Source organism: Pezoporus wallicus, unplaced genomic scaffold, assembly GCF_028554395.1.
Source record: "Pezoporus wallicus isolate ANWC-B61680 ecotype Strahan unplaced genomic scaffold, APGP_CSIRO_Pwel_v1 contig_3058, whole genome shotgun sequence".
NCBI classification, from domain to species: domain Eukaryota; kingdom Metazoa; phylum Chordata; class Aves; order Psittaciformes; family Psittacidae; genus Pezoporus; species Pezoporus wallicus.
Genome location: NW_026641153.1, coordinates 3,568,181 through 3,856,538, shown reverse-complemented (window position 1 = coordinate 3,856,538; position 288,358 = coordinate 3,568,181). Strand labels below are relative to the sequence as shown.

General features: G+C 37.6%; 1 protein-coding gene across 2 annotated transcripts; it reads left to right on the top strand.

Moving 5' to 3' along the window:
* The first annotated feature begins 78,467 nt into the window (after positions 1-78,467).
* SEMA3A (semaphorin 3A) lies at positions 78,468-244,913 on the top strand. 2 transcript variants are annotated; one of them, XM_057422430.1, is made up of 18 exons: positions 78,468-78,557; positions 78,708-78,905; positions 127,082-127,239; positions 130,571-130,633; positions 147,443-147,562; positions 181,318-181,411; positions 187,529-187,648; positions 210,029-210,171; positions 211,298-211,412; positions 211,492-211,561; positions 212,625-212,769; positions 219,049-219,268; positions 224,364-224,455; positions 227,446-227,487; positions 233,027-233,184; positions 237,179-237,246; positions 243,038-243,180; positions 244,096-244,913. In XM_057422430.1, exons 2-18 carry the CDS (start codon positions 78,794-78,796, stop codon positions 244,549-244,551), a joined length of 2,319 nt encoding a protein of 772 aa, XP_057278413.1. In that variant the 5' UTR covers positions 78,468-78,557; positions 78,708-78,793; the 3' UTR covers positions 244,552-244,913. The 2 variants fall into 2 exon arrangements, with proteins under 2 accessions (XP_057278413.1, XP_057278414.1); XM_057422431.1 differs by lacking the exon at positions 78,468-78,557 and having other exon boundaries at positions 78,629-78,905.
* The last annotated feature ends 43,445 nt before the right edge of the window (positions 244,914-288,358 follow it).

Below are 288,358 nucleotides of genomic sequence, written 5' to 3'. Positions count from 1 at the left end.
CTAAAAGCAGTTGTTCAGGGAGCAGGGAGGTAGCCTTGGACTTGACTGCCCATATGCGATTATCAGAGCCAGCTGGAAAGAGGTCAAATGTTGCCTATAAAGGACTGAGAAACCTCAGCTGTAAAAAACAGCAGGAGGTAGTTTGGCTCCTGTGATTGGCCCTGAAGTAGTGGAAGCATGCAAGAAAGTGCAGTGAGGATCCTACCAATTGTTTAGTAAAGATTAGTTTTCCTTTCTGCATGCATGTGTGCATGTACATGTGGGTTGGTTGGTTTATGGGTGGGTTGATCTTCACATCTGAGTGATAAAAAAAATAGCTGTTTGAGAAAAATCTCTGAAAGATGTACAAGAATGCGTTAGTCCTTTCTTGCTTGGAGAGGTGGGCTAGTAAAGATGTTTAAAACCACTGGTACTTATTCTATTTATGATTGAGAGATTTGGTTTTGGCTTCATTTGCATAAGAAAGAAATCCATGCACCTGCAGTAGGAATTTCAGAAAGGATTACTAATATTGGGTGCTTAAAAGTTGGACATTTGATGTCCCTCTAGAGAATCTTAAAAAAGCCTGACATTTTCTGTGTGAGTGTATTTAATATTCTAGAAAGTCCATTTAAAAAGCAGGGGAAAAAAAAAAAAACACCTTAATGATAAATCTTTTCATTTATTTTATGTTTTTGTGGCTTAGAGATAAATACTGAATCCTTTCCACATGTGAAGTTAAAAAGGATAGGGTCTTTAACACAGTTTCAATTGAATGCTTTAGTCTGCAGAATGCTTTTGTGCCCAGATGATAAAACTCTGAAAATACAGATGTTGCCATATCTCTGGAAAGTGTTGATAGAACTTTAATGGAAGGATCACAGTAATAATATTTTAACATCGATCTAATTCTACTATAATTCAGAATATGTTTTCTTCAGCCATTGTGTGTTAAACTCAATAGTTTAGTTATACATACATATCACAGAAATAAAGGAAATTTGTATTTAAAGTGTTTTAAAAAAGAGGTTGTTGATTTTTTTTTATTTTTAGGGAGAAAAAAAAAACCAAACCCAACAAACATTGTTCAGAGAGGACTGGATTAGCAGGATGTTCACAAAGCTAGTGTAGTGATTAATTTAAGTTCTTGGAGAACTGGAATGCTAGACCTGTTTAACACTCCTAGGACAACTTGTGTGGTTTGGTTGATAAGCTGGAGGGAAGGAATGCCATCCAGAGGGACCTCAACACGCTTGTGAGGTGGGCTGATGCCAACCTCATGAAGTTTAACCATGTCAAGTGCAAGGTCCTGCACCTGGGTGGGAGCAATCCCAGGCACAGCTACAGGTTGGGCAGAGAAAAGATTCAGAGCAGCCCTGTGGAGAAGGACTTGGGGGTGTTGGTTGATGAGAAAATGAACATGGGCTGGCAGTGTGCGCTTGCAGCCCAGAAAGCCAACCGTATCCTGGGCTGCATCTAAAGGAGAGTGACCAACAGGTTGAAGGAGGTGGTCCTGCCCCTCTACACTGCTCTTGTGAGACCTCACCTGGAGTATTGTGTGCAGTTCTGGTGTCTTCAACATAAAAAGGACATGGAACTGTTGGAACAAGTCCAGAGAAGGGCCATGAGGATGATCAGGGGACTGGAGCACCTCCCGTATGAAGACAGGCTGAGAAAGTTGGGGTTGTTCAGCCTGGAGAAGACAAGGCTGCGTGGAGACCTCATAGCAGCCTTCCAGTATCTGAAGGGGGCCTATAGGGATGCTGGAGAGGGACTCTTCATTAGAGACTGTAGTGATAGGACAAGGGGTAACGGGTTAAAACTTAAACAGGGGAAGTTTAGATTGGATATAAGGAGGAAATTCTTTCCTGTTAGGGTGGTGAGACACTGGAATAGGTTGCCCAGGGAGGTTGTGAATGCTCTGTACCTGGCAGTGTTCAAGACTAGGTTGGACGAGGCCTTGGGTGATATGATTTAGCATGAGGTGTCCCTGCCCACAGCAGGGGGGTTGGAACTGGATGATCTAAAGGTCCTTTCCAACCCTAACCATTCCATGATTCTATGATTCTATGACACTCTCAGTTGCCTTCCTAATTATATGGGAAGGATTCGATTAAGAAAAAATAAAATGCAAGAATCTATAGAGGTATTTTTATGAATTCTCTCTCCATTTACTTTTTAATTGTCAATGTTAAACAGATCCAAATCTGTTAGATTTGAGGGGTTTGTACGCTTTCATAGCTCATTGAAATGTCTCCCATTTTCCTCACTGGACTTTGCTCAGGCTTTAACAAAAAGCAAAGTAAGGTCTGAAACTTGTGTCTTGCCTGAAAAGAAGAATAACATGAGGGGGAAAAAAGAAAATATAAATAGGAGAGCAAATCAGCAGCTATTGTATGGTTGTAAAAAAAAAAATATATATATATATATATACACACACAAGAAAGACTTATAAACTTTGTTCCTGTTAGCAGATACCGTAATTTATTTCATTTGAAATCACTGACAGTCTAGGTTACAGAAGATCAACTCTTGTATTTTTGAGATACTAAAACTTTTTTTTAATTACTTTAATTGTGCATGTTGGCTTCTGTTTGACAGCTGATGTGGGCAAGTTCACAACACTGGTTTCTTCCACTGGATGAGGTTTTTTTTCTGCCAGCTCTTTAAAACTATACGCTAGACTGTCTTTTAGCAAAATTCTTGAAATACATTTACACAGGAAAAGTATCCTGTAATCTCATTTGCTTCTTCCTTATTAAAAAGAAAAAAACAGGCATAATTTCTTCTGTGTCAATCACTTGAGAAATCCAGAGCACTTCAGCAGAACTGCAAATCATGGTCCAAATATAGAAACTTTTTCTCTCTTAAAAGTGTACTCGCATGCAACAAGCAAGACCTTACATTATTTTACATGAGAATTTCACTGACTTATTTGCTAAGGAAATTTAGGCATTGTGCAAGCATGGATTAAAACACAAGATGCGTCCTACAAATCTGTAAGGTCCCATAGCACAACTGCCATCAGAAATATAACAGAATTAATCAACATAGTCCATGTGTTGAAATCTGTAATTTGAAATGTTTGGTGAAATGAACCAACTATAGACCAAACTGGGGCTAGTTCCATTTGGACTTGCTCTTTCATGGGTATATTCCACACAGAGAGGATTGAAAAGTACTTTTCTCTGATCATCCATAGCCCAGTCGCTCTTTCGCATCCCTTGATCCTGGATGTACTCTAGGTCCCAGAGCAGGAAACTGCAGCCCAGGGTATTCATGTTATTGTGATAGACACCAGGGAGTGGTAAGTTTACCATATTGCCAGCAGAAGATATTTGCCAGTGCCCAGAAGATCTGTTTATGTAAGAAAATTTCTTGTTAACAAATCGCACAAAGTCTTAAATATTTTTCATTTAGCTTCTTTACTTTCACCTTTTCAGAAGAGATTAAGAAAAAAAAAGGAATAGACTGAATAGGTTTTATACAGCCTGAGGTTAGTGCAGGAAGGTGAATTATCTGTTTTTTTCCAGTGAAAGCAGTAAGGCTCTTTTACAGCTGAAGTTTGAAGTTAGACAATTTGAGCTACTCCAAGATGAGCTTTCTGATCAACTTTGAATCATAGAATACTAGGTTGGGAGGGACCTCAAGGATCATCTGGTCCAACCTTTCTAGCTAAAGCATGACCTAGATTAGATAACTCACCACTAGGGAGTCCACCACTTCCCTGGGGAGTTTTCAATGCTGATTATTTTCATGAAAAATTTTCCTCTTGTGTCAGTCAGATTCTCCTGAAAAGTAACTTTTACCTGTTATCCTTCGTCTTTTCCATCTGACTCCTTGTAAAAAGGGAATCTCCATCTTCTTTGTAGCTTCCTTTTGATTACTGGAATGTGGTTTTAAGTCCTTCCCTGAACTTAGCCTTTGTGGATGTGCACGTATGTGTCTGAGTGGACCTGCAAGTCCAGAAAGTGCACGTAGGCATAGGCAACCTGACATCTGTATTACAGCATTCTGCTAACATAAGATCAGGTTCCCTGGCATGTGCTGATGCTTGCTGCTTTTTGTTTGTCATAGGGCTATTTATGCAATGTTCCACACCTGTGTTGTGTGTTATTCATACAGCACTGCAAAACTATCTGTCCCTTCTCCAAACAAATATTCCCCCTCTCCCTTTCCTAAGCAAGATTAACTGAATGGGCCAAAGTATAACCGTGGTATAAAGTTTCAAAAAGTGAAACTAATTTTGCTCAATGTCTAATGTCTAGGCTTGCCTTTATAAGGAGATGTAACTTCATTCCAATAAAAACTGATGCATTTAGAGGCTTGAGGAGGGGGAAGGGGTCTGCTAATGAGTCAACCCTAACAAACTGCAGTTGCAAACTGAGATGACTTCACTTAATTACAGCAAAAGGCTGATATTTTATATAAGAGCAATATGACTGTGTTTCATCACAAGCCCCCTGCCATGCACTTTCCCAAATCGTATTAAATTTAGAATGTTCCCTGTTATATAGTCAAGGCTTTGGATACTTTAAAGTAATGCTATGGTAAGTGATCATGTTCTTATTTACTTTTCAAAACACGTAGGTAAGCTTTCATGGATTTTTTTTTCCTGTAAATTAGTTGTATTTTGAAATACAAAATTATTTTCCTTTAGGACTTATCAAAAGAGACACCAATCAAACCAGATAATTTTGCTTTGACCATTGAATACTTGTGGCTGCGTCAGGTAAGCTCTTTTTCTCTTTCTTTTTCTCTTTTTCTTTTTCTTTTATCTCTTCTCTTGTAATATATTTAAATAACTTAGAGCTAATGGTTCTTTCCTGTTTGTTTCCCAGTAATGAAGAATTCTGTGCAAAATTACTATGTTCCTTAAAGATCCTAGCTAGTACCCTGCAATTTATGTAAAGGATTATTATGTGCTTTATGGTTAATTTTCTGCTAAAACATCAGGTAGAAGTTCATAGGGACAGAGTTCATTTGATGATACCTTTATAAAAGGCATAGGTGCAGCCCATGATGTGCCCTACAGTTCTGGTTCTTGGTATGTGTCCTGACAATTTCATGCCTTCTTATTGAGGTAGGACCCAACTCATTAGCATGCTGTGTGTTTTGTTTTTATTTGGGAAGTTTCAGTGGATGGACATGCCAGGGTCCCTCCCTCCTGGGGAGCTAGGAATCCAGACTGTGGTATTTCTGCTTCAGGGTCACATGTGTCTGAAGTATGAATGTGTGATAGGACGGTATGTACACTACAAGTCAGAGCTGTAAATGCTGTTTTCACACCTGGTAGCCTTTTTGTTCTGGAAGAAGCAACACTTACAAGAGTTCACGCTTGCAAGTTAAGCTCTTGGCTGGATATTTGCATGTTTGAAATAGTTTCAGGTATAAGAGCTCAGATACTGCATCTATGATTGATTTGAGAAGCACCAATTTTGCTGTTGAAAACTTTAGCTGGTAAACAATACCATAACACATTTTAATACCTTCACAAAACCTGTATATATCTGAGATTCATTAATCTATTGCTCTTCTATTTTTTAATGATCCATTTCCTATAGGAATTGTGGCTGGCTATGGGGTAATTTCACTGGTGTGAACCCTGAAATACTTATGCTTACTATACATCCAGTTTCTTCTTACAGATGTAGATTTTGAGTACTAGTTTTATTTTTAATAGGTGCAATTAAAATATGGGAACAGTTGCTCAAGAAAGTAGGAACCTCCTTAAAATTTATCATTCCTCTCAAACTTTACTCACCTATGTTTTTTGCTACACTACATCATGTTCTATTTTTCTTCTCTGTTATTGCTTACGTTCTTAGCCAGCCAGGAATAAAAGCTTACATCAGAGGCACAGGATGGAGAGAAGTAGGTACAGAGAAGGGCAGAAGAATATTTAGATATTCTGATTTATTTTCTGGAACAGCATCTTTTACCTAATTACAGTGCGTTCATTGTACAGATGAAACCTAATGCAAAATAGTATGAATACCTTTTTGGAGCTGCATCCTTCCAGTACATGTTTTATAGAAAAGACTAAAGTACTTCACCTCTTTTCTTGGAGAATTTTGTTCCTCACCCTACGTACCAGCTGCTGCATATGCAGGAAGGTGCACCAGTGTCTTCTGATATTCCTGTGTTTTCCCCCTGGGGTTACATTCACACTGTGGGGGAAAAGGAGGCAAGACTTCTCCCTCCCTTACATGGTCAAGAAGGAGTTATGATAATTTAGCCCTGAGTGTTTAAGCCATGGTCTGCTGCTGCTGAATCTACCTGAGGTTGGCATGATTTGAAGGAGTTTGCTGAAGTGTGAAAGACACTGACATGGCTATGATTAAAAAGTATTGAAAAATTATACACCACACTGCAAGAGGCCCTTATTCAGGTGGGTGAGGTCAAGGCAGGTTAACATGCAAGGAAAATTTTAGTAATTGATGCTTGTGTACGTCAGGAAAAGACGTCAGATTTGTTTAATCAGGTGTATCCCCTCCTTCACTTTATTGGCCAGACTACAATCTGTACAGCAAATTTTTCAGACCTAAAGGTTGATCTTTCTATTCATGTTTTTAGAATGGATTATGCATTGGCAGGAACCCTCTTCTGTACATACTTCTCTGTATATGTCCTTGTAAGTTTTTTATTCATGGCTAGCCAAGAACCTGAGCAATAACAGAGAAGAAAAATAGAGCATGGGGTACATGATGTAACGTAGCAAAGGTACGAGGTATGATAAATTCTAAGGAGGTTCCTCCTTTCTTGGGCAACTGTTCCTATATCTTAATTGTACCTATTAAAAATGTAATCTACAAGTTTTACTTTGGGTTCATTTAAAAGTAAAAGCAGTATGTTAGCACGTGGCAAGTTTCCAAGTTATCTACACATTTTAGGATAGGATGACTGTCATTTGCAACCCTCTGAAACTATGACTGACCCCAATATATAAATATTTTTTTATAATAATATTTTGGTCCCATTTTCATGGCTGTATCCCAGACTACAGATGAAAGCTAAGTATCTGTTTTCTTTTTCTGGCAAACAATGATGTCCTGATTTTTCCAATCTAAATTGCCCTCCAGGGCACTAATAAAACAAGTCATGGCTCACAAAGTAAATTTCCTGTGTACTAATTGAAAACGGTTTCAAATTTATTAGGGTTTCAATCATCTTCCGAAGATCTAATGCTTGTGTTCACAGTAGTCAATATGACTGTTAATATATTTACCTGAAAGGCGAAAGAAGTATTAAAAGTAGTTTCCAGGTATTTTAAAATGGGGGGACAAGAGTACAGGGAGAGGATAAAAATAACAAAAAACAGAAAACCCCACATTGCATACAGTTGAATGTGGTTTAAAACAACATCTGAAACTGAGCATTCATTCTCTTGAAATATTTGGTTTTATTTTACTGCCAAAACCTTTGTTATATGTGTTCCTAGACGTTGGCTATAATGCATGATCTACTAGAATTTGCTGGTAGACCTTGTTCTAAGATGCTAGAAAAGGCAGGATAGAGACTTCTTTTTCCTAGGTTTCTCTTTGTCCTGCATAAACTGAAGCAGACAGAGAGAGAAGGGCTGTTGAAATGCTCCACTTTCTCCCCCTTCAAACCTCACCACAAAGAAGTGTAAGGTCTATTCACACCATCCCCCAGCAATCCGCAGAGATTTTGCCTTCTGCTCTGTGCTTCCTCTCTCCAAAATATTGTACTGGGAGGGTGGGCACTTGTCAGATTTTCTGGCACCACATTTCATAGCAGAGTTCCTCTAGCAAGAGAACCACAACCTCTTGTGCAGACTGAATTAATAATATGACAAAAGCATTTGGCCTCCATGTGGATGAGGGCTGGCTGGAAAACTAGAACTCTGGTTTCTGAAAGATTTCAGGGCCTGCAGATTTGTTTTATTTTCTTCATTGTGCTAAATCAAACTGTGTAAAGAAAAAACAAGGCAGAGAAAAAGGAAAAAACCCTAAACCTTGACATCCTTATTCCTTTATAGTAAGGACACAAGAATGCTCTAAAATAGCTCAATACTTATATGAAGATCACCTATGGCTAAAAAGCAAAGCAAAACTCTTTTTCTCTCATGTCTCCAATAAAACCTAGCATAACATCAGTCTATTTTCAATTGTAAACATTGCAGCTGTTTAGGTTTGTGCAAATACTTAAATATCGGGCCAGAGTCTGGTTGGCTTGATGGGGATAAAAGAATGAAAAATCTATGGAGGATCGTTCTATATCTCAGGGAATGTGGGAGACTGCATTTTAAATCTCATCCTTTTTCTGGTTCATGGTGATCCTTCAAGGAGGAGATGGGACAAAACCCTGTTTGTGAAGTGTCTCCAGGGATGTTGCTCTCTGGTGCTCTATGTTTTTTGGAGAGATACAGTCTTTCTGATTGCTGTTCCATATTTATGCAACTTAACTCCACTGAAATATGGCACACATTAATTCTCTGTCCTCATGTTTTGTCTAAGTAAAAGTACAGTCAAGGCAAATATACTCCTTTGGAATATTCTGTGATAGATCTATTTGAGAAAAGTTTCAAATAAAGATATTTTCATTAGGAAAAAAAAAAATAAATTGTTCTGACAAATCATAATTTTTGGATAGAAAAGGGACTTTGCTAGAGAAGTCCCAAACAGTTGTAATGCAAAAGGCCTTTGCTCCATGTGTGTGACACAAAGCTACAGTTAACAGCAGCAGTCTTCATGGGATGGATTACAGGACTGGTTGTTGTTTGTATGTGCTGCTGTGCCTACTGTACCTTTCACCCACCCTGTCTTTCCCATGACAACACAAGAAGCAGCACTTGAAGTCTGCAATCCTTATTTTCATTTAGCTTCAATTCTAAGCACTTCTCTGCTTACAGAGGTAAGTTCTCAACCAGTGTGCCTAAGGGGACTGCATTAATATCTGCTAGCTATTTTATCCCTCCACAGTTGCGCTGTCAAGACTCATGTTCATGGCAAAGACAGCACACCAGATGAGCAACAGTTGCAATGCTATAAAGTAATTCCCAGATGTAGAAGAGACTAGCTGTAATGGCTGTATTGTACATGTGGAAATTAAGTCTAAACATACTGCAGTCCCCATACACTTGTGAGCCAATTAAAATGTCAGTCATGACAGCAGCATAGTAGATACTGTGTTTCTCCTTCTGTTCTCATGTATCTTTTGGGTATGTTCATGATAGTTTATGAAGAGAAAATAAAAGAAAGATAATAGATATTTTGCCATTATATGCTTTCTGCTATGCTTAGTACAATACGACGCTTAATTCCAAGGACTTTAAGAGATACCAGTTGAACTCCAGAATTCTAATTTCCTTTGAACTGCTCTAAGCAGGAGTTGCACTTTTTTGGTTTAACTAGTATTGTCCTATAAAGCTGCAGTAGTTAATTTATCATTTTATGAATGTTAGAGTATATAACCCATGTTTTATGCAGATACATATTTTTTCTTGGCATAATTGTAATCCAGAAAGATGGAGTCAGAATCATGATGTGATTATGAAATCCATCAATAGTCAGATAATGTCTAATGGAAAAATTTTGACATCCATTCTATAGACTCTTCCAGATATGAGTCTACTTTTAAAGTCACATCAAAATTATTCTTTTGTTTTAGTGGACGGTTTATACAGAAATGACTATAGGTTTGATTTTCAGTTTTATTTCAGATCAGTATGGGAGAGTAAAATTGCTTCAAAGTTAGCATAAATTATGTCCACTTTATACCATTTACAGTGATTGAAGAGTGTAGAGTTATCTGTAGGTTGTTTTTTTTTTTATTTTAAATATCTAGGTGAATAAAACTGAGTCCTCTAGTACAGATTATTTTACATCTACCAGAGAAAGTAGCATTTTCAGTTCTCCTTTCTAAATGCTCAGTTTTCTCATTATCTTTCCTACTACAAAGTGAGGGGGAAAAATAACAGTATTTTAATGGGCACTGAGGCTGTGAGAAGAAAGGGTCACAGAATTGTTGTCTTGCATGCTACTGTGCCTTAATGAGCAGGGCTGCTGTATTCAGTGACAGGCCATTATCTTTCAGTGAAGTGCAGTTTTATAAGCAAGTCTGTAGTTTCTTTGTCTTCAGAAGGGAAGTATTCTTACGCCAAAGCCATAGCCTCAATTGCCCAAACTGGATTTTATTAAAAATGCTGGCAACTGAAAGTTTTTGTTACATTGAAGAGTCAACGACTTGTTTCTGAGATTTCTTCCATTTCTGTTGCAAATGTTGATGCTTTATATTCTGGTTCCAAAGTACTATCAGGTATCTGCCAGTCTTTACTCAGTGTGCATCTGAAATATTTTCTTTTCCATGCAGAGGATTTGATAAGCCAACGTACATGGGTCTAAATGAAAAACAGCCAAAAAAACCCTCTATGTAATTTCTCAAGCAAACTCTTGAGAAATTACTTCTTAGATTTAGCAGACTGCTAGTGTTCAGGAAAAAAGTTAAGGGCTATGACTGTATGTAAATGGTAAATGAAGTCACTGATTTCCTTCTGCCCTTCCACATCATAGCTTTGCATCACTTCACCAGTTTTCAGATGGGTATTTGCAAAATCAGCATCCTTTCTGTATAATCTTTTTTATTGAGAATGTGACTGTGCAATGCGAGTTTCCAAATTAGTGTGATGCTGAAGGTAGTAGAACAGCAGTTTCTGCTGCCTTCCCTTACGTTGCTGCTTTTCCCCTTCTAGCTGAGCTTCATAGCTTTCTGCTCTTCTGTTTGTTTAGGTGACATATCTGGACTGCAGTTTTGCAGTTTTGAGCTTAATTATGTGTGGTTTGGTTTGTTTGGGGAGTTTGTTTTTTTGTTTTTATTTTTTTTGGGGGTGGTGTTGTTTTTTTGTGGGGTTTTTGTCAGAACTGAAAAGCCGAGAAATGTTAATAAGAGACGTTTCTAACGTTCCAGATCACTATCCTGTGTACCATCATAGTCATTTGTGCTTGTTGGGAAGCAATTATAAGTACTTACTGTATTCTGATGGTATCCTCCTGCTTCCTGATAAGAGCTCATCTACCACATTTGGTTACTTTGTTGGAGGTCCTATCTGAAAGCTAAATTTACAGTAATGTTGACTAAATCTCATTTCTGAAGACTCTTTGAAATGGCATGGGAAAATTGCAACGACCTTGAGCATTCTTAATAGCAGATGAGTTTGGTTTCATGGGTTTGGTCTTTAATACTTTTTACAATTACTTAATCCAATTAGCTTATTTAATATTATGAGATTCACTGAAGGAGAACCCCTGCTTAGATAAATAAAGAATAGAGTTTATCCCCAGATATCATAGTAAAATAGCCAGGCACCACTTCAATAGATTTTAGAACTTGGAAGCAACACTTAAGAATATTAAAAATTGCTCTGAGGTCACTAGTACATTTCTGTTCCTCCAACACTTCTATTTATTTCAGTGGGGGTCCAAATATTTTGGAATCTGAGTTGCATACTAACGCTGATTAAAGAACTCTAAGAAAATAAGCTATACCTTATCCTATTTCTTTAGAGCTCTTGCAAAACATTTCCCCAAAGAAATAAACACTCATCAATCCATCTAAACTTCAGAATAGCTTGGCATCTTTTAATGATATATTAGGCACATTCAAAAATGGATGAAATATAAAGCAGGAAGTACATCTTCCAATTTATAGCTTAAACTTCTACAAAGGTGCTTGGAAGGACTTCTGCTAGATTTATCTCCCTATTGAATTTCCTTTTGTCTCTGCATTCCTATGCTAGGAATTAGACCTGAGAGGGAAAGCTATACTTTTAGCCTAGCCAGGGGCCAAGTACCAATCAGTCTATCTGAACATTCCTCTTCTGTTAAAGGCAAACCTCACTCTAATAGAGTATCTCAGCTATGTTCCAGGACAATGCTACTTCAAAGGTCAACATGTCATTCATGTCTAAACTTCAGGGACATAGTAAAACTGACATTTGAAACCACAAGCCACAATGTTTCCTTGGGATTTTTTTTAACATGTAAGCAGGAGTGGCTGCAAAGAGTCACACAGTCAGAAACAAAAATTCAACGAAGACAGGGATATACAAAAAGGAAAGCAAAAGCAAGGCAATTTATACAAAGAGAAATATTTCTAAAATGCTAAAAGAACACTAGTTGCTATTCTGTTCTCAATATATGGTAGCTTGATTCAAGGGGGAAATAGAGATTTTTAGGAATGTCAGCATGAAGATAAACATCACACTAGTAGGTCAAGGGGTTGAGGAAGAGGATATGTTCACCACATTTTCTGGCTTTCTGCCCTACCTATGAAGCTGAGCACAGTTGTACAACCAGTTATATGTGATTACAATAATCATATTTAGAGACATATTGGTTATTTTTTTATTAAAAAAATACATCTGTATCTCTCCAGGAGAAAATGCAGATTTGCTTCTGAGCCAGCTGACACAGAAAAATGGAAATCTGGACTGTCCCTTACTCAGCTGCACAGAGAACCTTTCCTCACTGATGTTTTGAGTCAGTGTGTGATGACCTTAATAGTTACTTAATTTGTGCTGATTGCTTTGAGAAACAGCTTGGATAGGTCTGTATGACTTCTTTTACTGAATTAGTGTTAAGTGCCTGTTGTTTTTTTTTTTTTCCTTTTTTATGATTTTTACAAAATTTCTTAGTTTTACATGACTCATAATACAATAAAGAGATGTTGCCATGGTACTCAGAGCTTATTTATATTATATATTGCTATACACTTTATCCTACCATGTAGAATATATGTTACATAGAAATGTGTTACTTAGATCTGAAGAGGTATCTGCTAGGAATTCAATCCCATCACGTTTAGGGAGGATTCAAACTGAGGTAGTTGATTATCCCAGAAAAAGTTCCCTGTAATTTTATATAGGAGCTTTTTTAAAAAAAAAAAATGGGATGTAGCTATATTTGCTGGTTTGATTCTGTCTTTTCTGTTTGCCAGTTTGAAGTATGTCTGTGCTCTTTATTCATTCTTATTTCTACATATAGTCTTCCTTGGAAATTAAATCCTCCACCCCACCTCTCATAATGAAAATCATCTCTAACAAATTTATGAGGGAACCTGAGGTTGCTTTTGCTGTCTACTTTTAAAAGTTACATGGGCATCAAGTCTTCCCCTTCCATCAGATCTTGTGCCCCTTCTCCTATTAAGACTTTGTAGTTACAAACTGAGAAATGAACTGTCTATAATTATGTGCAATGTTCAAGAAACCATCTAGTTTTGTTCTGATAGAAATGCTAAGTAACAATTTAGTAAAACTTCATGAACAAGTGAATACACATTCTCAACTCTGTCAGTGAAGCACCAGCAGTCACTGATTTCCCTTCTTGTCTTCTGAATAGAAGTAGACAATTAAGCAATCTCAGCTTCTTCATAAAACCTATCTACCCAGTTGGAGTAGTGTGAGGAAGCTGTGAGGAATTTGAATATTAAGAAAAATAGGACAAAGAAGGAGATACAAAGATTGATTTCTCTTCCCCTAGTGAGTGTTAGCAATTAGGTAAACTGATTTGCAGTGAGGTCATCAGTCACAATTGGAAGCTAATTTGAAAATGGATTAGCTGAGGAAGTAGCAATTTCTGCTCTGTGGGTTTCAGCAGCAAGTGATTCAATTCTGTAACAGACCTCATAAACTGGCTGAGATCAATGCCTACCTAATGTGCCATTACACACCGGGCATACTCCAGTGACATCACGCACAGCTGTGGCTTTAGCGAGTTTCCCTGCTGGGTTTCCTCTGCTCTGTACTCACTTTCCACAGGTGTGCTAGCTGATTATTTTGCCTAAGGGAATAAACAGTTTAGGAGAATTAGAACGGGTGAAACTGTTTCCCCCTCTCCTGAGAATGAGCTTTTGAGGTCTGAGATCAATGGCAGCAAGTGAGAGGGATTAGTTACCCCATGCTTACCTTAGAAAGGACTAAATCTGCTCTGTGAATGCAGAAGTATACAGTATGGTAGTACAGACTAATACAGGAGCTCCTGAGATTTCTAGTGATAGAAGGACCTGATTCTGGTCAAGTTTTTGTGCTGTGTGTGAAAATAGGAGGACAAATACCCTTTTTTCCTGCTCTGTCTCCAGTTTTTACCTTTTTCCAAGAAGACTCCAATGCCATTCCACCATCTTCTCTTAACCGCTTTGCTTCTTGATAATTAGGACTACAGGCGTATTACCCCACCTATCCTTCTTGGATCCTCATCTTCTTTCCCAGCCCATACAGGCTAAGGTCTAGAAGAGTTTCCCAGCTAACCTGGCATAGATGCAATGGTGATGTGAGCAGAGACTGGAGCCTGCAACATCACACAGTCAGCCAGGCAGCTAATATGTGGCAATCACCTGAATAAAGTTGCTCAGTTGCTCAGTTACCTCTGATGAATATGGAGATATTTGTGTAGTGGCTCAAGTGAGAGACTGAGTGTTCTAATTGCCACCAATCCTGTGATAATGACCAGTGATGGTCTGGAGGAAGTCAGGTTCACGGTTCAAGTAAGCTTTGTTGGGGCGAGGCTTGAAAGACAGAGTTAAGATCTTGCTGGGGTAAAACATCTTAGAGGTTTGCACGCTATGAGCGGTAAAAATTAGGCAGTTCAAGATCAGGCTCAACTAATAAGCCTTGAGGAATAGGGTTCTCTTGCAGTGAGAATTTTTAAGATTCCTGAGAAATTTCAGCTCTAAACTTGATCAAAAGCTTTGGTGGGCTAATGTAATTAGAATTTCATATTGAAAGTCCAGTGGACAAATTAAACATACTTGTTATGGTGCTTCTACAGTGTTTCCTTGAAATAAATTTTGACTTCTTGAAGTGTTTAGGGATGTGGGGTGGCAACTAGCTGTAGAAAACTAAATTTTTAAATGAAAATTGATCTCAAGAAAAAGGAGGGAATGTTTCCTTTAAAAGTGTGAAAATGTCAACAATTCTAAAACTTAAAATGTAAACCTACAAAAAACACATTTTCTGATAAAGTCTTTTACCAAGCTGATATTTTTAACTGTAAAGCTAAATCATGACCATCACCTAATTACTGAGCTGCAACACCAGTATAAGTTTGGAAGCAAGAGATGGATGAGTAATTGAAGCAGAAAAAAAGCTTAAACTTCACGCCCTACTCTCAGGGCGTGTGCAATTTATAGTTACATTTTGAAGTGGAATAGTCAGACACAATGTCAATATGAAGTATTGAGTTTTTTAAAATTGAGACTTTGTTCACCTAGGTATTTGTGGTTGTGTGAGTGACACAACCTCACATAGAGCAATGAGTCACATCCAAACTTCAGATCCTTAGATGCAGTTGCAAACACTTCTTTTTTCAAAGCGTTATTCAGAAAGATGCAATAGAAAGCTTAGGACAAAATTTGAAGAACTCCTCAAATGGAGTCCTTGGGACATGAAACACTTCTACCATCAGGAAGCTCTCTGATTACGGTCTTTTTTAAAGGTAATCAAACGACTATATAATAAAGGTAGAGTCTGGTCCCACATGCCTTAGCTATTTTTAAAAATGAAATTTAATCTGAAAAGTGACTTGTATGCCTATTAGAATTTTACTGGGTATTAAGAAAAAAAGGAAAAAATAATTCTGGAAAAACAGAATTAATGTGGTCTCTGCCTAAATCATCAAGGCTATATAATGGTGATATTCATGTATACTTCCTTCCCTGCCATGCTTTCCTTGGAAAGAAAGAACATCCACCTGCAGCAGGGAACTTACACTGTGCTCTGCGATGTCTTTTTTTTCCCACCCAGCTGAGGAATTAGGATGCCAATGCACAGTATGTTTGGTGCAGTCTAGATATACACATAAAATTTCATGTGCTATCCTAAGTCTTAGTTGCCTATCACAGTACTAATTTTACTTTTCTTTGCTTGGAATTTGCCATCAAAACAAGAGGAATAAAATATCAAACAGAATGTTGAAGGAAAAGTGGAAATCAAAAAAACTAGGAGACACAACTGCAAACTGATTTTAAGGTAAATTTTGACTAGTTTCTAAGACAATTTCATGAACTCAGTGACAGTAACATCAGTGAGGTAGATGCTGAAACCCAGGATCTCCTCTAGCACTTTGTACCCAGCTGTGCCTTTCTGCATTTTCACAGCAGCAGAGACACTTTTGTTTCTTGTGTCACTATTTCTTCATAAACTTCTGAAATATAGTAATTTTAAGAATTATAAGACTTGGTACCAATCCTTGTTTTGATTTCTGAAGTATTATGTGCAATCTCCAGAGCTGGCTTCACAAAAGTTCCTATGAAACCACCAAGAACTGTAGCCCCTCTTAAGATGTCTCTCTTAATAATTAATAATATTTTGTAGACATTCACCTACCATCGCACTTTCTGCTTTTGGTAAAACTTTCTGCTTACCTTTGGCAACAGGGTGCCAAATTTGGCAAATGGATGGGACTACACCTGTTTTCAACACAGGAAAGGACATCATTTAACCTGAATCTAAATGCTAGTAAATGATATGATTGGACTGTGTGATCACTTCTGCAATGCAATCATATGTCAGTATATGTCATCATAAAGTGGCACTTTCTGATTATTGCATAGCAAATTAAAAGTGAGGTGATATTTCCTACCTTTTCCATAAAAGAAAATCTCTGATGTCAGTGACACCAGCTCCCATTTTCTGACCCTACAGAGTGAAAGAGGCTGGTTAGGGGATTAGCTGTAGGAAAACTAGTTTTAGATGAAGTGTTGGCTAAACATGACAAGTAAAATTCACCCTTACTATAGATTCACTGACCACATGGGAGTAACATCAAAGACAAAATTTTTCTAACCTTGAAAACAAAATTTCCTTTTATTTCTAAACTATTTCCTTCAAAAATCCTGACTCAAATTCAGCTTTTCAATGTTGCCTGATTCATCTATACACAGAGTAGAAGAACTTTGCAGTAACGATTTAGAGGTAAATTGGCTGTCTTTCTAGCACAAAATGTATTAACAGATGAGAAATCCTGTTGTCCTTTGCTCATGAAGTCACAAGTGCTCAAGTACTTTGCAGACATCTTACAGAATGGACCCATCAGCAAAATTTGAGTGCCATTTAGAGGTGCCATGCTTGACCTTGTGATCACCAACAGGGAAGGGCTCGTTGGAAATGTGACTCCCCAGGGCAGCCTTGGATGCAGTGATCATCAGATGCTCGAATTTGAGATCCTCAGGACAGTGAGAAGAGCGTGCAGCAAGCTCACTGCCCTGGACTTCAAAAGAGCAGACTTTGGCCTCTTCAGGAACCTGCTTAGTAAGGTTCCATGGGATATAGCCCTAGAGGGCAGAGGGGGCCAAGACTGTTGGTTGATATTCAAGGATCACGTGCTACAAGCTCAGGAGTGTTGCATCCCAACCAGAAGGAAGTGCAGCAGGAGGGCCAGGAGACCTCTTTGGATGGATAAGGAGCTGCTGAGGAAAATTCAAATGAAAAAAGAGGCTTATAATAAGTGCAAGCAAGGACAGGTGTCCTGGGAAGAGTACAGTGATGTTGTCTGGGAAGCTAGGGACCAAGTTAGGAAAGCTAAGGCCCAGTTAGAATTAAACTTAGCTAGAGGTATTAAAGATAACAGGAAGGGATGCTACAAGTACAAAGCAAATAAAAAACAGACTAGGGAGAATGTAGGCCCCCTCAGGAAGCTCTCAGGAGAACTGGCTACACAGGATTTGGATAAGGCTGAGGTTCTGAATGACTTCTTTGTTTCGGTCTTCACTGACAAACGCTCTGACTGCACCACCCAAGTCTTGGAAGGCAGACGCAGGGACTGTGAGAATGAAGACCTTGGGCACACTGTAGGAGAGGATGTGGTTCGAGGCAGTCCATGGGTCCTGATGAGATCCATCCACAAGTCCTGAAGGAGCGGTGAATGAAGTTGCGAAGCTGCTGGCCATCATATTTGAGAAATCATGGCAGTCAGGTGAAGTTCCCGATGACTGGAAAAAGGGAAATATAACCCCCATTTTCAAGAAGGGGAAAATGCATGACCTGGGGAGTTACAGACCAGTCAGTCTCAACTCTGTGCCTGGCAAAATCTTGGAGCAGATTCTCCTGGATGGCATGCTAAGGCACATGAAAATCAACAAGGTGCTTTGTGACAGCCAGCATGGCTTCACTAAGGGGAAATCCTGCCTGACCAATTTGGTGGCCTTCTATGATGGGCCTACAGAACTGATGGACAGGTGTAGAGCAGTTGATTTCATCTACCTGGACTTGTGTAAAGGGTTCGACACTGTCCCACATGACATCCTTGTCTCTAAATTGGAGCTACATCAATTTGATAGGTGGACCACTTGGTGGATAAAGAACTGGCTGGATGGCCACACACAAAGTGTTATGGTCAATGGCTCAATGACCAGCTGGAGACCAGTAACGAGTGGCGTCCCTCAAGGATTGGTGCTGGGACCAGTCTTAACATTTTCATCGCTGATATGGACAGTGGGATTGAGTGCGCCCTCAGCAAGTTTGCCGATGACACCAAGCTGTGTGGTTCGGTTGTTACGCTGGAGGGAAGGAATGGCATCCAGAGGGACCTCGACACGCTTGTGAGGTGGACTGATGCCAACCTCATGAAGTTTAACCGTGCCAAGTGCAAGGTCCTACACCTGGGTGGGAGCAATCCCAGGCACAGCTACAGGTTGTGCAGAGCAGAGATTCAGAGCAGCCCTGTGGAGAAGGACTTGGGGGTGTTGGTTGATGAGAAAATGAACATGGGCTGTCAGTGTGCACTTGCAGCCCAGAACGCCAACCGTATCGTGGGCTGCATCAAAAGGAGTGTGACCAGCAGGTCAAAGGAGGTGATGCTGCCCCTCTACTCTGCTCTTGTGAGACCTCACCTGGAGTATTGTGTGCAGTTCTGGTGTCCTCAACATAAAAAGGACATGGAACTGTTGGAACAAGTCCAGAGGAGGGCCATGAGGATGATCAGGGGACTGGAGCACCTCCCATATGAAGACAGGCTGAGAAAGTTGGGGCTGTTCAGCCTGGAGAAGAGAAGGCTGTGTGGAGACCTCACAGCAGCCTTCCAGTATCTGAAGGGGGCCTATAGGGATGCTGGGGAGGGACTCTTCATTAGAGACTGTAGTGATAGGACAAGGGGTAATGGGTTAAAACTTAAACAGGGGAAGTTTAGATTGGATATAAGGAGGAAATTCTTTCCTGTTAGGGTGGTGAGGCACTGGAATAGGTTGCCCAGGGAGGTTGTGAATGCTCCATCCGTGGCAGTGTTCAAGACCAGGTTGGACGAGGCCTTGGGTGATATGATTTAGCATGAGGTGTCCCTGCCCACGGGGTTTGGAACTCGATGATCCTTTCCAACCCTAACTAAGGGTCCTTTCCAACCCTGACTAAGATGGTCCTTTCCAACCCTAACTATTCAATGCTTCTATTCTATGATTTTACGAATATCCATCTCCCATGTAACCAGCTGAGTCTTTCTCACTGTTCCTTGAAAGCAAGGAGACTTAGGGATACTTGATCTGTAACTAACTGTAACTCACTAAACCTTTAACTTATCAAGAGTGCTGTCAGATGTACTGGCTATGGATCCACAAGTCAGGACATAAAATTAAATATATGTGCTTCCCAATCCATTTTGAAGAGCAGAAATGATGGTGCCCAGTTTGTGTAAGCTGACATAGCTCCACTGAGGTGTGCATGGACGTATGCTGATTTATAGCACTAGAATGTCATCTGTGGTAGTTTTATTGCATTTCTAGTCTTGTGGATTTATCAGAGACAGGAAAAAATGAGAATTAGTCTAGGCCAACTCTAAGTTATGTATTAGATGTGGTATATGATGAAGCTACAAGAAGAATGAAGGAGTTCAAGCCAATCTGAGTGTCTCCTTTAAAGGTTCTCAAAGAATGTGTTCAAGTCACTCTGTAAGTCAGGGTTGCACTTTTGTCACTTTAACTGTAAATAAGTATTACCTTATTTCATGAAGACTGGTCATTGAATTAAGCTTCTACTACCTGAGATATTATGAGACAAATGAGAATGTATGACAAGTCATTACTGTGTCTTCTCTGCAATGCTTTCCTACTAGCTAACTGCCCTGAAGATAGAAGTCTGTTTCCCAAAATATCCTACAGTCAAAGTCTCAATGTTATTTTTCTGGTGGGTTTTCTTATTCACTGTGCCTAGTAACTTCAAAGAGGGAATATATCATGGTTGTTCGCATAAAAAGATTTCAATTTCATAAACACATGGAAATATTTAAAATTAAATACTGGTTTAGATAGCTGGAGAAACACCAAGTTCTTGTTATGCATGCTTCTTGGTTTCTGTGTATGAACATAAATATAAAGTAAGCCAATACCTAAACATTTGTATATGAGTTTTCCTCTGAGCATCTTTAGAGACCATTTGAAACCCACTGCGTGTAGTAAATTATGAACCATAACTTACTTCCCCATACCTAATTCAACATCCACAACTAAATTTTCAGCTTTTTAAGACAACCTGGATGAAAAAAAAGCATGTCTTATTCATGGAAAAAAAATAAATAAATAATAATAACTGGAGTAAATAATGTCCCTGACATTCAAAGCCAGCAGAATACTTATTTTCTATTGATGAGTACGACTTAGATTTTTGGATCCTATTGGATCTCAGATCTTATAGGATCAAAAAAAAAAGCATATTGGCTAAAGGACATCTTTTAAGAAGCTACCAGCCTCCTCTCTTAGTGGAAGAAGAGTCCATTATATTTGAGAAGACAAATGGCAGAGATATTTCATTCACACCAATTGCCTTAAACTCTTTCTTATCCCCATATATGTCCTTCCATTACATGAAGGAAAGCCAAAATCCAGGGCTATTGTTTTTACTCTTGATTGTTTTTTCTTTTGTAGTGTCACAGTTTGCTTGGGGATTTGGCTTGAAGTTACGGAGAGGTTATATATTAAGTCTCCTTAAATAACCACTCTCTCTTCATAAATAGTGACTCGGCATGATTAATTCTCTGCCTGGCAGATAGCATTGGCAGTAGACTAAGTGGGGTGAGAAAGCAGTATGTTAAATAACCACCCAGTGGATTAATAAGAAACTTCCAGGAATCTAGAATACGGTCTCTTTCCAATAGGCTTGACCATAAATCAGTCAAAAAATGCACATGTCAAAATTTGATATTAACTGGATGTTAGCTACTAACCAAATCAGCATTCCATGTTGTATAGAATGGAGAAATACACCGCTCCCAGTACTCAGTCTAAGCACACATAACACAGTCTGATGAACTTCAAATTGTTTATACAGTGTTTTTTCACAGGAATACACTCTGGAATCTATCCCCAGTTTAGCTCTTCTGACTTAAAAGAATTGGAACAAAAATCCAATATCTTTTGCCCAGACCATATTTTTTCATGCAGTCTAATGAACAAAAGCTCTGGCATGCATCCTCAGGCTTGTTGTAGCTGTGGTGAACACACATCTGTAAGACTGAAGGACAGAAGTGTGTATCATCTTTACTTCGTTCCTATGGAAGATGTTTGACACCAGCAAAGATGGAATCCATATCCCATAGTCCAGAGGCTTTGTTTGTAGCAATGTGTCAAATGGGTTTAACATGTTGCCTATCCTATTAACCCTTGATCTATTCAGGTCCTCAGATGACAAATTGTAAGATAGGCAGAACTTTTAAGAAAAGCGAGGCACATCCATAATGATGCATTGCAAACTGCCTTTGGGCTTCCTCTCCTGGACACCTGTGCATCCATGTGCTTTGGAACACATACAGCAATAGGTTGTTCAGACCTTTACAGCACATGCTTGCCTTGTGTGCCCTGCACGCTATGTCATGATGCATGTAATTACACAGGTCTTTTAAAAGGTAAATTTGATAAGTTTAATAAGTTCTTTGAATTCAGCCCTTCAGGTGATTTTCTAGTTATTGGCTGTTTGTTCATTATTTTGGGTCCCTGTTTTAAAAATTATGACTCTTATGCGCTTGCGTTTCAACATTTCATTTAATAGTTTCGTTTAAACTGACTCTTGAATATTACTTTGTTTTCCCACATGCAGGTGTTATGAAGGTTATTTGTATTTTAAAGGTATATTTATAGTATGGCCACTGCGATTTCATATTCTCCTCCCCTTCCCAATGAAAAAAAAAAAAAACAAAACATTTTTATTAATCACGAATGGTTTAAATTTATCTATTTAATACATCTCTCAGGAACTTGAAACACCTGCTGTGTTGACCTATGTCTTAGAAGAATGGAGAGTTTATATATTAGATTTAAGCTTGTGGGGTAAAATAAAGCTTTTCTTAATCGTAGTTCCACCTGGGAATGGCTGCTCTAAAGTTGTGTAAAAACAATGAGAAAATTTGTTCCCAGCCCCAACTCATTTACAAAATAAAAGAAATTAACATGAAAATGTAACTGAAACACAGTTGACAAAAAATGAAGTGCCATGGGAGAATCACAAATTTTGCCCTGCCAAAACCATTTTGAGGCCTGCTGTTTTCCCTGTAGGTGTCCACATGGCTTTGATTTTCTCCTGATTATAAAAAAAACATAAACATTGGCAAATGCAGTGAAGAAAGAGTGCTGACCCCACTGTGTGAACTAGCACTTGATGCTGTCTGCCTTGGTAGAGTCTCAGTTTGACTATAAAGATGTATTCATTTGGTTTTAATTTGAAGAAATTTTATATTTCAATAAAATCAAAATGAAAATCCCTTTGTTCAGATTAGCAAATTGTGACAGTTGAGTTTTACATAGATTTGTTGACAGTTAACTGTGGTTCTGTCACTGGTTTAGGTTGGAGTTTTTTTCTTAATATTTAAAGGAATATATATAACTTTGCTAAGAACATGCAAACAAAAAGGAAAATGGAGAAAATCCATAGTACAATAAATCAACACTTTGTAATTTTCTCTGTAGCTTGTGTACAATGGGAGAATCAAATTTAAGTTCATATTCAGGGCTGTAGGCAGCTAGTTGCATGAGATGAGGTGACAGATTTAGTCTTAGAAATCTTTGGCCTCCTGGTATTGTGGCTGCAGTTGCTATTTGGCTAAGTTGTGGTGTTGGCAGTGAGAACAGATTTATGTACATAAAGCTGCCATTCTATTAGGGCTTTTATAACACAAAGTACACTTCTCAAGTTGTACCTTGGTCTGAAAAGAGCTGAAAGAAAGAAGCAATTGAGTACCAGGAGAATGGTACCATATGCTGGCCTTTTGACATCAACCAGTGGGCCATGGCTGAGCACTTCCTCAGCGAGTCCAGCTTTCAGCCACTTCAGCTACCTTAAGAAACCCTCATAATAAAAGACATCATCAAACCCAAAGAGTTTCCTGACCTCCATGTGTAAAAAAAAAAAAAAAAAGGAAAGAAAAAAAAATAGAAGGAATTAACTAAACAAGAAGGTGCTAAAACGTAAAGCATGCTGCTGTATTTGGTTCCTAAGGTAGATGTAGGTTTTCAAAGGATTCTTACCTTTCTAACACCAGTAAAATCAGTAGAGTTAATTACTGCAACTGCTGCTCTTTTTCTGTACATCCTGAAACAAATCTATGAAATTGTTCATGTTTCAGTTCTCCCTCTGTAAAACAGGGATGACATTTTTGAACTTCTCTTGCCTTTTCATCTGTACTTTCTGTTGGAATTGTAGGTTCTTTGGGGCTAAGTGTGTTTTTTGCATCTTTAAATTCTGTGAGGGCGAGGTGAAAAAGCTGCTCATAAACAGAGATACACATTAGGAATCGATTCCTGTAGTTTCAATTAACTCCTTTGCACTTTTAGAGTACCTTTTAGCCAAAAATCTCCAAGCAGTTTGCAAACAATGCATGATGCTATGTTCAAACTCACAATACTCTTATGAGTTCATTAAAAATTACTGCAGTTTTGTAGATGAGAAAAACAGGGGGATGTAGAAACTCTCTGACAGCTCATGGATTTTTCAAAGTGCCTGTTCTCTGTCCTAACAAATAGACCATCCTTTCTCACTTACCCTCTGCCAAACTATTTGCAAAGAAATTGTATGGGGAGAGAGTAGAGACATGTCAAACTCTAAGTGATGTTCTCTCTCTAATGAAAACCACAGGCACATATTGCTAAATTATTACACCATCAACATGTGAATAATGTGAGTGATGAAATACATAGAAATCAGTTTCAGTGGTGGAAGTTGAGCACATCCTTCTGTGGTTTGGATACACAGAGAGAGTCTTTAATGTAGTAAAGGGTTCCTTATTGAACTATGAAAACTTTAGCCTTAGATTTAGCAAGGTAAAATAAAGTGGAAACGGGCAGCAAAAGGGCAGAAATAATGTAAAGGTTGGGGCACCTGTTTGTTTTATCCCTGTTGGACAAGTCCTCACCGCTACCTGCTTATCAGATGACAGACATAATATTCTGTTGATATGTACCACATGATAGATTTAATACTTTCTTTTCCCCAGAAAAGAATTTTTTTTTTCAGACATGAGATTAGATTAGATCATTATATTTCTTTATTATACTGTATATTCTTCATTACATATTCTTCATTATATTACATATATCTAGATCTTTGTTATATATTCTGCTTTATATTACATAATGTTTCTTCAGGGAAAGAAATTATGTCATGCTGAAAGCTGAAATCTTGAGACCTGGGATAAGTTCCCACTTCTGCCATAGGCATCTTATGTCGCTTAATTAAACCCTCTCAGGTTTTGTTTTTTTCTGCTTTGCATGTTACATAATTCTTTAGAAAATGCTGTAACTAATCCGAGCTGCAAAATATTTCCTTTTGCTAAAAACACTACCCCAGGACCACTCCATGTGGATGTGCATCTATCCATCTATTCAAGCAATTAGTACAAATAAACAGGCACATATGAATCTATGTCCGCACAAATTTATATACCTATAAACAGTGACTGCTTCCTTCATTATGGAAATGCAGTCATCTTTCAAAGAAAGAATGGTAGATGTTTTCTGCTATCAGTGTTTCTCAAGGTTCTCTTGAAAGAGAAAGGGAAGAATAGCTTCTCCAGTTGGGACCTCTTGGAGAATTTTAGCGAGCATAACATAATTACCTAAACTGGAAGTAAGCCAGGACACTGGGTTTAACACCCCTGCTCAAGTGAAAGGAGCCAGGGGACTGTTCACAGCTATAAAAGTGGTCAAGAGCTGTGGTTTTAGGTTACATCCAAAATACAGGTAACTCAAGGACATAGCTAAATACACTGCATTGAGTGCAGTCTTCACTTATGTAGAATGGCCAGCATATTTTTAATATTTCGGAATACTCAAAGCAAGTTTTCCAGTTATTGCTATTTGTGATACAGAAAGGTGAAGAAATTAGAAGGAAAAACTATATTCAGCTCAAACCAGTATTCAACTCTGACCTGATTGAAACCATAGGGACATTTGCCTAATTACTGAGAGAAGCGTCAGACTTGATTTCAATGTCATTGTGCCCTGTTATGTCACAATGTGACAATTTTCTATATGAACATGCTGTTATAGAGAGACTCCTACTTCATGAATATATTGTTGGTTTTGTTTTCTACGACTGTGTTCTGCCTGAGTGTTTTCTAAACACACAAAACTTGCTTGGGAAGAACACGTTTTATGGTAAAAGGCAAGTGGTTGTGCAGGAAAATTTCTAAGCACTTAAAAGATTTCAGAAAGTTTATGAAAGTGATTAGTTGTGCTGTTGAGCATTTTCATCAGCTTTCCTGCCTTCACTCAGCTGAACCAAGACTGTTTGGGGTTTAGAAAACATAAGCCCTACATGAGGTGTACACATGGACTTTAGTTAAACACCCTTACATCACACCCAACTTACGTTGCACTACATTAATTTAGAGAAGCATTGGCATACCTTTTGATGCAATTACCTAATGGTTACAGTATTGCTTCAGGAAAGACAGGACTCCTTGTTTCCATGCCACATTTCAGTGCCTTCAGTCACTGTCATTTGTGACATATTCTGGGTCAAGGGATTTTTATCTATCCTGTTAAATTTGAGACAACTTATGACCAGCAATGCAGGAACAGAGGGGTATGACCCATAGGTGTCCGTATCTGGAAGTCAGAACACTCATATGGGAAGGGGGTTCATGTTTCTATGAGAAAGTCTGCTCCTTCTCACCTTCATTATTCTTTTTTTTTCAACCTGGTGTTATAAAATGTGAAAATAATTTGTGTAAACTGTTTAATCATGTTAGCTTTTACTTGATGACACAGTACTTCTTAATCTTACCTGAGAGATTTTGCTCTAAAGAGGATGCCATTCCACTGGCAATGACTCATGTTAGAGTGATGGCTACAAACTAATGGGGACAGTAATATCTTGTAGTGGGACAGCTGTTTCCTTCAGGAAAGCTTGATCCTGCGTTGCAGATCTCAACAGAGGTGTGTAGAGCCAACACTGATAGAGAACAAGTGATACTATGAACTTTCAGAGAGGAGATGACTGCCTATGCAGAAGCATGTCTTAGGAAAACATCATAGCATCATAGAATAGTTTGAGTTGGAAAGGACCTTAAATTCATCTAGTTCCGATCCCCATCATCAGCAAGTGATGCTTGTCTTTCACCAAACTGTGCTGCATTTTGCTACCATTCCCTTCCTTCCCAGCCAGGCATCCTCTGCTTTTCAGCAGTCTGGCATACTCACCATGGAAACTTCTGCAGCAGCCTGTGTACAGCTGTGCTCAGCAGACATGTAGGTGTTTCTGTCTGTACTTTCTGTCTTGCCAGCACTGACATTGTTGCGGTTTTTTTTTAGGGGCAGTATGGATTTTTGGCTATCCCACTTAGATGTTCTGCAGATATAAGGTTAGTGGAGCCCACCCAGCAAGAACAAATGAAATCATCCTTGTTCCTCGCTGACTTCCTGGTCATGCTCAGCCTTTGAGGAAGAATTGAAAGGGAACAGGTGAATCATCCAGGAAATGTTTGTGCATTAGCATGCTTGCTTTGTTGTTTTCTAGCTTAGCCTGAAAGTCCTGGGCACAGCATCAGGCATTCAGTGAGGTCCTGCCTTTTCCAAAGTGATAGTGCCAGATAGCTGAGGCACACAGAGGTCAAGAGACTGTCCACAAGGTCATCCAGTGACTCAGTGCCTCAATTCAAACTCAGTCCCAGCATCTGCTTGACTCTAGTTTTTGTTCTAAGACACACCCAAAATTAATTGGTGGGGAATTCAGTGCTTGTTGGATTAAGTAGGTCCTTTTATGTTGGTGACAATAGTATGTCAGTGTTTTCATGATGAATAGAGGAAATCTGGTACACAGCATCAATCCTTAGAGAAGAATTCAGTCCTTATAGGATGAACGACCTTTAGAAACTCAAACAACCACACATACACAAAAGAGAGTCTTGGGCCTGTTCATTGATTCAATCAAAACCAAGTTTTCTTTGCTAATAGCTCTTGTGCCTCTGTGGGATTTTCTGCTGGGACCAAGGTCAGCATAACACGAGAGAAATCACTCCATGGTAGGAAAGAACACTGTCAGTTCTGTTTTGTAACATTTTCTTTCTCTTTTCTAAATCTTGTTTTTTACTTTTGCTTTCTTTGGAAAATAAAGGTTACACTGAAGATATGTCTTTGGTCCTTGTTAACATCCTGAAAATGTGAAGGTTGAGAACATGATATCTCTTCTCAAAAAAATAGTCTTTAAGAGACAGAAAATATTCACTTTGATTTTATGTCTTATATATTCTCTTAAGACAATACACAGTTATGTTAAATGCCTTTCTGTGATTCCATCAGCAAGCTGACACCGTGAAGAAAAATGAGAGGAACTAAAACTGGAACACTATTTTATGAATGCAGTTCCTCGAAGTCTGCATTTTAAGTAACTAGACCCTTGAGGAAGCCATGACTTTCAATCTTACCAAAATAGTACATAAAATTGTTGGATATTTACTTGGTTATGTTTAGCAAAAGTTTTATTGTTAGCTTCATAGTTGGGTATACATAGGAAAGAGTTTTGAGGGATGGGGACCTCTGAAGAAGATGAAGTAACTTGACATCATGGGGTGTTTTTAGATCAGACAATTTCCATAGGATTGCACAGGTTCATCCAGTTATGTTAGGGTCACAGTAGCTTAAACTGAGAAAATGTATTGCTTTTGTAGGAGGGGTAGGTAATATTAGTCTTTGCCCGTTGCTGTCAGATGCCACCTTTTCCTTCCATCTTTGTGCGAGTCAGGAAGCTGACCTTTGTGTTAGATTAATCTAAAGGTGTAAAATTACCCACCGCCCCAAACCATGAGAAATCTCACTGCTTTCTATTCCTTCTGGCAATACTCCTCCTGCCTGCCATCCTCCATAGTTTTTAAAGAGTGTGAGCACTTAAAACCCTACCAAAGCAAAACATAACACAGCACAGGTAGTTTTGAGGAGAAGCTAAGAGAGAAGCCACCCATGACAGGGGTCAGTCATATTGCCTGACACTATGTTGAGACTAGTTTACTGTACTGATAGGGGTGTCAAGAGCCTTGGCAGACTGTAGCAGAGTTTCTAGGCCTTTGTAACTTGGTTTAACAGTTACATCATTTTGATAATCTCTTCAAAATATGGTGGGTTTTTTTTTCTGGTTCAGTTTTCACTGCAACCAAGCTCTAAAGCCCATCATCCTCCTGCTTTTTAAGGAGATTACATTTGGAGGTATATGCTTAAGTTTTAAAAAGTTGGAAACATCTAAACTTTGTGTATTCTTAAATTTTACAGGTTCCTTTTCCCTCTTTAGAGAAGCATTTTTAAGCAGTTTCTCATTCAACTTTTTACTAGCTGTTTTAAAATGCTTGGGAAATAGATAGTCCATTTGCAACTAAGTGGCAGCACTTGTCCTGGCAATGAAATTCACATTACTAAAGTGTTTATGGAATATGTGGAATGGGAGCATATAAATCATGGCCCCTCTATGTATAGTTCAAACACAGTAATTTCAAACACTGCAGGAATTACAATAAGTTGTGCTGAAAAATAACGCACCATTTAATAAGGGCAGGTGGGATGGCACTGACAGAACTTTTACCATGTGTAGCAAAAAACTCTAGCTTTATGTGCACCTAAATAAAGAATCCAGTTGGTCAAACTTTATTTGCGAGGCTCTTTTCAAAACTTCAAAGATACCACTTACTTATAACAGCACTGAGTTATTGGTGGTCTGGAGATCACACACTCACGACTAACTCTTTTTAAAAAGAGGGAAAATACTACACCATATTTATAGTAATAAAAATAACTAAATTTCTACAAAGACTGACTCAGAGTGGGACAATTTTTTTCTGTTCTTACTTTGGCAAAACTGTCAGTTAGTTCTGATCTTTTTATGAATTTGCTTTCATAGCAGAAAATGCAAGGGGTCGGATGACATTATAATGGGGTCTGTTCTACTGAATATATAATTGAATTATACTAATTTTTACTATTTCCAGAAATGGCGTAGAAAGGCTGGCTTTATGAATGCAGTTCCTAGGAGACATAACCAGATGGAAAGAAGTTAAAACTTCGACTAACCCAAAATCCAATGGGTAGAAAATGGAAATTATTTGTCATGAAATTCATATTTAAAACTCTAAAAGAATGAACTCCTTTGTAGACATAAATATATCTTGCTATGTTCTTGCTTTAAATAGCATAATTAGTTCATACTTTCAAGCTAGAAGGTTCTATATTCTGGTTTTTGGATTCCCCTTTTCTTCCATTATTTTGTAAAAATGGACTGTGATTCCAAGTCAAGAATACCTGAAGTCAGCTTCCACATGCTGTTCCCAAATGCTGTTAGATAACTGTGTTCAACAGGAGAGTATTTGGCTTCTCACTGTACAGTACATAAATCTTAAGCAATTGCTGTTTCAATTTTTCTCTTTCCTTTGAACTCTTGAATGGAGGGAAGGAATTTCTTAGAGAGTTCAGTAGGAATGTCCCATTACGAAACATCAATCATCAAATGCCTATTGTACATGGAAAGTGAAGTGACTGTAATAAAATTGACATAACTAAGCAAGCAGCATCTGACCTTTAGGAGCCCAGAGCTTGTGATCAGAAGACCCAGTCTTCCAAACCTTTAGGAATTCAGAGTTACCATCTCCCCCCAAAAATACCTCAGTAAATGAAGTGCTACATATGAATGTATGTGATAAAAGAGGTGGAATAAATTCTTCCCTGACCCTTAGTAGGGGAGTGTTGACAGAACAGAGGTAGAGGGTGACTTTTGAAAGGAAGGAAGAAAGGAATGTATCTTTGGGTCTAGATGTGAGCAGCTGCTCCCCTTATCTTGCATCAGTGTTAAAGTAGATGCTGCTCCTGCTATGTCAGCCAAGTCACAACACAACATTCAATGCTGCCTGCAGTTGTTGCAAAGAAAAGGCACAATGGGTACCATCAAAATATTGCATCCAAAATGTGAACATAAATCTTCCTTGTGCTTTGTCAACCTCTTTGCTTTTGTCTATGTTCTGTTTTCCATGTAACATGCTGTCATTACCATATTATTCTTTTAGAGCTTGCCAGTCCTTCAAGTATTTCCAGGGGTGGTTAGAGGAGGCAGAGCTACTCTGAGCTCTGAATCAGCAGCAGACTGCTGAATTAATGCCTTTTTAGCGCTCTTTTTTAATTTGTTTGCTCCCTTCTGCTTTCTTATTTTATATGAGTCAATTCATATACAACTGATGTAACTGATTAGTGCAAAACAAACATTCAGTGGTTTAAATGCTAGCAGAAGGCCTTCAATCATCCCTTGAAGGAACTGTTTTTCCTATTCAGGTACTACATCTGCAAAATGTGTGACCATAGAGTGGGTCGAACATTGAGTCCTTACGCGCATACTTTGCCAAGATTGTAAGTGTCACAGTGTTCTACCAGTCCCTTCCTAGAGGTTTTGTGTAAATTCGTATTATTGAACAAGAGAAAATTACAGAATATTTCCAGAAATCACTGAGAAAGTTCTCTCCTCCCATTAAGGAGATTCTATTTAACTAATCCCTGGGTCAAATATGTAATCAGATAGTGTATTACAATAATATACAATAGAGTTGAACTTTATAGGGACTGTTCCTTGAAAAGTAGAAATTCAAAGAATTCTAGCACAGCTTTATGAAATGAAACAAAACAAAACCAACTCCCAAAACTTACCCTGTTCTTGACGTGTGCTTGACATTTATTACTTCCTTTTAGGTTTTTCTGTTAGAAATTCTTTGGTGATTTAGGATTCTACTAGTTTCTGGAGGTTAACAGCAGACATAGCTGGCAAGTGATATCCCCTTATTACTCATGAAAAAGGATGGAGATACCAGAGTGAGAAAAAAGTATCTAGTAATAGTTCAAGCTTTCTATTATTTCATCCTGCTGTTTGTACTTGAGACACCTGTGGTCTGAGAAATATTATTTGCAAAGAAAGAAAAAGTGTAGGTTGCCCTTTTTGTGGTTTTATCTCCATCCCTCTGTCTCCATGCTTACATGACCTCCATTCCTGAGGTACTACAGGATCTGACAATTTACGTAACAGATTCAGAGAGCAATTTGTGGCAAACAGTTACTGTGGTCTCCGTTTTGCAAACAGGAAACTGAAGCACTGAGGAACTAAGCTGCAGAGCAGGTCATCCAAGTAAGGCACTAACAGAGTGATGCATTAAATTCTTCCTTGGTACATCAGTAAAGTCCGACTTGGGAGATCATTTTAGGAGGTGCCTATCTACTGCTGTTTCTCTACTTTCCCTCAGTGTGATTCCCTCTGCCTCCTCCAAGCACAATATAACAAGAAGGATTCTTCATTTGTCCTGCTTTGCTAGGGGCAGGTTTCTAGGTTTCAGAATTAAGTGTATTAATATCTCACAAACAACTTTATAGATAAAACAAAAAGAGGAGCTAACCATATGCCATCTTTCAGTTCATGTTTTTAGTAAACATAGCTCCAAGGGCTCTTTGAACTTCAGAGCAAACAGGCATTTTGTACTCTGCAGATGTTACAGCAAACTATAACCCATCTTTGCTTCTCTGGCATACAGTGTACTGTGTCTTTAATTCAGCAAAGTACAGCATGTCAAATGTCAGGTTGTTATGACAGCAATAAACTTGTGATTCCCTTGAAGCAGATGTTTTAATTTGTTAGGTGTTTTTCTGGGGAAAAAAATCTGCTTGCATTTAGATATATGTTCATATTGAGATAGGAATTTGTTTGAAAAATCTTTTCCACCTGTCTGAAAACTGTATCAGAGAAGCTTACCACACATGCATGAAGCTGTGTGAGAAATCATCACAAAGATGTCCAAATCACAGAAATCTCCTTCACACCTGAAACATGACTTTGTAGAAGTCACTTCAGTGTAGGAGTCATATCTGGATCATGGAAAGACCTTTTTTAATATATATGATATTGCAAAAAAGAACACTAAAACCAAGAGTCTGCTGAGGGATCTTCCTCCGGAGGTGGATTTCCTTCACTCTGGAAATTAACATCACACTCTTCAGATCTTTCACTCCTTAGTGTGCTGTTGCTTTTACCTTTGTTTGTAGTGATCGAGGATTATAATTTTAAAGCAAATGCTTTAAAGATGCAAAACCTTTGATGGTTTTCAAAGACAGAGAAGAATTATGTACCTGTCTGAGCTGCAGGTAAAGAATGTTACAGGTGTATGAGCACTAATTCAAGTAATTAATTGATCTCACTTTACAGTGAAACACATATTGGACCTTACTCCATCATCAAAAGATAGCAGGGTTGTCCCCAGGCATAAGTGACTTTAAAGTCCACAACTTGCTGTATCCATGTGGAAGGCAAAATTTATGATATAGCCTGCTCCTATAAAGAGAGTGCACAGACAGATGCACTCAAAAGATCAGTTTACTGGGTTTTGATACGGAGAAAACTCCAGGAACAAACTTGCCAACAAAGTTTTCAAGCTGACAATCAATCAGGTATTCTTTATTGCAGCGCCAGGAGACACGGGGGACAGCTCCTCCTAACCTGCGTCTCCCCATTGCCACACAAGCCATCCTTTTATAGCCACTGGGCATGCATACATATTCATGAGGCTACATATGGATTACATAATTTTTCCAGAAAGTTCTCTGCATGCGTACAGAATTGTGGTGGTGGTCTCTGAGGGTCGTTTACTTCTTCCAACAATCTTCATCACTTCTGGCAGCCTTTGAAGCATGCGCAGTAGATGCTCATACCAGTTTAATTGGTTCGTTAGCACCAGAGACATAATAATCCTCCTATCCTCCTACTTATCAGTTAGTTTAACTGTAGCAGCATGTTAGTTTAAACCTAAACCTTCCTTTCAAAAGTCACTGTTAGTTTAACCAGCCCATCCTGGACACCTGCCATTCCCAGATACTCCTTATCCCTGTGTCCTGTTCTTCTAGACTGTTTTTCTTAAACTATGTCACAACTATAACGATTTATCTTGTGAGAATTCTCAGTATGTTCTCTAGCTGTACTCTATTTTTTCCTCTATGTATCATGCACCTCAGTAATTTTCTATTGCTACTGTTACAAAGCCATCAAACTTAACATTACTTAAATCTACTTCTAAAGGTTTCTATATTCCATTTTGTGATTTTGTGCCCCCTTGTTTCAGTTTACATACATCAGATGTGGTCATTATTGTGTCATATGTGTTATAAGATAATTTAAACCTAAAACTGGGCATGGAGATTTCAAGAGTTTCCTTTAAATAAAAATAAAATTTAAGCAAACAAACAAACAAACAAAACCAAACAAACAAAAGACAAAAAAACCCCAAGCCCACCCATCCCCCAAAACCAAAACCAAACCCTGCTTTGTTTAATGAGTCTTCTGTCTCTGATAATGTTTTAGGAGTTAACTAGAATCCACCTAGGATTAAAATAATTCATCAAAAGCAGCTGTGCAGAGTTAAACCCCCATAAACTAACATAATTTAGCTCAGTGTAGACTGTTCCCAGAGAGAGGCACTCAGAGGTATTGTAGGGACAGTATGGATCCATCAGCAGTGGGAGTATAAGCATTTTCTCACACTGTTTTGAATGGTTTATGTGTTGGTATGTCTGCCTACTTGATACCCCTAACTAACTAAGGGGATCAATTAAATGGTTGTAGAGCTTTTCTTTTTTTTTTTTTCATTTATAGTTAATATTGTAGCCTATGAAAAATTCTTGCATGTTTTGTCTCAAAACGTATGACCACTCATATCTGAAAGCAGTGGATGTATGCTGCAGCAGCAGACAAAGAGTCAGAATGGCAGAAGACTTTGGAAAGAAACCTACTTCTTTCTGGTTTTGGAATATGTTTGAAATAAGAATTTGGGTCATCTGTAGCCCTAAGATTACCTTCATATTCATCACACTATATGACTAATAATATGTTTCCAAACACAGCAAACTTGATGAAACATGGACTGTAAGTAGGGGGGACACTCACTCTTGGTTTCTCCCCCCCCACCATGCACACACTGTGGTCTGTGGGTAGTTTGAGAATTGTAAAGCTGTGCTAAATGGATAGCCTCCCAGGTCCATGAAACTGCTGTTTTGCTGTTTTGTCTTTATAATTAAAAATCATGACATTTGACCTTTAGTGCAGGGCCACAGCATAATTGCATTCACCTTACCTCGTTTATGAATGCAAATCAGGTCAATTTAACTCAGCATTGTGTTTACTCTGCATGTTTCTAAAAGGCTCCTCTTGCCACAGCATGTCTCTCTTCTAGACTCCTGCACTTTGTGGTAATTGCAGAGCATGCTGTCACACTGGAATTGCAGGTATGGATGGTTTGGTGATAGAGTTTGAGTGATCTGGAGATGCCCTGGATCTGTCAGCAGTCAAAAGTGATGAGATGATTTGAATGGGACAACTTTGTCTTTGAATGGCTAACAGTACTATAGAACAAGATTTAATAAAATTAATATGCCTTGGCAATAAAATTAATACCTCTTCACTGAAGTTATTTGTGCTAGCCAAGGATCTAACTCTCAGCTTGTTATACGACTCAAGAGACTGCAGGTTTCAGAAGGCTCTGCCCCCAAAACTTGTCTAGGGAAAGCCATTCTTCACTGTGCCTTTGAACCCTCACTATGCCTTGAGGTAAACTCCTCCCAAGTGCCAGTGGATTAAATCACCCTTGTATGGAGGTACATAGGGAGAAGCGAGGGGAATTTCAACTGGTCATTATCAATCATGCAGCACAAATAGTTTGGAGCAGTAATCAGTCTCTCTGTCTCTCTGTCCTTCACACAAAGAGGTTTACAACACCAGAGGAGTTTATTATTATTGCTGGTCTAAGATCATCAAAGTCATTTTGCTTCATCTTGAACAGTAGTCAGAGGGGTTAAAGTGAGGTTAAACTGCCTAAACAAAATGGAAGCAATTACACAGTGGGATCATGGAGAACTGTTTGCTTTAACCCTCACTGACAAAAACGGTACTATAAGAAAAAAGTTCCCTGGCTCTTTACAATCGTTAAATGCATCTGTCTGTTTAAGTTCATGCCAAACTTCTTCACCTAAATCTTCTCAGGAGTGTCACTGTTTTAAACACTATCAGTTTCCCCACAGTTCCCAACACAGCCCCCATTCAGTGTCTGATCTTTGCAGCATTGTCATCACTTTGCAAGCTGCTTTGCAGGACAGAACTTACACTGTGCTGGAGATCTGCCTGTAAAAGTTATGCCTTAGCTTTTCCTACTTAGTGACTTGGCAGGAAAAGACAAGGCTATGTGGAAGAGCAACATGATGGGGAATGCAGATCTGGCCCATTCCAAGCTTTAAATTGCAAGACAGGGAATTGCCTCTTCTACTCCATTCAAGGTTATATCACAGCTGAATTGTCAAACTTGGCCTTCCAGCGACCTACACCATGTGATGGGATGAGATCTGCCCTTTACTAGTTTTGTTTTTTTCTGTTACTCAAAAATGGAAGGTAGTAGCATAAACAGCTTTCACTTACAGCACGAGCCTTGCTGCATTATGGGTCTAAACAGAGTCTTTACTGAATTCCCTGCAGGTTCATTGCTGTTTAGCAGAAAAACACATCAAAAAGTAATAGGAAGGTGGTGTATTTAAAGAAAGAACAGGAAAAATGTTATAATTCTGTAAGCAGGCATTGACACAGTGTTTATTGAAACTTGTCTGTCTGAAAGGGGACTAGGTCTTCTATAGATAACCCAAATGAAGAATTGCATGCCTCATTTTATCATTACATAAGATTCTTGCAAAGTGATTCCTCTGTACCCTGAAGGACTGTTACTGAAATAGCTCCTGTGTAGATGTGAAGCTTTGTAAAGTTAATGGTGAAATATGTCTGTGATCCTGTGTCACACCTCCAAACACAGGGTGACTCTTTCAAAGAGTTCTCTGTATCCTGTGAAGTATTTATCTTGTTTGAGCTTGTCGCGAGGCTTAAGGAAGGGACCAGCAGGGAATAGGATAGGAGGAGAACACTGCTCTTACAATTTGTAAAAGAGCTTGCAATTATGTGGCGTATCTTCTGCTGGCAAAAAAAAAAAAAAAATCAAGAGAAAAAACAAGCTTTTTATGCAGAGAAAGCAATAAACCAGCTTGTCAATGGAGCCAAATTGTTCAAATATAAAAAAGATTTAATAGATTCCCAGTAATAGAAGGGGTGTTGCACAGGGTTGAATCAGACTCTTATTTCTCAAAACATTACTGTAAATGGTAAAGACTATATAATACTCTTACACAAATATCTGCTCATCTCTGATAATTAACCACAGAAACAAATGAAGTAGCATATTTTGGTCTGTGTTGCTCAGGATTTAAAGCAATGGAAATCTGTCAGACTATTCTTAGCTTAAAACTCTAACGTTGCAGTGTGCTATTAGAACAGAGCATATGATTTATGAGGAGCTGTTTTGAAAATGTTGAAGCAATAGACAAAAATACAGGTAAAGCCATGTAAAGGAACACTGATTTGACTGAGGTTCTGAACGGGTGGAAGACAAGACTGACACCTGACACAGCTTATATGTTAAAATAGCAGTCTAATTTTTTCTGATGTGTCTGAGAGAAGATAGCATGAAGGCTTGGCAGAAATGTGTTTCTGTTATAATTAAGGAGCATTTGAATCTGAACAGATATTACCAAATGCCAGCTGATTGTGTAACAGCAGTGCAGTATGCCACTTGTTTAATTAAAGAAATTTTCTTATTTCCCACAAATGAATGGACTACTGGACCATGGCATTATTTATGTGTCCTCTAATACTTGCTCCTTAGACACAAGGAGGACAGAAATGTGATAGTGCAGACATTGTTTTATCATCAAATAGACAAACAGACATGAGAAGAGAAATAGGTGATACTTCCATCGTGAAGGCAAGATCCTTGTTCTTGTGTCATGTCAGTGTAGCATAGAAGAGAGTCTTATTCCTTTGATCTCTAAAAGCAGGGATATCCAAAGTATGTGTGAAGCTGTACCTGAATTGGGAAAACTGCAAAAGCTCAGATTCAGCACCTTGTTTAATCACACCTGGCACAGGATCTTTACATCACATTTCTATCAAGGTTTTCTCCCTGTACAGTCTCAAAATATAAATTATATTAGGTAGAATGTAAGCAATGGCTAGCCTGGAAGGCAGTTCATCCCAGCAGAGGTCGGTGGCATTTAGTGACTGTAACTCACTGTCACCCACTGCTGACAGCAGGAAATAGAGCTACTGAAATGCCCTGCAAGCTTCCTATTGCTTATGCATCTCCTCCTGCTCAACCCATTTTCCAGCAGCTGCCTCATCCAGTAAAAATGCCACTGTGAATTGCCCTTCTATATAAAATAATCTTGGTTTAGAATTGGATGCACCAGGAAATGCTGATGTACAAGATGAAGTTAACAGCAGGCCTCATTTCTTGAGGCAAAGAGCATCTCTGCGAATCACATCTGGGGTTTGTATTCAGGCTTCCCAAAGAAGAAATTTCCTACACTTTCACTGAAGATGTCTGTTGGAAGTCCAATGCTGACAAACCAGGTTACTCTCTGTAAATAGTCTGAGTGTTACTGAGTTTCCTGCTCTGTGTGCTTTACATCCCTCTCCTGTAAGCATGAGATCAGACTGTGATGCTGCACTCAAGATAAGAAACAATATTTTTGTCCTTGATTCTAGCTCCAGGAAGGATGACTTATTTAGCAAAGAAAAAGAAGAAAGTTATTCTGTCATTTGAGGTCTTTGTTCCTGATAGAACTGGCTTATGCAGGGAGGAGAGATGAGACTTTTGGACTACTCCCCAATAATTCATTGGGATTTCATTCTTTCCCCTTAAATGGACAGAGAGGATAAGACTGATAGATATTTTCAGGGCACTGCTTTGGATTAACAGTTTCAGTGGCAGGTACTATAAACAGCCAGTCTGGGTTGCACCTTCTGATCTCACCTTCCGTTTAGATGCTCTGAAACATGCAGTTCCTTTTTCTCTTTTTTTTCTTTCCCTTCACAGGCCAATTCCAAAGGATTCTTAAACTATAAAAATGAAATTGTTCCCTGTAAAATATAATTGGAGCTGCTTTGTAGTTCAAGTAACAAACAGATGCTGGAAAAAAAAAAACAACAAACTGTTGTTACAATTATATAAGTTTCTTAGTACTCTCACTGCATGAAGCCTTGCCCAAAAGGAGATTTGCTTCTCTAATGAAGAGTCCCTCTCCAGCATCCCTATAGGCCCCCTTCAGATACTGGAAGGCTGCTATGAGGTCTCCACGCAGCCTTCTCTTCTCCAGGCTGAACAGCCCCAACTTCCTCAGCCTGTCTTCATACAGGAGGTGCTCCAGTCCCCTGATCATACTCGTGGCCCTTCTCTGGACTTGTTCCAACAGTTCCATGTCCTTTTTATGTTGAGGACACCAGAACTGCACACAATACTCCAAGTGAGGTCTCACAAGAGCAGAGTAGAGGGGCAGGATCACCTCCTTCAACCTGTTGGTCACTCTCCTTTAGATGCAGCCCAGGATATGGTTGGCTTTCTGGGCTGCAAGAGCACACTGCCAGCTCATGTTCATTTTCTCATCAACCAACACCCCCAAGTCCTTCTCCACAGGGCTGCTCTGAATCTCTTCTCTGCACAACCTGTAGATGTGCCTAGAATTGCTCCAACCCAGGTGTAGGACCTTGCACTTGGCATGGTTAAACTTCATGAGGTTGGCATCAGCCCACCTCACAAGCGTGTCAAGGTCCCTCTGGATGCCATTCCTTCCCTCCAGCGTATCAACCGACACACAGCTTGGTGTCATCGGCAAACTTGCTGAGGGCGCACTCAATCCCACTGTCCATGTCAGCAACGAAGATGTTGAACAAGACCAGTCCCAACACTGATCCCTGAGGGACACCACTCGTTACTGGTCTCCAGCCAGACATTGAGCCATTGACCACAACTCTTTGTGTGCGGCCATCCAGCCAGTTCTTTATCCACTGAGTGGTCCACCTATCAAATTGATGTCTCTCCAATTTAGAGACAAGGATGTCATGTGGGACAGTGTCAAATGCTTTACACAAGTCCAGGTAAATGACATCATCTGCTCTACCCCTGTCCATCGGTTCTGTAGCCCATCATAGAAGGCCACCAAATTAGTCAGGCAGGATTTCCCCTTAGTGAAGCCATGCTGGCTGTCACCAAGCATCTTGTTGTTGATTTTCATGTGCATGTGCATGCCATCTAGAAGAATCTGCTCCAAGATTTTGCCAGGCACAGAGTTGAGACTGACTGGTCTGTAACTCCCTGGGTCATTCATTTTCCCCTTCTTGAAAATGGGGGTTATATTTCCCTTTTTCCAGTCATCGGGAACTTCACCTGACTGCCATGATTTTTCAAATATGATGGCCAGTGGCTTAGCAACTTCATTCGCCTGATCCTTCAGGACTTGTGGATGGATTTCATCAGGTCCCATGGACTTGTGTACGTTCAGGTTCTTAAGATGGTCTCGAACCAAATCCTCTCCTACAGTGGGCCTAGGGTTATCATTGTCAAAGTCCCTGCATCTGCCTTCCAAGACTTGGGTGGTGTGGTCAGATCCTTTGTCAGTGAAGACCAAGGAAAAGAAGTCATTCGGGACCATGATTCAGCCATGATTCAAGCCACAACAGTAGCTTGGTCTGAAACACATATTTAGTACTTGATGCTTTAGCAGCACTTTCAAAGTGCTTTACAGATGCAGTCAGAGATGGAGGGCTGAGCAATAGTTCAGCTTCAAGGTGATAAAGACATGAATAACCATTGGATGGTTGGAGTCCAAAAGCAAGTGTTATAGCCCATGCCTGTGCAATTGGATGTGTGTTCCCTTTACAACCATTACGTCTTAAATACACCAGTGTACTTTGCTGAGATCAATAGGCAAGTTCTTAGTCCTTTGGAGAGCTAAGAAGTCCTTCTTTCTCATTAACTGATAGTTCATGTATCTCTCTTGTTTTTCTCGAAGTGCTCAGAGGTGACTACAATGTGTTTTCAGTTCCTGCAGGCCTGGAGTAACAATTTTTACTGAGAGGAGAAAATGTTAAGAGTGGGGGAACATAAAAGGAGCCTTTGGATTTTTACCTTGAGCTGCTTTTGAAAAAAATTTAACAGATAGGGCTGGAAAACCACAAGCATCTAACTAACAGTGAATTAAAATCAGAACTTCTAGTTTTCCGGTGAATGAGGTGCCTTGGGATCAACTGTCAGAAGTAACATTATAACAGGAAAAATAGTTATTTAAAAAAGAGAGAAAAAAGAAAACAAAGAAAAGGAAATTGTTCTGAGTGGGCAACAGCGTATGTGATATTTCTTTGCAAGTGGTTATCATCTATATGCTATACATCATCTGCAGCATGAAGTATAAACAACCAAAAGCAAAATCAGGAAAACATTTGCAGAGGTTTTCACAGGACTTCTTGAGTATTTTTTTTTATTTCATCATTCTTAGTCTTGAACAGAGAAACTTGGAATGAACAGTGCAGATCAACCTAACTCTACGGGGTGCTGGCATTGGAAATACATTGTGTCTCCATATATACATACGTACATACTTGCCATTTGATGCCTAGTCTGTCTTTCTATCTATTCATCCAAAACTGTATAGATATTGGAGCTATAACACATTAAGCAATGTAACATACTGCTCATGTCCCTGCATAATTATCCTGTCTCTCCTTGGGTTTATAATTTCTTTAAAATTCCCTCTTTTGGGGGTTGGAATTAGATGATCTTTAAAGGTTCCTTTCAAACCAAATCATTCTGTGGCTCTATGAAAACAAAATCAAAGAACTCAGAGTATTCAAAGCAGAATTTTTAATTTTTCAATGGTGACAGCATCAACACCTGAACCTGCGCTGGGCTGGAAAGGTGAAATTTAAATGTTAAAAAGGATTTTGCACAACCAGATTTAATGATCATTCTGTTTACATACTTAAAATCAGTGATTGGTGGTTATTCTTTTATCTTTTCTGCTTCCAAATGCTTTTAGTATCTTCAGCTTTCAGGTGCAAGTAAGTGTTTGCACTGATATCTGTAGGCCTGAAAAAAATGAGTTATGCGCTAATGGTTCAGAGGTTTATACTGCAAACATTTGGTACAGGCATTGTGACTTACTTAGTGTGTGTGATATCCAAGTGTCTGATGATCTGAAGTCCCAGTGTTCAGTGAAAGCAATTGGAATATAATATTGTCCTTAACTGGGGTTTGGATGAGGCTGTCTTAATCCTTGAAATTCAAAATACAAATAGAATTAATAATATTTTTTCCACTCTTCCCAAGAACTGTCTATAATCTGACTGTTCTTTGCCTTAAAATCAGGCTATAAATGTTATGACACCTACATACCAGAGCTTCACACACAGAGAGATTTCTCTGTTGTCAGTAACAGTTTGTGTCAGAATGGGAAATTTGACTGCTGTCTTCAACAGTCAAACTTAAGTGGCAGAATCACAGTTCACAGTCATAATTTTATGAATACATTTACTTTTCTTCAGATCTTAGGGAAATTGTTTGTTTTGTTTGGATTGAGCTTTGAGCACCAGCTCTTCCGGATGGTTCATATTTACAATTCAAGTCAGTGCATTCATTTGCAAATACTGTGCCAGGGGCAAATGGAGCAGAGTAGCTGGGCTACCCAGAGACTGGTTGGTGGAGGGCTGTCATAGTGCTCTGTAGAGAAACCACATTTCCATTCTTATTTAACAAAAGTGTTTCTGTATGTAGCATCTGGGCCAGCCGCGAGCATGCCACTCTCCCACTTATAAAATAGCTGTATCGTTCCCTGTCTTCCTCTGATATCCACTATGTATCATGAACTGATTGGCAACCCTTCATACAGGTCATCCTGAAAGAAACAGTTTGTGAAAGCCACATCCTTGTCCTTTCCATCCCATAAACTCATAGTGTAGCTCAATCACAGCAAAACAGAAACATAACATGTCATCAAGCTGGTAGTGATTGCCATGAATTATAACAATATTTCAGTATGAATCTATCCAGGATCCATTTTTTTTCCCCCAGACATTCATGAATGGATCAGATAGGAACTCTTTCGAGTGATTGCCAAGTGAATATAAATATGAACAGCTGGGGCCAGGGAGGGAATCTTTCCTTGTTTTCTGTTATGCTTGAACATTTGATTGTTTTGTTTTGCTGGTTTGGGCTTTCTGTTTTGCTTGTTTGTAGATGTGTGAATTTAATGAACAGACCTCTCTAGTATGAATAAAATATCTTGTGGGAACACAGACTAGTGATTAAAATACAGTGTTGGTGTTCATGTTACTTAGATCCCATTTCAAGTTCTCTCATCTTTGGAAAATCTCTTCATTCAGTTCTAAGCATATGCTCACCACCAGTGTTTCTCTCATTTTTGCTTTCACTTACAGCGTTCTTGACAAATCTCTTTTTCCCTATGTTTGTTCCAACTTGTTTCATGTGTCCAGTTCAAGTCCTTAGAAGCAAAAAGGTAGAGGAAGAGGTCAAAGGCTATTCACCATATCCCAAAGCCTAGGGCTTAAGAGACAACAAAAAAATTACCAGTTAATGTATCTTTTTTCAATTAAGTGTCTTTATTGCACAGCAAGAAAAAGTACAATCTGAAGCCCATTGCTACTGGATTTTGAGAAAGGCAAACAAATGAAATGAAAATGGGTTAAAAATAAAACATGGAGGAGAGCTGTGCAGTCAGAAGATCTGATTACATGATGCTGGGAGGATAGTTCCCTTCATTCTTTCCACTTTTCTTATTTCCGTAAATGTCTAACTGATGCCTTCCACAGATAGGAACTGGGCTCTTGATCTGAACATCTATGGCAGTTTTAAAGCTTTCAGGTGCAGAACAGTTACAGTAAAAGAAAGCAATAATCAAGGTGAAGAAGACATTCCATCTTCATTAGTACCTATGTTAAGAATTGGAAGAAATCTTGCAAGAAAAACAAAACAAAGGGAAGAAAAATTAAGAGGCTCCACCAAAAATGTCTTGTCTTGTCACATAGAAGGAATAATACCCGGATAAGGGTTTAGACTTATTCCTGCCAATAAATTTCTTGTAAAAAGACCAAACTGAAACACAGATGTCCCATCTCATCAGAAGTATATCATGACTGGCCTTAAGCCATGTTGGAGTCTTACTCGTAACTGACTGGGCATTTCAGAAATCCCCACCTCTCAATTGGAAGAAGGAGCTTTAGGAACAAGAATGTGCTTGACCAGGAGCTGCCCTTCAGATACTGTTTTTCTGTGTTATTTTTCCTTACAAAGACATGCAAAACCAACCATAGCAGGAGCCTAATGACAGAGTCAGTTAAAACCTGGAGTTAAAGCCTGCACAGCCCTGACAAAGCTGTGCCTAGACTGTGGAGTTTGATTTCACAGCACTTTTTCAGTGTTAGCCAGAAAATATTTTGTTTGGTTTTCCCTGTCTACGCTGAAGGGCATTTGAGAGAGTTAATAATCACTCCTCTTCTTTGGATAGGCTGAGCCTACATTATACAGCTGATGCAGTGGCACCTATGATTTCGAATGTCTTACAAGAGGCCGTACAGGAGCAGAAAATCTTTTATTTTTCTTTTTCTCTTTTGTAACATGATTATCGGGGTGAACTTTTATAGCACAAATAGTGCTTTTGTGGGGATAGAAAATGCCCCAGTAGGTTTCTCTAATCCTTCTTGAGAGAGACATCCTGGGGCAATCAACTCATTTATACATTCTCTACATTTTTTTTCTCCCTTTTTGTTGAAGAAAAGGGCTGGTTTGCTGCCAAGACCTGTTTGAGTAGTAACCTATGTAGTCCATTCTAAAAACACTCATTTATCATCCCCAAATTAATCTTGTAACAAGATAGCTGCTCTTATTTTCATTGTCATTTTGCCCTTCGGATAAGAGATCGCGAACACATAGATATCCAACCCAAAGATACTAAAAGGCATATATAAAAGAGGGAAAATAGGAATGGCATTGCTATAATTATAAGCAGAAACAAGTAGCCATACATCTTCATTTCTCACATATCACATCTATTAATATCAGAATGAAACATAATTTGTGCTGAATGTTGTTCAGAGTCTTGTGCCAGAAGCATAATTGTTTTCAATGAGATTGGTAGTTGGGAGGAAAAGGCTTTTTTTTAAACCTGCAGTAAACACTCACAATTCATGCAAAAAGATTAAAACATGATATATTCAATTTTTTCTGGCACACAGAATGCATTTTGACATGAAAAATTGTATAAACAATGAACAGTTTGGTATGAAACTACCGTGCAGAATTTTAAAACCATACATACATGCTGTCTTGAGTGTAGAAAATAATATCTTGGCACTGGCAAGAACAGCTTGCTACAATGAAAAAGTTATAGATGTAACTTTTTTATGGCAAGCATGAAGCCTTTTTCAAGGTATGTCTTGTAAAAGCATTGCAGACAAATTTAAATGAAGGGTCGAGGTTCCTGTGGCAGGTTTGGACTCTCAATTCTTCCTTTTTTTGGGGGGTGGGTGTAAAATTTTATGGGTTCTGCTCACACACTTAGAGGCTTTTCTCTCAAAGGACTTTCTTGCAGAGGAACACACTGCAAAATGTGTGATTTCTGACACCTCTCCTGTTCCCAGCAGCACAGGCCTAAATTTATTTCTCTGTCCCGCATCCCACTCTGCAGGGACATGAAGAAAATAATGTCTTATTTTTCCTTCATTTCGCCACACACCCCATTCCCCTTCATGCCGTGACATATGACTCTTCAGGCTGACTTTCCTTCTCTTTGGATGTTGTATATCTCTTAAGTGTTTTTTGGAAGATAGTCCATCTCCTTGCATAGTTGGAAGAGCTAGAAATTATGGTTTTCAAATGCACCTGAAGCATTCTCAGAACTCACTGAACAGTGATTCTTTCCATTGACTGCAATGAGCTTGACTGAGATTTCTGCAAAAAATCTTCACTTTTCGTTGTTAATTGAAAAAAATAGTTTCATTCCTAAGCTGTGAGTTACTATTCTTTGAAAGATTTATGCAAACAAATTTAAGTTCATGTTTTTTTTTATTTTTTTTAAACTGAGAATTTGTTTTTTTTATCCATCACTGGCCACTCACTGGTTTGTCTGTGATGGGTCGCTAGGTCAGTGGTACGCTTTCTGCTCCATGAATGGAATGACTCAAGTGTTTGAAAGAGAGCAATGACTCTAATAGCCAACAAGGATGAATTTGCTTACGTATAAACATCTTTCTTTGTGTGCCAGCTAGAACATTTATGCACAGTACATCTATTCTTCAAGCATAGGTGTATGCAAATTGAAATAAAGCTGGGAGGGAAATGGCAAATGGAGCTTGCATCTCAGATGGAGACTTGGGAAAAGCCCAGTTCCTTGGCCAGAGAGACTGCACAGTAGGCGCCTCAGGTCCCCCTGTCTATGCTGGGTTTCCCACAAGAGAAAATTGCTGCAGGTCCCATCCAGCCTGCATGTCCCAGCAAGTCCCTACTTAGCATATTCAGAGCGATAGAACTCCAGGGCACAGCACCACATAGGCCCACAGGTCACATTATAATGAGCTGGAGGTGATCAGAGAGATGTAATGGACAACTCCAGTTCCTGAAAACAGTCTCACAGTGGTTTTGGTGTGCATTAGAAAAAGAGAAAATAAGCATAAAAGCAAAAACTTTTCAGAAGTATCTCCCATCTTGCTCCCACCCCCCCATTTGGAAATACTGTAAAACGTGGTTTCTTATCATAAGGGTCTGCTTTTCAGTATTTTTGCCTTTGTCTTTTTTTCTTCTCTCATCAGAAAGTGACCTCAGAAACCTTCTCATTTAAAAATACCATCGTTATTGAGATGCTTCTGTGGAACATCTCAGTTTAAATAGGCTAGCACATATTGACTAAATTCTTTTTGGGTAAAAGTATTCCAACTATCTGTAAAGGCAACCTTCTTCCAAAGTTGTTTTTCAACTGAAAATATTAAAATGATAATTTTTCAATCTTTTTGTGAGTTTTCTTCTGTCTGCATAGGTTGAAGCATTTATTTTGGTTTGTTTGTTTTTCTCAGACAGCTGATTTCTTTTAATAAATGTATCTGTTAAAATGTTACATAAAAAAGAAAAAGAGGAAATATCTTACATTATATCAGTGACAATATGGCAGGGGGAGTAAAGTTAAAATTCAGTAATCATAGAATCAGAGAATCAGAGAATATTTGGGGTTGGAAGGGACCTTAAAAGTAATCTAATTCCAGCGTCCCTGCCATGGGCACAGACACCTTCTACTAGACCAGGGTGCTCCAAGCTCCATCCAGTTTGGCCTTGAACACTTCCAAGGAGGAGGCACTCACAACTTCTCTTGGTAACCTGTTCCAATGTCTTACCACCCTCACAGTGAATATTTTCTTGAATGTAAAATGATCTTAATCTCCCCTCTGTCAGCTTAAAGCCAATTGCTGCATGTCTGAAACACTAGCAGCAAATAAAAAAATTAACACTTTTTTCTTTGAAAAAACATTTACATTCATTCTGCATTCATTGGATTCTTCCATGGCTTTATCTTCAGCCTTGATTACGGCATATTATTTTGTTCTATCATCTCACTTCCTTGGTAAATCATGAAGTAGAAGCTGGAGCTCCATAGCTCACACCTTAAAACCTTCCAGGTCTCTGAGGGCCAGACAAAGCTTTTAAGAAGCAGAAGCAGCAGAGCAGGATCTGCTTAAGTGAGGCCATCATGGACTCCAGACCCAGCTCATGCCTTCAGCTAAGGGCAGTGCTGCTGAGTGCCTCCTTCTCACAGCAACAAACTGATGTTAAATTCAATTAAAGTCAATGCTTAAAGTCAAAGCTGCCACATCCTAAGATCAGTCCAAAATCAAACGTCTTTTTGGAGCAGAGCAGGAGCATTTTCATAGATAAGCAAGTGTTGTCAGCAGCTGGGACCATCATCTCCCATGGCCTGCCAGAATAACTTGTTCATGCCTTCATAGCACATCCAAAACAGTGGGCGCAACACACCAGAGGCCAGAGCTCCAGTCCAAGGCAAATGTTTAATGTAGATGCTGCCATAGCATGTCTCTTCTCTGTGAAGTAGTGGTGATTCCAAACTTCCACCCACAGCCTCCTTTAATGACAGTATTGTGGAGGACAGTGATGCCCACAGTTTGGTACCAAGTCTGTTGTCAGCTCTCAAAATTTCTCAGAGAGTTTAGCTCAGCTATTTAGGGCTGATGAGATCATGCTGTTTAATAGACCAGAGACCACATACGGATGATTTATCAGCACTTTGGGGAATCACAGTTTCAAAATCATTGAGCAAAGCTGGTCCTGGTACTTGACTCTGGCAGGTAAGATCTGTCACTGGAATTGCTCCTGTCTCAGAGGTAAAAAGAGCCTTGACTAAAGCAGTGTTTTCTGGATTTACTGTTGCAACACTGTTATGGCTTCACTGATGCCTGCAGAAAGGTATGGGCATAAGAGAACAAACCCAGCCATGACTACCATAGATCTCAGCTTTGGCATCAGCACTTTCAGAAACCCACGCTTTCTGTTTGTTTGGTACTTGCTTTCAGTTTGTCTAAAGCTGTAACTTTCCTCCAAGCCTGTGCTATATCTTATCTGTGAATGCAGCTGGGAATTCCCCACCAGAAAGGGTCTGCCCCTTCTGGGTGAATGGGTAATGGCGGTGGTGTATAAATTAAAAGCTGTAGGAGCCATTGTGATGTAGGTGATTTCTCACAGCTCACAGAGGGTGGTCCATCAATGCTGGGTATTGAAAGGAGGGGATCTTGCTGGCCTAATTCTGCTTTGTCAGCTGCCAGAGAGCACCATGCATGTTTCTGCAGGAGGATCAGGGCAGGTACCTGTGCTCCAGCAGGTTTCTTTGCAGAGGCGTCAGGGCTGAGTGCATATAAAGCCACACAGCCACTGTATTTGCCTAATGCTGTGTGGTGCAGATCCCAGCCAGGACTTGGATTTGTGGCTGGGCTTAGAGCCTGCAAAGAGAAGAATTCAGGATTTGGCCTGGATCTGTCTGCGTATTTATATAATGACAGAAAAAGCAAATTCCTTACAAGCAAATATGAGTCAAAACAAAAACACTATGAAGGTCAGCTGAGCGCAGCAGTGAGATGATGTTATCCCAGCCTCACATTCAAATCCTGAGCTGCCAGACCGGCCAGAAGGACTCACGGCCAAAAGTCATGAGAAGATGCCAGCTGGGAAACCACCCACCGAAACCCCAGCTGGCTTCTCAAAACAACTGGAGCCTCAGTGTTTGACACTCAACTCCAGGCACAGCTGCAGGGCATAGCCCAGCCATAGAGCAATACCAAGGGCTTCTCATCAAGTTTTCCAACAGAAATACTGTGTATGGGCAGCACTGTCATGCATCCTAAATTGTAAGGATTTCCTTACATGAGAGGGATGGCATTATATTTAAGGCAAAACTGGTTGCTTTTTTATTTGCAACCTTGCTGGCATAACATTAATCCAGCAAGTCAAACTCAGTTTTAGGGACTTTTTCTTTTTCCTAAATATATTGGTTAGTCTCTTGCTTTCACCCAAGATACTATAAACAATTCACAGAGACAGATTCAATCCAGAGGTAATTCAACTTGATCAAAGCTTATGTGCAGTCCTTAACTCCTAACAAAGCACTAAGTTCTTTGTTAAGGATATACTGTCCTTGAAATATATATTTCCCGTTATTGGTTTTAATTTAATTTAATTTCAGTATAACCTCATGTCTATAAATGCCCTTTAATCAAGTAATAGCAATCTCTATGCAACTCTTCTTGGGAAAGTTTTGAAACTTATCTAAAACCATTCAACATAAATATGCACTTAATTTTTAGAGATGCTATAGTAGTTTTGAGAAGTTACATTGCATTACATTTCTTGTAAGAAGGCTTCAGATTTGACCAGTCCTATTGAGTCCCACTGTTCTTAGGGAGATACAGTTGATATCTGGAAAAGTTTTCAGCACACATGAACAAGCAATGTTCACAGGCAGGAAATCCTGTGCACATTCTAGAGACAGATTTCAGAGACATCAGGGCAAAATCTAGAAGATTACAATCTAAGATCCTGGTAGTATGTCTGTCTGTCTGCACTCCCTGTCCACCCTTCCCTCCCCCATTCTGGGGCAAAGCAGCATTCGCACCAGACGCCTACGCTTGTATTTCCAGGTGAAAGAGAACCAAAATCACCAGGTGGAGGAGAATTTAGCAAAAAGCAGCTAGATATCTGTTGTAAATAATCTTCAATTTGTATGCTACATATTTGCAATTCAGTTTAGAGAAAGCCAAAGAAATTCAAATCTGGACTTTTAGTAAAGTCTTGTTTGTTTGATGTCATTCAGAATAAGGAAGGTGGTTAGTTCCTCCAGTGTGCACCGGCTTTGCCTCTAAACTAGGTTGCCTTTAATAGAATATAGATGTTTTTTGCAGAGAGTATGGCACTTGACAGTACCAGGCCACAGTTTCAAGTTGTTTTACTTCCTCACCTTTGCAGGAAGCATTACCCAAAGGCATTACTGCCTAACAGGTCCTCAACCATGCTCATCTTTGTGATCTTCAAACTGTTCCGGGCCTACCTACTACATAATTGTTCCTGAAGGGCTATTCAAAGAGTACATGTATCGTCTGTTCGGGGGAGCAGTTTTCCGTGATGGCAGAATCTGGCATGGAAAGGCCCTGAGCCTTTGGCAGGTCAAGCTCTCATGTGCGGCACCTCATAAAAGAGATCTTTACTGTGCATGGCCCAGCTATGGATCAGATGCTTTACCTTGATCGTAGCCACCTCCTGGTTCTGTTTATGAGCCTACTCGCTTCAGGAATTTACTCATTACATTGCTGTCATATAAAATTAATAATGTTAGCTTAATATGGCCCTCACATAGAAATGGGAAGTGGAAAATCCTAGATATGGGAGATGGCAAATCCTAGATTGCTTGATGGAAAATCCTGCCTCGCTTCCCATGACTGTGGCAGGAAACCTCTCCAAAGACAGCAAAATTAGTCCGTTATTGTTTTATGGAATATGCAAAATTATACAGACAGATATTTTGTTTTTTCTTTTTCTTTGCTTTCTTTGTGTGTGAATTTTGCCAGTCTGGTAGTCTTCAGGACAAAGCTTTCTCCTTATACTATAGCATTGGCAGTTCCTCACAGAACCTTATGTGTAGCGGTAACTACCTACTCTTTTCCTACTATTAAGATTCTGCAATATGTCCCTGAGGGCTTGGTAAACATCATCAAATTATTGCAGTGAGCCACTGAAGGCCACCTCTGGACTAAAGTAGAGTTTGTTTTTGGAAATGGTGTATAAGATTGAAATGGGAAACCAGAAGCAGAAGATTTTCATTTCTATTGTTCTGAGCCATTCACCAGTCCTCAATTAGTTTTATTATCAGGAGGAAAAACTATTATAGTAAAGTATAAAGTGAAATGTCAACATTTATTCCCTGCCTTTGTTTTTATAATGGGATGAAACTGGTTGACGGGTAGAAGCCTTGTGCTCACAGTTAGTAGAGATGCAGGAATCCTGATGAATTTTTTGTTCTGTCCACCACTGTGGGCTACATAGAATCATAGAACCGTTAGGGTTGGAAAGGACCTTAAGATCATCTAGTTCCAACCCCCATGCCATGGGCAGGGACACCTCACTACTATTTCATGTTATTTCATGCTCCTCTGTGGAAGAGAAACCTTTTTTTTTTTTAACTGGTGAAGCAACAGAAGTATTTTACTCTTCCATAGGGAAAAAGAAAAAAAAGGACACTGTCACTTTATTGACAGCTTTTCTTAACTAGTTAAGCCATTGTAAACATTTATTTTAGGCTACATTTAAGGAAATAAACCAACTCCTTGGGCTTCTATGTTTTCAGTTAGAAAGAGGGACTCTGTTTTTATCTACTGTAGATAAATGAAAAATTGCTAGGGGAAACATAAGCCAATGAAATGTCAAATTTTAAATTTGAAATAAGAGAAAACTGAACTTTTTTCATCAGATTTTTTCCATCTAGATTTTTTTTTTTTTAAGGAAAAAGGTTACTGATGCCTTTAAAATTAATTTCTAGTTCTGTGTTTCCTTCTTACTATGGCTTACTATCTAATAGTTCTCTCTTCACTGTAATCTGTGAGGACAGCTCTATATACATTTGAATTCTGTTGGTATTTTAATTGGATGTGTCTCCAGTGTGGTACTGTAAGTATCTCATTTAGCATCAGTGGTTTAACATCCTCTGGAGCAAAGTGAACCAATGACTTAATTAACTTCCACTTGGGCAGTTATCTGTTCTAGGAACCTGCAGGAAGTATTATTCTATTTGAGGGTGACAAATGAACATACATGAGGTACCACACGCCACCCAGTGGGAGATCTGACAAGAAACATAATTTATTTCATTAGTGGTGCCAAAATGGGCTTTCAAGCTGAAAACCTAAATATGTAGCAGTGTCTTAGGAGAAGAGGAAACAGCATGGGCTTTGTCTGAAATAATTGACTGTGTACAGTTCATAATATATTTCCATGGGAAAGTTTAAGTTTAATGTCATCCTTCATCCATCATATTGTAGTTTGTTAGGTGTTAGCCTAAGTGGTGTATAAAATAAACAGTCATAAATACTTTTGGATTTGGTATTATTTATCAATTACATTACAAAAAATAGATTTAAAAGACAATAACTAGCCTTGAGTCATAATTAACTTTGGTGGTTTAGAAAATATTTATAATTGTTCCAAGTACTTTAGGTATCAAAACATGACTACAATCTCAAAGAACCTTGGCTTTCTTTGGATTTATTGTAATTTATAGAGTAAAAGTTAGTGGCAGCCTCTAATTACCCACAGAACCAAAGTTTCCTGAGTGAAAACTTGAGATCAAAGGGCATGAATAATAGCCTTTAAGGCATCTCCCCTTACACAGGCTACTCTTAGCCCCTCTGCTGTCCTTTGGTATAAATTAAGCACCTTAGGATGAATAAAACATGAAGCACAGAAGGTTTAGATTTCACAGAAGATGAATGGTTGGATTATTGATGGGAAAAGGAGCATGGGAAAGTATAAACCATGTAGATCTAAAAAATTTAAACTCTGTAAGCAATCACCTTTGCTTTAGTAATTTCTTACAATTTCTTTTCGTTGTTTTGTCCAAATTCTGTGTGCTGATAAGGCAGCCGGGTTGTTCTGTGTCACTGCACTGCACTTTTAAGCAAGCTCAGAAGCCTTTCACAGTTTATTCTGTTGATTTCAGTGGGCATACAACCAGGCCATAAAACCACAAGAGCAATCACTGGTTGTAAAAAAACATACAAGCACTTACGTTCAATTATAATGAAAAAGGTGCATACCTCTTGTGTCTCATGAAACTCAAACTTGAAGGCTGTTTGCTTCCTCATATATATAGCATGAATCCAGTTCCTTCCTGATGTAAAGTTCATTGCCTTTCACTAGTGTTACACGTGCTGAATTCAATTAATTTCATATCCCATCAAGGTATAGAGGTAATGCAACTCTAAGAATGATGAAATTATAATCAAACCCCTTTCTACTGTAGATGCTTTTTTCATGGAAAAAGATATTGCACGATGAGTACATGAGGCAAAGCTGAGCATTTGTTTTGAACAAAATTCTGTATTTGCTTCCTATGAAGAATGTTGGGGGGTTTTGAAGAAAATAAAAGAACAAAAAGACAAATTAATTGCTGTTCTGGGAAATGTTAAAATGAAACGTTTCTCCATGAGCTGTGACTCTTCACCTTGGCCATATTTTGTTAGTAATGAAAACCTTAGGATTTTGAAATTTGGACAGTTGAAAAATTACTGGTTTTGTGTTAACCTGTATTGAAAATAATCACACCAGCCTCTTTCTAGTGGCAGTCAAGCTCCCAAGTCAGCTTTCATTGCAAAACAGAGAGATGTACATTATAATCATCTCATTAAATCCTATGGCCCAGCTATCAAGTCAGTCATACAAACATAGGAAAAGGGGTTTACATACTCCTTCTGCTTGATTAACATTAGGGCTTTGAACAAAGGTCATACGCTTTCCAAGAAGTTGAGTCAGCCTTTGTCTCCCCTCTTAAAGCTGTTCCACTTTTTAGAATACAATTAAAAATTCATTGGACTGGGGCCAGGAACCCAGGTGTCCCACATCCCTTGGGACTGGTCTAACCACTGTCTTACAGAGTAATTTTCATGCTCTCTCACTGGCTTAATAAATATTAAAGTATTTTATGCAAAGTGAAAGACCTTCTGTACGAGAAATGGGGAAAAAATGCATTCAAAGAATACTGTAGATTGTGATGATTACAGCAGCCTCAGGGGATGTGTGACTTCTGCCTTTAATCCTTGCTCTGAATCAGAAAAAGAAAACTCGGAATCTCTCCCTCTTCATGTGGGATTGTGCTTAATTTTGGAAACTGGATAAAAATTAAACATTTAAATGAAAAGGTGCACTGAAAAACCCTCACACTATCTCTCTGACTGGGTTTCCTGATTCTAAGTGCAGAAAAGATGTAATTTATAAAGTTGTAATGGTAAAATTGGGTGTGGGGGAGGAGGTTACTGGGGGTGTTGGAATTTAGCATCATTTTTTTCGTTTAGTTTATTTATGCAGAAAGTCTTAGTATAACCTAAACTGCATTTTTATCATATTTATTTCTTCTTTCTTTTTTAAAAAAGAAATGAATAACTAAATAATCAACTAAAGATTGGTTATTTAGGAATTATTTATTTATTATTATTGTTTATTTAGGAAAATAACATTTCCATGTCTTTTAAATGTTTTTAATTTTTTTCCTCAGGCCCATTTATTTAAAGGAAGACCTGTGGATCAAAGGGTTTTTTTACTAGATTGTAGCCAAAACATTGAAAATAGATTTTTTTCCCCTGTAAAGTATGATGGGGGAAAGTATAATTTTTCAAGTATTTTTAATCTTATCTCTGAATAGGTGTAGTTATGCTTAAATTGTCAGATTCCAGGAAGACTTTGAGCTCCCAAAGCTGATCCAAAGCCCTCTGAGTAGGTGACAGTCTTTCTGTTGACTCAAGCTGTCTATAGAGGGGATTCTATCAGGGTTAAAAACCTACTGACTGAGAATCTGTGTCTATGTAATCTAGTATATTAAGACAGAAGTTTACAGGAAGGAGAGATACCTCAAAGTTATCTCACTATTACAGAAATTTAATTAATTGTGCTTTTGAAGTAAGGATATTTGTATTTATTGTGTGGTTTGGGGTTTTTATTCCTGCTACATTATGGACATAACATATTGACATTGAGGACATGGGAGAGGCTAATGAATTCCAATCAATACAGGCACAATGAGCCAGGCTATACACATACTCAGAAATCCTTAGCGGTCAAACAGTTCCAGCAAACAAAGCCATTATATAACATATCAGCATTACACTGTGGACTAGAAAGAGTAGCCAGTTTAAGCGATCAGGGGGAAAAAAAACCTCAAGGAGCAAATATTCTCACAACAGTTTTCTGACAATAAGATCATTTCAAAAGGAAAGGGAGATCACAGGTCATTCTTAAGTGCTTGACTGATTTAACGCAGCTCTCCCTTCTGCTGGAGAGGGGAGAACTGAGGTGTATTTTCCCTCCAGAAAGGCTTTCTAACGCTGTGCCAAGCTGCTGTATGGAGAGGGTGAGTACTGATATCACATTAGCTGCAGCATGCTTCCACCAATGCAGCCAAACTGCTCCAGAGAGAATTCTCTAGCTTGAATCCACTCTCTTTCTGCCTCTTCCTAACTCTAGAATCTGCCAAATGCCCCTTTCAGAACAGTTAGGTTGTGCTTGCCCTTGCAAACTGGATAATCTGCTCACTCTATCCACTGCCCTTTTCTGCAGTAGTTATTGAAGGAACAGCCCAATTCTGCCTCTGGAAGCTGACATTTTTATATCCATCTCAAAGCATTTGTGATGTCTCGCAAAGCCAGACTGTATTGAATATTAAAAACATAATATGGGAAACAATCCTCACCCATATCATAAACTATACCTTTTGGGACTCCAGCTTCTCTTTTAATTACATCATTACCCTAATTATCTTAACATCCTCTGGTGTAGGCAGCCCTTTATAGAAGAATAAAATAAAGGCTTTTTTCTTTGCCCCTGCAGCAGGCTTCTGATCAAATGTTCGGAAACTATTACAGTAATCATAACCATTTCACTGTTATCTTCCGCTCTCCCCATCTGCTTGCCTATATCCACTTGTCTCCTGTCATAATATCCTCAGACCATAAGCGATCTGAGGCAGCGTGTCTTGTGGAGCCTTGCACAGTGTTTGTTCCTAATTGGGGTGTGTGGGTGGTGGAACAGTCATAATGAAAGATTTGTTTTTCAGATTATCAATAACATAATTATATTAAGTTCTAACATTTTTGCCAATGCAATTTCTTACCTTATAACCTTACAGTACTGTGTAGCATTCCCATGACAATTGCTACCAGCAACTAATTTATTAATTAAACAGATTGATAAATAGCAACTGAAGCCATTTGGGTGCAATAAAGGGAAACGTTTCTTCCCTTCGTGATAGACATTCATGAGCTCAACAGAGTTTGCAGAAGTGAAATATGAACACTGAAAAGAGAATGTGATTGTGTGTTGCCACCCCAATTCATACTTCTCATTTCTCACAATTAGTTTAGGCCCTTCATCTATTCATGCCATCCACGCTGCACTTTTACACTTGTTGTTTATTGCCTTCTTCATTTATTCCTGCTTTGCAAATGTGACATTTTTACAATATTGCTTAGGAGGAAATTATAGATCAGACTAGCCAGTCACACTTTTTCCCCCCCTTTTACATAAAGCAAGAAGAAATATGAATCGAAACCCATGTTCATCAGAGAGCATTAGTTTGAGAACACTGGATGCTGGTTTCAGTAGTAAAGGAGTACAAGCTGAAAATATGATACAGCTGTGCTGATCTCTTTGAGATTATTTTGAAAAGCTGGCTATCTGCCCCATCAGACAGTCTGTGAACATGGCAAATAATTTAACATTCATGCCGCTCCTGTTTTGGCATAATATATATGAATCATATGGTCACCACTTTCCAAATTGGTAGTAGATCAGAAAAGAGTTAATGACTAAAGTTTTGGTCATGACTTGTTCCATCGTTCCATAATAAAAACCATTGTAAAATGAAATATTAAGGGATAAAGGACATTTTGTGTCATGACTCACTCTCATGGAGAACTTCTGTTTTAGTACATCTTAAGGGGTTGAATTCTAACTGGAAATTTCCTCAAGAGCTGATCAACTCAGTATCCCCGATTGCCAGGCATGGTCCAAGTATTCATGGATTCTTCTTTTACTCCATAGGCTTCTACACCATTGAATAATCAGCCATCTACTACTGCTTCTAGTGTCTCTCAAGAGAATACACTGAGTCACGTTTCTTCTGTGTTTGAAAAGTCTATGGCAGGTTTGAAGTTAGTTTTTCTTAAGTCACAAAACATCCACTGTTTGCCTGTTGAGGAGGGAAGCCCTCAGTAATTTACATGGAGAAAGGTTGTTTTTTATCCTTAATACTGTTGCAGCAAAGATCGCATGGGATGGGATCATTTCTAGGTGTGGGTCTTCATTACCCTTACACCATTTGTGTTAACACGTTTGAGTGTGAAAATCTCCCTGAGGAGTAGCACTTCTGAGTCCACCTGGGCACTGTGCTTATCTGTATGTCATCTTGAAGCAAAGCTGATAACCTAATTAGGTGACATGCTGGGCAATGCTCAACATAGGAGTGAGCCATATCACTTCACCAATTCTTCCTCCATGATTTATCATTATCTCTGAGCATGTGACCCCAATAAATTGTTCTGAGAGGAACTTCTCTGTATCAGCATCACAAATTGTCCTTGTTAGAGAATCATGAGTTTCTGCCTGAATTTAGCTTTTGTCCTTTTTTTATGGCTGAGCCGGCACAAGTTAAAACCAGGGGTTTGTGTGGAGTCAGAGCTAAAGTTAAACTTAATGTCAAGTAAACTGGGAGTTTTCAGGTCAGGAAAAGCAGCACAGGGTAATGAACTCTGATCCAGCTATGGCAAGCATAGCCTATGCATCTGTGTTTTGCAACCAGATACATCATATTGCAGCATGAATTGCACCATCATTTTGCTTGTGTTTGAGAATCCCATTAAGCTGTATATATGCTCATATTTACAAACAATGGCAGAAAGAGGTTGCCTCTATACACATTAGCATAATATCCAATTTCTTCCCTTATCTGTCCTAGTAAGCAGCAACCAGTCTTGTTTCTTGACTGTGTAGAGAACAAGGAGGAAGGAAACAGTGTCACCAGCCTTCCTAGACCCCATGGAAGAAATGCTTTACATTTCACACTTACGTTAACAAGCTCATGAGGCAATGTGCACCGGCCTTCTTGAGGGCACAGTGGGAATTCAAGCATTGTCTCATCACTACTCAAATAATAGCCTCCTTATTTCATCAAACAAGTCCTCTAGCTTGCTGGCTGTTGGTGCAGAACACATGCATACACCTGCCATACATTTGGCATCAAAGGTATTGTAGAGCTTATGTTCCAAAGCAAACATGCAACTGATAGCAAAACACGGCAATCAAAAGCAGACAGTGCTTCAACTTGATGTAATGTAAGAAACATGAATTTGTAACAAATCCACTGATTTCTTTTTTTTTGTCTTCTAGTGCTGTACAAGAAAATTCTTTTGATGATAATTTGAGCAAACAAGAAGTCTGTCAAAACTGCTGTAGTTAGAACAACAGGAGTTGGATAGCATTTTTGGTTTGTGGGGTTGCTTGTTTGTTTATTTCTGTTACTGATGGCAACTGGAAATGCTCACATTACCCAAAGTGATGGGAAAAAGTGTCAGCACTGCATAAGTACCCACTAACCCCCTCCCCAAAGGAAAAAACTCTCCTTATTCATCTATGAAAATTCATACACTTAAGCCTTGATGTGAGATTTGCAAAGTCAGTTTCTCAGTTTTAATAGTGTTGCTAGGAATTGCATAAGAGGCCTAACATCCTTGACTCAGACTTTATCCACATAATACTCTATCTGTTTTACCTACCTAATGTACCTCTCTCTAAATAAATACTTGCTTGTCATGGAATCATGGAATAGTTAGGGCTGGAAAGGACCTTAAGATCATCTAGTTCCAACCCCCTGCCATGGGTAGGGAAGCCTCAGACTAGACTATGTCATAACCAGGATAAAACAAGCTCCTAGGTAGAAGCACAGGTAATTATTTACAGCTTAAGTACTGAACAATTCTTTGAAGTTTTCTTCACATGGAGATTTTTTTAATTCATTAGTTGGCTCTGTTAACATTTCCCTTCTAAAATACATTAGTGTGAAAATAGCAAAGAATTACAGTGAAGCAAAGTTTTTATGACTGTAAAATTCATCTCCATGGAAAAATGGAATTCTTGGTTGAAGTGGGTAAGAAATCAATAAAAGTACTGAAGTGATAAAACACGGGGGGGTCTTGGAGTACATATTCTACACAAATGCCGTTCAATGACTGTAGCTGGATTTTTTTTTTATTTGTTTTCAGATAGTAATAAGATGACTAAGGTACTAGCCTATAGATGAAATGCAATTGGTTTCATCTTCAATATACTATTTGATAAGTCATTCTCATGCATGGATCTGCATGGATCACACATAATACACATGCATTAAACTGTAATCAGATCAACTGGCAAAACACTTTTTGGCAGTTATACAATAGAAGAATTGGGAGAATTTGTTATTAATGATGTAAAGAAGCAAAGATAAGAGATCATCAGTTAAGAGATCATCACAGCAGGATAAAGTCTATGTGAACTGCAGAAACTACTACCTGAATAGTTGCTTTTGCTGTGTTTATAACTCAGCTAATCTGTGATGATGATGATGATGCAAGGAAGTATCACACTAGCGTGTTCTAGACTCTTGGATTAACCCATTTTTTTTTTAGAAGGCAAGACATAGCCTGATAAAAGAGACTGAATGAAAGACCTGTAAATAATCTATGAACCAACTGTAACCATTTTTGGGGAGGTATTTTTCCCCAAAAGTTAGTGGCTTAAAGATTCATTCTCAGGAATATCAGAGGCAAGAATTCATCCAAGCTATACTACCTGTGAATTGCTATACCCATCAGTAGGATCCAATGAAGAAGGAGTTGATTCACCCTGCACCAGGCAGCTTATTCTGGTAATGTTAATGCTACAGGAAGACAACTGGGAAAGCAAAATGAAGGAGTTGGAAAGGCAAGTCAGAGTACCATTTTTCAAAGCAGCAGCACTACTAAATATTCCTAATGTAAACAAAAATGTAGGAAAATTGTTTAGATAAATCTTTAAAAATAAATGCTAAATGCTTTGTCTGGGTGGCACCTGTTCTTATTTTCATGTTGCTCTGGCTTCTCTACTGCTGATGGTTTAGACATGAAATTGACTCTATTCTCCTTTTTTTTTTGTGCTTTCCTTAAAACTCACAGATGGGCAATGGATTAGAAATAAGGATATTTTCCCATCTCTTCCATAACTTTATTACTGATATATTCCTTCAGAATTGCCCAGAATACAGGCATTTCACTGTGCATCATTTAGCTCCTGGGTTTTCTAAATGAGCAGTACTATTCTATGAGATACCAAGTAAATGTGACACTAGTTCAACAGACATGTGAAGAGGTTTACTGAAAAAATATAGTAACCTATGTCTTCTTTTCACAGTCAAGCATCCAATAAAAATAAGAATCATCATTAGTATAATACAGAATTTCAAATATATGTAACCCCTTTTATACATATATTTTATTCATTAGTTGTAAATGCTGTAAAGCAGCCAACATCCTCTCACATGCTGTCCCAGAAATCTTCTTGCCTTCCCTTTGGGACCATCAGTCCATTTATTTTTCCTTATGCCATGCCCAAAGGTTTCACTGTGTCAATTTGCTGCAACTCTTACCCAAGTGGCACTTCCTTAGGGAAAATGACCTTTTCAAATGTCTCTCCAAGGCATTTCTCCTTTTGTTAAAGTACGCGTAGGTTCGGAATGATGGTTTCATCTAAAGTATGCCACTGGTGACCATCTATTCTCACAAAATGTTCTCACTTCATTTTCATAAAAAGGTGACTTCCTTTGGTGACACCAGGTAAAAGTAAGTTTTTATTTTTTCCTCTACTTTTAGTGTTGGGTCTGACATCCTATTAATGTTTTCTATTCTCTGTGGAACAAGCAGCACCCCATGTCAGATTCACTGGTAGCACTCCACAAGTCAGTCATGCTTACCATTTATCATTAAGAGTGTGACCCCCACAGGTTTTTTATTAGGTTTTGTTTGTTGCTTTTTTGTTTAGTTTGTTTTTTTTCCATTTTAGCACTATTTTCTTACCTGTAACATTAGGCATAGTATCAATTAATGATTGCATTCTAAACCTGCACTAAAACTGCTTAAAATAACACTGGCTACTCTGTGGCAGAATTTATGCTACAACAGGTTTCTGTTAGATATACATCTTGTTTAGCAAAAAAAAAGATTTAGCACATACAGCTACAGGTTTAGCTGGTATTTTCTGCTAAAGTCATCTCCAGTGAGTCAGCATTATATATTAACACAAGTATATTTCTCCCTGCCAATTTAAACAATATCATCTATGTCTGCTTTCCTTCAAGGTGCTGATTTTCCTTTATCATTAGCATGTTTTTATCACTCTTTCACTTAGTATTGGCTAAGTGTGGTAATCCTTGCCGATGTTCTTTACTTCACTCTTCACTCTGGGTTGTTATAAAACATTTTTGCCCTTCACCTAAGGTGTTTTTGGACCATGAATTGACTTTTACATATCCTTTTGAATATATATTCCTGTAACACCTTAGCAATTGCCAGGTTGTTTCCTTTAAATAAAGCCCCATTTAGGACTGAATAGTCTCCCTTGAAAAGCTCTGTGAAAATCCTGATTCTACCACTATATGCTGGTAACTCTGATGACTTTACACCATGTTATCTCAGATGTAGATCTGGCAATCTCTGTCCACATCTAACTTGAGACCTGATGAGTTTGTTCATGTGTTGACAACTCCATAATCTAGTAATAGACATTGTTCTACTGCGTGTTTGCCCCGACGATATTACTGTAACTATTAAATCTTTCCTACTTCTTTTCCAGTTTGAAAGTGTAGTTTTGTATCTAAAAAAATAATCATTTCCAGGTTCTCAAACACTGGAATGGTTTGCCAGATCCCCTTCTGATAGCAGTAAATAATATCTGACCAATTTTGTTTTAAAAGGGCATAAAAAGAGTTAGAAAGAACCATGCAAAGCTTCTTATTTCCATTGCTCAAGGTCAATGCCTCCTTTTGAGCAGACTGAAACTCACTTTTGGTTAGTGGTTAGTGTGGTTAGTGTGATACATGAACCAGTGCTGATCATTTTCAGTCACACTACTGTAAGTAGACTCTGCCAGAGCCATTCTTAGAACTTTAATATTAAAAAAATTATTTCTACTTTCTGGCATAGCACTGTGTATTACTGTGTCTTTTAATAAACCCATGACTTTCGGAAACCTTTAAGCTTCTCTATGATATACATTAGATTTTTTTGCAGAGTTTAACTTAGGCAGCAAGATTTATCACAAACGTCCCCATATGATTTAGCACTGAGAGGAAGCTGGGAAACTTGTTGTTGCATCAGGCATTTTAGTGATGACTTCAGCTGTATTATAATCTGCACATACATATACTTAGTTGTGTTAAGGTCTCCACCGGATATGTTACATCTATTATACAAAACCTGCATTATGGTTATCCAGATTTGGACCACAATCTCTGTTTCTTTTCAAAATTCCAACAGCTCAGAGTTGTTGGTTATGGCTGTCTAACGTTTTATTTTGTTTTTCTAAAGCAAACTATTACTTGGGCAGGTCTTAGTATTGTCTGCAGCATAGATGTACAACTTGTGTTATATAAACCAGCTACATACAACCTAAAGAAATAAATCATATAGTCCTTTGCCCCTTTGTATGTTTTCTCTTTTCCTGGATAAGCTGGAAAAAGTCTGCAAGCCAGAAAAGTTTCCCAGGTGATTCACTGGTCCAGGTTTCTGCCTTCCTTAAGAGTCTCCTAGGTCTTTCTTTATGTCATCTCATTTAGTATGGGTGTAATAAATGTAATTGTTATTTTAGAAGTGTTGTATAAATCCATTTTTGTCAGGAAGGCCAGTTTTAATGAGGGTGCACTGTGCTTTGGTTCTGCACTTGCATAATAAATCTGATATTCCTGGGAAGAGTATACAGTATATTTGGAGAATGAGTGCAGTGCACTGAAGCCTCTTATTGCTCATCTTTTAGTTGCTGGTGCTGCATTACCTCACTGGTGGCAGGGACATAAATTCACATGTACCCAAGAAAACATCACCAGAAGCAGGCAGAGAGCACCATGAATGCCACCTTCTTGAAAAATGTACTATGCTTGGCATTATTCTTACAGGAGTGCTAGGGGAATCACTCTCTTTTCACTGCAAACTTGATTTTACTATCCCAAGACAATGTTGGGAGGAAAACCTTAGCCAAGACTTAGGCACTCAAAATACATGATCTCAGATATCACTCATGATTATTCTGCCGAAGTTAAAAATGTTGGGTTTCTTCTATGTTTATATTGAAAAATCCTCCCTCACCTTCAAAAGTTTTGTGCTCTTGCTCAGATATATGTATGCTCAAATGACTTGTGAGTTGCACTGTGTAGGACAGGAACATTTTATGTTAAGCCAAGGTAAGAGCTCCTCTCTAAGAACTCTAAAGGAGTTTACCTACTTATTCAGGTACCTTCTCCAATTGCAGCTGTACTAGCTCATAGTTGTTACAGATTTCTTTGGCTCCAGTACTGCATGTTGCTCCTTTATGCTCACAGAATTTGGGGTATACTTAAATGCAATACACAGATTATTCATGGCAGCCTCAAAAACTACATGGTGGCTGGGAGGAGGCCGCTACCTCTGTCATAAAAATTTAGAAGTAATTGGACTGAGGGGGGGATGAAAGGGGGTAGGGGTGGTGTGTGTGTTGATTACACTGTTTATCACCACTTTGATAATTTTGTGTCAGCTCCTTATTTAAGCTACTGCTCCTGCCTATAGCAGGTGCATTATTTGTTCTGAGTGTAAATAGGATCAGCCTTCTAATCCTGCAATTTTTTATATCCATATCTCAGTCACCTTCATAAGCAAACGGACAGAGTATGCTTTTGTTTTTCAGAGCAAAACTGTAAGACAGCTTTTTCTCAAGCAATCAGATTTCCATGATATATATTATTAAAGACTGTTATTTATTGCATTAAGGTGATATATAGAAATGCCACCTGAAATTAGTAGTCCATCTTGCCACATCACTATAGAATCAGCAAATGGTTCACATGGCTTTTGGTCTGCATCCAAAAAGATGTCACAGAGAGAATGTATCATGTACATTTTAAACACAGGTAACTAGAGGCTGAATTTAATCCAGAACTCTGTAACCCTTCGCTAACAAAAATGGTGATTAAATTACTATTATTACTGAAAGAACTTTCTCTGTTGCGACACAACTCAGGTTTGAAAGGGTATAGGTAGAAGACAGAGATTTCTTCATTGTTGATATTTTTAACCATCTGCCTCCCCTGCCCTGGAGGTTGTTCACCTGTGGTTAGTAGAAACACAGAGCAGAAATACAGACTGTAGAAAATTAAGGGGGGTGGGGGGAATCGTATTTTCTTTTCTCCTGAAGTGACTCTTCCTGTCCTAGAGACATTGGAGAAATACCTTTACTTTTAAAAATTAGGCAAAATGATGTATGTGAAATGTTCTCTATTAAAAAAAAAAAAAAAATAATCAGTGAAGCTCATAGTTTTTGAAAGGGAATTTATTACTCACTGAAGAATGACATTCTTTAAAATACATAGAAAGAAACAGCACAGATACAGCAGTGTATACAGCAAATCTTGTCCCATTCATTAAGCTGTGTTGTGGATGCATCACCTTCTGGTACACAGCATAAGACAGTCTCTATGCCTGTGCAGTTTTGGTTTTTCCTTTGACAATCAGTATCATGACAGATTTTTTTTTTTTAGTGTGAACTGTTGTCCCACAAGAAGTAGTAGAAAAGCCTTTAAATGGTAAATGTCTTCTGCCTTGACCAGATTCCTTAGCTGACCATTGGATCTGTAACATATTATTGGCTGTTCTGAGTTGAACTTCTTGTTACTTATTTATCACCATTATAGCATTAACCTGTACTGTTCCAGACACTGCTGACATTCTGGATTACACATTCATAACAAAGACTTTTTTCTGATGAAGAGGTGTCCTAATATAATTTGCTAAAATGAAATTACAGCATTTCAACTAACTCCCAACTGTCACGAGGGAGGCAGAACCCCGCTGTTCTCCCAGACACAATTTTCTGTGTTCCTGAAAACATCTTTTATCTGATACTAGCTGTGATAGTAAAAATTCAAAGTCGGAAGTGGATCACAGCCAACTCTTCCACTTCTGCACAAGATAAGTATGCTATTAACAATGTCTCTTAAAGTTATTTATCTCATGCAACCAAATGAGTTCAAAGCCCTCCATTTACTGTTGTATGATTGTAAATATCTGCTATCAGGTTTTGCTGGCTAAAGCTGGACACTTGACAGGGACAGAAGTGGAGTTTGCTGTCTAATATGGCCCATGAACATAGGTTGTTTGTAAAATAGTATATGGCACCTCATAAAGGCATATGCCCTCTTTCTTTTCTCTCTCTCTCTCCAAGTGTATATGTAGTAGAATATCATCATCATCCCTCTCCTTTACAGGTATGCATACTGACATTGTGCTTTCCTCCATTAACTTGAGACCTCTCAGAGTTACAAAATGGTCTAATATATGTAGTACATTGGATTGAATTTATAGCACTTCAAGGAAAACTTTCTTCATCTCTGCATCTCTGTTTCTCCCATCATTTGACTCTTTCAGCATTTTTTTCTCTTAGATAATGTACAAGTCATAGTGCAAGTATCAGTTCAAACATTAATGACAAACAATGATAGGACAAGGGGTAATGGGTACAAACTGGAACACAAGAGGTTCCACTTAAACTTGAGAAGAAACTTCTTCTCGGTGAGGGTGACGGAACACTGGAACAGGCTGCCCAGGGAGGTTGTGGAGTCTCCTTCCCTGGAGACATTCAAAACCCACCTGGACACATTCCTGTGTAACATTATCTAGGTGTTCCTGCTCCGGCAGGGGGATTGGACTAGATGATCTTTCGAGGTCCCTTCCAATCTCTAGCATACTGTGATACTGTGATACTGTGACATTACTAAGTTCTCTGGGAAGAGCTTCAGTTTCTTTCCCCACCACATAAATGGCCTCTAAACTCAGAGAACTTCATTAGGTTTGGGGGATTTTCATCAGTTCCTTTCTCCATTCTTTTTCCTCCTGCCTCTGCTGAGATTTCCAACTAGAATCCTCAGTGCTAGACAAACTGTTTCTGTGGTGTGCTGCACCGAGAAAAGTAAGGCTTCAGCAGTGAATGGAGTTACTCTGCAGTGGAGGGACAAGAAGTGTACCCCATCACAGGTCCTTTTTGCATTGGTGACAGACGTGTGAACTCACACATTTTTACCATGCACTAGCTATACAGGCTAAGTGTTCACACAGTCAAGATGATGCATAACAACTCAGGGTTACGCAGTCCTACGTATAAGCCCTACATCCTCAGCCCCAAAACACACAGCCTGCTGAGTAGTCCTAAGATGTTTCATGTTTCATAAAAAAAAAAATAATCGAACTGTTCAGGTGCTAATCTACCTGTTCTGGTCCCCAGGCTGTTTCCATACACCCAGAGCTATTTCTAGGTAGGTAACATTAGTGCCATTAAAACTGATGTTCAAAGGAACTTGCTACACCCCACTTACTTACTTAGTATGAACAAACACTCCTGATGGACTCATAGGTAACTTGATGCCCTAAATCCTTCCATGTCTTCCTTCTACATCAAACCAGCTTTGAATAGACCTTTGGTACTCTAGCTTACATGAATGCAAAGGAAAAGGTTACACAGAAGACACCAGAAGTCCACAGAGAAAAGCTTCGTTCATTGTAATTTCAGGTATTGAATAGAAGACCCTTTCTTATTTTTCTACTTGCACACAGAGACCAAATAGCTCAGAATGTTGTATAGTTTAATTCCCCAACTTTAAACCTACAAATGTTTTCCAAGAGGTTTTCAGAAGTGGTAGCTAACTTTACTTGCCTCCAAATATAATATTCTTTAAAAGACATTTCTCAGGATGCCCAGTATTTTAAATTCAGGCTCTTTTAATTTGGTTCAGATGAAGACACTCAGAATTAATTCATGCTTATGAAGATGATGGTAATATTGCACAAGAGCATATGTGTCAAAGGGAGCTATATAACGCATTTTCCAACTGCCAGCAAGAGTATGTTAATGACATGATTGTGTGCAGCTACAGTGTTTTAACTTAGCTGCTCAGTGATTTTTCCTGTAATGTGCAAGGTACAACCATGATAATGCATAAGTGAGAAAAATGCCTGAAATAACAATAGTAACAGCAATAATAAACAACAATAATAAAATCACTTTAGGTATCTTTATTCTAAATGTTACAGAAAAGTTAGAAACCAGTACAATTACACATGCACAAAAAGATCTAGAATATTTTATCATACAAATCAATGCAAGTTAAAATTAAAAGGTCAACTGCATGAGGATGAAATAGCATGCACAAAAAGCTTGCAAACTATTTTCTCATCTCCAGACTTGAAAATGGCAAAGAAGAACATGTGGCAATTAAAAAAACATTTTTATTGCTTTAAAACAACACAGTTTAATTGGTTTGATATAAACATTGAAGCATATCTCAACTATGAGCAAAGCAGTGTACTCAATCATGTTACTTTTAATGGAAATAGTCTTGAAAATAGGTTGCGCAAAGAACATTTGCCATAACTGCTGGCCTAGCAAGTCATGCAAGCAGAGCTAGATAAATAAGGTAATGTGTCCTGCCACTTGTAACTTAATCCTCCAATATATTTCATTAGAAGGGTCTTAATTTTCATCTGAACGTCTCCATCTTAATGAGAATGAGACTTGCGTTTGGCTGGAGCCCAGATCAATTTCATGCAATAACAACAGTAACCATCTTAAACTTATCCTTTCCAGTAACAGAATTATATAATACATTGGAAAAAAAAGACACTTATACCCAAGAAAACAAGTTAACAGTCCCTATCAAACTGTACTCTGAAAGTTTTGTTTTGGGAGTCTTGAAAACGTGATCAGTGGAGAAATATAGCTTTTGAGGCAGTGGCTGTTGCATATACAGAATGTTGAAAGAGATTAGTGAAATAGGTTTTGCATTTTTCATGCTGTTTCCACAGGAGATGTGCTGAAAGTCATAAAGATATGCTTCTTTCTCCAACTACTTTATTTCACATATACAATAATTTGCGGTCAATAAATCTAGCATGTATTTGCACAGTAAGGCATTGGTGTGGCAACCAGAATGGATAATAACTTTATCCATGATGTGGTTGCGGTACTTTTATAATCAGTTTTGTAATGTGATATCACTGGAGAGTATCATCAACCAGTGTTTAGTATTAAACAAACTTTTCCAAAGCAACACATGCTATATACTAATTCATGTCATCAGAGATCCATCTTATGGTATAAAAGACTCATCTTGTGCGCACATGGCTTTCAAAGACATGATAGCATAGAGAAATTTACAGTTCTATAGTTGGGCACTCCAGATGGAACATTTTACCATAGCAGGACATTTTACTGAGAGGAAAATAAGTCCTTCACCAGCCAGAGTTCTCTTCACTTAGGAAAACAAAACTTGTGCAAGGGTGGGAGCTCTTTAATGAGTGATTATGAATTTAAAATAGCAATTGCTGTAGAGAATATTCACAAAATATTAGTTTATTTCTTCAACCTGCTTGTTAATTTGCAGTTCAATATAATGGTCTACTTTACCGTGAAACTTTGAGACTCTAAAAAAGTCCTGGTCCCCCATCTGTCTGAGTTAGTCACCAGGCTTAAGTTTAGGCATAGTCTGACATTTTCCAAGTGTTTTTAGCTGTTAAGAAGAGAAGGTTCAGGCTACACAGCATCTGACAATTTGTTTCCCTAGAGTCTTATTTTTCCCGGAGGTCCTTCCTTAAAGTTTGAAGTGAGCTGAAGAACAAAAATTGGCACTCCCTGATTCTGGATTGTGCTGGCTGTCCTACACATAGCAAAATTTCAACACATACGGGCGTTGATCCAGCAAAGCATGTGCATAATTTGAAACCTATGAATAACTCCAGCTAAAGCTGCCAAAGATGGCAGGATGAACAGAGAAACCACTGAATTTCAGAGCAAAAATACAGATGAAACTGTATCCTCAAACATAAGACTGCAAACTTTAGAAGGGTACTCACTCAGCACTTGTCAAAAAGGATGCTGCTTTTCAGGTTATTCTCATAAATCACTATGGTATCTGAAATTCATTGAAGAATTCATGAGAAATATATTTACATTTGATTTTCCTTTTCTTAAGCTTCTGCTTGTTGCGACTTTTAACTCCTGTGGGACACTGGACTGAATAGTATGCCTAATGTTTTCTACTTCAGCAAAATCGTTAGACGTGCATTACCAAGCATTGGGTAGAGAGTGAAAATATTTTTAAAGGTCAAGTCATAAAACTGAAAGCTCCAGAGGGAATTATCTCTAGAGAGTTATATCAACGGTACCACTCCCTTGTATGAAAACTTAATTGTTGTCACTTGGTTGAAATTATTATCTCTTGAGCTGAAAGCTGATATGACGTTGTGTAAGATACCAGAGTAAAATGCATTTTTCGGATCAGATTTTAAGCCCAGCTTGTACTATCACAGTTGGTCGTTCCAAAAATGATTATTATGTCACAAACAGAGGATTATGATGTCAGGTGGGGAATAAGTGCAGAAGCAGACAAATTCTTAAGAAACAACAGTGATTCTGTTTTAGAGAACGGTCTTCAGATAGAAAGAATGAGAAAAAAAGAAGTACAGGGAAATACACTGCACAGAGGAACACTTGTTTCCAAATAAGATATTTCATAAAGTTTTCCATAAGGTGACAGCTGCTTTTTCAAGCACCACATTCTCTTCTCCATTACATCAGCATGAATCCAGAGGAACTGCGTTTGAATTGCTGCTTGGGATTGACCCAGGGTAACTGACAGTAAAATTTGGCTTTAATAAATTTTCTCAGAAATAGAACCCATTTATTCCCCTCAAAACAGAGAAGGGGAATTGCCACACATTATATGACATCATGTATCGTTCAACACCATGGAAGAAAAATGGAGAGCAAGATTTGTTTGAAGTCTGAGGTGCTGTTTTTTTTCCTCTTCTTCTCCTTCCAATTTTCACAATTTATTGTTACACACACGCACACACACACACATGCACACACTGCCTTTGCTGAAGCACAATATAGACCTTTTGGGTACAAGGGAGCTCTTCTAACAGCTGCTTTTGCCATCATAATAAACCCTTTAAGGACACTAATTCTAGGCTTTGGCACACTGTTCCCTGTCGTTAGCAACATCATGCAAGGAGTTTCAAGGCTCTTTAACAGCAGCTACAAGGAAGTGCTTAGAGTAAAGTCATCATTGGTAAACCTAGGTCTCAGGGGGAACACTGCTTCAAATGACTGAGCTTGTGTGCATCAGCTTTTGCAGTTTCATGTGAAGTCACCTTGTTTCCCATAACTTTGCCCCATGGCAGAGGGAGGAGAGGATGGAGGAGGAAAGCGAGGTTTCAGCCACTTAAAGCAAATGACAAGTAATTTCAGAACTAAGTACTCACACACCAACCTGCTGTCTTCATTTATATTCAACAGATGCGCTGTTTTTCCCCCCTCACTGACTAGTGTGTGCCAATCAGCATAAACAATGGGATTTTCATCTTTATGAACATATTCTGGTTCTGTTTCACTTGAAGGTAGAGACAAACATGAAAAAAAAAGTGGAAAAAAAAAAAAGAAAGCAAGCTTCATAGACATATATTTATAGTTTATAAGATTGTTATGTAAAGCTTCAAGAAATATTCTGAAATTTGACTGAGAGATTCATGGAACCGGTACATGATGCATATAAGCTTTAAACAGGAAGGAAAAACAACAACAAAAAAGAAAACCTGAGGGATCCATCTGTCAGATAGTGTGAAATGCCAGGGAAAATGAAGATGGCTAATTATGCTAATTTATGTTATACAATCCATATACAGCAGGTATTGCCTCTGTGTGTATATATATAGATAGATAGATAAAGAGTGTGCACGTATGAGCCCAAACTTTTTCCATTTATATTTTGGTATAACATAAAGTATGTTTTATTTAAGATATTTGGCATGTACAGAATACCTGTCTTATTAGTATATGAATTTTTTCCTTCCTAGTCTGATCACAAGTCACTAAGGTGTTGCTAAGTAGCTAATCCTGGTCCAGAACTGAGAATTTCCATTGTCGTGCGAACGTAAATTGTCTTCTTTGTCTTTGTCTTTCCTTCTCCTCAGGTATAGGGAATTGGGAGGGAGAGCAGAAAGATATTATGCAGTGTCAGCAGATCCCCATTATCATACGATCCCCAGCAGGGTGTCAGGATGCCATGGTGCAGCTCTCCTCCTCACAACTGACTATGTTTCCTTTACCACTTTTACCACCTTTACAACTTCCAAAAGTCCTCAGTCACCAGATGAGCTGCTCCAGGGAGCTCTGAGGCTGCTGCTTCATACCCTACTTGGAGGCAAAAGAAAAGAAGGGAAATGGACTAAAACTGTTAGATGCCCATGTGCCTGGTAGAAAAAACACAGTCAGAGATGTGTGTTTTATTACCTGATGCTCTTTGTAGTTATGCTGTCTGTATGTACATACAAATACCAAGTAGTAAAATATTTGAAGTATTGCTAGAATGCCTGAGAAACAGAAAACAAGCTGGGTTTTCAGTTATTTTCCTAGAGAATTGTTCTAGTGGTGTATGAGTGTGCATGTGTTCAACCTTTGCTTGAATCTCCACAGATGAGATTTATGCGACTGACTGGTTCAGCTCCATCCTAACTTTGTTTCAGATTTCAACAGTTCAGCAGACAGAAGAAATCTTTCTTTCCTGTGTCTATATTTACCTGCCTAAAATATCATGAACTCTGACGTCAGAGAAACAAATAGGAAAATAATGTATGGAAAGCTTTTCTGAAATAGTTACAAATTCAATCCAGAGGAGGGATAAAGTTCCCCTCCCCTCTGAAATCCCTATTCACTAGAGATTCAGACAGGAAAAGAGAGAGTTACTTAATGCTTTCTTAGAGCTTGTTTTTCTTTGAATTCCCCCCTTCTCTTCTAGCACACGCTTCTACATATTGCTGACTCTAAAAGCACTCACAGAGGTCAAATTATTGAAAGTTCAACCAAGTTTTTCTAAGCTATCACAGTTTACCTACCATTCCCAGTTTCCACAGACTATCTGAGTAGTGATTAAATAGCTATCAGTTTTGGCATCAGAAGCCATAAACTGACTCTTTAGCCCCTACATTTTGTGTATTACTGTTTGATCTTCCAAAGGCGATTTGCACCCACACGCTCTGTTCAACAGAGTCAGATTTGGAATTCATCTATAAAGAAAATATCCTCATTAAAAGGTTTTCTCAATCTAGAAAGCCAAATAGGGCAGATGCATGAAGATGACAGACGGCTACGGTTTTCTTGGTCTTATATCTTTGTCATACACTAATGAACCACTCAACACAAGAAGAAAAAAAATAAAGGCAAACAAACAAAAAAAAAAACCAACAAAACAGCCCAACAACAGAGAAAGAAGCAGAAAGGTCCAGAAAAGAACAATAATCACAGAAGACATTGCATGCGCTTTCAGCTTTTGGTTGCTGCAGTTCACCTGGACTGTTTAAAAACCTGTGATGAATGGGTGGCACACAAGATACTGTTGTGTCTTTCAAGTCTTTGACAGTTGGCAGTAAAGGTTTACTAAGCAAAACTGCAGAGGGCCAAAAGGTTGCCATGATGGATCCCAGATACAATAGAACTGGGGATTTTCTGTATAGGGAGTGATAAGGAGGAACTTTTAGGGCTGACAGGAATGACCTGCATACTATGACAAATGAAGAGGTAAGGATGTGACTGTTGGCACAGTACGTGAGAAACCAGGATCAATTTCTTGTCATGTTAATGTCTTAGTGTGTGGCCCTGAGCAAATAAATCCCTTAGGATCAGACCTTGAAAAGGATACAGGGATCTAAAGATGCAAACTGGAATATAAGAGGCCTTTCAAAGACAAGCAGGAAATCCCAAAACCCCTATTTTGATATTGATCTATGTCTTACTCTTTTGTGACATAGCAGTTCCTTGGGTTTTGTGCAGTAAAATATTTTATGTATCATCACTTGTTCCAATTTTGAAAAAATGTGGATGATAAAAGCCAAATTGGATTTGAATGCTAAAGTAACTGAATCTGTAATGCATGTATGTGTAATACACCTTGCAATCTGGCTCTTCAGCCAGCAGTGGGGAAAAGGACAGGCCCTGTTTATTATCTATTTTTTCAGACATCCACCAACCATTAAATCTGTTTGGTTAGAGGAGCAAGTAATTCTGCAGCCAATCATTTGGGAGGAGACCTTCCGGCTTGATTAGACTTCCCTCAATAAAGTTTAACACATCAAGGCTGGAATAGGATTTAAGGAGCCAAAAGTTTCATGGCTGCTGTTGCTTTGTTTTCCCCTTTATAATGATTTTTTCTTAAATTGGCTTTTCTCTGAAGAATTAGAACATAAAATACTTCTTTGCATTTCCCTCATCTCCTGTAAAGAAACATATGTCCTTGCCAGTATTTCCTCAATGAAGGCCCAACAGCCAATAAACATAAGCAATCAGAGGGACGGAAGTCTCTGTACTTGAAAGTTAATAGACTTGAAAGTTTTGTTCAATTTGGATGAGTACCCCAGAGCTAATCCATTGAAACAGAAGCTACTGACCCATACCAGGAGTTGAGGAAAATAAGCTTTGCATAACCCTTATTAATGTCACATGCCTGGCACTGAGCTATACAGGTGGGTTTCTTACCATGGCTCTGGTTATCACAATTGGCACACGTCTGCCTGTGACACATTTGGCAGCGGAGGCCAACAGGATAGGAAAGGTTTGTTTAGGTTTGAAGAGCAATCTGAAAATGCTGCTGTTCAGACAGGCATATAACCTGTCTACAGAACAGGATGCAAAGACTATTTTTGAAGAATTTGATGAGGTGTTTAATAGACCTGAAAGCATTGTGAATAAAACACATCATACTGATACAGATCCCATTATACTGCAAAAATACAAGCATCACGTACAGTACAGTCTCATTAGTCTTGAGAAATGAAGGAAACATTGATTGTGACAAGATGGTAAGATGCAGTGTTACTGAGAGAACACAGATACTAACTGATGCAGTTAGCAACCCAGTCACATGTGATAATAAGAAATGTTATGGATTCATGTAGATTCAGGCGATGTGAATAATGCTACCAAACGCAACGCAGCCCATGGGAGCTCTGGGGCAAGACATGTCTAGACTTCCAACAGCAAGAACATTGCCAGATCTAGATGACAGCCCATGATTTTGGCAACTCCAGTTTGATCAAATATTAAACTCTACACCTTCAACTCCCTTTTTTGCTGATGCATTTTTAGGTAACTTTGCTCTCAGATTACTTCAGAACTTAAAAAGTACCATTCCACAGAATTTTGAATCCTTTAAAATCCAGGTGGAAGTAACTATTTATAACTTCTTGAGCTAATGTAATAATCATCAACACTGTAAAAATTATAGCTGATATCCATTTCAGCAGGTCTGGATATTGGAAGCATTTTTCTTCACCGTATAGGCCTTCTTCCAGAGAAGATCAACTGTGTCAGCATTAAACTTTATGCAAAATAGATTCCAGATTTAGGTTCCTGTCTGAATGAGGCAAAGGACTTGAACCTGAAGGTACAGCTTCATGACATATTTCCTTCAGAAGTGAGGCAAATATCTGAAGCTCCTCTTTATTGCTTCTGTTCCCCAATGCCAGTTCACAATTCTTTCTACTCCATTAGCTGGTGCATGCACTGCATCTGTGTGTAAAACAACCCCCCTCCTATGGCCATGAGGATTATTTTTCAACATTCTTTTTCACCATGTTTCTAGTATGTCCCTGCAAAAAGTCTGTAATGTCCCAAATAAGAGAGTGGCAGTCTGTGACATAAAAGCAAAATGTGGTAGATGGTGCCTGAATATTCTTAAATGGGATTTTGCTTCTGAAGTCAGTATGTTGTGAAACTGCTTCCTGGGTCTCTCACGCATCTCATGACAAATGCATTTATAATTGGGCTGTAGATTGAGACTCCTTTTTGGCCAATAATTATTCAATTATTCTAAAGCACATTACAAGTATCATTAAGTATACAGCAGGAGCAGTTTCAAAGGGACCCTTCTCAGAATTGTAAATATTCTGCTTATCAAGCAATTCACCTGCTATGGAAGAAAATAGCAGAGAGTGTATCCAAGTTAAGATTTCACATTTCCTACAGTAGTGTATTACCCAGGGAGGTCTTTAGCAATCAGATACAGATTGTGAGGGTTTTTTTTTCTTTCTCTGATTTTAACCAGAAATTCCACACTCAAGCCAAAAAATCTTTCCTTCAAAAATTACTGGATTAGTACTGCATATCAGAAAAGGATTCTGGTAATTCCTATGCAGTTCTGAGAAGGACCTGATCACATCAATTTAAACAAGCAATGACTCATCTAAAACACTGGAAATTATTCTGAAAACATAAGTACTTTTTTTAAAGCACACTAAAGACTTTCTTAGAGCAGTTAAGCTTTCAAGAGCTTCTAAGTGTAAAAATCACAGCAGCAGCAAGAAGGTTTGAAGTAATCATGAGTCAAGGAATACAATAATGAGAAATGCCAAATGATGCCAGCTTGCAATTGAAAGAGTAATTCTGCATGGATGGTCAACAATGAAAGCCCAGACACATCCAAGTATAACTTTTTGTAGGATCTATCAATGTGAAGTTGCTGCACATATTGAAAGGTGGCGTAAAAATCTCCAAATCATAATGCCATAGAGCATGAGACCAGAAATGTTAAACAGAGCCCACAAGTGCCTATATCTGGGTTTTGAGACATAAAACACTATATAGAATGCCCTTACAGAAAATAAAAATAAAACCTGCAACAAATATTTGAAAAGATGCAGAAGAACTGTTATTCTTTTGAACTTGCTGAGCAATGATGGAATAATTAATTAAGCCAGTAACTGTGGTCTTCTTTTCTTCAGGGAAGAAGGGTATTGTTTGAAGAACTGAGAAGAGTTTGGATTTTACTTTTTCTCTCTCTGTAAACTCAGCAGCTAGATCGCTTTCAAAAGACCAAAGAAAAAAGGTGAATAGATTGTTATTTGAAAGTGAGATGTTGCCCACCCTAAATTGCCAGAGTTGACATTTCTGGCACTGGCCATAGGAGCATTGGCCAAATCATTCCTTCCAAGCAGAGCCCAGTTTTGCCTTGGCAGAAGCAGCATATGGAAATGGGTGTCTTTGAGATACAAAGCTTCTTCAAGCACCACTGAAGTGCTGCCATTGCCCCTCTCCTTTCAAGGGGGTGTAGCATATGCTCTCCTGACTAGCTGATTAGCACTACTGAGAGCTAAATAGCAGAAGGACAACCCACAGGATCAGTTTTTACCATTTTCTGTGTCTTTAGACTGGCATATCCCACAGAGGAAGGCAAAAACTAAGTGGTCTCTCACAGGAAGGATGCAAAAAGTCTCTCTCCTCTCTCCTAAAATGATGCTTTATTTTATCTCTCAGATGCAATCTTGGATAAGTTAGTACTCATTGTATCTAATCCATATGTTTTCTGGTCAAAATATATATTGACTGGGGACAATGATTTGTTTATTTGGTTGCTGTAAAATAGTGTGGAGTGTTACACATTCATTCTACATGAGAAAGATAGGATTCTAGCTTCGTACTCCCTTTTCCTTATAAGAAAAAAAAGTAGTTGTGCCTTCCTTATGCAACTAGAAGTAAATTGAGTGTAACAACATCATTGTAAAATGATGTGCTTTATAAGGTCCTGAATATGGCGCAAGTTTTGTGTTTTGTTTCTAATTGTTTGCTCAATACAAAAGGATAATTCATTAGGCCAATTCTCCAAATAATCTCAAAGTGACATGAATTCCTTTGCAGAGTGAATGTCTGTAGCAAGTAATCCATGGAAAATAGACAGGCAGGCATCTCTTGTCATTTTGGAGCTCTAATCCACTGCCCGGAGCATGAAAATGCTCAGGATAACAAGTGTGGGAATGACCAAAATCAACATTATTTTTTAAATTTTATTTTCTTAATGATGATGCTGATCAATAGAATTGCTGAATCTGGCAGATACAATGCCAAGGGATTAATGAATTAAGCTCAGGAAGCAAAAGAATTTGTTAAGAGGAGAGGGGAAAAGCTCCTTCTTTTCCACTGGTGTGTGAATATTAAGCAATGAAAGCAGCAATGACAGAATTTTAGCCTTCACCTTACCACAGCACCAAGCCTTGTTCTATAAGAGTCTCTACGTTTTAATTAGAACCATACTGACACCCGCATTTTCAACTATGAACTTCAGTTTGAAAGTTAAGACTATTTCCTAAATGCTGGTTGAGCAGCTAAGTCTGAACACAGAAAAGGGACTCTGTATTCCGTGAAATTCAGTGTGGACTGGTCACCATTGGTGGGACTAGATAACTGGTTTTTAACCCTTAGGAAATAGTGGTAAAAAGAAGAGATCTCACTGAAATATCATAGACTCTGTCACCATAAAGCACCCAAAGACTATTCGGTACAAAATAAAGCAAGGTCATCACACTTCCCTGATGATGCCAAACTTTTGCAAAGGTTGATTACCAGCATTTCTGTCAATATTGCATTAGGAATGTAATACGGGGTGCATATCTGTGTAAGACATTACATTCCAAAATGCACATTAAATCAATACTCAGCACAGCATGAAAAATTTAATAAACCATCACTCACTAGAAGGGGGCTGTTCAGACGTGTGGGAGGGGAGAACTTAAGTTTGCTTACATGCTTGTATTTACAGCTCCTTAACATTTAAATACCTCTGGGGATTTTGGGTGTTCTTTTGTTTAAACAAACAAACAAACAAAAGTCATTACCTAGTTCCATGGCATAAAAATGTAAGATTAAAATAATGACACAGCCCTGGAAATCGGAAGGTTTGGAACGTTTTTAACTTACAAGAACACTTCAGAGAATACTCCAGTGTAATTTATAAGCCCCTCCAGACCTGTACATGTCTTGAACTGATTGTTGAAGTGGGCTTTACTAGGAATTTCTCTTGCTGAATTGGAGTAGCGCAGGAGGTGGGGAGGGCAGGAGGGCTAGAGCAACCTTCCCTAACAAGGCTTTAAAAGCTTCAGTGGTAAAGTTGTGCTGATGGAAGACTTTGTTACTTGTTTTTAACCAGGAGCAACTCGAAGAGGATTACGTTATGGGCAGGAGATGTTATTTATGTGGGTAGCAACATTGTTGTATCGTGCCGTTGTTGTTTTTAAAGGGGGATGTACATCTTTTAATTAGAACAGTAAAATGAAATTAACCCCCCCCCCCCAAAAAAAGAAAACAAACAACAAAAGAACCACCAGAACCTGGAGACTGACATCAAATAGCGCGTGAAACGTATAGCTCCGTGCCTTTCCCGGGCTGGGTGGAGGTTTCTGTTCTCCCCTCTCCTCCTGCTGCGATGTCTTTCCTTTTTTCTTCCCCCCTCCTTTCTCTCTGCACGTGCGGTGTGTCAGCGGGGAGAAGGGGGGGTCGAGCTTCCCTGCGCTCCCATTGTCAGCCGCTCTCCCGAGCGCGGCTTGAGCCGGTGTCCCCGGTGTGGCTCCATATGCGCGGGGAGCGCGGGGCCGCCGCCGCCGCGCCCGCCCCTACCGCCCGGGACCCGCCCGCCGCGCGGGGCAAAGGGGCTCCCGCCCGCCCCGGCCCCTGCCCCCGGCCCGCGCCGCCGCCCGCCGCCGCCGCCCGCATCATGCCGCCCCCCCGCCCGCACGCCACTCGCGCCCGGGGGCTGCCTCCTTTTCCGGCCCGCGGCGTGTGCGTGAGAGGGGCTTGAAGTTGCCCCGGCGGCGGCGGCGGAGAGGCGGGGGGCCGGGGAGATTGGCGGCGGCGGCGGCGGCGGCGGGGCGCGGCGGGGCGCGGCGGGGCGCGGAGCCCACCCCATCACCTGTTACCTCCGCTCCCCAGGTTGCCTGAAGTTCCCCGGCGGCGCCCGGCAGGACGGGGAGCGCCGCGGCTCCGGCTCGCAGGGACCCTACAGTGGCTGCTGCAGCATGGGCTGGCTCAGGGGGATTGCCTTGCTTTCCTTGGGAGTATTACTAGCAGGAAGAGTGAACTGCCAGCATGTGAAGAATAACGTGCCAAGGCTCAAATTATCCTATAAAGGTAAGTCTGTTGTTCTCGCTCTTATTCCCGGCTTGCCTCAAAACCTCTCCTGCTCTGCCCCGTCGCTGCCTCCCCTCCCTACCTTCCTCCCTGGTTTTCCCCATCTTCCAAAAGGGGGAAACTGGCATTAGGAGGAATTTCTAAGGAAAAGACTTATAAAAGCCCCTTCGTGCTACGGGCGGTACCACGCAGTTTAAACACAGACAAAGAAGAGTTAGTTGCATTTGCAGACAAGGACTCCGGATCGTGCTGATCCGTGGAGGATTTTTTTTTTTCAGTCTTGGGCTATTTCACCGGACTTTACTCTTTAAAACGATGAGACGTGCTTGGCCACCCAGCTAATCTCTCCCGTGCTGGGCATGTCGCGCAGCCCCGATACCGGCTCTCCTTCAAACACCATGGAATAAATGAGGATTTATATTTTCCCTTTTTTAGGCATGAAGTGGTTAATTCTCGAGTCATGAATATTCAGTTTGTACGAATCTGACAATCAGATGCCTAACATAAGCAGTGGATGGTGGGTTTGCCAAGAAACTATAAACTGAAAGGAGCAGATCAGTCCAGAAAAGGAGGAAAGGACTGTTATGCACTAGAAAATGCTGCCTATGTATGTTTAAGGCAGTGCAATTTATTTGAACTGGGATTGTTTTCGGTGTAGTCTCATGTATTTCATTAGAGATCACGGGGAAGGCGTAACTGAAGAGAGCGAACTGTGAGATTACGTTTATGTTTGAAATTGTGTAATGCCACTCACACTGCAATTGTCAGTAATTAACTTTTGTATAACACTGCCAGTATTAAAGGAGGACTCTGAAGTAGGCAAACTGTTCTATCTGCATAGTTTTTCTCTAAGTACATTTGCAGAAGGATTCACCAAATCTGGAGACTTGTAACTGGGGAAGAAGTTTAAAATATAAGAGCTGTAGAGTGTTATTTCTAAAAGGGAGATGTAGACATCCATGTATCTCTCTATATACATGTTTCACTGAAGAGCTTCCTTCTCACAAATCTCAGATTATTGAAGGTTGAGAGAAGGCGCAGCAGTTACGGTTCTGAAGGAAGGGAGGAAAAGTAACACACTGCTTTTACCATGGAAAGAGAGGGAACATGTGTGTGCATGCCTGGTCATAGCTGTCAATCTCATCTTACAGTACAGTGCTAATACATCTCTTGCCAGTAGAAATGCATTTTCTAGTTTTTTTTACCTTTCTTGTGCTGCAGCAAAGAGGGAGGAAAGTCCTCTCTGTTTCAATGTCAGGCGTCATCTTCACACTCCAGAGGAAAAAAGAAAGATGTTAAACACCTGCAAAACTTGGATGCACTGTGTGAAATAAACGCGTGTGCAGGGTTTTATTGAAGAACACTTCTATGCATGTTTGTGTGTGTTTAAACTTGAAAAGATATGTAAGGAAAGAACACTTTAAGCTGTTCAGAATCTGTTAATTGAGTTTTCATAAGAAAAGCATTAGTATTTAACACAAAATTGATTATTTTGAATGATGGATTCTGAAGAAATCTTCTACCATTACTCCATGTCATGTCAAAAAACTCATTAAAACCTTAATTGTTTCCAAACTTTTACAATCATACTGAAACTCAGATGAGTGTATAGAAGCATGAATGCTATAAAAATATCCTGTAAAGCGGTTTAAGGGCTAATTAATTATTGTTTATTTTTTTTCCACCCTCTTAAAGTTTATTGATGGCTCAAGTCTGCTACCCCAGCTCATACTGACTGAATTCACAGAAACTAATTTGAAACTGAATGATAGTGATTTTCTCTTTTTCTTTGTTTTTTTCCCCCCATTTTCTTTTTTCACCCCCTGGTACTATATCCGTATACAATTTAGCAACACTTTGCTACTCTGCTGGTTGGTTATTTTCCAGCTCTGCTCTTTTTTTTTTTTTTTGAGAAAGGGTCTCATTTTCTTTTTTTTTTTTTTTTAATATATCAGACATAAATTTTAATATACAGTCAGTTCTATATGAGCAAAACAGGAAACTGAAAGGAACATTGATGCTGTTTTTGTAGTTGGCAGATCATTGTGAGAAGAAAACGAGTTCAAGTGTTGAGCAGCCCTGTTTCCTATCTGTCAAAGTAAATGCATGGTTAATTCAAAGCAAGTTAAAAGTCTGAATACTTACAGGAGTTCACACCTTGGTCTTTGATTCACATACTTGACTTAAAACATGTGTAACCCTAAAAATCAGATCAGACTGCTCACATGCTTAATGTTAAATACCAGTGTAAATGCCTGGCCAGGTCAAGAGGAGCGTGTTGCCCGTGCTGACACATTGATCCCTAAGTATGGGGATGCCATTATTCATGAGGGAAGACTAAGCCTTATCAGGTGGTGCTATTCCAGACAGATTTTTGCTTTCAGCAGAGTATTTTATGCACAGATCAATGTGAACACCTTAAGTAGGAACAGACTTAAAAGATGTAGGTATTAAAAATATGTCTTTTAGGCACTGACTGAATACCTGACTAATGCTAATATCTATCTCTCAGGGTATACCTCATTGCTGTGTGACTATGTGATATTATATGATTCATCTCTACTCAAACTGCTTGCAGTTAGGAAAAGAAGCTCCCCAGTTACTTACCCATTTTGCCTCTCCATAAAGAGCTGTGGTTGAGTAAAATAAACTTATGATACAAAGTGACTTCTCTTTCCAGTGACTGTCATTGTACTTTCTTTTAACATCATGCTTGTTTTTTGCCTAAACAAATACCTTGGAGCTAATTGTTGGTGCTTTATTTCAAAAGAAAAGCAAGGATGTATTTTAACTTCTTGTTTTTCTCGACTAATTAGATGTCAAACATGGTTAAAAAGCTCAGGCATTTTGTTGGAAAGTTAGCAAAATGAGTCATGAAGGGTTAAATCCCTGCCAACCTTGATTTCCTATGGTCACTTGTTTTCAAAGGTCCAGTGTTAGCTGTGCCATTTCCCAGGTTGCTGGACAGAAGTTTTGATGAACTCTTATTCTTGTTTCCTCTTAACTTCTTGTCACACAGTCTTGCAATAGATTAGAAGCATCCTATGGGGCATGTTGCAGATAGGAAGCGGAAGTGTATAAATGCACGTATTAAGGCCACATCTGCAGTCTGAAAAGGTTCTGTTTATGGTAAAACAGAGTTCTGGTTATTTGGTTTATATCACCTTGATTTCAGTGGCATATTAAAAGACGGAAATTTGAGGAGAGCACTTGGGAAATCCTTGTCCAGCTGGAATCTGTGGGGAAACTCCTGTTCAGTAGCATCAGGGTTTTGCTCCATTTCAAAGTTTCCAAGCATTTTCATCTTCACTCATGGATTGCAAAGGTTTTGCACAGGTAATGTTTATATCCTTATTTCAGTCAAAGGGAATGAATATGATTGAAGGCCTGATCCAAAGTTCATTGAGGTCAGTAAGTTGTGGATGTGGTAAAACCAGCTGTAAAAACTGAAAGCTCGCTTAAGCCCTTCAACCTCTGAGATCTTTTTGTGTCCTTCAAAGATGTTGTGTCCTTATGGTAAAGTAACAAGGAACATCACTGTTGATATGTCAAAAGTAAAGGAATCTTTCCTTGAAGAATATAAGGGTCTTGTTGTTGGTCTTCATTAGTTTGTTTATTTGGGGGTATTTTGTGTTTTGCTTTTTTAATCTCATTGGCTTCAATTTCAGTGTCAGTTTTAAGTCTTTATAGTGTGTCATTAGGTCACAGATTCTGTTCAGAAAACTTCTCTTGAGCACAAAGTTCTTGGAAAGATGGTGATCAAGTTGAGTGTGTCAAGTTTAAAACAATAAATATAGTCTTAGCTCCAGATGGATTTCTTGTCTCGTTTATTGTTTCCTATTTTCTTTTGCTGTCCTCCTCATGGGGAGGTAATGGCACATAGATAGAACCAGCTACAGTAACCTTTCAATATAAACATATAAGTCTAAAGAAAGAGAGAGTTTCCATTAACAATTCTTTGATTTACAGATTTTTCCTAAGGCATCCCCGATTTTTGTCTCCACAGGAGTAAATCTTGTAAACCCAACTTTCTCAAACCCATCTGTCGCATCCTATTTCTCTATTGAAAATTACTAAATGTTGTAAGTATGTTTTGTTAAGAGTACATGTGTGGTTCTCTTTTGTTATTGTTGTTCAATTGGATACATATTACTTGAGAATAAGTAACTGGAAAAGCATTGCACACAGATTTAACTCCATTACTTTCTGGCTCCAATTCAAGCCATATTAAAAATAAGTGTCTTGTTTAAAGTTGCAGCAACAGTGAGAACTTCTCCATCCTTGATGTGCAGTTGATTTACAGTTTTATATTATGGATTTTGATCCAAATGAAAACCTGGCCCTAGTGAAAGTAATGGTAAAACTTTTGTCCTTTTCAATCTGGCCAACATGCCATGACAAGGGAGGAATGACACCGCACTGAATTACCTGTATGTACACTCATGTAAATATGATACTGGGCTTGTAGTTTGTTAACCCAGTCTGGTTGTAGTTGATGACCTGCTGGTGGGTTTAATTGTGGTTTTTCCTTTCCATCAAACTCTATAACTCACAATTCAATACTTCCACAAATATTGGGAAAACAGGACAAGTGGGAGAAGTAAATTAGGAGAGAAATATTGGCAAGGGTGCCTGTCTCTCTTGAGCTGGGACCAGTATTAGAGTTTGTCTCAGATTTCAAGGTATCTGACAAATTCTTTTGCTTAAAACTGTGTTGTAAGTCTACCGTATGAAGGAAAAACCTCTCCAATAAGCCTAAAAAGGAGAGAAGGGTAGCCCAGACTTAGGATGAAGACTGTTAAGGAAGGCAAACCAGTGATGTTTGCAGTCTAGGCATGGGTTTGTAACACACTGCAGCTTCTACTGCTCCTGATGGCACGGCTCCAGCACTCTCAGACCTCACTGTTCAGTCCGTTCAGGAGGCAATGAAGATGTTTGATACAGCCATAGCCTCTTCATCCTTTTGCACCCAACTGATGAGTCCTCCAGAGAAGATCTGTCTGTTGGTCTTTATAATATTGGTTGAGTGGGGTCTTCATGAGACTTGAGAATTGTCAGGGGAGAGGGAAGGACTACCCTGCCTGCCCCAGAGTCTGACAGGAGAGAGAAGCTGATGATGGAAGTGCTTAAGCTCAGATCTTGCCTATATAGGGAAATTTTCAGCTAGCTAATTAGGGCCTGAGACAGGCAGTGTAATTGGAACAAGGAGGGTGAAAACCTAGCCCAACATTCTCATTTTGTGTTTCCAGCTATCCCATTTAATTCCAATGGAAAGAGCAGTTTTTGGATTACAGAGCCTCCCTTTTCTAAGAAGCTGGAGTTCTCTATACTTATTTGTGCTGTATGGTTTGCAAATGCCTAAATTATTTATTTATGGAAGGTGCTGTATTGACAGCAATGGAAACTCTCTTGCTGTGGACAAGGTGTGCAGCACTTACTATTAGTTACAGCATCTTTAATACTCTAACCTAGTGAGGAATTTAGACATCCATAGTTACACTGAGCTCAGTGGATCTGCTGTGAAGTCTGCCTTAAAATTTACTTCTGTGCATGAAGTTTTTTGACCTGGACTGACGTACTTACCTGTTTATGGTTTATTCAGGTGTGTATTTATTCTGTAACGCATAGCAAAACAATATTTAAATAAGAAACCCAGTCTTTGCAGGCCACTACAATGTAAATGGGTTATTTATGATAATCTCTCTGGTGTGTGCATCTGTATGTATAGAAAGCATTTACATGGAGTTCCACCAGAGAATAAACCACTAAATTATTTGTATTTTTAACTCTTTCTTTTTGCTTGGAAGTGTTTTTCACTTTTGATTTAGGGCATTGCTGTCCTCTGTTCCTTTTAATCTGGTTTTGGTTTGCCTTTCATCGATTCTGCATACAGCCTTTAATGCCCACAGCTGCTGCTAGAGGGACATCTTTATTATTTACTTCCTCTGGCCTACAGCCTTTTTTTCTCATGTGCATACCTGGAACACTGCAATGGAAGCACGAGCAATACAGAGTTGCTCCACTATTTTGAACATTTTCTACATCAGCTGGAGCCTGACTTGACCCTAGTTCAATTTGAAGCAAAGCCACATCTTCACCTGAGGCGGTGCATGAGTGACCGAGAAGAAAACAAATTCTTCTAAGCGGTGTCAATGCTTGTGACATTTTCCAGTTGTTTGAAAGCTAAAAAGGGTAAAATTGTCTTCAGGCTCCCACGTGCTTATTTTTAAGCAAATGTGTGGGGTGGACCCTGGCAGCTCTATGTCAAAGTTTTAAATGGAAGTCCTGTAGCTTGTCCTGGTGCTCTTGTTAATTAAGGTTAAATGTGAAAGTTGCTGATGGTGCTGGTGGGCAATTCAGCGAATTCCTTCCCTTGCAGGATTAAAGCTCCCTTCAGGAATGTCTGCAAGTTCATGGTCCTCCCACATACAGCCTTCATATAGGTTAGCTGCTCTCTTCCAGCAACAGCTGTGGATGGTGAGAATAACTGTGGGGATAGTACATTTACTTGCCTTTTCCTGTTTTTTTGCAAGAGGGATGGTGCCCCAATGTACAAGAGAAAAAAGGATGGCCACAGCTGTTCAGAGCATCAGAAATCTTAAAAGAGTGCTGTAGCCTTTTCTCCTGCACCACAGGAGGTCCTCTGTGGTGTCTTTGACTGACATAGCCACATTAGGCTCTTTTTACTGTCAGTGCAAGGAGAGGTGCCTCCAGAGAGCTAATCTTGGGTTAGACAGACTGAATGAGACTTTAAGGGTGCTCATCGCTTTTCAGTGACTAAAAGGAGTTAAGCTTCTTGTTCATTCATTTAGTTTCTTTTTTTTCCTGGGAGGCTATCAAAAGAAGGTACCAATTAAATGCTATGGAAAAAAATCGGCTGTATTCTGATCCAAAGCATCCTAATTTAAGAAACAGTTTCACTTAAATGAGTATTTAAAGTTGTATAAAAATCCAGCTGATTAAACTTATGTACGCTGTCAGTGTCTGTGATCTTGAGGTCACCTGTGACTATCTACATTTGCATGAAACTTCAAGTTTTTTTTTTCTCCAAGCAAGAAATATGCAGTATGACTATATTCTTCATATTCTTTAAACAATTACCTATCTATCTTATATCTCACATTTCCCATGACTCTTCTCCTTAATAAGCTCATCCCAAATCCAGTGACACATGCTGGAAGTGGCTGTCTGGGGCTGCAGAGCTTGACTAATTTAATAGCTTAATCAGTCAGAGCTTTCAATAAGCTGTCCCCTGGCAAGCTCTGTTACTTTCTGAATGTTTCTATACTTTAAAAGAAGAATGTATTCAAGATTCAATTTCATGTAGCATGGTTTGCAAATAAAAATGCATATGTATATGTACAACTCAGAGGAGAGGTGCCTTGACCCTGATTCGCCCTTTTTTTCAGCTGAACTATTTCAATATTGAGAGCAGAATGAAACCTAATTTAGGTTAATTTCTAAAAAATCTATATAGACTTACAGTTTGGGGGATTCTTTTCTCACTTTGGGGATTACAGTTTGCCCTTGAGCTAGACACATCTACTGCAACCCCTGAAATGCGTGAGCACTAGTCTACTTTATGTCACATCTTGTTTTCACCCTTCGCTGTTTTATAACCAAACACAGTAAAGTCACGAGTACTTGCCATTCTTCTAATGTTTTAAAGTCGTTTGACATTTGTTAGGCTGCCTGCTTATCTCTCCAGCTGGATGTTGCAGAAACTTTAGAAGTGAGCAGTCAAATAAAATTCTCATCTTTTATAAATACTTTCGTGCAAAGTTGGATCTTGCAGGAAACAATCTGAAGAATGAAGTAGTTATTTACTTTCAACTAACTTGTGGAAGGAGGAAAAAGAAAGCTCTCCTTTACTCTCCACTTTAATGAAGTAAAAGCTCATGTTGATTCTGACAGCCCCTCTTGGCTCCTTTTGAAATTCCAGCCTTGTGTGAGAAAAGGACACAAAAAAGCTCTGTGAGATAATTTAAAGGATTTAGAGCTGCCTTTCAAGGGGGAGGGGTTGGTGGCCTTTTCTAGAAGCAACAGATGATAAATACAGCTCACAAGCATCCAAAAGAGCTGCAGAGAGTGCAGGGTACAGCTTTCATCACCAGCTGACACTGGAATGGCAATAGCTTTCCTTTGCTAGACATAGATCTCACTCCTGGCCAAGGCACGGAGTAAGGTCTCTTAGAATGAAGTCGTGGTTTCATGGTGTTAATATTACTTTTTTTTTCCTTTATGGCTTTCCCAGTGCAACTTTACTACTTTTGCATGAATGTATAGTCTGAAATGGTTCTGACACCTGATGAAGATCTTTTTCTCGAAGCACAGTAAGGATCATATCAGCGACAATGAGTGTTGCTCTCTTGTATGAAGGCCAACTTGGTCTCCTCTCCATCGTTCTAGGTCCTATATAAGGTCTTCATTCTGCTAGGCCCATGTGATGAATGCTAGTTCCTGCTGAGTGATCAGAGGGACAGAAATGATATCTGGGTATCTGAGAAAGAAAACCTTATCTTCTAGATGGCTTTTTTTCCCTCATATTCCCTTGATATAGCAGTGGCTATATCAAAACTTCTTACCCTGATGGCCTTGCAGACAACAATATAAATGTGTGCCTGAGCTACCTGCAAATTGCATAGTTAGGAAATTGCTTTATTTCTAAATTGCAGCTCTTCCAATATGTATCTGAATCCACCCACAAAGTGAATATTTAGATATACAGGAGGTTATGATAACATCTTCAGAGAGTTCTAGTTGGCACTTCTCTGAAATATCCTAAACATTAGTGAAGAGTATTTGCAGAATGATGGCTGTGCAGTTATCAGTGTGGGAAGACCCCATCCATACTGCTGCTCTAAATATGTATCTTCAGTCGTTTGTACTCTAGCCATAAAAGCTGACCTCTAGCAAGTAGGCAAGATTTCATTTCAAGTGAAGAGATTCAGGAATCTGTTAAATTTGAAAGAAAATTCCTCATAGCTCTTTTTAAATGAGTGTTATGAAATAATAATAAAGTATATAGTGAAAATTTTGTATTTTCTCTGCAGCCTGGAGTATTGAGATCAAGATTAACATAAATTTCTAATTCTCCTTTTTTTAGATTTTGTTTCCCATCTGTGATGGAACTGTAATCCACTGGGAATTCTTCTTCCTTTTCTGGCATCCTTTTACAATTTTGTGTCTTTCATCATTCTTTTAATCCCCACTGGAACTCACACTCTTTACTGGACAACAGTCATTCAAATTAGGGACGTTTTGTTACCCTCTCCTACAAACAGGGGTTGGAGGTTAACAGAAACCCAGCACCACAGCTGATGATGTACAGGAAGTCTGTACTGTAATGGGAATCAAAGGAAGTACCATAAATGTGAAATCCTGTTAATTCGTTGGTTCTTCTGTGTCAGCTTCTTCACCTGTAAAGTGGTATTAAGTGATCTCATGAGGAATTGCTTGAGGCCAGAGAATTGCCATGCTTATTCAGAGCTGCATCCTACTCTCAGAATAATCCCATTAATGTGTATATTCACAGTTCAGTCAGAGTTTATTTTTGATCAACGTACAAAGGCCTTACAGGTACTTTAAAGTGATTATAATAATTATATTCACAGCTGTGTATGCCTGTGACATGAAACACATGCCTATTACCCAGAAAGCATATCTAATTTAATTCCATTTGTATATTCTAAGGGATTCTGTACCCTTTACAATGTTTTTTGGAGTATCCACCTCTATTTCACACTAAATACACTGTGAAGGTGATTATAAAAGTCTCTGGAGAAGAAGAACCTTTGTTCTTCTTGTTTAGTTTTAAGTTCTTTGTTCCTTGTTTAGTCTTTTCAATACTCTCTACCAAAGGTGCTTGAGTGCTTGCAAGATCCTGGCTTCTCTGAGTTTAAGATAGGGTTCTCTTTATTTCTAAACATAGCTGATAATCACATTTTAAAATTCAGAAGGGGTTAAAAAATGTGTTTGGGGTTTGTTTTTTTTTTTTTTTCCTTGTGCTTAGCAGACAAAACTAAAACCCTCACTTGGGCATTTCCTCCCCTTTGCACTTAGCCTGAACATACCTTATCAGGTCCCTGGTGTTTAATACTCTGCCCCTATAAGTGTACGTTTTCCTTCCCAACAGATTCTGGAAATAAAACTTGTGTTTCTTTTTGCACACAGCCCTTTTTCTGTCTTTCTCTACCCAAAATGCTTCCCAACCTTCTCCAGGGTGAGGGCAGCTTTTCTTAGACACTTAGGGAAATATTCATTAATCAGTTCAGTCAGTTCTAATTGCCTATCATTTGTGACTCACTCACTGGAAAACTGTTGCTTGACAGCCCTGGTTCAAACCTAATAATGAGGATTAACTGCTATAATAAAATCAGAAGTGGAGTTCTGCATCTCCGAAGATTCACATCCTCATTCCTAAAATAAGTAAGAAAGCACCTGTTCCCTTCATCAGCCTGGCCCTTGTGAAAGTAAAATTGGCTGTTTCATGTATTCCACATACCTCAAATGCAGCATTTAAATATTACCTTCAGTGAATTAACTCCAGGACTTTTTTTCTTTGCTTTTATACTTCCCCATGCCATTTACATGATGTAATGGCTGTTTTGAATAACATTCTTTTTCCGTAATAAAGCACTGGATTTCATGCTATTAGTTAAGAAATACAGAGCAAATTTAAGATTTTGTATGATTTTTGGTGTACCTTTGAACTTCAGGCACAAGTTTGTAGTTTCACTTGTTAGGCTACAGTGTCTTATTTGACCACATGCTACATATTTTTCTGGCAGTTTTGCTGGTACTAGAAGAGCTAAGTCCAGTTCTTGAGGCTGGCAAGCAGACCAACAGAGACTAATGTAAAAGGTCCCTTTTACTGGAGTAAAGAAGCTTTTTAATTTGTCTTCAAAGACAGCAGTATCAAGTGTCATGAGTATTATCATTCTATATTAGAAATTTTAAGCTATCTAGTGTAAAGCAAGTGTAACTTCATTAAATGACCGTGACTGCAGTGATTCATGTTTAGACCACTGATGTTGCTAATTGACATTGCACCAAAGGGACTGAGGACAAGACTGAGCAATGCAACTTCTAGTTTTTTAACACAATTTCCATAGCTGAGACCATAAACAGACTTTTAAGGTCATTTCTCATAGCTGCCACTGTCTTAGAAACAAATTCTATCAGCATATAGGAATATGGCAAACACAGAATTTTGTTTCAATGTAGGTTCACCCCCATTATTGTGCACAGAAAATATTTTACCTTATGCCAGACATATGGAAGTGATCAATGTATGTAAATTACATAAGAAGAGGTGAAATAACAGCTTTTTAGGCTAGGAAATGTCTCTTGTTTCTGGTTATAAGACACTGAAACCACACCAGAAAATGAAAGTTTGGGTCTTAAGTCAAGTTTTCCTTTAAAATAACAACTGGGGAGAGGGTAGAGTAGCAATGATTTTTGATAATCACCATGAAAGCACAATATTGTCCTGAGCTGAACCACTCAGTCTCTTGGACACCAGGGTTTAAGATGCAATTGCTTACATGTGTGAGGCCAGACCATGAACCTGTTCTATGCAAAGGTGAATTGTTCTGCAACTCACTGTGCTCAGTAGTACAAGTCAAGTGTCCTCAAACATGGGGTTTAACAGGCAGGGCAGCTTAAGTGTCTTCTATTCATTTTCCTCCCCTGATGTCATGGCATGCCCATGGTGCAGTGATTTTAACCTACTCTAAAATTCAGGGGGGTTGAGGAGCTGAGTTATTTTCTAGGGTTCTGAGTGACCAAGGGAGGAAAAAGAAAGAGCTTAAGTCTGCTCTGCCTTTCAAATTGTTTGTAAAACTATTGTACCCCAGCTAGTCTCTAAGAAATCAATACTTATTTTGCGACCAGAATGCATTCACTGTGATCCCAACATTTTCCATTGCAAGAAATTTAGATTTTATTTTTTATTTTCATGTTCAGTATTGCTGAGTAAGAAACTAATCTAGAGCCTGGCAGGGTTTTAATCTAAGGCATTGTCATATCTTTCATTCTGAGTTGAAAAATGGTCAGATCACTGGGTTTCATAAATGTGTGGAAAGCTGTAAAAGCTGCTATTTGCATGTGAATGGTCAGCTGAGGTAGGAAGGGAGATATGTAAATAATTCTGGCAAAGATCATTGCATTTCAAAGCGCTGTGAAAAGCAGCACCATAAAACTTCAACCTATTCACAGGTATGAAAACTCCCATGCCTTAAATAGACGTGGCGTAATAATGACCACTTGGGGAAAAATGAATCTTAAAAAGCAATATCAGGTCTCCCACTACAATACATTTTCTATTTCTTTTAATATTTCCAAAAAAGATAAGCTAAAAAAGCTTATCCCCCTCCCCCAGAGGAGGGGGAAAGAAAAAAAGGCAAAGAAAAAAAGAGCACAGGATCTAAGCAGTAAGCAGATGTAGACCTTCAGTGAAAGTCTGGCAGACAAGTGTGATAGGTGTGGAAGAAATGTAAAGGATTTGAGTATTATTCTGCATTATGTCAGTATCTGACCCAGGAGGCACCCAAAATAATCATTACTTTAATCTTCCATACAAACTGCTCAACATTTCAGTATTCTGCTGTTGTACTTCAGTATGTGCTCAACTAGGTAGAATGGGGGAATGTTTTAGTTTAAATGTATACTTCAAAAGGTACAGCATCATGCATCCAAAAAGGCAAAAAAATGAAAGTAAACAATAGAAAAATGAGGACCACAGAGTAAAATAAAAATCTTAATAGGCTTTGAGCCAGACAGTTTTCTACTTTTTTTTATTGTACTTCGTGTCTGCTTAGATAGAATTGTCATGTATATATATGGAGAAAGATTTACGAAGCCATTTATGCCTGAAGCAGCTCCAGAAAGTATAATTAGGCAGGGCCAAGGACCAGAAAATGTTTCCAAAGTGAAGGTCACCTCCAAAGGTGATGTAGATTATGTACCTACCCCTTAATCATGAAATAATGTGGAACTGTTGCTGTAGTTTACCAGTGTAATTTCCCCCAGTATTGTTTTGTAGCTTCCTTGCACTTACCACAGAATACCATGATGTATTTCATTCTAACTTCATAATTTGGTAAATAGCTTGTATCACTCCTGTAACCATTTACAGCACACATTTTCTTCCTCAAAAAGCTTCTGCACGCTAATTTGATCTGGTTACATTATGCTGAAAGTAACTCACAAAGTTAAATGCAATTTCATTCAATGAATTTATAAAGGAAAATTACTCAAAGGCTCTGGGATTTGCTCAGTCACACTAATATTCCTGTAATGAAATGTGATTTGTCTTGGTATTTACCAGGAGATTAAAAATGAAAAAAAAAGGACTGATTTTACAAACTCCTACTCACATGAGCAGTCCCATTAATTTCAATGTAGATGGCACTCGTGGCGTGAAGTGCCCTTTTGGGAGGTTATACAGTTCTTCCTCACTTATGAAATAATAAACTAACAGAACCACACAATTGTAAGGATCACTTGAGATTTTTGAGCTCTGCCCAGTTAATGGGAATCAACGAGTCAAAAAAAAAAAAGCTTTTCAAAATATTGTTCCGTTCCCAAATGAAACTTTTCGTTCAGTAACAGTCCCTCTTGATCTTGCTTATCCCAGTGATCCACTGTGCTCTACACATTGTCTGTCTGTGTTTCATTGCATCCTCATGTCCAGTAGGCTACAATGTCAACTGAAGTCACTACAAAAGACCCTCACTCAGTTTGGTGGATCTTTGAGTCCTTTTCAGTGTGTGCATCAATATAAAATTTGATAAGATATTTTTAAATGCCAAGCAAATTTAAACTGATTTTTCAACCAAAGGAGTGTCATATCTTATCCCAGCCCTCTCCCATTTTCCCTGTTAACAGGTCTTTCCATTAAAACCTTCTGTGCAGTCCATCTGTGTGAATGTTACATAGAGCACACATTAGACACAAATCAGCCTTGAAGCAATTCCTCTGATTCAAGCACAGTAACTTTAGATAATTAATAGTGCAATGTTGGAATAGAATTTCAATAACCATTCCCATATCTATCAGAAACGGGCACAGCATTGTGGAAACTTTTATCCCCTACTGGAGTGTAACTTATTAACTGTAGCCACAGCTCCAGGCACTTTGAGTGAAAGCTGCTACTGCCTGCTTCTCACATGAGTTCATTGGAGAGGGCCCAGGAGATCTCCCCACAGCAGGAGGCTCCAGAGCTGCTTTCCTGCCACTCCAGATAGCTGCTAACACTAGCAGGAGAGTAAAGAATCCCTGCTCCTTTTCAAACATCAGTCTGACAAAGTGGGACAGCAAGCATGGGGCCATGTGCTCCCTCGCCCCAGACAACTTGTCAATGGGCTCTCAGTGGGTCTTTGCAAAACAGCAAGAGGAATCTCAAGTTGCAGCCACTCAGATGTAGCCACTTGTGGAGACACTTCTATTACCCTAAAATTTATTATGGCCTGTGTCACATGTGAAGAAAATGCAGAAAGTCCCAAATGCAGTAGAGGGTGGTGGGGCAATAAAATTTTTCACATTTTATGATAGGTGTACATTTAAACAAGGAAGCAAATAGAATGTTTTCTATTAAAAATAGGAGCGGAAACCATTTGTGGCATAAAATCCGATAGGAAACACATTTGCACTACTTCTGATTATGGTGCAGTTGGCTGTGAAAAACTTCAGTATGCTGTAAAGGGCATCAATTTAATTAATTTGAGCTGTTACTTAAACTATGGTAGCAATCAGAGAACAACCCACAGAGTAACTCATGAGTAAACAAGTCTATGATGTCTTGGAACAGAGGTATCCTACCACTTCTCTAGTGCTGGCCAAAGATAGTCTTGAAAGGTAGAAATTGTATTGTATATTGACATATATACAACAGATTTATATATAAAGAAGGCCACTTACTGTAAGAAAGTCTCTGAGCCTGTTCAAGTGATAACTAAAGGACACAGAGACATCAGCCATCTATACAAAATTGCCAGCCAGTGGCAGGGTACCTGGAGTGTAAATGCAACAGAGGAAATTCCTTCACTTGCTTTGTCCTACTAAGATCAGAAGCTGTCTCCCACTGACTAGCCTTCCAAAGGTATTTTTTGAGTCTGCCTAAGCTCAACCTGTCCCTCTGTGAAGTCAACCTGAGGGAAGAAACTTCTCAAACTCCCTGAATTCTGAAAGTATCCTTAGGTGCACGCATGCATTTACCTACATAACGTATACAAATATGAAGCTATTTGCACACCCATACTCAGACCAGATCCGTAAGCAATGCAAAATTGCACCACACCCTGCTGCAAGTTATTTTTAGCTGTTCCTCAATGTAAATGTCTAATTCAAAATTAAGTTTCAAAATAATGAATGATGTGTTTTGTGTTGCAGTGAGTATAAATGTTTGCGTTGTGTAGTGGATGATTTAAGCATGAAAGGTCTTGCATTCCTAAATCTATTACAGAATGTGGGTGGGAGGTGGATCTTTTCTCCTTTGCTCATACCAGGAAACAAAGAATGAATGAATATTTGTCATGATGTTTCGTCAAGACAGTGTTAACATTAATTGAAGGTACACGTGTATGTTGTGGAGAGAATGACAGCTTACTTACAGTAAAAATTTCTGAAAACTGGAACATTGGCTTTTAGTATTTGTGCAGGGTGTTAGTGTTGATGTTGAAACTACCCAAACAGGAGCCTTCTGCAGTAGTCAGTCAAGTAGGCCAGATATGGAGGAGAACAAATGCTATTAAAAAAATCCCCCAAAAAGAGCAACAAAAAAACCCTCAACAAAAATCCAAAACCCAACCCTCCCCAAAAAAAAACAAAAAAAAAACCCACCAAAAACCTAGTACAATTTTCTTCAGCTCTGACATACAGAACTATGTCTCCTCCTGTCCTCATGTTCTCTCTTTAGCTGCCCATGGCTGGTCTTCGGTAGTCACTGTGTTAGACTGGCTTCTGGCCCATCTGGATCTTACTGGTTTTACATTCCATCTCCAAGATCAGCCTGGAGATGTCTCCACCAGTCTCAGGCTTCATGCTCAGTCCTGCCCCTGGGACAAGGTGATTCCCATGTATACCTCCTAAGGAGCAGTTATAAGAAAGAAATAAGAAATAAGGAAGAAGAAATAATAAGGGTTGTTTGTTTTTTTTTTTTTTTTAGCAGTGTCTCTGTGTCTTGAACTGGAAATGGAATGGAATTTTATCCTTACGTGCATGCAAAAAAACCCCGAAACAGTGCAAAACAAAACCCCCAACAACAATAAAAACCCCAAGCAGAGCTATTTCTAATAAAAACATTACTCATACTAGTATCATAGCCCTGACTTTACATTTATTGGCATATATGCAAACTTATAAAGCTGTGTGGATGTTTGCCATATGCAAATCCATCCACCCATAAATCAGTGTACAGACTGGAGACTGCACAGCTGAAGTGACTGTAATGGTAAATGAAACCTTTCACCGCCAGGTCAAATTCAGTTCAGCATATGTGGTAAATGAAAAAGAACTATCATACAGGAATTGATCTGTGGCATGTGTGAAATGAGTGACTGACCAGTTCATGCTGTTTACCAGCAGAATTGGCACCCCAGGTTTAAGCTGGCAAATACGTCAGAGCTGAGCTGCGATGGCAAAGAACTGAAACAACCTGGCTGATGAACATTCTCTTTGAGTCATGCATAAACAAAGAATTTGCCTTATGGGACTGTCTGGTAGTATATTACAAGGATTAAGCAGGGGTTTTCCATCAAAATGAATTGTCAATGAAAAAGGAAGTTTCTATTTAATCAAAGTTTTCCACCAGTTCTGTCCAAATGAAAACATTTTGGACTGTTGTGCTGATATAAGGCACATAATATAGTATTCATATGACACTAACCTCTGTGTGCTCAGGGTTTGTAAGAGCTTTGTGGTTTTTTTTGCTGCTTTCTTTCTCATTCTTTCCTGCACAGGACCGTAACTCTTACTAAAATGCGTGAGAGTATTCAGCTATTAGCATAAGGCTTATGTGATAACAGGGAGCATGAAACATATAGCCCAGTCTGAAATTCTGGACAACAGGTCTGCATCAGGGTTGAGGCACATTTATCCTTTGTATAAGACGGAGTTCACTGTCAGAAGACAGCATTTCCAGTCTTCTTGATTTGGGGATATGACTTGACCATGACTGGGCTGTGGAATATAAGCACTGTTTTTCCCTATTAAAGACTAAGAAAGGTGGACACCCAGACCCGAACAGACATAGATAAAATGATCAAAAGCAAAAGTTGTGCATGCCTATTTTTTTTAATTTTTTTTTTTTTTTTAAGTCGTTACTCTATGAAAAGTTAAGCATTTTGCCTGTTTGTCTTAATTTGAAAACAGATGTTGGAATACTGTAATTTCCCTGGAGAAAAAAAATTCCTTGCTTTTCTCAGCTTTACTTATTCCTGCTATGAAACTGTGTTGTGCCAGAAAAACAGTGCTTCTTAAAGCTCCTGTGTGATTTGTGAAGCTCCAAACCATCTTGACATATACCATTATGTGCTAATGTCAAAACATAGTCCTCAGCATGTACTGCAGCAAAACCAACATACAAATTGATGTCTGATTCTTTAAAAATAATTTAATACACTATTTTTAAATACTAATATTGTTATAGGTTATTGCTCGCTTAACAGAAGTTTTGCTCTACTTTTAAAGAATAAAGCTTTTAAGACATGAAGAAGTTCAGATGTGCCTTCATGTTTCAAGGATGTTAGTAATGTCAGGAAGATCAGTCTTGCGGCTAAAGCTCGGAACTGACAGGTGACCTTCAATTCCAAGATCTTACACAAACTTTCTATGTGACATCAGATGATATCTCTGTGCCTCAGCTTCCAATCTGGAATTACTTTTTGTTTGCAGTTGTTTTATTTTCCGTTGACTTTGCATGTTTTTTAGAGGCAAGCACTATGTTTTTGCGCAATGGGAGTCAATCTGGACTTTTCAGGGCAAGCAGTACAACTGATAAGTAACAGAAATTTTAGTTCAAGGCTCGAACAAGCATGTGGGTACCAAGATAAAAGCCTTCCTTTTGCTTTCTTTTAAGAAAGCAATAAAGAATTATATATTTAAAAAATCTCTGAATAATTCCTTAACAGTATATCCAGCCTAATTTCACAAACCCAAGAAGTTCAGTTGCTTGAAAGATACTTTCCTGACTGCATTACTTCTGCAACTGAGAAGTGACTATTTTTAGAAGCCTGCTTCTTATAGAGGGAGGGAAAAAAGGTATTTTTAGTTGAAGAGATCACTTTGATAATTTCCTCTTGGTCTTAAAGATTCTTTAAATGCTTATTCCACTACAAGTAAAATCTAAAAGCTGACAATTTTTGCTTTCAGAATTTCTCCCTTACATGTTGTCTTCATGTTATGCAGTTCTCTAGATATAAAGGCTGCAAAATTATTCAATGCATTCATTTCAATATGAAAAGACACGTTTGCCACACACTGCTGTGGAGGAGAAGTGGTTTCATTTTCCTTCTGCTTGATGCTGAAACTCTTGGTGCATACTCCTCTTTCTCTTTTCCTGTTTCTCTTTTTTTTTTTTTTAATTTTTAATCTGTGGTTTCAGGTATAGTTTGTTATGTCGGTTGACTGGAACAGCATAGATTATGAGGCGAATTCCAGGTGTCACACAAGAAGAATGACTGTTTTCCAAAACAAGCTGTTCAGTCCCCTAGGCTCTGGCATAGATGAATATATGAGTGTTACTAGGCATAGAAAACATTACTCAAAAGTTAATCCTATGGTGTGTTTGAATATTAAGGAAACCATCTACTTGTTCTGAGGGGTTTAACCTTTCTTCAGGAGGTAAGTCAGAAACAATGGTCCTTATTTACAAAAGGTTTCCTTTATTTTCCATATGGAATACAAAACCAAAATTTCTCCTTTGCTGGAGTTGCTTCTTCCCTGATGTGAGTACGCATTGCCATTGTTGATTCATTCAAATACAGATTGTTACAGTAATGATAAGTGACAAGTTATGTGTTATTTTGAAATAACACACATTATGGTTCACATCATGTCTTCAGAGACCCAAGCAATGTTATTTCACATTGACAAATTCTCCAAAGTGTTTGTGCTTATGAATAAAATATTGTCCATGTAACTTGACTTTCAAGTGCGCATTGTGCAACAGTAGGATGTGGGCATCACCACAGCCATCCTAAACCCCTGTCACCTTCCTCTTGGATTACTGCTCTCCCTTCTTGTTCACTTGTTCAAAGCTTTTGGAAAGACATCAGTGGACTTTGATCAGTCCTTTAAACCGGTTGTGCCTGCTTGTTACTGCTTTAGTCAGTATGAGACTCTGGATGTAGTTCAAGTCCTTGGTATTGCTCTATGGAGGCCCAATTTGAAGCCAGTTAAATTCAGTAAGAGTCTTCCTGTTGATTTCCATGGCCTACAACCCAGACCACAGTCTTTGGTTATAGCTGATGTTACAACACCAGTTCTTTCCAAGCTCAACCCCAAGATCTGGCCTTATGTGAGGGGACAAGCCAGCATTGCAGCATTATTCGCTTGCCTGGGATTTCTGACAAAATCTTTTAAGTGGTACATCAACAGGGCTAGGTCTTGCTATGCAAGCTAGAAAGTGCTTTAACACATGGGAATGATGAGAGAGCCAATTTTTGCACAGGTGCTTCCCAGCTAAATGCAACCCTTGGTTTGGTCTTGAAACCGAGCTATTAAATGCGTGTGATAACTGAGAGTTAAGAATGGTAGCAAAAGCAGTGTAGGACCTGGTGTTACACAGACTTCTTCAGGCCTTGAGCAAGCTATATTTTGTCTGTCTTTGGACTACTTGGGGTGCTGCATTCTTCTGGGGCAGGTAAATGTATAGTCCAGGCGTGCCCAATGGAGCCAATTCCATTAGGCTGATAGTGATTGTTCTCACTTAAGAAATATCCAGGATTGTGTTTTCTTGCAAAATCCAGAAAAAAATGTGAATCAAATCATCAGCACATCTTTTCCAGTTCCAGTGAAATCTGCCTCCTACATAATGTTTCCAATATAGAAAGTATTTCAAGAGGAAAATCTCACATGGATTAATGTTTATTCGTTGCCAAGGCAATAGTTTGGAGACTTCTCTAGCACAAAACAGATAATATTATAAGCAGAAATAGATTTTAGTATAAGGAGAAAATGTAACGACTTCAGAGAAGACAAAGTTCTGAGTGTTTGTTACACCTTTTAGAGATTCAATTTTGCTTTGGTGATTTTTCCACTCATTGCCATACTTTTGCACCGTTATTTGTATGACGGGAGAAATTAAATCTCCACATGAAGACTGTATGCCACTGTGCAGTATAAAACAGTGTTTCTGTACGGAAAACGTGATAGTCCATTTAACAAGGCAGCCCTAAGGTGGGCAGGGATCCGGGACACTATAGGATAAGTGGTCTTGCCAAAGTCATGCTGTGGCTCCCTAAGAGACGTGGGAAAAGGACACAGCCACGCCAGTCCTGAATTATCCAAGTTTTGAATGGGGAAAACCAAAACAAACACAGTATTAACTGATTTTATTATTGAGGAGTAAAAATAAGGAGCTTTAGCAGATGCTACTGAGATTGACAGCTGGGAAAAAAACAGTCCAGATATAAAGAAGGGAAATAAAAACTAAGAATTTCTGTATTTATTTCTTTTCAGCAAGTAGTCTTTTTAAATTATCTTTTGTAATCACTAAAGATTATCACGATGTTAGGCTTTTACAAACCAAACATGATTGTGGGTCTGAGCAAAAGAAAGCATTTAAAACATGATTCACTAAGAATCATTTCAAGCCTAGCAACAGATTACAGGAGCATTTTGGACAGGAGCAGGAGCTGAATCCTGCACAGTTCTGTACCAGAGTATATCTATACCAGGTCCTCCTCACTTTCTATGTTCTCCCTACCACTGTCATGGTATGTCATGTGTTATGGAGAAAGGTATGAAGTAGCCATGTTCCTTTAGAGCTGAACATCCCCAACTCCTTGTCAATTATTGCTAGGTTTTGTTCTCTGCCATCTTAAAACTACAGCTTTTTTTACAGTTCTTCTAAGCAAAACCAAGACAAAGTGATAATGAATTTTTAGATTCTTTGATTGACTGATTTCGAAATATATTCGGTTTTATCTATACCCTTTGATATTTCTAAAGCAGCTCCGAACCTCAATTTTTCAAAGATAGTCAGTCAGCAGAAGTGTTGGATGTTTGACACCTTTGAAAGTAGTCTTTTAAGAGAGACAAACCAAATCAAAATGGTATTGCTCATTCATCCTTTAAAAATCATGTGTTTTTCTCAGCTCTGCTCCATACTGTAGATTTTTTCAATCATGTCCATAATTTATAGATCACTTTTAGTCAGATGTCAAGACAGTTTATGAACTTTCTCGTGTATATATGCACATGTACATGTATATTCCAGTATAGATATTATAAAGTAAGATACAAATATTGCATTATATTATAGTGTCTCCTAGATACTAAAGAGAGATCAAAGGAAACAAAATAAACAGATAAATACATAAATAAATCTTTAAACTTTTGCCAGACATTTAAGCCAAACTTTTCAGACTTGGAAACGTATTTCCCAACTTTTAAAGAAAAAACATTAGGTTTCTTTAACTTACCAGAATGGTTTTCACTATCTTAAAGAGTTAGACCATACCAGTTTTCTGGTATTTTCTTTCCACTGGATCAGAAGACTGCTTGTCTCTCTTGCTATGAAATTCTGTTTGCACCTGAAGTAAGAATTTTCTGCCATGTTATCTTGATTATTTACATGAGAGCCTTTCGTGAGATCATCTTGCTGTCTTTATGAGAGAGATCTGCAAGACTCTCATGTTGTCCAGCACTTTCCAAGGATGGTGCACAGTATCCTGACAGAGTCTAACAGTGATGAAAGCAAACAGATTTTGATACCTAATTGTCAGACAACTCAGATATGGGATGCTTTATAACTCAATGACTGAAGGTTTTGCAAAGTTTATTCAGTGCAGAGGTTTCTTAATTGTTCGTGATGGTGGTTGCCTACTCCTTAAGCTGTAATTAAGTCAGACAAGCAGGTGTTTGTTTTCTCCTGCTGCTGCTATCCTGCTAATTCTGCTAGTGAATTCAGCACATTTTTCCTTAGAATGTGGGTGCCTGTTTCTATTTCCAGTGTAGATTTGGCTCAAGGTCATATGTGGTCAATCAGGAGACATGGGTCCAGTGTCACCAAGTGTGTACTGAAGTTAAAGGTGTTTGCACTGCATAACCCAAATATCACCCATTTAATTGTGCTACTCTTCTTAGCGGAGCTTCCCAGCATGGATGACTTACGGATTTGTTGCTATTTGCTTGTTTATTGGACAAATTAGGCGAGTATAAAGGTCACAGGGATTCCAGGATGGGCTGCCAGAAGAAACTTGCATATTATAGGGAAAGAGGTTTGGTATCAGATCCACTAAAGCCACTGTTAAGCTTATAGTTTGACAGAATCATAGAATGGTTTGAGATGGAAGGGACCTTAAAGCTCACCCAGTTCCGAACCCCTGCTATGGGCAGGGACACCTTCCACTAGACCAGGTTGCTCCAAGCCCCATGCAACCTTGCCTTGAACACTTTCAGGGATGAGGCATTCGCAGCTTCTCTGGGCAGCCTGTGCCAGGGCCTCACCACCTCACTGTAAAGAATTTCTTTCTAATACCTAATATCCTGTGTAACATTATCTAGGTGTTCCTGCTCCAGCAGGGGGATTGGACTAGATGATCTTTCTAGATCCCTTCCAATCTCTAGCATACTGTGATACTGTGATACTGTGAATATCCCTTCTTTCCATTTAAAGCCATTACCCGTTGTCTTATCCCTACACACCCTTGCAAAAAGTCCCTCTCCGGCTTTCTTATAGGCCCCCTTTAGATACTGAAGGCTGCTATAACATCTCCCTGGAGACTTCTTAAGATCTTGTATATATAGTGAACAGTGTTAGTTTGTCATGCGTTCTAGGAAACATATTCAGGTATGTTACAGCATTCAGTAAGCCAAAGTTTACTATTCTCTGTGATCACAAAACTCCCAAGAAATGTATGGCATTCTGCTAGCTCCATTTGGTGTATCCACAAAATGTGCTCAAAGATCAACTGTGAGCTTGCTGAGATGGATAATACAGTTGTCAGTATGCTTTTGCCATAAAAATTGCTCAAGAATAAGGAGCTCTGTTTGCTGTAGGGCTCAGCTGTAGAGAAAATAGCTGCTTAATGTCTGTTAATAGGCATACTAGGCCCAGAGTTTTGGAAATTATTCCAGTCATATAAGCAGTATCTGTTGGTAGGGTCTGATGAGGAAAGTGTTGACTAATGGTCAGGGATGCAAATATTTATCAATTGACATTGATCATCCTATCCCTGCAGGGCATGAGGAAATGCAGCATGAAGCAGATTAGGGAACTGGTGCTCTGTAGTAAGAGACATAGCCTAAAACATGGATGTGATCATAGTTTCTCTAAATGGGTCTTGAAATTAGAAAAGTAAAATTAAAATGGATAGTGTAAACCTTCAGAACATGGCCCCTTGCTTTAAAAATCCATAATAAAGTAAATGCAGACATTGAGATATATTTCTTCTCTTTATCTCTACCAGAAGCAGCTGCAAAAGTAGTGTCTGGGCTTGACAGTGTGACTTTTCCACACACAGTAAGGCAGAAGTCTCTCATAACTGGAGTGCAAGGGTTCAGACCAGTTTTCAATAAGAGGAGCTTAGTCCCAAACTATAGTTTGTACCTTCAAAACCAAATATAACTTTCTCACTCTTCAACTGCTAAATGGAACTAGTGCTACCGAATCAGCTTTGACCGTGTCTGGAGGCTGAAGGGTGAAAAGTATTGATATTATTAATAATGAATGATAACCATGGGCATTATAGAGGATTTGTCTTCACTAACTTGGGACAGAGTTATAATACTCTCGAGGCAATTACACTATTATAAGACTTCTGTTCACCACATAGTGCTGTGGTTTGGCGGAACGTTAAGTTACACAAAGATGGGAGCATTGTGAGGCAAACTGATTTTCAGTATCTGAAAAATAAAGCTCTCTAGCACATTTGGTAAAGTGCCTGTGACGCAAATGTTGATTAGATCATATTAAAAAAAGGAAATGTTATTACTGGAGTTGAACTGTAAATTCCTGAAAAGTTATGCATCTCTACTGAAATGAAAGGAATTGAAGTCACTTTACCAGGACAAAGTTTGTCACTGTAATTTAGCTTCTGAAAATAGGGTTACTTGCACAGCAGTTCTTGGACACTGACTGACATGAACACATCTTACAATTTTTTCTTAAATGCATTGATTTTTAACAGTAGCAGTTTATTGTTCTTTAAGTCTAAGGATATAAACGAAGCAGGATATTGAGTGGAGAGAGGACATTTTTTTATTTAAACGGGAAGAGCTGGATAATGTAGTCAAGGCTTTGGCCATACAAACACTCCTTCAAATCTGCAATAAGGAATAAGGCCTATTAAGAAAGAAAAGTTTTTTGTATGATTTGGTTTACAATACTATACATTTTAGGACATTGCTAGGACCTCTGGCTTATGGTTGAACACAGTGAGAAAGGCACCTTTGCCTCTCTTGTACATTGCCTTGGATTTGTTTTGAATTCTTATTGGAGTTTGTAATTAAAACCTCTTAATAACTATAAAATAAACCAAAATAATCAGATACGAACTTCAAAAATGTGAACCTCTTATACTAAGTGTGAGTGCCTGTTTAAAGGGATTTCTGTTCATCATTCTTTGTTATTTGGTGTGATATTGTATTCCATCACCAGCAGCTTAATTTATTTCTTTCACCCTCTGTTCTTTTCTTTTTTCTTCTTACATACCAAAAAATCAATAGTGCTCAATGAGCAAAATGAAGCTATTCTGTAATTCAACTAAACTGCTTTTATGCTGTTGGTGTTCAGAATATCTTGGTATATTTCTTACACTCATTTTGTTTAGCTGACCAACCCTTTTGTTTTCTAAGCCCGTAACATTTGAAACAGTAAATACTGTGCATGAGTTGCTAGTGCCAGCACTTTTGTAGCCATTACTTTACGAGACTTATATCAGGCCAGTTGGCTTTTAATTATAGGTAATAGCTAAAGCCTAATAGTATGTGTGGGTACCCTCACCACAGCTCTATCCAGCTCATCATTTGTACAGAGCAGGCTGAGCCTCTTGAACAAACACAGGCCAGTAGTCAAAGCACTTTCCATGCCAAGCCATATTAATCTAATGATATCTCGAAATGTCCTTGTGTGGTCCCTGAACTGCCAAAATAATTACGTAAGTTTTGTGAGTTCCTGGAAGTACAACTGTGCTGTCGTTAACACCTTCTGTCCCTGTGGAGATATAAATATATATCAGTCTTCAGAATACAAAGTTTTAGATCAGAAAGCTTAGCTGAATACATGACCAAATGAAAACTAACATCAGTAATACAAAATCTCACTTGGGGGTCTGAAACAGAGAAATGGTATGTGCTTGTCCATCAAGCTGATGTCCATCCATCTGTGATAGGCTTACACAGAGGGCTTCACGGCACATATTGCAAAGAAATGATGGTAAATGAGTCAGTTTAGAAACCTCATATGGGAGCTTCAAAACTGATCACTTTTCTGTCCTGAATTGGAATAAGTTTGGCCATAGGTAATTTAGCCATTAAAATGCCATGTCCCACAGAGTACTCTAGTATTTAGGCTGGGTTTGACATCAGATTTTTAAGACAGTGTATTTTATAATCTTAACCTTGTTGCTTCTTCTGGGTAACATGATATTTCTGAATTTCACATCATGGTGTCATGAAGTCCATATTTTCAGCTAACTAAACCAGTTGATCAGCCAGAAAAATGATGTGGTGAAACTCTCATAGTTCTTATCAGATTAGACTCGTGCTCTTCTGTATAAGAAATAAAGGATAATAAAATATATCTTACTATGGAAAATGTAGCTAGCTGTACAGAATTCTTTTCCACATACACTTATAATTTAATACAATTCTTTCTTTCTACTAAAGTCTATTACTAGAGTGCCAGGAATTATGCTGGATTTTGGGTTCATATCCCAACTGTACAATTCAGGATATGCTTTAGACCTGTTTATTCAAATAATTTTATTCAGACTGTGGCTAAAATAAACAGAGAAGCAATTTGAAGAAACTTGATGCAGGTTTTTCTGCAAGTCCAGTAGACATAATGATTAATATTTCCAGGAAGGCCTCATGATTAGACAAAATAATGGTAGAGAAGAGCTTTCAGACAAAAAAAAAAGAAAAAAAAAAGATGGAAAAGAGCTCTTTCTGAAAATTACTGGTAACCTAAACCACCTGCAAAAATACAGTATTTGCAATAATAGCTCTTAAAGTTGAAACAGAAGTGAAAAGAAAACAATTATTAAATTAAACTGAGAGGTAAAAGAAGTGTGCCTGCTCTTTTTCCTCTCTGATTTCAAACAAAGCACAATATTCATTAAGGATTCATTCAAATGAGTGTGATAAAAGACAGAAAACTAGCAGGTAAAATGTATCATGGCTTCACACAGTCATTATAAGATGTACCTCTGTCAGCTACCAATTCATCAGCACTGAAAGTGCTTGCCTTCTGCACCTAACAACATCCTCATGTTAACAGTGCTGTTGTCTCTTGAAGTCTCATTTATCTTCCTACACAGTTCATTGAAGTTTGAACCTGTCTGCTTGAAGTTGTGTCTGTGGTTGCCACTTTCTCTGTATCCACCCCCACAGTGTTCTTGTGCTTCTGAGATCTCTTTATTTCAACAGCAACCGCAGCAGCAGAAGCACTGGAGTTTTTGCTGAGATTTTGGTTTAGTTTCATCTGAGTTTCAAATTCTAAGAAGTTACAAAAATTTTCCCTGAGATACAAGATCTCACTTTTAGTGGGAATTGGTAAGTTTTAGAATGTCTCTCTGAGATGCTAACACATGGTACACATGCATGGGCATTATCTTGGATATTTTTGCTTGCTTTAGAATCATAGAATCAATTAGGTTGGAAAAGACATTTAAGATCATCAAGTCCAACCATTACTGCAGGACTGCTAAGGCCACCACTAAACCATATCACTGAGGGCCTCATCTACGCAGTTTTTGAGCACTTCCAGGGACAGTGATTCCACCAGTGCCCTGGGCAGCCTGTTCCAATGCCTGAACACCTTCTTTGTGAAGAAAATTTTCCTAATATTCAATCTAAACCTCCCTGGCACAGCTTGAGGCTGTTACCTCTTGTTCTATCGCTTGTTACTTGGGAGATTAGACCGACCCCCATCTCACTACAACCTCCTTTCAGGTAGTTGCAGAGGGCAGTAAGATTCCCCCTGAGCCTTCTCCAGGCTAAACAACCCAAGTTCCCTAAGCCATTTCTCATAAGACTTATTCTCCAGAACCTTCACCAGCTTTGTTGCCCTAGCTCACTAGTTCTGGTTTTGGTGTCTATGTTGCCATGACAGAAAACCCTATTTCATCATTATTCTTGTGCCTTTCTACATGAGGAAAGAAATTTACCATGTAGACTGCTGTAGAAGTAGTGGGATATATCAAAAAAGAAGGCTTGAATGCCTATGTGAAAACTATGGTGGCTGTTAAAAAAAGGACTGCATGGGAAACAGGTTATCAGAGATGCCCATATGATCCTAAGCCTTTGGTTATATCTGTATAGATGGTGACAGTGGAGAACGTTATTATAGAATCACAGAGTTAACTTAGGTTGAAAGGGACTTCTCAAAGTCATCTTGTTTTACATCCAGTCTCTGCCCCAAGTAGGGCTGACTAATTCAGGTTGCTTAAGGCTTTATCCAGGCAACTTCTGAGTATCTTCAAACTGGAAATTCTGCAGCTTTTTTAGGCCTCTGTGACACTGTTTGACCACCTTCATGCTGAAGAAGTTAGGCCTGATTTCTAATCAAAATTTCCTGTGTTGCCCTTTTCTTATCATTGAGTACCTCAGGGAGAGCCTGCATCAGCCTTTTCTGTAGCCTCCTGTTAGGTAGTTGAAGCCATCAATAAGGTGTTTGTTGCCTTAGTAAGCAACCAGTATGAGTATTTAGGGATCAGTACTGCAATACAGTCTAGCAGAAAATAATCATAAAGATTACAGGACATGAGCTAGCACAGAAAGTGCCAGCCCAGTTTCTGACTGGGATAAAATAATTATATATCTTCTGTACTGGTATATTGACTCCTGGATGACACACAGACTAAATTCCTTTACTTAAAAGCAGACAGCATTTAATTTTAATGTAATTTTAGATTATTATTTTTTTAATCAAAATGTAACTGGATTCCTTGTAAAACTTCGAGGAATTCTAACTTTTTTCTAGTCCTCCTATGTTTTTATACCACCCGGCATGTATTTTGAGTCCATGCTTTTTTCTACTTTTGTACTACTAAAATTATTTGGCATATGATTGTTCCAAATGATTGGCTACATATATTCTATCTCTGATTCACATATACTGTATATATGAGATCCAATTATTCTGGCAGCTGCTGGGATGCTTCTGGGTAACATCACCTCTTCCTGCACCCAAATTAGATGGAGTGAAACCAACATTCCCTCAGTTCCTTCAAGTTGCCATAGTTCATTTTGACTTCCCTGTGTACAGTGTGACTTTTGATACCAATAGCAGAGTGGATAATAAGGTTATTTGAGCTAGAATATTTTGTATGAGGAGCTTAATTATTACAGTTTCCTCTTTTACTGCATTACTTAGGTAAAATTAAAATCAGGCAGGTTTGCTTTTCACTCTGGATCTGAACTGTGGAGATGCTGAAGGAAGACAGCTGGTGTAGACAGACACTCCAGTAAGTCAAGAAATTGAGGAAGAACATCTGCAAGGGGTAGAAGAATATTTCATTTCAACAAGGCAGACATAGCAGCGTCATCTTCTCTTCTTAGCCAAATGACTTGAGAATAATTTAAGAACATTACTATATGTTGTGCACTTTAGAAAAGTATGTGGGAGTAATTCAGAGGAATCTGAACAGGCAACTGAGTGTTCTGCTCTCCTCCACGTGTGCTTATTAGTTACAGGTTACTGGAATAGGCAAAAATGTATAGCAAAAATTAGCTTCTGTGGCACATATCTTTAAATGTGGTAAGGAGGAGCTCAGGTGTGCCTTATTAGAGCTCTAAAAATATTACATTCTCAAAGCATTCCAAGATTTCTTGGCTTTATGAGACCACAGTTGGCACAGGTTATGTAGAGTCAGACTTTATTTCCTCCTGCCTTCATCTGATGCTCTTTGTTCATGAACCGAGCTAAGAATGCTCATCTTTCCTGGAACCATAATACAATTTTGTTTTAGTAAAAGAACTTTTACTCTCTAGCAATTTGCTTTTTAAACTATGTATTCATTGGAATTTCCTTTTTAGTAGGTAAAAGGATCACTTGAAGAGCTATGGAGATTCCTGGTTTCTGCTGTGATAATAATGTTGTTGTTAGCCCATGCTCTGTTTGCCAAAAAAAAAGTCACAGATTTAGATTTTGATCAGGTCATCTACTTCATATTGTTTTGCCACACCCATGGAGGTTAGTCCCATGATTACATAGGGAAACCAAACAACACAACATTATTATTATTATTAATTATTATTATTATTTAGTTTGATAGAATAAGGCTTCTTGAGAGCTTCTCCAGATTGTTGATGCAAATGAAGTCAAGTCAGTACAATACTGATGAAGTACAGCATGGTTATGACTATCCTAGGTAAAATAGCTGGGTTATAAAGCTTGGGGGTTTATGAGAAGCAGCTGACTCTCAAAAATTTTCAGGGCGACTATATAGGAACCAGTCCTCTTTTTTTTTTTTTGCCTAGTGCTGTACCTTATCAGATGCTGCAGGCTTTTAAAAAGTTTCTTGCCAACCAGTTTTCCATTGCGAGATCACTGTTTGCTCATCACCAGAACTAGCATCCATGGAGAATGACAGCAGAAGCATTTGTTAACCTTGAATAAATCTGTTTCTTCAGAATAGTGTAACTGTTGCTATGAGCCGTGCTTCTTCCACTGCTACAGCGTCTATCTGGAGTCAGAACTGTCAAAGGAATTTAAGACTGGTTGAGCCTGCTCTACCCTGAGCAGGGAGTCAGGTGTGGGAGTCAGGAGAGGGTGAGATCATTCAGTGCACAGCAGAGCCTCAGCGAAGACCCTTGACTTACAGGGTCTGAACTCACAATTGCGGGTCTAACACACACACACCAGAGTGAAACTGCTAGAATCAGCCCCTTCTCAGCTGTTCTTTTGTTAAGTAATTCTTCTTTTGCTATCTATCTCTAAGGTAACTGCAATCATTGTGCTTTTTATCTTTCAGCACATCAAATGTATCAGATAATGGTTAAGTTAGAACAATAGGAGATGAGATGCTGTGTCAGCATGTGGGCTGCAAATGGAACAAAAGAGTTTTCTTAAATTCAGCATGTTCTGAAAATAAAGTTAGTGGCAATGTTCAGCCATGCAGTAACAGGCCATAAAAGGAGAATGAGTTACTCTTAACACTGCAGTTCTTTTGTCTTTCTCTATCAACATTCCTTTGTTTCTTAAATAGCCATAACACATTACAATGTTAGCACAGTATATTTCTTTCTTTTTCATTTTGAACTCAGTGAGTACCTTCACTATTTCTTCCAGACTGTTCTGCAAAATAGACTATGAAAGCATCAGTTGTGTTGTTAAGTCTCACTGTGCTTTTTTAATGGCTGTGGTGCACTAGCTAGAATGCTAGGTCTAGCAGCTAGAATGAGATTTAGAGAACATTGAAGTCAAAAGGACCAAAATTTGTTCAGTGTGCTGAGATTGTTACTTAATCACCGTTAAGGTGGTGTTTACCTATTTTATTCCCCCTTTATCTGGTATTTACCACATTGTCTCATGAAATTTTTTCACAGGAACCTTTAATGTGGCAAATAAAGGCAAACAGCAGTAATAACAATATGTGATGTGTTCTTTCTATCTGAACACTGAATTTAGATGAAAGAAACTAAGGACTGTTTTGTAGAAAATATTAATCTAGAGCTACTATTGCCTGTTCATGTTCGCATTTGTAAATGTTGTTACTTAAAAAGAGGTTGTGTTGAGGATGTATGAGAGGAAAACAAATGCAAATGTGAAATGTAGATTAACATCTACATAGCAGAGTTGCAATACACTTCTGCTGTTTGAGAATCTCGCCAAAATTGAATTCCTGTATCTGACATGCATATGCTAAAATACATAATTTGAAATTTCAGTCCTCTCTCTTTCAGTGAAAGCTATGGATCCTTATTTGCCCAGTAATTCAGAAGCAATAGTGTTGACATTCCACCTCACCCCTCCACTGTTCTACAAGGGTCAGAATGTGCCGTATTTCCTGTTGCCCATTTGGTTGCTTTCTCCTCTTGCTTACAGTAAGGAAATTCTTACCCTCAGGAATACCTCAGGAAAAAATCAGCTTTAGGAGAGACTGAGTTTTGTTTTTTTGTCAGTTTTTAATAACAGGATGGAAATGCCTGTAATGCTCTGTTGGTTTTTTTTGTTTTTTTTTGTTTTTTTTTTTGGTTTTTTTTTGTTGTTTTGTTTTGTTTTTTTAATCAAAGCTAAATCATTCTACTTAATTAATAGGGAAAAAATATTGCAAGGTACTAATTCAAGCTCCTGTTCAAATCAAGACTATATTCAGAATTAGGGCAGGCTTTTTTGTGTCTGATTCAGTCAAGTTTTGAAGATGTCCAGAGATGAAGACTTAACTTCTCAGTCAAGACTTCTTTATATCCCATTCACTGTTTCCCTGCCTCAACATCTGCATGTTACCTCTTGTTCTTTCACTGCGCATCTATGGCAAGACAACAATTAGATCACCCCTTAGCCATCTAAGACACAGACAGTACTTGCTCAGGCACAATAAGTTCCAGTCTAGTGATACTGTGTCAGCCTAAAATGGAACTCTGCATTGCAGTTCCCCACAGGTCAGCACAGCTTCAGGATTTTTTGTTTCTTGTCATGGAGATATTTGACAATTAGGATAGCACAAAGAAGCTTTAAAACATTTCTTTCCATTTTGAAACACTACTGTACTGCCCAAATAAATGCCTGAGAACAAAACATAGGTCCTATAATTTTATTAGAGTGTGGTGAGATCTTTGCATGAAGGGTAAAGCACAGTGTCATTAGTATTAGTACCTGTGCAAATAATAATGTTTACTAGATCGGTGTCTAATACACCTGGAGAATAAATTATACTTACTTTCTCTCACACAAAATGCTCATCTTCATATTTACACTCCATGGGTAGTCGTAGTACAGGTAAACATTTCAATGAATCAAACTCTGGAGGGGAAGGATTGGACACAATTAAAGTATTAACATTAGATAGTAACTGCTGGCATAGTTAAATGTTGGTTTATTTAAATATAGCCATCAAATTATAATGGGCTCTAATGCATGGGAATGAATTGCACTCTTGTTATGTTCAGTGAATACTTAGCTATACCCTTTATGTAAACATCCTACTCACAGTAATCCAGTAAGGACATAAGGTAGAGACTGTTTATTTTAAGAGGTAAACCACTCAGTATTATGGAGGAATTAGGATGGATGTTCATGTAGATATGGAGGGTTTCCAATGTGAAGAAACTACAGGTTGCCCATTTCACTCTGCTTTTACTCCACAGTAAAATGTGGAGTGTATTCACCTAATAATTAAATTATCTATATTCCTGATTTACAGAAACATTTTAGTGCATGTAAATTAAATCAGAAGTTAAATGCTGTTGACTTCAGTAGGAGATGAATGTGTGCTAATTTTTAAAAATAGAAAAAGTCAGACACTTCTTCATAGTAAATACGTTATTATTTAGACACTAGTTAAATGTGTGTGGTACTTCTTGTGGTAAACCAATGGGTTTAGTTCCTCTTAACCTGTAATATTTTGAACTGAAAATTTACATGCTGAATGTCCCGCTTCTTCCTATCTGGATTTTTTTAGCCAGCACAGTCACTTCTGGATGTGAATCTGTGACATAAAGCCTGGACTACCACTACCAGTGGGTCTGACTTCCAGAGAGGAATTATTTCAGACAACTTGCTTATTCCTATTCCAGAGAGCTTGCTCTCCTCACACAACTGGAGGATCCAGCAGCCCATTTCATGTTGGAACTGCAGCAGTCCCATGCAACATTTGATTACACAGATTTTGTCTTATTTCTAGGGGACTTCTTCCCTTGATACACAGGATGGGACTATGTAAAGCAGCAAGGTGAGATCAGAGATGCCTTTTGTATGTAACACCTCAATTTATTGCAGAATCTAGTATCTGTGTGATGAGTGAGGCAAGAGACAAAAAGGTTAAGGTACTTGATTCTTTTCCTGGATAGCTAAACTATTATCTTGCTGCTCTATCATTCCTGTGTGCTGGGTGCTAGATGGTCACTGATTGTGAGTTCATAATTTTTCTGGCTGTCTAGGTGTCTTCCCATTGGATCCAAGTGTGCATTTCTGCACTTGGCAGAGTGTGGGATTGTGCTCTGAAATAATCTATCTCATCATGCTAAATATTCTGAAATATAGGGGCTTGTTGAGTCAAATCGAATCCCTATTGTTTTAGGTTAATATTGTTTTCTTTATTTCTGTGTCTACATAAATTAGGAATCATAATGTCTACTCTTCCACTGAATCATTTTTCTGACTCTCATTTCTGCCATAGGAAAGATGAAAAGCAATTTAATAATTCTTTTTTCCAGACTAGCATTTGAAGGCTATGTACTAACAAGCTCAAAAAGAAAGATAGATCTGATGTTTCATCCATCCTGCACACTGAAAAAGTAAAGGTAACATGCAGAACATATATATTAATCTAAGTTGTGACAATTAACAAACACCTACAATTAAAACCTTGCCATCAGTTTAATGTTTTTCTCAGAATGAAATGGGATTTGGTTCATTTAATTTAGGTTCTTAAATTTCGACGGACTTGATCTCTTTGTGGAGATCCTTGGGAGTACCTTGTGATGTTCACTGATGTACATAACAATGATTTCAGGCAAACTGCTTCATGACATAACTAAAACTGAGGCCCAGATCAGATATCAAAGTTAGGTGTAGTGCGTACTATTCATTATTTTAGTATTATTATGAAATAGAGATTTCCAATCACATGGAATATAGTAGGACATGCATATAACATTCATGAACCCGCACCAAATCCTACTTCCGAAAACCTACTCTCGAATCACATGAGTTAGACTAAGGCAAAACAGAGACACCTGCTGCTTATATTCTGCCTGCAGACCATTGCAAAGCATGTTGGATTGACCATTTAATCACAAGATAAGAAATGCATTTGTAGCACCGTGCATAAGAGTGTTAAGTAGTGACATCCATAGGGACCCTGTGTTTTAGCTGAAGTGCATACCTTTTGAAAAATGCTGCTGAGATAAGGATAAACGTTGTGGGGGAAGTTGCTGAACACATAGGTCCTGTAGGAATCATACCCTTAACCCATTGGCTTGATTCAGTTTTCAGCACAATCAGTAAAATCCCACTGCCTTTGCTTGGCTTTGGATTAGACTTCAAGGGTCATGAACTGCAGTGGAGCAGATGCAAGCTTCCTCAGCTTGTGGACCTTTATACCAGATTTCTGTTCAAACTTGTTAGCATCTGAATCTCAGGAGTATTTCTGTCATATACATCTCCAGAAACCAACACATACATCAATTGTGTAAATTATTGTCTGAAATCTCAAAGCTTACACTTCTAAAAAGGGCAACAGTAACTTTCCTTTTAAGGAACTGGATATTATGTCGACATATACTTCCAAGCTTGAAGACCTCTTTTGTGGGGTGTTTATGCACTCATTTAGTTGTCATACTATAGCTTAATTAAACAATATGCCACTTAAACTGCAGTCAGCCACTGCAGTCAGGGTATTTTTCCTCTGACCACTGTGGAGAGTTGGCTGTTCTAATTTCATTTGTTCAAATTAATGTGTTAACTCCCCCTGAGGAGGTAAGTAGTGTGTCACAGCTTGAAGCAGGACCTCTGCACATGAATCCTTTTAGTTCGTAGCAGGGTTCAGGCATGCAAATGTTGACATTTTGAAATGTCCCCAGTAGATGAAATTAGTATTAGTGGCTACAAAAGGAAAACATATCTACCCTGATGCCTTTCATAATTAGACTAGCTAGAAATAAACCCAAATGTTTGCCATTATATTAGAAGCCATGTCAGCTCCTGCTGGAATTACATTTCTTTAAGGAAAAAAATACACCAAAAGAAAGTACTTTACCTTGAATATTTATTCAGCAGAAAATATTAAAATAACTTTTGAAAACTTTGGAAAAAGTAGTGCACTGGTTGTACATGCACTGGTAATGTTCCATGGAGGCTCAGAATTCACTGATTTCTTACTGACAGATATCCATTCTGTATGTATGTGCCAATAGGAAAACTTTTCATCATAAGGACAAGGAGTCATTTCCCCAGGTATTTCAGAACTATGAATGTAGTATCCAACAGGAGGTCACAGTGCTTCTTTGTGATGTCTTTCTTGGGTGTTACTTAGTCTTCAAACATTATAAACATGTAGAAAGCTTATTGTGATGTTAGTTTATTCCAGATCTAATCACAATCCTGTCTGATGATAAGGAGTTTTAGAGACACACCTAGTACACTCCATTTTAAGTTATAGCCACATCTGCTGTAAATTAATTTGGGTTTACTAAAAGCAGTAGAGTTATACCAGATTCTATCAGCTGAAATCTGGCTCTTTAGAATTTATTTGGAACCACCCAGTGTTTCTTTAATTTGGAAACACCGACTCAGTGTCCTGTTCAATTCTAGGTGAATTGCAACTTCAAAATACTATTTTTAAAGCTTTTTTTTTGGCAAATTTCTGGAGTATACTATTGAACACAATGTGTTAGTGTGAGACCATCAGGGAAAAACATGAGCTCTCCTTTAATTTTCCGCAGAGGTTTTATGTGAATGTTCCTCATCTGTCAACAGTGACTCATGGTATCTTGGATCAATGTGGGCATTTGGAAGCCTGTCTGGCAGTTGACATACGTATACACTTGAATATTGCACCCAAAGGAGCATTCTTTTGGAGGGAAATTAGCTGAGTAACCAGCAGAGCTGTTGAGAATGAATAATATCATTGGGTCCGGAAGGGTAAGTGGAAAGTGCCCTGCCTTTTCCCCCAAAACATTCCAGTTGTTAATGTGTTCTTTACATAAACCAAACTTACACTGAGTCTACACAACCTATGTTTGCAATTCATTAAGCGCACTGTGCAAGTGTGTCAATTCCATACCAATGGACAATGTTTCCTGAATTTAGGTGAGAAATGGTCTTAAGTCACTCAATGTGCAAAGAAGGGTAGAGTATGAAACAATGAACTAAACTAAATTTCATGGTACATTTTGTGGAAATTGTTACATGTTGGTGATTCTCATTTTGCACAATAAAGGAAACAAGGCAAACCCTGCTTTGCATTTCAGTGTGCCTGGGCCATTTCATTAATACGTTCAGTCTACAGGTCATCCTCTAAAGGCTTCTGTTATGACAGTGACCAAAAGTAAACTATAAGAATGTGGTCTTTGATCTCTTGTCTTGGTAAAAAAAAGTGCAGTTTTTGTGGCTTGACCAAAAAATGATACACTGATTCTCAGTGATATTCCACTTGAAGCCTCAGAAACATAAAACTTCCATTATTTCTCTTCTCTGATGCAGAATTCCACTGGACTTTATTCTTGATGGCAATCACAGAGGGTAATGAGGCTATCGTGTTCATTCACTGAATAAACTATCATTTATTTAAATTGATGAGAGACCTAGGATCAGTGGTGTGCAAAGAGAGAGGAAAAAACAAATACGAGATCTGGGAACCAGTGACTTTTTAGCATGGTAGGCAGTCACATCAGCTTTCCTCCCCAGTTAATTTAATTGAACAAAATATTGCTTAGTTTTGTTACCTTTGGAACAGTATTTTCACTTCTTCAGTTGTCATTTGTGTGCATCTCACCTCCCTCTTACTGACATGCTGCAGAAGGTGGGAGGTGATGCGCCTGGACATGCAGCAGTTTGGCTATTTCAGCTGACAGCATACATGAGGAACACGCTATGGGCTGGTTGATGTGTGACTGGGCAATTGTGCTTGGAGTCAAAACATCCTTAAGTTACTTTCAGATATCTTTGAATCCCCTTCTAAGGCTGCTCTGAATAGAGCCTGATGCACCAGGTGATTCAGTGTTCACACAAATCCAACTATATTTACACTGATACGTCTTTAAGCAAATGAACTTTTGCTCTGAGGTCAAGAACCACAAAGTTGTATCCAAAACTTGACATGCATTAAGCCTAGCCAGACAGCAGGTGCTACCTGAGTGCTGATAATCCACTCACTTTCCCTCTTCCATCTCTACTGGAAATTACTGATGGGTCTTTCTGGTGTTCACTTAAAAGGTCAAATATGGACAAGTTATTTCAAAACAGAAGGTATTTAGAAGGAGTTAGACGTTGAAATGCTGTTACAGAAGATGGATTCAGTCAGCATGAAGTGATGCTGTTTGCAAATACTTCCACTCCCCCAAGGAGGCCCCAAAGGCTTTGAGGAGGGAAGACAGAGTGGGGAGGAGTGTGGGTCAGGGAATCCCTGCTGACAGCCACAGAACACAATCCAGGCGAGGAGAGAGTTGCAGCAGGTATTTTGCTGAATTACATTTCATGTCTTGCATATTCATTTTCCTTCTCAAGACCCAAGTCATGGCTGCACTTCCACCCATACCTGACTAGGTGAGAAATATGTTATCTCCAGCCACAGCTAAGGAAAACACATAATATGGGGTTTCCATATTAGGGATTCTCCATAGTAGAAGATAATAGGGTTAGGCCAATCAGATAGTGATAGCTCCCCAGAGTACTTTCTAAGTTTCCTAAAATTTGAATTTCAGGAACTTGGGGAGTTGGAGGCTGCATCTCTGAATTTGATAGCCTCTTAAGGATTTCTTTTCCTTGATCTTATCACTTGGCCCCTTGAAACTAGAAACGATTTTCCCATTTACAACAGCCCATATCAGGAATTTCCGCAGCTTAACTGTGTGTTGTGTGAAGTGGATTAAGATGTTTTGGGGGAGATTTTAAAACTAGTTAAAACACTTCACACTGTAATTTCTTGGTTTTATCTTGGTTTTATTTACAGTTCAAAATTTACTTGCATGTCTTGAAATTTTAGGCAGAAATGCACTCCTCCCAGCCCTTTTGGAGTATGCCCAGGATCCAGAAGACTAATGTAAAAATTGTATTTAAGGTTTATTTTCCATTTTGAATCTAGTGATTAATTAGAAATTCCTTTTTCCCCTTTTGAATGTGTAATAATTACAGAAACACTGAAAGTAGAAATAGTTTGGTTTGTGTAACCTGAAAGAAATTTGAAACTTTGGTTGATGGAGCAGAATTAAGCCTGAGAAAATTCACCTTGAGCTGAAAAATGCTATTGGGGACTTTGCTGATGTTTGATTATTAATTATGTTTATGGCATTTGGATGGAAAGAAGGAACTGGAAATGCCCTTTTCATGTACAGAAGCTAACCTAACGGATTGTAGGTATCACTGGAAACATTTGATAAATAATAATAACTAATTTGAAGTAATATTTAACGTAATGGACGCTAAATATATTCCTCACATTACAGAACCACAGCAATCAGATTCTTTTATCCATGGTGCAATACCATTGATTTTTCATTAAGGTAAATTAAGAGAAAAACTTATCATCATTTACTCCATTTTGGCACTGAATTCTGTGCAAGGAGGGTCAGTGGTTAGAAGTCCCTCCTTTATTTTGCTGCAATTACAGTGCATTAGCAGAGTTGTGTGTATCTGTCTGTGAGCTACACAGGCTGTTTAACTGCAGTCAGTGCTTTAAACCCCTTGCTGAAATTCATCCAAACCCTCCCTTACGGATTAGAAGAAACAAGACTTATCAGAAGAGAGAAGGATATAAAACTGAGAATGAATTTTACTCTTCCATTCTATTAATGTGAAAAGACAATTCTTCAAAGTGCTGGATATGTGATATCCCTTAACAAACTTAGCACCTCATATTTATTAATTCTTTTAAGTGAGCTCACTTCCTTTAGAAGTGTTATGTTGGTTTGGTTCCTGAAACTAAATTTTCTTTAAGACTTAGAAAGTAATTTAATACTGTTTTCCCTGAAAAAGGAACATACTTGCAGGAGGAAAGGATTTTATTATCTCAACTGCAACTCCACTACACACATTAACAGTGTTGTTACTTTTGACTCTTAATTGTCCATGGTATGTGAATCATAAGGACTGGATTTTGGACTTTCAGGTTCAATTCTTAGGAATTTAGAGGAAAGGACAGTATTCTTAAGAGATGAATGAAAAAATGAATTAACTGACCTCACTAGGCCAGTTTTTTCAGAAAGGAATTTTCTAAAGCATCATGGTATTTTAAGTAGTTTGTGGGTTAATGGAACCCAAATATTTTGACATTACCCAACAATTTTATTTTCATTTCAGAAGGTTTTGGGGTTTGGTTTTTGTTTTTGTTTTGTTTTGTTGTCAGAAATAATGGTTCTTTGGAAGAACTGAATTTAAAAATAAATTCATCTAATACTTCTTAATTCGTACTTGTGCAAAACCCAGCGTGTAGATGTTCTGGCTTTGCATTTAGTATATCTGACTTTCATTCATTGTTGTGCTTATGACATAGTCATATCCCCTGAGCTAACTTCAAAGTAGCTTGCCTGCTTAGCATGATTTAACACCCTAATCATTCATAGAATCCTAGAATCATAGAATAGTTAGGGTTGGAAAGGGTTGGAAAGGACCTTAATATCATCTAGTTCCAACCCCCCTGCCATTCAACATGGAGCTTCATCGAAGCACTATTAGATGAGAAGCAAAATCAGTTAGTCTTTGCTGGCCTCTTGGCCACTGTTGTTAGACACTACAAGTATATAAGTGAGTTTCAGGCTAGCTCAGCTGTGTCTATACTGCAGCATGGTCAATATTTTGAGCAAGCACGTGTGCCTGTCGAGTACCAGTTCCTTTCCTGGTTTGCTTTTGTTCTGGCAGAAAAAGTTTGTGAATTGGAAATCTGTATCCTGCTCTTTTGGGTAACACAGAGTGTGTAAAAACTGTGCTTCACGCTGTGCGTAGACTCAATATGCGGATAGGCCATGGATAGGATAGGACATGACAGTCTTCCCATCTCATCCCCCTTAGTCAAATGAAATGCATTTGTGTTCTGGGAAAGTATCTATCTGTGCTTTTAGTCATTGAAAAGGTATTCATGGCTCTGTGATATTGTATTTAATGAGACAAGGATGGTACTGTGTGTAGATATAAAGTAATCCTTGAAGTGTGACAACTACCCACAATTTCACTTTCTTGATAACCAGTACAGGTTCTGCTTCTTAAAGACTGCTTCCAGCAGTATCATACAAATAGCTGAGAACTGATTAACTGCCAACTAGATCTGATAATTCAGTAATTTAATGAATGGGATTTAGCTACTTGTTTACCTGTGCTAGCTCAGATGGTGCAATTTGAGCTAACCAAGCCTACTGAGGATAAATTATCCAGAGTAGAGGGCTTAGTTAATATGCCTACAGTGTTTCTACTATTTCAATTAGCAGGTTCAGAAACCATTGTCATTAGCTCAGTATTTTGCCATATTATTCTGTCACATTTTAGAAAACCTTGAGAATACAGATGTTGTCCTTAGCAGCCAGGAGTACAACATTCATTGGTACATCACTTCCATTATTTCTCCTGAGCATTCCTTATACCTACAAAAATGGGAGGTAGAAAAGTTACCTACTCAAATCTTAAACCAGGTAGATTTCCCCTTAGATAACTACTTGGTAAAACCAGATCCTGGTCTCTTTTCACCATCATGTATTTCTGCCTGATTAATCTCACGCACACAAAAATGCTATAGGTAATATTTATCATCTGTGATTTTGTAACAATGTTGTGCTTAAATACCTGTGAAATTCATGGTTAAATATGTTCCATAAGCTTTCTTACAAAGCCAAATTCATAATACGAGATTAGAAATATAAGAAATCAGGCTTTACAGGTCTTTGTTTAGCTCAGAGTTTAACATTTCTCATGTTTTATAAGAAAACAACAGAGCAGTAAGTATAATCTGGATTCACTTTCAGAGACAGGACAAATAATGTAAATAATAAAGGAAAAACAGGTTGGCTTTAAAAATCATACTGTTTTATGTCTTTGAAATATCATGTGACCCCTCCAATTATTCAAATCAAGAACACTTTAAGGGCTGTCATGCGGCTAAATAGCGCTGACATTAATGAGCTAAAATCTTCTCTCAGTTTTACAGTATAAAAAACATATGCATCAGTATTTTGAAGTCAAAGGAATCCATGCTCTTGCCGGTGCAAGTGAAACAAAACATTGGTGCAACATTCCTCCTTCCAAGTATCTGGTTTTAATCAAACTATACTCATGGCCTTCAAGTTTTCTTTGCTGCAGTGGAAGGTAGGCAGGAGTGTTTCATTTAAAATGCTTGGTTTACATCAGGAGTGCACTAAGAACTGTATATCTTGTCCTAGCTGCTTCTAATTGATAAATTGCAACGAAAATGTAGTAACCTGAACTGCATGTTCTCTCAGAAGTGCCAGTTTTACAGAAAACAAGAAAAAAGTTTCTGTTTTTTTTAGTCCTACCAGCAAATTTCAGTGAAACCAGGTGATTGGCAACTGTTATGATAAGGCAGATGAAGAGGATGAAAGCTAGGACTGATGGAACAGCTGTGAGAGTCTCTGTTCCAATTGTATTTTGATTACTGTTAATATAACCTGCCCTTTTCTCCCAGTGATTTATCTCATTCAAATTACAATAACAATTACCATCGACAACAAATGCTGTGTAGTTTCAAGTTTATCTGTCTCATAATGTAGCAAAAATGCGAAGGGGCTGATTAGAAGCGTTTTTGTGTTACATTTCTGAAAATGGATAAACCCCTTATTGCACTATGTGAGCTCATGCACTTTATAAACTTGTTTTCTGTTTCATTTCAGAATAAACTGATCACTTTCTGATATTCCCAAGCAACGTAATTCTAAAATTAGGTGAAAACATACGTTGGGGAGGGTTAGGGGGAGGTGGTGGTGTTATAATTTTTCTATGTTGTTTTTTTTTTCTTCTGGTCCTAATATGAAATCAAAGGCTAATTGCTAAAAATAACTTGGAAATAATGGAACAGTTTAGATGGTACTAAAAAACCAATAGCCTGACCAGTTAAAGATATAACAAAACAAAGGTTTCTCTAGGTCTTTTAATTTCCTTTTACTTCGTTTTTTCTTTTTTTTCTCAGATGAAACCTTAAACAATGGATAAATTATGTCCTTTGTTTTAAGTAATTACTTTGTGCAAGTTTGAATTGTACCACTGACTCTTAGCAAGATTCTTATTTTTTGTAAGAGTAGGTGGCTGAGTCATTCTCCTCACTAAGAGCTAGATCCTAAGGTCCCAGTGATATCTGAGGTGCAGAAAAAGAAAGAAAGTAGTTGAGGTATCAAGCAGTTAAATCCGGGGGGGGGGGGGGGGGGGGAGTTCTTCAGGCCATTGGCAGTGTTTACTGAGCATTAGACTTGGGATGGGGTCAAGTACCTGATTTCAGACATCTGACAAGCACCCATCTATCTCAGTTCCTGTCAACTTTTAGAATATGTGGAAAGACCCCACTGAAATATTTCACTGTGTACATAGCAGCTGTTGTCTCTTCTGGGTGGGGAGGGGGCTCACAACAAATCTGCTGCCTTTTCCCTGTTACATGCCTGGTTTTGGCAAGTAAGCTCTACTGGGTGTCACCTTGCAGGAAGCTGTCTTGATTTCCTGCCAGTCCCTGCCTTTCCAATAACTAGCTGGGTCAGAATTCCCCATCTAGACTTAGAGCAATAAAATGGGGAAGCTGCAGGAGAGGCTGGAAGTTAAAATAGCCACTTCTTTCATTGCACGGTAGAATTAGTATCTTGGAATTCAGTAAATAATCACTCAGAGAGTAATGACTAATTCATACCTGGGATTATTTACAGATATACATGCAGATACACAGAAGAAGTACAGTATGCATCTGTGTAAGCAACAAATGCATGTGCAAACATGTGGCCACCTGATACTCTGTAGCCAAAGTAAAAGCCTGGCGAGAGAAGAAGGAAATGTTCTAGCATGACGTTGTGGGAGGCATTGCTCACAATTCAGCAAAATCCCTGTTTGATGGCATAATACTCATTGACTCATCTTTTATCTACTGCTAGGAGATACACAGTGAGATCTTATCATTGCTGGCAAAGGAATGAAGGTCGAGAGTTTGTGCAACCAGCAACCCACTCATTTGATTCACAAGCATGTTATGACGAGCAGAACTGCCTATGTAATCCATTCACTCTGCAGAGTCACCAGGAATAGGACAGGGCCAGAACTGAATACTGGTGAGGAGACCTTTCCTCTGATTTCTCTAGAAATTGGTACATCCCTTTGATCCTTATCAACAAAAATAATCTTGGCTGGCATGTGACTGTGAAGTCTGTAGCAGGAACGCAGGCCAAAGCTCACAAATTTTCTAACTTGTTACACAGGCAAACTCCCTTCTGCTAAAAAGAGTTTGCCTGGTAGTAGATAAGTAGAAAACCAAGATGGTTTTCTTTTGTTATATTCTCCCCTTGACAAACTGAGCTGAAGGAACACAGACATAAAACAAGGTTTATAGTGAAATACCAACTATGGATAAAGCAAACCTCAGAATCTGCCTAACTGTATTCATCTTAGCTATAGCTGTGGTTTTCTGGCTTATTCTTTAATGAAAAAAGTGTCATAAAAAGAAACCAAATCTACATTCCTTGTGCATGAGTATCTCCATGGATTTCACTGCAGGAATTTGGCCTTCTGTGTGTATACATACTATTAAGTTGCAATTCCATTAGCAAATTAAATAACCATGTAATAAAAGGAAGGCAAAAGTTAGGGACTGGTTTTCTTCTTAATATTTGTCAGCTTGGTCTGTTGAAGTGAATGTTCTTCACAAGCAAGACTGGATCAAGAAAGACCATGCAGAGCCTACAGAAAGGCACATTGAAAAAGGTCAAATACTTCAAGCTTGGACACTGGGAGAGAAAGGAGAATAGCTGTAGCAAGCAGGTCAGTACTGTGAATTAAAGGTAGTTGAAATGAAGTGGTTAGTAGGATAATGTGGCCCACAAACTTTGAAAAACTCAACCTCCAGCTGTTTTCAGTGATCATCACAAGTGAAAATTCATTATTATATTATGGGTGTTTTAGATATGGTGCATTTCAAACCATGAGGTTTGGTCACCTGCAACACTTAATAAATGTGGGGAGCAAGCACCTATAATAAAAGCAATGAAGCCTTTATTACCTTCAAATATCACCACCCACTCTAAATCTACCTCATACAGCATTTAATAGGCAAATACTATGGTCATAATGAGCAGTGGTTAGCTTTATAGGGTTCATTCATTCCTGTTCAAAACAACAGGCATGACTACAGCTGAGAATGTGTCAAAAGGAAATTAAGAATTTGCTCTCTGAGCAACTACTGAAGAAGTGGTACTTGGCTGCACCAGCTGCTGGAGAAAAGTCACCATCTTTGCAATAAAAATAGCTGGACAAAGCATAGAGGAAGTAAAATATTACTTGAAGTACAGGCAACCATTGCCTGTCTGCATAGGCCATGGATATGTCAATGTTTAATAAGAACAATAGAAAAATGGAATACAATTAGGGTATGCATAATAGACAGTATTAATTTTATTAATTTATTTAAGGCATTCATCATTTTCCTCATCATTGCAATGCCATCCCTGCTGTAAATCTTGGTTTATGTTAGCACTTACCAGCCATATACCTTGCCAACATGACTGACTGATGCTTAACAGAATTGATGGATGTCATTGCCCTTTGAGGAGTATGCCATGTCACTGCAGTTTCTTTCATTCTCTTAGCAATAGTCACCGTTGGATACTGAAAAAGACACTGGATGGTAAACACGTTGAAACTAATGACTTTGAGGAAGTTAAATACTTAATTTGTATTGATTGTGAAAATGCTATTGCTTTGCTCTTCAGCAGCCCTTTCCAGAATGTCATATTAAGCCATATTCGTCACTGGAAGAATACATATAAATTAGAATAAACAGCACAGGAACTGCTGAGATTATTTAGGTTTTCAGCTCTTAGTTGTGATGTAAGTCAATCATAACTAAATTAGTAGTGAATGAGAATCATTAGCACCCAAATGACATTTTTCTCCTCAACTTACATTCTCAACCTGATTCCTGATAGGGAGAAACCTGACTTCATGTGATTTGAAATACACTGCTTGGAATATGCTTAGGCCTCATCTTTTGGGAAATAGACCCTGGAAATCTGATCATCTCCTGCAAAAGCCAATAATAGCACAGGACAACAAATACTAGATTAAAATTCAGGAGAAATGTCCTAATCTTAGAGAAGGCAATGGGATTTAGCTTTTAGTTTGGCTTCAAATTGCATGTTCACAAAAAAATCCCCACCAGTGTTACCTTTAACATTGCTGCATCCTCTGAAAAGTCACAGAAAACTAAAAGAAAAAAAAAAAATATATATAAATATATATATGTATTTCCCTGCACAGCTACACCTGGTTCTTTTAAGTTATCCTGTGATGACATATGAACAGTGAAGATGATGATGTAATTTACTCTTGGCCGTAATAAACCTTAAACTCCAATGTTATGATCTGGCATTTTTCATGAGTATTAGAAAGCAAGCAAACATCAATCACCATCTGAGAAGTGAATGTTTAGAATTCAGGTTTGTTTTAAACCAAGTAGCTGTGTGCCTAACTGATCTTGTTTCTATTTATATCAGTTTTACATTTGTGTAACATTGACTTCAGCAGACAGTTTTCTTTATGCTTCAGTCACCAAGGGCAGAATCATACCTATGCGAGTTCAAACCATGAAAGCTGAAAAAATTATAAAGGTTTTTGACAGCTATAAGAAAAATGATGAGACACAGATGACAGCACAGCATTTCTAGACAAGGGAGTTTGAAGACAAGTTAAGCAATCAATCATCTGCATCACTCACTATTTAGCGAGTCGACATTCAACATCTGAATCAGTCATTACAATGTAAAGAGAATTAGTAAAGTCTCTAACAAAATGCAAATAAGTGAACTAGAGGACAATACAGTCAAATTCTAGAAGTTGGCAGGAAGCCAGAAGAATTATTTTGACAAGACTGCTTGGGGTGATTTGATTTCTTCTTTGTTACACTAGAGAAATGGAGAGCTTCGGTCTTGAGCAGTACAAGTTTTAAGAAAACTGATCTGTAGTACATCTGTATTGCTATATTTAGCCAGAAAAACTGTAGAATAAGGAACATAATGCAATGCATGCCCTGGCACTCTGCTACACAAATTAACTCCTTCTAGTGCTAGTGATAGTTTTGCAAATAAGTACAAAGAATACTGAGGCAAAGCTAGTCTGAATGGTCTGCAACTTTGAGTGTTATCTTTGCCTTCCTTGAAATGTTGCCTACTAATTCTTGCTATTATAGAGTATCAGCCTGCTTCAAAAGGCACCTGGTACAAGTGAATGTGAAAAGTAAGTTTGACATCTGTGTGACTACTAAGCTGCAGGTGCTGAAATTCTGGAAAATCATAAGTACCACTATTATGCAGCTACAAGAAAGCTCTACCTGATGTCTTGCTTGTTCTGGTTAAAATAAAAGGATATTAAAAAAAGAAAGAAAATGAGTTTTAAAAGAAAATAAAGCAGAGATTTCTGTTTTAACAGCAGTTTCAGCTTGGATTTTAGCAGTATAGAGGATGCTGTCTTACACTCACTTATCATTGGAGTAATGGTGGAAAAAAGGCCTGATCTTACTGAAAAGCAAAAAGTAATAGTAGGTAGCTGTGCTGTTAGGCAAATCCTGGGCATTTGGCAGCTGTTTTGAGAGGAAAAAACATTCGTCCTTGGCTTGCATATATGGCAGAGCTAACACTGACATTAGGTGCTGGAAGGTATGGCCATGCCCTCTAGCCATCAGCCTTTGGATCCTGATGTATTTGTTCCCTTTCTCATCTGTCCACATGAGTGCTGTGTGAAGACTGCACTAGCATCAATGGAATTGTCCCTGCTCCTAAAACTACTTGTTTGCTTTTGTCAGGGCTTAAACCACATAGGATTTGTCATTGCAGGGAGAATTTCTTATCAATGACATTAGTGCAGATACACCTTGAAATGATAGAGATGGTTTGGCTTTGGTCCTGATATGAAAGTAGATAGATAGGAATAAATAAAGAATATTTTCATGAAAGTTTATGTAAGTATGTCCGTATTATCTTATGGAAAAATATTTTTAAGCAGTTTCAAGAAAAATGAATATTTCTTTCTTAATGGTTGTGAATAGCTAAGAGGATTCTGTAGATCCTTTTGCTGAAATCCTGTTCTTGGCAAGTGCAAAGGTTCTGGGAAGAGTATGAGAGCTAGAAAATTACTCTTGAGAGTAACAGAAGAAAGCTTACCTTCTCTAGCTTAATTCTTATAATGGATAAATACAGAATTCCAGTAAGGGAACTGTGTCAGTAAGTTGGCAAGATAGTAATACATGTAAGAATAGATTGCATGTGTTATTTTATCTCATCAACTAGTCATTCCTATGCGCTTTCTCATAACTTACAGATCTGTATGAAATTCTTTTGTATGCTAAAAGTAGGAGATTTTTGTGTTTAGAGGTGTTTTTTATCAGCTGGATATCCTCAGGTTTACCCTTGTAAATCTCATTGAACAAAATTGAACTTTGTCCAACAGTTGATAAGTTCCATGGATAAAATTTTACCACCTAAAACCTCTTTTAATTGATTTCACTGATATTTTGACCTTTGTTTTTGTAGAACTGAATCTTGCAGTCAGTTTGAGTTTGGGTACTTGAAATAAAAACATTTGTGAGCTCAGGTACATAACTCTTTCACTGGTTTCTACGCCATAAATATAAATTCCTAAAATGAAATATTTATAAGTCAAAATATAAGTGTGTGTTTTATTTGACCATGTTATCAATGAAAGTATGGTTTTTATCTTACAGAAATGTTGGAATCCAACAATATAATCAATTTCAATGGACTAGCTAATAGCTCCAGTTACCATACTTTCCTCTTGGATGAAGAACGGAGTCGGCTGTATGTTGGAGCAAAGGATCACATATTTTCTTTCAACCTGGTTAACATCAAAGAATATCAAAAGGTAAGTTTGCTCATGTTTTGTACAATGCAACTATATACTTATAATGTTGCAGCATTGTTATTACTCTATGTCGGACACTGTATGAATTATGGAGTAAGTGTTTGGATGTCAAGGATACTATTACGACACAAACATTTGCTGTCTCTATGAAGAGAAATTTATAGTAAGCCTATAACCTATGAGTGTATAAAATACAAAGCTTTTTTCACACTGTGGAAAAGTAAATGCTAAACAAATAATCCACCTATTTCCCAAACAAGACAATTTCATGTTTTCTGCTAAAAACCCCACACAACTGTTATGACAGTTCAGACAAAGAAAGGACGTATTACTCTGTATTTGTTTGCAGCTAAGGAGCACCTGTTTGGGACTCCAAGTGCTGATTTCTCTCCTTCAACCCAGCACTTGTAGGTACTCTGTTTGTGCTTCTTTCGAAGCAAAATAGGTTCAGTTTTAGTAAAAGAGGAGAAGGTCCATGAAAATTTGCCATTCTTGATGGAGAGTATAGTTTTCCAGTAAAAGCTGGTGATGAATTAAAAGCTGACAACAGTTCAGTGATGTGCTTTTGTTGCAGGCTAAATAAATAATTTCATTTTCAATTGATTTTAGTAAGATAAAATGTTGCGAAGGTAAACACTGCTATGGAGGTTTGATTTGTTATTGTCATGGTTTAAACCCAGTCAGGTAACTTGTTCACTCACTCCCAGTGAGTGGTGCTGAGCTGACAACAATCGAGGTCCGTCCCCCCCCCTGCACCGGGGCTCTCCCCTTCCCCACTCCCGGAGGAAAGGGGAGGAGGATCGAAAGAGTGCAACTCCCACGGGTTGAGACAAGAACAGTCCAGCAACCAATGTACAACACAAATCACCCCCGCTACCATCAACTACAACAACGATAAGGGAAAATAACAAGGGAAGAGAATACGATACCACCGGCCAAGAAGACGAGTTCCACCCGGAAGGCCGTGTCCTTCTGGGTAACTCCCAGTTACCCCCCACTCTGGGCATGATGTGCTGTGGTATGGAATACCTCCCTGGCTAGCCCGGGTCAGGCGCCCCATCTCTGTTTCCTCACAGCTTCCCCTCCTCCCTGGCAGAGCATGAGCCTCACAGAGTCCTTGGTCAGGGTAAACATCACTTAGCAACAACCGACAACATCGGCTTCACCAACACTGTTCTCAAACTAGAAGTCAAAACACAGCACTGCACCAGCTAACACAAATGAAAAACATGACTGCTACTGCTGAACCCAGGACAGTTATATTAAGTATTTTGATGGCACTTTTAAAATCCAGGGAGTACTCTTTTATGAGAGATAAATTGTTTCAATACCCAGGGATTTTTTTTTCTTGGTGCTCCTGACTTTTTGCCCGTTTGACTATTAGCTTCCTAAGATGATAGCAATAAATACCTTGTGTTTTCTGTTCAGAGGGAAGACTGGCTATTCATTTGTATTCTCTAAGGAGAAAAGATAAAAGGAAAACTGGGTATTTTCTTTTCTATTCTCTTTAGAGCAGCTATAAAGGAAACTAGCTATTTGTTTGAATTCTCTGAGGGATTGATAGCTTAATGTGCAAAACATCTGGAATAATTAAAGGAAAGAAGGTGTTTCAGTTGCAGAAAAGAGCTCTGTAGGAGGAATTACATCTTACTTGCATACATATTCAGATACCTTTAGAATACCATTTGAAATCATATACAAATATTACTATATTGAATAAAGAATCACTGTTGGTAACATGCAACTGAGTGTTTGCAACAAGCTGAAAGAGCAGACTTACAATTTAGATTTAAGAACAGACAGAAGGCTTAAAGAATTTGGGGATCTGCTTATTAAAGACAGGAGGGTCACAGAAGACACTTTGATCAATATTACAGTGCAGCCAGTGCTGCACTTGACCACAAACCTCACCAGTTGTTGCTTCCATCATGTAAATAAGCACTGAGTTTCCTGTCTAAATGCAGATGGCAGCATAGGACTCCAGAGGAGCAGAACTCAAAAAGCCAAACTTTCCAGTCTATTAAAACCAGTTCAATTTATCCAACTTTTAAACCAAATTAGAAGAAAATATTGTTCTGCAAGAATAAGGAAAAAGAACATCTAGCCATTCATTTTTATGGATTAAAATACTGGGTTTAGTAATACAGAAATCTGTGCCCAGAATTTGAACTGAGTTTGAACTGGTCCTTTTGGGAGATCTCAGAAGTTTGGTTAATGTTTTTCAACCTAGTAAATTTAAATTTTCACATGTCTCTGCACATTTTAAGCTCAGAATAGAAACAGGAAGTAGAAGGAATCCTTTGAGAGAGAATGTGCTCATAAAATTTTCAGCCTTATCTTATAGACTTAAGATGTTTGATTGCTTGGATTGCTTGTTTGGATTTCATTAAGTTTTAAGAAAATTTTGAATTTTAAATGTGTTTGCAAACTGTATTTTCAAGTGCTATATCTAAAGTCTCCTTAGACCTCTTATGTCATCCGTATTAATTCTTTTTGCTTTTTGAATGCTTTGACTTTTATAGTTTCAGCAAACCATATTGAACACCAAGGCTGTAATCCAGACTTAAGGCCATTCATATTGCATTATCTGAGGCTCCCAAATGAATAGCCTGGTATTTTATGGGAAGATCATGTTTTATTCTATATGTAATTCCTAAAAGCTTTTCAAAAAAACCCACCATGAATAATTGACTGTGAGGGTCTCTGGATTTTCTCTGAATGAGGTGAGACCCATTTTTTGCTAAGCAAACGCTACAGTAAAAGTAGGGTTAGGCTTACTTGTGTTAGGGTAGCGCTATAGGAACAGCATAAACATTTCTTTTTTGATAGTGAGATATTTTTAAAATAGTATGGTTTCTTTTTTATTATTTAATTAACTAAACTTCGTAATAAAGTGAAATAGTAGACACACTGAAGAGGCAAAGACTTTCTTTCTGGTTCTGTAACGAATGTGAGACCACAAGCACATAGATTCGACTTATTGTTAGTGTCTGCAATTTTTTGCTTTCAGTCTCTATTCCGTTACATCACATTTAAAACTACGAAAGAACACTCACTTCATGGAGAATCAACACTCTTATCATCTTTATTCAAATTCACAGCTTATATTCACAATACAAACTATATTTCAAGATATTTTTACTGTTTCATATTATCCCTGTTTTGCTCCTATTGCTTCATTTCTTTGTTGTCAAATTTTATGGAAGAAAAGGAAATAAAGGAAAGAACAGGGAAAAGAGAAACTAGGTAAAGACACTGTAGCATTTGGCTTGCAATTTGTGATTACTGAAGCATGAAATAACACAACGTGATTTTTGTTCTGTGTCTTTAGATTGTTTGGCCTGTATCTCATTCTCGAAGGGATGAGTGCAAGTGGGCTGGAAAAGATATTCTCGTAAGTACAAATCTTTTTAGCATTTTATTTTTCTTTTCTAAAACATTGTAAATATTTTATTATGTTTTATTTTGTTAACTCTTAAAGTATTTTTCCTCCCATGTAAGGTCACACATTTGATCATAACTCCAGTCTCGAGCTACCTCATCCTTCTTATTCAAAATAATGAAATTTTGTCTTCAAGAACGAGGGTTTAAATTTATTAATGAAAATGAAACAAATTAAATAGAATTAATCTAAAAAAAAAAACCAGACTAGAAAGAGGGAAGTAGAGATATCCGAAAGGAAGAGAAATATCAGAATAAGAAATATTAACCCTTGGGTACTTGTCTCCTAGTTGTATTTTGACGTATTTTTGCCCTGCTAAAGATCCTAGTCCTACAGTAAGTTCCAAAAAATGCTTTCTCTTTGTGGCATCTCAGTAAGAGTTAGTGGTTTTCACTGAGCTATTCCCTGTATGGAGTTTGCAGCAAGATTGAGGTCAAGGTGGTTTTAATGTTCTACATCATTTTTGGTGCCTCAGGAAAGACTCTGTTACACTACAAATAATTTTCTGTATATTTTCCCTCATTCCTGTGTACATCTTATTCCCTGTATTTATGAGGCAGGAAAGACATAGCCAGTAGCCCCCAAATAATAATACTTCCATACTGGTAATAACTGTCTTCTTTATAAGAATAATATGGAAAATGGGAAGACAAAACTAAAGAAGGGAGAAAAAAATGATAAAAAATACATGCATGCAATAAGCCAAACAAATACTTGCATAGCATAGCCAAATGGGAAATCATTGTGGTTGCCAAGGTATAACTGAGAGTGGAACTTGGCCCCATGTGTATATGCTATTGGCCTGATTTTCAGAGATGAATCTGTAAAATATTCATAATGCCAACCATATGCCTCTAGAGAGCTCCATCTGAATAATTTCCTAGGTCATAATAAAAATAGTTTCATCAGTCTTTACTGGGGCCATAGAGGACAGTTGTCTTCATAAAAAGCCATTTGGGAACAGTAGAGGTGGATTATGTGAAAACTAAGAAATATGGGTTAAGATATATATGTAAAGGGGCAGATAGAAGTGCCAGATACTTGGGCTAGATTATTACATAGAAATAATACATTTAAATTAATCCACCTTCATGTTCACAAATAATTTTCAGGAGTACTTTGCAAGGTGAAGACTAAAATATCTAATACTCAAGTTTAGAAGAAAAAAAGGTTAGTGTTAGAATTCTGAGCAAATTAACTAACCTTGCAGCTTGATCTTTTACTAAGTATTTTGATATTACGTTAAGCAGATTTTTTTATAGCTGGGGTTGCAACCTGGAAAATTAGTAAGAGATGCAGCACCTAAGTTTAATGTATAGTCTTCAAGTTTTTAATAATTACTTTTATAAATTCACAATAACAAGAAAGAGTATGTTTTATACATTGCATTGGGCTGATTCCAATCCATTCACTGTAGATAGAGATGCTATTATACTGGAGTAAGCTGGAAAGTTTGGGTCCCCTGACTGTGGTAAGCTTGAGAGGACTGTTTGTACTGTAACTATTTTATTCACCTTGATTCTCTTGCTTCCTCTCATATCAGGACAGCTACACCTGCTGATCATGATTAAAAGGTGAAGCCCACACCAACTCCAGTGCAGTGTGTGGTGCTCGCACTTTACCTTCCTGCTATGATCGTAGGCATTAGAAGCAGCACTCCCCCAGGCTGATGCAAAATAGGTAGAACAGGGGCACAGAGCTCAGGACACAGTGCAGCCCAACCTGAGAGCAACAGTAGCACAGCAAAATGCTGCTAAAATCAGATAATTCGCTTTCATAAACATTTATATGGCTGTTGGGGATGGTTTTGTTTTCTTTTCTTTTAATTTTTAGAGTTCACTGTAAGTGTAGGTGTGAAAAAAAAAGAGAAAAGATAATGCACAGGTCACATGTGGGTCCAGTTTTGGTAGGCAACTGGAAAGATGGAATATATATTTTGGTGTATTCAAGTCATCACCTTTAAGTATTTACAGCTACCTATTCTTGACATAAAACAATGCATTACAAACAAAGCATTTAAAGTAACTGCTTTACCTGTAATTACAGAAAAGGATTGCAAATCATTTAAGAAACATATTATTCCTCCCTCATTTGTTCTTTAAAGCCATTGTCAGTACCTTGGGAGTGTGAAATATGAAGGCCATAAAAATAACTCCGCAGACTGTCATTAGATGGAACAAGAGGAAAAAAGGACAAGTAATGTGCCATATAAACCATGCTCGATTTAATACTGCTTTCAGAGTGTAGCACTGCTAAGATATAAGATACTCTTCACTTGGGATGGTTCAGGACAGTCTGTACTTCTGCATTGAGGTCTTTTTAAGCAACTTCTTTTTTTAATTATTGATCTCCAGGGGAAATCAGTGCTGAAAAGGCAAGTCCCCACTAATAGGCCAGGTGCACTGCAGCAGCTGCAGCACAAGCATAACCCCAGCTCTGCCCTGCTGCTAACCTCAGCTATGACCTCTGAGATTTCCTCTCATAAGAGGTAATTTACTGTCACCCCTTCAGAGGGATTCCTTACACTGAGCTGTCAGTCAGGCCAGTGTAGGTGCAGCAGGTTTGTAGCTCAGGACAGTTCATGAGGGATTTGAGGAGAGAGGCCGGCTTGGGCTGTTCCCGCCCTCCTGATATCCCTTTCTTTGTTCCTTAAGCGGTCATTTTCATATCTGTTTCTTTAAGAGCTTAATATATGTTAATTAGTGAAGCTTTGCTCACTGTATAGGTAGATCAACCTTTTAAATTATGTTTCAGATCTTTTCTTACATGGGCAAACTGAGAAGAGAGGCTAAAACACTCCCCTGGTTATGCAATACTTACAGCAGGATTTCTCTGATAGAAGTTTACTGCTACACTTTCCCACAAAATATAGATTTTTTTTTTCCAATAAAATAATAATTACTGTCCCATGTAAGTACTTTAGTATTACAATATATTTCCATTTCCTAGTGTAAAGTATTATGAGCACCAAAATAACATAGTTCATAAAAAATTAAAGACTATAAATGACAAGTAATATATTTTTCTTACGTAATTTGACTAAATGAGCAATTTTGTGAGGATTTCTTGTTATGTTGGACTTTAGTCTCTCATTTGATCTATTTTGGTTGCTGTAAGTCCTGTGAATATTTCTCATGATTCCTGACCAGACCTTGGAAATGATCAAAGACAAAGTCTCTACAGAATAATTTGCAGCTTTTGTACTGAACTTGCAGTACAAGACATGATGCTAGTCATATCCCTCACTAGTGAGCCTCAGTATTTTGGTTTTAAGATCTCACAGGCACTTGGGACCCAGCAGAAACACATGGCAACCTCTGCATTACATATGTGTTAAATAATTCCACTTTGACATTCCTGGAGTGTTATAAACCAGCAAGGCAAAGCTTGGGTGACTTACAAAAGTTTCCAGAAACACTAGTTAGTTTTGCAGGTAGGGATAGGGTAGGGATAGCTTCCTGACTGAAAAGCCCATGTAGTCCTTAAACTATTAATTTACTCTTGTTTTAAAAGTTTTGACTGCCATTTAGTTGATACATGTCTGCACTAGATTTGGCTGAGGCACCATAGCAGTAGTTCACGTGGTGCACAATTAATCAAATAGATCCCTATTAAAGGTTATGATAGATTTCTACGACTTGAAAGCTTTAAAGATGTGTTTCTGAAGGGCACCTTAGGATGTTACTTTCAAGTGTGATTTGACTATCTAATTTATTTAGCCACTGTTAAAGATCCCAGCTCAAATTCAGTTGTCAAAATGATCCTTTCTGGACTTGACTTGTATAAATCTTTAAAATTTCAGTGGGTACTTTAACAAAGTCACATAGGACAAGCTACGTGATGACAGATACACACTTTGCATGCTGTATGAAATTGGCTTCTCTCTGGGTGTTTCTGGTAAGAAATAGATGTTGATATATGGATACAGAAGGCACTAAGTATTTTTACTTGGTACCAGCAAGCTTCTACATATACTATGACATATGAACAAGTGGGTCCATACGGGGAGTTACACTACACCTTTGTGTCATTTCCCTTAACAGCTGAAGTGTATCAGCACAATTGTGTCTGTGCATTATAATTTATAGGAAATAGATATCTACTGGGGGTATTTAATTGCCATTAATTTTTACCTAGTTATTAACACTTACCTAAACTCAACTATAATCAACTATTTTTGTACTTGATAATTCTCTTGGTGGTCATTTGGAATGACTTTGGATTAGAAATCTATACCCAGTTCAGAAGAAACAAGACTCTTTACACATGATATAGCTATATTCTGTCTGTGCTCCTTTGCATTTAATTATTGGCACTTAATTATTTTATGGAGTTTGTGGTTCGTGCAGATAGAATCACATGGCTGCAATTTAATACACCATCTCATTTGTTATGATAATAATTAATTTAAGCCAAAATGTTTATATGCCATCTCAGTTTATGCTTCCTTTAAAGTTTTCCATCCCCTCCCTACATCATAGGAAGATTAGCAATTGCACAGGCTTATAGATCCATCAGTGCACAATGATTTTGTTTAGAAATAAAGAAGAAAAAATAAGAACCAGAAGAAGTGGTGTGTAACTTAGCAAGTATCCCTTAGCCATATCTGGTGATGCTTTGGCACAACAAAGTTGGCAATAAATGCACACTATTCCCTTTAACTCAGTTTATTTCTCTTGTTGCCTTAGGGAATACAGAAGAACATGGAGGCAGGAAGTAAAAGTAATTCTTTTCATCTGTTTATGTAAACAAAGATCTGAAGAGGGAATCTGAAAATTAAATATACAGTGCTGGCTAGATCTAGAAAGCTTGCTTCTAAATTCATCTGACAGGCATAATTTTTCCTGTCAAATTATTTCTGGCTCTTTTGGGTGTCCCAAAGAGAAGTTTGTCACTTTCCTACAGGGTTCTTCCTTTGGAGGATATCTACAGGCAGATTTCCAGCCTTTTTATCACCAAGCCTTACCATCATCCCCATTTCTTTTCTGGCTCCCTGACTCTAGCATAGCACTGAAATCCTTTAACAGAGCCTCAAGACCCAGGACCCCTACCAGCATGGAGAAAGGGAAAGGTGAATGTCCTCTGGGAGTAGGAATGGCTAAAGTCAGAAAAAAATCCAAAGCAATGGACCTCTAGTGAGTTTAGGGACAGAATTTACTCTCAATATTACTTACTACAAGAAGAAATGTGACTTTCGAGCCATTTTGCAATACAAATAGCGGCACTGCATATCGGTTTCAACTCTTTGTCAGCTGTTCCAGTTAGTATGCTTGTTTTATCAGCTTGAGGGCTGCTCACTCCTTAATCTTGTCCAAGATTTTTAATGTGGGCATGATTTTTTGATAAAGCATTTGTTACCATTTGGGAGATGAGAGAGTGAGACATTTTGCAAGTAAGTAGTGTGCTGCTTTAATATTGCTGCTGCATAAAACTGCTTTGCGTAGACTACAAACAAAAGAGAAAGACTGATGGGGGAAAAGATAAAACAAACTTACAACCCTTTCACTTAGAGGTGAACTGAGCCTGGTAAAAAGAATCATACTATACTGGAGTCCTTCAAAGTCCCATGGAGCTCTCTAGCAGAATTTCCCCCTCTGGGAAACTCTGATTGTTGCAGCTCCGTTTCTTGGATGGACCCCCAAAACACATGCACCAGCATAAAGCCCCATTTATAGTTCTTAGTTCAGATGTTGATCCTACAGCTTGTGTTCATTTAGGCATTTGCATATATTTCTTTGTATAAACTGACCAAGGCAAATCAGTTACTCTAAGGTAGTAACTTGTGTACTTATGCAGAGGAAGAATTAAGTTGGCTGTTGTTCAGATTTTCATATTTTACCCACTTATGTATCATGGGAAGTCATTTAAGTCTTTCAGTATGGGGAAAAAAATTGATACAGATCAAGGAGAAAGCTAATTTTCTAATTTTGGGCTTATTTTTCTGCTTACAGGTGTGACTATAGAAATTTGCTTCTGAAGGAAACAATATTCAGCAGATTTAATGCAGTCTTGCAGAAATGTTTTCTTTGTTGTTTTTGAAATACAAAGTCACAGACTTAACAAAGGGGAAGTAAAGGAGACATGAAGGAAAAATCATTCCCAAATTATAAGTTTAATTTTCTAGCAATAGAAGTTCTTCATAAGCCCTACTTTGGCCTTGACAAAGTCTGAGAATTACCTTTATTTACGGCTGAATTACCAGCTATTGCTATTTCAAAATGATGCTGGGTGATTCCCTTTCATGATTTATTGCATCCCAAGATGGACAGAGTAAATTTATTCTTTGTACATTCCTTTTCAGAGAAACACATTACCTGGATGACTAGTAAAAATGATCAATATGTTTAGTCCCTATTTTCTTTCAGGGCTTCAGTCCTGCTTCACATTCTTTCTGTTTGTAGTGTGTTTTTTTTTTTTTTTGTTGTGGGTTTTTGTTTGCTTGTTTTTTGTTTGGTTTAATTTTTGGTATTTTCTGTGGTTTAACAAAAGGAAGGCTAGTTTAAAAATTAAGGATAGGTCTGCTCTGAAAGATCACGTATCACCATTCCTCAATACTCAAGATGCGGTGACTATGTCACTATTAAGTTAGCCAACAACTAATTATTTTCTGTACTTCTGTTACATTCACCAAAACCAAGTCTGTTAAATTCCTCCCTGCTGTACACAAGGCTAAAGTATTGTCTTTTTTCCTTTTGTAATAAGTAAGAGAACTAAAGAGAAAGTTCTTAAAATAACTTAGGAAATAATATGCAATTATTTCCTGTGTCGAAACTTATCTTTTATTCAGTTTTTACATCTTCATGTCAACAGAATATCTTTAAAAGGACCCTTTCAGTGTAGAGAAAGTTTAGTATTCTGAAGATGGTGGAACAAGAATAGTAAGAACAGTAAATAAAGTGGGAATCTGAATCTTTCTCTCCTGCCTTTTGTTTGTTTTCTTGTTCATTTTCTGAGTGCTGTGATCTGTGTTGGATCAAATAATCTATAAATCTCTTTTTCCCTTGGGTAATTCTTTCCCAGTTAACATCTCCCAAAACATTAGGTTGCTATATATATATATATATATATATATATATATATATCTGTGTATCATAAATATAAAAACAAACAACCCCCTCCCCAACAAAACAAAACAAACAAAACCCCAAATCAACCCCCAAAAACTAACCTAATGAAACTGCTCAGCAAACTGTCATTTCAACAATTGTACTTTGGTGCCAAATTTTTACTGAGTGGAAATTTTAAGTTTCTGTCACTTAAAGTTTTTCTGTTCAGCATCTCTCTGCGGTGTCCAAATAGTTTAATATCCACACACAAATTTCTGAGTTCCCACAGTAAGGCACATGTAACTTCATAGTCTAGCTTACAGAGTGTATTCATTTACAGGTACACATACTGCTAAGCAACTGTCTCTTCTAGATGCAACAGTATTTTGGCTCCTTTCAACACTTCATGGTTTTACATTCACTTTCGACAGAGAAGTTCTGATTATATTTATCTTAGGTGGCTATGAGTGGAAGTCATTAGGTGGCTGTGAGTGGAAGTCATTACAGGATATGCCTATAATATGCTGAATAAAGGCAAGCTGGCTGATGCAGAGTCTTAAGTGCTTTATGTGCCTATAACAGGCTTGACAACCTGTTTGTCTGAAATACTCCACCCAATTAGCAGGTGTTGATCCTATTCGGAAAGGTGGCCTGTAATCTGATTTCTCCAGGAGACAGGTGATTACCCCACCCAGATAGAAGAGATAGATGAAAGAGATTTTGTAGATCTAGACTGTGGTTGCAACTTAAATTGCTGCTGGGCTTGGTGAGACTGCTTGAGCTGAAACTGAATAGTATTGTTCATTTCTTTGCTAATAAAGCCATGCCCAAAATGTGGAACAGGTTTACTCTGCAGAGCAAATTCAATTTTATTTTAAAGTTATGGTCAGAAAAGAACTGGCTTCTGCTTGACCTCAAGACTTCCCAATGTTTTGAGTTATTTGTGAAATACTCTTCTGTTCCTCAAATAAATTCATTCTGTGATGTAGGAAGTGCATACCACTGAAACCCATAACAATTCAAAATAAAGGATGCTTGCTAACACTTGTGGAAAGGTTTAATGTACAATGATCATGCTGTGGATGCAAAGTCCTGAAAACCCACTTGCTTGCTGGACTGCATCCATAAAAAAGCTTTGTTTTGTCTTGTTAACTATGCATTAGCCAGATGTACAAAAATATGACATGGTCATTAAATCAGGTATTTACTGCTGCAGCCTTTTCTTGGCATCACTTTGACTGTTCACAGCTCCAGAACAATTACCATCTGCATCTGCTGAATGAAGATTTAAGGACTGGAAATATGTCTTGTGATTTGAAGATACTGAATGCAGAAAAGAACTAGAGAAATTCTACTTCCTAAGATGGCTAGGTCAGATGGTTAGTGCTAACGGCAAAGATTTGACCGCCTGATGTGTTTAGTCTATGCAGTCAAGGAAGGCATCTTTAAAGCATGACTTTTAATGACTTCTAGTGGCTTCTGACTTAAGACTATTTTGAGGACAGACTCTAGGGAGTATCCCACCTGGCTTAGCTACCTCCATGCTTAGCCTTAGTGGTAAAGTCTGGGCCAAATGACCAAGTACCAGTAGTAACTACTGGATTTGCAAATAGGTAGGTAGACAGCCAGGGAGACGTTTTGTGTTTCACCCCCAGTAACACAAAGGAAGAACCGGAGGAGCTTTCCATCTGCTGTGCAAGTGTGCTGACAATACAACTGTTTGCTAATACGGCACGCAGTTTTGTGGCTTGAAGGAATCAGGATATATCTGCTTTTATTCAGTGGCTTTTTTTTTTTTGATCATGTGCTTTGTTAGTTGGCTTCTTTTTTCTTGTCTTGATGATTTAATGGCTTAAATTCATGCACTTATCCTGCAACTTAAGTAAATTATACATTTTAAATATTCTCATGAACCCTTGTCATATCAAAAAACCAGAAAGACAACAGGCATAACTTAATTGGAAAGATAACTGGAATACAGTAAACTGTACTAGGCAACAAAAATGTCTTACCAACCCTCATCAGCACCTTCAGCCTGAAATTTCTCAGGGCACATCTTGACAGCAGAGGAAAATCTAGATATGGAATTAATCAATGGTTCCTTTGCAGTGTTGGCAGTGATTAACATGACTAAGAGTAGTGTCATTCCTGACATCTCCAGATGGGTGAAGTCCTCCAGATCATGATCCAATATGAAGTCTCCAGATCATGATACAATATAAAGGCCACTGAATCTAGGGTTCTGTCAGCTTTTTCAAAGCTCTGAGTTGGGAACACAAGTACATTCAGAAGTCAGTTTACAAAATAACATAGATTTATAAAAAAGACTAAGTATTTTGTTTACCTAGACATATTCAAGGTTTATACTTGATTTATGTGTGCATGTGGTGCAATGCATCCAGCTTACTTGGCTTTGACTAATGGGAATGTAATCCCCAAGAACTAAGTTAATAGAAATTGCTTTCTGTAACACAGACCCCAATACTTCAGTTGCTCAACTTCACTCAGCACTGAAGACTGGCTCTTTTTCAGAGGTTAGGGCTATAAAAAATTGTTCCTGATAATTGCAAGGTACAATAATGACAAAACAGGTTTGGAAATGATGTTATCGATCCAAACTACGAGGGGCACACAGTAATAAATTACAGTCTGCAAATATTTTCATGCCAGCTGGCCTCCCCTGCTCTAAAATCATGCACCTGACTATACAGGTTCAGCTGGAAGGTTATCTCATCAGGTACAGGTGCCAGGCCTGATTTCCCCACCCATTAGTAGCAGAGGCTGTACAAAGCTTCTGCTACTTAAGGACTTTCCTGTTACTGCCAGTGCAGGACTTGGCGCAACAGCTTTGCAGCAGTGTTACCAACTAGCTTACTCCAATAAATTAGAATTATAATATAACATTGCATTTTAACAGGACCGGAATAATTTCCTTTGATCCCTGCCTGTCCTGGGCCTGTTTATGCAGCCTGTGCTCTTTGAATGTATTTTTCTAACTGTTACTATAATAGCAAAGATGGAAATGGTAATAATCTTTAAATAATGTTACTGCATTTTACAAAAGCTTGCACACAGGCAGCAAGAGCTGTGAAACCATATGCCATGTAGAGCTCACCCGCAAGAGGACTCCTTGCATGTGCTTACTGACATGCTAAAGTTTTTGCTGGATCTAGCTGAGAATTGATCATCTGTGTACATGGCAATTACACATATATTTATTGCACTAACACTCCAGAAATATTTTTCTTGAAACAATGCAGCTGCATGTTGAAACAATGCAGCTGCACCTTGCCAGTGCAGCCTGAACTGACTGCACCTGGTAGTAGCCCACTAGCAAAGGGGAGAAGTTTAAAAGCTCCCTGATAAGTCTGGAGCATCTTTCAGCAGTGTGATAAATGTGAATGACAGCAGTAATGTCAGGGATTAATTATTCTCCATGGATATCCCTGACCTTGTCATTTGAGAACTCAATTAACTGGACAGAAGGAGAAAAAAAAACAAGGTAAATATAAAATATAAACTCATTCATGGGACTTTATATGGAAAATGTCGATTTTGATTTGAAAGACAAAACACATATTTATTTGTCCAGCTGTTAGACGACAGCTTTAAATCCCCTTGTCCATCCAGTTTAGACAAAACCTTGTGATATTTTAATCACTTGGCTATGTGGGAAGGCTGAATAAAGGAAGAATGTATTACAGGGTCTGATCCTTATCTGGATTAAATCACCAGAAAACTGTTGAAGCTAATGATACTATAATGGGTTATTTAGCCTTCTACTTATGGCCCTGCATAATCTGGCCATTTGCATTTGCTGTGATAGCTGAGAAGGAGGATGGTCATAAACGTTACAAAAAAAAGAAAAAAAAACGATTTCTTAATTTAAGGAGAAAAATCTGGATATTAGTTGGTCATAGGGACTTACCCTCTTCCATTTAAAAAGATGTCATTAAAAACTCTTTGCTGCAACAGTAATCCAGATTGAAGATTGTAAATTCCAGGTTTCTGGAGGAGAGATAATTACTGGAAACTCATAAACTCCACCTAAATTCTCTTTTAATTTTCATACGCAGAGCAGATGTTTTGACAGATGGATGGACTTTATTTTTGTAACTGTCCGGGAAAAGTCTGCATAACACAGCCTAATCAGTGCCACATATCTGTAGTGTTTGTTTTTCAATCTTTCTGCATTTGGCTCCTATGCTTTTAGTTGCAGACATTTTCTTTCCAATTTATTTTTTCAGGCTAAATCTCTCTCTGCATAAGCCCTTCTATCAATTTGATATATAAATATTAGGAAACTCTTAAAAATAAGTGTGTATGTTTGGTTAGTAAATCAGACATATTGATCTTCATATAGTGGGTGACCTTCTGGAAAACTTCATTAACACTTTATCTTCTCTTCAAGACATGCCCTTTGCCCTCATGCACAGCATATAATATTTGGAATTGAAATTTGGAGTTAAGATCTCTGTCCAGACACACTGGACCTCTTAACTCACACTCTGAATGTGTATGACAATTTCTCAACTTGTTCTACCAGCAGGAGTTTAGTACAACAGAATTTGCAGTGGAGTTGGTGCTTTGGCTGCATTACCGCAGATGGAAGTGGGTTTAGCTGCTTTTATTTCAATAAACTGTCAGCTGAGAGACTGAACCTTGTAACCTCTTCAGTCAAGTTTAGAAGAAGCATAAACATCTATAAAGTACCTGAAGCTAAAACTTTATTCTCACTTTGGACTGCTCAGTAAACTTCTGGGGCACTGTTCCCTCCATGTGGCTAAATGACCGTTTAACTCCTGGATGAAAAGTAGAATGGCTTCAGTTGAATGTCCTTGTGCCCTCAAGTGCCAGAGTAACCCCAGGAAGGCCTGCAGTGCCTGCTTGGACTTTGGTGAGGGATGCAGTTCATATTCCTTCAAACTGGATTGCACCCCATTCTTGGGATTAGCACTTCAGGACTGCACAGAGCAGAGCCAGGACAGGGCATGAACCATTTATTTGGCCATGCTTTGGAGGATGTTGGCAATCATGCCATAACAGGACAGCTTGCAGAAGCAGATGCAGCGGTTATGCTGTAAAAACATAAAAAGGTAGCTATCTAAAGAAGTTCTGTCTGTCAGGACAGAGAAAGACCTTGCAGGCTATGCTAAAACGTCTCAAGCATGACTCAGGGTCTCAGCTGGTTAGATTTTAAGAGAGAGGTACTTCTGTACAAAGCCAAAGGCAGAACCTGCAGTTCTTGGGGAAACCTTATACCATGTACTGAAAAACAAATGAAGATTAATCCTCTCCAGGGGTAGGCAAGGTAAATGAATTGGGGTTTTGAGGACTGCAGTAACTCCCACATGATGTACCTAATTTTCTTTATGAAAATCTACTTCAATCATTGTGTACCATGTGCAGTCACTTATGCTTTCTGCTGTATGTATGTATATGTAAACTCAAGGTTTAGGCCATAAACCAGTGTTTAGGTAGACAAGAAAAGTTTCTAATATTAAGTAAGCTGTCCTTTATAATAAACCGGATTATTAGGTGGAAGAATTTATAGTAATTCACTATGGTGATTTCAGTGCTCCTCTTTAAGATTTATTTTCATAACCCATCCAAGTAATAATTTCCTGCTGATGGAGAACTTTGCATACCTTGCATTCATTTTCATTCACATTATTAGGCTAAGTGTATTTTAAACTCCCACACAACCCTGTTTTCAAATATGAAAAAAAAAAATTATTTCCACTTGGAAAGTAATTTTTAAAAGTCTAATTTTCTTCCTTCATCCGTTTTACTTGACAAAGAACAATATTCAAAGGATATGGATATATCCAGAATATGTTCCTTTTGAACAACATCCCTTTCCTGGGAATAAGTGTAAATGAATACAAAGGCAGTGCGGGGGTGCACTCACATGCAGAGACAGTGTTTAAATTCCCTGACAATTTGTTCCTTACAGTGTCTGGCTCTGGGTTATTTCCTCTTCCTCCGGTGGATATTTTCTCCCATCTGCTGTATTTTACCAAGATTCTACATTTCTTTTGTTGTCTGTGTCTCCCTTCCAGTACCTCACATTCTGAGATCATGTAGTGAAATGCCTTGTCTGCTGGCACAGTCTTTAGCACTAACAATATAGCACCAGCCTGGGGGTCTGGCAAGGGGAGATGCTGCTGCCAAGTGGGACAAGCCCAGTTGGAGACACCCAAATCATTCCAGGCCTCCAGCCAAAGGGGTCAGGGAGTTACTTTGTAGTCAAGTTGAGGCAGGCACCAGTGTCGGGACCAGCAGAGCTGTCTGCCAGGTTTCACAAATGGTGAGGCCTGAATGCCATTGTAGGAACCTTGATGTGAGGGCAAGAATGGGGAAACTGAGACTGAACATGGGAGTCAGTCACCCAAGTCTCATGTAGTCTCAGACCCAAATTTCATTCGTCGCACGCGCACTTTCCTTGATCAGGGTATCTTCTTCCTCATATATGTGTGCTGAGATTTACTCTAAGCAAATCATTCAAAACTGTTCGAATCATTAAAAATTGGGATATAAGAGATTTATGGGAAGCTGTTTTGCCCCAGGCCTGCATATACCAGTAAACCTAATATTCACCATCACTATGCAAGCCCTTCCTGATTTCAGAATATCAGACGCACAGGTACAACATTTCCACACACGACACTGTACCTGTGCAGCTGTACTTGAGCACAATTAGACCAGGAAAGAAATCTGGTTACTCTGCCATTGAAATCAATGTGCCTGTTGCTATTGTGCCAGGGAGAATAGCACCATCTCCCAGGCAGGGCAGAAAGTTCACTTTGAACTTCCTGAGTTGACAAGGGCTTAAATCAGAACTGTAGTTTTACTTTGATGTCATTTATTGTGCTTTAATACCCCACTTTATTTATTTTTTTACAACCATGTAAAATATATAAAGAAACATAATCTGTTTGGGAGGCGTATGAGAATTTACTGAATAGGCCTTAATGGTTCCTTTATGCCGTTATAAACCACAGAGAAGCTATAAGGGCAGTCTGAACTGGACTAGGAACTTCAAATGTTGTATAAATTTCTTTGTCACAGTCAAGGGTTTATTGCTGTAGGTATTTAGCTTCCCCATTCTTTAACTATGCTGTGTATTTCTCAGAAATCTATGGTAAAAACCATAGTGTAAGGAGAGCTTAAAAGCCAAGATGAATAAGCCAAATCTGCTTTTGGAAATATATTATAAATCCAGAGTAACTTTACTGATATTAATGCATTCCCACTACTGTCAATACTGAACACTTGAAACACAAATATGGCAATGATAGTGTTAATCCCATACAACCTCCCTCCCCCCCCCCCAGCTGATGTGGAATAATTCAGTGAAGCTGATGATTTTCTTAATTTCCATCTATAGATATCAAATAAGATTCTGCCCCTTTACTAAGTCAGGGTTTCCATCTCACCTTTAAAATATTATCTAATACCTTCTTGCTGTATGTTATAGATAGGCAGCTGAACATTATTCAGTGATTGCATGTAGAGTCACAGGTGGTGTGTTACTGTAAATCAGAAGAGCTCTTCTGAAAGCACAGTCTGTTCTGATTCACACTGGCTATGGGTCTAGCCCATGTCATCAAGCATTTTACAAAGGTATGTGTCCACTGACTTCCCACATTCACATTCTTCAGGCAAGGCAATTTTTGGAAGCTTTAATAAAGTGAAGTAGTAGACCACAAAGATATTTTGAAATCATGATAAATCATACCAGAAAAAGGAAAGCACGGTCCTACCGAAACAGTGGTGTGATTAAATTTGACTAGATATAACTCTAAGTGGGAAAATTCTGAATTATTTAATAAAGCACAAATCTTTGATCAGTTTTAAATTATGCAGTCAAAATCAGGTGCTCCATTTGAAACACATAATATCAAAATTTAAGGATCTGTTTCAGTTTTATTAATTTTTAATGTTACATGGATTTGTAGTATTTGCCCATTTTTACTCTTGCAGGCATTGAATTATTAACACACTTTCATGGGTTTTCCATATTTCTTTTATTAAAAGGAACAAAGGACAAGAGCATTAGGAAAAATATCAAAACATGCATTGCAATTTTGATGATTTATGCCAGGTATTTACTTAGTACTCTACCAGTGTGACAGTGGAAAGTAGCGTGTGGATACAGATGATAAATGTATGTTCATGTTTATACATGTGTGGGAGGAAGAATACAAATGCACCAGAAATTGTGTGTGTTTTTATTAAGAAAGGTCAGAATGGAAAGAATTAAAAAGAGACCTCTAGTAACATCCATCTCTATTTCTTTCAGTTTCCTGTTGGATTACCTTAACTTATCCCTATGTTTTCTCTTCTGTCTTGGTTGGAAATTTAACTTAAGTTATCAGCAGTAAGCCAAGGATGTAGTAAGATTCTATATGCTTATCTCTGGATGCTCTTTTTAATACACTGCCATTATCTGTTATGCAAATAAACAGTAAAATTGAAAGAGCAATGCCATTTTAGCACAGTCCTTTGTGTAAGGCAGGGACTCAGTATTCTGTCTGTGTAAGTTCGCTGCTTTTCCCTGTGATGGCTTAAGACATGCCTCAAACTGCATTTTCCTGGCAGAGCCATTATTTTCTGTTTGAGAGTATCTTGTTTAATTAGGAAGCAAGTTACAGAGATGAATGATGCCAGTCAATGAGATTTCTGTGAAGGCTATGGCCCAGGTGTTGTCTTCATGGATACTGGTCCACATGAAAAAGTACAGCTGAGCACTGTACCAAAAAAAGTCATCAAATATGCATAGAAAAGTTTCCTTAAAACACAAAATTAATTGGAAATCTTTTATTTTAATGTTCTTATTTTTCTCCTATGTGAAATCCAGTATTTCTAATTGTGTCACTAGACTGATTCACAGGCACTGACATATTTCTTTCATCATTATACCTGGTTGAAATAATAATGTTAAATAAATGGAAAAGGTTGACATCTTGACTATCAGGTTAGACAATTCTATTTTAATAACATTAGACATTAACAATGATATTTTTGTTAACAGAGAACAATGTTTGTCCTAGGGACTGTTAGTGTTGCTATTAAATTTTTAATTTATGAGAGCTAGAATTACTCAGAATGGATAATTTAGGTAGAAAATGTTAAATCCAAGTCTTGCAAAGCTCACGTTCTAGGGGCTGTCAATAATTGCATTAAAGTTTAGCATATGTATTCATCTTTGTAAACACAGACAATAGGGGTGAGGCAGCATTCATATTATTGTTAGAAATGCTGTATCAATGATTCGTTTTTCATCAACTGCTTCCATCTGGCACATCTTTCTTCTAATTGTTACTTAATTGAATACAAGCAAACAGTTGGTCCATTTGTCTTCATTATTTTATTCTGACACATTTCTATAAATGGGTTTTGTCTTACAAACACTGCAATAGCATAAATTACAAAGATAAAGCATGCCTGAAACAAAAATTAGGAGATTCTTTGTGTAAACTTTTCTTCATGGGTGGATGCCTTATTAAATGGCAACCAAAGATATTTAAATGAGAACCTAAATCATACTATTTATTAAATGCTTAGCAATAAACAAGTTTATAAACAGCATGAAATGATCACACTTTAATCTGTTCATTCAGCCATATATCCCTAACACAGAAGATCTCTCATTAGTCATAATCACTGAATTAACTCTGTGGATACATTTTTTTCCCCCTTTTCTTTACAGAGAGAATGTGCTAATTTCATCAAGGTGCTTAAGGCTTACAACCAAACCCACTTGTACGCTTGCGGGACAGGGGCTTTTCATCCAGTCTGCACCTACATTGAAGTTGGAAGCCATCCTGAGGTAAACTATCTTAAACAGATATTTTTCTTTTTCCTGTTTTTAATCTTTATTGGTGTTTAGCCGTGTTCTCTTCCTGGCAAAATGCACTCTTACTGGTTTTTGTGGCTCGGTGAGTGGATCTGATAAGACCTGCTCCTGAATCAGGTGCTGATGTGCTGATTGATAAATCACAGCAGAATCTGTACTTTTCTCCCCTACACAGCATCTTTTCCCCCAGGGGCTTAAATAAATATGAGTAAGCTCATTTTACCTGGTTCAAGAAGTTAAAAGCACTAGTTGGTTTTCTTTTAGTCAAAACAGATATCAGCTATAAGCTGATAAGTTCAGCCTGTGTGTTTATTCTGGGCCCAGCTCTGCCCTTTAGTTTCCTACCAGCAGTACAGTCTGACACTGTGGCAGCTTTCTCCCAGCTGGGAATTAAAATAGTGTCACACATTCATAAATCCCACTTCTCAGATTTGTCCTAACACACTGACAGTTTTTCGTATGTGACCAAGGTTTTCTTCCCTTACTTTTTAGTGAAAAATATATCACTTTTCTTCTCTCTTTCCCCCATTTTTTTATATCAATCTGTAGCTTGCTGACTCTTGCTTAGTGTTGTAGAAATCTTGCAGTAGCTCTTGACCGTTTTGTCAGTGATTGTCAGAACTAAATAGATAAGGGTGGTCTTCCCTGATGAAAAACAGTATCACTCACAGAAAGCAGTTTTCCTAGTTTTCCTGGCTGCAGATTTGACTAGAATGTCTCTCTGCTTCCGTTTCAATACTTTTTCTCTCCAGAAAAGCCAATCTTTTATTTCTCTGTTAAGATGAGTATGTAATATAAATTAGCCCACTTTATTTTCAGTCTGGCTTACCTGAGTATTACTTGATGAACTGTTTCAGTTTAGGAACTTAACTCTTGACGTGTTTTCAGCGCATCAAATTTATGGATATATTTTACTGGTGAATCCATACTTGTGTTACTTGTAGCTTCTGTGATCTTTACAGAACAGCTCTTTCAAGCTACCTTATGGTAGCTTTCAAGCTACCAATTCAGGTTTGCAGATTTCCCTGAAAATAAAAGACATCATTGTTAAATGATTGAGTACTCAGTTGTTTAAAAATCAAGATTTCTTCTTGTAGGAAAAGTAACAGACCTTTTGAGTGTTGACTTCATAGTCTGGGAAGCATTTTTCCCTATAAAAATGTCTTTTGATATTTGAAACATGAGTCTTTAAAATGTTCTAAGCATAAGGTTTTGAAGGGATAAAGGAGCTGAGAAGTAGAAAGGGTTTTTTTTCATATTCTTTAATGCTTTACTCCAGAATGCATTCTTGGCAATTAGTGATTGTCTCTTGACCACACACAGTATGTCATTGCTTACTGCATTAAACAGATTTTCTGCTTCCTGAGATCCATTTGGGAATTGGTAGACATATTAATTAACTCTAGTTCCGTAAGATGTGTGTCAATCAATTCTTGGCTATTTGCCAAGTGAACCTATCTGCAGAGATATAGCTGGTATGAGGTCATTTACTTCTACATTTGGCTGTTTTATGACTGTACCATAAAACTAACACACACTTTATCAAGGATTTATAGAAAGGATGATCAGAGATGAGAGGCCAGATCCAGCCTTGGTTTAACATTCTGGATTTTGAAAGTCTTGAGTCAATGATGTGTTTGGCCCTGAAGCTGAAAAAGGATGTTTGGTTTAGCTTCTTTTTAGCAGCCCCTAAGTGTAAACATAATCTACAGTGTTGCTGGCTTTTTGGTCATCTATGCAGTAAGTTTGTAAGTCCCCATCTGCTTGAATCGTTCTCATGACCCTTGGTTTCAAGGTTTCATAAACCAGGGAAGTCAGGAGTATGTTTAACTGAACTGCCTCGGATACTGTTAGCTTTTGACTTCCTTTTCATACTTAAGCCATGAGTAAAATCATCTCCACCTGCCCTTCCAGTGGCACAAGTTTCTGTATCCTTTGGACAGCCTTGCAGGAGAGGTCACTGCCTTCTCAGCCCAGGTCTGCCCATGCAGAGCAAAAGCAGGGCAGGCTTTGACAAATCCGACAGTCAGCCTGGGTTCTGTCTCTAGCAAAGGTGAAAAACCAGGTGAATAAATTAATTTATTAGGTTTGCAATGAAAAATAATCTGTCCTGTCTCTGTGTCTCAGCTAGAGCCTGCTGCTTCCTTTCCCATACCACCTAGGCAGGAATTCCAAATGTGCATATCTTCCCGGAGCTGGGAAAGAGGAGGGTGCTTGATTGACAGTGGCTATTAGAGACACCTTGAGTAATGAGGGTACAGTATTAACCCCTGAACCCCTGCATGCTGCATCTGTGAGAGCCACATGGCTTATGTTGTCATATCAGACAGCAGCACTGGACGTGTCAGAGGGCCATTGCTTCTGTATCATATATAGTTTATACCTCCCTAACATACTAAAAAAGGTATAAAACATAAGCAAAGGCAAGATGTTGGTTTTGAGTTAAAAAATTGTCATCTAAAACATTTCCTGAAGATTCATTTTCTGCCACAACACTTGTGGAAAATTAACTGACTTCACCATCTGCTTATTTATTTTTCAAGCACTTAGAGAGGTAAATGTGAACTGATTAGGGGAATAGTCGGGGAATGTACCTACTGTCTAAGAAGATTGCTTGTTTATCTGAGCTCTGAATATAATCCACCTGCCTGAGTCTGATGGAGGAGAGGAAATTAGTGTGTGCCAAACTGAAGAGGATGGAGAAGCAAAGTTTAAAGAGAAGAGTGGCAAGCGATAGAGGAGAAATTAGAAGCAATTGAAGTAAGCTGCAGGAGGCTGGAATATGGTACAATTTTATGATTGGGGAGAGGAAATAAATTACTTTGTGTGATAGTCATAAAGTAATGGGGATATGAATTGTTATATCTGTTGAATATTTCTTCGATATGAAGCAGTGTATCTCAGCCCCATTTTGTGCTTGAAGAAAACCATTTCTAGTGATGAAACTAGGCAGGTCTAATTGAGTTTGATGAAGTACAGTATCAGAAATAATAATAAAAAGGTAAAAGGATATGAACAGCATGCTGTGCATCTGATTAAAAATGATCTGCGCAAATGTATACAACCTAATATGTTGTGAATTACACCGCAGTCTAAGGAGTAAAGCAGACTAATCTTTGCTTAAATCCATTCCAGATGTGCAAGTGAATAACCACAGTATTTTGAGAGAAGAATAAAGTTAATGTTTGACTAGACTTTCAGCACGTAAGCCATGAGTAAGGAGAAATGAACATATTAAAGAAAGAACGTAAGCATACACAGAAAATACGTAAGGAGAGCCTATTTTAAAGCTTAAGGTCATCCATTGGTTATATTTGTACTTTCACTGAATGGGGTAAACTGGCTCATATGCAAGTGTCTATGTTGTATATGCCTGTGTTTAGGTGAGATGACCTAACACAGACGCCTACACCAACTTCAGGGATCCAGGGTTAGGCAACATGTGGCATTCTGTCCAAATAATGCAATATAATACAAGAAACCAATTACCAGAGAAAACAAGAAAGTAATTAGTAAAGCTATGTTCTGCTCCCACTGACATCTGAGGAAACAAGATTGAATGTGTAGGAATGTTGTACTTCACGGTTGCAAAATTACACAAGTCGGATCTGTGCTTGAAAGGAAAAAAATCCATCTGCAGGGAGACACAGAGGTACATTAAAGCCACTAGAAAAATCACAACAGGATGCAGAATGCACCTGCCTGTGCATGCCTGAGCAGGGGGAGGGAGCCCTGCTCCCTTTCCCCAGGGCTCCCTTTGGGGTAGTTTGTGTGAACCATCAGGGATCAGTCCTGTTTAAGAAAGAACAGGATTTTCCATTTACTTAACCCTTACACACAGGTGGAGGTAAAGAGAATGTCCTGTAGAACCTTTTTTTTTTGAATGCTCAGGCAGGCATTGCAAGAGCTGTACAAAATTGTTTGCCAGATCCTCAGCAGGAATACATTAGGGTTTCTTCAACAGAGGTTAATCAATGGATGCTGTCTGAAGAACTAACCCAGCTTCTTTTATTGTCTCTTAACTCCAAATTTCTTGTCATTGTCCAACAGGTTAAACCTCATTTTTAACTGCATGAGCTTAAAAGATCTGGGATCACTTTACTTGCAGGTTATTTCTCATTCTTAATCAATAAAGAAGCTCTAAATTTGGTTCAGATTTATGATGTACATAAAACATTAAGTTATTGCATATGAAGTTATACAATGCTACCACCTGTAACATATTTGCTTTTTCCGGACTCTGTGTATTTTAAAAATCTTTGGTTCAACTCATAAAATTTTGCTGAATTATACGTTCCACTTTTTTTTTTTTTAATTATTATTATTTCTTCTGTACTTTGCATTAGAAGAGGTCTAAAGTGCATTTTCTAAGCAATGAACATCCTGTTCTGATACGTGTATGCATTTGTCTTTTTTGTCTGTCTGCATATATTATATGTAAGTATATAGTGGTGGAAGACGAGCATTTTCCTAAGAGAATGACTTTGAAGGTACACACTACTTGAAAGACCAGTGCTACTGCTGGAGAAAATATGTTGCATCTCATTATCTAATATAAAATTCAGGGTGAAAGATTGACTTCAGTAGTAGCAGATGTGGCATAAATTGGCCTAACTTCATTGGAGACAGCAGAGCTGTGTCAGTTTATATCAGTTAAGAGTCTGACCTGTGGTTTTTAAGTGAAACATTTGAGCAAATGATTTTTAATGTAAGAATCACCTCAGGCTGATTTTCTTTCTACCTGATTCATTATACCTTTATATGGCATTTATAAGCCTACCAACTATATACAGAAAATATGAAGGAAAAGGGTACTGTCAAAGGATTATTCTCATGTTTGTGATATAACAACTGTATGATAGAATTATTATTTGTGACATACTATTTCTAAGCATCACTAGAATCACAGAGAAGTGCCAGTAAAGGAAGATCTAGTTTACAGCCTATGTTAGTTCAGAGATGCTTCAACCTTTCAAACCACTAGATATCCTGTTACCATAGTACATGAAAATAAACCTGAAGAGCCAGGTCTCTAGCTTATGTACAGTGTACGTGTTTTAGAGCACTTCTTTCAGTTTCCTGGGGAGTTTTGCACGAGAAAAAAAGGAAAATTCTCTCAGTTGTTTAATAGATATACTTCACCTTGTTTCATAAGAAGCAGGATAATGATTTCTTCTACACTGGGAAGTCCCAGGTATTGGAACTTTTTGCTGTACTGATGTTCCTCTCTGTGGAGGGTGGCAGGTAACAGAGTAGTCAGTGTTAGGCGCACATTTTTGCAGGCATCTCACAGGGTCAGTGGCCAAAATCACAAAATAAAGGAATGTGGTGTATCGAGACCTTCACCTCCCACAAAGGAGAGTCTTCTGGGTCTGCAGACCACAGAATCACAAAATGGTTTGGGTTGGAAAGGAACTAAAGATTATCTAGTTCCAATCTCCTGCCATGGGCAGGGACTACTCACACTAGACCGTGTCATCCAAGACTCTGTACAAACACTGCCGGGGTTGGAGCATTTACCACTTCTTTGGGCAACCCATTCCAGTGCCTCACCACACTAACAGAAAAGAACTTCTTCTGTATATCTAATCTAAACTTCCCCTGTTTAAGTTTAAACCCATTACCCCTTGTCCTGTCATTACAGTACCTAATGAAGAGTCCCTCCCCAGCATCCTTATAGGCTCCCTTCAGATACTGAAAGGCTGCTATGAGGTCTCCACGCAGCCTTCTCTTCTCCAGGCTGAACAGCCCCAACTTTCTCAGCCTAACTTCATATGGGAGGTGCTCCAGTCCCCTGATCATCCTTGTGGACCTCCTCTGGACTTATTCCAACAATTCTATGTCCTTTTTATGTTGAGGACACCAGAACTGCACACAATACTCCAGGTGAGGTCTCACGAGAGCAGAGTAGAGGGCAGGATCACCTCCTTTGGCAGGTCATGCTCCTTTTGATGCAGCCCAGGATATGGTCGGCTTCCTGGGCTGCAAGCGCACACTGAAGCCAGCTCATGTTCATTTTCTCATCAACCAAGACCCCCGAGTTCTTCTCCGCAGGGCTGCTCTGAATCTCTTCTCTGTCCAACCTGTAGCTGTGCCTGAGATTGTTCCGACCCAGGTGCAGGACCTTGCACTTGGCTTGGTTGAACTTCATAAGGTTGTCATGGGCCCACCTCACAAGCGTGTCAAGGTCCCTCTGGATGGCATTCCTTCCCTCCAGCGTATCAACCAAATCACACAGCTTGGTGCCATCGGCAAATTTGCTGAGGGCGCACTCAATCCCACTGTCCATGTCAGCGACAAAGATGTTGAACAAGACCGGTCCCAACACTGATCCCTGAGGGACACCACTCGTTACTGGTCTCCAACTGGACATTGAGCCATTGACCACAATTCTTTGCGTGCAGCCATCCAGCCAGTTTTTTATCCACCAAGCGGACCTTCCAATTTAGAGACAAGGATGTTGTGCAGGACAGTGTCAAACACTTTGCACAAGTGCAGGTCGATGACGTCAACTGCTTTGCCATTATCCATCAGTTCTGTAGCCCCATCATAGAAGGCCACCAAATTGGTCAGGCAGGATTTCCCCTTAGTGAAGCCATGCTGGCTGTCACCAAGCACCTTGTTGATTTTCAAGTGCCTTAGCATGCCATCCAGGAGAATCTGCTCCAAGATTTTGCCAGGCACAGGTGAGACTGATTGGTCTGTAATTCCCTGGGTCATCCATTTTTCCTTCTTGAAAATGGGAATTATATTTCCCTTTTTCCAGTCATTGGGAACTTCACCTGACTGCCATGATTTTTCAAATATAGTGGATGGTGGCTTGGCAACTTCATTTGCCATCTCCTTCAGGACCTGTGGATGGATTTCATCAGGTCCCGTGGACTTGTGTACGTTCAGGTTCCTAAGATAATCTCAAACCTGATCTTCCCCTACACTTCACTTCTGTTGTTCCACATGACATCAATTTCCAGTCCCTTAGGCTCCCTTATGTGAAAACTCTTTGCTTAAAATCAAGCTTTTCGCACATGTATAATTTACTTCCACTTGTTAAATAGTATATATCATGGCATAACTATAACTTTACTGGCATTTTGGAAGTCTATAGTTTTATATACAGTTACATGTAGCTATATATAGCATATAATTCTTTCTCCAAGCCATAATTCACTATGACAGTGGTTCAGAAGGGATATGCTACAGCAACTTTCCAATGACCTGAAGACAATATTTACAAAAGGAGTACAAGGAAGGGACACAGAACATGACAGTCTTTTGTCAGAAGACAACCTAAGCAAGCCAGTTGTTCTGGTAAGGTGTGACAAATATTTCTGTAAAGAAAACAGGATGTATCATTGGAAGCACTACACATTTTTAAACATGGTCATGGAGAAGTAAATATTTCTGACAGACTGAGTGCTATGTCCCAAATGTCACCTCTTGCAGTGCAGCATTATCTTGTGATAAAATTACAGAAGTAGGTCACCATAAAAAGGCAACTTGATTCCCATTTAAAAGGCTTTTTGAAAAACTCCATAACCCGCTTTGTAAACAAATATTAATCAGGTTCACAGTTAAATGCAATTATTTATGAAGGCCTGTCTTTGAATACACTGCAGATCATTTTTTACTTTAGCTGTATTTTGAACATTAGGTTTGCTAAAAGAGAAGTTAAAACCAGGAAAACTCAGATTTTTCAAAACTTTGTCCTGTCATCCCAAAGCAAAATATAATTCCAATCAAAATTTATTTCTAGAGTAGTTCTTTTAAAGTAAGACTGTTAAGCTTTATGTGATAATTTAGCTGTCGGAATAGTTGAATTTATGAGATAAATTCTCTCATCTGAATAACACACATGGTAGCAATGGCTGACATCTTTCCTACCCCTCACTGTTGGGAAAGTCTACACAGCTGCTATGAATATTTCATCCTCAGCAAAGAGAAGCACTGAAGAAAAAATGTTGAAAGAGATTTTTTTTTCCCAAGTATGTTATTTTAACACTGTAAGAATAAATTTTGTAATACAAAATATACGCATATGAAACTTTTGATGTAAACCACACAGTTAAAATTATGATAATTTAAATTTGCAGCTAGTGTTCATTATCCTGACATATTCTATTAAGGAGGACATGCCTTTATGACAGCTGAGTATTTGACAACTAGCTGATCTATTTGATCTTCCATTTACCAACACTAAAGGTATGTTTGTAAGAATAGGATGATTCCAAATCATATGCATGCAAAGTATCTGGCTCAATATCTTAAAATTCAGACACAGTACAAATATAGTTTTGCGGGGTAAGTTATTTAGCAAAGGGAAAATGTGAACATCGTAGGTTTTCAGGTGTCATTTAATGCATTCAGTCCTGCCCTTGCATATTTCATAATTACACCTAAGCAATTTGGAATCTATTTATGTCTAAAGTGACAGAAAATCAGTAATTATGTTTGAGGTTCACTCGGAGATTTACAAGTTGAACATTTACATGCAGGAAATGAGATCAAGTTGTAGACTATCATGAGACAAAACTGTGTGGTTGGTTATTTTCTTTCCTCACCTTTTTTTCCTCAGTGTACAGACTTGAATGGTTTAGGGAAAGTGGAAGCACAGTTCTTTGATAAGTCATACAGTGGTGAGGTATAAGATATGATGCGAAGCAGAGCAAAGACATGGAATTTACAAGCACATGGGGCTTTTGTTGCACAGCAGAAACTACTAATGAAACCCATGTTGTTATTCAAGTCTGATCAGCTATTCAGCAACTAACTTTTGTTGTTTAGGACTTGATAAATATATCCAAATTGCTGTGGTAGACCCCCAGGTTCATTCTTAGGTAATAAATAAGTAAATAAATAAATAAAATAGAGAGCCATTTTACTTTAATGTTACTTTATAGATATATTTTAAAGAAAATGTAAATGAAGGTCACTCCACAGGTTATGTTCTAGTTGCTCTAGTTTGATTTTATTGGAAAACTTCCCTGAGATGAGAGATGACTCATGGGTATGGTCTGTAGAGAACATCATTTTTTCCATGGATATCTGTTCTGATCACTAGAGACATGCAATGACACAGGATGAAGCTTGATACTTGCAAGATCTTGCATATTCTCTTCCACTGTTGAAAAAAACAACTCACAGGAAGTAACTGATAACACAGATACTTTTTCTCAGATTTTCTTAGAACAAAAAGTTCAGTATGAATGATATTGTCAAATTTCAACCCCTGCCACCTAATGAGAGGAATCTGTATGCTAGCATGCTTCCATTGAGATAAGTGAGAAGACCATTGTTCCCTCTCTGTTACATGGCTTTCTCCTTCTGTGGCTGAGAAATGTTGGTTTATTACAGTGGAGAACTGTATACAGTATGCCACAGATGAATGACTTCCATGAATAAGAAACTAAAGCCAGTCGACATATTCATTAGGTTCAAGTAAATGAGGCTCAGAACTGTGGGAAAACTTTTGTTTATGGTGCTGGAGGGGAGTAAAAAAAAAAAAAGAGTGAGATAGAAGGAGACCTCCATGGAAGTAAATTCGCAGAGTGGAGCATGCACACATGCACATGCATAACCATTGAGTGCATTTTCACTTACACCACATGCAGTCTCTTGCTTTGTGAGTCCAGGTCTTAAAACCATGGGTAGCTTTGAATATGCTCAGATAGCAAGTGATTCAAGTTAAAGACACTGAAGATCTGGGTTTATTTATTTTCTTTTAAGTGTGGGGTGTTTTTCCTAGTACTGCTTGTCTTTAAGTGGAGTTCTATGTGATGTAGACTGATGTAACTAAGTCTGAGGCTCACTGTTTGTTTGTATCATCACAGAAAATATTAATTTCTAGCATCTTAGAGCAATGAGTCATAGTTTTATGACTGCTTTAAGAAAATTAATTTTAGTAATGAATACCAGAGGAGCTGAAAATATACCCACTGTTTGCATTTGGATGGTCACTATTTCTATTAGTTAAAGGATGATTGATGAATTATTTATTTCCACAGTGTAAATATTCCTGCTGGCTCATTATTACCTTACTTTACCATGAGATGGTACAGTTTTTCTAATCCTTTGCAGACTTAGGTTTACTTTTAAGAGGGATGGCAATCATATTAGGATGTTGATCCAATTTTCTGGGTGGGAATAGTATGTTTGTTCACCACCAGAGCCCATAATGTTTCTAGTAGCACAGAAGTTCAGCATTTGCCTCTTATTAGAGTAACAATTGAAAACACTAACCTAACTTCACAGTCATGCAACATATGCAAAATTTCATCCACACACCTCCCAAAACAAAAGACAAGTATGGCTGAGTCCTTTGATCTCTCAACCAACATGGGAGAGAAAAAAATAAAATAACAAACCACCATCTGTTGGGAAACCAATGTAATAAAAACAGTGGAAAGCCAGCTTATAGTATAGACTGACTTAATTGAGGAAATCGCTTAATAATAGAATTATTTCTCAATTTAAAGGCACAGGAGGAAGCAAAACTGAAAAGAGTTACCAAGCTCAGATTCAGATAGATCAGTATCAAAGCAACATTATTTACTGTGGGATCCACATCACAAGGCTCCAGTTGACAGGGACTGACCTCGTGAGGAAGAATCACGTTTTAAGCATGATTTCTACCACTGAAGGAAGTGACTGTATTGCGTTTGTATTCTGTGCAAACATCTTGTCAAATAGTCTTTAAACAATCAAGGTCACGGCATAGCAGGTTTTAGATGTGTGTGATGCTCCACATACAGGCCACAGGGCTGTGAAATGCATAACAGCAAACTAACCAGACATGAAGCCCTAACCAAGAGCCTATTGACATCAAGTAACTTCACTGGTCTTTGTCTAAAATTTTATGAGAGCTGGTGCATTGTGAAGTTCCTTTCAGGCCTCATTTTTAAAGGCTGTAGGACTTGGAAGTTGCATGCATGTCTGAAAACACTGCCTATTTCCATGCTTTCAGTCCAACCTAATATTTATAGCTTCTTCGTGTTCACACTGTGCAAGCTTAATTGTACACCAGCATGATGTCTGGCCTGGAGTTAGTCCGAGGAAGGGGCTTAGGGAGGCTGAGCACAGCCATGATGCAGGCTGCTCAGCAAGGATGGAGAATTTCATACCTGAGCTCCTTAAAATCTCCTCCTGATGTTGCTTCTGATGTTGCCATAATTCCCAGAAAAGGGGTATTTCCCCAAAGGAAAGATGAGAACATTCATGGATGTAAAAGCAATCTTTCAAACAGATTCAGGAAAAAGTCACTTTCCACAATGGGAGGCCTCCCTAGTGTGCTTCCAAGCTCCTCATGCATCTTTTTCTTTCATCAACAGCTGCATTTGGCATGACAAAACTGGCTTCTCCGCAGTGATTAAATCTTATTTCTCCTCTGATAAAAAGCAGAAAAACTGCAGGTGAAGCTACTATTTCTTTGAGTAAACAGCAGTACAAAGGTATTTCCAGCATTTGCCTGATGGAACAGGAAATAATTGTTCTCCTGCTATCTTGACCATCCCCATTTTTATGTACAGACTCATATTTATGTGGAAAACCTTTCATAATAGTTTCCAGATGCCTCCTTGCCTTTACATGGTTTTGAAAGTGAGTTTCTCCTCTGCCCTGTGTTATACGAAAAGTGTCTCAAATTTGTAACCAGTTAAGTATCTCTAATAATTAGTAGTTTGCTTCTTAAGGAGAGAATTTACTAAACTATGTAAGAAAGTGAGTAAGAATTAATCCCATATATGCCACACAGACATAGAGGATAGCTGAAAGAGAAAGGATTGCAAAATGAGCAGATACAGTTTAACCATTGTGTCACTTTTAAACTTTGCTAAGTATCTTCACAAAGAATGAAGAAAATTATTTTTGTCAGTATACAGCCTTTCATCTTGTACCATCACATGTTTTCACGGCATAAAATGACATAGATTAACAATCAGGTATTTCAAGATCCTAATAATCTTGCAGGAAAGAAAATCCTGCATCCTTCTTTAAACAATACTTTTATGTGAATAGAGACCCAGTACAGCCATGTATGCTTGAGTGCTGCAATAGTACCTGTCAGTGGGAATTAAATCCAGCTTTAGGAATGGGCTATGGCTTAGACGGTGATTCTATTTTGTGCACAGAAGGAACATGGGACTGTGCATCAAAGTATCTAAAAATAACAGATATGAAAGCCAGAGCACAGGCATAAATTATTATCTTCCTTATATATTAGTCCATATTTTGCCATGAAGAGTTAATTAATCTACTGCTGAAAGACTGAGAGATTAAGAATAGTACTGAAACAGACAGTGTTTTAAATGTTTGTGCTTGTCCCATATGCCTACTGCCTGTGAGATGCTGGAAATCGGACTAAGTGATCACGTCAACTCTTTCTGTCCTCAAAATCTAAGAATAAAGCTACTTTGAGTCATTTAAGGGGAAAAAAAAGTATTCTTCTCTTCATTCTCAGTTCCAGTTTACAGAGTTTGTAACAACTTACTTTCTGTTATGGTACTCACCAAGTTTGTTTGGAAATGTGCTGAGTCCTCTTTGAGTTTCTGAGCATACACTGTGCAGAATCTCTGCATCTTCCCTCAAATACCATTCCTGTGAGGGAAATGTGCTGTGCCCTCCTGTTCCTTCCTTCACCTCTCCCTCATTTATGTAAGACAAATAATTTAGTGACTGTGACCTGACTCAGATGAAATACATCTCTGAGTCGTTCATGACTCTGTGGACTTTGAGTAAATTAGTGATTTCCTAAGTAACTCATTTCATTGAAAAAGGGTGACTAAGTTTCTATTTTTCTGGGGAACTCAAGGAAAGACAAGCTAAGACGTGTTTTTTTCTTTCTCTTCAGCTTCTGTATTATTTGCTGTAGACAATTTACATATGGTTATTTTTATTTATTCCCAAAAGGAAACTGTTTTTAAAAAATGTTTTTTCTTTAGTTCAGTGAGTCAGAAAAGAATGTGAGAAACACATTGGATGAAAAAACAGTCACCACTGGAAAACTTTGATAAAAAGAGGTATTGTGCAGAATGAATAAATGTATCAGGATGAATTCATGCCTATTAGAATTGGTGATGACTTGCTATGTCATCTAATCTATTTTAATTTGTGTACATTTGCAGTCATCTGCAAGTCTGGACTGTCTTCTCACCTGTAGTGATATAAATCACAACTAGTGATTCTTGCAGATTAGTTTGCATTTTAATTATTTCATTTTCAAGTATTGCATGGCTAATCATAGTTATATACATTGTCTGCCACTAAGCAACTCTTTTCTATTTAGTGTGTGTATCAAACAGTTCCAGAAAAGCTGTCATATAACTTTTCTCTTGTATGATTGAATATATTTTAATTAAGAAATGATACCTGATTTATGAAAATCTATGGATAGCCCTGAGTTGCAACATGGTCACACTCAGGGAGACACGTTAATAAGCATTTGCGAGTACATAATCAGATGAGAACACAATACTCTCCATTAATGAAATATGATCCATAATGAATCTTGCATGGGAGTGCTAATAACTACCTTTGGGTTAAAGTGCTCAGATGTCATAGTATAACAATATCTGTCTTAGATGTGTATCATTACTGCAAAGTAATTAAAGGTTACTTAGCTGTTAAATGGTTACCTTGGAGGAATCCTTCAGTAATGTGGCTTCAAACATGCCTTCACAATGAAATTAATTAAGCAAATTAAGTATCAGCCTTGTAGTAATCTATTTTATGATGTGCAGAGTATCTGGCATATAAATGTGTATGATTGGTGGCAGAAAGTTAAGGACTTGAAGATAGGCTCATTTGTTTTTAAACATAAAGCAATCTTGGTGGTTCTTGTATGTAAAATAACGCTTATGCTATTGACTTAAACAGAACAGTGACAAAATTGCTGAAGAGGAATGGAATGTCAAATTATCATGGTCAGGTTCCATGTGCTGTGTAAGTGCAAAGCTCAAGTAGCACCACTCAGGATGAGAGAAGTATTAAAATTCACTTGATCTTTTTCACACCTCTGTGTTACACGGAGCTAAAAGCCTGGTAACCAGTGACTAGAGTTTTGCTGTCAGCTTAGTCTGACTCATTAGAAGGGTGCTTTCAGGGATTACTAGCTTGCTGCCTTCTTCTGTATATTTAATGGAAACCACGCCAGGAAAGTTGAGCAAGCAGCTTGATCTAGATATAAACATTTCTTACCGCATGTTCAACTGGGAATATGACATGGGCAACACCAGTGACAGAGCAGAGCACTATAGAAATGAGAGAAATTTACTTTTTCCCTGTAATTTCCATGCTGGATTGAAATCTCATTTCATAGTTTTGATAAAAAAAATAATTTCCTAGAATTATGCAAACTGTCAGTGACAAACATGCAGTGTATTCTGCTTTTTCCTTTGTTTAAACAGAAGTAATCCACTAGATAAATAGATCATTCAGCTGGGACCTTTTCATGCATAAGCAAGACGGTGTAAAGTTCAAATCTCTGCTGTCCTCCTGGACCTTGGCTTCTCTCCAGGCAGTGAATTTATTCACATACTTTAAGTTTACCCTTATTTCAGTGTTTTGCCTGATCATGCCTTTTGACAAAACTGAAAAAGAAGAAAAAAATCTGTCTCATGGTACAGAAATCTTTTCTCACAACACATCTAGGAAAGTATTGGGAGAAGTAAAGAGGAGATAATTCTTGATAGAAATCTGCCTTTTTCATGCTATGATACTTTTTTTTTTTTTTATGACAGTGAGATAATTAGCAGTGGTGGCACCATCTTATCTGTGATATGCAAAGATGCTGTACATTTTGGTTGAGGATGACACCAATGTTATGGGCTCTTCTCCAGTCCTCAGGCTTCTGCGAGGCCAGGTGGTTCGGCCATAATTGGTTTTGCTCTCTGCAATTCAAATTTCTTGAAAGATGAAGCTTCAATCATCGTCATGTGAAAATGATCCCATTTCTCCAGGCCAAAAAAATCCCCAGACAAGCTAAATAGCAGTGATGGAGCTATCTATGCGCTGAATAATCTTTAGATGCCCTTCAAAGACCCTCTACACACAAAAGAACCAAGCCTACACAGTTATAACATGTAAGTGTAAAATTCTCAAAGACTTGGTCAGTTTTTCTATGCTGCAGGCTCTCAGATAATACAGATTTTTACTTCCTGGGCGCAGTAGAAGCATATATACTGATTCATTCAGCCTGATTCCAGACCTGGAAACTGCTTTGAAGGGGTATTAGAAAAACAACCCCAACAGTCTAAGAGAGGAAGACTGTTTTGCAATGAGTTGTTTTGCCCTGAGGTATGATTTTTATTTTTTTTTTAAATTGAGGACCGGTAAACATGTAATCAGAAAACAAATGGCATTGATTACTTTTTCAAAGTAGTAACTCTAATCATTTCATCCCACACATCCAGGTTTTTTAAAGTAAGGAACCAACCTGAAACCTGAAAGTGTTTTGCCAGTTATAAATCAACCTTATTCTCTGTAGCTAACATTTATTTACAGGCTTTCAAAGAGTTTCATAAGGGATCTGAGTACACCTACAGTACAAACCACGTGTCAAACAGCAGAAAACTGCAGGGAAATAGTGCTGTTGTTTTTGGCCTTTCTTCGATCCAAGTTTCATTTTCCGTTTGGCTAAGCATCAGTGGTCATGAAGGTGGTATATCAACAATAGTCATGGTGGCATATTCTATTAATTATAGTTGGTTGAGGCACTTAACTTCATTTACTTTTTCTGAATAACAGTTTATTTTATGCTGTTTTAACAAACCTTTCTGTTTATGAATTTCATCATCTTTTGTTATAAGAAACAGGGATCTGGTTCCATTACTTAACTGGGGGAGTAATGAAAGCTGTTTTCATCCACCTACGTTCCTATACCTAGGGTCTATTCCTGGAATACTTACTGAAGAACATATTCCTTGAAGGTGGCAGAGTTTAGTCTGGATGATCAAGTTCAATTCCTAACTAAAAAGCCTGAAACATACCAAATTTTGGACATGGCAAAATTAGGCATCATTTCATACAGAACAAGGCCACAAAGATTCTTCCAACATGTATAATATAGTAAGTTATTCAGACAGAAGTACAAGGTTTATATATATTTTTTAAGATTGGTGGGGATAAGTGGAACAGTAATGGGGAAAGTTGACCTTGTTTAACCTGAATCAAGAAAGGGAGCCAAAACAGGAAAGTTGGACAAGGCAGTGAAGGTTTTGATTGTGAAAGAGCTCTCTGCATGACTTAAGCCTTGCCTATAGGCAAAATTGTGAACATATCACAGAAGTAGTGCAAATCGTTGCACAGGCATTCTCATTTCACTTAAAGTAGGCCTGGTCTTAGCTCCTTGAAAGTAACTGAAAATAAGCTGCTTTTAAACTGAGCCCACTGCGTCGACATGGAGTGCATGTGTTTACTGGAATCTCATTACATTCAAACATAGTGATACAAGTCTGAAGATTAGTGCTTGCACTCAAAAGGCTGTTTAGCTTTTCAGAGGATTTGCAGGAAAGCAAGCTGGAATACAAGCCCTTTCTGCTTGTCATTTGTAGGTTTGTGAATTTGGCTTTTATTTCTTTGTGCAAATGTGTTTTCATGTGGACATTGAAAAGCCATGACCCTCTGTAAAAAGGATTACCTCGAAGGCAGATAGACTACAGTGTAAAGGATGGTTAATACAGAAATGTTAAATCTCTCTGTAGAAAGATTATAGCACAATAAATTTTTTTAACTCAAGGTACTTTGCTGACATTATAAAAACAGTCACATATCAGAACCACAAAATAAAAGTCTTAAAGAGAGAGCTAAAAGAAAATAAAAGAAAATGTCTGTTATTTTTTGCAGAAGGATGATGCAGAATCCCTTACAAAAATGTAATTTATTTTAGCTGACATTGCAGCAAGTAGTTTAGATAACACTTAATGACTTAGATATTATTTTTTACAATCAGTATATTTCATGGGGTATTTAAGATAATAAATAAGGAAATACTTAAAACAGATAATAGAAGACTGTAAGAAAAGCTGGAGATTTCAATTCCTTACAAAAAGCCTGGGATCTTACTCATATGAAGCAATGACTTACCCTCATGAGCCACTTTAGCCATTTGAGTAAGAGGAATGAAATCCTGAACCAAAATTATTCCTTTAGTGGAAAAAAAATAAATAAAAGAACAGGGGTGTTTTTTTCAGATTACAGCTACATCTTTCTTACTTCTTGTGCTGGGTAGTAAGCAGTATGGTCAGAAATAAATCCATACTTAACCCTTCCAAAACTTCCCAAAGGGATAAAAGTAATATCCTTTGGGGTTAACTGGGATTTAAATTACTGCAAAAATTAAAACTGGAGCAAATATCTTTTTTTTTTTTTTATTAATGGCTTTCTAGTTTTCACTGGTCTTGACTCAGGAAAATACCACATTTGCAATAGTTTATACGGATTTAAGAGCACCTGATTACATATTGTGCCTTACCAGGGACCATACTTGAAAAAAAAAGCTTACATACTTTATTTAGTTTTGGAATTAAGATACCAGAAAAGCAGTTTTATCTAAGCCTGAAATTTAGCTATCCGAATTTGAATTTTCATATTGACATCCCTAACTAGGGGAATCGTAGTATCATAGAATGGTTAGGGTTAGAACTGGCTTAGTAACTTCAGTCTCATTTTCAATGAGAATTAAAGAGGTGTTTAAGAATCTAAATACCATTAAAAGCAATTGTCTCCAAGTTTCTTTGAGAAAAAAAAAATAGAAGGATGTATAAAAGCAGTAAAAACAAACCTCAAACTTTCTTGAGGCCTGGAATGGAAAAATAAAAAAAAAGAAATTGAATATTGTACCTCAGAATAAAAATTTAAAATAATAATAATAATAATAACAGCAATAATAATAATAATAACATGCAATAATTTCTAATGAATCCAATGGATCCAAGTGCTGCTAAGAATTCCTGAGAAATTCTTATTTCAAATAAGCATACCTTATTTCAAAATTTCTGATGTTGGCCCATTCCAAATTTTATGTACCACAGGCCAAATTCATTACTGACAAGATTGGTGCCTTTGGTGTCTATTAACTACACCATAGTATAAATGTGTGTTTATTCTTCTAACTTATGTTCAAGAAAAATGACTGGTTTTATCTTAAACAGAGGTTTGTCTTTCAGTAGTCAAATAACCACAATAGTGGTCAAGCTTCCTGACCTGCTTTTTCGGGACTACTACTTGTACCTTACTTGGAATCCTCCACGCCAACAAGACCTGAAATCATTTTTCTTAAAAAAACAGTATGAAGAACTTTAACAAAACTCACCCAAAGACCTCCTAAAGAACAGAAGCAACATTGTAGTAGAAACCAGTGTCTTAAGCAGGGGAATAAAGGTTGTATATGAAGGATAGTGCCTGCTCTAAGGAGGATTTTAAATGTACTAGCCACCTGATAAGAGGTGAGATGAGGAAAGCTATAAGCATGAATAACTACCGCTATCATGATGTAGATTCATGCTGAATTTAGCTGCAGTGATTAAATTTTTAAAATTAATTCGTTAAAAAAAAACAACAGGTTTTTTTTTTCAAGGTATTTCAGTTTATGAGTGGACACAAAGGAAAAAAATGTGGAAGTTGTGTATTTGTTTTTAAAGCTGCTTTTAAAGCCAAATATCCAATGCACTCCAGACTTAGATTACAGCTTAATTTCAGAGGTAACAAATAATTTTCCCTGATTTAAATCATCTGAAACACAGTCAGCTGTTACAGTTATCCAGCGTTATCCTTGGTGTATGGAGAGAATTATGCATTTTCAGAAATAGTTCTTATCTTTCACATCTGTCATAGTATCTGGGATGTTCATGACCATGAAAAAATAGAATAAACTGAGGCAGTCACTCAGAAGCAATGTATTTCAGAAAAGTTCTTGGATATGAATTTACATTTCTCGGAACTAGAAAGAATAAAATTATACAAATTGAATCCAACAAGAGAACTCAGGAAGCAGTATGAAATTTCAGATACAATTTAATTGTACAAGAGTTAAGGCAAATTATTATCCAGCTTAAAACAATCCACAGCAGCCTTCAGAAAAACACACCCAAAACCTTAGGTATGTTGTTAAACTTATGTGATCTCAAGATAGAGGTGGTAGAAAGTTAGGAGTGCAGCAGAAAGAAGCATTTGTTCATTGCAAGATTGAGCAAGTCTGGTCTATTTTACATCCTGTTATCGTGACTTCATTTTCTGTTGCAGCTTACACTTAGAAATTTTCTACCGGGGATCTTCTACTGCCCTATAGCTGCTCTGAGTAGGTACATATCCTCAACAAGGTACAATTTATTATAAATGAGTTATTAGTTGTTAGGATGATTAACAGTGCAGAATTTAAAACCTATGACCAAAATTCATTGAAACAACTTGAAGTGACATTTGAGATAGAAAGAAGCTTCTGGATACCAAGAGACAGAATCCAGACAGCAGGAAAATAAGGTTAAACCGTTCTATCTGAAGCCATTTCACAAAAAGAAGAGGAAATGTGTGACATACGGTATCAAGTGAGGCACTTGAGTCTAAAAATGTTGAAAAAGGCAGCTGTAAGTCTGCATGATTAAAAAGGGAAAGGAAGGACATTATACATAAAGAAACAAGGAAGAGTTATGAAGCCAGAGGTGGACTTGCTGGATGTTTGTTTGCTTTTCTTATCCAGTGGTTTCTAATGTTTTTATTCAATTTATCTTCAAGTTCAACCTCCACCTCTGTCTTCCGTTCTGTTTCTCCCAGTGACATCAGTGCTGGCTACTAACACAAAAACTGGGTGGATCTTTGAACCTTGAAACCAAATCAAAGAACAATTTAGGGAAAGAGATAATTATGTATCAGCTCTTCTTCCCTCCAATATGTTTAAACAGATTAGATTATTTTAATAAGTGTTGGATGTGATGGGAATGTTTTGGAATAATATTGTTACTTGAATCTCCACTGACTGTGTATTAGTCATGAAAGTCAGTCAAAACCCTCAAACTTATTTGTCTATGAAATTTTGTCATATGCATTATCTGATCTTTAAGTGACATATTTCTGTATAATTTTTGTTTATATGATTGTTTTGTTTAGCTAATTCATGTGAAGTTGCTTTACAACTGGAAATCTTTGAGAGGGACTGTTTGCGTCCACTTCTAGCTCTTGTAAAACTCAAGTGAAGAAAAAACAAGTGGCTATTTGCATAAAGCAATTTGTCCATGCATTGGGAACCCGATGGATATATTCCTTATGAATCACAGGGAGTCTAAAGGCTAACTGGGCCCAAAGGCTAATGCATTCTCCCCATCACAAGTGATCCTTACCAGTTTTACTTGGCACATTGTGCATAGCCTTGCATGTGCTGACTAAGCTCAGTTGCCACTAGCTTTTCTAGGATTGGAGGCAGGGCTATATCCTTTTGTTTATGCCACTGGACAAGGCTCAGGAACTCGAACATTAGCTTTTTGCTTTGGCATAGATTTCCTGGCTAAATTACCTAATTTCTCTCTGCCTCATTTCATAAGAACAGTCAAATCTGTTCAGACCAAAAGCTCATTTAGCCCAGTATCTTGGTTCTCACAGGCATCCATAGTGGATGCCAGTGGAAGATAATAAGAAGGCGAGCATGCAGCAGTGCTTACTGTTAGAGTCTCCCAGGCTCCGACACTGGTTGTTCAGGGATTTCCTGAACCAATAGTGGAATCTCTGTGTTTAATGCTTTTCAATGACTTGGGTTTGATAAATTAGTACTGGCATTTCTTGAGCTCATATATCTTTTAAGTATCCACAACATCCCATGCCCTACAAATTGTAACACGTGAGGAACATCCCTTTATTTTGTTTCAAACTTTCTACCCGCCAGTTCCCTCTTTTAGAACAAACTGAGAACAGTCTTTCCTTCATATCTCTTCCAGCGTGCTGTGTGCTAAGTTAGAAGACTGTAACTTCATGCAGTACTGAAAATGCAGGAGTGCCGTGCTTTTTTATAGAGGCATAAAGATGCTGTTGGTTCTGTTATTTCTTTTCTTGAAACTGCTAACAATAAATCTGCTTTTTTGACAGTTACTGGGCATTGACCTTCTTCATAAAAAATAAAATAGTTCTTTTTTAAAAGCTATTGTGACTTTAGAATCTTAATCTATAAAATGAGGTCTTGTACTAGTGTTTGCAGAATTGCTTTCTGTGGAAAGATACAGATGAGAACAGTGAACACAGCTTTACACAAAGTTCCAGAGAATCCTTGAAATAAGTACACAAGTTCTTCCAGTTTATTCTTGCTGCCTTCAGTCAGTAATATGAGATTTTATCTCTAATATGGACAAATAAAGCATTTTCAGGCAGAAATGTAGTTTTTTAATTCCTCTTTCTTTATTCACAAAGTGATGCTTCTTTTGGTCTTTTGAGGTCTTAATTCAGAGGCCACTGAAAGGTGAGAGTGCCATTGACTGCTCTGGAGCAGATGCTTAGTCATTGATATGAGAATAAAATGCCAATCCTGCAACTTGACTTCTCTGCTACCACTAACACCTCCTGAAACAGGAAGGCAGCTGGGCTATTATGTTTCAGTTTCCATTTGTAAGTGTTAATTTTAATTCCTGCATACAAAAGAAAAGGAAAGCGGAAAGATACATTTCATTCCCACAGTTTTTCTGTGCATATCTAAATGTTCAGTATGGGACTAGCAGGCCTTGCTAGCCCTCATGAGACTTCTCTTACAAGGAAACTCCAGCATCACTGCAGATGTTTGGTCACTTTTCCTGCAAGGCCATACCTCAAGTTCTTCCCTTTCTGAGGGACTTACATTTTGGCAGGACCCAATTAGAGTTGACAATGTTTCGAAAACTGTCTCCTGTTTCTCAGGGGCCTATAATCAGTGTTCAAATCTAAGGCAAACAAAGTTTCATCTACAAAGAAACAATAAGCTCAGCAGAGTTCAGAAGGTGCTTCAAACAGCACAAACACCTTCTCCTGTTGAAATGTTTACATCCAGGGTAACAGAAAGCTGAGCAGAATTATCTTGCAGATGGTCTGAGATGATTTTAATAAGTAAATACAAAAGCGTGTGTTTTTTTTCCCTACCAATTAGGATCAAATTTCTGGATCCAGGGCTAACTTACAGTAAGGAGATATTCCAGTTGTAAAACTGAGACAAGATAGTTTAGAAGCAACTCTATGACTTAAAAATTGCATGTATACTGTGGATGTGCAAAACCCACATGGATCCTTCTGATATTCATCCTGCTTGATAATCTCCAAACCGGATTTTTTTAATTGAGCAATGTTGGCTTTCACTGGGGTTACACAAGTGGTGCTGAGGAGAGAACTCAGCTCTTTGTCTAAAGGTGCTTTTGTTTATGAATAACAAATTAAAAAGGGTGATTTGGCACAGCAGGTGGTATGATTAATATTTCAGGTCTTATTATTTTGGTTTTTGCATGTATATGTGTGTGTAATTATACATTTCAAGGATTAACAGATAAGTGCAGTTAAACATTTAACATTTGTCTGCATAAATGCAAACGAAGCTTGCATTTCAGTCAGATATTTTAAACCAAGTAAACTGTATGGATTAAGAACACACATGATTTTTCTTCTCAGTGTTTATTGCCATTACTTTAATGATGACAAAAAGCAGAAGGGTGATGGTACAGATGCAAGCTTAGAAGTCATATTCATCAGTTCAGACCTTTTAAATTGATGGTGATGGAGAACAACTGTTTTAATTCTTAGTCACTTGGAAGGATTTGCTGTGACCTTGAGTTAACATGTAAACATGGCAAGGGATATGAGAATGATTCCTCTGGTGTTCAGTGAACTTGAAGGGAATCTTTCTTTAACTTCAGTGGGCTTCAGGTTGAAGCTCTGAGAGCAGGGCCTGAAAAGATACACACAAAGATCTCAGGGATCAGACCACATTTGGGATGGCATGCCCTCAGTTGCAGTCTGTAGGGTTTATTGTTACAGCCCTTAACCCTCTTCTGAGCACAGACAGATCCTGTCTAACCCGATTCACGACCATGACAGCTCCACGCTGTGACTGTGATCTGGCAGTGGGCGATGAAATGTAAAGTAATCTGAATGTCATCTTTCTTTCTCAGAAAAATCTGAATAACTTAATAATTTGGGTTCCATTAAAGTTGGCTACAGAAAATTATCCGAGAAATCAGCAGAACTTTAAGGACAACTGCTTCTTTCCTGTGAGATGTTTGTGTGTTTGTCAGTTTGTTTTAGTCAACAAAGTTGATCTATATTATACTGTGCAATAGTATACTGTACTGTACAATACTAAACCATACTGTACTGTACTACACTACACTGCACTATAAACTTACTGGGTGAAACAGCCAAAATTTTGAGCCAAAGTACTGTTTAAAAAAAAAGGAGCATTTCTTCTTCAAAAATATGAATATCTGTAATTGAGTTATTTGGTTGGATGCTGATTAGCCCCTCTGATACTGTGCATTCCTATTTATTAGTGTACATATGTAGACATATGAGCTGAGTGTATTATGTATTCTTGCCAGTGTCTCTGACTCTCTCTGGGGACTCTTGGGTGCCAGAAAAGCAGGCATGATAGTGAATAAAGAAGCAAATTTTAATGCATTTTTTCAATCATCCTCAATCAAAACCACTTACATCCATCTGTTTCTGTGTCAGCAAAGTTTTTGTTGCATTGGGAAAAGAATATCAAATGTTCTTGACTTTTTTAATAAAAAAACCCTAACCTGTATGAGAAATGCATTGCTCTTAAACACAGTTCCATGAGGAATAATTGCAACTTTTCTCACAGAGAGGTTATAATTAGGTCTACTCTTAGTTATGTCTCTATGTGCACAGTGGAAGTTAGCTTTTCAAATGTGTTGTTCTCTAATGCAATACCAGTTATTAACATGTTGAGGATATTAGTTTTTGTTAATGAATAAAAATAAAATGAGGCTGCAGAACGGCTGGGTGGTGTCAGACTGAAAGCAAGTGAAGGGAACAAAGAGGAAAGAGAAGTGCTTATTCCAGAGATTTCAGATCTAAACTTTGCCTCAGAAAAAAAAAAAAATTGCCCAAAGGGTCAGGATTTCAGCTTCCATATCCCAGACCTTGTTTATGGGTTTCTTTTAAACCTGAATATGTACCAAACACTGGGCTAGACCTGGCACTTTACAGGCTTCCCTGAGTGAAAAGTTGCAGTATATTGCAGTATCTTAGAGGAAAACGCAGAGCTTAATAGTTTTTATAGTAGTTGTTGTGGGTATAATTCTCTGTCCCTTCTTGTTACTTGTACATATTCTCTGAAAGCACGGTCACTAGGTCTTATTTTAGGGAAAAAGTTCATACTATTTTTCTAGGCTTATTCCTTTTTGTGTAACTCATTCAGAGTCAGAATTTGAAAGGCTTTAGTTAGGACATGTGCTCATATTAGAGATTTCTCCATGCTTGGAATTAAAAAGCAGATAGGTTAAAAAGCAGTGCAGATGTATAGCTTAATCTTCAGAAGTGGCTAATGGTTTCAAGTATCTGAATTTTAAATTGCCCAAGAAGATATTCGCTGAAAATCAGAGCCCTTGAGCGAGTCTTAAATTGGGTGCCCAACTTGGGAGCATGCAAAATCACTTGGGAAATTAGAAAACCTTGCCCATATGCTTATATGTTAACTCCACTTGACTAAGTCCTTTCTATATGTTGCTTCCTCAATTTGCAGTTGGTTTTGTGTTGTAAATAAGATACCCTTGACTCAGACTTGAAAGTTCCCCAGGAAAACTGGAGAACCTTTCTCTTGTTAAACAGCACCCTAATTATAAAAGCAATTTTACAAACAGTCCCCTGGGGGAAGCATTTTCGTTCTCATCAGGAAGGCTCTTGAATAAAATAACACCTTTGGTAACTTCATGTATTTACAACAGGACACAAGACTGAGACTGGGTGAGATTTATTGCCATTACATCACTGATGCTCAGTAATTCATAAAACATTGGGTCTAGGAGTTAGCACTGCTGTTATTTCCTCTGATGCCTGACCTCACCACAGTCTAATAACATACAGGAAATCCAGAAGACAAAGGGGGAAAGCACTGGTCTTGAATGCTAAAAATAACCATTGAAACTAGTACAATCATGTAATAGAGTATGGCCAAATAATTTATTTAACATAATAGTAGAATCTGCTAAAGCAATTAGAATCTGTTCCAAATGTTTTTAATGGAAAGTATGTTGGGGGTAAGAACAAGAACATTTAAAGAATTGAGACTTTTAGGCTCTATAGTTCAGTTACGTGTACGGGTTTTAGGTTTGTATATCTTATTGCTTACATATGCAGACCACTTAATGACTTGACTAGAACAGACAGTCATTGTGTGGTGTTTATACTTCCAGAGGTCATCCTGTATATGCTAGATGGTGATCTTAAGTGATGTATTACACTTGACAACCCAAAAAGTTACAATACAAAAGCATTCTAATTCTCAGTGTCTTCTGAGACTTGTTCAATATCCTTGATGGTATCTAGTGTCTGGTATGCCATTGGGATGACATTTTTTGGTGTCTTTACTAGTCAGTCAAGGTTAGCATGTCATTCATGTTAGCTGTGTGTTTAGCTTGTTTTGGGATGTAGGTTTTTGGGTTTGGATATTTGTTTAGTTGTTTGGTTTGTTGTTTTGTTGTTGTTTTTTTTTTCTGATCACTCTATATTTGCAAGATTTCGTAAAGGGTTAAATAGTATGATGACACTATAATGAAATAAATTTATATTTTTCATAGCTACTTATTTATTTGTGTTAAAATTGGAACAGTATTTTATCCAAAAATATAAATACAGGCAGCGCAAGAGGTACATGAAAAAAAAAACCAAAACCCAAAACATACCACTGCATGAAAGTCAGGTATTTCTGATGTTTTCAGCTTGTGAAATATTGGAAAAGCAAGTTCACAAACATGTACTTTTTTTTTGAACAGCTGCTCAGTTTGACTGTGCCTGCCCTTCTTTTACTTACATATGTTGCAGAGTTATTTGAAAGAGATTATTCTTCATATAAATCCCAATATTAGTATGCAAACTAGTATGTTCAGGTGTGAACAAGTCTTCAGTATTTGACACTGACACTTGGTTTGCCTTCCAATCAGAAGCAGAAGTACTTACAGATCACGAACTGGGAATAATGAATAGATTGAACCAGCTGTTCCTGAACAGTCCATTTGGCTATGGTTTCCATTTCATTAAACTCATTTAATTATAATTATGTAGATAAATAGATATCTAGATAAATATCTATAGATAGATAGATAGATAGATAGATAGATAGATAGATAGATAGGAAACATTTCCCTTTTTGAAAAGGTATATGGTAACAAATATGAATTGGTTTAATTTCAGAAGCAAGCAGAGAAATGTGGGGCTTTTGATATTTGACTGAAAGAGACCTACAGAGAAGCTGGATTGTCCAAATTCAGCTGAGCCTAAGGACAGAAGTTCTCAAAACTTGTGCTTATCAGAACAGTCTGCTGCATCTTAGCACGTCTTTTGAACATTGTAAACTAGGAAAAATTTTCAGTGGAAGTGATATATAAGGATAAAAGGAGAAACAGAAATCGAGAGCTCTGTTCTGTTTTCATTAATCTACAGAACAAAACTGGATGTCATCTCAACGTCTCTTTTATCTCAATGTCAGAAATAAGATTTCCAGGTACCAAAAATGTCAGTAATTACCTACAAATAAGTGGCTCAGTGGAAATAGTTCTTCTGTCTGGAAAAGAGGACACAAATCAATGTAGAGACATTCTGAGAGGTCTTGCAGTGACCAGGAAGCTGAGAAAACTGCCTGAAGGGAAGGAGAGGCGTGCAGATCTTAGGGAGCTCATGGTCAGCTTCATGAGTAAATATTCTTCAACAAAGTTCCTTCTCTATCCCCTTTAGCACAGCACAGAAGCCTAAGAGAATTTCAGGTCCAGGTCCTACAGAAGCTGGAGACCTTTCTTTAGGAACACCATTTTACTAAGGATCTGTCATTTGCCATGATTTCCCACAGGGTTTTAAAACTGGTTTCCAATAATTCAATGCTGCTAAGCCTCAAGTTGGAAAAACAAAACATAATAAAGGTGTTACAGAGCCCAGTTTTCCCCAAATTCATGCAGGTAAAAAACCCTATGGCAGATGGAGCCTGAAGACTAAAAGTCAGAAGCCCACTGTGTTCATGTCTTTTCTTTTTTTTTTTCTTCTTTTCTTTTTAATAATTAATGATTTAAACCAGTTGCATTATTGCTTCAATCACTTTTCACCTATTTCCCCAATGGTTACCACTTGCCTCAACATTTACATTGGTTTAATATTTGTATTTTTTGCATAATTTCTCACATTATATTTATTTGCACTTCCAGTGTTTTTTTGTTTTTTTTTAAATAAAGCATTCCATAGGGATGACTTTAATAAAAGTTTCTTATTAAAAGTTCCATAACAGCATGATTCCCAAACCTGAAACCAAAGTCCTCATATTTAACAGTTTTCATGACTCAATAGATTAAGTGTGAAATAGGAAATATAATAACAATAACAACATTGCCATATCCTGCACAGTTGTTCCACTTAAAATTATTCTTGAAAAGTAACACAATTCATAAATAAATCATTTCTCATAGAGTGAAATGTATTTAAAAGGTTCTGTGAAATATGCTTGATATTGTCCTAAAATGTATCCACAGAAGGTTGTATTGGGCAAAATAAAAATCAGAAATTCACTGGAACTATTAAATGGGAGGCCATTAAAAAAAAAAAAAAAAAAAAAACAAATAGCCAGACAACCAAACCATCAGCATCTGTTTTCAAGGTCAGGTGTCTTTAATCACCTGCCTCAGCAGTGTTCATTTCAGAAAGACTCTTAGCTCAGACCTAAATTCATATGAAGGTGCCTCTGCAGCCTGAAGAGAGATCTTGCCCTTGGGAACTGCAGTTCTGAGCTAGTCTGACTTGTCATTCAGAGGAACTTGTTGCTTTCTGCTGCCCATGACTAGGGCAGCAAATTTAGTCACCCCAATTAATCCCTTTATTTAGAAAGAATAAAGCTAAACCTTAGCAAGTCTGAAAGTTTTTCTCTGAGTGGGAAGTGGGGCTTTTCCTTTTGTTCTTATCAACAGTGAGTAATACAGAGAACACAATACTTCAATGCCAGCAACTTCTAGCTCAGTTAAGAGACACCAGTATTGGCTTTAAAGTCCTCCAAATGAATGCATGTGTATTGTCATACTCCAGGCACTCTGGCAATATTTTGGGGTTATTTTTTCTGGGTTTTCAGGTGGTTGGTTTGGTTTGGTTTGGTTCTTTTTGTTTGCTTTGTTAGGGTGTTTCTTTCCCTTTAGTCTGTCTTTTAAAATGCTTCATGTTAGCACAACAAAGTCTGTGAAAACAGCAAGGGTAATGTTAACATCATAGGATGTGATACTTCCTCAGAATCCTGGATGTTTCTGGACCATCCCACATTATTATTCAGCAGCTTGTTGTGGCAAGTCAGATAGCCCCTGGAAGATACCCTGGAAGATACCCTTCCAGGAGATATGCTTCTTTCTGCTTATGGTTTGGGGGTTACTAGAGGAAGGATGTAAGTTCCTTCAGTTGCACTAGAGCAGCTGGGGAGCATCACTGCTGTCAAACCCCTCTACATCTTCTGTGCCTTATAATTTAAACCACTAATACCTTCTTAGTAGCTGTACACACTCCATCAACCCAGCCTCTTCAGATAATTCTCTTGCACTGCATTGATTCATTATTGACTGGCAGTGGTTTTACTGCATTAGAGTCTACAATTCTGAGATGATTTCTGAGTGAATCACTAGAAAGCTTCATGGAAAACAAAATCACCCTGAAATTCAGCAGCCACTGCTGTCCATTCTGGTAGGTTAGCTCTCCCCACTACCACAGGTTTGCTCACAAGTTTTCTCACTAAACTGAGAAGGAAAATTGTTGATTTGGTTTGTTTTGGTTTGGTTTGGTATTTTACCCCAGAATAACTAGTGTATGCTTTCGTCATTCTTGTTTTGTTGATACAGTTCTGGAGGGCTAGTTGATGACAGAGGTAAAAAAAACAGTTTTAAAAGTATTCGTACTGGGTATATATATATACAGATGTATATATGGGTATACAGTTGATATATATGTTGTTTATATATAATGTTTTGGTACACTGGCTGACTGAGGCTATTCAGGAGCAAGATATTAAGTTTTGTCAAATAGCAATGTCTTGTCACCTGTCATTATCATGATATAGGGCATTTTTTCAGCTGTTTGAAAATGAATCTCTGAGGCCATGAAACAGCAGATCATCAGCCTAAAGAATGGGAATCACAATAACTTTCATGTACATTTCCAGGTCTGAACTGTGGTTCTTTCTAACAGAATCTTGCCATTTATCATGCTATGTGCTACAAGAAAAATGTGTTTTATGGAGCCAGAAGCATAATGTCCTACCACCCATGGCATTTACTAGGTGAAATAATATGTTCTGTACTGTGAGCCAGCAGTCAGTTGTTATTATGAGTTTGTGGCATTACACGACCTAAACAATCTAATTTTATTATGGATTTAGGGTAAGCATCCATGTCATATAAACCTAGAGTTTATATGACACACACCAACTAAATAAAACAATCTACAGCAAGGTTTTTGGCGACAAGGATCCTTACAAAGGTTTGAAGTACATTCTAATGTCCTTTTGGGCCATCAGTGCAACTAAAGAAGGGGTTTGGATAATAAGTTGGACTCATTGGTGAGATACAAAGGCCTTTCTTGGAATATTTTTTTCTTTCTTTTTGCATTTCCAGAGAATTTCCTCTGGAAAAGCTTGCTTTAATATGAATTGCTATTTATGACTAAGGTATTTGCTGACTCACTGCAGTATCAGTCTTTGCATTCAATTAACTCCAAAACCCAAGAGGCAGCAACATAATAAACTGATCAGATTTTTTTCTGAGAACAAACTGTGTGAATTCTTTCTAGCTAAAAGCTCTTGTCTGTACTGCGCAAAAGAAGACTCACACAGCCCATAGTTCCCCAAGTCTCCAACAGTGCCTTGGTCTTTGTTATCACCGGGCAGACTGATTTTGATGCTGAGTCATTACCCAGAAGCTGTTCTCACTCTCACTACTGCCTGCACACAGGTTTTCAGCTGAAGGTTAGGTGGACAGGACTTATAATACCAGGAGCATAGCCTGAGTTTCCAGTCTGATGAGGAGGCTAAGTCTCTGAAAAACAATCGTAGAAAAAAAGAAGAGATGAAGTTTCACCCTCAAATACTGAATTTGACTTCTCATCTCATCTCTTGCTGTCATGGCATCTCAGGGCAGAATTTGGGTGCAAACACCACAGACCAGTTACAAGTATGATCAAGTACTTATCATTAGTCATATTGCTTCCTAGGCTTTTAAAATGGAGGTGGGGAAGTACATAGAGAAGAGTTTATTCCTTTGTCGCCTGTACTTATTGTTCATATGTAGATAGAAGTAGTTTGATTTTAGCATCCAAAAGGCTATTTGGGCAAGTTGCCATATTTGTGACAGGTTAGACTTCCTGTATTATGTTTATCAACACTCCTTGGAGCCTCAGACTAACCATGATACGTTGATTTGGCACTTTGCAGTGATGTATTTATTGTCATTATTACTTGCCCATACTTTCAGAAACTGATAGTACATGGCTCTACATTGCATTTTAACTGAAATACAAAAACACTGTGGGATTTCCCTGTCATGCCTCTTATTTTTAATGTTTTATTCCACAAACACAAAGAGAAGGGTAGATCATCTCTGACTTACACTGATCCAGTACTCCACTCTTTCTTGCCTGCTACACGCTGATATCAGTAGAGTTACAGTGACATAAACCAGAAGAATACAGTCAAAAATCAGATCCTTCCTACACCAAATCACTTTCCACATCTGTTCTCTATTTGTCTTATAACGACACATGGGATTATCTTGAGAATATATTCTGCTTTAACTGTCATGCCACTGACTTTATAGCCTTATCAAATATCCATTGGTGTGCAGGTTGAGCAATTATCATCTACTAAGAAGGAATCCCAAGAAAATGTAAATTGATAATAACATTTTTCATAAATGGCTTGTAGCATTAATGCCATTTTCTATTACTGTAGTTAAGGTCTAACATTCCCCTCAATTTACTGCTTTTATTTATTGTGCAAGATCTAGATATGGACCCTGCAGCAGAATTTCAAAAACTGTTTTCTTTTTCATTATTTATTCATTTCTAGTTAGAAGGAGCAAAGTCAGAAAATTGGATAGAAGCAAGAAATGCATCTGGACTATTAAGAAACAGAAAGATAAGAGGAAAGAAAGGAAGAAATTTAATACTGTGTGAGATATTAAAAATACAGAATGGCTGTATAAACATAATCAGGGAGGCTACATCTACAAGAATATACCCTAGGAGTCTGTTTGAATTCTGTGATCAGACTTCACAAAGCTGCATCGAAACTTTTTATCTTACAGTGCAGTAGTCCAGTAGCCCCTCCAGATAGACAATCCCTTCACCTTTTTCTCCAGTAAATGTAGTGAAATGTGAAGTTCTTCTGATGTTCCTTTGGAACCACATAACATGCACATACAGTTATGTGCTTGCATGATGTAATTAAACAAGCCTGTAAGAAAAACTATAGCCTGTGACTCGCAGAGACATCAACTCAATAAGTTTAAAATATCACCATTTGGAAGTATGTTTGGTCACTGGCCTAGCCCATGCCTGGATTCAGTATGGACGAGCAAGATGGGGAAGGCAGGATGCAGGGAGAGCACTGCTTTCAAATGCTTACTTGAGTTCACTGCTCCTGAGAAAGACGTCAGTTATTTGTCTGAACAATCTTCACATTAAATAAACATTACCAAAGCAATTGCTGAATAAAATTTGAGTTGATACTGTTTTGCATCCTCCACACCATTCTGGAGTGCAAAATCTCAAGCACTAAGACTTGAGCATTGCCCTTGAGACTGAAAGTATTGTGTGCAATTTTGAGACTTCTACTTGCCAGCACAAGAAAATGTAAGACTCTGGAGTTGACACTCTAGTTAAGCTTTCTTGAAGTTCTAGCCTAAAACTTAGTCTGGAGAAGTGAAGCTGAATGGGCAGCTTATGAATAGACTATAACTGCTTGAAAGGTAGTTAAGAAAAAACATACACTCTTTGTCATCATTGCAGATGTTATAATAAGGACAAAAAGTCACAAGTTGTTCCTTGGAAGTTTAGAAAAAGAAATGCTTCACTAAGAGGCAATGGAAGCTGCCCAGAAAGGTTATATAGCTTCTGTTACTGATGTTTCTCATGACTTGGCAAGACAAAATCAAACCTGACAATACCATATGCTGACAATAGTTTTCTTTCAAGTCCTCCTGGACTTAACAATATCTAGAGAGCCCTTCTGGCCAGCAGCTCTATGATTATGTCTTAGGAAAGGAATTATGAGAATAAGAAAAGGGGGATTTCTCTCTCTGTGGGAAGAATTAAGAAATGTAGGGACTTGGGAATAAAGGTAAAGAGCTGCTATGTTATGAAACTAAAAGGGAAAAGTGTTGCAACATCTTCTTAGTTGGTTTCTACTATCAATACATATAATTTAGATATATGTTCTGAAACTTATTTCTTGCTTATCTTCTTAAAACAGATGAGTGATTTCCTCTATGTCAATAAGAAAAAAAAAGCTGTATCAAACTCTATTCGCTGTTAAAGATTAAGTTATTTTGTCCTGCAAATACTGGTTAAAGGAAGAAACACAGCATCCACCTCATAGAGAATTTTTGACTATAAGCAGCTGAGAATTGGGTACAAAGGCCTAAGTAACCAGAGAAACTGTTAGGGGGGTAGGAGCTGTACCAGCTTTGGAGCTCCTTGACTTAATTAGGTGTTAATACAAATTAATCACAGTGCAGGTGGGAATTGGAAATTTCTGGTTTCAGTGTGGCCTCCACAAGTTTTCTGTGAATGTAAGTCTACTGTGCAAAAAGCATCTATTCTTCTGGTTTTACCCTTAGTACAAAATGTAAGATAAACATACTATTCAAATTGATTGGCATATTTGGATCCTCGGTTAAAATTAAAGTAATTAAATGTACTGAAAAGCCAATTGTTTTGGATTTACTGACCTTGATTTGAGTTAGTGTTGACTGAGTTCCTTTTTAATCTCAGTTTATATCCCTATGCGCTTTGCCCTCAACCTGTATATTTTAAAAGTTTTGTTGCATAGTACTGGGGTCCCAACAAACTTTTCCTGATATGGTTAAAATTGAATTTGAGGATGTGTGAAACAGGCTCAGGTTACGAAAGCAGACTTTAGCACTGTATTATGTACTAATCTATACTTACAAGATCTTTCAGAAAAGTACAGTCAATAAAAAATGGGGTTTATCTTTTTTCAGACAGAAGTTTCAAATTCCAGCTTCTTCAGTTACTACTGCTCAGAAGTATTCTCAGTAAAAGCAAAAGGAATGCAATTATACCATGTAAATTATATGTGAAGTGGAATAGATGAGACACAAGCTGTGCATGTGTATTTGTGCTTTTGACTAGCCTTCAGCACAATACTGATTAGAAGGTGGGCACTTTTGCCGAATCCTCACCTCGTGTAATTTTACTTCCCGGAAGCCACAAAACCCAGTAAGGATCATATACACTGCCCTCTGTTTAGTTCAACTTATTTTTAGTGTTCTACCATCAAATAATGTTGTTTTTTCTTTATTTCTACCCCACAGGACAACATTTTTAGAATGGAAGATTCCCATTTTGAAAATGGCCGAGGGAAAAGCCCTTATGATCCTAAACTGCTGACAGCTTCTCTTTTAGTAGGTAGGTGCCACAATATAAATTCAATGAGACATGCATTCACTGTAAATAATTGCTAGTTTTCTGTTGTTTTTTTTTTTCTCCTTGTCCTTGATAGGACTTTGCTGTATGCAGTTTTTTTTCCAAGCTGAAGTAATTCTGGTTTCACTTTTAATATAGTTGACCTAGGTGTCTTGAGAAACGAGGTGTGTGTAAACCAAGATTCAGGTATCACGAGAGCTGCTTTATACCCCTCTAAGATCTTGATTCTGCTGTGTTTCTCCTCAGAAACTAGAGCTAGGTGACTCTGGAGGTATTTTAGTGGCCGGTTTAGAGGCTGGCCACACCGACAGTCATACCAATGTAGCTGAGAGCAAAGTCAGAGCAGGAATAAGTAATTTCTTACATCAGTTTTGCTGCCAAGGAAGGTCTGTCATCCCACCGTACCTGCATGTGAGCTGGAGATATACAAGCAGCCACATGTCTAGGCCTTAAAATGATGTTTCAGCTGAAAGAGATCCATCTGACAGTGAATACAATTAAACTCCTGGCCAGAACAAAGGGATTTCAATAAATTAGATATTTCTGAATTAGTAATACTTCATGGAATATGTAAGAATAGAGCACCTGGATTGTGTCAATCTAGTTGACCTAATCCAGTTGATTGAATTTATCTAATTGATTTAACTTACTTAATTGAATTAATTTTGTTCATTGTTCTTCTTTTTCCTCAACAATAAAAGGCAAAAAGATGATTTATGAGAAGAAATTAAGTGAAACAAGTAGATTCTTCCTTCTGTAATGACTCTTCACAGGTGTAGCCACTTTATCCTTCACATGTAACTTTCTGGCAATTTATTATAACTTCAAATCCAGCAGGGCTTTTTCAGAAAATAGCAGATTGTCTTATCTCAGAAGTCTTTGGGAAATGAAACATAACCAGATACATTGGTTTCTTCAGAACTTTATCAGATTGCTAGTCTAGGGTATTGCTTACTAACTATACTTATTATATTTAGATTACATTTAAAAATTAAGCTATTCAAAATAGAAACAAAGTTTAGTCCTAAGAGTGCCTTGTTTCCTGGTCTTCGAAGCCCCTAATGATAACAGGTGATGAGCTACCCTGGAGACATGTACTTTTTAACAGGAAAAACAGGAAAGACATCCACATCATGCTCCAACTTGTACCCAGTACAAACAGAAAGGACAAAAATGTGTGTGAAAAAGGCCAGTGTATAAATTTGTGCCTGGAGCGGCTTGAATTTGTGGCAGAGCTACTCTCAAGGGAACAGCTTTACTGTTTACTTTAATGTACAATAAAGAAAGAGAATGATGACAAGCCAGTATTACATGGTGTACCCGGTATGCAACTGCACAAAGTCAACAGCATCTAGCTTTTCACATTCCTTTTTTTTTCCTTTTTTTTTCACTCAGTCCGGCACAAATATGATTATCTTATTTCCTTTGGCTTAGATTGCATGTCTCTAAACCATCCTTTCTTTCTTGAGTTCACTTCATATCACTATGATTTTCACTTAATGTGTTTTTCCTCCTAATTAACTGAGCGTGATATTTGGTTTTGAATCAGGCTTCAATTAGAGCCATCAGTGTATTAGCAGTATAGAAAATGGTGCAAATTCAACATTCAAAGCCAGTGACTTATTTCTGCTTCAGTGACTTACTTACACAAAGTCAGGGTGAAGCTAAAATTAGCCTTCTGCATCCTGAACACAAGCATCCTTTCTTCTCTTCCTCCTCATAACTGCTTCAGAGTCATCTGGTGTTACTGATTATAATGTTGCATTTACTTCAGTCTTGCAGGGGTTCTGACATTTCAGAAAGTGTACACCAGATTCACCACTGCTTCACAAAGATTTACTCTCGTCTTTGCCAAAAAAGCATAAATTTTATGGTAAAATGAGGACCAAAGGCAAAATAGTGGCTTCTCCCCAAAATAGGTGAGGCACAGAGAATGAACCAGCAAAGCAGTGACTGCATGGAGAGATTTGGTCCAACTACTCTCTAAATTAGGTAACACTGGTCTGAAGCAGTCAATAGGGCCATGTAGGCCAGAGGAGCTTCTTGACCACAAAGGCCTCACACCAGGAAGAATGTGGATGGACTGCTTCTTCCCACCTCCCAAGTTGAATGATATTGCAGATACTCCTCGCCCTTTGGGTGGCAGAAGTAGTCCTCACAAGCAACCATGGCTTATTTTAGGCTCAAGACGGCAACAGTGTAAAACAATTACCCAGCACTCATTAAAATGAAATGTTATAATTAGTAACACAATATAAATACAAGGAAGATAAAAGAAGGCTGAGAAGTAAGAGTAATTTATGTGGTTAAATATAGGAGGGAAAAATAACCTCTGTTCTTCATCAGAAACACTAAGCAGATTTTGCAAAGTGTGGAAGAAGACTATGTTCTTGACTCCATAACTAGAAGGTAAATATTAGGTAAGTGAAATGTGATTACCCAAGCTGGAATTTGGGCAAAGCACCAAGGTTACTTTGCAAAAAGTAACTTAAGATTTTTAATAGCCATTAGTACTCAGGATTCCTGTTTTATATTTCAGCTGAAATAAACTCTTATAAATATAAAATGAATCTCCAGTTTTCCCACTCTCCGGAAAAAAAAAAAAAAAGAAAAAAAAAGGTAATATTTGGGAAAAAAAAACAAAACCAACAGTTTATCATTATTAGATTCTTCCAGTATTTTCCTGTATACATTCCTTGTTCCATCCACCTGCAAACATTTTTCATTATTTTTAAGGAGTTGGTCATTACAGCTATTCTACTCTAAAGTAAATGCTAGCTAAGGAACATGATATAACTAGTTCCTAGTAATGTAAGGCATCATTCAGCTATTCCAGTCTATGTGCTGCTAACTAAACAATCTCAATTTGAGCGGGCTAATGCATAAAAATGTAGAGACTAAGCAGTCCCTCAGCACTGCTAGCATGTATTCCAGGGCAGGAGGAAAATGAGAGGCACCATGATTCTCATAGAATGTAATCACAGGAGAAAACATTACTGAAAATGTTACTCTAAAGCAATAATATTGGGATAACTGAAAAAAAAAAAAATCAGAGAAGGAGACAGCATTGTCCTGTTACCAGTCAGTTGGTCTTTAGAAAATGACCCCTCGAGATTTTCAAAAGCTCTGATGATCCAGAATCCTCAAAGCTATTTATGTTCCTGTGTCTCATTAATTTACTAATATTTTTGTTTTGTTTTGTTTTTTTACTTTTTTTTTTATTATTATTATTTTAAGTGCCTTAATACTCCTGAATACATATGAACATGATTTGAAACGCAGTGGCTTCTTACCAAGGAAATAGAAACTAGCTACTAAGTATATATGAGGTTCAGGGGTTTAGAGTTATTCCACTTTCTGGGAAGTTTTAGTTGCTGACTTTTGAAGGAGTGAAGTCAAACCAGACATACATAGTAGTTTTAGGTATAGTAGTTTTCAGACTATGTATGTCTGAAAACTTTAGTGAATAAACCTACTAACCAAGGACAGCAGATTTCATTTGGGAGCCCTTTTACCAGTAAAAGGAATTGGGTCATTCAGGGCTTGGTTTTGCCTGTATTCCCCATCCATTCAACTTTCATATTCTTTCCAAAATGAAGCATACACTTCTCTCCCCTTTTTTTAATTTTGTTTAAGTATGCAATCTTCTTTAAAAGCTGAATAGAAACAATCATCAAATAAATATATGCTTCTTTTAACATCTTTTTATCTAACAACTGAGTGCCAGTTTGTTAGATGAGTGCCAGTTTGTTAGATGAGTTCCATGCTGCTTATGTACAGTATAGGGAAAAATGGTTCCTCTCTCCAAAAAAGCATTACTATGGGCTTTAATTGCTGCCTCTTTATTTAGTAAAGTTAATATATGTATTTCTGTTTGCATCCATATGTTCCATTCATATCAACATGCTCCTTTAGGAGCACGCATTGGTATAGGTGTGCTCGAATTTGAAGGGGCTGTAGTACAAACAAAGAAAGGTCAGTTAATTTCCTGCAGAACCTTCCCCCTTTGGAACATGCTGAAGCCTGTTATTGGCAAAACATTTACTCTATCGTTGCCGATGAGAAAGCGTCAGCCACAGGAGCCTAGTAGCATGAAAAAGTTTTGGGTTGAACTGAAGATTTGCTACTTTTGGTAGTGTTTATATATATTGAGTTAGAAGCTGAGGTGCCAAAACCCCCTAAATATTGTAAGTATGTAATTTTGAGCTATATTTGTTTTAACTTTAATGATATAGTGCTAAATATATAATTTTTTACTTTCCTGACTGACTTTTGGATCTGATGATCACTAGGAAGCAAAATAGGGCGCTTTTTTTTTTTTTTTCCCTTTGATTTATATTGATTTATCAGAACTCACTAGGGACTGTAAGACAAGAAAATGAAGATAAGGTTAAAGAAAAGGTTAAGCGTAGCATCAAAGCCTTTTTCACATGTAAAAAGGTTTTATGTTTTTTAAAATCTCAGCTGCATACCCTGTACATAATAATCACTATAATTAAGTGATTGTCTCCCCTTCAAAAAAAGTTGAAAATGACACAGAGGAATGATAAATCGTTAATTAATGATATGCTGTTCTGTTTCACTTCTGATTACACCTCCTGCTGGGCACAACTGGTCTATTTGCTTCTAATCTCTGCTGTGAATTCATTCAATTCCATGCTTTTCCACTGTCACATTTTCACTTTTCCTGACTTTCATGACTACCATATGGTACAGAGCCACTGTAGATTTAGTTGACAATTTCATGGTATCAGTGTTCTGGGAAAAAAAGATGCCAGTGATATCCAATAGACATGCTTGGATCTGATTGTTCCACCATGGAAATACCTAAAATTGCCATGAACATAATAAACTTGTTCCTAAAGCGTGTTTCAAAATGAGGCCATGGTAGAATTCATCATGACCATGAAAAATTTATTACCTTAGCTGAAAGAGTTATTTTATCCTCAGACATGGTTTTATTTTTTTTTTCCACAGGAGACCCATTTAAGATGGGTAGTTCGAAAACAGTAGTTGGAAGGAATAATACTTTTTACTTCCATGTTGAAAGTATAGGGTAGGGTATCTTATTTCAAATACAGGTGTAAAAGGGCACAGTCCTGAAAAATGCATTTTTCACATTTTGAAGTCAGAGTAGTTTTATGGACAATCTCTACAACAATGCCAGAAAGATGTGTGCTTTTATCCCTGGTTGTTTTCTGTGGGTTCAATTACTATGTACTTATTCTCCCTACCAGGTGGCAGGTACTTAACTTTGTTCAGTCCTTTGACTTTAGACTGTCTCCTCCATTATACTTCTAGCTGGCTGAGGAGAGGGACACTAGGACTTTAATATTACGAGTTTCATCTCCAGCTAGGCTATATATGTGCCATTTATGGGCAGAGTATCAGAGGTCAATTTTTAATTCACTTGTCTGCTGTGATATGCATAGGGTCAAAGTAGCAGGGAATGATCTCATTTATTCTCCCTTAGCTGTTGCCCTTTGGCAGTATCACAGTTAAAAAGGTGGCCAAAGGAGAAAGGCATGTTCTGTCTTTTCCTATAGAAGATAATGATCTGCTTGCTTAGGTTAAAAAAAAAAAAAAAAAAAAAGAAAAAGAAAATAAACAAAACCCCACCAAACGACAGTTTCTGTATGAAAAGTTGAAGGGACTTGAGGACTTTCTGAACCAAGAGTGAATGAGCTGGACTCTCCAGTTCCAAACACAGTCACAAAAACCCAGTAGGAACCTCTGGAGGTCTCCAGTCTAAACTCCTTTTCAAAACAGGACAACTTCACAGTTAGGTAGGTTTTTGGGGTGCTGCATGCTACTGTCTGCCAGGGACAGGTATATAGGCAGTCACTGTTCAAACCTAAGAATCCAAAGATATTTTTGAGACGTGCCTGTACTAACAGCTCATTGGAGAGGTTACAGTTAAACTCTGCAGTGAGAAAGTGGGTCTGATAATGTATTTTCAATAACAATGCATTGCATTATTGCTTTGTAATTTTCTCATTATCCCTATTAGTGTAATATAAACATAGGACTGACAGCTTTCTCTGACTTGCCATGACTGGAAAATTGAGAAATGTTACTTACAATTATGTCCTCCCACAGATGGAGAGCTGTACTCTGGCACAGCGGCAGACTTCATGGGCAGGGACTTTGCCATTTTCCGTACTCTGGGGCATCATCATCCAATCAGAACTGAGCAGCATGACTCCCGGTGGCTAAATGGTATGTAAAATGTACATTTATCTGATTGCATTCGTCTAGCCATTAAAGACTAGCACACATCTTCCTTCCAGCCACATCTGTGACATATACACCCCTCTTTTATTAGGAGCAGGATTTTGTCTTAAACCGTTTAAACTAATCAAAAGTGATATAAGTGATTTATAAAGAAGCTTTTTTTTTTTTAATTACATTGAGATTTGTGGAGTGTGATTAAATTTAAAACATACACAGGCACTCTGGTTAATGCTGTCATGCTACAGGAACAGATTGGTGTAGGGTGCAAGTTTGACAGAAGCTTGAGGCTTGTTCAGGCATCAGTCACATGTCAACACAAAGTAGCTACAGAGCCTTGGGCAGGACCGTGCCTTGTACAGGCTTTAATTTTTGACTAGATTGAGTCAAAAACACTGGCCACCAAAGTCAAGAAGAAAATGAATCAGCAGAGCTTCATGAGCAGGCCAAAGTTGTCAATAGTTTGTAACAAGTGAAAGGAGTTGTGGGCATTCCGAACTATTGGGTTTCAAAATATTCAGTAGTTTACAAGAAAAAATAGATTATGTTTTCCTATTGATATTACTAAATAGGCCTGTAGTTCTTTGTTTGCGTGTATGGAAAGAGAAGGATAATGTCGGAGAAAATATAGTTTTGGCTTCATGTACCAGAATTCTTTAAGATGCATCTGTGTACTCTGTCCAAGTTCTACTGAAGTCAAAGTTCCAATTGTTTAAATGGAATTACACTTGGCTTTAGCTATACAAGGATATGTGCACTTTGGAAATGAGATTTCATCATTTGAAATACTGACATTCAATTTAAGTAAGCCAGCAATACTAAACGTAGTTACTTTGCGTTAATTTGGATTTTACTTTTTGAAGAGTTATCTAGCCACTTTTACTGTACATGCGGCTTGCATCTGCACTCCTGTTTTTAGTCTCATATACTTTCCACTCCTAGCCACATTATTTATGTCTGTGCTGAGGTCCTCATTTTCTTATGCGGTTTTGCAATTTAGTGCAAAGTGTTCCCACAATTTTTTAATGTAAAAGAGCAGAATATGTTTTAACAACACAGTTTCTTGTTAGCTATAGTCAGGAATTTCTAGTATCATACTGGTTATAATATTACCTATATATACAACTCATAACAAAACCAATCTCTGAGTCATTATTAAAACCACAAAGTTCTTTTGCAGGTAGGATTAACAACTGTCTATATGGCATATGCATTGGGTATAAGTATCAAATAAATGTGTATGTGACAAATTGCATGAATCTTTATTTTAATAAGGCAAGCTGTATGAATCATCTGCAAGAACAGATTCAGGTATATCACACTTCAGTTTTACAGTCTGTGCTTGCCCAGTAATCCAGAAATATTGTTAATTGGCTTATTTTATTATAATAGAAAAGATTTCTGGACTTCAGGAGACTGGAAAGTGCAGGAGTCAGAGACATATCAGTCTATCCTGGTACCTGGTAGAGTAATAATTTGTTGAAGATAACACAACACCAATTTTTGTTATGATAGTCATGACGTAACGTCCAATCACGCAAGCAAAATCTGCTTTTGTGCAGTAGATATGCACAATGACAGCTGAGTCAGGAGGATTTATGCAGAGGGAAAGCACAGCCATTGTCCAGAGCCCCTGTACTTCATCGCTGAAAATGTGTCATTCCTTTGTGGATTCAGTTATCAGTCTTTCAGCACTAAATGTGAGAACTGCTTTTCCCAAATTAGCACTAAGGTTACATCTGACAGGGTGCAGAAACCACAACTGCTTTTTGCTCAAGATGGGAAGAAGACAGTTTCACATAATGAGCTGACAAACCTCAAGCTTTCTAGAACTTAAGTATTGTCCATAAAAGTAGAACAGCAGTATTTATCATAGCACATGGTGAAAATGTTTTTCAATTCTTAGTGTAGTTCTTACACAATGTGCCTGTATGGTAAGTTTCATGATAACTTGAAAAAAAAAAAAAAAAAAAAGGTAAGAATCAAACTGAGGCCTTTAGAAATGATTCTTGTCTATAATTTAATAGAGAATGATCCTTAAGTACATCTTTTAAATCTCTCTCTATTGCAACTTAATAAGTTTACCTTCCTAATATGGAAAGGTTGTCTTAAACTCTGCACTATAATTTTCCTGTTAAAGGATCTAAGCCATTACTGTAAATTTCCCAGTGATAAGATCCTGGCAGCCTTTCCACGCAGTACTTTTAATTTCAGCATCTAACAGGGAAATCCAAAAATGATAATTGTTTCAGTGTGAAACTCTGCAGACATGACAGTCCTTTGATTTCATTGTTTTCTTTTGTCATTTGTCTCTTTTAAATATAATTATAAAAGAAAGAAGCTTTGTGTTTGGATGTATTTAAAATTGATATACTTTTAATGAAACAAGCTCTCACTGAAGAATGAGGTGTACTCTGCTGTCTTAAAGATCTGTATAAACTGGTTTTGAACCGTAAGTTTGCAGACGTTTTACAATTCTTATTAAAGAAAGACATAGATTGCTGTGTAGTGGTGGGTTTGCTTTTCTTGTTGCTTTCTAAGGTGTTCTTAGCCTCAAGTTAAAAATTGCTGTTCTAATGGACGTAAACTGAAAGCTGGATAGGAGCAGTAGTTCTGATAAAACTTACAAAGAGAAATCCTCATACCCATGGAGTTTAATAGCTAGGCGGTGAGGCATCCAGTTGTAAGTCTTTGCTAATGTTTACTTCATACTAAGACTAAGGTCAGAGATGACAGGGTGCAGAGAACACAGCTGTTTGGTACCAAAAATGGGAAGGAGAAGACAGTTACACATGAAGAGCTTACAAACTTTTCCCAGAATTTAAATATCATCCTGAACTGGCTTAAGAGAAGGACAACATTGCACAGAGAGATTAAGTTTTTTGGATTTAAGTATGAACACAGAGTTCCTACAAAAATCACACAGTCACTTTTTGGAGATGCTCCAACTTCTGTAAGGAGTTAAATGTTGCTGGGAAGAGGGCTTTGAAGTGTGCCCAACCCAAGGGAAGGTGCTGACCAGGAGCTCTTAAAGACTTCTTAAGTCTTTTAAAGATATTAAATACTCACAGGCTTTAAAGACATTTCATTTTGTATAAATAATTAAACAGTCACCAAGCCAAATAAAGCAAATGAGACTGATTCTATAGCCATGCAGTTGGGGCATTCATCTAGAAGGTAGGGAACCATATATCTGTCACTGTAGCAGTGTATATTTAATTATTGATACAGAGTTGGCCAGATGTGACATAGAGGCATTTGCAAAAAACATAGTAAAATGATTTGGCTCTCTGGGGTCATTTTGGATACAAAAAGCTGCAGTTCAGCGCCCCAGACTGAATTGTGCACTTTATCATAAGCCATGTACATGCTCATGTTGGACATTATTGGCTCCTCTGGTAAGTGCATGGAGTTTCTATGTACAAAAAGCTTTGACAGTCTTAGCTGGTCCCACTGAGGGTCAAGAATAGTTTTGAACTCTCAGAAAAAAAATAATCCTGAAACAGAAAAAACATCTCCTGCCCAACTTTACTATAAACGAGCAATGGATTTGATGTTACATGTATGTTTTCCAGAATCTTGCCCGTAGGCAAAACTGTTTCCCTTTAAATGTACCATTGCCTCTTATAGTGTAGAGCCATCAGAAGCTAGTGTTATTTCAAGAAAGCGTAGATCAGGTCCTGCTTCTATGAACTGCTTCAGCAATAAAAAAGATGAGTAGGAGGCCTGAGCAGGTCAGAACAGCTTACCTTAGTACCAGGGAGCTCCCTGGTGAGCTACACACAGTGTTTGCTGTACACCATCCATGGCAGCATTTATGCAAGGGCTGAGGGCATGACTGGAGGCAAGGAGGCAGAAATGGCAGTGCAGTGTACAAAAGCGAATGCTAAGCAATGAAAAAGCAATGTACTGAAGGCAGCTTTTGAGCTGAAGGTTAGGGGAGTGGAAGGAAAGCTTGGAGCCACTCTCATGTTCCCTGACTTGAGCACAGGGGATCTGGCCTTAAATTGTTAGCATTTTGCAAAATGAATAACCATAAACATTTATTTTAAAAGCAAAACACAGTTGGGCTGCAGATTTGAAAGGAAATGAAATCACAGAAGCTGCATTAAGATAGTATTATGAATGTGGTTTGCACCCCAGAAAAATGAGGGCATACTGGCCTCGCTCACCCTCTTTACTAGACCTGGGGTTAAAAGAGACTGTCAGTCTGGATTTCCACCCTTGCCTTGGAATTTCCTTGTTTTTTATGGGTTTAAACCAGCTCTATGATATTATTTTAGCATACTTTCCATGGCTTAATTTTTAAAGTGGGGTAGTGGCTGTACTTAGTCCCCTGGGGTTATTGTCCTTGGTAATCTTTACTTTACGGTTACATAAACAGTTGAGAGTTATAGAAGCTGAGCGACTGTTCAATAAAAAAGAAAATGGCCTCTTAAATTTCACAGGCTCCAAGGCAGGAAACATGGACTTGATACTCTCCTGGCATTCATACAGAACTTTAGCAGTCACTTTGTTTCCGCTGATGGCAATTTGTAGGATGTCCCAGCACTGGCAACATACACACATAATTTTAAATATATATGTATTGCACAGTAGAAAAAAAGTATGGCAAGAGAAAGACAAGAGTGCAGCTACTTTATAGGATTTTTACCTTTCTAATCAAATGTATTAAATGTGTTAAAAATATGTTTAGAAATGAGTACTGTTCTCTTGCAGCTATTCTTGCTGAGAGTTTGTGTGCTCATTTGCAGCATCCTTGAATCTGTGGCTTGTCTTTGTTCACCTACACCAAACCCTTTTCCCACTGATACCCCTCTCTTCATTGTCCCTCTTCTTTGGCCATTTCCTTCTCCCAGAATGCCTTCCTAGTTTCCTGCTTTCCAGCCCACCTCTTACTCATTCCCAATCCAAATATACAGAAGGTACTTAAATACATGCCACCAAAGGTAAGCAGATGGAAAATGGCTGAACTGCCAGTATTGACAGGACCCAATCATCCATTAATAAACTGCATCTAAGTTATTTAGTTATTTTTTGAGAAAGGAAACAAATCTAATAAATTTCCGGAAAGAAAAGAGCTATTTAAATAAAGAATATATATTAAAAAAAAAAGGGTATGAACTGCATATGAATATATGTAGGCTTCAAATTAGAAGTCTTAAACCATGGCGGGAATGAAATTAGAAAAAGCTGCCCAATAGAAATAAACAGTGAGTCAGCCTAGCTGGTTTTTGGGAGGAACTTAGATAACATCTATGTGTTGTCAGATAGCACACTTCTCTGACATGGCAAGAGACTACAGAGAGTAAACTAAATAGTCTCTCTTCCAGATCTGCATTCCCATAAATTTACAAAGGGCATATTTAAATAACCTTACCAGTGCAAACAGTGAGAGGTGTTCTCTGGGTGTGTGAGTGTGTGTGTGTGGTTTTTGTTGTTGTTCTTTTGGTGTTGTTTTTTTCCTGGCAAGAATCTCTTGCATTTAAAATATGCATTTCTATATTTGAACCAAATTAGTCAACTGATATCTCCTATCATGCAGGCTGTAGTGTGGACCAAGTTCCGCACTTTCCCACCACTGCTCATATAGTCATGAACAGCTCCGACCCTTACAGGAACAAAACACATCCATATATGCAAGTCTCATTTCTCACTCAGTTTACCCTCCCACCTCCATTCCCATTATCTCTATTGCTAAGAATAGTAATAACTAATTTCATAGTGATAAATTCCATGTGTGACAAATGCTAATGTCACCTAACACAGTGCTAGGAAGTACTCAGAAACTATGGTGACAGTGGCATAATAATGTGAACAGAATGACATACAGACTCAATTTACAAGTTCTGTTTTTTTTTTTTTCTCAAGTCTGTAAATCCAAATTTGAGAGATTAAATATGAATTTTAATTGCTCTTATTGCCATCTAACAAGTCTTTTCTCTGCATGCTTTTGTATTACTTGACATTTATACTTTCATAATCCTGAAATGTCTACAACTCAAGAAGCCATAGATCCAGCTGAATACTTGATCAGAAAATACTCATGTATTTGAACCATTTGCCTCATCTGCTCCCTGTATCTTTATACAAAATAAGAGGAGCACTTGATTCAGAAATCAAAGATCAAGCAGCAATTAGAGAATGTGTTTTACAGTTCCTCTAGAGGTGAGGAAGATCACAAAGATAGTGAGCAAAGACAACCAGAAAAATCCTAGTCTTCCATCTTTCTAGGAAGTAGACCTCTCTCCTTCTCTCATGCTGTCTCCCTCACCTCTTCCCTCAGACTAGGATTAGGTTTTTTTTTTTTCATTAAATTTTAGTGCTGCGGATAAGATTTCATTGCTTTTTGGCATGATATTTTAGTAAAAGTAGCCAAAAGATAAGCTTTGAGGCTGGAGTGAAAAAAGTGAGTAGGAAAGATGAAGTGGAAGAGGACATTCCCCTGGTTTGACTGCACGTTTTGAAGACTTCCTGACACTCTAGAGAATATGACCTGGGGCAAAAAGATTTGCATCAATAAACATATCAGTCTGAGCTATAGCCACAATATGGTTGGGAAAGTTAGGATACAAATTAGTCCAGGAGCACCTGACTAAGGATATGTGTATATTACATGGTTAACCGTGGACTCGTTTATGGGGTTTAGCTTGGTCAGCCTTATTATGCACGCCAAAAACTAATAGCTGGCAGTGTAAATTAGAAGCCATGCTTAGTTCCAATTCATACCGTAACTTTATCGAGCATGTAAGATCAAAAATAATGGGGAAGCTCAGTGCTTTGTGCATTGTTTCCAATGGAAACCAGAGAAGTTTGTCTGCTGCACATAATACATTTTTTAGGAAAGAAGTTCATAGGTCTCAAAACAAGCACTGTGGAATGTGACCCCAGTCCCAAACAGAGCAATGCATATTCTCTCTCTAGAGACTTGGAAGTGATTGCCAGCTTGAGTAACTGTGCTCACTCATGTACACTGAATTGATCTATTGGTGATGTGCCTTAGAACTGCTAAATTTTAGGGGGTTTATTTCAGTGGTGAGCATGGTATCAGGTCAACAACCCAGTAAATCCTGGTGAGGCTTGTGTCAGAGTGAGACCTGAGAGTATAGCTCTTCCTATCACCTATGCTCTAACTTTGCTGGGAAGGAAACTGGATGAAAGAGCCAGAACAAGCTCTGGCTAGATGCTAGATGTGGATAAATCAGTACATATGCCTGTGGAGGGCAAATCTTGGATCAAATTTGATAACCCAGGTGAGGTGCTTTTTAAAGATACAGATTTAGATAAACTTATCTAAACCCTTCTTACATTGAATAATAAACACCAGCGATTGTCTGACTGTCAGTAGTACCAGTGATATTCTATGTTCTCTAGAAAGCTTTTCTTTCTTTTTTATTAATTTTTCTTAAATGAGGATTGTTTGTTTGTATGTGCTTAATTCAATGGTTAACTTGTACAGCTGGCAGTGGGCAGGTCTGTTCACATCAAGAAGGTGACAAACTCAGTATCTAACTCAAGCAGTGGTACCTGTGGTAATAATCTCTACTAGAAAGCTGTGTACCTTCCAGTTAATATATGATTAAAAAGACCTTTTCTATCTATACATATATATAAAAATATATGCATATTACTTATTATTATTATGCATGCAACAGTTCATAGGAAGCCTCTCCTCTTGCCCTGGAGATGAATTTCATTAGGGAAAAAAAGTAATTTTTATGGGAAAGCTGTAGTATTCAGGTTCTAAAATTGCACTTTGCTTTGGTTTTGGTGTAGACCCCACTTTAAATTACATTACCTGGGTTTCTTTGTAATTATTATTTTTACAAAGATCCAAATCAGCTTAAGGAAAAGAAAAGTTCAGATTAGGTGGCAAGATGCCAAAGACAAGGCCTATGTGTTATAGGCCTTGCAAGTTCAAGTAGATTTCCCACAGTCTCCAAGATCTCTATGAGGGCTCATCACAGCTATGATGCTTGGAAAACAGTGACTTTTAGCTCCAAAATTGTGCTTCCTTTCCTATTCACAAAAGTAACCAGTTTTTCAAGAAAAGTTAAACAGAAATCTGCTTGTAGGGAATCACACAGTGGAATACTAATTGATTTAAACAAAGCAGGAATGGGTCTGTTATAGCCTCATTCACTGAGGTATGACATACTCTGATTTTTTTTTTTTATGTTCTTGTGTTGTGTTTTTTTTTCTTCTCCTTCTGCTCTAGCCATCAATTTAATGAGTGTTGACCCTGTCAATACCAATTTCCTTTTCTCAGGCCACCATGTTCAGAGTTTGGTGGGCATTCAATAGAGATTTACTGTTGACTGGGTAATTTGAGTTCATGTGTGTGGTGAAAAATTAGTGAGGAGAATTACGCAGAAAAGTGGATGCCATGACAATGCATGTCACCATGGTGTGACCAGCTCTGCTGACATAGGTTTCAAAAGCTCTCCCCCTGTGAAAATGGGGCCTGTTTGCAAATTAATTAGTTTCTGGCAGCAGCTTGATTGTTGACCCAAAGTTTGTAGAGTGGAAAAACAATCAGATTAGTGTGTTCAATATAAAGGCCCAGCGCAGCACTCAAGTGCAGTTTGCCAAACTGTTGAAGCCGTGAATAGAGTGAAACAAATTCTTTTTTGAGAAGCCAAGGCAAAGGTTAAGTGTGATGTGACTAGAGCACGCTGGCCGCGGGGCAGTGGAGGGAGAATTAGAGGTTTCAGCCCCACAAAACCAGAGAGTGCTGAGACAGTTGCATTGAATTTAATGAAATTCACAGCTTCAGACGCAAAAGTGTTTGGCAATGTTTTAGTCTGTGTTAAAGGGAGAAATAAGATGGCTTTGTTTTAAGAAGTTTTCTTTGTACAGCCATGTGGGACACCAGGGACTGAGCCTCTAAAGGGTATTAGAGACACTTCCTGAGCCTTCACGCTGTTTCTAAGCACCTGCAGTCTTTGAGGTTTGTACCAGTTCCTCCCCCTCCCCACAACACACTAACTCCCTTTATCCAAGCCTCCCATTCATCACCTCCAACATTTGGGCAGGTTTCTTCTTTTAAATAGTGCTGGTGCTGTGACTCATGAGCAAACATATTAGAAATCAACCCTTGGAAATAGACAGACTAGCTAAAACTTGTTATTCAGGTAGTGAGACATTAGACACTAAAAAATACCACAGGCCAGATCTTTAGCTGGTAATAAATGAGAGTATCCCAAATACAGCCAAGAAAGATCTACTCACTGATTTTTACTCACTGCAGTACTTGTTTCATTAATGCACTTTATTTCTTCAGTGGCTGTTTTTAATATAAGTTTTTTATATATTTTTTAAAAAATGATTATTTTCCTAGTATGACAAATAGAAAGAAGGAAAATGACAACAAATGTGGAGGAGACTGTGTTTGTGGGCAGTTGAGGTAGTCTTCTCTTGAACCACTGTTCCACTTAGTCTTGTTGGCCTGGATCACAGTATCTGACAGAAACAGAGGAATAGGAAGACACAGCTGCTGAGCTGAAAATGTGAAGGCCTCCATCACCAAACAGCCAGCACCCCATCAAATAACTGACATGTTCAACACACCCAGCAGAGTTAATGATGTGAGGATACAGCCCCTTAGTCTGCTCCTACCTCTTTCCCCTGGCTCCATAAAATTACAACTGTTAGTCGGCAACATATGCAAACTTTGTGATTTGTTCTTTGTAATGGGGCTGAACTTAACCCCCTTTACACTAACATTCCTGAACCGTGAATTGCTTGTCCCAAAAGGCATTCGGTGTTCCTTGCAATTAACACAACTGATTGCTCAAAGCCGGCACCTGATGTGGCACTTAGCCAGCTGGAAACAGAATTGGCTCCTTAGATGGAGAAATATCCACTTCAGAGTGGAGTTTGTGATGATGGAATTATTAGTTCAAAATAAGCCAGGTATGTGAATGCTTGGTCTATACATTAAAATCTTAGCTAGCGCAAGAGACAGTTGAATTAAGCTACAGACTCAAAGGCTCCCTTTCTCTCCGTCCCGTAACTTCCCCTTTTCTTTGTTCATGAGATTGTGTAAAATTCATTGAATGCTTGTAAGGCTAAGTAATTGCTTTTGTCCTTTGGGTTATTTAATTACAAATCTCAGTAGATGACAGGTACTCTGCACTAAAGGAAGACATCACATTTGCACAGTTACAGAATCCCAACACAAATGTGTGTGGCAAATCAGTGACTGCAGATTTATTCATGCCCTCTGGGACCTGCACTGCCTTTTCAGCTTAGCATGCAATGTGATTTAAATTACAGCTTGTGCAGAGCTGTGCCTTGGGATTACACTCCATGTTTTCAACTGTTTATAGTTCAGTGAGCTTTAACCTCTGTGATTCTGAAAATTAAATAATGTCACAGCTGATATCAAACTGATGGCTGGTACTAGGTTGCTAAATACTGTCTTGTATTAAAAGCCTATTTTTACTACAAAGTGGAAACCTCAATGTATTTAAAACATTGATAACACAATCAGGTAGTTCAAGAGCACAATTCAAAAATCACATTGTCAAAGAATTGCAAAGCTAATATTCTCCATTCTCATATAAGATTCTCAAATATAAGCTCTATTGTCAAGGATATATTCCATCTTCTGTATTTAATAGAGTTATGGCTGTTGACTTTACTGGAGCTGGACTGGGCCTAATGTAATACTTTGTGATTCAGTAGACACAAAGAGTGTGTAAAGAAATCTAGATAGAACAGCTGTTGCATAAAAAGATTTATTAAATTCCTTGCAGATTTTATAATTTCATTATTTCTGAAATACTATGATACATCAAATCTTACATCTTGAAGACCATTTTGTGCTGTGACTTTAGAACGTCTTAATATTTCTGTAGCCTTTCAACAAAGGATAAGATAAAACATCTCATTATAAATCAGTATATTTAATATGGCATGTAATTTCCCAGCAGATTAGTTTTCATCTTTTGCAGTATTTTAATTTACACAAAAGCTTCTAGTGATTTTTCTTCATTTACTTTTCAACCCCATGTTTCCAGGATAGATACTGTTCCATTCTCACTTGAGTCATTTCACAGGGTTCCTCCATAGGTGCCACCAGGTAACACCTGCAAAACAAAAGGGTGAAACAATGTCACCATCAGCATCACTTAGACCATAGAGCCTTATTCATGACTGTGGTGTAAGGGAGAGAGAACAGGATGAGAAATGAACAAATGGGAGAGACAAACGGATACTCTTTTTCATTTGTAAAGGGTAGCATGTTTAACTAAGTAACAGAGAAAATAAAGTCCATATACCTTATTCACAGAGTTGCAGTTATCAGATATGATACACAGACTCCTCCCTTCTCCACCCAAAAGGAAATCCTAACAAATGGTTCCTCATTTCAGATCTTTACAAAGGATCTTGAACTTCCCATTTTGCTGCATTGCAAAGTGCTTCTTCTTCCCCTTGATCTCTGGAGCACCCTGCATTACTTATCTCAGACTTCAGTGCCTATCTTTTAGGTACCAAAGTGATGTCAAAAGTATTCCATCCCTCACTATTCCATTGGATTCCGTGGACTTAGATACATCTATTCTTGTTGAATAGCTGGCTGTTAGTTTTGATTTTCTGAACATATAGATAGGTGCTTTTACATACCGATAAGTAAAAAAGTTAGAGGAAACGCCATGGTAGCATTTAAGATATGACAAAACATACGGGTTTTCACCAGCCAATAGTTGATAGTCAGAATCAGTGAATGCCTCAGGTGATGTGATAGTGTACAGATAAATACCTGTATTGCTTTTAAGAATCTCGATTTCTGTCTCAAAAGCAGTAGCATTGTCTGAAAGTTTCTATAGCCGAAAGACCCACCGAAGTAGAGAGTAAGCCACCAAAACTGAAGTGCTGGGTGATATGCCTTTCTTTAGCTCTTTTTCCTTCTATTCTCATACCCATATCACTGGTGGCTATAGGCTGAATGTTTCACATGTTAAGAAAGTGAGTTGTCATGTACTGTTGTCAGGGAAAATTATCTCTTTCAAGGCAAGGGTTAAACTTTGGCTCTCTCTTGTACAACATCCAGCAGAATTTGATGTTTTGAGTACTTTAGGCTGCCACGGTTATGCTAAGTAAATGAAGAGAAAACAGTTCCCTTTCTGATTGACCTTTTAAAGTGTCAGGCTGGCCTGTTCTGTTTTGTTTCATTTTGGTTTGTTTTGTTGGATTCCTGGATTATGGAAAAGAGTATTTTTAACATATGTTTATATATATAAATTTCATTTCCTGCTGGTGGGTTTGTAAAGATATCTGTTCAGGTAAGTGAAGCAAGATTTGTAGGAAGATTTTATTAGATGAGCTGGTATAAGAAGAAACCAGATAGCCTTTCAGGATTAGAGCTTTTTTTACAGATGATCATTCAGAAAAACAGAAGAAAAGTTATTTTAAAGACTGGATTACATATTTTTCCCATTCATCCCACAGCTCTTATGAAAGAGTTGAAGGCATTCACTGATAATACATTATCTGTGAAAATGGCCATATATCTGAATATTGGTGTTTATTCATTCTTTTACTGCCGTTTGAGCAAAATTCAATACCTTTGTAAATACTAAAAAGTGTTCCACTGATGTCAGTGAGATTAATCATATTTCCTGAGCTCTATGAAAACATTTGACACACTGTAAAATCTGACAGTCATGGGGCACAGCTCTCTTCATTTACCTACCCCTGTGGTCTCTGTTTCCTATTCTCCTCTTTCTCTAAAGGAACTTCCACTAAAGGCAAAAAAATCTCCATGAGAGGGAAATGTGCAAAACCTTCCTATGAGATATGTTACATGGATTACTGAGACATCAGCTTTTTTCACAAGATTGTGTGAACGGATTGTCATTACTAATACTCGGTTCTGCTCCATGTTTGACATACTGTCATCTTTAATTCTTTTTTTTTTTTTTGCCAGTTCTGTCACTAGAAGGCATTCTTTACAAAGAAGTTCCACAGTTTCCCATTTATTACAGGACCTATATTCTTTAATACATTTCATTCTTTTATGACTTTTTAAGTACTTTTGCCTAAACTTTTTGTCAGTTCCTCTCCCTGCTGTTTATGTATCACAAGCAAATTCCTCCCTCACTGATTTTAAAAAATGCTAAAGTAAGTCTGATTCATTGTTACTCCAAGAAGGTTTTCATTCTTAAACATCATGGTAATTATTCTGAAATGCTGTCAATTAATAAAAAAGGAGGGTTTGCTTGTGCAGAATTAAAGTACATAGCAATTAAATAGAGTTTGAAAAGAATAACCTTCTGACAGAACAGTACAAAAGGTGATGTTGAAAGAGTTTTCTGTCTGAAGCAACTGCATGATTTTCATCACACCTGTGCTGTGAAATATTTTCTTTTTTTGTTTCACATCATTAATAAACTAGTACCTTCAGTTGGGTACAAACCCTATTAACACCTTATGTTGAATGAAGCAAAATTAAGTCGGAGTCGCATGTTACATTCACATGAATACTGAGTGAGGTTGCCATAACTGATGCTATCACACTGAAAACCTTGGGTTGTGCTTAGGGGTTTTGCGTCCTCTTACAGATGCCTTACTGCATTTCATGTTGCTGTGCTGCACTGACAGATCAGTTAAAAGCAGTCATTCACCCAGCCCTTTCTTCAGTCTTTGCTGCCATCCCTAATTCATCTTACTTTAATGGATTTTGTGTCAAGCTGCTTTACACTAGCTGTAAAAGTTAATTATAACAACAAAACCTTTTTCATAGTTTGACAAAATTACCTCAGTTTCATGGCCAGATCTAAAGGATTTAACTAAGAAATTAAATTACAGGAGATTGGATAGGTTAGGAAATTGCTACAGAGTGTTTTCTGCTAGATCACTGCTTGGGAACAGGCTGGGGCTGATGATCATTTCCTGATGAATGAACATCTCTCACTGAGATTTGATATGTTGGCAGAGCCCTGTCCAGTTTTTCGACAGGACATTGGGAGTAGATTGTTTTTACAACTACACAACCCCTTTCACACACTTCAAATTGAACTCGACAGTACAAAATTCAGTATTTTTCTTCCTGTTTTCAGAGTAGATGTTTTTTGACACAAAGGCCATATTTGTTCACATTGAAGGCAGAAAACGGTAATAATATGTGGACAAATGGTTCTGATGGAGACAGTGTTGTGCACTGCATGAAGCTGAGAGAGAAATCTTAAGTGTTTAGGTCTCAGGAGACATATGGAAACTGAAGACATATTTGTCAAGCCACTGTCCTTCAGTTTGGGATTTCATGCTTTTGCCAGTCATACTGCTGAAGGCTGTCCCACTTTCTCTACAGAGGAATGTGTCTGCCTTGTTAGTCCCCAGCTATTCCTCACACTCTGCCAGGGATTTGTCTCCTGCAATGTGCTGTGTCAGGAGTTTGGCTGATGGTGTTTGCTGCAGTGTTCACTCTCTGCCCTCAGGACACTTTCTTGTACACTCGGTTTGCAAGCTGTAGAGAGGGAGATTATTCCACCAAGACAAAATCACGCATCTCTCAGCATTCTAGAAGGCCCAAGAAAATCATATTAGTGGAAAAGACCAGGCTTGGTCTCTGAGTTTTCGGTCATCTACCACGAGCTGCTTGGGCATCCCCAGGGACTTGTGCTCTGCCTGTGAATCTTCAGAACTTACAAAAGGCAGGCTCTGATTGCCAAAAGTGTGTAACACCCCAAATCAGAAACATCTTCAGTGCCTCCATGCTCTACTTCCTCCCCTAATGCATCACTTCTTAACATAAAGACCTGTGATATTTAGTTTTTGTCACTCATCCAGAGTTCTGAAGATGTAGGTTACAGTTAAGGCACAGACTTTCCAGTGTTTTCATTTCCAAGCATCAATGTCAAAACTTCAGATAAATGACCCAGAGAGGGAGAAATAGGCTCTTAGCTGGAGCTGTCATTAGCTTTTGCTGCAGATAGGTTATGAAATGCAGAAAACTGAGATTAAAGTGTTTCTAAACAGAGACAATATGCTGTAAACTTTACTTTCTGGTTTGTGAAGGACACTAGTTTTCTTAGTTGCCCAATTATTCTCTCTGAGGGACAAGTAAATTAATTTAAAATTAATTGTGTTGATAGATATGCAACACCTTAAAACATAGTCGGCAATGGAAAAGAGGTGTTAATTTTGGTTGTTGTTCTGTAAAGAGATAATAATCACCTCTTTTAAATTAAATAGGGTGGAGAGATCATCAGCATTGTTTTGTGAGAAATCTAATTTACATTGAGAATTAAGCTATAATTTTACTGAACTTTTCTTCACCATATAATTAGTCATTACAGGGAATCAAAACTATTGTTGTCTCTTTAGAAAAAAGACTTCAGAAACTGATAATTGCATCAGAGATCAACATTGTTGTCCTTCTCCTTCCTGTGAGAGCTAAAATGTTCTTCACAAGAAATACTCAGAGACTTGCATACTTGTATACTCATACCTCCTAGGCAGAGGCCCAACTATAAATCAGCAGTTTGTTAAAAATAACCACCACTTAATTCAGATTTGACATCTCTCACAATGAGAATGATCCACAGGTGACACTATGTCAGAACACTGAAAAGCCACAACGATTCTTATTGCTGTATATGTAAATATAGCACTGTGATGTAGAGGAATTTACATTTGTAAAAGCATTGTGTGTCTTTTTTAATGTCTGCCTTTTTGCATGTTCTGTTACTGCTGCATCTGTGCATTGAAATGATGGAAGAGCAATCTGGTGATATTATTTTTAATCCCTTTACCCTTGTAAATCTATAATCTCTTTATGTCACAACAAAATTCAGAACAAGCCACCACTTAAACATAACAGGTAGATTCTGAAGAGTTGTTCCCTTAGTTCTGAAAAGAGTTTTGAATCAGAGTTTGAATGTATGCAATTGCAATTGCAAGAAGCCTTAGCTAAACTTTCAACTTGTTAGCCCATATTGTAATCTGATTACATTACCAAAATTGCTTTTACTAGTCTTTGAAAAAATAAAAAACACTCAAGATATGACTTCTAAGGAGAAACTGTCATAGCTAACACATTATTCAAAGATCATCATTCCTCAGCATCTGTCTGGTTTGATTCAAAGATAAACTGCATGATAAATATCATCAGCCTATAAAACTCTTTCTGTTGAGAATTTCCATTGCAACATCAATGAGTGACCATGGGGCTTCTTATCTTGCAATAGCTGCTCACATCTCAATCACACATGACCTATGTGCCACACTCCTCTGCCTATCTACGGTTTTGAAAACAGTGACTATATTACATCCATGCTCTGTGGTCTGTCCCTGGTACTACTGTCCATGTCAGCATCTGTTGGTAAGTTACCACAGAACCCTTATATTAGCTCCAGAATGGCTACAAGTTACCCCTTGCACAAAGAGCGTTCCCAGCTTGAGGATGTGGTCTGATGCCATCTGTGTTACTGAGGAGCTTCACTGCAAGTAGTGGATCTATGAGGGCTCCACTGCATTTGCCTGAGTCATCAGCAACAAGAAAGATGTGAGAGCTGAAGAATTAAAATCAAGGCATTTTGCAAGAACACCACTGAAAGCTTTGGTGTTTTGTAAACTACATTTGAGTGTGTAAAACCACAAACCGCCTTCGCTTTCTCATCACCATACATTAAAAGCTTTGTCCTCTTCTGACCTTGCTGAGTGTGCCCATGGCAGACAGCTCTGCTGTGCACATTTGTGACTGCTGTTGCAAGTCCTCCTCTCTGTGGGTGGTAGTGCTCACTGGGATGGCAAATTCAGATATTCTGAGGACAGTGCTGGGCTCTCTGTGCTGAGTCTCAGTGGACAGGCACTGTGTGTAGTTATGAAGTCCTGAGTAGCTGTCTATTTCTGTTGTTAATTTTTTTATTTCAGCTTCCCTATTCTTGTGCCTCTCCTCAGGGCCCCAGTCACCCTCCAATACTTTTCATTAAATTATAGCAATTGCAGTTTTACTGAGCGTAAAATTTCCCTGGTTTCCTAGAGTTTTCTTGATGTGAACTGCTAAATTAGTCATTTTGACCATAAATATACAATAATAGGGGCATCCAGTTCAAACTCTTTATAAAACATTTGCTGAGAGAACTGCCCTTTGGCTTCTGTCAAGTGATGAAGAGATGACCCCAGCTTCTGTTCCTTCAGCTTACTCACTCTTGACAGCTAAAGGTAATTTCTGTGCCTCCAAGTTTGTAGATCTTCATTAAAATGCTAATACAATTCAGTTAGAAATCCAATTTCTGTCTTTTATTGTTTCTATTGGGGTATGTGTGTGTGGTTGTAGCTTCTAAAGAGTAACATTTGTAAAGGAGCCAATGTGGATTGATTTTCCTTAGCTTTTTCTCCACCTGAAGTGCTGAGACAAGCAAAACATGCTTCCATTACTTAACTAAGCAAACAATGGCATATAAATCATAGAGGCAGATGGACCAAGGTGTTGTTTTCATAAAGAGCCAGATTTCTTATGAAGGACAGTTTAATGGGCTGCTGCCAATGAAATGTCTGCAGAGCTGGTAATTGCAGGAGGGCATACAAAAAGTGGTGCTACAAAGGTGTCATGTGGGATCTGAGAAATAGCCCCACAAGTCTCCTGGAAAAAGGAGACTGAAAAAGGTGTGTGCTTTAATGATTTGCTTCTTGAGGGTGATTGTTTTAAATAAAAATCTAAGTTTTTATTTTTAGCTTGTTCACGTTGGCTGCAAGATCAGAGAAGTGTTTTTAGCTGTAATTTTATTTTGATCATGTTCATGCTGTGGCTTTGTTTCTCCTTTGATCATGCTTAAACATGTTTCAGACATGTTTGTTTGATGTATGCTGTTTTGTAAAGCACCCTTCCACATTGCCTGCTTGTGGGGTTTTTAAAAAGCAATGAATCATTGCAAAATATTTGCTTTCAAATTATTTCTTAAATCCATTTTCCCAAAACATTATTTTTGGACTTTTAGTCAATGAAAGACTGCTTTTAAATAAGAAAGCGTTGAACTGTTGTATCAGTGTTTCTGAGTGCGTCACAGCTGAAGGTAGAAACACCTATCTATCCACACCAACTGCAGTGTGCCAGCATTTACAATTGTCAGCAGTGGGTTTGGATCGAGGTCCCACTTTCCATTTAGTAAAACTTTCTTGAAGTTCATTCCAGCACTTCTTTTGTTGCTATGTTGAATGTATGAAATAGGTCAACCCTGACTGACTTACTTTAAACTTCCCATGGGGACCCCTTGATACCGAACCTGTTTAATTTTGCAGGGTAAGGCAAGGCAGTCTCAATACTTGTACATACACATTCATGGATGACATTCTTTCTTCTGCTGCATGGGTGAGCAATTAGGAGCATCAAGGAGAAGTCCCTCGTCTGTGGACAGCATCTCTCTTCCCTTCCACAAACAAAAGCAATAAGAAAATGCTACAAAGTCCATGGAGAGGGCTGTGTTGCGTGACTGCCGGCCATCTGGCTGATTGATTCATCATGACCCTAAACAGCTGTAAGCAAGATCTGAAGTCCTGGAGTTAAATGCAAGTGTGCATCAAGCCTCGGGCAAGTCAAACAGCTCCTCTGCTAATGAAACAATAAGGAACACACTATAGATGACTAGTTCACACCACCCACTTCTTAGCTTCATAACCTACAAACCACATTTCTCTCCCCCTCTCCACACATATAATTATTATGTTGCTTTTATGACCATTATATTCATTCCAAACAGAAATGTATCTATTTCTATATGCAGCAGAACACATGTAGGCTGGTCTTCCTTCATTTGCTTCATTGCATAAACATAGATCTGTTATATTGAAGAGGAGGGCAAAAAAAGTAGGTAACAAGAGCAAGGGCCCTATAACATGAAGAACCACTCTTTTATTGACTACAACATATCGATTTAACCAGATGGTGAAAGAGCCTGAGATACGCTCATGAGCAGCACTAGTGTTATTCAAAAGAAACTGTTCCATAACATACAGTGGATGTGTTCTAATATGAAGCTTTGTGGCTGCTTTATTTTCAAGGACTCAGTTAGGTTTGCTAATCACTAACTAAAATCTGAGTTCAACCCAGACGAGCCCTGGTAAAAAATTTATACAAAGCATATTCACATGCATCATGGCTGTGGTGTTTGTTATATTTCCCTTCCTCACACCCCTGTCCTCTGCTACCACTCTGACAGAATTATTTGAAATAAGTATTAGCAATTTCTTAAACATTTTTTTCCATCATTCTTGCATCAGTCTTGCTTCAATACCGGACTGTCTTACTGTTTCTAGGTTCACCTCCAAAATTATGCAAGGGAGAGAAAAGAATAATAATATGCTAACCGAGGGCAAGTTTATATAACCTATACTCTACCAGCAATATTATTGACTCAAAAGGGACTCCACACAGTATCATCATAGGCCACTGTAAAGTTAGATTTTTGATGCCTGATAATACAGGGATTAGTTTTAGAACTTGATACCTTGTGATTTACAAAACCCATTGCACTAGAAATTAATCATTCAACCATTTGAGAATGTATTCAGGTTTTGGTTGATTTTTTTTATTCTACCCTTTTCAGTAAGTCCTTAATATATAAACCCAGTGTATTCACACAAGAGATTCTCCACACCCAGGAGCCCAGAAAAGTGTCTACTAATGGGTATCCTCTTTCTCTGATGTATCCTTCCACAGGCTGCAATGAAAAATTTTACAAGCTGTAGCGCTGAATTTCATGTGATACCAGTTACACTCAAAGCCCTGTAGATCACATATAAAATAATAGTTATTTGCCATGGTACAATATAGTCTAGATGCTATTTATCTTGGGCCATGCATCACTGTAACTTGAAGGCATGCTAAAAAGAAAGGAAGCAAATTTAGTAGCTTATGTTACTGGGGTTTGGGGTGAAAAGCTTAAGCTGCTTACAGATGTTTGATGTTTTCAGATGTCTAAAAAGATTTATTTTAATAGACAACAGGTAGCAGATGCAGTTCCACAGAGATCTGGTCTGTAATCTGTGGTGTTCAATGTGTTCATAAATAACCTGAAAAAGAGGTTGAGCAGAAGGATGAAAACATTTTTCACACAATACTAAGTTATTCAGTATAGTGAGACAAAGGAAGACTGTGAAAAATTACAAAAGGATTTTATGCAACTGGATAGCTGAGTAATGAAATGGCAAATTAAATTATTCTTGATGAATGATGTGATAAATTGCAGGAAAAAAAACGAGGAAAACATGCCTATCTTCACATATTAAATGATGGGCTGTGGACTGAGCATTACCTATGAAAAGTGAGGTTCTGGGGTCATGGCACATAATGTTCCATGAAAATTTCAGATTCCTCTTTGGGAACTGTCAAATCCATATTAAATGTTTGGAACTAGTAAAAAAAGAACAGAGAATTCAGCAAAGCGCATTGCTATAGCCCTTGTATAAGAGCACAACTCATCCACATCTTGAACACTGGGGGTATTTCCAATATAGGAATTAAGATGCACCAAATGAAGTTAGTAATATTGATGTTCAAAACACAAGATCAGAAGTTTTAGTTCATTAGATTGTGTATGTGAGGAACAAATTCCAGAAGGACACTCTGAATGCTGGAAATGTGTATGAGTTCAAGAGAAGTCTACACTGGTACCTGGATGAAAAATCTATTGAGAATTACTAAGCACACAGAAAGCAACCAGGTACACTGAAAATAGTTGGAGGAAAGGAGATTATTCTGGGAAAGTGTTATTGTACTTACTATATTCTTTCTTTACCCCAAATAATTACTTCTGGACAGTGTTAAGTTTTTATATTGATCTAAATAAACCTTGGTCTAAGGCAGTATGGTCATTCTCATGTACTGTATGTATATATATACACATACACACACAGAGACCGTACATGAGAATATATATATATACACAAAGTACATGAGAATGTATATATACACACACAAACTTATGCAGGACATACTCATATAATAGAAACATCTAAACATATACATGCATATATCAAGATATGTTGCTTACAAACACTGCCATCCTTAGTAAGACAATGGATTTCACAGGACAGCTAGTGCAAACTGGCAAAACAAAGTTACAGTTCATTATTTCTGTGACTATATAGCAATAAACATACACCGAAATGATGTTAATGCACAACACTAAAATAGGTTATAATTTCACATAAGAACAGGACTCTGAGTAGTTAAATATAGTTCCCAGTTAATTATCCCAGCAGGACATAAAATAGTTATAAAGCATATTGGTAAATCTGTTGGATATGTCTTCTTTTTCTAAATATAGTGAAAGATACCAGCTGAAGTATCTCTGTAAAATACAGTGATGAGCCTGATGTACCACTGGTATAAATTTGTTGTTACAATTTCTATAGAATTCTCTCCTAAAACTTTGTTCCACCATTTTTTACATAACTGATCAGTATGCCTGCATTTTATGTATTTTCATTTGTTGATGTATAGTCATTATCACCAAATAATGTTGTCACTCTTAATTGTCAAGAAATTAGGGTTGTCTATGGCAAGACAAAGTATTTCAACAATTTGAATAGAAACTCATAAATCATAGAATCATAGAATAGTTAGGGTTGGAAAGGACCTTATGATCATCTAGTTCCAACCCCCCCTGCAGGGGACACCTCACACTAAGCCATGTCACCCATGGCTTTGTCCAACCTGGCCTTGAACACCGCCAGGGATGGAGTATTCACAGCTTCTTTGGGCAACCCATTCCAGTGCCTCATCACCCTTACAGTAAAGAACTTCCTCCTTATATCCAATCTAAACGTCCCCTCTTTTAAGTTTTAACCTGTTACCCCTTGTTCTGAAAACAGGAGAAAAATATTAGGGCTTGGGGTATCATAGTGTAGAAGTAGACAATATCAATCAAAAATATATTTTTAACCTATTTTTTTTACAGTAGCATATTAATACTTTTCTAGATGCAAAATTATTTATAGATTTGGAAGTTAGGAATATTACATTTATCTCAATAATTCTTTCATTTTATGTGTAATGCATACAGAAAATCAAAATATCCAAGGAAACAAATGTCAGTGAAAAATTTTTGGAGTTAGGAATCCATGCTGTAATGTTATACAACCATTTGTAAAGAGATTTCATTAACGTTTAATTTTTCCGATGACAAAGTTAAGATCTTTGTTCATTAAATATCTGTAGAAAACACCTTTCTGTATTAAAGATAAGAGGAATGTAAATACCTGTCATGTTAATGGGTGGTGATGTACCTAACATATCTATATTTGCCATTTGATGCAAACACTGATTCTTGGGAAGCAAAATCACAATTCATTTATGTAAGGAAGGCAAGTGACTCAGTTCATAAAGTAGTAACATGCACGATGTCATTGTCTTCTCAGATCCTAGATTTATTAGTGCTCACCTGATACCAGAGAGTGACAATCCAGAAGATGACAAAATCTATTTCTTCTTCCGTGAAAATGCAATTGATGGAGAGCACACTGGAAAAGCCACTCATGCCAGAATAGGGCAGATCTGCAAGGTAAAATGATGATTTCTTCTTGTGAGATTGAAAACACTTGTAGGATGTTTTGCAAGTGATTTTAGTAACTCTATTTTCTTGCCCATAAAGTATTAAGTATTGACATTGGCACTGGGCTAAAGCAGAGATCATTCCAGATGAAAAATACTCCAAGATATATTATTCACTATTTTTCTCTTTGGGGAAGTTTCATAAACTATGATTTTTTATTTAAGAAGTCATAGGCATCTTCTGAGGCTTAGAATGTGTCTGCAAAAGAGAGAATCTTTTGCAGGAAATGTGATACTTCCAGGTAGGCAAAAAGCATTTGAAGAATTTACTTTTTGAAGGAATGTTAATAACTTTTCATTCCCACATTAATGAAAATCCTTAAAATAGAGGCAAAGGAAGATTTAATGAAACAGTTGTTTAAGGTAAATTTTAGAAATGGACAACCATTCAGAAGACCCTTAATGACTGCAGATTGAATCACTCATCCACACTGATAAGCATCCAGATATTTTTCTGACAGACTTCTGAAAAGATTTCTACAAATGATATTAATCAATGTTGTAGCTTTGGCAACTGCGATGTGTACAGTAAAATTTCATGTTAATCCATAAGCACAATTTCCATTTATCTCCTCAAAATCAGAGGTAGCTGCTTGAAAAACAATTACCCATAAGTATGGAGTCCTTGGGGCACTTTATTCATAAGTTTTGCAGCTATACAACTCATCCAACTGTTCTGGCATTTTGACCTACTTTGTTGACTGGCATTTCTACTTTGTTGCTACCAGTTAAGAATAATAAACCCCTTCAGCTTTACCAGGATCTGGCAGCCTGGTTGCTCTGGAGCAAAATATTCTGCCTGGCTGTATGTATTATAGTATATAAAGAAGTTTAGGTTTGCCTTTATTTTTTTTTTTTATCATGTGCTACTATGAAATATGTCACAGTACAATGTAGAATTGAAGTAATTCAAATTAGTGTCTTTGACAACAAAATAATGCTTTTACATGTAGAAGGTGAATTCATTTTTATGTAAGTGGCATCTTGTAGTTATTTACTGTATTTTCTCTGTACTCTGTGGATAGTTGAAACAAAGACTGTTACTAGATATTCATGCAAAATGCTTTTCTTATTAGAATGACTTTGGTGGACACAGAAGCCTTGTAAACAAATGGACAACTTTCCTCAAAGCACGTCTGATTTGTTCTGTGCCAGGACCCAACGGCATTGACACACACTTTGATGAATTACGTAAGTGGCAGAAATGGTTTTGAATACAGAAATGTTTTCAAGTATTATACAGATTAATTGAACTTAGTTTTTGTTACAGAGGATGTGTTCCTAATGAACTCAAAAGACCCTAAAAATCCAATAGTCTACGGAGTGTTTACAACTTCCAGGTACAGAACGTATCATTTTACTTGCATGGAAACTTGGGTGGCTGCTTGTTTTAAAGAGGTCTCTTTGTTAAAAATGTTTTTAAGAAACACAGAATTTTCTTAACCTTTGAACTGAGAAGTCAGTGGCAGTCAGAAGTAATGAATTAGGTTTCTTATGAACAATGTACATCAACACTCTGAAGCTAGTAATCACAAAGACTCAGTTTCTCAGGCTGTTCTTGCTGTTGAATTGGCTTTTTATAGTGAGGATCAGAATTTGTAGCCCTTTCCACACAGACCTGGAAAAGCACAAAGATAAATATGCTTGCCTGGGGGCAGGCTAAAATAGAAAATCTGTGGTGTGAGTAATTGGCTACTCACAGAGATACTAGTAAAAAATATTGCTGAAATCTGGAAAGTTTAATGATCTTTCAGAAGTTCTGTGATTGAATCACATATAACTGTGACTTGAGTGTTTTGGTTTCATTATGCTTTCACCAAGAACAAAACTATACTTGTAGCTCTGGCCTGAGGAAGGTTGTCTGTAGTGGTTGCATTGCCACAATTATCTCTGAAGGACAAAAGTTTTAGTTTTTAAACAGAAAGAATGTTTCTAGTGATAACCAGGCATGGAAGAGGGAGATTTACAACTCCTTACTGTCTTCTGTAAGAAACCTCAAGGTAAGAAACAACACTGAAGTTTGTGTGTGCTGCCCAAATAATGGAAGAGACTGCTAAGACAAGTGAAAAAATGTGAAGTGTAGGAAAGAACTGAATAGTCCTCTTGGGACAGCCCTGTTGAATTTTACTGAAATTGGGAGTTTGCCCTTCTGGCGACAATATGTTTTAAAGAACGGAATAGCAGCCATCTACTTTGGAAAATGTCTGAGAGATTGTACCAGTTATGCTGAACCTTCACAGAAGGTGAGTTAGGATTGCTCTGAGAGCATGTCAAAGTTTTGATAACCAGCACATGCAGTAAATTAGGAAGCAAACAAGCTGCTATTCCCATGTGTCTTCCACTCGATTAAACCAGCTGATAATTTAAAGAACCTGATTTGATTTCTTCTTCCCTTATTCTTAGTAATATCTTCAAGGGGTCAGCTGTGTGTATGTACAGCATGACTGATGTCAGGAGAGTATTTCTTGGTCCCTACGCCCACCGAGATGGTCCAAACTACCAGTGGGTTCCCTACCAAGGGCGAGTGCCGTATCCACGACCAGGAACTGTAAGTACCCGAAGAAATACAACAGTCTCAAAAGGAAAAACATTATACGTTTTATGGTCCTTGAGCTGAGATCAATGAAAGAAACTGAAAAAGATGATGAAATGGGTAGGGTGGCAGAACAGAAAGCCAACAGTTCCTCCAGATCCAAAATGTATTGATTTTCCTGTTAAGTACGAAACTGCAATAACAACTTCATTTGGATTTCAGTTTTGGCATTCATATTAACAACTTCAGCAGAAGTTTATGCAATGGCTGGAGAACATTACTGAAAGTCATATGTTTAATAAATTACTCTGCATTATCCTTTCCTTGGAATTTGTTCCAAATATTTGCTAAGCCATTCTTAGTGAGAATGAACAGAAAACAGAGCATCTGCCTGGCTGTTAAGAAATTTTCAATTGCTCTTGACATTAAATCTACTGCAGTAAGACAGATATTTCTGCAATGGATGACAGAGTGACTACAGTAATTTCTAATTTCCACTGTCACTTTAGGAAATCTGTGCTTCTACCCATTTTTCTTGTTTCTAGTTTGTGAAAGACTAAAATATCAGTGTATCTAAGACATCCATATTTACAATTCCCAACTCATATCACATTTTAGAAATGTTTCACAGCCTCTGAAATTAGCAGTAGGCTAAGAAGATGGGGTATCTATGAAAAAAAGCATTAATTGTATACATTGGGGTAGCTCCTTAACTAGTATAAATCAGCTTGGCCCATTTAAGTTTTTAAATAGGATTGCTGAAGATTAAATATATATATACACATATATACATATAAAGATGTAAATGCAAAAAATATATGCTTATAATACTTTTTTAAAAGAACTCCATAAATAGAAACCACAAAAAAAAACCAAAAAACACCCTAGGAATAATTTAGAACCCTTCTTTTAAATCATCGGGTTTTCCACTTATGTTGGTATGTTTTGAAATTGTTCTTTCAACCTGATCTCCAACAGTTAGAGAATGTATATGCTCAGCCAAATGAGAATGATTTCTTAAGTAGAAGAAAACAGTGTCTCCCTGGCAGCCAGATTGCTCCTCACTCCCTCCGACAACTGCTAAAGGGATTCCTGACTTTTTTCCAGAGTTAAAATACAAGCTCTGCAGCATAAGAGAGGTTTCATTTCTCATTTGATGCTGAATTTCTTCTTTTTAGTTACTGTAGTTAATGCTGATATGTCAGCAGTTTATATTTAAGTTGCATTGGTTTACATCCCAATGGAAAATGTGAATGGGTAGAATTTTTTGTATTGTTTGTAGAGCTAATATCATCATCTTTTCAGTCTGACAGACTGAATAAATTAGTGTTTATTATTCTGTTTATTTATATTTCTCTTTGATTCCAGTATTGATTTACCTTTCCAGACAAAAAGCAAATAATAGATACTATGTAAAACTACAGACAAAGAAGAATGTTACATATTTCTGTTATGGAAAGAGACTGAGGTAACTGACTGCTATGCAGTGGCTCTGTTACATTCATTCTTCAGCAGAGATTAGACGCAACTCTGTTACTGAAATTCTGACTTCACAACTCAAATACTTGCCCTAGAGGATGGCAACACAGCTCTGCCTGCTTCAGAAGCTCTGGGTTATCTCAAGACTTGTCTGACGGTCTTGAACTGAAATCCAAATGGGAGAAGTACTGAATGGGAAATTTCTGAGAACTAGCAGAAAAGCTGGGATTCAAATCTAGTCCCTAAACGACTGAGTGACCTAAGCCAGCACATATTTTGCTGAAGTAGGGAGATGCAGTCAAGTTACATGTACTTTTTGTCTTGCCACCCTCTCAGAATGGATTTTATGCTTATAATTTCACCATAACATACTAACATCACAAAAAAAGGCAAAGATGGTCATATTTCATTGTGACATTTTTCGTGCCTGAGTGCAAATGTGATCCCTAACTATACTATTCTATGTAGCCCTGCAGTCACATCATGTAGTGCAAGAGGCCATGCCAATTTAACTGATGTTAATTAAAGAGAGGCTGAGGTCGTCAGGTTCTTCTAGACCACCACCAGTGACTTTAATCCTGGTGTACACCATTTTGAAAAAGATGGATTTTTTTCCACACAGTTGCTAAGATCCTAACCAGTAGTATAAAATTGAATTTTAAAATGAGACCTTTTTTCTAAAAATTTGGATACATTTTCAATGGCTTTGAAATCCCGTTGAGAATAAAGTTAAAAAGATTTTTAAGCTCCTTTAGATGTCAGACTTGTGGCTTCCTTTTCCAAGAAATGGGGAAAGGGAAAACAAAACCTGAGCTTCTTACAGTGAATCAGTTCCAGATCGTACTGCAGTTAAGCAGTGCTGAATTATCTGAAGAATTTAATAGGTGAGGAGCCAGTAAACTTCTTGAGCATCTGGTGACTTGCCCAGTATGAGTAAAGAAAAAGGAAAATTAATGGTTCTTTTGACAAGTCAGAAAACTTTGTACACAATTCTACATCAGCTTCACATTTAGCAAAGAAGTTGCCAGGATTTTTCCTTTAAGATCCATGGGACTTGGAGTTTGTTTGTTTGGGTTGGGGTTGGGTTTTTTTCAGTTGTTTTGTTTTTGTTGTGTGTTTTTTTGTTGTTGCTGTTTGTTTGCGTGGGTTGCTTTTTTTTTTTTTTTTAACCTTTTAGCAATATTTGGGAGAAGAGAGAGGATTTCATCCTGAATTTGTATCTGACTTTCTGTGAATTCAGCTACAGAGCTCAGGCTTTCTCTGCTTCATGGTAACAAGAGTCTATCTTCAATTATGAGCAAAGAACTTTCTGTTCCTACCAAATGGTAGCTATTGGCTTATGTTGAATTCCCTAATAGGCCAATGAGGAGATAGCATAGTTACCTCCTCCTGACTGATCAAAACCCCTGACAGCATACTGGAGATGAAGAATTCGAAGTGGGTGGATGTTAAATGCAAGAGTTCTTTGACTCTACTTGAATACAGGATCAAGCTTATTTCTCTGGACCTTTTCAAGATATTTATATTTATGCCTGTCTTTTGGCACCTGAAAACTTTCTATTTATTTCTTTGCTACCAATGGGATTGATGAGGTATATAAGTGTGAGTTCTAATGAAGCACCTTGTCTGTTAGCTTGACCTAGACCCACTGATACCAAAACCAGGCCTGTCATTAGCACCAAGGATGATATCTTTGTTGTATTTCCTGGTTTTGTGATTGTAAAATGAGTAAACATGGCAGCACTGTCCTCTTCAGGACAACTAGTCCAGTCTAGCCTAGTCTGCTCTTGTCTAGGCTCATCTTATTTTGTCTTGGCTCGTTTCATCTCATCTGGTCTGGTGAGTTCTGTTCTGCTTTGACCCTCTCCACTCTGTTCCACTCTTCTCTGACTTCACAACCTTTAGTGGTCCCTTCCAACCTTAATGATTCTGTGATTCTGTATGGTTCACGTGAGTTGAGATTCCTCTGCAAGCAATTTGGACTATTGATAGGCTAAATCTCACCTACTGATGGTGCCCATTTCACTCAACTGAAAAGAGAGGGAGTTTGATTTCATCTTACTCAGTTTCCTAAAGTGGGGTGGGATGAATCTGAGCCATAGCCTAGTCCAGGCAATGCAATTTAAACTTAAGAGGTAAAGACACAAAGTTGCTATATATTTTTTTTTTTTTTATTCTCAGAAAAACAGGGGATCCAAGGAGTAATCTGGTCTCAAAATTGGGATTATAATTTAAACACAGAATTATGACACTAATTCTAGTTTTATGATTTTTCTGCATAAAATATACCTTGGTCAACCTTGCAGCAAGTAAAAGCCTTTGTTTTAATAAGCCAGAAAGTAAATATTCAAGCAATTGAAACACAGCTGAAATTCATTTACTAAAAATTGAAATGAATATTCATTTAATCCTTTTTTTTAATGTTTGTCCAGCTGCAATTAACAATACTTAGTTCTTGTGTAGTGATTATTATACTTAAAACACTTTATATGCGTTATTTAATTAACCATTATCTGATTAATCTAAGTAATTAGTTAGAAAATTAATCAAGATGTAAAGCAAACTTCAAATTGAAGTGTAAAATTTTAAACACAAGTTTTTAGACATACAAAGTTTTCCCAATTTTTATAAATAGTCTGTCTGCTTTTCTCTTTGTAATATTTCTGTACAAAAGAGTAAGAACATAGAATAATAAAAAGGCTGGAAAACGTTGTCACAATAAAGTAGATAACTAACTTGCTTTTCGCTTAGTCAGCTCCACATGCAGTAATCAAATATTCTCCTTCCCTCCCTTACTCCATTCCGTACCATGTAATGGAAAAGAATGCGCAAATTTGCTTACTAACAAATATGCCAAAAAGGGAGAATTTACACTTTATATGTCCATGCTGGAAGCGTCCCTTTGCTGAGCATAACAACTACTCCTTTTGACAACATTGATTTTTTAATTTTATTTCTGATGAATTATTAATACTTGGATCAAGGTGATAGCAAAGACAATTGATTTCTTCTGCTGAGCATCCTGCAAGGTCTGGATTCTTGGTTAATAAGATGTTGTCCTCTAGGTTTTTAATTTAATTGGAAGATACTGTATACATGGATATAAAGGGCAAATTATCTAGGTCATTTTAACACCAGCTGTTTATATTTCAGGTTCAAAAGCCACAACATATTGTCAACTGGGTTTCAGAGTTTTACATGTCTTCAATAGGTATATGAACAAATTAGGTGTGTGGTACACCAAGTTCTTTCCTGAGTATCTTTGAACTAGTGATTTAATGCCATTGTAGCTCATTTTCTTCATATAGTCAATGTTACTAACACACTGCTAATCATAGAATCATAGAATATTTAGGGTTGGAAAAGGTCTTAAGACCATCTAGTTCCACCCCCCCTGCCATGGGCAGGGACACCTTATGCTAAACCATATCACCCAAGGCCTCGTCCAGCCTGGTCTTGAACACTGCCAGGGATGGAGCACTCACAGCCTCCCTGGGCAACCTATTCCAGTGCCTCACCACCCTCACAGGAAAGAATTTCCTCCTTATATCCAATCTAAACTTCCCCTGTTTAAGTTTTAACCCATTACCCCTTGTCCTATCACTACAGTCCCTAATGAAGAGTCCCTCCCCAGCATCCCTATAGGCCCCCTTCAGATTACTGGAAGGCTGCTATGAGGTCTCCACACAGCCTTCTCTTCTCCAGGCTGAACAGCCCCAACTTCCTCAGCCTGGAGGAAATACCTATGTTAAAGTAACTTCTACCTGTTCAAGAAACACCTGTTCTACAGAAGAGATGTGGGAAAATGGTCGCGATTAGCCACAGTCCTCAAGTCTCTGAGGGAAATGTCCTAGGTGAAAATGGAAGAATACTCTTGTGGCTACCAAAGCTGTGGTCTCACCTCTTCTTCCCTTTTCAGCCTCTATTGTTTGCTGACATTGGGAGAATATGAGCAAAATGTGAAGAGCAAAGGCACTTTTTACTGTATTACTTCATGGGGACCAGATTCATTCCACAGGGACATTGTGCATTACACAACAGTGAGGAGATATTTCAGTTCTTTAGCAAGACTTGTCTCACCTAATTGTTCACATGGACAGTATCATCAGCAACGTTTACAGTAGGCTTTCTTTAGAACCAGTGGAGACAAAGGATATATATTTAGGGTATGACTCATCCGATTTGATTTAATGTTAACAGGATCCATGAAAGGTTGGACCAGATGACCCTTGAGGTCCCTTCCAACCTAGTATTCTATGGTTCTATGTTATTGGGTTTACATGGCTGACACAGGCTTGTTGAGACAAGCAGGAGTTTGAGAAGTCAGTAGAACAGGGAATTGTCCCAGCATTAAAGGATTTGATTCCTCAGATAGGGATTGACTTCCAGTCAACTTCTGAAAGCAATACTTTGAAATAAGATGGTGGCATAATTGATTAATTTTGTGTTGTATGCATAACTAAATATTGAAATTGCATGTCTTATGTTGAATAATTTTAGATATTTCAGGATTTCTTCCTACTGCCAGTTAAAGACTAATACTAATCAGTAAATGACTGAAAATTGTTTTGCACTGCATAGTAAGAAAAATTATGTATAAGGATAATTTACATTGTGTTAATTATATTGATTTAAATCCAAATGAAAAAAAAATGATACTTTTATTGACAGAATAAACTTTTGCTGTCAGTCATGGCACATTTAGATGCCCTTTCATATTTGATTGTAGACTGCATTAGTTGGGATGTTTGTAATGAAACTGTTTTCTAATATGTTTCTAGTGAAAATGAAAAATATTTCCTTTTTTATTTTCAGTGCCCTAGTAAAACATTTGGAGGCTTTGATTCCACCAAGGACCTTCCTGATGAAGTTATAACATTTGCAAGAAGTCATCCAGCCATGTACAACCCGGTACTCCCCATCAACAACCGTCCAATCATGATCAAAACAGATGTGGATTACCAGTTCACACAGATAGTAGTAGATCGAGTAGATGCAGAAGATGGCCAATATGATGTTATGTTCATTGGCACAGGTGAGAAGTCTTGAATCTACACTGTATGCTCCTCCAGGCGTTATGGACACATAGAGCAGATAAAATTTCTGAAAAATATTCTGAAGTACAGAACACAGGCAGAATGTTGTATACCTATGAAAATTTGGGGTGAGATTCAAAACTGTGCATGTGGGGAGGTCTTATTAACTGTTACAGGTTCAGGCTGTGGCCTGCATAGCTCAATTCTTTAGGAGCTTTGCCAACTGGATTAAGATCAAACCACTCTCTTTTCAGCTACTGTTATTAGGGAATTTTATTAGAAATATCTTGCCTCATTAATTATAATTTAGTATTAAAACGAGTCTTTTGAGGTGCCCATTTTGAAGTGCAGCATGAGAAGTATTAACACAAATGAGGCAAGCAGCCAGGTACGGGAAATGTCTTGCGTACCTTTCAAGTATTTCAGGTATTGCCTTAAGATGCCCAGCTCTTATGCCAGAAGAGTGCATCATTTTACTTAAGATGAAGATAACTGGCACACACAAAATGTTTTAAGAAGCACTGATATTCAAATAGAAACATGACATCCTTTCCAAAGCATTTGCAGAATCACACAGATTGGACATTTTATAAAGTGGAAATATGCACTCAGAAAAGACATTTTGTTCCAGAAAGGTAATAATGTGTAATAATAGTGACCAGAAATCAGCTGGCATACAGTGGCTTCAGAATAGTTTCAGTGGCCTCAGACTATGCTGATTAGCAGCTGGTGGATCTGCTTCTTCACGTTTGAAGATTCTCCATTAGTTGGCTGGTGTTGCAGTTTATGGAATAAAAGTACTTAAAATTTCTATTGAACATAAATGCTAGTAATTAGACATTGGCATCATGAAGTCAAAACAAATCAAACCAAAACACCACTGTCTCTTTTCAGCTTTGGACCAAATATATGTCTGGCTGTCTGTCTTATAACACTCCATTTTTTTTTACTTTCTTTAAGTATAGTTCTGGTACTCTAGACCTGGGGTCAGATTTCCAAAGCAATAAATCGCAAGGAATCTTTCATGTTGATGCCTGAATTATATTATGACTAAACTGAGAGCTGACGAAACTTTGTGTACCAAACACAGTGCATGCATAGCAATTCAGAACATTTACTGCAGGAAATGCAGCTGTGCAGAAGTCATTCCAGCTCTTTAAAGCTGTGAACTGAGTTATTAGATACTGGTGCTACAATGTGTTCTTCCATAAAACATTGAAAAGTAGTTTCATATGATTTTTTTTACACAACATATATATTTTCCATCACACATTGGAGACTTCAGTGCCGTCTACAATTGAGTGTTTTGTGCCTTTCAACAAGTCTTCTATGACTTGCTTCAGCCCTGAAGAAAAAAAAATAATGGCAATAATCTCCTTGTCTGCAATGTGAGGGGAAAAGCCCTTCAGTGTCCAGAGTATGATGCTGAACAAACATAAGGACCTGATTTCTTGAGCACAAGAGATGGCGCTTATCTTAGCAAAGTTAGGCATTCAGTCTAAGATGCATTGGTTTCTGCAAGGGAATGAGATAAGTACTTCCAGAGAGAGATTCACTGTACTTCAAGACCTCTATTGGATTAAGGTGAACAGTTATGCAGAAGTTCCTGTCTGGTTTAGGACAGTACAGGAAGACTTGCTTAAACCTGGTCTATAGCTTTTAGATATCATTATGTATAGTGTTTCTCATCTAAATTAGTACGGCAAGCTGTCCCTATGAAAGAGCTTCAGTGATACTTAGCTCTTACCATTGAGCTGGGAATTTAGGCACTCACTTAAATTCCCGTAACCACTAATATTCAGGTGTGTGGTAACTGCTCTGGAACCTATCCAACATTGCTAATAGTTGTGCCCAGGAAATGTAAGAAAATTATTGAAAGATTATTACATGCACTTGCCAAAGGAGATTTCAGCACCAAAACTCCAGCTTTGTAAGTGTGTGTTATTATTTCTTGACATATTACTTTTGTGCATAGAAACTGTTCCCTTTGCAGCAGGAGCTCATACTCTCGTGGAACAAGAATAGGCCCTACAACACTTATGCTTGGAGCAGGAGCACAAAAGATGCTCTGTGCTCCCCTGAGTTCACTATCTTCATTGCAGCTTTCAGAATGAGAAAGGGGCATCTTCCATGCATGGGAAAGGAAAAGAGGCAGAACTGAGGCCCTGCCTGCCTTCTGCCAGAAAGCTGCACTGAGCTGGCTGGTCAAAGTCAAAGGAACCAGAAACAGATACACAATCAGCGTGTATTACATATTCCCCAAGCAAAGAACAAGTGGAGGAGCAGATTAGTGACTACAGTTACAGTCCAGTTTCCCACTTGATGATCTGAGCCTACGACAGAACCAGAGTTAAGCCCTCTGGGGTATGACTAGATTTTTCTGTGCAGGTCTGTCCCATCAGATTAGATATATTTCTCTGTATTTTCTCATGGCTTTTGCACCAATCTACATTATTCCCACATGCTGCTGAACTTCACTATGTTGAAGGAACATTTTTTTTTTCTCCTTTCCATTGAATGACTGATGATAATTGAACACAACATAATTAATAGCCATGCAGTGTGGTCACATTTTCCTTTCCTGTGGGTGAAACCTTTAGTTGAGCAGTTTCTTTTCCACTGTGATTGTACCAGTGTGTGTTTCACAATGGAAATAAAATCATATCAGCATGCTTGAAATTGTATCAGGAAAAAAACAGGATTTAAGATATGCACTTAATGCATATCCTGAGTGTCTGATGTTTGGGATCATTTGGCACAGTCAAGGTACATCTGTCAGTAAAGCAAATTAATAATGGTAATCTTATCTTACTGAGCAGAGCCTATTGATCCTAAAGGAGAAGCCCGATTCCATTTGTGTGAAATTGTTTGAAATACTACTCTGTAAAAATTGATCTAGAACTCAGATAAAGCCCCACTTTGGTACCTGTGGCCTGACCATAGTCGCTGTAGTGATTAACACAGTGTATCTTTGACCTCAGAGGATTTCTTGAGCATCAAGGAACTGTAATTGTTTCAGGATCCACTTCAAAGTCAGACCTTTTGTTGAAACAACACTATGTAGGGAGCTTAAGTCTGATGAGGCTGTGATCAGGCTCCACAGTTTCCCTTGTGCTGTTTTATCAAAAATCCCCTTTTATTTCAGGAATTTTCAATGCATTTGCTGCGTTTGTCTAAGGGCATAGTTCAGCAGAGAACAAATCATGACACATTGCTATGCTGTTATATTTATTCGATAAAAGTTCTCTTCTTTTACCCATAGCATGCATTTTCCTCAAAACCACAGTCATCAAATTACCAGGATAACTAAGGAAATGAACTCGTCCATTTAATTACAAATATAACTAATGTTAAATTATCTGTTGTTCTGAATTACTCTGTTGTAGAAATGTGGATTTTTTTTTTATCTTGGTTTAAAGTTTATATTGCATTTGCTCAGTATTGGTCTCAATATTCGTTGAATTAAATATATTCAGTTAGTAGCAGTAACCATAATGAAAACCACTTCCAAGAACACTTATCTGGTATAATTTACTAGTTGAGGTTGTACATGTAGCAACCTAGATAAAAAGTTTTTTTTCTTTATGGTTTTTTAGAAAATTTTTTTTTTCCTTTTAAAAAGAATCTGTGAATGAATTTGTGACTAATGAAAGAAAGCAGTGAGGTACATATTTCATGGGGAAAAAAAATACCTATTTCTAAACTTTCAAAAGTATGTACTAAGAAACCAATATCTGCTTAAAGAAGAGCAGGTAGGAAAATGAAAAATCTCAGTTCTACATGATATTCTAGGATTTCTAGAATATTTTAGTCAAAATTCATGTAATTAAGTTGAAATACAAGAATTTTCTCATGAAAGCAATAGATTTTATTCATATTTTCAATACAGAAGTGGTGCGTTGTCATCTTTTTAATCAGAAGTTTCAAATAACACACGAATGTATATATGCACAAAATATGTTCTGATTTTGTGTAATCAGTGTTGTTTTGAGAATGTTGACATTCATAGTTCTGTTATGTTGAGAATTTTATTCATTTAAAATGCCTTATATTTTCCTACTGTAGAATGTGCAACTTGAAAAGTCTTCAGGGACATAGTTGTTATTCCTATGATAGATTTACGTGGCACTACACTTGGATGGCTAAAAAGAAAAGTCACATGCGGAGTGTTTCCATTTCAGAGAGTCTGGAGTGATGTGTACAAGCCTAGAAATTTTTCCTTTTTTTTTTTTTTGTTTTGTTCTTCTTCCCTGAAAATTCTATTCATGGAAACAAACAAATAAATCACAGATGCAGAAGCTGTAAAACAGAGATGGTTTTATATATCAGCCATGTTCATAAAACCAAAGGCTGCAGCTCTGGAATTTCAAACGTTGGCCTTGTTAGTGTTAAAGCCAATTGCAAAACTCCAAGAATGCAAATGGATATAAAATTAAAATGCTGGCACACATTTATTTCTAAACAGAAGATACAAGTTATATTGCTTTTTACTCCTCAGCAAAGACCATTATCTAACAGAGAGAGAAATATAGATGCCTTAAGGGGCTTATACATCTTTGGCACTTTGTTTGACACGGGGAAGATCTCATGTACTTAAGAGATCTAACAGCTTCATCTGTCTAACAACATTTGTCCAGATGTTTCTATATCCATACTGAGCCTTCTGACAGCATCCTCGTGCATTTTAAGAATGACAAACATCATATTCAAAATGGACAGTAAAACATGCCTGTGTAAATTTAGTGCATTTCTTTCCTTAGTTAAATGACTGAAACATCTGTCATTTTATATTGTCAGTTAAATGGTATTTCAGTCCTTTTCATCCTTTAATAACTATAGTAGTGTTTATCTTCTTTGCTGCATTTTGATAGTTGAAAGACTTCAGTGAAATGGCGTGCTGAAATACGGCATTTTTCTAGGTTATTTTAAATAGCAGTTCGCATTGTGAACAATTACTTGGAGCTATGCAGCTTCACAGTCTTGATAACATGAAATAATTACATGCTACAAGGAACTCTGGCTCCTCTGAAACTGAGGTATGCATCTTAAGCACCTGAAGACTTTTGGTTTCTTTTTTCTTCTTTTCTTCTCAAGATGTTGGAACAGTTCTTAAAGTGGTTTCAATTCCTAAGGAGACTTGGCATGAATTAGAAGAAGTCTTGCTGGAAGAAATGACAGTCTTTCGGGTAAGTGCAGCTCAATTTCAAGTGTCAGGTTATAGATTTCTCTGTGGACAGCTGCAAACTAAACTTCTTGCAGTCTAGCCAAGGAATACCCTGGCATACTCCTCTAATTAGCTTGTCATTTAGCGAGCCAGGCACTAGTCAAAATAAACCTTGAAACTTCCAGTGCTAGCTGGAGTTTAATGATAAAAGACATAGCATTCTGGGCTCTTGTTTCGTGATTTTAAAAGTAAATTAGTATCTCTGAATCTTAGAGCTGTTACATGCTGTAGTTAAATATGTATCTGTGCAAGTCTGGGAATAATGCCTGTCTGTTTTCTCCCAGGGTTATGCAATACATAAATTTCATAGTTGCATCAACTCTTTAACACTATTCAGACTATGAGCATAATGTAACTAGGAAGATAATTTAAGAAAAACAGTGATCTGCACATATTTCTTATGCCTAATAATCTGGGAAACACAGGGTTTGTGTTTCCATGGCTTTAGGGTCTCATTTTCATGGTTTGACACAAGACACTATAAACACCCCCTAATCTTTAGTACCTTTTTGTGAAAATCAATCTCTTCCATTTTTCCTGTCTGAGCCGCCTAAAAAATAAGGCATCCCATAGGCACTCCTGCAAGTTGAGGCTGAGTAAACCTTTCAAACACTTTCCAGACAGAACCCAGGGATCTCTTGTTTTTTTTGTACACAGCAACGAATAATTTATATTCCCCGCGTTACTTTTTTTTGCCATTTTATGGCACCATTTCACAGGCTCCAGGCTTTTGGGGGGTTGATACCTAGCTGGGAATATGAGGTTAATCTGACAATGTGAAGACAATGCTTGCATGCTTGGATTGTCCCATGTCCTGTGGTCTCACTCTAGATGTTCTGACCAGGACTTTGCCTCCAGCCTGCCCCAGGGGCCCAGCCACCATGTCCTCATCACACTCATTTGCCATTCCTTGACCCTTAGTTTCTGAACAGACACAACATACCTAAACAGAGCTTGTATATCTTTTTATTATTTTTTTCAATATTATTTTTATTATGGGCAGTCTTGCCTTAACTGACATCAATCTCATACAGAAAACACTGGTTTGGGTGCCAGATACCACTGAAAAATAGGTATCTGTTTCTGCAAACCATGGGGGGTTTGAGGACAGAAATGTCGTTTTTTTTCTTCCTGATTGTTGCTGGGTTTAGGGCTTTTTGTTGTTGTTTTTTTAACAGAAAAATAAAGTAGAAACTATGAGGAGATAATGAGACAAATAATTTGTGGCTCCCAGCTTTGTTTCTTTTCTTATATATTCAAAAGTTATTACATTAATGCAGGATAATTTGGCAGTTGTTGGTAATGTATGAGTCTCTTCCCTCAATCAAGTAGAATTGCCAAGCTAAAGGAGATCAGAGAAGTCTAAAAGTGAAAGAAAGAAAATAAATGGAGTGAAAGTTTTATTTCAGAAAGCCTTTACAGAAGTAGCATGGTTAATGACAAACTCAAATCTGGTATTTTACTTTACATGTGTATTTATCCATTACACAAAAAGATTTTGGTGTTCTGATTTACTTGAATGCTCATTTATTTCCTTTGGCATGTATTTAAGCCTTAAAGAGGGCATTAATATACTTCAGTGGAATAAGCAGCATTTGTGTGCATAAGACATGGATCTTTCAATAGGGAATTTGCAACAGATTTTACATGTACCTTAAGCAAATGTAAATTTTCCTTATTTACTAAAGTGTTTATGTGCATCATGAACAATGTGTTTTGATGCTTAAACTGCAATGTGCTGAATACAATACCTTTATAATTCCACAAAACAGTCTTCCATATTGGTTACATTGATAACAAATGCCTATTTTAACCCCATTTGTGCCATATTTCTCTGAACAGCTGAGCAAACAAATGAGTTCAATTTTCCTTCAAATGTTACACTTAATTGATGCTTTCTAATATAAGTTCTATTAACTCATTTGTAAAGGCAAGTCCACATGCTTAACATCCACTGACCCATATCAAATTCTCTCAGGATAAGCAAGCTGAAAGCTACACAAGTGTAAAAGATTAATAAGGACTTTATTAATGTACATAACCAAAAGTATGATGTGTGGGATTAATAGCAGATTTTTAGATAAAGTTCATACAGTGTTGACATGCACACTTTGTAACCGAATTATGCCACTTTTACTCTCAGGATTAAAATCCATTCAAGCAGCTAAAGGGACTAAAGGGTGTGACAGTCTTTTAATCGAATCTAAATATACTCATTTTGTTAAATATTTCCTACAGCTTCTCATATAAGAAAGTAGGTACTGGTTTGACAGCTGCGTGCTAAGATAATTAAGTGTAGACTTAGCTCAGAGAACAATAACTCTCCTAGTGACCCATTTGGTTGATTAAATAATGGGTGTTCCAGGGTGCAAATAACCTCTTGCCTGCTTTGGTTTTGTGCTCTGCAAATACAAGTAACTTCTTGGTACGTGAATGGTGTGGTCCAGTCAATAGGATTATACCTGTGACAAAGGCTTGCTCTGGTGAATAAAATTTTGTACAAGCGGGTTTTTCACCTTGATATGGTTAAAACGTGTTGCTTTTTTCAGTTTTACCACTTTTAATATATAGTATCTATGTATTTTGTTACAACCACTATTGATTTCATGTTACCTGGCAGGTTCTTTAAATGTAGTTTTAATACAAAGTGTAGCAATTAATTTCAAGATGTGAAATTAGTAACAAAATAATCATAATGAAACTGTAATAATCATGGAAAATGGTCTGTCCACAATCAACAAAGCAATCAAAGATGCACCTGGATATGTACATGCATACTAATTCACTTAGAGCTAGAAAATATTCCACTGCCAAAGACAACAAGAAACACTGTTACTAAGGAGTGTCTAGTTTAATTTCAGTTTCTAGGTTAGGCAAATAGTATTCTAGCAGAATTGTTATGTTTATAAAGCTCATTTTATATTTTAACTCTTTTTTTTCATTTCCCCCTAGGAACCCACTATTATTTCAGCAATGAAGATTTCCACAAAACAGGTACTATGTGCACAAACTTTAAATCACTTTTAAATATTTATTGGTCTCTGTCTTTTAGAGACAGTAACTTGGCAGTGAGTAGAGACATATTAATTACAGCAGCCGCATCACATCCCTTTACATAAACATCACTAGTTTCTCAGGAAAATGTGACATGCAGAGAAAGTCTCGTTCAGGTTACTTACTGGTAAGGTGGAAACTAAACACAAACTAACCAGCTGTCTGGATGCTCTCGATTAAAAAAATAAGTTCCACATTATGGAATGTTCTCATGACAGAAAAATTGTTCAGGAGTGGCCAGAATTGGTCCCTTGTTTTAATGGGACTAATTCTGGTCTTTGTATCAATAGTCTCATACAAAATGCAGATAGTGGAAGCAAAGACTGGAAATGAGATGTTCTCCTGTCTTTTGTCCTATGCCTGTTACATTCCTCTGGGTTCACCATTCAGCTTTAACAATGAGGGTAGATCTGATTTAGTCCAGATTTTCCATGGTCTTTCCATTCAGTGACATGGTTAAGATAGGGGTTCCTGACTCCAGAATTTATATTTCCTACTTTCTGTTGAGTGCACTAGTAACTAACTTCTGAAAGAAATGTGTTATAGCCTTCGTTGTAGACTAGATCATAACAAAAATGAACTGGACTTCTTGATGGATGGAAGTGCAGTTTTGTCAGATTTACGGTAAAAGTGATTTCTGAGCAATTATAAGCAATTATTCTTAGACTTGTTTGTGAAGCAGCTGTTGAGTTATGTAGACATGCAAAGAACAGTGAGTTGCAGTCCAGGAGTGAAGTGGGTATTAGGGGCCTATCTTCCAGTTCTGCCTAGAATTAGGTAGAGCGATTCCAGCCACTGTCACTTCCTGTCTCAGAAGTCTTAGACATAAAATTTAGTGTCAAGTTTAACACAATAAAACTTTGGCATCCTTTTTCATATTTGTGCTGATTTAGAGCCTAATTCAGCAAATACAAGCGACTTGTTGACACTCATTAATTTCATCATTAAATTTGTTGCCAGTAAAGAAGAGATTTGGTATTACTTTGAGGGCTGGGGCACTAAAAATTGTGTATGTTGTAAATAAGGTTTAGTTAATTCTTCTACCTCATGCTATACATTATTAAACAGAAGTTGAATTCATTTGTAACAGACAGAGCCCAATATTAGGTTTGAAATGCTGCATATTTAACTCAGAAACCACTGTGTTTAGAAAAATTGTCTGAAAACATTCATGTATTTGACAGAAAACATTTTGTTTTGGGACACTTTTCTAACACAGTTTACCACCTGAAACAACAAAAATGGCAGGACAAAAACATGTATTGTTGAATACTGGGATATTTAAAAACAAGCCTGTCAAGATGTATATATGTTCACATCATACCAAAATGCTCTGCTTTGGATTATTTTTATAAGTGCATTCCCTTAAAACAGCCAGTCATATTTAATAATGGACTATGCATTTTCACACAACTTCTTTAAAGCAGCATTAGTTATTCAGGAGAGATGACATTTTTTCCTGTATCTTTTGAAAACAAATTTATACTGCTAAAATTGTCTAAAGCTAAAAAAGAGCATAAAACACAAGATATTCAGGCAGAGTTAAGCTCATGAAAATTCAACCAGCCTTAGGCTAAAAATGACAGAATCATGATACATTATGACAAGCTTTTGGCACTGTCTCTGTATCAAATAAGTATATGGCAACATGTTTCCATTTTATATTTCTGATTTTAAAATACTGTAGTTTTATAATGCAAACATTTTACTCGTTGTGTTCTGATAAGTAGGGCTTTTTTCATATAAACAGTATGATAATTCTATGCATTGTAGAAAGCAGGAGGATGAAATACAAACAGTAAAACCAGCATGTCCTACTGAATAACTTTAAAGCAATCACTTCATTTGGTTTTGTTCACTAACAGTTCTTTAATGGTACTGGGAGTTTCTCCTCTTTTTTGAATGTTCTACTATGCTGGTTATTCAAAGGTACCTATTTTGCCATTGTGCCAATGCGATATGTTAGAAATGACGCTTCATCTTAAATACCAAAATCTAAAAATTCTTCAGGAGTGGGACTTAGCTTAAGTTTTAAATTATATAAAACTGTGTGAGAATTTGACCTTTGAGTGAGAGTGACTTTGAGCAAAGAAATCTAGGCTTTATGTGCAAGACTAAGCCTCGATGCAGTCTTTCTCAATTCTACTGCCTTTAACTCGCAGGAATTATATTCCTCCTAATTGTGTTCAGAGTTCTAGGCTTGTGTAACCTTATCACTTAAACAACTTATGCATGGTTAGCAATAGAAATAGACCTTCAGAGGACAGCATCCCAGAGCCACCGTAACACCCTGCAGCTGCCTAAATTCACAGTTCTGAGTGAGTCAGGCTTGCCAGGAGCACCTGGCTACCATTCAGTCCTGAGCCTGTCAAGTGGGGGTCCATGGTATAAAAGTACCGAAGCAAGCAAGGGTCAGGCCTGGCTTTCAAAGTGACTTCTTTTTGAGGAAACTCTTATCTCTTTCTCAAGGTCAGGACTGTGATCCTCTTTTTCAAAAAACTATTGGATTTCTGGAAAGCTGAGGGGGGGTGGAAAACTAAGAGATCCTTGGCTGATACAGGCCAGATTCTTGATTAGTGAAGTGCTATGAAGAGCTTTTTTAATTCCTCCATAAGATTCTCAAAGGCAAGGCAGAGACCTTCAGAAAAGCCTTCCTGACTACTTCTACAGTATTTTTCACAAAGTACTGAATTTTATTCAGAGATGGCCATTTCTGTCCGTAGTGAGCATATACAAAGGACCAGCTCAGATTGATTTGTCACTTAAACAGCCCCCTGAACTATTCTGCATCAGTTACTTTTCAAGACATAAAATTAAGTTAAACAGGATTTGAATCTTATGCTCCCTAAAATTCCATTTAAAATTCTGATATTTTTCTTTTTAAGGAGTACATTTTTCATCTCTCTCTTTTTTTTTTTCAATTCCAAATGGAAAATTTTGTTTATCTCTTTGACTTCTAGAGAAAGGCTCCATTTTGGGCAGCACCATGGAGCAAACAGAAACCACTGGGTTGCTTAAAACATTAGTCTCCTCTCCCACAGCTTTTCTGGAGTTCTGATACTTCTGCAAGACTTTTTAAAGGACAGCTTTCCCACACACACACTCCGCTTTGATCTGATAATCAGCTGATGTATTAAACTAACAACCTCTTGAGAAAGACTGTTTGCACAACAGGCATTTTGACTGTATGGCAAATTCTTTGATGCAAATCATTCTGTTACTGTTTTCTGAATTTCATACTGCCTGGATTCATATTATTAGTGTCGGCAATAACAATCACCAGCTGGAGTCTAAAACTGGGATCAGAAGAGCAGCAAAGAGGGCAGCAGCCTTCAGGCTGTGCAGCACCTGAAACTCATGCTGTAGTTCACTGGCTGAACTTTATGAACCTATCTACAAGGAACAGAGTCTTGAAGTAACCCTATTTTGGCCTCCCAGGTTTTTTTTTCCTTGTGTGTTTCTGGTCATTCTTTAATTCTAAAGACATTTATTAGAAATCAGGGAGGCTTTTTTTGACAAAATTAAATTGGTTACAAAGGTATGTAGGAAACCCTTGCACAATTCTTCTTTATTTTCCCACGTGCTTTCTCTGGGTTGATTTTTATATTTGCTGCACCACACATTGCTACATGCCTATAGAGATATTAATGCCCCAATTACATAGGGCTCAGATCGATACCATCTGGACATTTAAGATACTTAACTGAAGCTCTCATTTAACCTACACTGCTTCCATAATCAGTAAAGAGAAAAGGCATCCCTTGAGAAATGGTCAGGTCATCTAAGATTTGAATTGTTGCTCATTTTTACTGCAGAACGTACCCCTAAGCTGGGTACTTGATTAAGTGACTTAAGTTAGAGAGAATCAGCTTATCATGTCTGCTGCCTGTCATCTGCTTCTCAAGGATACAATACTATCTGGGGACTGGTATGTACAATCAAGGCTTTGTGTAGAGCTCTGTGTGGTCAGAGATTTTTGCCCAGGGAATGTGGGTTTACAACCAAGCTATGGCACTGTAATAGATGGAAGCAGCTGCTTAGAAAGGACTTAGTTTTTAATTTACCAGTAAATTCTCCTTTGGGTACTGTCTTTGTCATATTTTCCTTGAGAAAATACTGGTGTTTACGTAAATGCATGGGACATCTCTGTTAAATTCATGCGTCTGTATAAATTGCAAACTTTTGTCTCTGAAAGAAGTAAACCCAACACCTTTTATAAGTGTTTTTGGTTTTACTGTCTCCTGCTATCCAGTGCTCATCGTTTCTAGTAGGGAGGTGAGCTCAGCCAACTTCCATCCCTGAATTCCTTGGAAATAGTACCTCTGGATCATCACAGTGCAGAAGATTAAGAATTTTGATAATATTTCTTGAAATCCTATTTTCACACCATGTTTTTCAAGAAAGGAAAACAAATACAAATGTGTATTTTTCCTGGTGGGACTGCTTGGATTGGGACCATAAAAAGAAATGTACGAATTACTCCACCGTGGGTGCTGTGTGACAAAGTGTAAGATTTTGATAGCAGAGTGTCAGTGTTTCCAAAACAGATGGATTATGCCATTTAATTTTTGTTTATTTATATTGTTTTCCCAATTGTTGCCTCTCAGAGGGAACTAAATATTTACTTACTACACTCACACTTGTTTTCTTTGTGAATTAGTGCCAAGCTGAAATATCTCTGTTTGGACTTCCATGTGAGATCAGTAGTTCAGTTTCCTTATGTCCCTTTGAAAACCAGCTTCTCCAATGGACCACGTGAATTTGGTATCAGAGAGGAAATTGAGAGAAAGAAGATAATCTGTTGTGATGGCATACAAAGCTGTAGTTCATTTTGCATGTATGTTTTTTTATTTACTTCATGGCTTCTCTCTGCATTTGAGCTACATCTTACTCTCACCACATTTTAATCAAAAATAAATTAAGCCATTTCCCCTGGTCAAAGTTAAGCTTCAATTAGAGTATTTGACCTATAGAAAAGAGTATAAAGCATCACAATTGCCAGACATGCAAAGAAGTGCATGCGTGGCAGCACTTCTAAGCTGAAATATCTTAGCATCAGTCTGACATAATTTACTTCAGTTTTCTCACACGAATCAAAGTCATATATAGGAAATTTATGTTAAAGTTGTTTTTCTTTAAATTCAAAAGCATATTCTCCATTGTGTTCTGTCACTGATTGTAGTGCTTTTCTAAGGCAGGGATCTGAATACAAAAGAAAAAATGAAAGAGTACTTTACTGTTTGCTATTGTTTGGAGAAGCTACCAAGAGCTTCATACAAAAATCAGCTTTTTTTCTATTTATTTTCTTTTATCCTGTGGATGATTCTCTTATTCATTTAGTGTATGTCAGGATCGAGATCCTTTATTGTAACTGTAATGGTCCTAGCATCTAATATTTTTATGCTTTTCTACGAAAAAGCTGGAAATTTGCTATTCTTAATTTTTTAATTTTTTTAATTTTTTAAAATTTTTATAACAGCAACAGCTCTACATTGGCTCAGCCACTGGAGTTTCACAGCTTCCTTTACACCGCTGTGATGTGTATGGAAAAGCATGTGCTGAATGTTGCCTTGCGAGAGACCCTTACTGTGCCTGGGATGGTTCATCTTGCTCACGTTACTTCCCCACTGCTAAGAGGTAGGAACCCTTTCGGATGTCTGCATGGTTTGCTATTTGTTTTAACTGATGGTCTCAATATGACCAGAGGGCTTTGGAGATTTTTCATGGGACGGTTAACTGGAGCTCTTTCTTTTCCAAAGAAAACATAATTGTGGGAGATACAAACAATATGAAGTCTTGGTTGATTTAAAGAGAACACTACTACTTCTTGGGTTGGTTTAAAAAGCTGTTGTAAGAAAACATTGAGAAGGGAGTCGTCTCTGAAATGGATTCATGACTTTGTATTCAGTAATAAACAGCAAAAAGAAAAAATTTTCTCTAACACTAGGACTGATAGCTCAAGTAAATTATCCTGCATTTTCATGAATTCTAATTCAAAGGAAATACTTATAAAGTGTTAGGACATGAGTGGAAGGTTATTTTTCTAGTGGTACGTGACATTATTGTTATTATTCAAAAGTATAACTTGTTGATGTGTGTCTAAGTGCTGCAAGATTAGAACAACTGCTATTTTAGATTCACTCTGCACTCAGACTTTGAAGTGCAAAGGTTAAGGTAAGACTGCATAAGTGAAAAATATAATTGTAATAAAAAAATTTAGAAGTCCTATTTACCTGATTTGAAGATTTCAATTAATATTTTCTTTGCCTGCCCTTATCTCCAAAATTCTTTATCTCAGAGTATATAAGGTGATTACTGAACAGCTCTTAGCTACTGAGGTAGAAATTAGGAATAACTGAATACATGGATACTCACTTGCAAATCAGAACAGACATTAATGTAATGTGTTTCCCATAATAAATTGGCTAAAATTATAAAGAAGTATTCACATAAAATCAAATGTGCCAAACATCTTCCACTTATGAAGAAACAAGGAATCCAAGGGTTTGTATACGTAAAGGTTTATATACATAAAATTAATGGTAGCAAATACTTAGTTGAGAATGTCAGGACTCCAAATTCCAGGTTTGGATTGGTTGCTGCAGGAGATGAATTGTGGTAAAGGGTGGGAAGTAGCATTTTTTGTCACAGACTTTTCAGATGGAGGGGATTAAAATTTCAAGGTTTGCATTACAATGTATCCTAAACAAATACTGTAGACAAAAGAAAAAGCTGCTTATGGAACATCAGGTTCTATTTTTGCACCCGGAAGCAGAGTTAATCTGAGACAAGCTTTTGAGAAATTCTTTAGAAAAGAATTAAAAAGGAGAAACTAAATCCATCCCAAAAGAAGAGCTGGTCAGATTTTCTCAGCTGCATGGGCTAAATGCAGATTTGTAGTGGGACTACGGCAGTTTTTCTGGAGGAGAGGAGGGCAAACAAAAGGAGAGTCTAAGAGATTGATTTTGTCTGAATGTTTTAAGGGTTAGAAGTCAATATGCTTAAGTACTGCCTCTGAGTCGAAGGAGACGGTAAGGTCAGGAATCACCGAATCACTCTTCTCTGCTACTTCCCATCTAATCTTTACCTCCTAACTTCATCCTCTCAGCATTCACTAGCACCCATTCCTGCTCCCAGCCCATCTCAAGACCCATAGAGCACATCATCCTGCCATTCATCACTTACACTGACAGAAGAAATAGGGCTCTTTGTCTTTTCCTTATCCATCTCTGCAACCTATTGAGCAGCAGAGGAGCTCAGTGTTGCTATCATGGGTAAAGGGACTGGGCCCTTTTCTTACAGGGATTAAGGGGCAGGGTTACTGGGACTCAACTGGGTTGCACAATTCCAGGAAAATCTTGGGGTGCAGAATTTACACATCTTGAGGCCGCTGTGAAAGAAAAAGGCTGGGATCCTGACAACATGCTCAGAAAAAGCTGATGCCCCTCCTTAGAGAACCCCATTTTACCCTCGGCAACAGCAGAAAAAAGGTCTCATACTGGGAGAGAAGATCCTCTGTTTACCTGATACCTGCTGTACCCACTGCCTGAAGGCAGGTTTGAATGCATCTATGACAAAATCAGCATTACTGGAAACAGCTTAAATGTCAACATTTTCCTAATAATGAATCCTTGTAATTTTAGGCTCCAGAAATATTGAGAAAGTTGAGTCCTGAGGCAATTGCACAGATGCTTTACTAATAGTTGGTTCTGGGGTTTTGCTTTTTATTTTTCCCCTTTCTTTTTTAAAAAAGGAGATTTTATGAGTTATGATTTTAATTTACTTTTCTTTCTTTGTGTATTTTACAAGCCTAAATGACAGTTCAGAGCTCCTGTAGTGTGACCACTTAACTTTACCCCATGCAGATGTGTTCTGGTTCATATTTCATAAATCACTGTGTTGATACAATGGTGAAATATGCGACATTTTCCTGAGATTCTAATCTCTTCCAAACTCCATTGACAGTAGTATGAGTCTTTGCACATCTTTTCTACAAATGACATCCTATAAATATGCTGTGTTTCAAAATTGAGGAAGGAGTAACAAAGTTTTATGTTTTCTTATGTCTTGGGTCTATTTTTATTCATTGGTAATGTGAAGATGATATGTGAAATTAGGATTAGTACATTTTTTAATCATGCTTCAATTAACAGCAGATTCCCTTGTTCTGAAGCATGCTAAGATATCCTAATACATAATTTTAATAATGTTTTATTCAGAAAGATGTCTTAAAATGCACATTCTGACTTTTTTTTTTTGCTTTAAAAAAACCCTGTTGCCATACTTCACATAACTGATTTCGGGTTTAACTTTTCAGTACTTTTCAGTAGAAAAAAAGTACGATTAAAATCTTTCAGCCAAGAGGAGTATGCTGTGTAGTTGAGGGGGCCTCTGTGAGAACTCTCAGTACGTGATGATGCTCGGCTGTTAGTGAGTCTGCAAATCGGGCTAGTGAACAGAAGAGAGACGATCTCTGTGCTGCAGAACAATGGCTTTTTAAAAATGTGGGTTGTTGTCACAAGGGAGTGACCAATAGTGCTTTTTACAAGGCTACTTGACTTTTGCATATCCGTTGCTGGATACCATAATCTGAAATCACAGCATTGTTCAGCAGCCTAATCCTCTTTGTTCTCCTCCAATTTTGCAAGCCCTCAGGCTTTCTCCGATTCCTAAAGTAAAGTGCTCACACTTGAAACACATCTTTGTTTGCCTTGGTCTTTTTTTTTTTTTAATATGAAACGCTTTTCTCTGGCTCAGCTGAATTTTGTGTCACAGCTATTTAAATAAAAATAGGAGCAGACAAAGAGACAATAAAACATGCAAAGTAATACTGTATTAAAAGGCATCCTTCTGCTAATTACAACATTTTTTTGGCCCAGATCAATATGTTTTCCAAAAGAGCCAGTGGAAATCAAAGTGGGGAAATAATATACTATGTTAAATGGACATACAATAAAAACTAGAATCCAGATTCAAGCTACAAAAGGGAATAAATGACATTTCAAAATCTTCCTATCCAAGTGTTCTGTTTATTCTAAAGACAAAGCTATTTGCAAAAGTTTTAGAAAAGGTTTTATCAGAAAATTTTCAGTGAGCTATGTAGTGGCTGAAATGATCTATGTATTTTAATTTAGATTTTGTAGAAAATACAGCACTTTGACATGTTTTTCAAAGCCATCCTTCCTAACATTTGTCTAAAAGATGTCATGATGCTTATTCTGTGCTTGCAGAAAAGCTCTAGTTTCTTCATGATTGATGAATGATGCATTGATGCATGTTCAACTGTATTGTTAATACTTTGATCCTTTAGTTCCTGTATCTGTGAATTAAGTAATGATTTTGTAATCAATATTGCCAACATAGTTAAAATAAACTTTGTAGGCTCAGTGCAAGAGATATGCATTTACCAGTTTCTGAAGAATTTACTTTCAATTGTAAAGGCTGATTCTACAAACCGTGATAACGCATTGAATATAGGAGGAACAACATGATTTGCTTGCTAGTGCTGTTTAGGTGTACTTGTGACCTGTGTAATTTCATATATATTCCATTTGTTGCTCTTTAGTTGTGGCAAATGTGAATGCTGACCACTGAGGAGGTAACTAACAGTTTTCAACTATGATATTTACAGACGTACTAGACGACAAGACATCCGAAATGGGGACCCACTTACCCACTGCTCAGACCTGCAGCATCATGGTGAGTTATGGGTAGTACTAAAGTACAACTATTTGTATGTAATTTAGAGACTGTGCAAAATAAAGTAGGAAGCACATGAATGATCTGTGAAATTATCTTGAACATCTGCAAAAGATGAATATAATACATCATTATCCCAATTTAAATTGTTTACAATGGCCTGGGTCAGACAGTAAACACTGAGTGGGAGGGTGGAGTGTGTTGTTTGTTTTTCCTCAGATTAACAGGTTTAAGCATTTTATTTTTTTCTTCTTTGCTCACCTGATAATAGCATACCATCAGGCTAGGCATATTATGTCAGAAAAGAGTCACATCTCCTTCAGAACAGCAAGAAGTATGTACAAGTTGCTTCACATAGTTTGTATAGGATGATAATCAAACACATAATTAAGTACCTTGGCTAAATATGCAATGGTCTTTGTTGTAGGAGCCACACTAGAAGCCCTTAAGAGCAGCCTATTCCTTGTAGGAGGCCTGTCCCATATGCTTTCAGCGTGGATTTTCTTTGACATCTTCTAGTTTTGTTTTTTGTTGACTGCTTAATTTTCACAGTGCATTGACCAGATCTTCCTTTCTTGAATGTTTGGCTAATTAACTTCTTACAGTTTCTAATTTGTTGCCAAACTTGTCAGAAGATCTTCACTCAGAAAGTGAAAAATGTCCATTTTGCTCTAAGTGAAGAGAACACTTAGGCAATGCTTCCCTCTGCTGGAAAAAAAAAATGATTACTTGCATTTGTGGTACATTTCTAATAACAGTTAAACCACTGGACATATTTCAGCAAAAATGAAGAAGAGGTGGCTGAAAAAATAGAGATATTTCAAAATCCTTGTGTCTTTCTAGTCCTTGTAATAGCAAGAATGATATATAGTCCAAAGTTGTACATTTGTGTCAGCTATGATTCACTACTACTTTCAGTAATAGGTTTTTTTTGTCTTCCTTTTAATCATTTGAAACTCATAGCCTAACATTACTATAGCTTCTCCTTTTACTTCTTGATTGTCAAACTCAGGTCAAGCTACTCAAAGGGGTAAAAGGATTGTAAAAGTGCATGAACAGACAATGATCAATATGTAGTCATCACGTTTTGAGAACTCATGAATGTAAAACTAGTTTAGATTTTAACTAGTCAATGTGGACTAGCAGAAAATTCACAAATTTCCAGTTGCATGATATCTAGTAATGCTCATACAGTGCGCATGAGACCATGCATGCACTGGGGCTGAGATGACATGTTCAAGTCCCCAATAGGAAAATTTCATCAGGCACTAAATGTGGATTTTATTACCCACAGAAGCATATTTTAGCTTTCCCTTTTTACTATCTGGACATTTTACTCATGAGCTACCATGTGGCTGGGTTTTTTTTTAATGGTTTCCTGGCCTTGCTAGCTGTGCTTTATACAACTGTAGGTCTGTTCTTTATCTTCATAGACAAGGAAAGGATTTCAAAACACTTGTTTTTTGCATCTTCCCATATTTGGTAAACATATTTGTCTGAAAAGATATCTTCTATCCAAAGGAAAGAGAGTAATCCACCACAGTTATTTCATGACAACCATTATGAGAACTCAAGGTCAGGAAAAAGCTATTACATGCTAAAAGCCCAATCACAAGGAACTTCCATACAGCTTTGTCAAAATGAGCAGAGCAATTATGAGACAAGGTATCACTGGAAATTTTACTTACCAGTGAAATGAAGACAGGTTGATTAGAGGAATCAGTAACCTTCCAACATACTGAGGGAATGCAGTTCTAGGTCCTAGACTTGAAGGATGCACTGTCAACATACTTAAAGGAATGTTTTAAACTGTTCTTGAGTGAAATTTTCTCTAAATCAATCCTTAGTTGTAAATCTATAAAATTTTCTGTATTTACTTGTCACTTACACATGAACATGTATTGTACAGACAGCTGCGTGACCCATAAACTTCCTATGCCAGTTTATGCTGAGGTTTTTTGTTCGTTATGACTATTGGTTTCCTGGACAACAGATGAAGAATTGGGTTTGTCTATAGCCAAAAAATAAGCTCCAGTAGTCATTTACTACTTTTCTACGCGTTCCTTTGGAGCAACTGCCAGTCGATTCTCCATGTGAACTAGGAAAAATGAGAAAAAATGATGACCTCTTAATGTATATTTCAAGACATTGCAGGAACTTAATTCAATATCAGTCTGAAGCAGTAGTGCTTTTAATAACTCTTAGGTAGCTCTTTCAGTTGTCCTTTTATACAAATTATAAATAGTGTTAAATTACTACACACTGACATTAGAGGGAGCTGAGGATCCTTAGCTGCATAGATGCTAGGGCAGACACCTATATGTCAACTAAAGACCAATTTTTTTTAAAAGCGTAACATATTAGTGATATCAAGAAATGGATTGATTTTTTTTTTTTTTTTAAGAATTTGTAAAAAAAGAGGCACTTTTTATTTTAGGTGATTTATCTTAGGGCAAGCTCAAAGAATAACTGAATTTAACTGTATAGTGACATTCATTCATCTGTAAAGCAATCTTTGTATAAGTAGCCTTTCATACTTCTTCGGTTATGTCAGAAATTATGCATTTAAAGGATATTTATCAGGGTAGTAAACTGATACCGCTGGTGGGTTCATTTGGGGAATTGCAACTCTCAGACAGGATTTTGGGTTGAATTTCATAACCAGCTTCGTGACTTCTATAATTTTCTAAGTCCTCCAGCTGCTCTTCTGAACTTCCGAGACTTTCATTCTTTCTTCTAGCCTCTTCAGTGTCTCCCTCAGTCCCAGAGCTGTGCTCTGCTCCTGTGATTATTCCATCACTCTGCTTTCTTTCTTGCACTCCCCGTGCTCAATATCGCATTAACTTTATAGACATTTCTGGATCTGCCTTCTGTTCCCTTAAGTCATGGAAATGAAATTTAAAGGACCTCTTAAATCCTGTCTCATTACATGACTGTCACCCATACTATCTCTTCTGAAGCTGTGAGAAAATTTAGAGGGGGCTTATGCCACTTTCCATGGTGACACCTAACACACTAAAATGCCATGGACCAGTTCCAAGAAAACACTCAGAAATTTGAAATAGCATCAGAGAATCCACCTTCAAGGTAACTTCCATGAAAACTTGTGACTAGCTTCTTGGAAGGTACCTGAATATTCCTGCCGAAACTTCTATAGATACCTAATAATATGCTACCGTTCATGGGCAGTAGGACCTTTGCTAAAGCAATGCCTATTTTTGTCCTTTCTACTGATATTTACGATCTAGAAGACTGTCTCCTTGGATCTAATGAGACCAGTGTTACATGCGCTGTGCTCCTGTATAACTTACTTGGACTGTGCTGTGCTCAGGAAAATAGTCAAGTGGTGTTTAAAGGTTTTAAACCTGTTTAAAACTTAAACAGGGGAAGTTTATATTGGATATAAGGAGGAAGTTCTTTACTGTAAGGGTGGTGAGGCACTGGAATGGGTTGTCCAGGGAAGTTGTGAATACTCCATCCCTGACAGTGTTCTAGGCCAGGGTGGACAGAGCCTTGGGTGACATTGTTTAGTTGAGGTGTCCCTGCCCATGCAGGGGGGTTGTAACTAGATGATCTTAAGGTCCTTTCCAACCATAACTATTCTATGATTCTATGGTGCTGCAAGCTACTTAATGAATAACCTGCTGGTTAAATCAGCTATTCAGGATGTAGGAGACTGACTTGATAGCTCTTCTTCCAATGCAAGTATCCAAACTATCAGATTGCTTCTTTTGAAGCTGGGCATTCTGCAACCATAATTCATAGAGCCTGGGAGAGAGGAACTGAAAGAGAGCATGCATCCTAGGGTGAAATCCCTGTATTTCCATCTTTTATTGTAGAAACTTGTAAATCTCTTTTTCACACAAACACATAACTGAAGCAGTAACATATGTGTCCCAGTCTATAAAAGGGGATATTTCCTACTGAATATCATATGCTGCAGCCCTGCATGTGCTCTCTGTTGTAGATCCCAGTTCAGATAGCAAGCGGCTTATTCTTGACTATGTGAGGAACTTTGGCTGCCTGCTCAGCCATGTGAATTTTCTTCCTGAATTAGAGTGCCTAAATTGAAACAGAAAAGTCAGGACATCAGTCAGCCATTCACAGTATTGATTCTGGACCCATGATGAGTTATCAACCAATAATTTCCATTTCCAGTCTTTATCTTGTTGCTTCTAGTTATATTCAGTTAACATCTTACACAGTTTGAGTTTCTTTGTTTCACTGACACAGACTCACCTATGTTCTATCTCAGACCTTACCACTGGTATCCCCACTACATTCTCTTGCAGCTGCGTTACCCTTCTCTTGATTCTTTGCTTCCTAATTCACTCCTCCATTGCTCGCAATCTTCCTGGCCCAAAGCTGCACTGACATTCTTCACAGGGATTGGTTTCCGAGAGATGTCATAAATGTTGTTTCACTTAGCTGTTTATATAGCACCCCATGTACTTGCTGGAAAGGTTCAGAATCCAGCAGAGGAAAGCAAGCTAACCCACTCCCTATTTTTGCATTGTTAATAGGCCATTTGATGTTTCCTTACTGAGAACTGGGCAAGCACCAGCTCCTCTTCTGTCCCCCATCCCTTCTCCGATCCTCTTTCAGGGCTGCAAGTCATTATGGAAAGACATGTGATTGTTCAACATAAAGCAGGAGCTCAATTTTGTTTTTACCTTTGGCTCAGTCATCTAGCAAACAGCCTGTGTTTGCTAAACAATGTGGCCAATGCAATAAAGACAGTGAAAGCAAATAAAACTTGACAAAGGATTTCTTTAAAAGGATTTTAATTAGACATCACTTTGCAGTTAAAGCATATCAAAAGAAGTTCCTTAAAGATTGTCAGTGCTAAAGATCAAAAGTGGAAAATGGAAAGAATGACAAATAATGGCAAAGAGACAGGAAACTCCGTGAGATCAACAAAATGTTAAATAGCTTACCAACCCCTTCCTCCCCATTTACTCTCTAGGATTATTGTACTATTGCCACTTAAGTCCATAACAGGATTTTAAAGAGCTAAGGTGGAGAGTTGAAACATGATGCCTTACAGTCTCTGTGGTATTGGAGAAGAATCAAATGCCATATAAGTCCTATAGCTATGTGATATTTCCAGCCAGTTGATGAATATCTTGAAATATTGTTGCTACAAAAGGAAGTAATTTATTTAACTTTCTTTTTCCCCTCCCATAATGTCTGGTTTATTAAGGTCATTACATTTCTATAAATTATATTGGTATGAGAGGAAATAATTAATTGAAGATCATTTCCCCCAAAACATTATTCCTGGTCATTAACAGCTTCAGCAAACTGCAGTGCTGTATAATCTAAACACATTATACTGCTTTTAAATAGCCTCATGTTTTATTACTTTGCTCTAAAGTATTATGATCATAGAGCCCAGGAGGCATCATTACAAACATTCTGCAACTACACTCTTTGAGTTTTCTTACTGCGTGCAGTTTGCTATTAAAAATTCTTGTCATGTCCTGGATGTTTTCCTTGAGAAATAATAATGAGGTTTACACAAAATTTCACAATGAAACTGAGATGTTAACAGATGTTGGGATTTAGAATACAAAAAATAATTAAAAAAAAATATAATTACCAGGGATCCTTACAAAGAGTTGATGTTGATGGAGATTTTCCAAATGGCATACTGATAGGGGGAAGTTTTCCTGTTAAAGTTTCTATCTTTAAATACCTTAAGGAAGCCCAATTTCTAAACACACATTCACTTAGCAATACAGATTTGTGTTCCCTGGTTTAATTTCTTTTTTTTTAATTTGCTTTACAGATAACCCAAGTGGTCAGACCCTGGAGGAAAAGATTATTTATGGCGTAGAGAACAGCAGCACTTTTCTTGAGTGCAGTCCAAAGTCTCAGCGTGCTGCAGTCTACTGGCAATTCCAGAGGCAAAATGATGACCGCAAAGAAGAGGTATTGTTGCAAAAATAAAGAGAAGCATCTAGTCCTCTTCACACATATCTTAGGAGAATAATCTTTTCTGGTGGGTAGGGAGATCAAGTTAGGAAATAAGACTTTTTTTGTTATATTAAAGTATTTGCAAATATGCCCAAACAACTCTGAAGCTGTTTGTTGGGGCTTTTTTTCAAGCATGTACTAAATCCTGAGTTACATTAGCAGCTTTAGGTAATTTTGCTGTTTGCTTTGTTTGCATAAGTAGTAAATTATTTTGAATTTATTCTTGGTGGTGACAGCAGCAAACAGGTTTGTGCCTTTTCTGTCTGCAGCAACCTGAGCACACAAAGAATGAAATTATAGTGTAGATATTAATTAATTCAGGAAAATAAAGTATTTTGGACAGCTACTTGTTTGAATATTAAAATTTTGAGATTTAATCCTTATAGTTTCTTTGTAAATTCTCCACTTACGCAGAAGCCATGTCTATGCACAAGGCCTTTTGTAGTAACGAACAGTAGGAAGACATAAAACCTTTCTTACAAATATATCTAGGTTTAACTAAAAGGTAATAATAAACATGGCTTCAATAATAGAGCCAAATGCATCCATGTTGACTGCTGATTACAGGCTTGAATCTTTTGTAATCTTAACAGCAAATCCATCTGACAGAGTTGATACAGATCTTCAGCAGCACTAGGGATTTAGGAGTAAATTCTTAATCCCTCAAACTCTTTGCAGTACATCAGTAGTCTTTCCAGTGTATTTGAGACTTCCGTAACTACACATGGCTGGCAAGGAGTTTCCTTTGGTGATTTTTTGCCACGTTTTACCAGCTGAAAGGAGCAGTACTAAGATACTAGCATGGTTAGAGGATAATGTTGCACGTCTGCGAAAGATAACTATTGAAATTACCTCTTTTTTCCAATACAGATAAAAGTGGATGATCGCATGATCCGGACAGAACAGGGCCTATTACTACGAAGTCTTCAACAGAGAGATTCTGGTACCTATTTTTGTCATGCTGTGGAGCATGGCTTCATGCAAACTTTGCTCAAAGTGACCCTGGAAGTAATTGATACCGATCACCTGGAAGAGCTGCTCCATAAAGAAGAAGATGGTGATGCTTCCAAGACCAAGGATGCTACCAATAGCATGACCCCCAGTCAAAAGATCTGGTATAGAGACTTCATGCAGTTAATCAATCACCCCAATCTCAACACAATGGATGAGTTCTGTGAGCAGGTTTGGAAAAGAGACCGCAAACAACGCCGGCAAAGGCCTGCCAATGCGCAGGTGAATACAAATAAGTGGAAGCACCTACAAGAGAATAAAAAAGGTAGGAACAGGAGGACCCATGAATTTGAGAGGGCACCACGGAGTGTCTGAGCTGCATTACCTCTAGGAACCTTATCCAAGTAGAAACTTGTATAGACAGATAACTGGAAAAAAAATGCAATATTCATGAACTTTTTCATGGCATTATTTGGATGTTTACAAGAGTGGAAAGTCCAAACAATTTCCACCAAGTTTAAATAAAATCCATTTCTTACTTTCCTAGTAAGTAAGCCCTTCCTTGCTACTCTGATTCTAAGACCAGAAAGATCAGAGTTTCAAGGATGATAACTCACGGGGACCTAGCTTACTGCTCAGAAAGTTCTGCAAGTGTTCAGCAGGCAAGTTTTACTTTCTCTTTTGCCTGAGATATAAACAAAATGCTGTATTTCATGCTGTCATCTTAAAGAAAAGAAGAGCAAACCCCACCTTTCATCATCAGCACTACCATTTCTAGACTTATACATAAAACTGCATGAACTCATTAAGCTGATGAACATCTAAACACATGATTGGACACAAGGATTTTGTTCTTGTTTTGTCTACCAGTTCTCCTGTTTATATGTACTAGAAGAGGAAAAACAATACTGAATGAAATTGTTTGTGGAAATCTGAACAGAATAAGCCATCCATCATCTGGAAGAACAAAATAATGTGGAGTACACTGGCCTACTACTGATGACTTCTTTGAGCTTTGATCTAAAGATGTATTTTATTAAAACTATAATTTAAGTGTACCATGGAAAATATGCAGCAAACATTAGTTCTTTTCTAAAATAGATTAGACTTTTTGTCTTAGAAATATTGTACTTTCTAATTACTGGTTCAGAGGAAAAAAAAAAAGGACATCTTCCAACTATGAGCTGCTTTACTCTTTTGTTTGGAAAATCTTCCAGGGGAGCTAGTCACAGTGCAGTTAACCTCCTCCCCTCTCAGTAATCTGTATGACAGGTAACTTCAAAACAATTTTAAAACTAAGCTATTTTAACATGGAAGTCGCTATATAGCATTTAAGTCTTCTGCATTCTTTTTTTTTCGAAGTATTGTATTTTAAATGATTCAACTTGTAAAATGCCTTGCTATTAATTGAACCAATGAAAAGGAGAGCATTGATTTTTGGTTGTACATTTTTTTTTTTACTAAAAGAAGCAAATAGCATTAAAATACCCTCCACTAATTATACTCTTGCTTTCTTGGTTCATAAATATTTGTGAATGCTAATATTTAAATATTGTGGCTCATAGACTGTCATATATCCATGAGCAAAGCTCACATTCAGTTTAAGGAGTAATTTTTTCCCAGCTCAGTGGTAGAAATTTCTACATTACTGTGCTCTATTCTTTATGTGTGCCAGATCACCCAAATGCTAAGAACCAGCACTAGGCCACATAAATAATAACCTCAAAACCAGCTCTCTGTTTTAGATCTAAGGGACAGTTTCATCTGTGGGCAAAGTCTGCTGCAGTAGTAAATTGGTGAAGTTCAGCTAAAGGACTAGTTTATACTAACAGATAATTTGGTCCTGCACTTCTGTCTTATTCTATATACAGGAGAGCAAGAGGGTAAAACAGACAATGTACTTGCACCATAAATGTCAGCTTAGGGTTATAAGTAGTGGATATATTCACCTCAGCACAGATGTGCCTTTGGTCCCCAGTTCTATGGTGTCCAGTTCTTTTGAGATCATCTTTCTCCAACCTCCCATATTTTATCTTGGTAGAGTCCATAAATGACATAATTTCAAGTAATGTCATTGTGGGGAGAATTACTAGAACCAAGTCCTTAGTTTGCTAAAGGAGCTTTTATATAAAAATGTGTCTGTATTGATGACTGATCTGCTTTGTTGTTATTCACTCCAGATTATTTAATTTATCAATCACTACACTATCAGTCTAATCGGATATAACACAACTGCTGTGACAGCTTCTCTCACAACACATCCCAGTCTACTTGCCACTTACTAATTCAAGTATCCTTCTGATGAATCCTTGGCTTCTTGACTCCTTAGTGATTGGATTTTCATTAACGTCTCAGTCACTTTAGTCCCCTTTGAATCTTTTGCAGGAGATGAACTTGCAAGCTTTTTTTGTTGTTCAATACTTTAGCAAAAAAAACCCAAAATCATTGAATAAACCAAGGCAAGTCTGTGAAGCCATGATTTAGGAAAGCACATGGAAATTTAGTTTTAAAGCAACTTTAAGTCTCTCTTATGTTTAACTTGACTCCTGTGAACTTTAACTATTAAATTCCCATGCTTTCATGATGTGCTGAGTAGGGATGAATTAAAACAGTTCAGCTATGGGCTTTCCTGTACAGAGTATTAATTTTACAACTCACCTTATGATTAATTTCTGAGCATTGTTGTCAGTTGACTTATTCAATTGTAATCACCAGACACTCTTAGCCTTTTGTGTAGATCTGTTGTGTACCATCAAGTCATCAAACCATCCTTGTTACAAAAGGAAACAGTTTTAAAACGAACCTCAGAGAATTCAGTGTGAAAATACAGATGGATTTTAACAAACCCTAAATGCCTTTGTTTCCTTTTTTACATATTAATGGATTGCTGTCTAACTTTTTTTTTTTCTCTACCATGCTCATAGCAACTGGCTCTATAGCAACTTGCTGCAAAAAATCAAACCAAACCCAACCTATTCCACTATCCCTGACAAAAAAACGGATTCAGTTAAGTCAGAATTCTATTATATGTTTCTCTATGAAGAGAAAAACAATCTGTGGGAACAAAATTACAGAAGTTGCAATGTTTTATCGTAACCTAGCAGTCTAGTTGGTCAATCAATATAATCAGATCTTACAAACTTCAATTCTTACTGACGTATTATTGTTTATGTCTTCATATTTGCTTATATAAATAAGAGAGCAGAAGATCAAGCCAGAAGTGGAAATATTTTATTTTTAGGTTCATATATGGTCAAGTTAAAGCAACATTTAATACTGATGTGAAATAATTAACTTTTTTCAAAGAATGTAAGTCTGAATGAATTCATAGTTAGACAGAAACCCTGCAGCTTCAGTAAAATTCACACCCCCATTTGTGTTATTATTGTTTAAAGCAACATAAGGTTTGAAGATAAAGATAAAAATGGTATTTCTGTAAATTGTCAACGAAACCCTCTAAACCTCAACTTACAGACTTTAGAAGTAAGTAAAAAGTTGTGTTTAAGCTGGAGAGAAATAAAGGATTTCATTTGTAACCAGAAAGATCTATTTTGATTTATTTAAGATATACATTTGCAAGGAACAATTATACATGACATTATTCTTACTCATCTACACTTTGAACTTGCATGGATCACTGAAGATGGGATTTTGTTCAATGGCTCCTAAAAACTGTATGGTTATGTTGAACTGTAACATCAAATTGAGAAAATGTTCGTCGTTGCAGAACAGAGTTAAATCTTTATGACCCAATAAAGTCACTATGTAAAAAAATAAAATTAAATTAAATGCATGTGAATGCGCATTTACTGATCCTTTTTATGTATTATTTAGTGAATATCAATGGTATGTGTTTAATAGTTCAGTTTTTGCTACCTACACATTAGCCAAAAGAGATGTAAATATTTTTGACTAGATAAAGAGGTACAGTGTAAAGTACTGTTATCTAGAGGTACTCCGTTTTGGTGTGTTCAGCATAATATTAAAATGCAAGATTTTGGCACACAGGTGATAAGGTAGTTTATTTGCTATATCAGTACTAAAGTTATGTGCTTATACTTTAAGCACATTCTTTACTGGGTAGTAAATAATTCTACTTCTGTATTAATCACTTCAATTCAGATGGGAACAAGAAAACTGGAGAGAAAAAAGTGTAATGAAACTGCTGCTGTAAATTATTTCTTTTAGCATGTATTCAGTTGTTAAATAAACATTTCTTCCAAATATTTGAAGTTGGCTGTCTTGACTGTTTACGTGGAAATGTGCCCTGTAACTTTCATGAGCATATGGAGTGCATTGTTGCCAATATAATGCTATCAATGTATATGAGCTCCATTTACTGGGCCAGAAGGGTTGCTATTTTTATTAATGATGTTTATTGTTTCTTTTTGAAAACTACTAACTAATAATGCCTGAAACGAAAGCTACAAACTTATCTTCAGCCTATCTTTTGGCATAACTATGTGGATAAAGCCACACATACGCACCCCACACATACTCTGCCCATGCACCAAACTGTAAATGAGCCTGGAAGCCATACAAGTGTTAGCAAGTTGCTGTACCTGCTGGAACTTACTCTGTGTGATGCTAATAGCTTAGTACAGCCATGCTGCTTCCTTTTGGAAACTGACTTGCACAGACAACTTGCACAGAATAAATCAGGTTCTGTCTGTTATTGAAATACCTTCGTATCCTTAGGTAAACTTACCAGCTGCTTAAAAGTGCTTAGGGGCTCTAAAGGTAATATGCCATGGCATTAAGCATTGTGCAAACAACTAATGAGACAAATGCCCTGGAAAGCAGGAAGTTTAAATATACCAGATAAGAAGTGGGGAAAAGAAAGTATCATTACTTCAATTTGCCACATACAGCGTTGAAAAAACAAGTAGCACTTAACCATCACTAATTGATTCAGCTTTGCCCACATTCTTTCCTGTAAAGCAAGGATAGAGATGTCCAGTTGAAAAGGATGTTGTAACAATATTTTACAGTTACTACTGTCTTCTGAAACTGAAAATAAGCCCTCAGCAGCAATGAGGCAACTCAGTGGGGTGCAAAAGATGACTGCAAATACAGAGTGGAAATGGGAAGCCCTGAATCCACAGTGTTTGGGGGGATGGTTATTTTTATTTGTCCAGTACATGAATTATAAATACTCACAAAGGAAGACCCTTGTTTTTGGATGTAGCCAAGCTGTGCCCTTTGCTAGAACTCCCTGCAGAGCACAGCTAAACTGATTGTTCTCTGTTACTACTTCGCTGCATTGCCAGGAATGTACAATGCCTAGGGACAGCCTTCAGTGACACTGAGTGGGAAGAAAGTAGAAACATTCAGTGTTTAACGCTTGTTTGTTCATACATACATATATATACACACTCATTTAAATGGCCAGCTTTCACCGTGATGAAATCCCCTTTTCCCTGAAGTATTTGAGGTTCTACATGTAATTCTAGTTCATCTCTGAAGAACACGTTTGGCGGCCTCAGCTATAAATTGTTATAAATGTTTCCTTTGTGAAGACTGAAACACACTATTCTGTTTCCTTACAGGTCACATTCACTGAGCTCCCCATCAAACATACATTTAATGTGAGGCAAAGTTATAATGTTTTTTTCCAAAGCCTAAAACAAAAGGACTATTGTCCCCAGAGCACTCAGTTACAGGATACAAGTAGATCAGAGTATTAGTGAACCAGCCAGCTTCTTTGCTCCCCTTAAATACTCACGTGAAAGGTTGGAGGAGCTTCACAGAAAAACTAGAAACTGCAGAGAACAGGCCTTGTTTGCGACTTTTTGTCCTGGGATTTATCAAAGGTTGACATTTTGGAGAACTTAAGGATGATCTGAGCTAAATCCCAAAGCTCTAGTGAAGCAATTTCCATACTGAAAAAGTTTCACTTAGGATAAAAAGCAACTTCCCTTTCTTTCAGAGCACGTTTTTTACCCTTTTAGGAAAAGGGGCTCCTCTTGACTCAGTATTTTGCCAGAAAGGTCATTGTATAGTTTCTATAGTCCTTGTTGAAGGCTAATGTCTTCTTCAACACACATGGGGAACCCTGTTTCTGATGACTAGCCTGCCCTGACCTCTGTGTCCAGGTGCTCCAATCAAACTAGCATTCTTTCAAACTAGTCTATTCTTGCCACATCTGTTAGTACTAAACCTAAAAATGTCTTTTCTCATCAGCAGGGATAAAATCAGGCCTTGGTGGGCAGTAAAAAGCATTTTCATTATAATTGAACTATGAGGTACAACGCAATAAGATGTCTGTCATGGAATTGCGAGGGACGACATCTCCCTGTGCTGGGGATCAGAGGTGTCAGGGGCTCCTGAGAGTGTCAGGGCATGGCCCATCAGCCAGGGCCTGTTCCCCAGCTACCATGCACCTCCTTTGGGATGGGGACAGAACATCAGCCTGCAGGTGAAGCCAGACTGACATGGCCCATGGGCAGGGCAGTGGGGACTGGAGATGGCATCCTACAGCCTCACAGGGTTAGACATGGGGTTGAAATGGGATCCTGGGCCATGGGCATGATGTTGGGAGCCCCAGGGGTGCAAATGGACATAAGAGTCCCCAGCTGCACTCAGGCACTGACAGTGGCTCAATAAAAATCCTTGTAAGTCCCATTTATGCAGAGGCAAAGGAAGATTCATGTTTCTGCATGGAAAAAGGATAAAGACACTCTGGTAATTCTGCAAGATCCAGTGCATTAAGTAAATATTAGATATGACTTGACCTGAACTTCTCATTTCTTGCTATAGCTGGGGGCAGGAGAGGAAAAGGGCAGACAAAAGAAATGCAGACATTTCAGCTATGTTTTGCAATGGCCAGCCCCTTAGGCCCTTTAGTTTCACATGTCATTTTTTTCTTGGTTTGCAGCACTATGTAAAGAAAATGCATTCCTATATCTCTGCTTTCAGTGAGCACCACCACTACATTGAACAACTCAATAAACCAGAACAAACAGACAGACTGTGCAAGTTCCTCCAAAGGAGGCTTAACTTTCCTCTTCTGCTTGTTATTTTGTTATTATAGTAGGGACGCTGGTGTTCTTTTCGTTAGGGCTTTGTCAGCACTTCTAATATAAAGCCCTGTCTTATGGCTTTATAGTTTTGTCTAAGGTAGTTCACTCCAAGTTAAAGGTTTTAAATATCAGTTCTTAACTGAGAAATCATTTTACAGTTCCTAGGAGAAAATTGCTAAAAAGTGCTGAATTCCATTTTGAAAATAAATGAACAAACAAATTATAACTTTAGCCATGTCAGGTTGTTGTTTTACTGACTGTGCTGCAACAAAATTAGGATCTGAGTAAAGCTAAGTGGGTGTAATGAAAAGCTTCCCTCTTCATTGAACTTTGTGTTTGTTTTTGAAACATCTGCAAGATCATCAGAGGTCCTGAGTCAGACACCCACTTCACCACATTCTAGTATGATTATTAGTGACTTACTCACATGTTGCTGTTCCGACAGTAACTTCTGGAGTACAATGTTTTCTTGCTTCATGCCTGAGTCTCTTCATGTCAGTTGATTTGTAATTGCTGTTGAATGTAAAGATAATGTAGGTTCAGCTATTGCCCCAGTTTAACAGCTCTCCGATATACAGTAGAGATGAAAAAGATTGCTTGTGCTGTTTTGAACACTATATAGTTAAGGAGATCTTTTTCTGTTCTGTGATAACTGATATTTAGAAGATGCAACTGATCTAGTTCTGTTAGAGCACTGTGGAATTTTCCACTGTATTTTCCTTTAATAATCAACTACACACTACTGTTATAAACATGATAATTTTTCTAAAAATCAACAAGTTGTATTTTTTTTCTTTAATGTTAACCAGCATACTTTAGCTAGATCGTCACCCAAATAAACAAAGCTGTGTGCTCTACCACCTTCTGTATTGACTGGAATCTATCAAACATTTAGGGTTCTGAAAGGTATGAATTTCAATCCTTTGGCTATTCGCTATGGCTCAAAATGTTACTTATGAAAGCTAAACAGTTCAATGCCAGTTTAAAGCAATTGAATATAACAGGACTTCAAACTATGATAAATATTTCCCATATTATATGTCTCTATGATCTTCTCTAGCTGGAGGGATAGTTGAATGTAGAGAATTAAACTATTTATAGTTAAGTTCACTGTTGCATGTCAAAATAGCAGACACAATGCAGCTGTAAAAATCTTCTTCAGACACTGAAGGCATGCTGAGCAAATAATGGTTCTTTGTCTCCCAGAAATTCTCCTGTTTGTCATTCACTGTGCTCTGACAATGTGTTGGCAATTGTACATACTACTGCCTGATAGAAAAGCATTTCTGCAAATATTTGGAACTGTTGTTAATGCTAAAATCCTTCTTTGTAACTCTTGCATTTGGAAGAAGCTGAAACCTTAAATAAGGCTCCAGGGATACTACCAGGTATGGTGCCCTCACAAATTGCAGTTTGCATATAATCTCCATGTAAATCATTGTAAATCTTTCTACGGCCACTAAAAACATTTGGGGGGGGCTGTGGACAGAAAAGAGAGTACCAAAACATATTATTTAGATGTTTTTTACTGAGAAAACACAAACAGAAAATTGTATTAATAATCATAAGAAACAAGATTGTAAGCGGCGAGGAGAAGCAGACAGGTCAACCCAATATGGGTGATAAGCAAACTTCTACTTTATTCGTGACGCAGTTCACACATATATAGGAGTGGTATTCAGCCACTCCTCCTTGGCACAGCAGTATTGGTTAGCCCCACACAGCTTCCTCCACGTTCTCCTCCCATGTCCCGTTTCCGGTTACCTGTGGGGGCCACCCCCTGCCTTGCTCGCACAGTCCTCCAGGGCTCTATGGTCCTGCTCTTAGAGTCATTCTGCAACACAAGATCACAAAATGGAAGACATTATTCAAGTCTCATAGTCTTCTATAATTTTGTTTTGTTTAATTTTCAAATGTAGGTATTTAAAGTTAAATACATTATTTTCTATTTTGTCACTGGCATGAAAGTTCCTTCTGTTACATTTAACACTTGAGTTGCTTGAAGGACAGTTGAAAATAACCACCCCTAAGAGGAGAAATGTTTATAAAGGCCATAAAATGGACTGTATAACTGCTAAACATTGGCTCTTAGACTAGTTGGGTCAGTTAGATTTATACTGTAGATCCAGCACACGTATCACAAGGAGGTACAAGAATAGTTATTAATTTTCCCAAAGCAAGATAATGTCTCGGTATTCCCCCCACCCTTACGCTGTCTTCCCCAAGTGAAACTTAATTTAGCAGTGCCAAGGAACTGCATCCTTAATGTGTTATCTGGTATTCCAGTGACTCCTAGCAGGTAGATGATCCTGAATCAAGCCTGCCATATTTTACCTCTGTCACTTGCATTTTACTCTAGCCCCAGAGATAAATCCAAAAGGATTTATCCAAGTCATCACAATAGTATTAGAATTACAATGCTAAAAGAATTAAAAATACATAATATTTTCATAACATATAAGAAGTGGTTGCAATCATTGGTAACCTCTAAAGACCTGGTTTTCTATTTGAAGGGTTAATGGGTACATGTGCATGCACTGAGCTCTTTCAGTTTATTTGAATATTACAGATGCAATGAACTATTAAAAATCAGGAAAAGTTCTTGGAAATGAGTGAAATCTGCTTCCATCATAGCTGTTGGAAATTCCACCATTATCTTTAACAGAACAGGATCAAGCCAGCATTTACATTTCCTGCCACTAGTCACTGAAAGCAATAGCTTGAGGCATTCAGACAAGATCAAGCCCTGCATGGAAACCTGTTTCAGTAGTGACAGAGTGGAAAGGATGTAGAGCCAATGTTGCATATCTGATTTTCCATTTAACTTTAAGGTATAACAGCAAGAAATGTTAATTTGATCTCACTATTTATTTTACATAAAAGTCTACATTTCTTTTCTACCTCTGGAATTAATGTGTCAGTCTGTTGTTATTCGGAAAGGTGAGTGACAACACTTTCAACACTAGACAATGGCTCTCCAGATTTCTGCAGTAGATCTTGATGTTTGAAACAGACTTGCAGAAGAAAACTAAATAGAACTGTCAGTTTTTCATATAAACACGTCTGGGGGGTATAAGCTTCTAGTATTACAGAAAAGGATATTTTCACATCATAAAAATAGCTCAGCCTGAATTTTAAGACAACTGTTTTGAGTCTGTGCTTTCTTTTTTTCAGCATCTTTCCTGAAATGATGCTTTATAGGAATGGATTCATACTGAAACTGGACTATGAAACTGATGTTTGTCATTCAGTCCCATGTTTCAGCTGACAAGAAGTACCAGCTGCCTCAGAGGAAGGTGTAAACATTTCTTCATTCACCAGGAATGTGATAACCTGCTCACAGGGGAACTTTGTTCCTAGTGTTCATTACTGAGAAAGTATTTAAGTTTTCAAAGATATTAAGTTTTCAAAGACAGTTTTCTCCCTTCTTTCTTGAGGAATGAGGGAAGTTAGGTTGTTTGGAAGCATTCAGGGCTGCTCATTCAATTAGAGGTAGACATCAGGATAGAGCTGAAATAAATCACCCCACATTTATTAGCTTGCAGGCTATTATCAAGGTACATACTCTAAACCAAGATTTCCTCATGCTTGACTGGGTATCTTTCTGGATAATGTGGTAAATTTCTGTATTACTTTTATGAAGTATATGTGTCTGTATTTATCTGTTTCTTCCTGTGCTCATGGTTCCTTAATGGTATAAATAAAACTGAATTTTGCTGACTCAAAGATTGTGGAGATGTCTAGTGAATCCTATCAGAAGAACGAAACAAGGAGTAGAAAGAGGGCAAAACTTAGAGATGGCAGGTTCTTTTCAGTGGTGTGCAGTGACAGGACAAGAGGCAATGGGAACAAACTAAAACAGAGGAAGGTCCACCTGAACATCAGGAAATAGTTTTTTGCTGTGGAGATGACTGAGCACTGGCACAGTTTGCCCAGAGAGTCTCAACCCTTGGAGATATTCAAAAGCTGTCTGGACATGGTCTGGGGCAGCTGGCTGTAGGTGGCCTTAGCAGTGCTAGGTTAACAGTTGGATTCTATGATCTGAAAGGTTCTTTCCAACCTAAAGGATTCTATGACGATACGATTCTATGAATTCTAAACTGTCATTAGATCTTACTCAAATTATTTTCCATCAGGGCTCAGATATCTGATCTGTGTTTGGTACCTGTTTCAACATAGTTCAGTAATTGCTCTGCTTTGAAGTAAGTAACCTAATTCTTGCATATGAAACTTTAAGGTACATTCTATGTCTCCACATTGAGAAGTATTTTGCAGGTAAACAGACAGACTACTAAGCACAAACTTTCCTATGCTTAGGTATTCCATTTAGACAAAAGGATCCTTATATGTAAATAACAAAAAAATATCAATATGAACGTATGAATATCAGCTAACAAAAAGTCAGTGTTCCCTACAGAGGTTTTGTAAGTATATGTAGCATTCTGTACTAGTTTCTACTTGCTGGTGTATCTTGTAAGATCCTAAAAAGACTTATGAATTACAATGTTTAATGATACAATACCCAAATGAGAAAACAACCTGTACCAAAAGTATGATTACAGACTAAAGCAAGAAAAAAAAAGGTCAGTATAGCAGTCAGCTGGAAAGAAACATCAGACAATACTGATACTAGCAATTAGTCTAATAAGCAATAGCTTTAGCACAACAGCTACCCAACTATTGCCGAGTATTGTCATATGAAATGAGAAAAAAATGCCAAAGACGTTCTTACCAAAGACTGTGAAAAAACCAATTGCACAGCTGAACTCTGTAGAACAATGCAAAAAAAAAAAAAAAAGAAAAGGAGTCTACTTCTTCTATCATTATCCATTTTATTTTTTTAAGCATCATGGGAAACCAATTATGATGACAGCTGTGATAAGTCTTCGTTAAAAATTGTACTGATTATCACTTGTTTCAGATTACCCATATGAGAAATAACTAGAAAGAAAAATAAACTTGAATCTATATGCATAGTACAGCCTAGTGTCTTCCTAATTCATTCTAACAGCTCTTTTAAAGGAACTGAACTCAATGAATAATCAAATGACAATTATATTGATAAGAAACAATTTTGCTTCTAGAAATATGATTTGTTTCCCATAGAAGGATCGGGATTATTTTGTGTTATTTATTATATTTATTGCTCTACCACCTAAGTAGCTCTCAAAATACCTTCAGGACTTCACTGCTTAGTGTACGTACTTCTGTGTCTTCCATGGTGGGGGAGGTTGTAGTGGATGTCAGCATATATATGTGAACATTTAGCACATTGCCCACAATCAGAATTCAGCGTTGGAGTGGAATAACAGATGACTGAAAGAGGAAAGACATCTGTATATATTTGAAACTACAGTGATTACTTACCTTGGCATTTGTTCATAACTATTAGATTAAAAGTACCTCTTAAAAGTCAACTAATTTTTGAAACTAAATTGAAGGATTATTTATTAGATCCTTTTCAAACATTAACCTTTTTAATGTATTATAGAGACTGCCAAAATGCCTCCAATATTTAATTAAAAAGCATATACGTTTTCCTGAATCTTCTTTTATGAATGGTCTTTCATTTAGTGGACTTCTTGGAATACTACAAGAAATGAAGCAGCTCTTTGTAGGAGTAATCAAATGAAAAATCATTTCCTAAACCACCTGGATTTTCCTTTGAAATATTCTTAGTGAGTATGTCTTATTTTGACCGGACAGTTTGAGGTTTAGAGTTATCACATCTTGGCAGAGTTAGCAGAGCTGAATTTTTATTAATTATAAGCAATCATAACAAAATTTTTAGCCTTAAAATCAGAATGTGACTTGATCCATAGAGGCACTTAGATACCCCATATTGTCTTGTCTTCATTAACAGATTTCTTTTTTCCTCATGACATGTAGGAAACTGTGCTTTCACTGCTCTACAGCTGAGAACTCAGGCTAAGGATAAACAGCGTCTGGGTAATATTACCTGAGTGCCTCAATCAGAAAATGAACCCAGCTTTTCTAAGTTTGAAACCACAAGACTGTCCATCCTTTCTAAATAAATACGCTTGCAATATGTATTTCCACATGCTTTGAGTTTGTACTACCCCAGGATCATTCACAAAATATATGACATCTACAAAATAACCTAAATTCCTTACCACAGTTTCTGCCTGATATGAAACTAGCTGCTTTCTGTTTGGTGTGTAAGATAGCCTTTCAATCTTTTTTTCATATTCTCACTCATTTTAAAACATATCTTGTTCCATAGCAGCAATTATACGTGGTATGAGCTCAAGCTAGCTCTGTTTAAACTACACAGTATATCTTTGAAACATATGAAATATATTTGATCAACTATCTGGGAATTATGATTTTTCCATATGGGTTAGTTTTCACATAAGGGATTTTCGTGTTCTTATGGAGAATATAATATGCTCAGACAAATATAATAGGTAAACTGTTGCAAACCACAGAGTAGGAGAAGCAGGTGTCCAGCTGGATTTTTGCATAGGAAGGTCTTGAAGGTCACTGATGGTGATGAGGTCCCAGAGATTCCCAAATTCTCATAAAGCTATTCCTTCATTTCCCAATATACTAATCTCCTACTGCTTTTGATTATCCAGTGACTCAGGAAGTAAGGCCTGTTTTTTCTCTTTTGTTTCTCAGAAGCAGACTAAATGACAACAATTTTCTGAATTACCATTTATTAGGGCAGAACAAGAGTATTCATGAAGGTCATCACTCAGAAGAATATTTATTCATTGATATATCAATATTTGTCTTCCTGCTGTCAGACTAGACTCTCCAGAGAACAAAAACATAGTGATAGTAAAATTTACAGCCAGGTATGACTTTCCCCACTGTCCTAAAATGGGATCACAGACAATTTGATATCCTTGTCCAGCAGAGAACTGAGTGATGTCAGACCACTGCAAAGGGAATACTTGATGGTCACTTCCTTCTGCTTTCCATTTCTCACGAAGTGATGATTTACATTCAGATGAGTTGGTTGATCTTTGTCAGTTGTGTTTAAGTCTCTCTTACCTTTTGTTCTGTTCATATGAGTCAGATTTGGTTATGATTCACAAGAAGGATATGCTTGTTTTCCTGGAGCTCTCTTTGTAAATTATCCTTCAGCTCTTGATGTCCTCAGCTCCCTTCAATTAAGGATGTTTCCACAAAAGTGAATGCAATCACTACAGTGAATTGATTGAATGAGAAGATCCTCGAAACAAATAAAATTGATATTTTTACTACTGCTATTTCTTGTTCTTAATGCAGGAAACGGAATAACTTGTGAAGGTTAATGAGTTCTAGAGTTACTCTGTTAATTGTTCGTTATAAATGTTACTATTTTCTTGATTCATAGGGCTAATATACTAAGAATGCTATGCAGATCCACAATGGTTTTTAGATAGCCCATCAACAGCATAACCATTTGGCAGGCTTTGATGTTTTTAGATTTACTCTTTGGTAAATCTTATCTGTTTTTTCACAGTAAAAATCGGCTGAGGGGAGGAACAGCAAGTATATTTTCTCACATATAATCAGATAACCCGCATCCCTCCAAACGTATTGCTCTTTGAAAGTAAGATGAGCAGATAAACCACATATCCTATCAACTGGGATGTGAGAAATCACAGGCAAAGACACTATTGGGGAAAAGGGAGCAGGTCCAGGATATAAGAAACAGCAAGATATTTACTGCGGTAAATATGTCATATATTATCTGAATATGCATGCAGTTTGCACCGTGTCTGTTGTTAAGAAGTTTCACTGTTAAGCAGCTTTAAATGGCTATGAATGAAAGTACAGCATCAGTTTAAAATATACTTTTAATCTCAAAACAAGACGAAAACTGAAGTGGAACAGATTGGCAACAGGATCCCTGTAAGTGTGAAAGTTTAAGATCCCTTCTAACCCAAATCACTCTATGATTCTATGTGCAGGAAGGTATTTTCTGTTTCACAAGATCCATTAATTTCCACATTTTTCACTTATGATAACAATAAATTACAGGTAAATTAGTTCACTTAGTGAAACAGTAGAAACTATAAGAAATTCTGCCACATACAGAGTGGAGGTACATGCCTTTGCCCAAACAATGGCATATTAATAACATTTTATGTCCTTGACTGGTTTTCTTAAGGTTGTGTGTTTATGAGGAGGAACCAGGGGAAAAAAAAAAAATAAAATCAAAGAAATAGAAGAACAGAAAAGATAAAATAAGAAAAATCTTGTTTAAAATATATACTCAGAATATGACTTACAAATGTTATGAAAAACACTGATATGAGAAACACTAACTGATTTCAGGGCTGCCTGGAAATGAGTTGAATGTTTAAGCAAAATTGTTTTGGTTGTGTGTTTGTTTCTGATTATTTGACTTCTATTCTGTTGAAGAAAATGAATCCTTGAACATTCTTTGTAAATAATAATTGCAATTTAAAGGTAAAAGAACAGTAAAGAGAAAAAGAATGTCATTCTACTTCACGCAGGTTTTCCCTACAAATATAAAGCTGCCACAGTACCATGAATTTGGTTAACAGGAGGGATAAAAAAGTAGTGATTTTGTCTGAGTTGGTCACTACAGTCTGGTTGCATTTAATGTTGGGTGACCCTGGGGTCATATGGTGCAACATGGTACCTTTCATACAGCTGACTTCTCTCCACCCAGGCAGGGCACAACCAAATTGCTTATTGGGAACAGCATTTTATATTCCCCAATCCATTGCTGTAAATTTGGAGAGTCTCAGCTGACATGGCCAAAACTGAGAGCATGCATTAACAGTTAGACATTGTGACCTGTGAATCAGGGCCTGAACCCAAACCCTGGCTCTGATTCACTTACTAGCACAGACTAGCAAAACCCCATGAGCAACTAAGACACAGCCATCCTTATTTTTGAATAGGTGGTTCATGTCATTCAGGAGAGATGAAGACATGATTTCTGATCTTGATATGGTGAGCACTCCTGTAGCCCACACTGGGGGGACTTCTATGTCAAAAAGAGGACACTAAAGGCTGAACCTTGATGTGAAGGGTTAGTCTCTTTCAGAAGTCCTAGGCACTACAGCGCGGTCTGAAAAACTTTGAATTAGTAGCTGTTCCCTAAATGGAAATTTTTGTATTCTACTGGATAGTCATTGTAAATACATTTTATAATGAAAGAAAAACAAGATCAAAGGTCATTGTTACTCCAACTGAAACCTGTCATATATATTCATTTACTCAGTTGTGTGTCTTTTATAGTCATCATTGTTGCCCTGGATGTATGTTGCTTGTCAGTGTTATATAAATAAAAGAGCATTGTAACTATTTTGAAGAAAAAGGCGTCCCCTACCACTTCCAAAGCTTCCTCTCTTTCCTAGCATAATCCAGCTGATGCTTATAACAATCTAGGATATTAAAGGTGGAAAAAGAGTTTTGCTGTTTATTCCTCATAAGTTTATCACCTATCTTATTTATAAATAGGTTTTCTACAAGGCAATGGTACATAAAATCTGTTAAGGTTTTTTTAGCCTTAGGCAGGCTGCAGGTTGGATGATAGATTTGCTTCTTCAAATACGGTGTTGACAAAGTCTGTCAACAGTCACTCAGAATATGGACATCTTTCACCAGGCACGACAGGCACGAGCCTAAAACAGTGACAGTGACTCAGATTTCTTGTACACCTTACTTTCTAGTGTGCTGAATACTTGGAAAGAAGTTGGTATGTGTTTTGGCCATGTCTCAGAGGATGGTTGTTGCTGTCTGGGGATGTATTTCAGATGTGGTAACTGTTTTTAAGGAGTGTATTTTTGTACTTTACTAATGTAGAGTTAGGCTCCAGGGTGTCTTGTGTTCAGATTGCGTTGATAAAGCAATAGAGGATTGTTTTTTCTCAGTCTCAGCTGTGCAAAAGTGTTCTAGTAACTTGTTGTAGGGGATTTTATCTTCATCTGATTGTGTTTTCTATTGAGGCTGCCTCCAGAGTAACAGAAGTGGTAGCTGCATATTCTACAAGGAAATCCAAATCTCTCGAGAGGCAGACACCTTGTAGGGCATGAAGTTTTGAACATACTACAACTGCAGTACAGTACAATAGTTTACCATGTGCAAAACAAATGTACAGGAACAAGAAAATCAGTAAGTATCACAGAAATATGCAGTATGATTTGGATAAAACATTCAGATCATGGCATCTTAACAAAATATGTGAAAAGAGAAATATTCTTCACACTGTGGCTTTAGAGATCTAATTTAAGCATCTAAAAGATACCCTAGGCACTCTTTTCCACTCAGCAGAGGTCCCAGTCACCAGTTCACCTCTTCAAGCACCTCATCTGCATAGTTCAGCTGAAATGGTGTGAATTCTTTACATTGTCTGAGGCCTTCACCCTGTATAAGAACTGAGATATGGGATGAGGAACATGTTTTTAAAAGTGCAGGGTCTCTTTTCCGATATAGACATCTTGTTTTACAGACCCAAGTGAGGGAGGAAGACGATTGTGTACTGCATGCACTCCATTGTGTGGAAACATTCTGCTAAAAACTATGCTTCTGTGGCAGGGGGTTGCTGTAAACTGGAAGAGGAATGCATGTGGTAATTTCTTACCTAGACTGGAGCTTGGATACCTGCATGCCAGCTCATTCTTTAATGCAGATTCTCCTTTGCTTGAAACAGCAGAGAATGATGGGTTTGGAGCAGAACTTTCTCAAGTGGTTAATAAATAACAGTGACAGTTTTGCATGGGATTTTCTATGAGAAAAATGGAAAATTTGCTAGTTTCTAAGTGGTGCATAATGGTTTTGTTATGTGGGTATCAGCTCTGGAATTACCACCAGTACCAAAACATCTAATGAATTTCTTCAACATGTCACATACAAACAACGGTGGGTCACGAGCTCATTTAGAAAGAGCTTACTTGTTCCTTCAGTCAGAGATGGATGGCGAGACAGGGCAGCAGTCTCCTTATTAATCCTCAGTGATTAAGCAAGGTCCTTGCTCTGTTGTTAGAAAGGTTCTTCTGTTAAGCTCTAAATAGCAATGTCAGACCACACAGTGAAAAGCAGAAATCTTTACTGACCATGGATTTGTTCAAGTAGTTCACAGAGATGAGAAGGTTTCAGAATAGGCTCTACTTCCTTGAGACTGAAATGACAAGCAGCAAAATGTCAACAGACAGCAGCATGGATACCATGAACAGTGATAATACCTACGGGGTGACAGACACAACAGGGAAAACAACTGTGCCAGCTGGCAGGAGAAGACCATGAAGGAAGGATTCCTTCAGCCTTGGCAGGGGCATGGCAGGGGAGAAGAAACTAGGAAGTGAAAACTCAATCTGCCACATGTCCAAGGTAGTAGAGATGAGATTTCTTCGGCTATAATCTTACTGACATGCTGAGAACTATACCAAGATCACATTTAGTACTGGGGCACCTGGATCCTACAAAAGATTTGTGATTGCACTGTGTTGATCTACCTGCTCTGACCCACCCTTTACCTGTGTTTATTCATCTGAAGAAAAACGCCTCACAGAAGCATGAACAAACATAACTATTGTAGAAGCAGATTATTATTGTTTCAGGATGTATCTGTCAGGAACAGAAAATTCAATCCCAAATTTAGCAAGGTACAATCCCATATTGATGTCAGCTGGCTTAGGGGTAGGACTGCAGCAGGGGCATCTTGACAAAACTTTCCAGTTGTTTTAAGGAGAAAGTGGAATTGTACAGTGAACTTTTGGTCAGCTTTTCCCAACAAGTCTGGAGAACTTATTTCCACCTGGGGAAACTTGGTCCTACCAACTAATTTGGAGAACAGGAAAAAGGAAATTGCACACTGGTGGGGTTTATGCTTGACAATGGAGCAATCTTCTTATTGCTTAAACATGCAAGCTGCATACTTCTTGTTCTACCATTCTTTTGTTATCGCACCCTCTCCCTCCCCAAAAAGGTTGAATAAACATGAAAGATCAGCAGACATAATACGTTTCACCAACAGAGCACAGCTTTATAAGGTTTTGTTACATCTTGAAAAGATTAAGTGCACCTGCATGTGAAGAATCCCTATTCCTCTGAATAATCAAGCAAAGGCACCTCTGTTACCAAGGCACAGGCAAAGGACACGGTTGAACTGCAAGTTTTATTACAAAGCTTGTTTAACCAAGCTGGAGCCTTTACTTTGTAAGGAGCAAGGCTGCCATCCAGTGGCTTTTCTCTAGTACAAAATTGAATTTAACAGCAACAGGATCGAGAGAATGTTTGTGTTCTCTTGAATTAAATGGAGATCTCTTTATTTGCTAATTTCTTTTTCTTTTTTGTTTATTTTAACTTTAATATAGATAACACAATAGCTTCAGACTACACTGAGAAAATAAATTGATTTTAAATCATCACTAGCTTTCCTTCTTGCTGACTTGGATTTTATATGAACAACTTGATAATCATTTGCCTACATGGAATTACAGATAAGCATAAAATAACAAAAAAAAAAAAAAAAAAAAAAACCCAAAACTAATAGCTGAAATAATAACATTCTTTTAATGTACACACCACATTTTAAAATGAAAGACACATTTATAAGCTTAATTCAAAGCTTGTGAGAATCATTTCATCCTTCAACAGGCTTGGAATCAGGCTGTGTTAGAATAAAAAGGAAATTTGAACTTACGCAATCTGGAGGAAAATTATCATGCATATTACATATTTTCATCTCTAGGGACCACCAGATCAACAGGTTGCATTAGAAGGAAATTTCCTGATGTTTATCCCCTTGAAGATCCCACTCAAATATAAATGTTTTTATCTACTGAAAGCTGAAGCTAATGCTGGTAAATAAAGGCAGAAGGGTAATCTCCTCCTGAGGCAAATCATGCAAGTTTCTTTTGCCTCCATTTCCCTCTGTCTAAACCAGGGATAATGCTCATCTAGCTTGCAGGCAGGATGTGCAATTCAATACATTGTGAATTACAAAGGATTTTGAGCTCTTCAGAAAGAAGAGAGTATTTCTGTACTTCTTGATACTGTTTATACAAGACATCAATCTATCAAAGGCTTGAGGGAGGCTGCATTGCCCAACTTCTTCCACTCTGCCTCTCCCCAGCTGATAATTCTTAGCAGCTCCCCTGGCTCTCAGGACACCAGTGAAGGTGGGGAACTGTCCTTCTAGGTGTTATTATTAAATTTAAGTACTCTTGTTTCAATAAACTCTCTAACAAGGATGAATCAACTTGTTTAACCGAAAGAAAGCAAAAACATACTTTCACCACAGCTCAATAGCTCTTTATGGGGAGACAGAATTCAGCTAATGAAGAGCTCTGGACTGCAGACTGAAAAGTTTTAGTAAGATTCAGTTCTTAAGATGAAATAGGATAAATTCAGATACAAATGAGTACATGAATGACAACAGCAAGAATACTTGAGAAGCAAGTTAGCTGGAGTTGTAGGGGATTCAGAGTCAGGGCAATGTTTAAACTAAATTGAGATATATTTGTGGAAATCGTTAATTTGGAACATGGACTTACTAGTAGAAATCAGTTAGCCTATTTTACCTCACAGGTCAAGCTAGATTATCACAAGGATTTAGGATGTACTAGTACATGGAGTTGTTTGTAAAAACTGTATCATTGTTAAAAATAATTGTTAGAAATTGTTAAAGCTGGTGAAAGGAAAGAAAAAACGTGTGAAGTAAGTTAAAAAGGGAATACTATCTAGGGAACTGTTGCTCACTTTTACTGGAAAATATTAGAATGTTCACATTCAGAATGTCTCACTGTGAAACATAGAAGTATTTCAATCAGTCATATATTTAGTAACACAATTAGGAATGACTTTTGGTGGAAAAAATGTATTCCTAAAAATAATTTTGACTTTTCTCTTTTATATTTCCTTTAGAGACTATAGGTTGTTTTGCCTTATTCTTTGTCTTTATACAAAGCTACAATATTAAACACCTTCAGTATTTTCTGCTTATGGCAAGCAACACTCCTCTCTCATTTCCTATATCTTCTGTGACAGTCCTCCTTCAGATAGAATAATCAGATTAGAGAGAACACCAACTAAATGCAATTTTTTACTCCAGGATATTGGGAGGATAGGAACTTTAAATGGGTTTTGGCCATTTTGAGTGAATTAATATCGCTTCACTTTGGACATCCCAAAATCAGACATTAAAATATGAGGCAGTTACCCTCTAAGGTTGTTCAACTCATTTGTCTTAGACATCTATGCTAAGATGAGCTAAATCACCCTTTGGAGGTGCCTATTTCTCTTCTTTGACTATGTGAAGGGCCTAGTAAGAGTAGCTCAGTTTTAGATGTCTGACTTTAGATGCCTAAGTTTGACAAATGAATTCTGCCTTCTGTTTCCAGTGTAATCTAAGTGAGGACCACCTAGGAAGAAGTCTCTTTCTTTATTCATGAGAAGATTCAAGATTAATTTTAAAGATTTTAGTCTATTCTTATTCAAATGCACTCATGACCCTTACTAATGCTCTGCCTTTTTTTAACACAACACTGAACATAAAAGCAGAGAAGAAAAACATTTTTCCTCTTGTCAGTTACTAATATCAAAATCCAGTCTATTTTACTTGAGATAGTAATTCTACTGATGAACATTTCTGATGTCATTCAAATTGATGGCTCCTAAATTCATAGGACAATTTAAGTCAGAAGAATGAAGCAGTTGTATTTTTACATGTCATCTCTCACATCTGAAGCTTACTGCCAAAGACTTACCTAACAATTGTTGCACTATCCGAAATGAATAGCCCTGTTTTATAGATCAGATAGTAAATACCTATGTAAGTTGTGAAGTGCCAACACTGTTCTAATTCTGAAACATAGCTTACATCCTTAAACAAAAAACCCTGCCTTGTAACATGTTTAATGTGCATATTTTCTTTAATTGTACCGCATTTGTGTTATAGTTCCCTAAAATTAACATTATTTGAAATATGTCAATTTAAAGATTAGAAAGTTTATTTAACAAATAACTCCACAGCCACTTCTTCTCTATACTGATAACAAAAACTAGAAGATTATATTAAAAAAGAAACCAATCCCAAAAGACAAACAAAACCCAAAACCACAATCACTCCTGATCTTTGCACTATAAGGAAGGTACAGTAATGACAATAATGAATTCATTTTCCTTCTAATATTTTATTAAGTGTCAAGCATTTTTATATCTGTCTCTGCAGCTGGCCTCTGGAAACACATGCACCTGAGTAAGGACAAGTGCCCTAAAGCAGAGCCTGGTTTAATAGTACGCAGTTTTAGCTGCCTCAAGAAGCTTTTTAGGTTTGTGCAATGAGAAAAACTGTTGACAAATACAGCCACACTTAAATAAGGAATTTTTTTCACTGATTTTTACTTATTGCCCCATGACTTTTGTGAATGATATGAGATGGTCTCACTTGGAAATTATTGCAGTGAACAAGAATACCTTGTAGTGGTAATCTATAGCCCTCAATAAATCCATGTTTGGTTTCATAGTCTTTTTTCCATTATGTTTTGTTTTAATAAGCTTTGTTATAAGTTGGCACCAGGGAACCCTTGGTTGTTTACAATTACAGAGCCACCACATCTTACCTGTCTAAACTCATACAACAGCCTCTGCCTATGCCCTATAGCACGCCACAGCTAGGACTATACCTCACACATGTAGCACAACACCATATTCTTCATGCTCTATCATCTTCTCTGGGTATGCCTTCTAACTGGGGTCATGAATCATAGGATGACCCGTGATATATCCTCCCATAGCTAGGGAGTACACAACTAGTAGCTATGTTCAAAAAAAAGCACACTAATAGGTGTCTGTCCCTTTTTCAGCCTGTAACTATGCTTTTTTATCCCCCATATGAACTAATATTGCTGTTTTTCACCCCTTGACATGACCCACTGCATGAAAGTTTGTACACTAGAAAATATGGTATTTGACACATCTTAGATTGTTGCTGGTCACACACTCGAAAAAACTACAGGTGTTGAACCTGGCCAGACATGCAGGATTAACCCAGTGAAGACCTCAAATACTAAATCTGAAAGCCCATTTAATTCGGTTGTAAATCGCAATATATAGTTGACATTTCCCTCAGAGGCTAGCTGGCAGGATGCTTCCTAGAAGAGACCTATGACTTAGGGGGAAAGAGCATGGAGAGCTGAGAGGCAGGTCCTCTCCTATTGGATTTCCAAGGGTTTGGGTACTTATAAGATTGATGGTTCTGTAGTGGTCAGATGCCATGTCTCTCCCAGTCTACAGGTACTCATAGTCTTTTTGACACTATAATGACCAGAATCCCCAGATGTCTTAGAAGGAAATTCCACACATCAAAAAAAGTTTATAGAAAAAAAACACGTGGCGTAGCACATGTGAAACAATCCAAATGTGTTTGAAATGTAAAGCTATTCCAATACATGTAAGTGACAATAAAAGAACTATTTATCTTTGAGTAAAAAGAGCAGCTGTGAAAACATCGGCTTTTCTCAACAAGGGCTTCTTCCAGGTGAGCTCAGATGTTATCCATAAGCATATCAGAATTGAACATTTATTTTTTGAGATTTACCAAGTAATTCCTGTGGTTATTATTTATTATTTTTAGACCTACTTGATTTCTTAGGTTATTTTTTAAAGGCTGAAAAATTTAAACTTCTATAAATCTAGAAAGGAAAGCTCGTGTTTGGGGTTTGTCTGTTTTTGTAAAATGTTATGCAAAATATCTTAAGAAGAAATGCTATAAAAACACCATTGAACTATTTCTTTGAGCCTTCCAAAATATCATCTTAAATGCAATCAAGCTGTAAATATATGCAAAAGACAAATTTTATAAGAATGACATTCCATCCAAGTTCTTTCCATTTAATAAAAAGCTCATTTTTGTGGATCAGGAGGTTTGAACAATTTTCACCAATTCTGGTATCTTTTTTCACAGTACTGTTTAGGGATGCTGGCTGTGCACTGAACTGTACAAAGGGATATATCAGTTTACAGTAAATGATAGTCTTCTTAAAGAAAACAACCCACCCAATATTTAAAAAGAAAAAAATAAAAATCATTGGCAATCTGAATAGGCATGATAGAGAAGACAGAATCATTTACAATCAGGGCTTCAAATCCAGTCCAGCCTGATTTTTTAGAACCTTTGAACACTCATAATTCTCACACACATGAAATAGAAAAATGGATGCTCACAGTTATTAAAAATTAGTACTTACGTGATTTCCCCAGTCCTTCACAAAATGTATGACTGAGTTGAAATTTAAGTCATCCTGTATCAAGTTAAGTATCTTAAAAAAAAAAAACAAACAAAAAACAAACAAAAAAATTACTTTATAAAGATAACGATTTATCTTGCAGTTTTTCCTGATCCTGCTTTGTATACTGAGTAGTTATTGCTATTTTGGCTTATGTACTTGAGTTTATTCTCTTTTATTACTACGTTGTGCCACATTAACTTTTCCTAATGCTGAATGATGCTTATTCTGTTATACTTATTTCAGAAATATCTTGTTGACATTAGATTTTGTCTCAGTGGCCTGAAGAGTTTTGCTTTTCTTTCTCCCAGTTTTCTAACCATACTGTGAAGAAGAGATGGAAAGTAACTAAATGCCACCTGTCTTTTGAGTGTCTCCAAAGCTTTTATCTGTTCATCCAGATGGCTCAATTTGCATTGACAGTTTTTTGTGGCCACTTCAATTAGCTTAAGCTGCTTCATGTTGCATCTAATTATTCTAGTATGCATTTAAAAAAGAAGCTTAAATTCAAGAGCAGATTTTAAATAAAATGTTGAAAGAAAAAAAAAAGAAAAAAAAAAACCACACAAAGAAGCAAAACCCCCCAGTTCTCCCCAGAATGTTTAAATATGTGGTGATGAATTTCCCAGTCCTGTAGCTTGGATAATGTTAGAAGACTTTTTAATTTCTTTTTATATATATAGATATATATATATATTAAGCTTGCTGTGGTACAAAAAGGATCATTCATCTTTTTATTGGTTTTATAGCAGTTGCTTTTTCTTTCTGTTAAATTGTAGCAGACTCTGAAAATTAATATTACATACAGGCCATTATTATGTAAATAGGCATATGGAGCAAATTTTGATTTTGTAAAGCCTAATGTCAATAGGTTAATTAATTCTAGACCGATTTTTACTAACATAGAGGAGACTATTGTTTGATTGCAGTTATTCATTTTGGCTTCTTGAAGTTTAAGGCAGACAAACTGGAAATTTTCAATTGTGTTTTGAAGATCAACACAATTGCAAATATTTCTATCAAATATATTTTCTATGGAAGGGGAAAACAGTTTTGTGTTTTCTTGTCTTAGAAAATAGGTAAATATATAAAATGTTTTGGATCAGATTGATTTGAAGACAATATTTAAGTTTTAAGATGACCAAAAAAATACTTTTGGTGTGTCCTACATAATGAATTTGTTGTCAGCCTGACCATGCCCCATTTACACTTGTCAACATTGACTAATATGGCAACTGTTAAACTTTATCAAACTTAAACCATGTCAAATCTACTTGCATATGCGCAACTGATCTGTATCTCGAGTCCATCATATTCTAGATACTTCAGATTTACCACACATGCCAATTAGCCAGTTCTGTGAGCTATGTGGAAGTTTCTTCTGAAGGTCTGATCTATCAACTGCTAGAGATTCTTCCTCTAAATTTCAGCTTACCATGCAAATTGCTGGACCTAGTGTGTTGCCTCCCTGGCAATATAACTTCAGTGTAACATTCTATAGTCTCTCTGCTTTGTTGTCCTATTTCGACTACAGCTCTCTGCATTTATAAGTTAAGTATATGTACCTTAATTGCGGAAGTTCTACTTGACGTTTTAATAAAGATACACAATTGGTTTTTGTATACACAAGCAGTTGGAAAGGGAGAATAAAGAAATATAGGTGGAGCAAGAAGAAAAGATAATAGTCTAGTCACTTCAACTTTAAACTGGTCCAAGAATTAAAAAAATAATAATCAATATAGTGGGTCAAACACAACTCCAGTTCAAAGGAATAGTCTGATACATCATTTGATTCTGCTAAAATTTTGTTCCACTGCCTTAATATACTTATTTGTATTTTTGGTTTGGTTTTCATCAACCATGACTATGCTGATTTTTGACCACATAAAGTGAAAAAATTTATAATTATCAATAGAAGCTGGCAAAAACAATACCTTATAAGAGTGAAGAGTGTCACTTGTGTTTTTCAATTTGACCATTCCAAAGCACATTTTACATGCTTTCAGTAAGACTGAGTCATGTTTAGGTTGTGATGAATTTGACAAAGCTCCCTGACCTCTGATTTCCAATCGAAGGTGTCCTTTCTTTAGCCATGTCTATGTGACTATTGATGTATTAAGTCATTAATGTAGGTTTCTAAGTTATTGTATTCCTCCAAGCCACCAGTATAGAAATCAGATAAACATACTGAAAGAAATATTTTTCAGGAAAAGCCTAATGTGACTCTAATTAGCTTAAGTAATAAAGTTGTGTGATTTTACCAAAGGTCTGTTTTAATGACCACATCTCCTTTTGGGTCTCAGTTTTAAAAGTCTTTTACCTTATTCTTTAAAGAGGTCATCATAATGCTTTTCTGGTTGTTTTTTGTTTTTGTTTTTGTTTTTTTTTGCTTTGTTTTGTTTATTAGTTTTTATCTCTTCTGATTTGCTGAGTCTTTCAGTGTCAGATATATTTTCTATTGCCAGGTTATTTGTATGCAGCACAACCAGAATTAGGCACATGGCAACCTCTGAAAGAAGATTGAACACCAAGTTTTGGATTCATTGACAAGCTGTGCATAGCTTCTATGTATAATGTGAACAAATCATAAGATTTTACCTTTTTTTAAAAAAAATTGGAAATGAGGATTAAAATATAATGTTTTCAAGCACAGGGAAATGTAACATTCACATACAGAAATCTAGTGATTGCTGGGACAGCCCAAAGCCCATATTGCCACAGATTTTGTAATGTTTATATCACCTGCTTTCTGCCAGTGCAGATTCAGATGCAGTCAGCGGATGTTTAGAGTAAAGAAATAATTAAATGTGAAAGCATTATACTACAGTTCAGACAAACAGATTCCTACTTAACATATCAGAAAAAGAAGTATGTTCCCACAGATTAACAGGCAGAAGTGTGACAGTTTTAATCCATTTTGAACATGCAAGCATTTAGCACACAGGAAAAGCAAAATAATACAATTTGATGGAATCGCAAGGAAAATGGGCTAAACAAATTACTAGGTGTTCTGCTGCCATAGACTAAGAACACAGACAATTATACTGTCTCAATGTATGCTCAGAAACTTGTTGAGCAGCGTTGATTTGAATATGTGTCTGAGTCCTTTGTGCAATTATTTTATATCTCCTGTTGCTGATTGATTCTGATCAAGCAGTTTTCTTTCTGTTGACTCGTCATGTGCAAAAGTATGTGTTCATTTTTCTGTGTTTTTTTATATTACATTTCTTATGCTTCAGACTTCTTTTCTTAATTCAAGGCCCATTCTGCCACTTTTCAAACTTTCTGTGTTTTTTAACAGTGTGTTAGCCACAGCAACACACTAAAGAAGGCCACCTCTTACATAGCTAAATTGGAAAAGATCCCAGAATAAAGCATATATTAAATAGAGCAGAAAAAAGTCAGCATATGGATGCTATCGATGCAGAAGGACAATAGCCAATTGCACTGTGGAAACTCCCACTTGGAGGAGATACAAGGAAGCAGTGTTTGTTTAGCTCACACTACTGCCAATACAAAGGACCATCATGACCCATAAAGTAAACCCAGGAGGTGGAAGGATTGTCTCGTAAAGGGAAACACAAATATTGTGAATTCAGTTTTCATTGTGACCAAATGAACATGAACAATGTATTAAGAATTTAGACAAGACCTCTCAGTGCTACCATATGGAAGAGTACACAATCAGCCTAAGATCCAGCTTCTTCGCAGGCTTATGAGGCACCTTTAGTGACAGATATCCTCAATCTAGAAAGAATTTCTGGAGTCAGCAGCTGGTAGGAAGGCAAAATTTTATCAATTTGGACTGGAAGAGAGACCAGTACACTTAAAAAACAATTAACCGTCATTATCTTCCATCTGACTAACCATCATTAATCATATTTTAATAATACTTCTGCATTTGCATCTCTGTGGGGATCACATTGAGATCACATAGACTCCATATTGATTTTATGAGTGAAATATATAATGATCTCTGCAAAATCACAGTAAATTGCATCTCTAAGATGAGGAACTATGTCTTTATGACCTTCATGGAGGAAAGAAGGAGGTATAAACCCACACAGATAGAAGACTCTGTACTCCAGTGAGCAAACTTGAACTTAGAAAAAAATTGGTAAAGAAAATCATCTAGAGAAAAGTAAACAGCCTGTGAAGCAGATAATTGAAGAAGGAAGACTTTGACTATAGCTAACCTGTGTAAAATAATTTATAGTACATTTAATTTATTATTATATTACTCAAAAAGGCTTTTGAGCAAATTACTCTATTGAGCAAGAACATAGACTGCTGGAAGATGATGCAGGAGCTAATTCACCCTGAAAATGTGAAAATCCTGAGACACTAGATTACATAACTCAATGGCTTGTGTGTTCTCCATTTTATTCCTTCTCTTTCTTAAACACAGCCAGGGTGAGGACGCTTTGATAACGAAAGATGTACAATAGAAGGAACATGATAATCTATGACTAGTGAATCATAGGCCATACTGCAGATCCCCTCCCCTGTACTGAGTCTAAGTTACTGAGATCTTGAAGGGTAGCCTAAGATAGACAGAATTTTGGTTCTTTCCACATATATTATCACTTTTAGCTCAAATACTGAATTTGGGAGCATACGCTTCTGTTGCAGTATGTTTTTTTTACAACAGAGGACTTTTTGTTCCTCTGTTGAGAAAAAGAAGGGCATTATAGGAATGTTTTGAGCTTGACTTTGTGTGTTATATTAACGGGGAATATACACACACATTCTAGCATCTTTTGTTCACAGATTCATAACTAACTTGTGATGTTAAGTAACACTCAAATTCTGCTAGTGAATTAATATTTTAGCAGTATCTTCAAGAAATGTGTCCCACCAGTTTCTACATGAAGATCAAACAAAAATGTCCCTTCCTTAGCCACTGAAGGAGTAGAAACAGTTTGTACAAATAGAGGAATACCATGGATCATAAAATAGTGGCAAAAAAAAATAATCTTATTTAGCTTTTAATGAACAAAATTAAATGCAATTGAGTAAAATTCATCATATGGATTCTTGCCTTGATGACTGCATTCTATCCTTTCATTAACTGTCATACTACAAAGGTTATCAGCTGTACTTCCCTGCAGTGAAAAATAGCCATGGAGAGATAAATCCAAAATGATGCATAAGCATGCTGCACCATCCTGCCTCGTAGTATCTTATAATCCACAAATCATTCTTGCTGAGCAAGGACAAGTCTGAAATCACTTACGCCATATAGCATATAGATAATATGTTTCAGACTTTAGTATTAAAAGAGTTTAGTATTGAGGAATGATTTTATTAAAATTTGAGCAGACATCATTTGCCCTCTTACAGTTTTCATAATCATTGTACACAAGACCTGAAGCTATATGAACCAGTGGACCCGAACAGCATATGGAATGAGTACTAAGTTATCTTGTTTGACAAGACTCAGATATAAGTAGTATATGAATAGACTTAAAATACCACATTGATTTATATTGTATTAATTCTGCCTGTCAAATGCAGAACAGTTTTAAACCTATTTTATTAATAGTTCATATTTCTGGTGCTACAACACAAGTTTGCAATTAGGACATGTCTGTATAAGACTGTGCCTAAGAGAGCCCTCATAATCCTAGTAGTCAAAAGTTCAGGTAGATAATGGAGTTAAGACATTTTAATAAGTTACACAAATAGTAGTTACTATACATCCTTTCTATGAAAGTTGTTAGTGAACTGCATAAAATTTTAATTTAATTCTCTTTTCCTGAACTTTATGTTGCGCCATTTAAATTCATCTTTGCCACAGTTTTAAATAAATCAAGTGTAGCAATATCAGTTCCATACAAACAATGTAAAAAATCAGTTTATGAGAATTTGTTTTTACTTGAAAATTAATTTCTGTTATTCTAGAAAAAATAACTTCCTTTCCTGGAGATATGCTTAAATCCCTACTTGAGTAGTCCTGAAATTGTGTAGGGAAATTCACTTTGGCTGCTTTGGCATTCTGATTTAAATAAATGCCAATCACTATTTGAGGAAGTTTATTTTACTCAATTCCTTTCTGTCAGCTGGAAGTCAAGAAAACCAACAGTTCTTTGAAAGATAAGATTTAGAAGCTGTTAGAATTTAAATGGTTCTGGTTTCACATCCTTTTATTATCTCAGACAAGAATGTTAATGATTAGACATCCATATTAATGCTGTAATAATTGTACTATCTGAAAGATGGTCAAAGTTTCAACTAAAAACATTATTCCATTGCATAATGTAAAATGTATTGATTGAAAAAATATTTTCTTTTAATTTCATGTATTTCTAAACATGTCTGTAATTATAACATACTGTCCCAAATCTATTTTTATCAGACTAGTTAACAGGCTTAATTTGTTTGCCAAAACCGGAGTTCTGACAACTGTTTCCCATTTGGATTCAAATAACTTCTTCCAAAATAACTCTTCAGGGAGAAATATGAAAAAAATGGAAAACAAGAATATTTTTTTATATATATTTTTAATAAAACCTTTCAGTATTTTGAAACCATTTCTGAGTTTCTGAAAAGCTCTGTTTCATGACACAGTGGTGGCATTAAACCTCCCTCTAACAAGACATTCAAACATAGGAAGATAAAATTTGGTATCTGTGATTGAAACTCAATGCATATGGATCACTGATCAAAGTATTACAGGGGTTTATTTGTCTGTCTTAATCCCACCCATAAGGTACTGCTCATATAAAAAGTTCCTTGGAGCAATAATAAAGCCATTGAAATTGCAGATGGATTTTCTGTTTATGCCATTGGTGGTTTTTTTCTTTGTTGTTGTTGTTTGGAGCTCTTCTGACATCTTCAAACTGTACTTGTAAAAGCCAGAAAGTAAAAAAGAAGATACTTTTCCACATCTATGTTAAATATGATGTGGCAGATATGTAGTCTCAGACTGGAAGGCAGAGCATGGGCTGCTCTAGTTCATGCTTGCAGGGCCATGCAGAGAATTTACTGCTCATTCAGCCTCCAGCCACAGTAATAGTTAATGTCAGCTTTTCAGAGCAAATACTGATCAAGAAAGTATTTTATATTTTTTTTTATATTTTATATTGCTTGCAGTCAGCAAGCAAAGGAATACAAGCATCCTATCTTTTGTCTTTATCATTAAGGGAAGGAAACTTTTTTACAAGACTCAGGGTACTCAACACCAAGCATAAGTATCAGGAAGATGAACATGCCTACATCTTATGACCAAATCTGGATCACAACATGGCTTTCTAAGGGATGTTTTTGTCTTGTCTGCTAAGGCACTGCCAAACCCTCAAATACAACATTTAGCGTCCACCTTGCAAAAACTAGCAGGGATAACAAAATCAATGAAAGATCAGTGCAGGCTATCATTGGTACAACTCTGTCAGAGAAAGATGTTCAAGACATTTGGACATGAACAAGTAAAATGTTACTTAACTGTAGTTTAGCTCCCAGAGAAACATTAAACAAGATGTGACTGAAGCAAAGATTCCTGGGTAGAACCAGGGAGGTAATATTACTTTAAATATTCTTATGGCTGAAGTTCAGTAAATGAAAAATTCAATGCAGTGTGCAATTTGTTGATACTATCGCATGGAGTCATACAATAGTCTCACAGAGACATGGAAAACTCTGATGGGGAGTGAGGCTCACAGTTTCACATCAACTGAGCAGCTAGCCAAGCAAACTCATACTAAATAGGCTGATATCACTAGAATCCAGGCTCTGAGGAGATGCAGAAGAAAAATTTTAGGTATCATAAAGAACACTGACAAATTTCAAAGAATCCTACAAAATGCTGAAGAAATGGAGGGAAGGGCAGTGTAGAGGTTCTATTCATTTTCAGAAATTGTGATATTTCTGTTATTGTCAAAATGAGTTATTTGACAAATTACGTGCCATTGATAAATTTGGCATAAGCAATAAATCCAGTTGGCATTCCTCTTCCAGTTTTTAGTGTTAAGAATTCTGGTAATTCTAATGGAATCTTCTGGGGATTGCAGAAGGGCAAATCCAGTTACCATGAGGTTTCTTTCAATAAGAAGTCTTACACTCTTGTCTCTTATTTCTGCATAATATCAACAAATATACAAAAAGGTTTTCCTTGAATTTTTGCAAAACCCTAAAAATTAATGTTTGCTCATAAACAGCTGGATTATTTAGAAATCATACCTATGGCTATGTTTATTCCTTTTCAATCTTCCAAAGAGGCCAGTCATAACCCACAGTGCAGCAGACTCTGACTCAACAGTGCTGAGAGCATGCTAACAGGAAAACTAATCATTGTAATGCTTTTCCTTTTTCTAGTGCTCTGAAGGACAAATTGGGAGTTTGGTGATTTGTTTTGATGGTTTTATTTGCTTTGGGGTTATGGTTTTTTTTTCTCCTTCCTTCCTTCCTCCCTCCCTCCCTTCCTCCCTCCCTCCCTTCCTTCCTCCCTCCCTTCCTCCCTCCCTTTCTCTCTTTCTCTCTTTCTTTCAAATTCATGTTCTAGTTTAAATAAAAATATCCTATGGTCTGTGCTAGGAAGAAGGATGTACTGTTACAATAAATTCTTCTGGTCTGATAATCTATGTTTGTAGAAATAAAGTACAGCATTTAAAGCTGCACGTATTTACCTCTTTCTCTTGACACTTCTTACAAACCTTTGATCTATTAGTTCATCAATTAATACAACAAAAAGGTATAGTTTCTAAATACTTGCAGCTTGACTTTCTCTTTTATTATTCATTACAATTTCATTTTCCTTCCAGCCAGCCAGCCTCTTTTCTTGATTCTGAGTGACTCCTGCTGTGCTGTAAAAATACTAACACAGAAAATATGTCATTCTGTGAGTAATATTTTGTAATCCATTGAATCTATGCTTTTTTACAGTTCAGCTACAGCTTCATATTAAATGAAACCTGCACTCTGAGGGGTTCAGACAGAAGAATGACAGACCATTTCCTTTCAGAAATTCTGTATTTAAAACTCTGGCTTAGGTGGTTGCTCACAGGTTGCATTTATCTATGACTGAAAAAAGAAGGAACAGTAGCGAATTTTAATTTACCTGTTTGCCAAAGACTTTAAGACCTCTTTCTCCTGGAAAATAGTAACCAGAAACTCATGTAGGATAAGGGTCAATTTGTGACCAATTGTTCAATAAAAAAAAAAGTAACTCAAAAAGATCAGATTTCGTGCTTTACCTCAGTGGATGCACAAAAGTCCCTTAAGCAGCTATTCGTAGTATAATATATTCTGAAAATACTTTTCTTATGAGAAGAACAATGATCCCATATTTGTTATTCCCTGTCTTCCTTTTTGATCAGTTTTAGACAGGCTAGAATCAGATTTCTTATGCTATGGTAAGAAAATCACGAATGGCTAACCAACACTGTTGTGCCTAGGAGGCGTGGCTAAATACCACGCCTATATAAGTGAACTGCATCACAAATAAAGTAGAAGTTTGCTTATCACCCATATTGGGTTGGCCTGTCTTGCTTCTCCTCACTGCTTACACATACCTTTTGTTTGAACCTTTGCAAATCACTTCTTAAATCTTTCTGTACCTCTCCTGAGTGTCAACAATATGGAGCACCAACAGGTTGCACAAATCTTGTACCAATTAAGCGAGCATTGCATGTGAACTAAACTGAGAATTGTTTTGCCTTTGTCATTCTACTGTTTCTTTCACAATTTTGTGACATTGTGGAGTTTTCTGGACACCCCAAACAGTCTGGTCATCCTCTTATCTGTAGTAGTCAGACCCCTCACTCCCCTGTAATGCCGAGCAGCACAGTAGCAGGTATTGAGTTATTCCTTTGTGTTCATGCTTGCCAGGATTTTTTCTTAGGATACCATGTACTTCAAAAGAAATCCTGATGATTTCAGGCAGACTCTAAACATTTAGTTATAGCTGTCTTGAGGTGGTAACCAGGCAGAAATGCAAATCCTGTCTCTTACCATCATGGAGAATTCACAGTCAGCAAAGGTCTCTATCAACCAGGAGTCCTGTTAATGAATCAAAAACAGGGAGCTGACAAAATAGCCTTGCAGAACACTTTGCCATGGGAGGACTTGCTCAAACTACAGTCATTGCTGGTGAGAGTTAGGGTTGTGAGGCACCACAGGAACAGATGATAAATAGGGTGATACAGTGAAGGTGCAGCAAAATTCAAGCTCCAATAAAATCCTACAGAAATTGATTCTTGATTGAAAACTGTGTAACAGCAGCTGTCATCTCAAATCTTTAGGTGAAGAGGATCTCACTGCCTGGAGATACTGCCCTGAACTCAAGAACTTCCTATGATGGAAAGACTGTACTTAACCACAGTCCAGGTCAGGATCTAACATTACTGGATGCAGGCTCGTTGTCCAGCTATTTATTCTTTTAGGCCTACAAGGGCTCTTTTTCATTCATAGGCTCAGCCTGTAAGTAAGAACACTTGCTACTGAGTGACTGTGTTTGAATATGAGCAGCATATGAGTATGTCACATTTTCTGTGATGGTGGTGTGCTTTATTGTACTTTGTCATGGAGAAATATGGGAAGTGGCTGGTTAGCACAACGTGCACTGTAGTTATCATCTGATTCAACCAGTTACTGCTTCAGAGCATCAGGCAACCATGCAACATATGTCGTGTACTGAATAGTCTAAGGTGACTGGCCAGTTGGGAAAGTGGTCTTTTTCTGACCATTGGCAGACACATATGTTTTGTCTAGTCCAGAAAGAAAAAAGAGAAACAGTCACATCTACCTGTTATTGTCTGCCAAGTCACTGTAAGCAGCCATCACAGGATGCCTTATGGCAGCAATATTTTTTTTTCCTATAATTACACCTGTCGTCTTTTTATCTGTTCAGACTCATTTCAGGGCTTTTCCTTCTGTGGCTGGTTTTTTTTTGCTGCTGTTTTGGTTTTGTTTTTTCCCCCAGTTTGATCTAGCTGGAAAATTCTTTTTTCAAGATTGTCTCTAAGCAACTGGGTATTGAACTGATCAGAGAAACAAGTTTGCATCACAAAGTTAAAGCACACAATGAAATCCAGCTTTGTCCTGAAAACACAGTGAAAAATAAAACAGCTTTGATACATTAATATTTGTTTAGTTTGAATCCTGCTTGCCTTGGAGGGATAACTTTGATCTTCCCAGCTGTTAAAAATAAGGTAACAACAATTGAGATCAAAACAGGCAGAAATGTCAAAAAAAGACTTAGACATAGTTTGAGTGAGTCATGTGGAAGTATGGTCACACTGCCTCATCAGCCATCACCTTGCTTTTCTTATGGACCATCTAGAAACAGAGAAATCCAAACCATGACAGATTACCAGAGCAGCAGGGCACATAACTAGCAAAATCATCTTTTCAGATGTTCTTCACAAATGTATCAGTACACATAATGCAAGAATAAATGTGTAGCTATACTCATGCACAGCTACAATTTAATCCATAGGTAATAGGTAGTCCATATAAAACATTTAGTATACATCTCTAGTGTTCATTAAAATGCACTAATTAAAATTTTTGCAAGTGGTTGTTACAGGGTCAACATTTTTCTGCTTAGTTGTAATAGAACTCACAAGTATAGAAAAGGGTGAGGGATTTTTGAATAAGAAATCATCTAGGAGTGCTTTGGGTGCAGTTAATGTTCCCTTTCATTACCATTCTTTTCTGTTTCCTGATACTGATTTACATCTTTAGTGACCCTCATTTGGTACAAATCAGCTATTTCTAGCTGCAGCTGTCACTCTACAGGAGCTGTGTGCACATCACAGATGTTGGATCGTTTTTCTGTTATCTATATACTGCAACTTAATGTCATATCAGGCAGAGGAGGATACTTAGGAAATAGACTTCAGGACTCAAAGAAGTCTTTGGATTCCTGTCGCTCCACATATCTGTCATGTTGATTTATCTGACACTTTATTTCAGATACAGTGATTTTTCTGCCTGAAGCCTTTCTTCATAAGGTAGCTCAGCGTGATAACTCAGAAAACTGAGGTTGTTTGCACTAAAAAGGGTATAAGATGTTCTAACAAATCTTAAAGTCACAGCAGGAAATGGTGAACTTCAAAACTTCTAGTATTTGGCTTGGATTGAGGTAAGAATTTAAAAGCTTGGGTAGATAACTGAAACAGTCTGACGTCCTGAGTTAGTGATGTGAGGTTGGGAGTCTCCATTTTCAAGCTTTCTCAAAATATTTTTATCTCTTTCCTGTGTTCCTGGCAGAAAATTGCAAAAGAACAAGTTCTATTCATGCAAGTGACAAGGCATCTGTGATTTCTTTGCTGCAAAATATTATTGAGGCCAAAATATTACATGATTTAAAATGAGACTAGACATTTATATGCAAAGCAGAAAAATTCAGAGCAATCACACTAAAGATTGACCCCAGTGTTCTGAAACATGCCAAAAATTTGTAAGAAAGGTCAGTCTTCATCCTTATTGTCATAAAAAATCCCTTTAGAAAAAGTGATTAGCAAAAGTTGTCAAAGGAGCCACTAGATAATACCACTAGGTTATACTGTAAATGTACTCTAAATAGCTCTACTGCAATATTTCTTCTGCTTTTTTTCTCCAAAGTTGTTTATAAAGGTGATCAAGACTTTTCTACTACCTTGTGTATGTACATCACACTAATTAATAGAGAAGGAGGGTTGGAAGAGAAGTAAAGAGTTGAATAAGAAAGGACACATCAACTTCTGAGGACCATAGCAGATGATTCATCATTAGAAATACAAGTGAACTTGTTCAGGACAGTTCCCTGGACAAATTCCTTTGGGGAAAATATCAAATATGAAGCCATTTAGGAAAAAAAAAAAATCAATTTTATTATACCATTAACAGGTATTTTTCAAATAACCTCCCCTATTAGTCCCTTGTTTTCTTAGGGCATCCTATAAATGTGATTTCTTTCTTTTCTGTTAAACAGTTTCACCTTCTTTATACCTCTAACACAGTATGTCATCTATTGATCTAAATGAGTACATGACAGCAGAAACAAAACTTCAGAGAATCATATGAAATTTAAATTGAAAATTTCAACATTTAGATGGCTTTTACTTGGTCCCTAGGAGCTGGATTAGCAATTAATCTTCTAAAATTCGCACAGAAATGGCAGGGGTAAACAGGAGAGATCATAATAGTCAGGTTTGTTCTTCTCTAACAAGAGTCAGCAAAGAAACCAACTTTTTTTTTGTGTAAGATTAAAATCTACATGGGTTTGTTGGTTGGGTTTTTTTTTTGGTTTTATTTGGTGATAATTCAGACCTAAACCATCATTTAGACTCTGCCCTGTGCTGAGATGGAACTCAAGGTGAGACTGTTTCTTATACCATTTTCCACCTGAAGCTGCTGGAAATGCTGCTGCTCTGCAGACAAACCCCTGTGTAGCACCTCTGTGAAAAGCTGCAAATAGAAAACTGGCCATTGGGCCTTTCTTTTTTTTCTTCCTCTAGAGGCATCACCAAAGTATGCGTGTCTGTCCCTCATGGTAGTATACAGACACTTTACCTTGCTTACCTAGAAGACAGTGTGTATGACATGCAAACACTCATTTTTCCAGAGAAAGGGCTTGAGCTGGAAACTGTTTGTACATGCTGTAAAATGATGTCTGTAGACATGCCTGGATGCAAAAATGCCAGACATAAGTGTACATACACAATATTCATTTTCCTGATAGATATTTTATTTCTATTTTCTTTCTTCTTTTTTGATTATTAGCTCCACAGTAAAAGTTCTGCTTGATTTAAACAAGTGATTGGATTAATTTAGGGAGACAAAGATTTGGGATGAATACCCAGAAAAACTCCTGAGAGCAAACTGAATGATCAGCAAAGTCTCCCAAGAAAAGCTTTAGAAACTCTGTTACTTGGGACTCTTAAATTAAAAGGTACTCCGGGGAACAGTTTTAGGAGATAGGCTTGATAACTAGGACTTTCCTACCATTAAGCTTGGAAAGACAGTCATTATCACCAGAAGTAGGAACACGGTTCATTAACATTTATAACGAAAGCTGAAATACTTACCTATGTGACATGAATGCTGATGAAACAGAAAATAATATTAACAGCACCAGACACTGAGGGAGTCTCAACTCTGCTTTCAAAGATAGAGGAAGAATGGTGCAGTGTGATGTTTTGTTCTTTTCACTGGCCCGTGTGCTTCCTGTGTACCTCATGTACACATTTGACCTGAGTGTTTAAGCAGTTACATTCCATTCACCTTAGTGAGCACATGAGGCTGCATGTCCATACCATTATATTTCCATGCTCCTTAAAAAGAAAAACATATTTTATATCAGGGATTTATAGCCAGCTCAGCAGTCAGGAAGACATTGCAAAATAAAAATGGGTGGGTGGGGAGGAAAGGCAGTTGTGAAAGCAACTCAGTAAGTGAAAATTGCAGAATGGTCACTTATCTTTCTGAATTTAGAGGCCGCACTGCTCTGCCCTACCAGCCCCTCTTCAGATTTCGGCTTTCTCATCCAGGACAGCTGAAACTGGGCAGATTAATTGCATCTGATGTCAGCCAACAAAGAGTGACAGGGTCGACTTCCAAGACAGAATTCCCTTGTGTTGTCTGCTTTAAAGCACTCTGCAATATTTCTGGACTAAGAAGAGTGGGTAGGGCATTGGCTTATCTCAGGGTAATACATCCAGTGACAGCTTTTGTAAGACACCCCATAAATCATTAAAGCTTTGGTCCATAAAGACATTTAAGAGCATCACTTCTGTAATTTGAAACACAATCAAGTGACTAACACTCTAAAGGATCAAAGACTAGTTTCTTTGTGCCTAATTCTATGCACAGAATTAGGATAGTAGTACCTCCAAGCCACAGGGTATAAATACATCAAGATTAAGAAGTTTCAGCACTGTCTTGATAGAGCCATAAAGTCCTAAACTAGTTAAGTCTGTGTAGCTCATGCTGACACTAACACACCAGAGAGTCCGGACCAGGGACTTTAATTCTGCATTGCAAATTGTGATAACAGGTTCATTTAACTCAAAGAGAGTTTAACTGAAGCACTGTCATGTACTTAGCACACTACAGAAATATTAAGCAAGACTTAAAGGAGATTTAAAGCAGAAAACATTTCATATCGTATGAATAATTTAAAACTTGAAAAATTATTAAACTGTCTTAAAGTAATGAGTTAGTCAACCCTGAATCCTGAACTGATTATAGCTGTCACTACAGTTTCTTCAGTGTCCAGGTACTGTATTTAAAGTACATAAAATCTGTTTGATTTTATCACAATTTCATTTTCCACCTTAATTGTATCAGGCAGGGTTAATCTGACAGTTAGAAACTCCTATACGCAGTAATTTTATGTAGGGGATTTAATTAAGCCTAGGGGATGGTGTTTTAATTAGCTACATAAGATTTACTTGAGTTGGAAAATCTTAAATTGACTAGTGCCAGAAGCGATGTGACATTTGTGTTGTTATTAGCAAAGGCGGCCATGCTACTCATTTTGGAGCAGATCCTCGCTAATGTCTAAAGTAACCTGAAAATCTGTTCAATGCTTGTTCAATACTGGTGCCTAAAAAGATCCAGTTACAAAAGGCTTTCCTAACTGGTGGGACTCACTTCAGTGAGAGGCAAGAGAGCAAAAGAAGGGATGTTTGGTATGTGAGTGCTTAATTGTTAGCACCCCAAGTGGCACTCTTCAAGGCAATGTCCAGACACAATTTAGGGTATAGCTTGCACTAGGGACTGTTTGCAACAATCAGTATGGAAAAATCTGCCCTCTTGTTTTTAGTTGAAGTGAACCTATCCATAGCCACAAAGATGTACACAAAGATGTGCACAGGTCCAAAGAACAGTTCTTGGCCCATTTTCCTTACTACCATGAATTTATTCTCCAGATCTGCTATCTGCCTCCTGTCTCCTCTTCATTGAGCCTCGAGAAAGGGCTGACAGTAAGATCATGTTGCTGAGTGAACACATCTCTTTCAATGTCTTGGCAAGAAAGGAGAGAAAACTGGCAGCAGATACAGCCCTGGCTTCATTGCCTTCATCTTTTCTGGTAGACAAATAATGTAACCCCTTTCTGACGGCAGCACCCTGTAGATTTGCAGACATCCCTCCCTGCCATAGGTCCTCAAAATGTGCCTGCAGGACCTTGCTATACCACCTCGGTTAGTCACTCCTTATTTTCCCAGTATCTTTCCAGTATCGCAGCAGCTGTTCCAAGAGCTCCCAGGAGCCTAATGTAAGTGCACTCGTCCCCTATCACTCTTGTGAACTACTGACACCTACTCCCTTAAACAGCTCTTCAGTGAGAAACAGGACACCTGGAAGACATTAGACAATCATTTTTAATATCCTTCTGTCCAGAGAGCTGGAAAGACTGGTAGTTTGGGTTTATTTGGATAGAGTAAGGGAATTCTTGCACAGGTTTTCTAAAGGCTTTTTAAAAAAACCCATAATTGTTTAACAGTTCTGCCTCAAGCTAATGTGAAATACTCCAAGATATTAAACTTATCAGTGCGCTTATCTGCTATTACCAGGTGTGTTTTTCAAGTGAAGCTTAACAAGATGTTTGGAGACTACTCATTAAACTCTCAGTGACAGTCTTGACATGACCAGAAAACCCACATTTTTGCTCCAGACACCGAACTTTACATCTAGCAATGCAAAAGGTGATATTTTTGAAGTTATCCAAGTGTTCTCTGCTTAGTAAACATTTTTCTGTGGATTGTAAAGCCCTGTTTGAAAATACTTTGTGCAATTGTAAAAATCAAATTGTATCCAGAAGAACGTCAGAAACTCTGGGCTGAGAAAGAGAACTTTGCGGTCACATTAATTTCAGCTGCCATCATGGTAGATTTCGTAATATAAGAGTAATATTTGCAGGAGAGATTTCTAAGATCCAAGTATATAAGAAGGAAATTAGAGATTCAATAAGTACCACTATAATAATTTTTTGCAGTAGATGCTAGGAGAACACTGGATTTTTTGTATGTCATCTTTCAGAAAAAAAAGGCCTTGACTGCAATATCAGAAAAGAGCTCATGGGAAATATTTGCAGAGCCTTTTCCTTGATGACCTAGCTAAAGTAGCTTTGAATAATCACATTCTTCCTATGCAAAATTACCCTGCAATTTCATTGGTTTACATTACTCTTAGTTTCTTTCCTAAATATGCTGCATAATGCTGATGGCAGAGAGGAGATATCACATTCACTATCCTTATACATATGGAGAGATACATAAAAAATTTGCAAAGCAATTTGTGGCTCTACAAAGTGAAAGGTATGTAATAAATATATTTTGTTTTGATGTGATTCTTACAAAATGTAACTTCCAGGAATGATGTCACTTTTTTAGATGGAAGATCTTGGCTGACCTGGTAATGCCATTTCTGGAAATCCATACTAGATTACAAATAATTGAGCAGCATTCCATGGATTTGTGATAAAGTAGATAGGGAATGCATAATTCCTGTCTATTTCCTGCCAGCTGTTAAGTCATACTAATGCTGGGTGAGATTCAACAATGGATTTTTAACTCATTGTTTCATAGGGATTTTTCCTGCACTTTATGTTTGCACAAACTGCTTGTGTATCTTTGTGGTAGACTTAGTTCCTGTGAAAGGTGTTACAATGATCACGTCAGGCATTGTTAGTGAATCCTGCAGTATCCAAACATTTCTAAGGTGATTTTTCTGCTCTATAAACACACAAAAATATTTAGGAGCACAGTTCTGTGATATGTTTTTGTGCCCATATTGTATTTAAGTTCTACACTCCTGAGCAGGACTCTTCAGTGTTCATACAATATGCATTATGAATAATAATAATATTAAAACAGCCAAGGTGTACTTATTACTGTCAGTGCCAGTGAGCACAGCTAGCTGCCTTTGTTGATACTATGAAAAAAGCTCCACAGCGAATTATATGTAATAATTTGGTAATGAAGAAATTTTCTTCCTAGTTACCACTAGTTTATTGAAGGCTTAAAGATGGTACCCCACTTCTTCATAGAATCATAGAATAGTTAGGGTTGGAAAGGACCTTAAGATCATCAAGTTCCAAACCCCCTGCCATGGGCACGGACACCTCCCACTAAACCATGCGTTGTTCGTTTGCTTGGCTTTCATATTCTCTGTTCTAAATAAATAGAATGTTTATTTGTATAATATGTAGAAATATTTGTATAATATGTTTCGACTTTATGAGATGGATTTGTTCCACCATAAGTTAGGAAGAATAATGCAGATACTAAGACTTTGGAGAGGTATTGGAGAGGTATTCTGCTGTAGCTTTAGGCCTTATTTTTATTAGAAAATGGTTTTATCCTATTTTAAGAAGGTTTTGTTTTCTTCTTATTTGCTTTGGAAGTTTCATATTGTTCTGTTATACAGAAAGGATAATTATTATTATTGTTGTTGTTAACAAAAATAACTTTATAAGAAATACTCAGAATGAGAAAAATAACTGCAATAAGGTTGCTACTCATTTGGAATATTGAGTTTTTGCTCTTGTAAAAGGCCTCTTTCTTCTAACAGGAATCTTTCTTGAAGAAATACCACCTAATCCATATCAAGAAAAGGGCCCTGTATATATTTCATATATCATTACTTACAGTCAAAACCAGAAGTAAGAACAGACAAAAAAAGCTTTTTCCCTAGAAAGCAGACCCTGGGAACTGTAAAAATCCCTTGTGTTTGTTGCAGAGCAGGAATGACAGGTCAAGGTTATCAAATAACCCTTCCTGAGAGCAGTGTCCTCCTTCTTCCATATAGTATGCAGCACAGCCGTTTGTATGGCTATACCATTGGGTGTGGAACACGTGCTTGAATTCCACACTGATGCTCCATGATGACAAGGCTGAAGCTGTTTCTGTTCAGAAGTCTTCCTATTGCAATAAAAGATTCATGCTATTAAAAGTTGTCCTGGGTTCAGCAATAGCAGTCATTTTTCTCCTCCTTGGTAGCTGGTGCAGTGCAGTGTTTTGACTTTCAGCTCGGGACAGAGCTGATAACAATGATGTTTTGGTTTGGCCAAGGACTTTGTGAGCCTCATGCTCTGCTAGGGAGGAGGGGAAGCTGGGAGGAAGCAGAGACAGGACACCTGACCCAAGCTAGCCAAAGAGGTATTCCATACCACAGCACGTAATGCCCAGGAGGTAACTGGGAGTTAGCCGGAAGGGCTGGGAGACTGCAGGGTTGGAGGAGGTATCGGTCAGAGGTTGGTTGGGCTGGGGGGGCGATTTATTGGTCGGCTGGTGGTGAGATGTCGTATTCTCTTCCCTTGTTGTTTCCTTTATCATTGTTATTATTGGTAGTAGCAGTAGTGATTTGTGTTATACCTTAGTTACTAAACTGTTCTTATCTCAACCCGTGGGAGTTGCATTCTTTTCCATTCTCCTCTCTGTCCCTCTGGGAGTAGGGGGAGGGCAAGAACGGGGGAAGTGAGTGAACAAGCTGTCTGGCTGGGTTTAAACCACAACAAAAGTCTAGCAGAAGAGGCAGTGTCCTGTAACAAAGTGCTAATGGAGATCCTTGGCTTTGATCTGCAGAGGCGTAGTGAGTGGGGTGTAAGGCAGTGACTCTGGGTGCCACTTTGAATGGGTCAGGGCAATATAGGGAACGTGCTGCTCCTAGCTCAGCATGATCCTTACACTCACCAAGCTGGGGTCACAGAGAAGGTGAAGCAGGAAGGTAAAATACAGCATCAAAAGTCAACCAGGAAAGGGTTACTGTCTACCTATCTGGTGTATGACTCATGTCTGGAGCTAAAGCTGGCCTCTTTCTGTGGGCTAAGAAAAACACAAGAAAAGCTGTCTGGAAAACAGTTGTCTCATTTTGTTAGAGCAACAAATTGTTTCCTAGGGAAACAATGTTGGATGTGGTACTGGTGCCTTCTGAGGAAGTGTCCTTCCACCCAGCAGAGCCAGAAGCAAGCACAAATCACTGCAGATTCATGGAGGTGGACTGAAAGAAGGGACG

Excerpts from the sequence above, each read along its gene's own strand:
- SEMA3A (XM_057422430.1), top strand. The coding sequence starts at position 78,794 with ATGGGCTGGCTCAGGGGGATTGCCTTGCTTTCCTTGGGAGTATTACTA. Across the intron at positions 224,456-227,445 it reads AAGAAATGACAGTCTTTCGG|GAACCCACTATTATTTCAGC; the intron begins GTAAGTGCAGCT and ends ATTTCCCCCTAG. Across the intron at positions 233,185-237,178 it reads TACTTCCCCACTGCTAAGAG|ACGTACTAGACGACAAGACA; the intron begins GTAGGAACCCTT and ends TGATATTTACAG.